The sequence below is a fragment of the Ochotona princeps genome, chromosome 31 (genome assembly GCF_030435755.1).
Source record: "Ochotona princeps isolate mOchPri1 chromosome 31, mOchPri1.hap1, whole genome shotgun sequence".
Taxonomy (NCBI): Eukaryota; Metazoa; Chordata; class Mammalia; order Lagomorpha; family Ochotonidae; genus Ochotona; species Ochotona princeps.
In genome coordinates this window covers 7207262-7494041 of record NC_080862.1, presented here as the reverse complement: position 1 = coordinate 7494041, position 286780 = coordinate 7207262, and the positions used below count along the sequence as shown (strand labels likewise).

At 45.1% G+C, this 286780-nt stretch overlaps 8 protein-coding genes and 1 long non-coding RNA gene across 12 annotated transcripts; 3 read left to right on the top strand and 6 right to left on the bottom strand.

Annotated features, from left to right (window-relative positions):
- Positions 1-1288: 1288 nt before the first annotated feature.
- On the bottom strand, positions 1289-2443 carry ZNF510 (zinc finger protein 510). The gene has a single exon (XM_058657351.1). The coding sequence runs from the start codon at positions 2390-2392 to the stop codon at positions 1337-1339; it is 1056 nt and encodes a 351-aa protein (XP_058513334.1). The 5' UTR covers positions 2393-2443; the 3' UTR covers positions 1289-1336.
- Positions 2444-2742: 299 nt separating this feature from the next.
- Positions 2743-8788, bottom strand: LOC101534153 (zinc finger protein 510). Its single transcript, XM_058657304.1, has 7 exons — positions 8633-8788; positions 7399-7483; positions 5861-5919; positions 4795-4921; positions 4491-4586; positions 2926-3003; positions 2743-2777 (listed from the first exon to the last, which is right to left on the bottom strand). Exons 1-7 carry the CDS (start codon positions 8786-8788, stop codon positions 2743-2745), a joined length of 636 nt encoding a protein of 211 aa, XP_058513287.1.
- A 16985-nt stretch (positions 8789-25773) lies between these two features.
- On the top strand, positions 25774-62915 carry LOC131478378 (uncharacterized). The gene is made up of 3 exons (XR_009244442.1): positions 25774-26111; positions 36784-36893; positions 62623-62915. It is a non-coding gene; the product is annotated as an uncharacterized LOC131478378 (long non-coding RNA).
- Positions 38922-42728, bottom strand: LOC101520681 (procathepsin L-like). The gene is made up of 7 exons (XM_004591806.3): positions 42589-42728; positions 42201-42323; positions 41966-42112; positions 41615-41839; positions 41010-41172; positions 40283-40400; positions 38922-39311 (listed from the first exon to the last, which is right to left on the bottom strand). The coding sequence occupies exons 1-7, from the start codon at positions 42712-42714 to the stop codon at positions 39212-39214; spliced, it is 1002 nt and encodes a 333-aa protein (XP_004591863.2). The 5' UTR covers positions 42715-42728; the 3' UTR covers positions 38922-39211.
- Positions 62916-86510: 23595 nt separating the features above from the next.
- On the bottom strand, positions 86511-103256 carry FAM240B (family with sequence similarity 240 member B). 2 transcript variants are annotated; one of them, XM_058657366.1, is made up of 3 exons: positions 103212-103256; positions 87212-87354; positions 86511-86680 (listed from the first exon to the last, which is right to left on the bottom strand). In XM_058657366.1, the coding sequence occupies exons 2-3, from the start codon at positions 87352-87354 to the stop codon at positions 86587-86589; spliced, it is 237 nt and encodes a 78-aa protein (XP_058513349.1). In that variant the 5' UTR covers positions 103212-103256; the 3' UTR covers positions 86511-86586. The 2 variants fall into 2 exon arrangements, with proteins under 2 accessions (XP_058513349.1, XP_036352685.2); XM_036496792.2 differs by lacking the exon at positions 103212-103256 and adding an exon at positions 96225-97124.
- Positions 103257-118062: 14806 nt separating this feature from the next.
- Positions 118063-130513, bottom strand: ZNF782 (zinc finger protein 782). Of its 2 annotated transcripts, none has more exons than XM_058657376.1 (5): positions 130115-130513; positions 127166-127227; positions 123287-123413; positions 122978-123070; positions 118063-120368 (listed from the first exon to the last, which is right to left on the bottom strand). In XM_058657376.1, exons 1-5 carry the CDS (start codon positions 130221-130223, stop codon positions 118534-118536), a joined length of 2226 nt encoding a protein of 741 aa, XP_058513359.1. In that variant the 5' UTR covers positions 130224-130513; the 3' UTR covers positions 118063-118533. The 2 variants fall into 2 exon arrangements, with proteins under 2 accessions (XP_058513359.1, XP_058513358.1); XM_058657375.1 differs by having other exon boundaries at positions 130119-130509.
- An 11774-nt stretch (positions 130514-142287) lies between these two features.
- Positions 142288-259843, bottom strand: MFSD14B (major facilitator superfamily domain containing 14B). 2 transcript variants are annotated; one of them, XM_058657315.1, is made up of 12 exons: positions 166740-167145; positions 158614-158709; positions 155642-155704; positions 154054-154181; positions 152824-152938; positions 151428-151646; positions 150179-150292; positions 147611-147682; positions 146290-146402; positions 144602-144699; positions 143241-143383; positions 142288-142586 (listed from the first exon to the last, which is right to left on the bottom strand). In XM_058657315.1, exons 1-12 carry the CDS (start codon positions 166866-166868, stop codon positions 142344-142346), a joined length of 1533 nt encoding a protein of 510 aa, XP_058513298.1. In that variant the 5' UTR covers positions 166869-167145; the 3' UTR covers positions 142288-142343. The 2 variants fall into 2 exon arrangements, with proteins under 2 accessions (XP_058513298.1, XP_058513299.1); XM_058657316.1 differs by lacking the exons at positions 158614-158709; positions 166740-167145 and adding an exon at positions 259839-259843.
- Positions 184359-187765, top strand: LOC101533194 (zinc finger protein OZF-like). The gene is made up of 5 exons (XM_058657303.1): positions 184359-184370; positions 184606-184748; positions 186115-187036; positions 187117-187477; positions 187560-187765. Exons 1-5 carry the CDS (start codon positions 184359-184361, stop codon positions 187763-187765), a joined length of 1644 nt encoding a protein of 547 aa, XP_058513286.1.
- On the top strand, positions 220344-263821 carry RASEF (RAS and EF-hand domain containing). The gene is made up of 17 exons (XM_004591805.2): positions 220344-220794; positions 233802-233948; positions 234795-234885; positions 235405-235500; positions 235981-236058; positions 239094-239209; positions 240928-240996; positions 242233-242317; positions 243148-243236; positions 245627-245861; positions 246082-246219; positions 246329-246476; positions 247361-247442; positions 249369-249483; positions 252092-252211; positions 253236-253312; positions 263611-263821. Exons 1-17 carry the CDS (start codon positions 220364-220366, stop codon positions 263714-263716), a joined length of 2223 nt encoding a protein of 740 aa, XP_004591862.2. The 5' UTR covers positions 220344-220363; the 3' UTR covers positions 263717-263821.
- The last annotated feature ends 22959 nt before the right edge of the window (positions 263822-286780 follow it).

Genomic DNA, 286780 nt, shown 5'->3' with positions numbered 1-286780 from the left:
TTCTTTGTAAAGGGATATGAAATTATGCGTGAAAACACAGATCGAAGCATGTACAAGCCCAATAGAATTTAAAGTTACTTTTGTTCAACTGATAAGATGTAGAATCCTGCTCAAATATTTATTCAGATTTCCTGTTTTTTTTTTTTTTAAGATTTATCTGTTTTTATTGGAAAGTCAGATTTTACAGAGACAGAAAGATCTTCTGTCCGTTGGTTCACTCCCCCGGTGGCCGCAATGGCTGGAGCTGCGCTGATCCGAAGTCAGGAGCCAGGAGTCCCTTCCCAGCTTCTATACGAGTGCAGGGTCCCAAGGCTTTGGGCCATACTCCACTGCCCTCCCAGGCCACAAACAGGGAGCTGGAAGGGAAGTGGAGCAGCCAGGACACGAACCGGCACCCATATGGGATCCCTGCACAAGCAAGGCATGGACTTTAGCCATTGGCTATCACACAAGGATTTTTTTTTTTTAAATCTTATGCCACATGAAGGCATGGCATTCAAGACTGTTATAGAAATCATAAATTTTATTCTGTTAAGACTTGTCAGTCTTGGATGTAACACATACCTCAAGCACCCACATCTCCTTACCTGTCACACAAAGCCCCATTTTCATGAAAGGAAGACTGGGAAATTAAAACTAGATGAGTGTTAAGAAAAATGAACTCGTTCCTGGTGAAAACATTGTCATGCTGTGTGGTATGGGAGTTATCTAAGGGGATGTGACTTTAAATATTTAGGACTTCCCACGGTTCTTTGAAACAGAAGTCTTTGTGAATATCACATATACTGATCATATGCCTTTTAAAAAAGATTTATTTTTATTTTTATTGGAAAGGCAGATATACAGACAGGAAGAGAGACAGAGAGGAAGAGAGATAGAGAGGAAGATCTTCCATCTGATGGTTCACTCCCCAAGTGACTGCAACGGCTAGAGCTGAGCCAATCCAAAGCCAGGAGCCAGGAGCTCTTCCAGGTCTCCCACACAGGTGCAGGATCCCAAGGCTTTGGTACGTCCTCTACTGCTGTCCCAGGCCACAAGCAGGGAGCTGATGGGAAGCGGGGCCGCAGGGATTAGAACCGGCGACCACATGGGATCCCAGCAAGTGCAAGATGAGGACTTCAAGCACTACACTATGCCCAAGCATATGCCTTTTTGACAAACTCTTCCTAATTTGTTTCATATGATTTTTGTATGATTTTTCTCCTGCAATTATAAATTCTCTCATGCACTGTGAGGCTTGAATTCTTGGACTACTTATGTACACTCATCACATAGTTTTTCACGAGAGTATTCTTTAAATAGGGTTGTCATTTTGTGAGGTTTTCCAGTTACGACCTCAACAGAGTGTTAACCCTCCCTGAATCCTCTCATACAACGCTGATTTCTCATAAAACCCCCCGTATTCACTACATTCGTACGGTTTCTCCCCATTGTGAATTTTCTCATGTATCCTAAGGTTGGATTTCTGGCCAAAACTTTTCCCACATTTGTTGCATTGAAAGGGCCTCTCCCCCGTGTGAGTTCTCTGGTGATCACAGAGAATGGCTTTGCGGACAAAATGTTTCCCACATTCATTACATTTAAATGGCTTTTCTCCAGTGTGAATTCTCTGATGCACCCGCAGGGTTGATGTCCGGGCGAAAGTTTTCCCACATTCATGACATTTGAACGGTTTCTCTCCTGTGTGAATTTTCTGATGTTGAATGAGATGGTCTTTCCGCCAAAAGGATTTTTCACACGCAGTGCATTGGTAAGTCTTCTCCCCGCTATGAGTCCTCTGATGTATTCTTAAGTTGGACTTCTGGCCAAAAGTCTTCCCGCATTCGGCACACTGAAATGACTTCTCCCCAGTGTGAGTTCTCTGATGATCTCTCAGGGTGGACTTCTGAACAAAAGTCTTCCCACATTCGGGACACTCGTAGGGCTTCTCTCCCGTGTGGATCCGCTCGTGTCCCCTGAGCGTTGATTTTTGGACGAACGTTTTCCCGCACTCACCACATTTATAGGGTTTCTCGGCTGTGTGGATTCTGTGATGTGTGCTGAGGTGTGACTTCTGGGAGAACGTTTTCCCGCAATCATGGCATTCAAACGGCTTCTCTCCTGTGTGTGTCCTGTGATGTTGAGCCAGGTGCCCCTTCTGACAGAAGGCCTTCCCACACTCATTGCAGCTATACGCCCTGATGGCAGACCGAGCTTTTGGGCGTGTTTTGTGCGTGGACAGCTGGCAGGACTTCTTATTTTCGTGCAATTCCAAGGACTTATCCCCAGTTTGTGCTTTGTCACTTGGGATCGTGTTCTGAGCTTGAGGAAGGTACAACTTCCCGTTGAGACTAGGGCCATACACGTTACATTCATACCGTTTCACAGTTTTAAGTTTCTTGCATTTCTCCATAACTGATTTCCCAAACAAGGACTTCCCATCCTGGTTAAGGTCAGAGTGTTGCCCCCGCGTATCAGTTATTTTGTGCTCAACGACATTTGTGTTATCCCAGTTTTCCCCAAACTTCACCTTTTCACAAATTTTTTCCTCTGTGCGGAAACTCTTACGAGTAATGCAGTCAGTCTTCTCAGAGAAAGACTTTTCAAGTTCATTACATTCAAAAACTTGTTCCAGTGTCTGAACTATTCGATGCTCGGCAGGATTGTTCTTGTAACGGAGGGCCTCCCTATTTTTATCACAGTGATAGTATTTCTCTCTAGTTGGAGTTCTGTCAAGCTTAATTTTAAAAGATAAACTGTCAGCTATATGAAGATGCTCTGTTTTTGATATGTAGTTTCTGGGATGAATGACAAATTCAGAAATGTTTTGGAAATTCACCTGCCATGAGTCACATGTGCAGGCCACTGTGGCTGAATGAGCAGACGCTGCGCTCAGATCGAACGGCTGGCCTGAAACCTTCTCTCCCACAGCCAACACGTCCTTACTGATGGCGTCCACTTTCGGCCAGTAGTCATGTCTCAGTTTCTTGTTCTTGCTCCTATCATTATCATCACTGTAGTCTTCTGAAATGAAGAAAAATGAAAAACAAACAAACAAAAAACCACTTATGAACCTTCTGTCTCCAGTAGCATTAAAAAAAAATATATGTATATATAGCTTGTACTTTGGGAAACAGATTGCTTGACTACCATGAATGCAAACCTTTATCTCATTAGACGACCTCCTCCTGCTTTCACAGTGGTGTTACGTCCCATCACTAGCCAAGGTATGTCATATTGCACATCTTCATTACAATCTGTCATTGCCGGATCTGTTATCTAACATGGCATCTATGAGTTGACATTACGCCTCACTTCGTATTTTATTTCATGTTACTATTTTTTTTTAACAAAATAATTTGGGCCTGGCGGCATGGCCTAGCCGTTAAAGTCCTTGCCTTGAACGCCCCGGGATCCCATATGGGCACAGGCTTTAATCCCGGCAGCCCCACTTCCCTCCAGCTCCCTGCTTGTGGCCTGGGAAAGCAGTCGAGGACGGCCCAATGCATTGGGACCCTGCACCCATGTGGGAGACCTGGAAGAGGTTCCTGGTTCCCGGCTTCGGATTGGCACAGCACTGGCCATTGTGGCTCACTTGGGGAGTGAATCATCGGATGGAAGATCTTCCTCTCTGTCTCTCCTCCTCTCTGTATATCTGACTTTGTAATAAAATAAGTAAATCTTTATAAAAAAAATTAAAATAATTTATTTTTCATGATATATTTCCTTAGGCTCAGGTATTTCCCCTCCCACTTCCTCTTCTCCACGCCTGTATTACTACAGTAGTATAGTCCTTCAGCAACCGCCACAATTTCATCATTCTGCTATTTAAGTGCATCCTGATGTAGGTATAGAGAACGGTAGAAAGCCCAGCATCCTATTGTCAAGATAGATTTCACATTTCATTGGAAGCCCATCTTTGATTCAGAAGCAGAGATGCACACATTTTACTTTGTGCTCCATGAAAAATAACCTTGTGGAAGTTCTTCACCCTCTTGGGCATTTATTCTTTCTAGGTTATTTGTGCTCTAAATTCTCTTTTCCCCCTTTCATCATTATCTTCTATCAACAAAGTTCTCATCAAAACAAACAAACAAAAAAAACATTTTTAGAGATGTACTTGAAAAGGAAAGAGAAAGGTGGAGACTTTCTGCATGCTGGTTTGCTTCACGGATATTCTCAAGATCTGGGGCTGAGCCAGGGTGAAGGATCTGCAGTAATTTCAGCTATTACCTGCTGCCTCTCGTGGTGCACGGACGTAGCAGGGAGCTGGGACTTGAACATGGTGTCTTAGCTGCTATGCTAACAACTGCCCCACCCCAGCTCGAGCCCTTCTCCCCCCAAAAGTGTTAATTTGATTGGAGTTTATTCATCATTATCTTCAATCAGCACTTTCTGTGTACATGGGCTTGCTAAGAAAAGTCTAGTGATACAAAGGTGTTCACATATACACTGACCTTCTGGAGACAAAGAACCTTACAGAACTGGATCTGCTCATTCTCCCAACTCACCCGGCTGGCTCTGGCTGAAGGAGTCCTCCTCTGAGAGCCAAGCCTCATCTACTCGCTCCAACCTGAAGATCATCTCTGGCTTCCAAATACAGTAACCTGAAGACAGGGAATACATGAGGGTTAAGGACACCTGGATGGGCCCTAGGTCTGCCAAAGTGGGAGAAAATACATCCTGAAGGTGCTCCTCTGACGTCATTACATTCTCTCTAGTCCTTTAGATCTTGAAGGAAAAGCCTAAGTCCCATTCAAGTCTAGATTCCCGTGTGTTAGAGAGGGAAGGGCTAAGTCAGGCTTCCACGCTCACCCAGGGAGACGAGGTGGCTGTAGTTCTCCAACATCACGTCTCTGTACAGGGTCCTCTGAGCAGGGCTCATGTGCTGCCACTCGTCCTGGCTGAACTCCACGCTCACGTCCTTGAATGACACCGAAGCCTGCAACAGCACTTTGCCATCAACCTGACAGCTCAGGATGAAGTGACACAGACAATGGCCAAGAAAACTATACTTCAAAAAAAAAAAAGATCTGTTTGTTTTTATTGGAAAGTCAGATATACAGAGAGAAGGAGACAGATTTTTCATCCATTGATTTACTCCCCCAAGTGGCCTCAAGGGCTGGAGCTGAGACGACCTGAAGTCAGGAGACAGCAGCCAGAAACTTCCTCTAGGTCTCCCATGCGGGTGTAGAACCCCAAGGCTTTGGGGCTGTCCTCCACTCCACTCCAAGGCCACAAGCAGGAAACTGGAGGGAGTACAAATTATAATGGGCAAAGATTCTTAGTGATCTTACATGCTGCAAGGATTCAGATGTGGGTTGTCTACTCATGCTGAGATCTGGTCTCTAACTTAAGTGCCACAAGGTGGTGGAACCTTTGCTTAGGTCAAAGGGTATGGTTAGGTCAAAGGGTATCCATCCTCTTGAATGGGTTAATGCAGCCAGAGGGACTGATGAACTCAAGAACTCAAGATTAGGTTGTAAGAAAGTGAATGGACCGGTTGTGATAGCTTAGTGGTTAAATCCTCGTCTTGCAGGTACCAGGATCCCATATGGGCACCAGTTTGTGTCCAGCTGCTCGACTTCCCATCCAGCTCCCTGCTCGTGGCCTGGGAAAGCAGTCGAGGATGGGACAAAACCTTGGGAGCCTGCACCCTTGTGTGAAGCCTGGAAGAAACTCCTGGCTCCTGCTTTTGGATTGGCTCAGTTCAGCTCTGGCCATTACTGCCATCTGGGGTGTGAGCCAACAGATGGAGGATCTTTTTCTCTGGGTCTTTCTTTCTCTCTGTGATCTGACTTTGACCATTAACACAAAGTCTATGGCCAACAAACAACAAAAAGAAAAATAATAAATTAATAAATATTAATAAATGACTCACCTGACATATATTCATTTCCTTCTGCTCAGAGAAGAATGTGCACGACTGTGAAGGCCAACCTGGGGGTAAGGAAGAAGTCACGAGATGAGGACAGCCATCTCATCAACCTTCCTAAAACCTCCTCTTACGGTGGGGCGCGGGTGAGGGGGAGACGGCAGGGCAGGGGGAAAGGCCCCCAGAAGAAAAATGTTCTTTGAGCCTTGAGGAAGGGTAGCCAGCACCACTGTTACGACAATACCTCTGATGTACCCACAGCTCTCATGCAAGGGTACCTCTAAATGTCTGTGGAAAAATGTAATTAAGGGCCTGGAGCGATAGCCTAGTGGCTAAGTCCTCAGCTTGCATCTGCCGGGATCCCTTGTGGGCACGGTTCGTGACCTGGATGTTCCACTTCCCATCCAGTTCCATGCCTGTGGCCTGGGAAAGCAGTTGAGGACGGCCCAAGGGACCCTGCACCCACACAGGAGACCTGGAGAAGGTTCCTGGCTCTTGACTTCAGATTGCTTCATCTCCAGCCTTTGCGGCTAGTTGGAGATTGAACCAGCAGATGGAGGGTCTTTCTCTCTGTACTTCTTTCTGTCTGTATATCTGCCTTTCCAATAAAAAATAAAATAAATCTTTAAAATAATTGAAAGTATGAATTTAGGGGCTATCATGGTGTGTCACAGGCCAATTCTCCTCTTGCAGTACTGACATCCTGTACGGGCGCTGGTTCGAGTCCCAGCTGCTCCACTTCCCATCCAGCTTCTTATGACCTGGGAAGGCAGCAGAAGATGGCTCGAGTCTCGGGGCCCCTGCACCCATGTGAAGATCTGGAACAGTCTCCTGGCTCCTGGCTTCTAATCGGCTCAGCTCTAGCCCTTGCAGCCATTTGAGCAGTGAGCCATGAATGCAACATCTCTCTGTCTCTCCTTCTCTCTGTAAATCTGCTTTTCAAATAAAAATAAATACATTTTCAAACAAAAAAAGCATGAATTCATTTTGGTGCTAAATTTATTTTTGTGCACGCATTTTTTTCTTAATATATGAAAAAGGTCTATTTTGAAAAAACTATTCATGGCTTAAATTTTTTTTTTTACATAAACTCCGATTTTCAATTCCATTGTTGAAATATCCTCATGTATCACATTTTGTTGTTTTCATTGGGCGGCTCTTCATTATTTTCATGATTTGTGCACAAATAGGTCTCCTTGTGAATATTCTATTACTATTACTTAAAAGCCAACAGAAAACTGCAAAAGACAAGATGCCTGGAGACAGAACACTTTGTAATGCTGTGTTTTAACTCGGTGCAGTTTCTCAGAAGGACTTGGGACGACACACTGCTGGTGTCCCCGGAGTGACAGAGCAAACAGCAGTGTGTCGTGCTTAGCTCTGCCCAGAGGGGTGGGCCACAGACCATGTACCTCACACTCAGTATTAAGGTCTCATGGGTCAGAAAGAGCCACACGGTCCCGTGCCAGCATCTTGGAATTCTACAAGTGCCGTTGAGGAAGGCTCAGCACCGACTCACCCCCTCTTCTCCAGCCCTTGCTCACCTGTTGCCAGCTGGTCCACAGAACTCAGGGCCACGCCGTCCGGGATGGCTTCTGGATGTGGTGACATCATCGAGTCTGGCCGGATCTGGTCAGGGAGAGTTGAGAGAGCTTAGGTGGGGGCAACTCAGGACCTGTGCCTGAAGGTGGAGGATTAGCTAACTGAGCCATTGCGCCTCTTCAGGATTCTTGCCTGGCCTGGTGGGATTCCTGCCCTAGGGCTTCCCTCTTCCGCCACACAGGAGCTGTTTTGCTCCAGAGAAGATGGGACTCGGGAAATGATTTTAGCTGAAACTTCCCTGTAGCTGCTGACATTTTCAACTGGGCCCTTCTTTGATGTTGGGGCTGCCGTGTGCAATGTAGGATTCTAGAAGCATTTCCAAACACTCCCTAGATCCTAGTGTACCCCCTTGTCCCTGGTTTGAGAACCAAAAATGTCTCCAGGCATTTCCAAAGTCCTACAAGGTGGGAGGGGGTGGGGGTGTGCAAAGCCACCCAGGGTGTGAGGACCACTGTCCAAAGGCCTTAAATCTGAATCTATCAGACATCAATAAACCACTGCCTCCTGCTGTGGCCAGTGGTCACATCCAACAGCCGAGTCCTTGAAATCTAGCTGGTGTCCTGCGCTGCAGTGACATTTTAAATAGATCAAAAACCAGAACGTTCTTGAAATTAATTTCGCCCTTTTTTTCCCCCCAAGTCTTTCTTGTGACTGGCTACCAGCGCATTTGAAACAACAAATGTGGCTCAGTGTGTCTTTGTAGTGGACACAGCGAACCAAAAACACAGCTTGCACCTGCTGAGGACAGCTGCCCAGAGATGCTAGTAATTGCAGAATACACCCGTCACGCAGTCATTGCATGCACGATGACTTCAGACAGTCCCTTACTAACACCTCCATTGTCACCTGAGATAGGTGGATGATGTGCAAGTGGCATGGTCAGGCTCCTGAGCCGGGGGTCCTTGGGAGGACCCCAATATCACAAAGGCGCATCCCTTTCAGGTCGCAGGCAAAGGTTGCCCAAAGCCAGGCTGCGCGGCCCCGCTCCACAGCCCAGCCTCCACCGAGCATCTTTCAAGTCTGCCCCCATGGGGGACCCCGGCCCGGCCGGTACCGGCACCGTGTGCAGAAGGGGATCCGGACTGAGGACGGGGCGTTCCCGGGACGTCGTGTTCCCACCCCCCAAGGACCCAAGCCCATCCCCCTACGACGGCCCCGGAAACCCGGCGTCCTCACCTTGGGCGCGAACCCTCCGCCCAGGTTGTCCAGGGCGGATTCTGGAAGGTGGAGCTGGACGCGGCTGCGCAGGAGAAAGTGGCTCATTCGTTTCCCAGAAGGCTGCGCGAACGTCCTACCATTTAAGACTACATTTCCCACAACGCATCGCGACATGTTGCCTTGCTTTTTGCTTTGGAATACTCAAGGAGTAATGCTCCTTGAGTATTCCAAAGCAAAAAGCATGCTTGTGGAGACAGTGTAAATGTTTCCCTTATACATTTCACACAATGAAGTAGAAAAGACAAAAAGCAAATTTCTGCTGTCGAAGTCAAAATTATTACATCGTGCCATATTTGCCTTTTGCAATTACATTTGGAAAAGCAACCCCGTTAATATTCAATCAATAACAGAACTCATGATAAAAGCTATCCACAGACAAAATTCCCGAATTGTTCTCCAAGGTCTTGTTTTCTGCACCCAGGAACAGATCAGTCTACATAAGCATGACGTGTGTTACGTCATAAGGTCTAACCCGTAACTTTTGGAGACGTGGTAGAATCCATCAAGTTTAGGCACGATGTAATAATTTTGACTTCGACAGCAGAAATTTGCTTTTTGTCTGGACTACACCATTGTATTATAATGGGGAAAATCTGTCAGGGGTGGGAGTTTGGGGGGAAATTCCAGCCTATACGAAATTATACCACATAACTTAAAAATCAAAATAAAAATTAAAATTTTTTTTGATGAAATTCATTTTGTCTACTTTTAAATTTTGTTATGCCAGTGGCATCAAATAATCCAGTGCAAAATCCCAGGCCATGAAAATTTATGTGCCTGTCTTATTCTAAGAGTTTTATAATTTTGGGGGGCCAGGTGTATAATTTTTTGAGCCACTGTAGCGGCCCACCTAGAATTTCTTTAAAACAGCAATTTATTATTTTTTAATGAACATTTAAAATCATCAGATTCTAGGTAACTGGCTTCTAGCACATTGGTTCCCTAAAGTTCTTTTCTTTTTATTTGATTAGATTTTATAAATAAATCTTTTAAAGGATAAAAATGGTTATCAGCATGTAAGAGATACATCCAAATAATCCTATTTGGAAAGTTTGGGAAATTATATGAAGTCAAGAATGGAGATATTAATGTCATATAACAAAATTCGAAATAAAGATTACAAAGTAAGATCATAAGGGTGCTGTATGATGTAAAGGGTATAATTCAGAAAGCACAACAACGTTGGATTATTTCCCGAGTCTGTCGACACTTGCACAATCTGAGCACCAGATGGCGCTCCAGATTTGGGGCAAATCTGCACCCCGCCCCAGGGGCTTCACTGGCTCAGACCCAGAGGGCGCTTCCTGAGCTCATATTTTTTCCAAACCTGCAGGTGCAGGGTCCCAAGGCTTTGGGCCGTCCTCGACTGCTTTCCCAGACCACAAGCAGGGAGCTGGATGGGAAGTGGAGCAGCCAGGACACGAACCGGCGCCCAAATGGAATCTTAGTGCATGCAACGTGAGGACTTTAGCCACTAGGGTACCGTGCTAAGCCCCAAGTTTTCTTTTTTCTTACTGCTAAGTCTTATGAACCTTAGTTCTGTTCTCTCAATTTTTTAGGGGCCCTGACAACTTCACTCTCCGTCATCAGCAAAGTGGAAATTCTACTTAAAGTATTTCCTGATTCTATCTAAATCACAGAAATTGCTCTAGACTACCGTGTCGGCTTTAAGAGAAATGAAATTGTGCTTCATTGGTCTAACCACTAAGCATACGCTATGGGTCAGGGAAGATGGAGAAGTAAATAAAGAATGGAGAACGTGGGCCGATGCGAATGCTACATCAGGTCAATCCTGTGTCCCGTGGCACTAGCATCCCATGTATGCACTTGGCTGCTCCACTTCCCATCCAGCTCCCTGCCTGTGGCCTGGGAAAGCAGCGAGGACGGCTAAAAGTTTTGGGATCCCGCACTTGCATGGGAGACCTGGAAGAAGCTCCTGGCTCCTGGCTTCGGATGGGCTTAACTCTGGTCGTTGCAGCCACTTGGGGCATGAATCATCAGACCATTGGATATTAAAAATAATAATAAGCCCAATCAGGGGGCATGTGCAAATTAAAGCCACCATGAGATCTTACCCTCAGAATGGCTATTATGAAAAACACAAAAGGTAACATATTGGGGAGGATGTGGAGGAAAGGGAAATCTCTGCATATTGTTGGCAGGAATGTAGAAACATACAGAGGATGAGGAAGGAGCATGGAGGTTCCTCAAAAAAAGTGAAGAAAGAACCCATATAATATCCAGCAAATCAACAGTGGATGCAAAGCCTAAGGACTTGAACGTTGTGACAACCGGACTTTTATGTTCACCGCAGTGTTAGTCACAGTCACTGAGATATAGAAACAACCTGCCTGTCCATCAGCAGATGGACGGTACAAATGCTAATGGAATACTGTCCAGCCTTTAGGAAAAGGACACTGTCATTTGCAACGGAGGATCCCGGAGGATATTATTCTAACTGAAGCGGGCCAGGCTCAGAAAGACAAATGCTGTACACTCTCCTATGCGGAATGAAAAAGCAGCTCACTCCATTGGTACAGGGACTAGCAAGCTGTTACCAGAGGCTGGGGCTTGGGTAGTGGGGAGGGTTGACTGGCAGGCACAAAGTTACAGTGAGCCTGGAGGACAGAGTTCTAGCATCTATCACACTATCTGATGAGTATAGTTACGGATGTTTTATCTATTTCAAAGTTGCTAACAGAATGGATTATGAATGTTCTCATCAAAAAGTATGAAGTAGAGGAGGTGATAGGTGTGCTAGGTAATCTAATTTAGTCTTTCTATAGTGTACACTTTGCAATATCACATTGCATGCCACGACGTATATTCAATTATTCTCTGTTGACTTTTACACTTTTATAAAAGATGAATTGTATAAGGAAGGCCCAGGACTGCCGGAAGTGATTTGAGGTTAGCAGGGGCGTGAGTCACCCTCAGAAGGAACACACTATCTCTGCCTCCAGTTGAATACGTAAGTACTTTTAAACAGCGGTGGGCACTTGGTCTAGTGGTTGATGCCACTGGGCACCCGCACTCCATCTCAACTGCCTGGGTTCAAGTCCCGGTTCTAATTTCCTGCTAGTGCAGATCATGGGCACTGCCACGCATGTGGGGAACTGGGTTGGAGCTCCTGGTTCCTGGCTTTGTTGCACACAGTCTTTGGTCATTTCCAGGCATTTTCTGCTAATTCGTATTTCCTTCTGTCTGTGTCTTTCCCTCTCAAATAAAACTGAAAAAAAGTCCTGTCAACATATCAACATCTTGACTTTGAGCTTCCAGAACTGTCATGCAATAAATTCCTGCTGTTTAGGCCATTCAAAAGATGGACATATACACACACAGAGAAAGAAATGAGCACAGAATTTGAACATTCTTCAAAAGAAGATACGCAAATTGTCAACAAGTATATGGCAGAAAAAGTTAATGTCTGTAACCATCACGGCAATGCAAATTCAAACCACAATGAGATATAGACCTTTACAAACTCAGGCTTTCCCTTGAGGTTGAAATCAGGGACGTTCTTGGGTTGTGGCCTGTGTCTCCGAGGAGCTGGAAAGGGGTGACTCCACAGACTCTGCAAAAGCTCCAAGAATGATTAAGAATGACTGATTTCTGGACAGCCCTGCTCTTGGCGACTGTTCAGCGTTCCTCTTCAGTAGCTCTTACCCTGCTCAACAGCGCCTTCCTGCCCAGCGCTGGCATCGACCAAGGATTCGTGTGCTGTTATCTGCAGGCCAACTGTTTAACCCAAGTGGGCATTGCTAAACGCAACCACCCTGGGAAGCGAGGTACGCTATTCCAGTCCCCACTGACCTTCCATGTCATCTAAACAGTGTTAACTAGAATGCACTGTTGAGCGTCACAGTCCAAGGGAGCAGGAGTCCGGGCACAGGACTGGAGAAGGCATCCCTCATCCACCCCTCAACCCTGCTGCAATATGATAGGATGAGGTCAACATGCTGCTGACCTCCCAAAGCAGGGAGACAAAGACGATAACGCAAGAAACAGAGCCGAAGCAAGCAGCACACACGGCCCCACTAGCAGATAAGACAGGCTCTTACACTTTTGTTGCTTAATCCAGTGTTTCACACCCACTGTCAACAACGTATTTCCATGGCATATTAAAGTCATAATGATAATAATAAAAGAAAATCATATACAAAATGTGAAGGGACACAGAAATCTCATAAACAGCTTCAGAAACGGGAAGGATTTTGGAGTTGTAAGCTGTGATGCCGAGATCACTGTGGCGACTACGCTGTGGGCGCTCACGGAAACAGGGTAGCACACGAGACAACACATGGGCAGGGTCAGAGGGCCAAGAAACCAGATGAGAGAGTTAGTGAAACTGCTTGAAGTCAACAGCATAACACAAAGAATGCCTTTGTCGGATTCAATGGTGGACTAGACATGGCCAGTGAACTTGAAGATGTATCAAAAGAAACTTTTCAAACTCAAAATCAAAAAGAAAGAGGAAAAAACAAAGCAAAACCAGAATGGAATGTCTAAGAACTGTGGGGCAATCGTAATTCAAGGTCTAACTTACCTAGAACTGGATTATCAGCAGACAGACAGAAACCATGGCTCATCACTTTACAAAATCAGTGATGGACATCCAGTAACAGACCCTGACAGCACAGACAACGCGCAGGCTCAACCCCCCAAATTCTTCAAGTACACACATCATACTCCAATCGCAGAAAATTGCAGAGGCAGGGAAGCTTGAAGGAATGCCGAGGGAAAGAAAACACCCTGTTTAGAGATGAACAAGGGTCAGAATTACAAAGGAATGCGTGCATTCATCCCAGCAAGCCGGAGTGAAACATGGAAAGTGTTGCAGGAAAAAAAAAAATCAGCCCGAAGTTCTATCTCTGGTAAGATTCTCCTGCAAACATATAGAAGAAACGAAGATTTTCTCAGGCAAGGAAAGGTTTGACGGAATTGTTTCCAGGAAAAATTTTTTTCCAAGAAATTTTAAGACAATTTCTCTTGTAACGAGGAAAAAGAAGAGGACAGAAAGAAACTGAGCTCTATGTAGAAAAGGAAGAGCCTTTGAGAAGCGATAAATGAAGATCTGCTAAGGTTTTCCCAAGAAAAAGAATCCTCTGTATGGGTGTGTGTGTACACAGGTGTGTGTGTCTGTGTGTTTGTCTTTAAAGAAGTTCACTGCGAGGAAATGGTGCCAGGATGACTAGAGTTGAGGAGTTGCTTCATCCCCTACCTGCATGCTGGAAATTTATAACCCAAGAAGAGTGACAGAATTACAGTCTGAGAACAGACGGGGAAGTCAGTGGGGTGGATCCAGGCTAAGGTAGAGGGAGCACAGTATCACAGACATGCCGGCAGGAGATAAGTGGGGCTACGCGTCTCCTTTCCTACCTTTTCTCCTCTTGAGGCCCCCAGAGAGTGCATGATGCCCCCTCCCTCTACTGAGAAGGGCATTCCATTACACTGACTCCATTGATTCGCATATTTGTCTCATCCAGAAACAACCTCCCAAAGATAAACCCAGAAATGATCTTTAATCTGGGCACCCTTTGGCCCGGGAATGAAAGAGAATAGATTACAGAAGGGCAATTACAGAAAGCAAAATATTTTTTTTCTCATTCTCAATTGACGTAATGTTTAATAGTTTGCTCACATTGACAATAGGGACAATGTACTTGGTTGCAATATTTGGTTTATGGAATGAATGACGCTAATGTTCTGAGAGACGAGAAGGAGATATTGGGAATACCCACACTGAACCAGCTCATACCTAGAGTTGCCAAGGATTGCATGTCAGGTAGACCCACAAATGTAAGCAAATACAAATATTTTCTTTTGAAAAGTCAGGCAATTTATAGACTAAAAAAGAAGGCCATAAGAAAACATCAAATGCTCAACTAAAAAATATACTAACAGCAGAGAAGGCAGAAAAAGAGAGGATGATGAAAAAAGAAATAAAACTCAAGAAAGATTAATAGAAGACAGTATGAAACATACTAGACATTCACCCAAATACACCAATAGCCGATCTAAACAGCAATGTCCTAAACACACGAATTCAAAGACAAAGACTGTCACAGTGAGTCGGCTCTGAGTCAGAGGAGGACACATGGCCCTTCCCCAACATGTGACACCGAGCGTGCCAGGAGCCAGGAGCTTCTTCCAGGTATCCCATGTGGGTGCAGGATCCCAAGTCTTTGGGCCGTCCTTGACTGCTTTCCCAAGCCACAGGTAGGGAGCAGGATGGGAAGTAGCCGGGACACAATCTGGTGCCCATATTGGACCCTGGTGCACAGAAGGTGAGGATTTAGCTGCTAGGCTATCACGCAGGGCTCAAAAATAAGTAAATCTTGGGAAAAAAAATAGGAATCCAATTTTATGTTGAATCTTGGTCTTCTCAGAGCTGAGATAAGAGCATCAGAGAAAAATTTCAGGTGTTTGGGTACCAAAAGGCTTGCATTGTGTGCCTCACCGCATACATGTTTTCTTCTAGCTGGAGGTTGAGCTGATGTCAACTAACTTGTTTCCACGACCAGCTGTCATGTAACACATGAGTTTTGTTTTTGGTGGTTAAAAGTCTGGGACCTCTTAAAAGTGCCAAGCCATGTGCTCAGTCAGCAGGCTGTGACTTTGAGATCCCTTGGACAAGCAGGCTGGTGAGTTCCCTTTTCCTGGGTGTGCAATACAAGAAAGGAAGAAGGTAACACAAAATTCAAATGAACGATGACTTGCCCAAAGCCAGATGACAGCCCATCTCTTGCACTGTCTGAGTCAGCCACAGGCCTGAAGTTTCCCTTGGGGACCTGGCTCTGTTTCTGCTGCAACTTCTGCTCTGGCCAACAACCTGTCAGTTACCACAAACCCCAAAAGGCCATAACAGAAATGAGCCCAGGATAGGAGGCTTAGTGCCAGGAGAGAAAGAAACAGTGGAAATGGAGAGAACATACAGCCCTGTGGCCTCCAGCAGCATCACTCCTGCATCCCACAAGGGGTCTTGGGTGTCTTCTGGGTCCTTATGTCTGCTGGCAGAGAGGGTCGAAAGGAAACATGAAAAGCAAATTTAGAGATTTTCATTGGCTTCTGTTGGCGATTCTAGAGTATGGGGCCAAAACACTCTATCCAACAGAATGAATGTCTCCGTGAGCAGAGCAGATGTTGGTTTTAAGGACCAAATAAATAAATAAATAAATAAAAATTTAAAAAGTAAAAACAAAAAAACGGGTGGGTGCTGTGGGTTAAGCCACTGCCTGCGATGTCATTATCCCATATAAGCACTGGTTCAACTCCTGGCAGCTCCATTTGCAAACTAGCTCTCTGTTACTACACTTCAAAAGCAGGAATAGATGGCCCAAGTGCTTGGACCCCTGTACCATGTAGGGAAACCCAGAAGAACCTTCTGGATCCTGGATTTAGCTGATCCAGCCCTTCTTGTTACAGCCATTTGGGAGTGAGCCAGCAGATCTCTCTGTCTCGCCTCTTCTCTCTCTGTAACTGTTGTTCAAATCAAATAAAATCTTAAAAGAAAAACTAGAAAGGCAAAAATAGAACAAAAAACAGGCCAATCATTTCAAACATACTTTATAGGCTAAAGCTGAGAGGACTCGTTTGTCTTCCCAACTAAAATTGAACTGATTTTTTTCTCTCCTGATTTCTTGGAAGGTCAGATAAACAACTCAATTTTGGCCTGATAGTCTGGGACTTAAGCCTGTCTGATTCCATCATGATTTGGTGCGCGAGGTCCAGTATAGCAGCTTAGTCCAACCCAACAGTCTTTTAAAAAAAATCTATTTTATTTATTTGTCTATGAAAGGCAGAATTACAGAAAGGAGGAGAGACAGAGAGAGAGAGAGAGAGATTCCATGACTGGTTCAGTCCCTCAAACGGCCACAGTGGCTGGAGCTGAGCTGATCAGAAGCCGGGAGCTTTCTCCAAGTCTCCCACATGGGTGCAGAGGCCCAAGGATTTGAACCGTCTTCCACTGCTTTCCCAGGCCACAAGCAGGGAGCTGGATCAGAAGTAGAGCAGCCGGTGCTCTCAAACTAGTGCTCATATGGGATGCTCGAATCACAGTGGAGCATTAGCCTACTATACCACTGTATTGGCCCCTCCATGGGTCTTTTATACAAATATGAAGCTGCCAGACCAGAAAAAGCACTTCTAAAAAGCCAATGCAAGCAAGAGGACAGGGTGACATGGCCATTCACCTTCCCCTTTCTGGGCATCAGTTGCTGTAGGGTGGGGTCTGAACATCTGTCTGTTTCTCAAGTTCCTCCTGATTGTGATGCACAGAGAGGCTGGGGGACCAGCACGCTCGGTGTCACATGTTGGGGAAGGGCCACGTGTCCTCCTCTGACTCAGAGCCTCATGACCCTTCGGGTTTATGATAGCATATGTCGTTCCATTTTACTCTCTTTCTTCACTCTGCTGTCTTCTGCTGAGCTATGGATGTTTACCCACAAACTGGTTCCTTGTCCTGCTCGCTTAGCCCTGGAGATGGGAACCCTAGGACAGAGCAAGACGTTTGATCTTCTTGATGCTTTCTGACGAGGTCACCTTGAGCTGGCTCTGTGTGTGTGTGTGTGTGTGTGTGTGTGTGTGTGTGTGTGTGTAAGGCCTTGTTTCTCTTCCAGGTGAGCTCACTGTGGTTCCCTTCCTTGGCCTTCCACCAACATACCCTACAGGTCCAAGTGTGGTGATGCCTGGACTAGCCCCAAGTTTATGCAAGTTACTCATTTTTTATTGCTCCTGCAACAAATCCCACACATGTGATAGCTAGATGCAACACAAGGTTATATGCCAGGCCTGCAGGACTAGAGTCCAAAGTCAGTTTCACTGGGCTAACGTCAAACCTCAGCAGGGCTGCCTTCCAGAGGCTCCGCCTGCCTCTTGTTAGAGGATGTCTGTAAGCACATGGAGTCCATTGGCTGACCTACGTAACCTCCCCGTCTCACAATCCTCAACTGAGTCCCTTCCACAAAGCCCCCTTTTCCACATGGAAAGCAATGTATTCCCGGTTCCAAGGACTGGCTATGGTTTGGATATGTCTGGAGGACTACACGTGGCTGTGTTTTTCCCCTTTCTCAGTCCCCCCACACCCACACTATATAAACAGACTCCTCGTATGCTAGTCTTCCTCAAGGTAAACAACAGCCAACTTTATTGATTTTTCCTTGCAGGGTGAGTCATCCTGTGCAGTTGTTTAAAAATAAACTCACTTAGCACTTAACCACCATCTTTCCAAGGAGATGAACAGATTCTGGCAGTTAACTGATAATTTCGAGCCTCCTAATTGAAATATCAAAAGTACACTCACTGCATAAACTATAGCTGTCTTAAAGGATAAGAAAAACACAAAGGAGGGCCTGGCGTGGTAGCCTAGTGACTAAAGTCCTCGCCTTGCATGCGCCAGCATCTCAAATGGACACTGGTTCATGTCACGATGGTCCTGCTTCCCATCCAGCTCCCTGCTTGTGGCCTGGGAAAGCAGTCAAGGATGGCCCAAAGCTTTGGGACCTGTACTTGCGTGGGAGACCCCGAAGCAGCTCCTGGCTCATGGCTCCTGGCGTTGGATTGGCTCAGCCCCAGTCATTGTGGCCACTTGGGGAGTGAATCAAAGCCAGCTCCCTGCTGAAAAATCTGGGAAAGCAGTGGCGGTCAGCCTAAGTGCTTGGCCTCTGTACCCATATGTGAGACCTGGAAGAAGCTTTTGGCTCCTGGCTTAGGACCTGTCCAGCTCCAGCCATAGTGGCCACTTGGGGAGTGAACCAGCAAATGGAAAATCTCTGTCTCTTTTCTTCTCTCTGTGTAACTTTGCCTTCCAAATAAATAAATCTGCCCTCTTCTAGTTCACTATCCAGATGACCATAACCAGGAGCCAGAGCCACATCCAAGTACTCACACATGGGTGGCACGGGCTCACGCTAGCCATCACCATTACACACTGGCAGAAAGCTGGAATCAAGACAGCCCGGGACTTGAACCCAGTTACTCCTTTATGGTACGCAGACCCTGACAATCGGATAAGGTTGTAACGTAAAGGGTGCAGCATCTGGCTGAAGGCACAGGAGAACTCTGGGGAGATGAGCCACAGGTTGAGTTCTAGAGGTATGAAAGAGGCAGCTTGGGGAGGTTGCAGGGAGCATATTCCGTACACAAAGAACAGGCCTGGAGCACCTGGCATCTGGGACCTGGGCAAAGGAGCAGGGGCCAGGCTCAGCGGGACACTGACGGTGAGCCGGGCCCATGGCACAGCCATGGTCTGTGGTGTAGAAACACACAGGAGCATGGGGTGTCAGTGTTGTGGCTAGGAGTGATGGGCTGCGGGTCAGGGTGTGGTACCAGCTTCATTTACAAAGATAGAGGGTTCTTGGAAGGAATAAAACATGGGACTGAGGTGCAGTCTTGATGAAGATCTGTCTAGGGTGCACTCGGGGGTCAGTGAGTTGGGGAAGAGAGGAGGTAGAGAGAAGGAATGAAGAATGCATTCTCAAGATCCTGTGTAACCATTAGTAAACTGTGGGAAACCATGGAAAGAGTCAGCTGGCTGTAGCTGATTTAGATCCGGCTGAGCCTGCTTTGCGTCGGCTGCTGTGTGGGACAAGGTTTACCTTACAACCCATGAAGGTCTGCATGGTCAGGTGCACTCACATCTCAGGGATCCAGGATAAGTACAGAGAGGGCTCCTAGAGTCCCTCGTCGCTTCTGCCCCCTTCCATCCAGTCTACGCAGAAGGCATCCTCTAACCAAAGACTTGAGCACGAGAGCCCCTCCTGCTGCCCTGTCCTCTGGCTCTGGGTGGTGAATACTTGGCATGAGCACACCATCCCTGCCCTTGAAAGATTAGTAATAGATCACCTATTCACTTTTCAAATGTCCCCAATTAGGACAGTACACTACACTGTCATATTGCAATGCTTTGCCTAAGCTTGAACTTCTCCAGAACTGCAATATTAAAGAGGAATATTAAGCCCACGAGCAATACAGACAACATTAAGTTAGATATAAATCTAAATACAGCCATGGAGAGTCAGAGAAACTCTAGTTTTTTGTTTTGTTTTGAGATTTATTTATTCTCATTGAAAAGGCAGATTTACAAAGAGGAGGAGAGATAGAAAGATCTTCCATCTCCCGGTTCACTCCCCAAAGGGCTGCAATGGCTGGAGTTGAGCTGATCCCAAGCCAGCAGCCAGGAGATCCCTCTGGGTCTTCCACATGGGTGCAGAGTCCCAAGGCTCTGGGCCATCCTCTTTGCTCTCCCAGGTCACAAGCAGGAAGCTGGATGGGAAGTGCAACAGCCAGCACACAAACTGGCACCCATACGGGATGTTGACTCTTGCAGGTACAAAATTAGCCAACTGAGCCGTCAACTCTAGTTTTACGAACTTAGTCACATACTAGATAGCTTCCACATACTAGACAGCCAAACACGGCTGAATGTGGATGACACACGGCACACTGTTGAGCACCCTTGGGTTAAACAGGGCTCCTCCAAAGCACCACGACCATCTTCTCAGAAGAGTCCACTCTACAGCAGAGGTCACATGATCCACCTGTGTGACTCCCACTCAAGAGTACCTCTGTCTCAAGACAGGAAGCTGCCACATCCGGGAAAGACATCCCAAGCGGGACAGTGCGGCTGTGACCACTCAGTTTTCCAGATCCTTTTCTGGCAGTTTCCCATTAGCTGCTCTGGCATACGGCTGCTTTCCAAGCTCCATTTCTAAGAGACTGACGCACAGCTACGCTGCGGAACCGCTGTGCTGGGCTGTGGTCCCTGGTCCTGGGGAGGAGTCGTGTGTCTGAATCCGAGGATGATTCAGCAAAAACGTCTTACTCATCAGCATACAGCTGTTCATGATCTCACCAGTGTATCCTTGTGCTCTGTTCTGTCCTCCCTGCTGATGTCTGCGACTGAGCTCTGAGGTTCCCCTCACCCTTCTAGGTGCCCCTGAGTTTGGCCACTTGAACCCAGGAAACTAGTGACTAACCTCACTCCTCCTAGACATGGCTGTTTGGTCTGTAAGGTCACGATCGTCTTATTATGGGACAACTCCACACGCTCTCCTTGGAGCAACTGTCAAATCCTCCAGGGTGACCCTTCAGGTCTAGTCCATGGGGATCCATGGACTGCACTTGGCCCCATATCATTGCCTAGGCGCATTTCCAGTGCTGGTGTAACGAACACCATACATCGGCTAACTCAAAACAACACAAATGGCAGTATTTTGTAGTTTAAAAAACAAAAGTCCCAAATCAGTGTCACTGAGTTAAGTCCTTAGCAGGGCTGGGTTCGGGACACCCTTTCTGCCTTTCCCAGCTTCTAGGAGCCCAACGCATCCCCAGCCAGCAGCCCTTCCTCAAGGTCTTCAGGATAGTTTCTGTCCACCCCTCTGATCCCACTTCTGTCGTCACATCTCTTTCTCAGGCCCTGCCGCCCACTTCTGACAAGGAGGGGTTTAGCTAAGTCAGCTGTTGGCAACATGTCTGTTTCCCTCACTTCTGTCTAAGCCTTAACAGTTTCTCATACGCTTTTCAACATATATATAGTTTTTATTATCTGCAAGAATCTTCATAATGATACATTTCCTCTTGTTCACAAAACCTTGTAACTATCCTTTACATTAATGTATCATAAGAGCTACTTTATATTTATTGCTATTGTGGTGATATTACCAATATTGCATAAAAAAAAAGTCAGGACTAGGCTGAAAAAGTCCAAGATGGTTTTGTTGTACCCACAGTATTTTTATCAATGAAGAATGGTATTCTGTGGAAAACAAAATGTTACATCAGTTGCATAAATAACAGATAGGGGGCCATTTCACAATTCCAGGTATCCCATCTCACTTTCTCTCTCTATGAATCTGATTGAGGTACTTCCCAAAGGCAAACGCACACAAGTTTCATCTTTTTCTCCAGCATATTTCACCTAACATAATGTTTTCAGCATGTATTCATGTTGCAGTATGTATCTGAAATTCATTTATAAAAATATTATAATACTTGGGGCTGGCATAATGGCTCAATGTCCTGGCCACTCCACTTTCTGTTGAACTCCTTGCTTATAACCTGGGAATACAGCAGAGGATGGCCCAAGTGCTTGGAACCCTGTGCCCACGTGGGAGACCCGAAGAAAGCTCCAGACTTTGGAATGGCTCAGCACTAGCTGTTGCAGCCATCTGGGGCGGGGGGTGGGGCTGGGAAGCAGTGAATTAGCAGATGGAAGACCTTTCTCTCTGTCTCTCCTATCCGTAAATCTGCCTTGTCAATAAAAATAAATAAATCTTTAAAAATACTATAATAATCCATAATGCTCCACTGTATGTATTTGCCACAATTTTCTCCATTCATTCCTGTGTCAGTGGGCATTGGGTTGTTTCTGCCTTTTGGAAAACATCAATAATGATGCTATGAATGTGGAGTCCAAGTGTCTGTTTGGGTCCCCACTTCCACTTCTTGATGTACACTTAGCCAGTGCTGAACCAGGGGATTCAAGGATTTACTGAGGAGCCACCCGATTCTTCATCCCAGTCGCTGCGTCGTTTCGATCCACTGTGCACAGGGTTTCGATTTCTCTTCTTTCGTGTCTGTACTTCCCATTTTCCATTCCTGCTTTCTCTTTCAGCGGCAGTCGCCCTAAGGCACGTGTAGCATCTCAACGTGGCTTTGGCTTTGCGTCTCCCTAACGACTACAGGTAACAGGCCGACTCCCACACGTTTCCTGGTCACTTATAAACCTCTGGAGAGATGTCTGAGTTCTTCCCCTTTCCTGAGTTGGCCTTTCTCTGTTGCTGTGGGAGTTCATAAAACCTCTACGTGGAAATCCTAACCTCAAGGTGACTATATTTGTAGATAGGGTTCCTAAGGAGGTAATTAAGGTTAAATGAGTTCATAATGGGTGAGACTCCAATCAGATAGGCCCGGCGTCCTGATAACACATGCAAGAGGAATGAGGAATGACAGGGAGCTTTCTGTTCTAGCTCTCTCTCCCACAGTAAGACAGCAGACAAGAAACTGTCTGTATCCCACTGCCTTCCTAATACAAATAACTTTAGGAAAAAAAAATTTCTTGGAAAGGCAGATATACAGAGAGGAGGAGAGACAGAGAGAAAGATCTTTCCACTGTTTCCCTCTCCAAGTGGCCACAACGGTTGGAGCTGAGCCAATCTGAAGCCAGGAGCTAGGAGCTTCTTCTGGGTACCCGTGTGGGTGCAGGGTCCTAAGGCCTTGGGCCGTCCTCGACTGCTTTCCCAGGCCACAAGAAGGGAGCTGGATGGGAAGTGGAGCAGCCAGGATCTGAACGGAATCCCGGCGGATGCAAGGTGAGGAATTTAGCCACTATGCTATGGCGCACGGTCCAAAATACAATTTTTTTTTTTTAAAATATAAACTGCACACTCCCCCAAAGAAGCTGAAAAAAATTTACAAATCATTTTTCTACAGAAAGGTTTTGTAGAATAGATAAAATTCTCCATAAATGGGGGCTGGCATTGGTGGCACAGTGGGTAAAGCCGCTGGCTGTGATGCCAGCATCCTACAGAGCACCAGTCTGAGTCCTGATCCAGCTTCCTGCTAATGCAGCTAGGAAAGCAGCAGATGATGGACGGCCGAAGCACTTGGGGGCCCCTCCCTGATATCCATGTAGGAGATCCAGATGAAGTTACAGAGCTTTGACCAGGCTCAGCCCTGGCCAGTGCAGCACTTGAGGAGTGAGTGAACCAGTGGAGGGAAGACCGCTGTCTTTTCTTCTCTGTAACTTTGCCTTTACATAGAATGGACAAATCTTTAGAAGTTACAAAAAAAAAAAAAATCGAACAGGCACTTTCCCAAAGAAGAGAAACAGATGCGAACAAAAGAAGATATGCTCATTATTAAATGTTTAAAAAAAATGAAACAGAAAACTACTATGGCTTCCATGGATACACCTTACAGTGATGGACAGGCAGAGGAAAAAAATTCCCACTGGCGGGGATGCAAACTGGTACACCCGTTTTGAAAAGCATGTTGGGAGTTTCTTAGGATGAGACCCAGTGATGCCAGTTACCTAAGAGAATGAAGACATGTGTCTACAGAAAGCAAGCTGTGTGTGAATATTTGTGGCTGGAAATCATTCGAACATACATCAACTAGTCACTGGTAAAAGGTGATCCCAATAGATAACTATTCAAATACAGACCTTTAGCCTTGATGGAGTGGATCTGTCAGACTGGGCAGCCCTGGGCCATTCATGGACGCTCTCAAAGACACCTCCATGAGTCAGAGGCTGATGGCGTCAAAATCCTCCATGAGGCATCTCCATGGGACTCCCGGAGGATATTCAGGACAGCATGACCAGTGTCACGTGGTGATGGCCACATCTGAGAGCCACCAAGTATTGGCCAAGGCTGGTGGCCACTGAGGGATGGAGCAAGCATGGTTCCCAGCCTCTCCTCGTTCCCTTCCCTTCCCCGCCCCAGACACTCCCACCTAGCCCTCCACTAAGGGGTCTTTACAAGGCAGCTTCCCTCAGGCTCTCTCCAGCTCATCTTGTTCTCTTCACAGACACGAAGCATGGGCCAGACATCTGCAGACAGTATTACCTGCCAAACCCAGTATACTCACGCCACGGAGATCAAGAATTACTCTGGGGCCTGGTGCAAATGGCTCAGAGGATGAAGTCCTCACCTTGAACGCCCTGGGATCCCATATGGACACTGGTGTGTGTCCCAGTGGCCCTATGTCCCATCCAGCTCCCTGCCTGTGGCCTGCGAAAGCAGTCGAGGACTGCCCAAAGCTTTGGGACCCTGCACCCGCGTAGGAGACCCCGAAGAGGCTCCTGGCTTCATATTGGCTCAGCTCTGACTGTTGCAGCCACCTGGGGAGTGAACCAGAGGATGGAAGACCCTTCTCTCTGTTTCTCCTTCTCTCTGTGAATTTGCCTTTCCAATAAAAATAAATAACTCTCAAAAGCAGCAGCAGCAGCAGCAGCAGCAGCAGCAGCAATAACTTCTTCTGGGGATCTGAGGTGTAGGCCTGGGAACTTCACTTTATCAGATGGAAATTACTGACAGTTTATCCACATACAAGAGCCTAGGAGTTTCTGTTCAACCAGACTTCGGGTGGAATACTTGTACAGCCTGGGACAACCAGAAAATACAAAATACATGTAACCTCTTCTAAGAATTCATCTACATTCACTTCCCATCGTGTGGCTGGGTATTCGGGGACTTGGCCAAGCATGGCGGGGCTGCAATGGCGATTTTAGGCACACAGGACATCAGACATCATTTGAGACCAGAGGCAAACCACACCTGCCCTTGAATCAGCGCTTCCTGATTTGTACCTCGTGACTCGAGAAAAACGCACGGCTGCACCCAGTAGCGCCTCGGTTGCTATTTGAGTACAGGGTTATGCCGACCTCACAGAGTGGTGGCTGTGAGGGCTTCAGGCGAGTCATCCAATGGAAGGCACAAAGTGTCTTCTATAACAACAACAACAACGCCGCCGTGAGGCAGTCAATTACAACCTGGTCTTCAGGTGAGAAACCTGACGCCCACGGCTCCTTCCTTCGCCCGACTGAAAACAGGGGACAAAACTGGAATTTACCTGGTTCTTTCCGGCTCCAGAGCGTGGGGTCTCGAAGCCGCGGAGCCTCCACGCCCGTCACCATCAACATTATAAATCAGCTTTTCCCTGTCCGGCTGCCAGAGGGACAGAGCACTCGCCCAGCACAACCTGACCCTCACTTTGTGCACTGAGGGTCGCGCCGGGAGGCTCCCTGGGTTTCCTATCCTGGCTTTGTGGGTGGGTTACAAGCCCACTTCTCTGAGGGAAGTTGTAGGACGTCCTACCACAGGTGCGCATTCCCGCCCAGGACCAAAGGACAGGAGGGCCAAGTGTGCGCATGCCGACTGTAGCGCAGCGACCCCTTCCCGGAGCCAGACGCGGTGAGCTGTGCACACGGTTCAGGACTACATTTCCCATAACCGCCCCGTCACGCACCAGCGTCCCCCTTGCGTCGTCCCCTGCGTCGTAGGCGGCTGGGTGGCAGAATCCAGGCCTGACTCACCTTTCCAGGTTCTGTGACCGCCCCTAAACGCTGCGGGTAACACGTAGACTGGCAAGTAGGAATATTAAAGAATGCTACAGTTGTTCTTAAATTAAAAAAAAGCATATTCCAGAGGCCAGCTCCATGGAGCAGTGAGCTAAGCCTCTGCTGTACCAGCATCCTACAGGGGCTGGTTGGTGTCCCGGCTGCTCCCATCCAGCTCCCTGCTTGTCGCTTGGGAAGGCAGGAGAGGACGGCCCTTTGGGTCTTGGGACCCTGCACGGGACGTGGGAGACCTGGAAGGAAAGTTCCTGAGTCTTGACTTTGGGTCAGCTCCGCTCCGGCGAGGGGAAAGCTTTCAGTACTACATAAAATATGAATCAGCATCCTGTTGCTTTTTTACCTCACGAGGAGCCCAGATGAGTACGTACTTGGCCGATATTACTTCATAAAAACAATATATAGTTTCCTAAGAAATGCAAAGTTCAGGATTAGACCTTGTTCCCATGGGGTGGGGAAAGGGACGGAGTCCAGAAGTTCGAGCGACCCATGGGAACCCAAGCGGAAAGCGTGCTTCCTCAGCAGCTTCTCCAAGAAGTCCGAGGCGCCAGGACGCCCCGGGACCCGGCGGAGCGAGGTCTCCAGCGCAGAGCCGGCCCCGAGGCCCACCCCGGCAGGCGGGAGCAGGGGAGGAGGGGGGCCAGCTGTCCTCCTGCCCTGCGCACCTTGGGTGTGGGCGCGCACCTTGGGGTGGGCTGCGGTGGGGTTCCCTCTGCCCGCCTGCACCTGCGCGCGTCCCTTGGCTTCGCTCGGCCGCACCCCGGGGCGTCCTCCCGCCCAGTGACTGGCCAGCAGGTGCCTGGGGTGGGGCCGGGCGTTGAAGCTGCATTCCCAACCTGGAATGCGTCTGCGGTTGTCTACCCTATTCAGTATCTGTGAGATTTCCTCCAGGATCAAAAAGTGTTTTCCCGCTCATCGATAACCAAATATTTTCTTTCTTTCTTTCTTTCTTTCTTTCTTTCTTTTTTTTTTTTTTTTCATGACATGACGTCTTCTGTATAAAAACTGTGGAATGTGTGATGCAGACATGAAGCGCACCAGTGTAATAATTAACGGCCGCCTTGGGTCGTTTTGTAATAAGCTTGGCAACTTGATGTTCTGTTCTGTTCTGTTCCGAGCAGGTCTGTGAAACAGGGCATGTCACTTTTGGAAACATTGGAGTTTGGGCTATTTATTGCGTAGTAGAAATCTGTTTAAAGGCATGTGGTAAACATTGGAATTTTTGCTCTTACCTGGGCTCACCGTTAGACCAGAGGAGACTCATGGCTCCTGACTTCAGATTGCTTCAGCTCTGGCCATTGCAGCCTTTTGGGGAGTGAGTCAGCAGATGAAAGATCTTTCCCGCTCTGTCTCTGTGATTCTGCCCTTTTGATAAAAATAAATTTAAAAATAATTGTATGCAGTAACTCTTTGTTTAGAAGAAATGCCTAAACAATTAATGCATTGGAGAGAAAGAAGTAACACACCTGTGCATTTAACAAGCATTGAGAACCTGCTGTATGGCAGACATGCTAGGTGCTGACAGAATCACAAGAGGTGAAATAGTTACATTCCAACTCTTTATCAAGTCCCAGCCTCTTATTGTTAAGAAGCAATAGAACACAGAAGGCCTTCTAATGAAGGGGACTCTGTGACTTGTGGCTGTGGGAACCTGTGTTGTCATATCAGGCTCGATGTGAAAAGAAGGGAGTGTTACCAGAACCTGACCCGTTCCAGACCAGCCCTGGAGGAACTGTGGCTTTAAGAAGAGGAACATGGGGCGGTCAGGGTGGCTCAACAATCTTCCACCTGCAGTGCAAGCATCCCATGTGTGCGCTGGTTCCTCCCCTGGCTGTTCCACTTGCGATCTGGCTCCTGTTCTAGCTCCCTGCTAATGGCCTGGGAAAGCAGCAGAGGATGGCCCTAAAGTTCTGGGCCACTGCACCCATATGTGAGACCCAGAAGAAGCTTTTGGCTCCTGGCTTCAGTTCAGCTACAGCTATTGGGGCCACTTGGGGAGTGAACCAGCAGGTGGAAGATCTTTCTCTCTGTCCTTTCTGCAAATCTGCCTTAAAAAAGAAGAAGAGCATGAAGATCAACTCATGGCATAGCATTCAATGTCAGAGACACAAATATCCCAGCCCCGCTTGGGTTTCAGCCCCCGGTATCCTATCCCTGGGCTGGCATTTCCATCCTCCCATTCTGTGGCATTCCTACCAATGCATCCACCTCTTTTCCTCTAGGGCTCCTTACTAATTTTACAATTATATTCCTCCCTGGACTTCCAGTCCACTGACTCAGCCATTTGGGATGAATGTCATGATGTCTCCTTCCACACAAGATGAGCATCCAAATATACCCACCCCTGAGCCCTGCCCGCTGGGAGGGTGTGTATGACACAGCCTTTACGGGCCTTCGCTGAGTGGGGCTGTAAGGCAGTAGCCACTCACCGGCAGGTGATGTACTGTACCTTGCAGACATACCCACAACCCAGGCAGGTGCTTTATCCTCCCCTGTTAAAGGTTTATAGTGGGCTTCCCACAGGGCTGTAAGGGACTCTGAAGGTCATGTGTGGAGGCACAGAATAGAAACACCCTGTGGAGGTGAGCCATTTGCTTAGGGTTTACTCATGCTTTTTGGTCCTGTTTTGTTCTGGTCTCGTATTTATCATTTCATTTTGTAAAGGAATAGCTTTACAAACATCCCATGCTCTGATTCAGTGAAACATTATACAATTTTATGTTGGATATATACTGTGCATTCCATTTTCAGGAATTTAGTTTCTACCAGGAGCCAAATCAAAACCAAAAGCTGCCTTTTTTTTTTTTTTTTTTAAAGGAGGCTAGTAAACGTAAAATGAAGGTGTTAAAGAATAAAACTGGCTGGAGGAATTGCTATAGAACACCCTCCCCGCAACCTGGTCCACTCACCTGACATGCAATAAGCCAAGTGTTGACGTTGGGGTGGTAGAAAAAAAAAAGGCAGTTTATTTGCAGTGTGCAAAGAGTCAAGCAGCTGTCACTTAATTCTTGGACTTCCTGAGGTATTAAGGTTGTGAATGTTACGGATTAAAGTAGGGATTACGTGGTGAGCGGGGGTCACTGGTCAGTTCACAATGTCTGTGGCCTTCTTTGAGTTGGTCAGCTAAAGGAGGCTATGATGGCAAAATGGGCACCAGCCTGCCTGGGTTCCACGGGTAATTGGTTGCTACCTTGTTTGACTGGGGCTTGACATGTGTGAAAAATATTTCCACATAGAGTCTAGCGGTAGGCTGTTAACTGTAGAGGTTGCCATTGAATTCTGAGCCTTGGGATCCGGAATGCTGCTGTCCCAGTCCAACCCTTGCACCGCTCTTTGAGTGTAGAGAGTTGATCTTTACGAAGGAGTGACTTAGGATCACAGAACAGAGGAACTGCAAACCAAGGGAGAGGCTGGGACTTGATAAAACCGATATCAAAGGGATGGAGATTTGGTTCCAAATGCAAGCCTTACTCCAAAAATCCTGCGAATTTGAGCTATAGAGACTTTCTCCAATCTGGTATACCTTATCATTTATTTAGGTAGCGATTGATTTTGTTGAAGTAGTTTTTTTTTTTTTTTTTTAATTTTAGGAGTATCTGTAGTACTAGGGAGAGCATACATTCTTAGGTTCTGATTTTAAGGGAAAAGCAATGAGTTTTTAGACATGAAATGTGATGTTAGCGTTAGTTGCAGTTTAATAGGTTAAAGAAATTCCCTTCTATTTTTGTTTTCTGAGAGTGATTATGAATGGATGTTGAATTTCATCAAACACTTTTCCTGTCTCAGTTAATACGCTTGTGTGGTTTTCTTCTTTTGCTTAATTACAGACTATATTGACTGATTTTTAAATACTGAACCAGTTTCACGTTTGTAGAATAAACCACAGTCGGGTTGCTGTTGTTTATTTTTTTATGGATATGATTTACAGTTGGAGAATTCCGTGGATGTGTTCATAAAGAACATGGATCTATAGTTTCCCTTCTTTATTCTTTTCTGTTAGTAGTTTATCATCTTTTCCAAAACTCCCATCACTTTTGGATTGATTTTAGCTGTTTATTTTCGTGTTTGCCGGGCCTGGGGCTACAGCCAGGAAGTAGCTGAGAAGTCAACCCAGGTTTTCCGGGTGCGTGGGCAGGTTTGGAACATTCCCCCTCCCTCCTGAGATCTGCACTGGCAGGAAGCAGGTGTCAGGAGCTGAAGCTGAGAGGCAAACCCAGCCACCAAGTCAGCAGCCTTAGCGTCCTAATGCCCACGCAGGGGGAGTCGTTTGTCAGGAGACTGCCCTAGAGTAAGCAGGGTGACGAGAATGCCTGTCCCGGAGCTGGTACTGTTGCTCAAGATAGTGGGCATTTCTGGAAGCTTCCCTTTTTGCCGGTGCCCCTCGGTGTTGCCTGCACAGCACGTGTCAGTGGTCAGGATGTGACAGGACAGAAAAAGGACAGTTAAAAAAAATGATGTAGGGCCCGGCGGCATGGCCTAATGGATTAAGTCCTCACCTTGAACGCCCCCAGGATCCCATATGGGCGCCGGTTCTAATCCCGGCAGCTCCACTTCCCATCCAGCACCAGCCGTTGCGGTTGCTTGGGAAGAATCATTGGACAGAAGATCTTCATCTCCGTCTCTCCTCCTCTCTGTATATCTGCTTTCCCAATCAAAATAAATAAATCTTTAAAAAAAATAAAGACACCGAGGAAGAAGACAGGTGACCCAGAGACCTCAGGCTTTGGGGACTGTAAGGTGATAAGCTTTCCTTACATCTCTCACCTACAGACAAAGTAGCACAGAAGCCAAAGATACAGAAGGGCAAAAAGGCACCAGGGGAAGTCCATTCTCCTTTCCAAAGGTTTGGGAATGGATGGCCTACAGAAGGAAACCTTCTAGCAGTACCAGTGTGTTCTAGCCAAATAGCGGCAGGAAAGCCACACCACTTCCCACCCCGACAGAAGCAAACGAGGCGATCTTTTTCTCCAGCCGTCGATCGGCAGGGCTGAGCTCGGAGCTCATTGATCACCTGCCTGGCAGAAACAGGTGGCAGTTATCTGGTTTCCCCGCTAGGAGAGTGACAGAGAAGCTGAGATTCTATCCACCACCTGACACTAGGCACAGTGCTCTAGACGCACAGCTCTTCCCAGGGCAGTGCGAAGCCACGGGCTGTGCCTACACACCCAGGCGGTAGCGGTGGTACTTGGGCAGGCAGTGAAGGCAGAGCCTGTTATGACCACACTTCACACTTTGCGTGCCTGTCATAGAGGTCCCCAGGGGAACTGTCCCTAGCCACCTCCACTTGGCCGTCACCAAGCACAACGGAGTGGTGTCAGTCATGAGTCAAGTCTTCTGCCTTTTCCTCTCCTCCCCCTTACATTGGGGGGGAGGAGCCAATCAGGGAACTGATCTCACAACCCGACTCAGGGGCAACAAGGTTGCATGAGTCAGTGTCCCACTTGGGCCGGGAAGGTGACTGCAGGGTGAAGAAGGTCTGAACTTTCACCCCACCCATCTGCAACAATGCAGGGTGAGTCAGTGTCCCATTTATGCCAAGGTGTTTGGGAGGAGTCTTAACAGGAAGCTGAACAAACATTCCTGCCTTGTGCGTGCACTAGACCTGCTGAGGAAAACATAAGCAGAATCCACACTCTCATAGTACAATATGTAAAGTGTGTGGGGTACAACAACAACAACAACAACAAACTCACAACAAAAAAAGGACAATGCACAGACATTGGCAGTCAGAGAACTCAGACAAGGAATTGTAGGTACTCAGCATAGAAATGCCTTTGCCAGCAATGACGATTTCTTTGTTAAAGATTTGTTTATTTGTTCACTGGAAAGGCAGGGCCACAGAAAGAAGGAGAGACAGAAAGACCTTTCATCTGCTGGTTCACCCCCCCCACCAAGTGGCCACAACACCAAGAGCTGAGCTCATCTGAAGCCAGGAGCCAGGAGCTTCCTCCAGGGCTCCCACATGGTTCATGGTGTGAAGGCTTTGGAACGTCCTTGACTGCTTCTCCAGGCCACAGGCAGGGATCTGGATGGGAAGTGGAGCAACCAGGACACAAACTCGTGCCCACATGGGATCCTGGTAGTGCATGCAAGGTGAGGGTTTAGTCACTGAGCCAACATAGGGGCCTACAATATATTTTTTTTTTGAACATGAACAAACAAAAAATCTAACCAAAGAAGGAAAAATTATTTTTTCTTAAAGATTTATTTATTTTTATCACAAAGTCAGATATACAGAGAGGAGGAGAGACAGAGAAGAAGATCTTCCGTCCAATGATTCACTCCCCAAGTGAGCGCAACAGCCCGAGCTGAGCTAATCTGCAGCCAGGAACCTGGAACCTCTTCCGGGTCTCCCACGCGGGTGCAGGGTCCCAAAGCTTTGGGCCGTCCTCGACTGCTTTCCCAGGCCACAAGCTGGGAGCTGGAGGGAAAGTGGAGCTGCCGGGACTAGAACCGGCGCCCACATGGGATCCCAGCACGTTCAAGGCAAGGACCTTAGCCACTAGGCTATGCCGCCGGACCCAAGAAGGAAAAATTATTTTAAAAACCAAGTGGAAGTTAGAAAACTGAAAGATATAGTCAGCAAGGCAGGTATTTGGCGTAACAGTTAAGAAACTACTTGGGGGCCTGGTACCATAGCCTAGTGGCTCAAGTTCTCACCTTTCACGAACTGGGATCCCATATGGGTGCCTGTTCTAATCCCGGCAGCTCCACTTCCTATCCAGCTCCCTGCTTGTGGCCTGGGAAAGCAGATTGAGGACGGCCCAGAGCCTTGGGACCCTGCACCCACGTTGCGAACCTGGAGGAGGCTCCTGGCTCCTGGCTTCGGATCGGCTCTGCTCCAGTCATTGCAGGCACTTGGGAAGTGAATCATCGGACGGAAGATCTTCCTCTCTGTCTCTCCTCCTCTCTGTATATCTGTCTTTCCAATAAAAATAAATAAATCTTTTTTTTTTTTTTTTTTGAAAAAACTGCTTGGGATGCCCACATCTCATATCAGAGTTCCTGGTTCAAGTCCTGGTTCTGCTTCTGATGTGTGCCCTGGGTGACTTCAGGTGACAGCTCAAATATTTGGGGTGCGACCTCATTTCTGGGAGGTCAGGATTGAGTTCTGGACTCCTGGATATTTATGTGGTTTCCAAGCTTTGAGAAATTTTGGTTTATTTTGTAAGATACTTGTTCAGTCTCACTTTCTGCCCGGATGCTGATGACACATACGTTAACTCCTTTGGTATTGTCTCGCAGGTTTCTGAGTTGCCGTCATTTTAATTTCTTCCCCTGTTGCTCACATTGGATTAATGTAATTGATCTACCTCAGGGTTCATTGATTCTGTCCCTGGTTTTGGGGGAGTGAACCAGTCAATGCAAGATCTCTCTGTCTTTCAAATGCAAAAGAAAAATAAATTTAGCAACACATATACTAAGGTTATAGAGTGGACACAATGGAAGATTGGGGATAGAATTGGTGAACAGAGCTTAAATGGAAATAAGGTTTTTGAACTTTACCAGGATTGATTTGACATGCTTTATTTGCTTACTGTAATACTTTGAGTAACCACTTAAAAAGTACGAAGCTATACACGGCCATTTGTTGGACAATGATGTGGGCTGAGTCTGACAAGTGTCTAAGGCAGTTTCGTCATTGTGTGAGCATCACAGCATTGCTCACACAAACCTAGAAGGTACAGAGTACTAGAGCTAGGCTACACAGTGTGTGTGTATGTGTGTGTACCTTTATGTATGTATATACCGACACACGTGGCATAGCCTGTAGCTCCTAGAACTATGGTGAGCAAAGCAGCACACAATCAAATCAAACACAAGAGAAAATTATGTAATCAAGAGACTCAGTAAGCCTGAGTAGTATAAGAATGAGGCTGCCCTAACACAGCCTGCTGTTTTACAGTAAATTCAAAACATTTTAAAAACATGTATTTATTATTTATGTAAAGGAGAGAGAGGTGGGGGGAGGGAGGTAGCAAGGGAAGGAGAGAGAGGGAAGAGAGAGAGATCTTTTATTTGTTGGTTTACTTCCCAAATGTCCACAATAACCAACAGTCAGGACTGAGCCAGGCCAAAACAAGGAGCCTGGAACTCCATCTAGATCCCCAGGTGGGTAATAGGGACTCAAGTTTCTGCTGCCTCTGTACGTTGTCAGGCAGCTGGACCTGGGGGCAGAACTACGACGTGAACCAGGCACTCCGCTGTGGGGTGTGGACTTTCCAAATGGTGTCTTCACCACAGTATCAACTACTTGCTCCATTAAGCTTTCGTAAGTAAAAGCAAACTGTAAAATAATTATAAAAAAGCATAATGTAGTAAATACGGCCGCTTCTGGTTAAGACCAAGAGCAGTGCCTGATCTTATTAGTAAATATGTAAACCAAAGATGTAACTGTTTATCACTGTCATCAAGTATTAGGAACTGGGGCCAGCTTTGCTGCAATGCCAACATCCCACCCACATGGGTGCCATTTTGAGTCCCACTTCTGATTTTGTTCCACTTCCCATCCACATGCTTGTCAGTGAGCCTGGGAAAGTAGTAGGAGATGGCCTGAGTTCTGCCACTCACGTGGGAGCCCCATGTGAAGTTCCAGGCTCCTGGTTTTGGCTTTGTCCAGCCCCAGATATTACACTCATTGGAGGAGTGAATCAACGAATCTCTTGTCCCTCATTCTCTGCAGCTCTGCCAGTCAGTTAAGTGCATAAATATTTTTAAAGGAGTATTATGTACTATATATAATTGCACGTGCTACAGTTTTACACAGCTGGCAGCTCAGCAGGTTTGTTTACACTGGCACCACAACAAACATACGAGTAGTGTATTTATTGTTCTGTGATGTTTATGATGCCTGTGGTATCACTGGGCACAAGGGAGCATTTCAGCTCCTTTATAACCTTGTGGGGCCACCTTCATATGCACAGTCCATTGTCAGCTGAAATGTTATGTGGCACAGCACTGTACTCAAAAATATTACAAATAAATCATTCTACAATTCTAATAGATGTTCAAATGACCCATGAGGGGGTTACGGAAAATGGGAACAGCAAACAGAACACAGAGCAGACTTCAGCTCCAATATATCAGCATTGCCTTGAATACAATTGAGCTAATTATGCTAATTAAAAGTTAGATTGGCAGTCATGATCCAAAAAGATTTCCACAAGAAACTGACTTCAAGTATAATAATGACACAAGTGGGTAGGAAATAAAAGGATTAAAAAAACTCACTGCTTGTCAGAGCTGACATCCCATATGGGCACTGGTTCCTATCCCAGAGCTCCATTTCCTGATCTAGCTCCCTGCTTCTGGCCTAGGAAAGCCCAAAGCCTCAGGACCCTGCACCCCCACGGGAGATGGGGAAGAAGCTTCTGACCCCCAACTTTGGACCAGCTCAGGTTTGGCCCCTGAGGTTATTTGAGAACTGTGTGGTGGGCAGGGTTGGGCTGAACCACAACATCTGGTGGCTTGTGTAAGAGATGGAGCTGGGGACAGAACTGCCTGGGTGAGTATAGCCACCAGTTGTGTGTGTGTAGCCTGTGCGGGTGACAAACTTAGCCGGACCCTGCACTAGCTGGCACACTGAGGAGTCAGGACTGGGATTAGCTCAGGTGAGGTTTCTTTGGGGAACCTCTCCCCTCCCCACCAACTGGACTGCTGGACTCAAAATCCAACCATGGGTAAAATCACAGGATGTGTGGTCTGACCTTGGGATGCATGCATCAGAATTGGGCTTCCTTCATCACTAAAGCCTGGGCAGTGGATAGTATGCCCAGATGTGCATGGGGGTCATGACAGCTCACTGAGGCATGCAGAGGACATCTAGTACCATGCCAAAGGATGGAGGGCAGAACAAATTGGGCAACTCTCCTAGCCAAGCTTTGACAGCCAAGTGTCTTGGCGAGCCGAGACTTTAAGGTGGACTATGTCAGGCAATGGATCTTGGGAAGATTTCCTCAACCTTGGAACAATGAGATTAACGGCATTTCAAAACCATTGAAACCACTGGGGCAGTATCCTCGGAACATGAGGATGGTATCGAGTGGCTGTCCCCCATCCCTGAGTACTGACGTGGTTAGACTTCTGGGAGCAGCCCTCTCCCGTCCTATCCCCTGCTCCCTCAGATGCAGGAAGAGAAAAAAATGGAAACAGTTGTCTTCATCCACTTTCCCACGTACCTCAGCTCTCCCTCTCCTGATCAGTGATTCATATGGGCATTCATCCTCCTCAACTATGTAAACATCATCAAAACTAGAATAAATTTATTTTAAAGAGAATTGTAAAAATGTTAAAGCGTGCATGCATTAAGGGGTGTAAAGTGGGGCAATGCCAGGAGGAGGAGCAGGTGGAAAGCTGAGGAAGTAAAAGTGGCCAGGATTACATCATAAAGAATATTCCTTGGTTTTCAATATTTCCATGAATCTAGCTAAGCTATGGTTGTGTCACACACTAGTCTACATATTACCGTGAAAGTATCTTGTAAAAGTGATTGGCCTCCAAAAGTCATTGGACTTTGAGTAAAACAGATTAACTTGTATCGTATAAGTGGGCCTCCCCAAGTCATTGGAAGACCCTAGAAATGAAAACAGATTTCTTGGAGAAGAGAGAATTCTGCCTCAAGGATATGATAAAAAACACTGTGCCTGAGTGGCCAGCCTGTGAATTTTGGGCTTGTCCCCACAATCTTGTGATTCATTTCTTCAAGAACAGACTTTGGGACTGACATTGGTATGAGAAAATAAGGAACTTGTGGCTGGTGCGGTGGCCTAACAGGTTAGTCCTCTGGCCATTGCGTCCATTTGGGAAGTGAACCAGCAAATGGAAGCTATTTTTGTCTCTCCTTTTCTCTGCAGATCTACTTCTCAAATAAAAATAAATGAATCTTCATGGCTTTGAATAAAGTTTGCAGTGTATGCAACAGTTATCATAGAATAATGGTTTTTTTTCCTTGATAAGCAGATTACTGTAAAAAATAAAATGGTGAGGAGGATCTTCCAGGATTTTAAAAAAGCTTTGTGGTTGTTCTTCTCTATAGGTCAGCAGTAGGAAGAACGGCTACTGAGCTGGGATTCTTAGATGCATTGGAAGTAGTTGGATCTCAGGATGGAAGAAGTTAAGTGGCAGCCCTTAATTACCGAAGACAAGGTAGGATTGGTTACTGGAATGGACAGCAAACTGAAAGCAGTGGTTAATATAGTCTGATTTGCCAAGATACATTACTTCAGTTAAGAAATTTTAACGTTCATGGGACAATTAAAAGATGAAATTATTTTGGTACAAAAATTTTGGAATCTGTGCATAATTTTTTCATAATATGTAGTGTCCACTCTTTTGAAGTACGCTCATATTTTTCAGAAAGGGAGAAAGAATTCTACAAAAAAATCCAAGTGCCTTCCATCTCAGTGAAATTTGGTTTGGAACTTTCTAGTGATTTCTTAAAATTATGGGACCTTCAAATGTTATTGTTTACATACCTAAGGGGTATCGTGCTACTTCATCTAGAAATTGGACCTATTTCTTTTATTTATTTTTATTGGTAAGTCGGATATACTCAGAGGAGGATACAGAGAGGAAGATCTTCTGTCTGCTGATTCACTCCCCAAGTGACCACTATGGCTAATGCTGCACCAATCCAAAGCCAGGAGTTCTTCTGGGTCTGTCACACGGGTACAGGGTCCCAAGGCTTTGGGCCATCCTTCACTGCCATCCCAAGCCACAAACAGGGAAATGGATGGGAAGCGGGGCTGCCGGGATTGGAACCAGCGGCCATATGGGATCCCGGCGCATGCAAGGCAAGGACTTCAGCCGCTAGGCCACCCAGAATTTGACCTATTTCTTTGCTGTCTCCTAAATACGTACACGTTCTGATTCGTAGTTACTACACATGGACTCTCTGCTTGGCCTGGTTTACTCTTGTATTTGCAGCGATGAAAGAGCTGAAATCTGAGTTTAGCTTAATGATTTCTAGTTTGTCTCTGACATGTGATGTCTCCTCCCTTCCAAAGCCAGGACTATTTCCACAGCCTATCCCAATCTTTTCTAGACCTTGGACACATCTCCCTATTAACCAAACACCTGAGATTTGGTAATCACAAGACAAGTTTATTTTTGTTGCCGTTAGGTAACCGCTGAGGTTCCCCTCGCAGAGTGACGTGTCCTGTCACTGGACTTGACAATACAAAACTGGGTCTGGCCCATTCCCAAACCGCATGCTCATGTGGTCTAGACCCAGATCTCAAAGAACTCTCCTTGATATCCTCCTAACATCCATGAATCTGAACATCTGTTCACTTCCCTAAAAAGCGAATGTTTGCCTTTTCAGTTTACCTTTCTTCTTCCAGACTGTCAAATTTTTCTCCATTCAAGAGTTAGTTTAGTTTTGGTGCTCTGCTGTAGAACAAAGTGACTATGGTTAATGATACTCTCTCACACATCTGAAAATAGCTGTGGTTTGTGTACTTCCATAAGTTATCTGCTGTTCCTAACAGAGATGGATATGTTATCATTCTACAGTATATAAGTGTATCAAGATGTATTGCATCATCATATATATGTGTGTATATACACACACACACATATATATTCACACACACACAATTACTACACAAAATCTTGAAAAGTTTAATGAGCAACTGACAAAGAGATCATCTTTCTTCTCATGTGCCATGGGCACATTGAATCAATTATGTTTCCTGATTACACAAGACAGTCAAAGCGTTAAAACCAGAAAGAAGTCCAGGGCAGGTATTTGGCTGAATGAAAAGGATGGTCAGTTAAGATGCCGCATCCCATATGGAAGCACCTGTGTTGGATGCCTAGCTCCAGCTCCTGATTTCAGTTTGCTGCTGATTATCTGAAAGTCAGAGTTACAGAGAGGTAGAACCTCTGGAGTGATCTTCATCCACTGGTTCACTCCCTAGCTGGTCACAATGGCCAGGACTGAGCCAGGCAATTGCCAAGAACTGTGAGTTTCATCTAGGTCTTGCACATGGGAAGCAGGGTCAAGTACTTGAGCTATCCTCTATTGCTTTTTCCATGCCATTAGCAAGGAGCTGGATGGGAAGTGGAGCAGCCAGACCCAAACTGGCACCCATATGTTGGTGGTTTCAACAACTATAAAACACTGGCCAACTCTCAAGTTTTTTAAAAAGTAAATAAAAAAAGTCCCACCTCTACATACTGAGTTAAGATTTATTTTAAAAGGTAAATAAAGCTTTATACATCCTTTTAAAAAAATGGCAATTCAAAAGTCTTAGAATTAAACAATGAATGTTCAATATCATAAAGCTGTCTATAACAGTAGTTGAAGTAGTGGTAACATTTTACCCTTGTAAAAATGTCATAGAATGCAAATCGTAACTTGGATCCTTCACGATTCAAGTGTTTTGCACAAAAAAGGCTTGTCAGTTTTGCGATAAAAATCCCTCCAGATGCTCAAGTCCTTCATCCTGCCACGCGCCAGCTCACACGGTGGGGTAGCTGGCTGCCGAGGCAATCCCGCAGTGGTTGTCTTTGTCTCTGATCATTTTCACGTAGCCATCGATGCCCCATTCTGGACCCCAGCTGAAAAGAAATCAATGAGCCATTAGCTTATTAATCACAACCATTACTTACAAGTAGTGCTTGCTTACCATGAATCAGGCACTATTCTAGGTATGTCATCTTTCTAGAAATGTATTAATTTCTATGGTCCTTATTTTGAATCTATTTTAAAGATTTATTTATTCTTATTTTATTGGAAAGGCAGATTTATAGAGGACAAAAAGATCTTCCATCAGCTGGTTCATTCCCCAAGTGGCTGCAATGGCTAGAGCTGAGCTGATCCAAAGCCAGGAGCCTCTTCTGGGTCCCACTTAAGCACAGGGTCCCAAGGCTTTGAGCCATCCTCAGCTGCTTTCTTAGACCACAAGCAGGGAGCTGGATGAAAGTGTAGCATCTGGGACATGAACTGGTGCCCATATAGGATCCGCGGCATGTGCATGGAAAGCTGGGATTTAGCCAGTGAGCCATTGCACCAGGCCCTTAACTTGACTTTCAAAAGCAGAAGGTTGAGGCAGAGCTGGGATCTCAACACAGCCGTCATGTGCTATGTTAGTCCATTCAATGAAACCTAAGACAGATATACTAATTGATCCTGGCAACTCCTGAGAGGAAGGGACAACAGGCTGGCCATGGAACTCTCATCTTTCAGAATTAACAAAAATATCAACAGAGGAAGATGTTCTGCACAAGAGATTCCAGAAGAAATCAGCCCTTAACCTAGTGGCCCACAATCCTTTATCTGAAGCCTTTGAAGGCCAAATTTGTTGCAGAATTTTGTAAGAAAACTTCCATAATTTATAATTACAAATCAGTCACTCCAACAGGTAAGATACAGTTAAAATCAAACATTAATCCTTCTGTGTTCACCGTAAATAAAGCAAGACTTCTAGGGTTCTAGAATTTCAAAATTGAATTTTTACGGACTGAAACCCAAATGTGGACTTTGCAACTTCTTTAAAATGCAAATGTGCGGTGTAGAGTTGGTTATGTACCTGTTCTTCACAAGCCAGTATTTAGTGACGTTTGGATGTGTTCCTTCAAAGCCGTAGCCAACCACCAGAATACCGTGATCAAGTTCCTTGCTGCTGCATTCTTTGTCGTAGTAAATGCCTGCCAATGGAAAATTGACATGGGGGTAAGCAGCCCCAAGTGACACGTGACAGTGACCTACCCTGTCCCCAATGGAGGAAGAGGCACCCCTGCATTCAATAGAATGTGAAAACAAATTCCAGACTCTGTGTAACGCTGAAAAATATCTACCAAAATTAGTAATGGTTAATAAAAGGAATAGTCAACCTTTATTCACGAGAAATCAATGAAATCAACTAAATCCAGAACATTTTCGACTTAAAAAAACTCCCCAAATAAGTTTTCAAAGGTGGGTACTCATCTTCCAGATCAACATAATCCCTTCATACCTCCAGGATGTATGCAAAAAAATGCAAACAAAAATCCTCTTAAGCAATGGGTTTCTTTACAGTCCTATTTATAGCAGTAAAAACTTTCAGAAAAATAAATGTTTCAACAGCTGAAGAACAGTTAGGTAAATTATTAGATTGTAGCTAGAGACCTCACTATAGAGTCACACTAAATATTTATGAAGCATTTATAATCAGGAGAAAATGCTGACTATCACTACACTGAATGCACAACCACAGAATCCTAGTGTTAGAGAAAGCACATAAAAATCAACACGTTGACAAGATCACCAACACCTACCTGATTTGTAGAACTGGAAGGATGGGTGGCCTGCGTCAATAGCAGCAGAGATGGGCCCCACGGTGGCCACGGCTTTCAAGAGAGCCTTCTCATGCTGCTGGATGTCCACGAAGCCTGTGTCATTGGCAGCAGAGCATTCAGGCCTGTACTTACACGTTTCATCCTTTCAAAGTTAAAGAGGAAGAGACTGGATTACTACCACCCGCCTCGGAGGAAACCTAAGTTCTAGAATCAAGACACTGAGCAACCTGGAGCTTCCCGACTTCCAAAGCATCACTGCTACAAATCATCCCAGGAAATGAAATGCTCCCAATTCTGATTCCACATGGAAAACGTAGGTGATGTTTCAGAAGACCTGCTTAGGATGGTTCTTCACCATGGGAAAATGTGTGGTATATAAAATGGGGTGTATATTCTGCATGTTTCCTAGAGGTAAGAATAGCCGTGTGCTTACCATTTCAAGAGAACTGTGCTAAGACTAATGATGTGTAATGACAGTACTGATGGCTTAGAGACACTGCACTAGCTAAAACGTACATTCTGAAAAACTCCCATCACTTCAACTTTCCCAAGAGGAGACTTGGAGTGAGAAAGTGCCCACTTACGACAGCTTCATATGGGTAGGATTCCTCGGAGTCCAGGCCCCCGTTCTCCTTCACATACTCGAAGGCATTGTCCATGAGGCCACCGTTACAACCCATATTGCCCTGGGATTTAGAACAGTCCACAAGGTTCTGCTCACTCAGGGATACCAGTTTGCCAGTTTTCCGGAACATCTGGCCTTCCAGGGCGCCAGTTGCACTGAAAGCCCAACAGGAACCACACTGACCCTAAAAGACATCAAAAAGCACAGAGAACGACAATAGTTCCCATACCTGAATACTCTAAATACTGAACCGTGTGCCAGCTTCCTCTTGATGTGGGACATGGAGGGCTTGTATCGGACACCAGCATACCTGATTCTTCACGGGAGTCACATAGCCTTTCTCGCGCCAGTCCACAGACTTGGGGGTCTGAAGCAGCAGAGGTTCGTGAAACATTTTCCCCTGCCTGTGTCTCTGGTTTTGGTAGCCATTCATCACTTGTCTGAATTCTTCATTGGTCTTCATGGAAATAAAAAGTTGAAAAAGTTAAGAGATTGAGTAAAAAGGAGAAGAAACCTGGGGTGGAGCGTCCCCCCAGCACACTCACCATGTCGCCGTAGGCGTTCATGGCCATGGTGAAGCCATGCTTCCCTTGGCTGTACTCCCCATTGTGAAGGTCAATCATCTTCTTGTTTTTCTCCCACACAGCTCTCCTCCATCCTTCTTCATTCTAGGGTTGATCACAGAGCGGTTGGTGGTCATTGCTACTTAAAACCCAGCCCACCCTCACCAGGTGGACTTGACTGAGATGGGAAGGTGTGGCCAAGAGCTGGTTCTCTGGGACCTAGTCTTGCCCATGCCCATCACAGCAGGGATGTCTGGCCACATTGCTTGGGTAAAAGCTGGACTCTAGAAGACACTCTATGCCTGTAGACCCTCCCCGCCTCAAAGGACCCTTCTCTGCGGGGCGTCTCAACAGGTTCAGAGTTACCAACCAGGCCATAGAGTCTCTTGTGTGTTGCTTTCCACTGGTACCATTGTGTATCTAAATTCTGATCAAAGTTTGGAATAGCGAAGGCTATGCCCCAGCAAAGGGCAGCCAGGAGAAACAAAGGATTCATGGTTCAAAAACCTAGGAAGAGAAAAGAAACGGAAGATCTGATTAGACCCAGTCTTTAAAAACAAAAACCCCATCTTACTCTCTAGGGACATGTAACAACAGGTCAGCATGATGGGATCAAACATTTCAATGGCCTTCCCGAGTATAAACAGCAGACTGTGAAAAGGAAGAATAGGGCAGTGGGAAAAAAAATTGATTCAGCTACCAACAATGAAAAACAGCCTGACAAGGGCTCTAGGAATTGCAATGGATTTCATTGTAATGTGATAATGACAATCTTGGTTTTGATTAGTGTCACAGAATGTAATGGGTTAAAGTCTTGAGTAACAACTAGGAAACAAAATGCTGCGACCAGCTGACTGACCAACAAATACCAAGTCACTGGATAAAACCTCTCTAATGGGGTTCTCTGACCAAGTAGGGACAAGGAGAACCCCCCTAACATCTGTGCATAGCAGGGGGTGAAACAGGTCCCCGAAGCTCTTTTTGGGCACAAACCTTGGTAAAGCGCCTTTCCACAGGGACCCAGGGATCCCAGTTCCCGACGTACTGATTCCCTGCAGCCCGCCGCACACTTCAGCTGTTTTCCCGGGTTATGGCGGCGCAGGGAGCTGCGAACACCACGATCGGCGTGTTGGGGTCCGGCTGCCCTGTCCGGCCCGGCCAGACCGGGAGAGCCGCCCTGCACTGAGATCGGAGGCTGACTAACCCAACGTCCCAACGAGGAGCTCCGGGCGATCGCGGCGCCTGCCTGGGTTCTCCGACTGCCCTCTCCCGTTCCCCCACTTCAAGGCTGGCAGAGCTTCCCAAGGGTCGCGCCTGCCTCCTGGATCGCATCTGGGTGTGCGGGCGCCCTGGACTCCAGCCGGGCGCAGGGGGGCTGCTTACCTGGTGGTGGTGGGCGCAGGCGCACTCTGCACCCACTCGGCAGCCCGGAGGTCGCTGCGGGGCCGAGGATCTGGCCCAGTGGGGCCTGACTCAGGCTTTAAGGCCCCGGGTCTGTGGTCGGGAAGGCCGCGCCTCCACCGCGTGCCTGCGCTGAGATTGGCTGCACCGGCCACTGGGGCGGGGTCTGCAGGCGCTCCGACTCCCCTGCGGGTGACGCGGCCGGGTCCCAACTTGCCTGCGGGCCGGGAGCGCCTGCCTCAGTGGGTCGGGGGAGGTGAGCTGGCCGCCCCCGGGGCAGCAGCGCAGAGGGGACTACGGAGGCGTTGGGCGTGTGTGTCCAGCGGAGAAACAGGAGCCCTACGTGGGGTTTTCGTCCTCACCCGTCTCTTTTTTTGGCCCCCACCTCCCACCCCAGTCCTGATGAGTTTGGGTGGATCTTGTGTAACCCGCAGCCAGGGTGGACCGGGCGGGGCAGAAGGGCTCAGGGTGGGCCGCTCCTAGATCTAGCTGAGATAGGAGGGGTCCATACCCAGCGGGGGGAAGGGCCAGCCCGGTGGGTCTCCAGGGTCTGTGCCCACCTGGTGAGTCACCCTCTCCTGTCCCTGCCCGTCGGGGATTCTCCTCACCCTCATCTCTCGAGATCCATAGACATCATGTAGGGGCTTCAACCACTACCTGCTAGGCTGGCATCCCATAGACGCGCCTGCTCTGCGTCTGACCCAGCTCCCTGTTAATACGCAGGGAAAACCGGTCCCAGTGCCTGGTCTCCTGCCATGCCACCCTCCCAGGAGACCTGGACAGAACTGACCCCTGGCTTGGGCCAGCTTGTGGCCTTTTGAAGAGTGATGGCTCTCTCCCTGTCCCTCCATCTTATCTCTGTAACTCTAGCTCTCAGAGGTTTAAAACAAAAAGTCAACACGGGCTAGTGCCATGGCCCCGTAGGCTGTGCCCCCACTTGCAGTACCTGCAGTACCTGCCGCTCATGTAGGCACGGACTGCAGTCCTGGGCATTTCACTCGCCATCCAATTTCCCAAGCGAATGCTCCTGGGAAAGCAGAGGAGGATGACTGAAGTCCTTGGATTCCTGCACCCATGTTGGAGACCCGGGAGAAGCTCCTGGCTCTTGGCTTCAGATAGACTCAGCTCTAGCAGTTGCAGCCATTTGTAGAGTAAACCAGCAGACAGAAGATATTTTCCTCTGTGTGTCTCTCTTCTCTGTAAATTCGCCTTTCAAGAGTGAAAAATTAACATTAATATGTGAAATAGAAACTAACAGAAAAATCTGGCCTTTAGCTGATTTTTTAAAAAAATTAATGTATTTTAGAAAATAGGAATTTCTTATGTTCACCGCCATAATTCTTTTGTATGTGTTTCTTTGATTTTAAAAAAAGATTTATTTAATTTTATTGGAAAGTCAGATATATAGAGAGGAGGAGAGACAGAGAGGAAGATCTTCCATCCGCTGAATCACTCCCCAAGCGGCCCCAATGGCTTGAGCTGAGTCAATCTGAAACCACGAGCCCAGAGTCTCTTCCAGGTCTCCCACACAGGAGCAGGGTCCCAAGGTGTTGGGCCGTCCTCGACTGCCACAGACAGGGAGCTGGATGGGATATGAGGCTGCCGGGATTAGAACCGGCGCCCATATGAGATCCCAGTTCGTTCAAGGTGAATTTAGCTGCTAGGCTATCGTGCCGGGCCCATTTCTTTGATTTTTATTTTGTAAAAATGGGGTCATAATGCCTATCAGCCTGCAAACTAATTTAAGATGTAAATTGAGGGACAGGTGTTGTGGCTTGTGATGCTGGCATCCCATATAGTCGCTGGTTCATGTCCCGGCTGCCCCACTTCTGATCCAGCTCCCTGCCAATGCACCTGGGAAAGAACAGCAGAAAATGGATCAAGTGCTTGAGTCCCTGCCACCCATGCAGAAAACCTGGACGAAGTGGCCTTTGGCTTCGGCCTGGCTCAGCACCGACCCTGTGGTCACCTGGGACGTGAACCAACAGAAAGGTTCTGCTCTCTCCGTAAGTCCGATTTTCAAAATAAAGGAATTTAAAAATGTTATTAGAAATTTTATTTATATCATCCGAAGATACAAACACTCTGAAGGAAACTCTCAGGGTGTTGCAGACTTATACTGTATTGTGAAAAATTTTGCTGCTTTTTCTCCCCCCTTTCTTTAGAAACTTTATCACTCCCGTGCCAGCGGCAGCCAGCAGTTATAGCTGGCTCATGGGCATCTGGGGATGCGAACTTATAGGAGACCAGGGGGATAGTACTGGCAGGAGTTTGCAGGGGACCTGGGAGCTCCTGTCCATGCAGGCAGAGTGAGCCTGGGGATTTCCTTCAGGTGCTTGGTCTCAGCAGGGTTGGGGAAGGGGAGAGGTGAGCCCAAGCTTAGCATGCTGACCTGGTAGGCTGGTGAACCAGGCTTGGGGAACTTTGAGTGGTTCTGGATCTTCTGTATGTGGAAGGGTACGGTCACGGACCAGTACATGTGCCGTGAGCTGGCAGGCTGGGCTAGGGAACCCCTGTGTTCCTGGATGCAAAGACTATGGACTGATCAGGGAAAGAGGCAAGTGAATGTGTGGGAGGGAGGACTGTTGAAGGAGGTTGTTGCAGGTGAGGAATGCCTTTGAGGGTCGCACAATGCCAAGGCCACTGTACTTGCAGGTAAGTGAGGGGACTGAGACCTGGCAGTTTGGAGGGGAGAGGCCAGAGGGCCTTTATTGGTCAGACTGACACACCAGTCCACGTGGAAGATCTGAGCTGGACTTGTTAGCATGGACCACAGCCAACCACCACTCACCAGTGCACACTAAAGCTACAACTGGGGGCCTGCTTGGCAGGGCTAGATCACAGCACCTGCCAGTGAGTGCTGGAACAGAGGACAGGTCGTCTTAGGCTGGGCCATACTATTAACCAGCACACAAGAGAACCAGGTCTGGGGGCAGATTCTGTGGGGGATACATGGACTCACCTGTGTGGAACTGCAAATCCACTGGTTAGCTTAAGAGTTGGGAGTGGTGATTGGCTGAGCCTGGCATGATCATGGAACCCTCTGACACTAATGGGTGCTAGGGTTGTGAACAGACTGGGCTGGTCCAGGCTGCAGCAACTGCCAGCACACCCAAGAGTAGAATGTGGCGTGGACCAAGCCACAACATCCACCAGCTCATACAAAGGCTAGGACAGAGGAAGACTGTGCTGGGTAAGAGCCTAGCACCCGGAAGCAAGTGTGAGATCTGGGTGTACAGTGGGCCTGGTGGGAGAACTTGGAAAATTCTCCTGGTGGGCCATAGCTCCTGCTGGTGAGCATGTGGTTCAGGCCTAGGTATTGGTCAGGCCAGGCAAGGTAGCTCCACCTGTTGACAAGTGTCTAGGTTGGTTCTGGAGGAGGGCATACCAGGCAGGGCTGGGCTAATCTTAGCTCCCTGGCATGTGTAGAAGCCAGGCTGGAGTGTGGTTCATGCCAGGCTAGGCTATCTCACCTACTGGTTTGCATGAGTCAGGTACAGAAAGACTGGGGAGGGCTAGGCTGCAACACCTTCCAGTGAGAGTTGGGACTGAGGACGAGCCGGGACTGTTCAGGCTGCAGCATCCGATAGCAAAGGCCAAGATAGGAGATGGGCTATGTTGGGCTGAGTCAGAGCAAACACTGGCATGTGTAAGATCCGTGACAGAATAGGCCTGGTTGGGGAGCTAAGGAGATGCCCCAGCTGGGTTGTGGTTCTCACTGGTGAGTGCGAGAGCTGGGAATGGGTGCAACAAACTGGGCTAGACATGGCTGCAGTGTCCTTTAGCATGGTGTAGACTGGGTCTGGGGTGTGCTGGACTGGGCTAGACTCTAGCATTTGCTGGTGCTCATGAGAGCCAAGAGGGTGTAAGATGAGCTTGGCTAGGTTTCTGTCCCCATTGAATTATATGAGAACTGTGTCTGGGCAAGGACCAGGCTTGGCTGTTCTGTAGCATCCATCAGTAAGAGCCAGAATTGGTGTGGGCCAGTTGGGCAAGGCCATGTTCCTGCCAGGACAGGAGGTGGGACAAGTTAGGCTGGGCCAAGGAGCCACTGGTGTGCATGAGATCTGCCACTGGAAGGAGACTTGATAGAGGAGCCTGGAAAATTTCAGGACTCAGTCCCTGCAGGTGAACACAAGAACCAAGGCTGGGAGCAGCCCAGACCAGGCCAGGTTACAGTACCTGCCAGCATATGTGTTGGTCAAGTCTGGGGGCAGACCAGACTGGGCCAGTTCATAACCTCCACTGGCAGATCTAAGAACCAGGACGGGGTGCAGCCTGGGCCAGGTTGGGCTACAACTTCAACCGGTTCACATTAGGGCTGGTGCTGGGGCAAGCACACGCAAGAGTCTGTGATCACTTCAGACAAGGTTTCTTTGGGGATCCCCCCAACTGAACCGCTGCACTCAGAACTCCAATTATTGGGAGAATCACAGGATGTTATTTGACCGTGGAGTGCATGTGTCAGAGCTGGGGCTCCTCAGTGGCTTAGACAGAACAGTGGACAGCATACCCAGATGCACATGGAGGGAGGATATGGCTGTCTGTTTTGTCCTACTCAGGGCATCTGGTACCATAACAGAGGAAGGAGGGCAGAAGAAATTAGTCAACTATTCCAGCCAAGCGTTGGCAGGAATTACCTGGGTGAATGTAGACTCTAAGCTGGACTATGTCAGACAATGGACCTTGGAATGATTTCCTCATCCTTGGATTGGTGAGATCGATGGTATTTCAGAACCATCAAACTGTTTAAGCCACTTGAGCAGAACCCTTGGAGCATGCTCCAGACCGGTGACCCTGGGATTACATTGGGTGACCATTCCCCATCCTGGGTACTGAGGTGGTTGGGAGGCTGGGTGTGGCTTCTCTTTGTATCTGCCCCTTGCCTCAGATATAGGAAGCAGAAAAAACGAAACGTGGAAACAATGGTCTCACCCACTCTCCCCTAACCCTCAACCCTTCCCACACTAATCAACCATGTAAATATCATCAAAAGTTAAATAATAATAAAAAAGAAACTTCATCACGATCTTCAACACGACCATCATTCACACGTGAAGATGTTACATAAAAACAAATGCTGTGTAGTGAGAGCTTGGTGTGTAACGGGAGATAATCTGAAGACAGAGCAGTAGAGGCGTTTTCCGTGGGAACAAGACGCAACTTCAGGGAAGCCCTGGGTATCGTTGCCATGGGGAAGATGGAGGAGGGATGTCTAGAGTGGAGCATCTTACAAGATTGAGTAGAAGATCATGGTTAACTGGAAGACGCATAAGCAGACACAGGTCTTTTTTTTTTTTTTTTTTTTTTTTTTTTTTTTTTTTTTTTTAAGTTAGAAAGAATTACAGAGAGAAGGACAGAGAGAAAGACTTCCCATCCACTGGTTCACTCCCCAGTAACTGCAATGGCTGGAGCTGAGCTGATCCAAAGTCAGCAGCTTCTTCTGGGTTTCCTATGCAGGTGCAGGGTCCCAAGGCTTTGGGGTGTCCTTGACTGCTTTCCCAGGCTACAAACAGAGTACTGGATGGGAATTACAGCAGCCAGGGCGTGAACGGTGCTCATATGGGATCCCAGTGCACTCAAGGTTATGGCAGTCCATTGGCCCCTACAGAGGATATCCAGGACATAACAGAGGAATGAGGGCGTAACTACTTGGTCAACTAGGCTGTCATGCCTGGCCCGACACAGGCCGTTTTATTGGATTGGTTTGGGGAGTGTGTTTAATGTTCCCCTATTTGCAAGTAGAGGCAAACAAACAAGCACAGAACTACAACAACACAAAAACTAAATTGCCAGGTCCCAACTCTTCTAAACTGGTTTCTGAGGGAGAATAGGTTTCTGTTCCTCACTGGGTCATAGTTGTAGTGCCATATAGTCTGCCCACTCTATGTTTGTTTAATTAGTCTAGCACAAGAAATCTAAGTTATTCTAACACGTGGGTTTTACAGTTGCCCTTGGGCCACAGCTCACTGCGATTGCACAGGGTAGAAGAACCTGTCATGGCATTAAGCTCCAGGCCTTGAGCAATAATAGCCTGATGGGCTGTGGGGAAGGCACTGCTCTGAAGACTGGCATACTCTTCACTCGCTGGGATACAGACACACCGGAGAAAATATGGACCCTTTTCATAATAACTGTACCTGACATCTGAAGCTGAATGAGGAAGGGCCAGGGTGGTGGTGCAGTGGGAGTTGAGATCAGCTGTTCCTTTTCTGTACAGCTTCCTGATGACGAATCTGGGAAAGGAGCAGGAGACGGTTCAAGTGCTTGCGCCCCTTCCACCTGTGTGGGAAACTCCGAGGGAGTTCCAGGTTCCTGGCTTTAGCTGGCCCAGCCCCAGCTATTGTAGTCATTTGGGGATTGAACCAATGGGTGGAAGATCAATATCTGTCTGTCTCTCTGTAGCTCTGCCTTCCAACTAAGATAAATCTTAACAAAATAAAGGGGGGCTGATGTTGTGGTGTAGCAGAAAAAGCCTCTCTACCTGTGACACTGGCATCCCATGTAGGTGCCTGTTCAAAGCCCAGCTGCTCCACTTCCCATTCATCTCCCTACTGGTGGTCTGGCAAAAGCAGTGGAGGATGACCCAAGTACTTGTGCCCTTGTCACCCAAGTGGAAGACTTGGAAGAGTCTCCTGGCTCCTGGCTTTGGCCTGTCCCAGTGCTGGCTGTTGAGACCATCTGGGGAGTGAGTCAGTGGATGGAAGATGTCTTTCTCATTGTCTCTTCCTCTCTCTGTAGAACTCTGACTTTCAAATAATAACTCCTTAGAAAAAGAAGAAAGAAACATCTCAATGCAAGAGAAATGTGGGAATCATTAAGCCATACAGTAGAGATATTCCAATTTACCACATCATTTTGTATGTAGTATTACATAATCTGTTAAATGATATACTGCAGAAATGTAGCACATTTAGCCATTTTGTTCCTTTTCCTTCTCCTTTTCCTTTTCCTATTTTGCAAAAATAATTTTGATGAGTGCTAGTTATTGAAAGGTCAAGGAACCGTGGAGCTCTTCTGCATTTGGTAAACGCCGTTGGCAGATGAACTCAATTCCTAATTTAAATGCAGCATTATGAAATATGTTCTCATGCACCTGCATAAACTTATTTTTTATTTGTTCACTAGTTTATTTTGCTCACTAGGAAATCAGGCTATGATTCTCTTTTTAGAAAGCATTTATTTGCTTTTATTTGTTTGAAAGGCAGAACCATGGAGAGAAATAGAGAGACTGAGCGAGAGATATATCAACTGGTTCACATGACAGGGCTGAACCAGGCCGAAGCCAAGAGCCTGGAATTTTGTGGTCTCCCATGTGGGTGACAGGGACCTAAAGCACTTTAGCCATCCCTGTTGCCTCCCAGGATAATTTAGCGAAAAGTTGGGTTGGAAGTGGAGATAGTCTACTGTGTGATGCAAAACTCCCAAGCAACTGCTTCATACTCTGCCACCACACCCGCCCCCAAGTGAAACAAATCTTCACCCAGTAGAAGTTTTAAAGCATGGGGAAACTGGCAAATTTAGTGTGGTGCCCGTGAAGGCCTTGAGGTCACTCAGTACCTCTGAAATCAGCATCAAAGGGCTGAAAACCTGTGAGCCGCACCTCCTCTTTCCAGGGACCTCAGGGAGAATTCTTTCCCTGCCCTCCTGCAGCATGTCCTTTGGGGCTCTGTGGCCACACTGCCCTCTCCTCTTCTGTCCTTGTCCATGCTTTTTCTGCATCTCTCTTCCAGAGACAAGGGCACGTCTTGAACTTACCTAGGCAATCCAAGATGTCATTGCATTGCAGACCCCTTAACTCCATCACAGGTGTAGTCTTCACTGTGTAACAGAGCAGTGTTATCTTCCAGGAATGGAGACTTGATATTTCTAGGGCTATTAGTTATTCATCCTTACTTGGCAAGGTGACTTACTTGGCAAGCTAGTTGTGTTCACTATAACTCGAGACTGGCTTGATTGGCACAGCTAAGCTACTATAAGAAAAGACTTTCCACACTGTAACCTCTTTGCTCCAGCTCAGGCCCAATTTCTGTTTCCTGTGACTGAATGCAGACCATATTTCCTGACACCATTTTTAACATTTCAAGTCCCTGCAGTGCAGTGAGACTCGGTACTTTTTCTACCAACACCGTTGCCATGGGCTTTGTGTGTGACAGCGTTGCTCGTTCATTCTTTTCCTGAGGCGTTTCACTTGAGGATTTGAGCATCCATCTGCTCACTGCAAGGGGCCCTGCTGATGGCGTCTTTCCTTATCATAGACCCTGCATTTCCCCCATTCTTGATCCCCTGTGCCATGTGGAAGGTGGTACGGTTATCACTACACTCATAGACCCTGCATTTCCCCCGTTCTTGATCCCCTATGCCATCGTGGAAGGTGGTACGGAGAAGACCCTTGTGTTGTTGACTTTCAGCTGGATGTGTCCCTGCCACAGGAGAGTCCGGAGGAGGGATGTTCCTATCTGTGAGTGTCTGGTGTTCCTGGAGAGGAAGCTGTGATGATGGTGAAGGCAGGAGCGGCTGAGTGGCACTCGGGTGCTGGGTGTGAGTTCCATATGCCCCTGAGAGAGTCTTCACCCCAGCTGTGAGAGCCCCCTTCACTCACTTGGCAAACCAGGAGTCCAAGAGTGCCGGTGGCAGTGGACGTGAGCACTGCGGATTGGCAGGTAAAGCCCCAAGGCTCCCAGGGCTGGTGTCTTGACTTTGATGCAGATGCCAGCTCATCCAGAGTCACTCTGAAAGGAAGAAAAGGTGGCTGAGCCATGCCAAAGGCAGCTGCCTGGGCTGGGCTGGGCTGCCACATCTTCCTACTCCAACAGCTTCCAGGAGGGCCCTTGCCTGGTTCCCCCAGGGAGTTTCCTCACTTGATCACTTCCAGGAGATAAAAGCCCTGCACTGAGCCTGGCTGGGCTCCTGGCCAAGTCTTCAAGCCTGGCTACAATGACTGTGCTTTCATGACTCATGGTTTTAGGAAGCTCAGGTATTAAGACAGTGAGGTTCATTCATTCAACCAATTCTAAAATCAACACACGAAGCATTCTTTCAATATATTTGAGACCGTACAGACCTAATAGAACCATATAGCCAAATATCCTCAATTTCTTTTATTGTACCCTCAAAGACAAAACCAGGTACATCTTCATGCAAATTCTGGTTCTTCTGCAATATCCCTGGCTCCACTGTGGTGGATTCTGTGGTTTTCCCACGTCCTGCCACCCTCACTGATCTCTACCCTGGTCTGGGTTTCAGGGTCCTCTAGTGAGACCCAAGGCAGTGGTCCCAAGGTCATCTGACTCGATCCTAAATCGCCAGCACCCACAGAGGACCCTGCTTCTGCTCTGAGAGTGAGCTCCTTCTGAACGAGGCATTCAGTCTTTCTTTGGGATCACCCCTAAGATGCCAGGGAGGACAATGCAGAAGAGTTCAACTTAGGCTCTGATCCAAGAACGCTTTTTCCTCCTGCAGTTTACACTGATAGGACCGTGTGCCCCAGGGCTGGCCTCCCTTGCCAGGAGTAGGACTTGGCCATGGTAGAGGTAGAGGTCTTCTCAGGGTCAGAGTCCTGCTGGGCACTGAATTAGTGAGGTTTGGAGTCTGCCTGTTCTGTGTGGGGGTTTTGTTTTCTCCTGGGTATTTGCAGGGTTGCTGCCAGGGAGCCAGGACCACACAAGGTGGCCATTCTCAGTCATGTTACTGTCTACCCTGGCGAGCCTCGGAATCCACCTGCTGTCTGCAGGACAGCTCCGTTACATACACTCTCCCAGCTTCTAAATGTTCATGGACGCACACAACTCTTACGAGCGCCAGCTGGGAGACTTTCATGGCTTTGTGGATAAGGAGTGGAGTCTGACCAACAGAGTTTGAGGAGAGGGAAAAGAGGAGCCTTTTGCCAAGTTCAAAGAGGGAAATGGAACTGAATGACAATTTGTGACTTGGGGAAAGCAGGTTGATTTGAGCAAGAGGACAGATAAACTTGAATCATACATCCCATCTTACTATAACAAATGAAGTGAGATTGCATGCATGCTGATATAACCAGCCATCTCTAAAATGTCTGTCTCGAAAATTGATTCATTCTTTGGGAAGTGACGTTCAATCCAAGGGCACATGAACACTGTAGTGAAAATTATTGACACTCACGCACAGTGTACTGATCCTGTTTGTTGTTTTGACCATCCGTACACATCTTGAGTCTACTGTAACACATCAGAGATCTCTGTAAGTGGATTCAAGGAACCTGCCCTCAATAACCACAAACCATTTGTGCTGGCTGCTTCCCCTGCAGCATGATCTTCTGATAACTCCCCTCCACACCTGGTTTTTGGAATTTTATTGTTGTAGGAAGCTGTCTCCTCCACAGATTTTACATGGGCCATGAAAAGATTAGAAGTCCTTAACAAAAGGGATAGGATTTGATGTTGGCTCCATTTCTTCCTTTGCACTGCTCTCGTCCACCTGGGCAGATGCTGTAAAACATTGGGGTAGGAGGAGCAAGGAGCTTGGGATCACGGAAATGCTTGCTGAAACTGATGTGTGGTCATTTATTCTGCAAATCTCTATTGAGGCTCTCTAACATCAGGACTTTGTGCCCAGAAATCAACGATGAACCAATCAACGACGAACCATCACCTTTGAATAATATACAGTTATTTCCCCCTTGACCTAACGATTTAGGCATTTGTCTGAGATTTTCCTGTGGTCATTGCATCCTCCTAATAGAATCTCAAAAAGTTTGTCTATCTATTCTTCTAGCTATTTCATCCATAGAAAAAGAAATCCTGAAGGGCATTAGATAAGCTTTCACTGTGTTACCCATTGTCTGTATCGAAGACATCCTAATCATGACAGCCCAGAGACCTTCATCATGGACATGAAGGGCTTCTCTGATTCAGGCGGCTCTTAGCTAATCAAGAAGGCCCACCTTTGTTGTTTGATCTTGGTGTTGTTCACCCTCTGATGACTTGGGGTCAGGTCTCGTTTTTTTACGTGTTGCAGGCTCGTGCACAGGGAGTCCTGGTGGCGATCTGGATTCGGGGGCAGCTGTTCCCACTCAGAGCAGGTGACAGCATGGATGGTGCAGCTCTTGGGGCCCTACAGCTTTTGAGGCTCAGCTGAAACACCATCACCACTTTGGAGTTCTTTCTCAAGAGTAAGATGTTAATTTTAACCAAGTGGGGACAGAATCCATTCCTTGCCTACCAACAGAGCCAGTAGCAAATTGTTTAAGATTGTGACTAGCATCAAATAATACAAACTCTTTTATTTTAGATCCGAAGATGTCACATGCTTATCTAGATTTGCCAACACATAGTTAGCATTCTGTTTTTAGACCCGATTGTAACTCACTTAATAATTGCATTTTCTCCTATTGTTAGACTCATTTTTCAGAAATGAATGAATTTTCCATAAATGTTTGCATGTGTATCTTTAATAGATTGTGCAAATATTATTATAACACCAATTCCTGGAAATGGAACTCCTTGTTAAAAAAATGAGGACTCCAATATGTACTCTCCCTTGTAATGAACAAGTGTGTATAGTCTTACAGCTTGTAAACCAGCTCAGTGTATAGATGGAAGATAATTTAATAACTGTTTTACACTGAGAACCCACTTGTCATAACAGCCACGGCAAGAAAGAGATTGTTAATCTATTTTACAACCCCAAAACAAAGTATAAGTTGGCTCTGGCCCTTGGCCAAATACTTCAGGCATTCTGAGCTTCCAGTTCCCTGGTGGCAAAAGGGTTGGTCATCTCTCCCTTATCTACAGTCCATATCGGGGGATTTATAGATGTGATAAAAGTTCCTACCAGAGGGCTTGCAGCAAAGGGAGATAATGTGGAGGGTTTGAATTAACCGGTATAAAGAATTTAAGAGCTTCCTGGGAAACAAGAAAGTCTCTCTGTGGCACTGGCTGTGATGGAGAATTCCAGCATGCTTTTCCTAATGGCCTGCCCTGAGACCTTCGGATTTACCGAGCTAACCCCGCCACTGCATACAGTTCCTTACAATGAGTCTCTTAAAGGTTCTTCCTCTCTGGATGTTTTCTACATCACAGTGTTGTATATGTGCAAGATGGTTTATAATACCTGTGGATTGTTTGTGCGATGACATATTTTATAGATTAAAGTGCTGCAGAGGATGGCACAATAAGACAGAAGACTGGAAAGATGGGCTGATACACTTGCCTTGGTCCCACTTGAGGAAAAAACCATGTGGGATATTGTGGAAAAGACCCCAAAAATATATATTGGTGCTTTGTGTTTCCTTTATGTTGGCATGTCCTTTGCTTATTATCTAATGCATCATTAATCTTTTCATTCTGGATTTATAGAAGTGCTGTGCTTTTTTATTTAAAGATTTATTTATTTTTATTGCAAAGTCAGATATACAGAGAGGAGGAGAGACAGAGAGGAAGATCTTCTTTTCACTGATTCACTCCCCAAGCGGCCAGAATGGCCAGGAGCCAGGAGCCTCTTCTGGGTCTCCCACACAGGTGCTGGGTCCCAAGGCTTCGGGCCGTCTTCAACTGCCTTTCCAGGCCAAAAGCAGGGAGCTGGATGGGGAATGTAACAGCTGGGACTCGAACTAGTGCCCATATGGGATGCTGGTGCTTGAAGGTGGAGGAGTAACCTGTTGAGTCACAGTACCAGTCACAGTTTCCCCTCTTAAGGAAATCTTGCAGCCTTAAAATGCTAGGCACTGTTGTGAGCCACCACCATGATAGCCCCATGTTAGATGCACCACAGTTACACAGGTCTCTATCAGGCACATGGTCTATGGGAAGTAAATACACCTCCCCTCCCCTACAAACAGCTGATTGGCTCCACACCAAAGCTGGATCCAAGCTGGATCTTAAATCTTGTAGAATACTTGAATACGCGTCTCAGACTGGAACAGATGAGTGTTGTTTGTCTTTTCTGTTCTGCCTCTCTCTGGTCCAAATTGGAACTGAAGGAGATTCGAGGTAGCTCTGTGCTGTTTGAAGAATGACGACAGTGAGGAAAATGGTTCAACTCCGAAGTCCATCTGAAGTCTCTTTCACCAAGAGCTGTTAACTAGAACGTAACTGTAGGTAACAGTTGTCTTAAAATTTTGTGTGTGGTTATGTTTCAGATTCTTTTTTTTTTTTTAAATAGAACTCTTCAAATTCAAAACAGACTGAGAGAGAGGTCGTCCGGTAAACTCCCAGATGTTTGCAATAGCCAGCGCTGGGCCAGGTCAAAGGCAGGAGCCAGGAAGCAGGAACTGAATTTAGATCTTCCATATTGGTGGCAAGAACCCAAGTATTTGAGCCATCCCGTGCTGCCTTCTAGGGTGTGAAATATTAGCAGGATTCTAGAACTGGAAGTGGAACTGGGACTTGAACTCAGGAGGTATCCCAAGTCACATTTTTAACTGCTATGCCAAATAGTTACCCCTAAAGTCTTTATCTCTCAACCTACAGAATCTTCCATAGAGTGTGGAAATTCCTTACGATTCTAGAGACTTGGTGGTCACTCCCTGGTCCAGGATCGAAGGCTTTTGGAGTGTCTGGTCAGTGAAGGCTTTTCCAAATCTCTTGAGGCTGATGGTGGGATCCCAGTGAAGCCAGTCAGTACCTTTCACAACACCTTCCAGGTGGAGGGCCCATCCACTTCATCCTCTGTTGTGACACAGAACACCATTGTGAAGCTCCATGATGAGACTCCAGGAGTTTATTCTACCACGAGTGACACAGGCAGGCATGGCTTGACAAGTATGTTTGTTCTATGTTTCATATTCAGATGCACACGGCCAAGTTTACGTTATCAGTTGCACACTTTGTCTTCCTTGAGCTCCGTCAGGCATCAAGTGCACTGTCATCTCCGTGTGGGTGCTCAGCGAGTGCTAATTGGTAGGGAGTAGGATAATGATGTTGATAAATGGCCTCGTGAAACTGTTGAGTCATTGAGCTGAAGGGGCCCAGGTCCAGGAGTTATGTAATGTCGCTTCACCAAACAGGTAATGTTTCATACCTTGGAGCAACACAGAACGTTCTGCCCGTCAGTGCCTACTCACCATTTCCATGCCAGGCCAGAAAGGCTCCTCTCAAGAGCTGAGAACTCTCTGGAACCTTTGCCCCTGTGGGCAGGTTCTTCATGTGAGAGACAACAGCTGCTTCCTTCGGTTCAGGCTTTGCCCAAGACTGTGCCCAGAGCTCCCACACCAGTTGGCAATCAAACAAGCGATAAGGTGAAGCAAGGACACTGAATCAGACAGCACAAACAAACAACCCAATTCCCAGGAGTCCCCACACTTTAGTGGTACCACGGAAAGACTTAGACATCTTAAACTAATTTGGCTATGGAACAGACATAGCTATAGGTGAGTTTTTTGGTTCATCCAGACTTGGATCATTTCGACATTTAAAAAATAACAGTTTTCAAAAAATTGTTTGGGGCCAGTGTTGGGACATAGCGGATTAAGTGGCTGCCTATGATGCTGGCATACTGTATCAGCCCCACATTGAGTCCTTAGCGGTTCTACTTTACATCCGGCTTCCTGCTAATGTGCCCGGAAAAAGTATCAAAAGATGGTCTGAGTACTTGTGCTCCTACGATCCAGGTGGAAGACTTGGTTGGAGCTCAGGCCTGGACCAGCCCTTGTTGTTACAGACCCTTGGGGTCTAGTGAACCAATGGATAGAAGCTCTCTGTCACTCTGTCTCTCCCTGTGTCTTTATAGCTCTGCCTTTCCAATAAATAAAGTGTCTCAGAAAAAGTCATCTTTCTATTTGTATTTACTTGAAGGGCAGAGATACAGAGAGAGACTGAGATGGAGAGATTATCTGTGTGCTGGTTTACTCTTTAAATGCCCTTTACAGCAAGTGCTGGGCCGGCCTGAAGCCAGGAACCTCCAACTCCCTGAGGCCTCTTGCCGTTGGGTAATAGACAACTAAATACTTGAACGATCACCATTTAATGCGCATAAAAGTATAAAAACCTCTGTTAAAATTACCTTGGGGCTGCAGTCTGTTAAAGGGTGTCGTCCTGACTGGTCGGCTTGCCTTGCCTCTCAATAAACCCATTGCAACGTTATCCGAGGACTTTGTGCTTTTTTTACATCTGTCTCGGTCAGCGAGTAGATGCAACAGCACTATCCTGAATATATTTCGTTCCAAAATATATATATTCTTTTTCGCATTTTCATGTAGGTATTGTCATTTTATTTGAAAGGGAAGAGGGCCAGAGAGAAATGCTCCATCCACTGATCCACTCAACAAATGGCTACAACAGCCAGGGCCCGGCAGCCTGGAAGCCGGCTCACGTCTCCCGCATGGGTGACAGGGATCTGGCCACTTGAGCTCTCCCTGCCTGCACCCCAGGATGCGCATCAGCAGGAGAATGAATCAGAAGCAGGATGCTGGAGTTGTGAACTAGGCACTCTATAAAGTGGGTTGCGGGTGTCACCAGCAGTGTCTCAGGTGCTGCGCCGGTCACTTGCACCACAACAATGTTTGACGACGACGTGGGGAGGCAGCCTTTCCCCTGGACTGGCATGGGGTCTCTTGGCTGATGGCTCGCCAGGCTTCTTTCAGTTTCTAAAAGCTTCCAGGGGAGGAATGCACTGTGGGGGAGGAGCTTCTGTTGTTTTTTGCAAAGTCTGTTTGCTAGGAAGTGGCCTCTTTGAGAGCATTTGGGGGTTGAAGCAGGTCATGTGACTTAGCTGACCTGGGCAAATGCGGAGTGGGTGTCACTGGCCCATGGATGTCAGCAGCAGGTGCAAGGGCCTCCCCGGGCGTGTAGCTCTGAGGATTAATCCGCAGTTTGCGTTTGCTTTGGTGTTTTCTTATGAACCCCGAGTTGCATCAAGTTCCCTTCAGAAACACTGACGGTTAACTTGATATTAACAACACTAACACAATGGATGATAGTGATCATTCTTACTTTTTAACCACTTATTCTTTGTCTGGCAATGTGTTACACACTTGGTATAGTTTTGCTTAGGAATCCCTGGACTGTGGTTAATAATAATCACAACTGGTGCTGACATGATGGCTCAACTGGCTAATCCTTCATCTGCAAGCGCCGGGATCCCATGTGGGCACTGGTCCATGTTCCTGGCTGCTCCACTTCCCATCCAGCTCCCTACTTGTGGCCTGGGAAAGCAGCAGAGGATGGGCCTGTACCCACATTGGGAGACCTGGAAGAAGTTACTGGCTCCTGCCTTTGGATAGGCTCATTTCTAGCCGTTGCAGTCCTTTAGGAAGTTAACCAGCAGATGGAAGACCTTTCTCTCTTTCTGTAAATCTGCATTTTCAATAAAAAGTGACTTGCCATCTCACACAGCAGGAAACTGGGTATGACAAGGGCCTTGGCCAGGGTCCCACAGCCGTGCAGGAATGGAGACAGAAAGACACAGAAATGGGGTACCATGTGATGGGAAAGAGGCGCAGAACAGAGAGGAAATGGGGGACAAGTTTGCAGCCAAATCAGATTCATTAGAAATGAAGTCCGAAGAGGGTGGCCAGCTGTGGGGGTGAGACTGGGGAAACACACGACAGAGGTGCAGTCTCTCAGCAGGCTGAGCTTTCTACATTCTTGGGGGCTTTGGGATGTTTGGGGAGAAGGTGGGGGGAATCCTGAGGAATGGAGGCTTGGTGGGCCAGGAGTAGCTTTTTCAAGAGCATTTGAACCTTGGTAGACCTTGCTCTCCTGGAGAAGGGTAGCTTGGAAGACATGCAGGGTCTTGGGTCAGTGGGGCCAGAACAACGTCCCGGTCGGAATGGCATTTGGGAGAGCAGTGTGAGGGTCCCTGAGAGGACCACCTTGGTTCGCTGCTTGGGAGTTCTAACATCAGTGGCTTGGGGCCTTGCTCCGATCAGGAGGCCCACAGCAGTCAGTAAATCAAAGCTGGGTTTGCCAGTGAGAACTCCAGGCAGCGGGTGCGTGGTCCCCAGAGAATCTTAAGTCACAGAGTTGAAGGAACTGAGAGCCTGATGCAGACACCTCCATGGATGTTGGCTGCAGCGGTATTTCACAACAATCACGAACTTACTGTCAATGGATGCACGAATAAATAAAACGTAGCCTGCAAAAGGATATGCCCAAAAACCTGTGAGAACGGGAATTAAAAGAGGAGTTTATGTTGGTGCCCAAATTTCAAAATTCATGCAGTTTTCCCACTGTATGCATTTTCCCTGGATTTTTTGGAAGAACCTTCATACAATAAAACCTTTCCAACCACAAAAAAAGAATGAAGTTCTGAAACATGTGGATAAATCATAAAACATGCCAGATACAAAATATATTACAATTACACAATTCTTTTTGTTAATTTTTTGTATTTTTAAAAGACATTTATTTTTATTGGAAAGGCAAATTTATAGAGAGAAAAAGAGAAAAGGATCTTTCGTCTGCTGATTCATTTTCCAAATGGCTACGACAGCTGGAACTGAGCCTATCCAAAGCCAGGAGCCAGGCGCGTTTTCCGGGTCAGCCACGTGGGCGCAGGGTCCCAAGGCTTTGGGCCATCCTCCACTGCTTTCCCAGACCACAAGCAGGGAACTGGATGGGAAGTGGAGCAGCTGAGATATGAACCAGTGCCCGTATGGGATGTGGTGCTTGCAGGTGGCAGATTAGCCAGCTTAAGCCATCGTGACAGCCCCACATTTTACGATCACATTCCCATAAAAGATATATTTTTCAGATTGATACCAGCATACAGAAGAACAGAGGACAGTTGTCCTGCTGCCAGAAGTTTTGGGACTTGTTGTCTGATTGGGTGGTGTCAGGGTGATGGAAAATTTTTGAAGTGGTGGTGCTGCCACACAACAGTGTGAATAGTTAATGTCACATTTTATGTTTGTACATGGTTTGCTATGGTTAACCATAAACCCAAAATGGAATCAGATTGTCAACTGTGCACATGCTCCAGACCTCTTCAGGGGAACTTGTCCTGAAACAGTGGAGCCAGATGCTGTTAGTGGGATCGCTAAAACAACTAACCAGACAACCAACCAAGCATTCCACAGGGGAAAGCAAAAGCCTTTTGGAGCACAGAGGTTCCAAAACATTCCCAACGGAGCGGTTCTGGTGAGCCGAATGTTAAAGTTGGTGTTGCTGTCTTCAGCAAAAAGAAAGAAGGAAGAAACAAAACAAAACAAAACAAAACAAAACAAAAAACAAGCCAGGTTCCAAGGCTCAGCAAAGCTTTAGATAAGCCAGAAAAGAAAATGAAAACCCATTTCCGAAGCTACCGCAGCTTCTCCTCCCAGTTCAAGCATTTCTTGGCAGCTATGAAGTTAACCCCGTAAATGCTCAATTTGCTGTTAAGGGTTTGAGTAAATTTGGAAATGAAGAAAAAAAAAAAAAGCACTTGCAATGAAAGGAAATAAAAAACAATGGCTTATCGTTGTATGGCTATTGCATATGTGTATGTCATAAAAATACATGATATGCAATAGTTCATGCTTGTACTCTCCTAGGTGTTAGAATGGTCATCCTCATTAGGAAAGCTGTCCCAAGGTGCAAGACCGCTACAACTGTAACTGGGAGACACCTGCTGGAAAACTTACAAAGCCGTGATGAACTCAAGTGTTTCCGGAGATGCTGCTAACTTATCTGACTGCTATGTATATTTTCTAGTGGATTGGTTTGGACTCTAACAAGTTAAACAGGGCTCTTGTTCGCTTGCCGCTTGAGTTATGGAATGCAGCTGTCCTGCAGCAAAACAAAACCCTCCGGGGCTGCTGAGGGGAATTTTCACTCCCAGCTTCTGATGACCTGGGCCTGACTCCGAGCTGAAACCTGACTCCTCCCGCTGCAGGCTGTTACAGACCCAACCAACACAGCTCGGACTTGGGTGTCCTTGCTCATTTCCCACCGATCAGCACGGGGCCGGGTTGAGGATGACCCAGCATGGCTGCTGGCTGGCTTGCGTGGGTCACACGGGAAACGCGCACAAGAAAGGGCTTGTCCGGACCCAGCAGCTGATGCAGAAACTAATTGCACTTCTGGCTTGTGATGTCTGCCCCACACCGCAGGCTAGCGCGGACACATCCCTGGCGCTGCGAACTCCCCGCCCATTCCTGGCAGACTGGACTCTTGACCTGCTTTTCCGACGGCCTCGTGGCTGTCTGTTGATCATTCACGTCCGTTGTGTGGATGCGTCGCAGACTGCAACAGACTGGGCCGCTGCTGAACCCGACTCACCTCCCTTCTGAAGAGCGGATGGACCATTAAGTGAGGAGCCTTTCAAAGAAGGATTAATCTTTTCTAGCCTACTTGCCGGATGAGTCGCCAGGAGTTTGAAATCTTTAAAATTCAGCATTTTGTCTTGCCCGTTGCTGAGACCTCGCCTCCCTCTCTCTTCTCTTTCTCTCTTTAACTAGGTTACATAAAACTGTTTTTGTTTGGCAGCACGTTTATTCTTGCATGAAATCCTTCCTGAAGAAATGTCTGAGTGAGAATAGGGCATGATTTAAAAAGTGTAATTTTTGGTTTGTTTGTTCTTGTCATCGTTCTTTGTTTCCTCTTCTGGAGGAAAGGTTCCTCTGCGGCTCTTCACATAGCTTCCCCGAATGTCCTGAATTCAGCCTGCCTGCTGAGTCACATCACGTGGGACCGTGCTGAAGATTGAGAAAACCGGAGTCAGAGAGAAGTTAACGTAGCAAAAGCACATTTTCCCAAGGAACTGTTGCAACAGGGGAACAGAGAGCTTAGCTGATTCTTCCTTAAGATTGTATTTCTTGGGGCCTGGCATGATAGCCTAATGGCTGAAGTCCTCACCTTGCATGCACTGCCTGGGATCCCATCTGGGCATTGACTCCTACCCTGGGGGCTACTCTTCCCTACTAACTTCCTGCCTGTAGCCTGGGAAAAGCAGTCGAGGACTCTGCATTTTGCTCATCGCTGTGGCTGTCCTCGGCTGCTTTCCCAGAGGCATCCACGGGAAGCTTGGATTCAGCACCCGTTTGGGATGCTAACCCTGCAGGCAGTAGCTTAGCCACAGTGTCAGATCCAGGAAGCGAAATCTTACAAAATCATTTGGAATAAACAGGTGATCTAAAACTGGCTTTTGAGGCTGGCATGATGGTGCAGCTGCTTAAATCATTATCTGTGAGGCCAACAACCCACAAAGGTGCCTGGCTGTAGTCCATTTCCAATCCGGCTTCCAGATAATGTGCCTGGGAAAGCAGCGGAAGTTGTCCCAGGCACTTGGGCTCCTGAAGCCAAAGCCGCATGGGGAACCTGGGTGGAGTACCTGGCTCCTGGTGTTGGCCTGGGTCATTTGGGCGTGGCCATTTGAGGGCTGAACAAGCATATGGAAGGTCGGTTTTCTCTCTGTACTTGTCTCTGTCTGTAATCTACCTTTCAAATAAATAAATATATATTTGAAAACAGTTGAAAACTACCCTGACTTACTTGATTTGGACATGGTTAGAATGCTCCATGGGGTTCATGTGTAGAAATTTAATCCCCATCGTGAGGTGTTAAGAGGATGGAAACTTGGTAGTTGGCTCCCCTGAAAGGTGAATAGAAGCTAACTTGCCGTTTCAGGGCAAGAATGAAGAGTAAAACACAAGTGACCCTGCACCTGCACACCCCAGGAGAGCTGGGAGGCGGGCAAACAAGACTGATTGTTCTGGTTTATCTTGTTCCGATGCCTCCTGGAAAACCCCAAAATCCTGTCCCTGCCACCCAGGAAGGAACTTGGAATCTGGACTCCCTTCTCTCCTCCAGATTTCTCTCTTGAACTCCAATCCCTTTTGTCCTTGAACGGTTCAGGAGTTTGAGACCTATTCGCCCCCCTCCGCCGCCATCAGCCCCTTGCAGGTGCAGGGCTACCTCCTGGCTGCCCCCTTTTCTGAGTCTAACAAAATGCAGGGACTGCTTTTGGCTCTGCTAAAACATGAAGCAAGAGCGTATGAGGATTCAGGATTGTGGCACAAACATCCACTACAAGGCGTGGACTTAGTTCCCATCTGCTTTGTGTTCTCAGTGCCCGTGCCTGATCATGGGTTGGCAGATTGATGCCACTGAGTGCCATCCCCTTCTACTCTCTGGTCACTCCGTGTTTTCCCTCCTGCGGGTGGTTACATCTCAATTTGGGATACTTGATTCACTGCTGCGCTCTCGTATTTTCTTTACAATGAATCCCAACACAGTCTAGACTGGAGTGCTAAAAATAGAGTGTAGATACGCTGGGAGACTATTGACCAAGAAATGACTTACTAAATTCTACGGTAAGGCATTAAAGAAATATAAGGGCTGGTGTTTGGTACAACAGTTAAACTACTGCTTGCTACGATGACATTCCCAAACCAGAGTGCTGGTTTGAGTCCTGGATGCTAGTTGAATTTCTGGTTCTATCTCTTATTCTCCATCTGCTGACGCAAGCAACAGATTTGGTCAGCTTTAGCAGTAGGTGTGAGACTTACCATAAAATGCCGGTTCCTTTAGGACGTCCTATCCCCAGGGTACAGAAAGTCCTGGAGTAGAGGCATTGTGCCTCTTTGTGATCCTGTAGGGAAAACAAGGGCTGACAGGTGGTTAGCATCCCTATAAAGTCTTCTCCATTTAGAAAGAGACTTGGGCGTTCAGCGCGGTGGCCTAGAGTATAAAGTCCCCACCTTGAATGCGCCAGGATTTCATATGGGTGCTGGTTCTAATCCCGGCATCCAACTTTCCATCCAGCTCCCTGCTTGTGGCCTGGGAAGGCAGTCGAGGACAGCCTTAGGACCTTAGGACCTTGCACCTGTTTGGGAGACCTGGAAGAAGTTCCTGGCTCCTGCTTTGGATTGGCTCAGCACTGATTGTTGCGGCTACTTGGGGAATGAATCAGTGGATGGGAGATCTTTCTCTCTGCCTCTCCTTCACTCTGTAAATTTGCCTTTCCAATAAAATAAATAAATCTTTAAAAAAAAGTATATATACACTTATTCAGTTATGTCTATATCTAACATTGTTTTTTGGTCCAGTTGAGTTGTCTGGCCATCCTATGTAGATCTAACTTTATGCTTTTTTGGTGTTTTTTTTTTAAGCTGTGTATTATTCATATATCTGTCGTCAACCCTCCTTAAACAATTCTATTTATTTGGGTGATAGGCAGAAACAGACAAAGCTCATGTCTGCTGGTTCATTTGCTAAATGCTTGCGAAGGCTGGGGCTGGGCAAGGTCAAATCTCAGAGCTGGGAACTCAACCCGTTTCTCCCAGGAGTGTGATAGGGACCCAGGAAGTTGGACCTTCATCTGCCACCTTTCAAGCTGTGACATGGCTGCGCCGCAGGGTGTCTGAATCACCAGGCGTAACATCTTCGTCTACTTCGTCTAGAGGCTAAATTCCTTTACAGTTCTCACGTGCAGTGCTCCTTGCTGCCCGATGACTGCTACCCGCGTGGCATGAACAGGGTTGGAGACGGGGCAAAGTGCAATTGATAAGAAACGAGGCAGACACAAGGCAAAAACTACAAAAATGTGGTGGCCAGAGGGAAGAAAGGAAAGCCCCTTCTCTGAGGAAGAGATCTCTGCCAAAGACTTGTTGCCTTGGCCTTTTATGGCGCTGCTTAGGGAGTCACATGACAGCCGTTGAAATGGCAACAATGTGGACAGCTATGTCCTGTTGACCAAAATAGGCTTGATGATCAGAAGTAACAATGGGACAGGGGTCAGTACAGAGTGTGACCCTGGACCACTGCGCGCAGGCCTTGACCTTGGTCTTGGACTTCTCCCATGTGCAGACCATGGCTTGCAACATTTGACCTTGGTCCCTGGCACCAGCAGTGTGTGAACTTGTTATTCCAAACACAGTCCATCCTGCACTTCCTTATCAAATCACATTGTTATTTATTATCTATTTAAAAAAAGTCCCAGGGGCATCTGCTGTAAGAGTGAAGATAATTCTCAGCAGCAGCTGATCAGGATTCCAGAAAATGTTGATGTCACCCTGAAGGGATACATGGTTGCCTTGCAGGGCCCAGCAGAGCCCTGGAGGGACTGCAGTCCCGTTGGCCTAGGAGTCCAGCTCCTTGGGAAGGAAACAAGAGGCTTTAGGTAGACACATGGTGAGGCAACAGAGAGGGACCGTCTCTCCCCTCCTGGCTGCTGTCACCGGTACAGCCCACGGTTGGGTGGGACCGAAGGATGACTCTGGGCTTCTGTCACAGGATGACAGATCTCTCTAAAGATTGGTTTGTCTTTATTGGAAAGGCAGAGCTACAGAGAAAAGCAGAGACAGAGAAAAATATTTTCCATCCACTGATTCACTCCCCAAATGGCCACAACAGCCAGAACTGAGCTGATCTGGAGCCTGGAGCCTACTCCAGGCCTCCCATGCGGGTGCAAGGTCCCAAGGCTTTGGGCCGTCTTGCACTGCTTTCCCAGGCCACAAGCAGGGAACTGGATGGGAAGTGGGGCCGCCAGGATTAGAACCAGCACCTATGTGGGATACTGGTGCTTGCAAGGTGAGGACTTTAACTGCTAGGCTACCGCACCGGGTCTGCTTCCAATTTTCCTTTTCTTCTTCCTGTATCTGGGGGAAGGAGGGAGACAAGGGGAGAAGCCACACCTAGGAGCCCAACCGATTTAGTAGTCAGGATGGGAGACGGCCACCCAATGTCATCCCAGGGTCCCCGATGTGCAGCATGCCCTGAGCATTCTGCTCAAGTGGTTTTGATTGTTCTGATATGCTGTTGATTTTATTGCATGAAGGATGAGGAAATCCTTCCAAGGACCATTGGCTGACATAATCCACCTTAGAGTCTCCATTCGCCTATATACATGGCTTGGCTGGGAGAGGTGTCCAACTTGTTCTGCCCTCCATCCCCTGGTATGGTTCTAGATGTCCTCTGTAGGCGCCAATGAACCACCACATCCTCCATGGGCATCTGGATGTGCCATCCACTACATCATCGTTAGCGACTCGGGAGGCTCAGCTCTGACACATGCACTCCATGGTCACACCACAGATCCTGTCATTTTCTCTGTGGCTGGAGTTTTGAGTCCAGTGGTTCAGTTAGGCGGGATCCCCAAAGAAACCTTGTCTGAGGTGGTCTCAGACCTGACTCCTGTGTGTGCCAGCCAGTACAGGGTCCTGTTCAGTACATCGCCCACACTAGCTCACACACACTGGTGGTTGCAGTTGTTGGGTTAGTTCTGTCTCCAGTCCATCTCCTATGCAAACTAAATGATGCTGAGGCCCAGCACAACCCAATCCACCACATAACTCAGACCTTGCATACACCTGCAGCCAGGCTGGAGCGGTCCCCAATAACTTCCACCAGGCCTGCCCCCAGCCATACTTCCTGCACATGATGGTTTGTGACATATACTGGTCTGATCCGTGCTTTGCACATACCAATGGGTGCTGCAGCCTACTGCAGCCCAATTAACCAGCCCACACTTATGCTGGTGGGTGTTACTGCCTGTACAGCCAGGTCCACCCATAGCCCTGGTTCTTATGTTCCCTGGTGGGAGCTGCAGCCCATCAGAAGGGTACGTACAGTTTCCCTAAAAGGCCCACTCCTAGTCTCAGATCTCACACTCTCCAGATGGTTCTGCAGTCTAGCTTGACAGGAGTTGCCCCCATGGCCAGCACTTGCCAGCTGATGCTGAGGTACAGTCCAACCAGCCTGCATTTGCCCTGGCTCATGAATGCATACGCTTAGCCCATCCTGGCTCTCCCTCAGTCCAGCTCTCCTGCAGGCCAATGGGTGTCCAGTCTGGTCTGCTCCCAGTCCCAGCTCTCATATTCACAGGCAGGAGCAGCTGTCCTGCAGGGACCCCCCCACAGCCTCCCTGCCGGGTTTACCACCCTCCCGCCCCCTGAGTGTAATGTATGCTGCGGGTGCTATGGCCTAGTCAGGCATGATATGCCTCAGCCTGGTGAGTGCTGTAGCCTGGCCTGGCCTAGCCTGGTCTGCTTCCAGTCCCAGCTCATGGTGGCAGGTGCCCAGCAGCCCAGCCTGGACCGCTGCCAATCCCAGTCCTAACGTGAACTGGCTGGTGTGGCCCAACCCAGCCTGTCTCGTACCCTGTCCTGGTTCTTGGATCTCCCAGTGAGCGTTATGAACTGGCCTAGCCAGGCCTACCCCCAGACCTGACCCACACATATGCTGGCAGATACTATAACCTTGGACTCCAAAATGTGCAGGAGTTCCCATGCCTGCTCTACTCTGCTGATCCCCAATCCCAGGCCCCAGGCTCCCTGAGGATGCCTAGGCACCCTGTTGGAAGCAAGGTGCCTAGCTACCCCCACTTTTTTTCTTTTTAATGATTCACATATTTTTATCCAAGAGGCAGAGTTAGAGAGAGAGAGAGAGAGAGATCCCCCAGCTGCTGGTTCACTCACTGAATGGCCATAATGGGGAGCTGGAACAGACCAAAGCTAAGAACCGAGAGCTTCATTCAGGTCTCCCAAGTGGGTGGCAGGAGCCCAGGCAATTCAGCCATCTTCCACTGCCTTCCTAGGCACATTAACAGGGAGCTGTATTGGAAGTGGAGCAGCCGGGACTCGAATCTGTGCTTCGAGGGCATGCTGATGTTGCAGACTGCAACTTAGCTTGATGTGCCACAACCCTGGCCTCCCTAAGTGTCTTGAGCAAGAAAATAAAAGTACGTTCACGAAGGTTGGATGAGGCCAGTGTTGCTCAACGTGTGGATCAGTCCCGGAAAGACGAGAGAACCCTGGAAGGAAATGACCGTTGGACTTGTTTCAGATTCAGCTGCTTTGATTCGGCTGAGCACAAGGGTTGAAAACAAGGCTGTCAGGCCTTCGTTGGCTGTGCGCCATCTCTGACAAGGAAATGGCTCAGCAGGCTAGGATGTAAGAGGGCTGGCCAGCTACAGCAACGGAGTCTCAGCTGGTCACGCTGAGGTTCGTCATAGCATGAAACCAAGACAAAAAGAAGGTAGTTAGGTGAGTGTAAGCACTTTGCTCACAAAGCGAGACATTCACAGATGGTTACCTTCCCCAAAGTGGTAGGTTGAACTGTATAAATCTGTCAAGGCCCAGTTCTTATTTTGAGGCAGGTAACAATGTCAGTTTCTCAGGGTACAAAGTAATATGCCTTTAAAAGAATGAAACATTGCAACCGAGGCCATTTAAGGTACACTTCTATTTCTACACAAAGAGCTCAGAAAGTCAGCTGAAGGCAGAACTTTGTCAGAAAACCCAGTCACCTTGGTGTATGTGTTTACGTGCAAAGCAGTGAACACTGTATTCTGAGAGCTTACATGGAAATACCTGAAATTGAAAAAAAGAAAAGATTTGCTTACTTTTATTGGAAAGTCAGATTTACAAGAGAAGGAGAGACACAGAGAAAGATCTCCCATCTGCTGATTCACTCCCTAGTGACCACAGTGGCCGGAGCTGAGCCGATCCAAAGCCAGGAGCCAGGAGCTTCTTCCAGGTCTCCTACATAGGTGCAAGGTCCCAAGGCTTTGGGCCGTCTTGCACTGCTTTCCCAGGCCACAGCAGGGAGCTGGATGGGAAGCTGGGCCACCAGGATACAAACCTGTGCCCATATGGGATCCAGGCGCATGCAAGGCGAGGACTTCAGCCACTAGGCTGCCGTAGCAGAACCCCTGGAATTCTCTCTCTCTCTCTCTTTTTTAAATACAGATTTATTTTATTTGAAAGGCAGAATTGTGAGAGAGAAAGAGAGATTCTATCTGTTGGTTCATTGCACAAGTGTCCTCAATGGCTGGGCTGGGGCCAGGCTTAAACCAGGAGCCAGGTCTCCCACATAGATGCAGGTGCCCAAACATTTCAACTGCCTTTGCTGCTTTCCCAAACACATTGGAAGGGAGCCGGGTTGGAAGTGGAGCAGCCGGGACTCAAGTTAGTGCGCATATGGGATGCTAGTCCTAAATACCTGAAGAAAATAATCCTCCTACTTCAAATTTAGTAATTGTCTGTAGCAATTAAAAATGCCTGCCCCGATCCGTTTCTCGCGTCCGCACCTGCTATTTGCAGCTCGGCCACCAGGTGTCAGCACAGCACACGCTCTATTGGGCGTCAGTCAAGCTAATTCCAGCTAGTCTGGGCAAACACATTTTATTCTAAAATAAAGAGTAGTAAGGTTTTATGATCTCTTCTTCTAATGGCATGCTGTCTTGCCGAATCACTTCAGTCTAGTGTCTTTATCTTCTTTCCTTTTAAAACGTAACACAGTGCAACTTATTTATGATTTAGAACAAATTAATGAGGAGCATTGCAGAAGTTGACAAAGGTGACATTCATAGCACGAAGGGTCCAGCCTTTTATTTATTTTCTTTAGATTCTGAGTTTCATAGTGTATTTTAGGACTATAACGACGAGGAGTTAGTTTGGCAACAAAAAAAAAATGTACTTACTAAAAACTATGCTAGTGCTTGAATAAACTATGCCAAAGGCTGCAGAAAGCATACATTTGCAGTCTACACCACACGTTCCTGCGGAGAAAGTTCCCAGCCGGAGCTCACTTATCTGTGAGGATGCAGAGCCACCCCCACGTGGACCTGCACACTGGTCCACTCAGCTGGCGTGGGCAGCTCCGTTGCCGCAGGGGTCCAAGGACCTGAGGTCAGCCAATGTTGCAATCCAAGGCGCTAGCAGGGAGCTGAATCAGATGTGGAGCAACTGGGACTTGAACTGGTGACCGTATGAGATGTCGGCACAGCAGGCTTCAGGCTAGTCTGATATGCTACGCTACCAGCCCCGGAAGCAAAAGCAGAACTGCAAACTCCACTCTTCCCCAGAAGAAATCTCATCAGACACTCTCTGTGGAGCTGGCCATTCCCCGCTTGAAAGTGACTAGGTTCTCTCTTTGCTTAACTGCCTCAGAAATGAAACCATGGAACCCAGTGGGCCATGGAGGGAGGCTCAGGATACCAGCAAGAGAGAAGAATAAACCTGTCGCAGCTGAGACCTCAGCCATGGGACGCTTACTACAAAGGGAGAGCCTTAGCAGCGTTCATCCGTGGGGCTGGCGTTGTGGCACAGTGGGCCAAGCTGACACTTGCAATACCTGCATCTGAATCCAACCCCGATGGCTCTGCTTCTGATGCACTTCCGGTCGACATGTACCTACCCTGGGAGAAAGCTGATGATGGTCCAAGAGCTGGGGTCCCTGCCACCCAGGTGGGAGACCAGGACGGATTTCCTGCCCAGTCCTGGCTGCCGTGGGGAGTACTTAGGGGAGTGAATCAGTGAACTGGAGAACTCTGTATCCCTGCCTTTCAATTAAAATGAAAATAAATCAATATAAGGACATACAAAGTATTTGAGCAGCAAGTATTTGAACAGAAAGCATTTGAAGGCAAGTATTTAAGGACAAAAACACGTGAAGTCTTAATTCTGAATTTCAAAATTTGTGCTTAAATTCTGTTCTTCAGGACATTGGCACAAGAGCGAGTAGACACGTGGAAGAAGCTGGTAAACCCAGAACCAGTGCGAGAAAGCTTTCTCTGCACAGCTCCACTGCTGCCATCTAGTGGTTGAATGCGGCATCAACAGCACATTTCCATGAACAAAATGAACCCGACCTTAGCACACAATGATCACTCTGGCTACCGTGAGTCTTTGTTATCAATCAACTCCTGCTCCAGTGATTGCTAATGCATGAAACACCCCCAAGAGAAGTCGAGCCACCAACCGGGGGGGGAACAGCAAGACTCACACCAAGTTTATTCACAAAGGTCAAAGATCATTTGGGAGATAAACCAGCAGATGAAAGACCTCTCTGTGTCTCTCCCCTTCTCTCTCTGCAAACTCGTTATTACAAATACATACATAATCTAAAAATAGTAATACTACAAAGTGATTAAAAAGACGACAAACCATTGATACATTCCACAGTTTGGACAAGTCTCGCAAATCCCCGACTGAAAAAATGAAACAGACACGAGATTATCTACTCCGTCATTTTGCTTATTTGAAATTTAAGGACAAACATAGTTTTGGTAAAAGCCACTGGGGAGCAATTCTGTTTGGAAATACTCCATATATTTGGATTTTGTTGTTACGAAGAATGTCCTAGGCTTCTGTGACTTCCAGTCATTCAACCATGCAGCCTGTTGATCCTGCCTGACGCAGACCTGTGTGGGAGGTGAGGCGGTCAGGTGGGAGGGGGCGACCCCTGTGGCCCCAGGCCCCAGCCTCTGCAACCTCCGCAGCCTCCTGTCCTTCCCCCTGGCATGGCTTGGCACGGGCAGCGGCTACTGACCCTGCCGCGGGACGAAGACCTCTGCATAGACCTCTTGGGTCATCTGCAGCTGCAGGACGAAATGTTTTCTGACGTGATTCAAGGACTTCACTTTCTGGAAGCTGGGCATGGTGTCTGATGGATTTCTTGGGGAAAAAAAAATTTTTTTTTTAGCCTAATCACCTTGTGAAGTGCCATTAGAGGGTGTTTTTAGAAACAGCTTGAAGTCATTTTTGGGAGAAAAGAAAAAAGGATGTTTTTTAGGAAAGTGGCTGTTGTTTTGCCTTGATCTTACTGTTTTTGGTCTGACCCTGCCAGAGAACAAACAGAACTAGGTTCTCGGAAAGGAAATCCTCACCGGACAGGCCCACGCACTCATCATCGCTTCTGCCCGTCTGTCTCCAGGGGCGGTTTCCATTTGGCAGAAGCACAAACAGGAAGAACCTATTTCTGGAACATTGAGGCAGAAGAGGACGGCGTCAGCATTTGCAGCTAGTGGGTGTGATCGCACAGGGAAAGCGGGCCTCTTCCCGGGGGGCCTTGTTCCTGGGAAGCCAGCGGAATGGACCAGAGCAGCGGAATGGACCAGACCTGGTCCCACCGTCTGGGACCAGGGCCTCCTCCAACAGCAGGAAAATCTGTGTCGTTTCTGTTAAGTAAGCACTTGGAGTTGTATCAGAAGGGGCTGCCAGTTACCCAAGGCTGGGACACTGCCCTCAGCAGCTCTCAGATTCATGTGAAAAATAATAACGAAGGAAATCTGCAAACAGAGAATGTATGTTGTCAGATGAGCATTTCCTATTCAATGAGCATGCGCCGGTAAAAAGATTGACAGGTGGGAAGACAGAGCCCTCATCTGTGGGTTCACTCCCCCCAAACCCGTGACCACTGGGTTTGGCCCAAGTCAGGAGTCAGGGATTTTAGTCCGGGTTTTCTTTGCGGGTGGCAGAAACCTACCTACTGGCAATCCCACCTGCCCTCTCTCAGTGCCCATGTTAGCAGGAAACTCTAGTTAGGAGCAGAAGGTAGCCATGGGACTCAGGCATTCCCATGCAGAACCTGGGCAGCTTCCTCCGTGTCTTACAGTTTGGGCAAACACCTGCTCCAAGGGACCTTCACTTATGATCCACAGAGCACGCCGAGTAGTAGTGTCCCTGGACGCGTCCTCTTTTATTTATTTATTTATTTATTTATTTATTTATTTATTTATTTATTTTTAATTATTTATTATTTAACTTCATTAATTACATTGTATTATGTGACACAGTTACATAGATACTGACGCGTCCTCTTTTTAAAAAATATGTTTTTTTTTTCATTTGAAAGGCAGTTACAGAGAGGGAGAGGCAGATGAAAAGAGAAAGAGTGAGATAAAGTGAGGGCAAGAGCGAGAGCGAGAGCGAGAGAGAGAGAGAGAGAGAGAGAGTTATCCATCTGCTGGTTCACTCCCAAATGGGAGTGCAGACCCAGGGCTAGATCAGGCTACATCCAGGAGCTAGGAGCTTCTTCGGGGTCTCTGACATTGTGCAAGGGCCCAAGCACTTCAACCATCCTCAGCATCTCTCCCAGGTGCATTAGTTGGAAACTTCGGACTGGAAGTGGAGCAGCCAGGACTTGAACTGGTGTCTGTATGGGACGCTGGCACTGCAAGACGTTGTGTAGCTTGCTATACCTTGATGCTGGCCTCTGTCGCGGATGCTTGAAGCAATCCCAAATCATAGACTCAAACTCTGTGACACAACTGGAACTCTAAACAGAAATGAATTGTATCAGCTCCCTCTGCTTCACCCACATGGGTCGCAGGGGCCCGAGCACTTGGGCCATCTTCTGCTGCTTTCCCAGGTGTGTTAGCAGGGAGCTGGGTCAGGGGCGGAGAAGCGGGTGTTCCAGTATGGGATTTCAGAATGCAGGAGGCAGATGAACATGCTGCACCATGACACTGGTCCTGTTTCTATTTCATTATTATGGCATAGATGAATCAACATTGGAAAGGAGAAAGAAACAGCAAATGGCAGGATCGAGGTGGCCGGGAGTCACCATAACCCATGTCTTTTCTCTGGGTCTTTGGACCATAGCCCCATACCCTTTCAAAACACGGTTGGGCATATTTCTTGTGCCAGAATTTAATTATTTAGTGTATCATTCTACTGCTTTACAATATAAATTAGTAATGAATAAGACAAAGCAAAACATGTAATGTAAGAACTAGAAAACAATGAATCCAGATCACCACATACTTGTGTCTGCTCTTCTGGAATGTTCTGGAATGATTCTCTGGGAAAATGTTGCTGGCTGCCCATGTTGTTTGTGCTAGGCCTGAGAATCAAACAGCACAAGAAGTTCTTGGAAAATGAAATGCAAAGTTTATTTTGCTGCCAAAAATTTTTATCTTGGGCCCGGCGGCGTGGCCTAGTGGCTAAAGTCCTTGCCTTGAATGCGCCGGGATCCCATATGGGCGCTGGTTCTAATCCCGGCAGTTCCACTTCCCATCCAGCTCCCTGCTTGTGGCCTGGGAAAGCAGTCGAGGATGGCCAAAGGCTTTGGGACCCTGCACCCACATGGGAGACCCAGAAGAGGTTCCAGGTTCCCGGCTTCAGATCGGCACAGCACCGGCCATTGCGCTCACTTGGGGAGTGAATCATCAGACGGAAGATCTTCCTCTCTGTCTCTCCACTCTGTATATCTGACTTTGTAATAAAAATAAATAAATCTTAAAAAAATTGTTTTTATCTCCATGCAAATGAGAGAGGTATTCAGAAAGCCTATGAAAAATGTGTATTGTGGGAAAGTTATGCATAGATTTTAAAAATCCCCTTTAGGGCCTGGCACCATAGCCTAGTGGCTAAAGTCTTTGCCCTGCATGTTCTGGGATCCCATATAGGTGCCAGTTCATGTCCCAGCTGCTCCACTTCCCATCCAGCTCCCTGCTTGTGGCCTGGGAAAGCAGTCGAGAACAGCCGAAAGCCTTAGAATTCAGCAACTGCGTGTGAGACCCGGAAGAAACTCCTGGCTCCTGCCTTCAGATCAGCTCAGCTCTGAACATTACAGCCACTTGGGGAGTGAACCAGTAGATGGAGAGCTTTCTCTCTGCCTCTCCTTTCTGTAAATCTGCTTTTCCAATAAAAATAAATAAATCTTATTTTTAAAAAAAGAAAATTAAGGAGGCAGAAACTAAACTCAAATACTATGAGAAAAGAAAGATTCCCCTTTGCCATGAGTTTTCACCTCCCTGACATGATGCTATGAAGGTTTTAGCAATCGCGTTGTTGGGAGGGAGCTCAGTGGCAGCATGATGCGCTTGCAAAAATTCACAAAAGACACCTATTGTAAGTGTTAGTTATTTAAAAAGATTGTAGAGTTCTAGTTCATAGGATATTACGATATTATTACGCGCAGCTAATTCCCACAACCTGTTTCTTTACCGTGAGCTGAAACACACCAGACGCAACGAGGTATCTTAGGAGGTTTATTCCAACGGGGCAGGAACAGGGTAGAGGTGGTGAAGATCAGGAAAGAAGGGGAGAGGAGAGAGAGGGAGAGACCAGAGAGAGCAGAGAGACAGAGACCAGAGAAGGAGGGATAAAGAGAGTGAGCCGCACCTGGGGGGGCGGGCCTTTTTGTCGGCCAGGTGTAGGGGGTGGGGATTGGGAGGGATTGAGGCCAGGCCCCCAGGGGATTGGCGCCTGCAGGTGAATGCCTAGGGATGATTGGCTAGTGGTTAGAGTTGGGGAGGGGGCTGGAAGATTGGGAGGTGGGATTCAGGTGGACTGAGCTGTGAGGAAGAAGGAATCGCACCAGGTCCAGGGAAGGATATTGGAATAACTCCTTACAGTAAGACTGGAGGGGAGCGCAGTGGAATGGGGAGGGGTCTGGGGTGGGGGGGAGGAAGGAGACCCCAGTGCCTAGGAAACGGTGTCATAAAACAGTAAAGACAATTAAAAAGGAGAAACAATCAAAACAGAGCAAATGACTTTAGCTGAGCCTCGGGAAGTCAGGGAATCGTGGCATTCTGGTTTGGAGTCTTCTGGACTGGTTCACTGCGGAGGAGACAAGCATTAAGGGCCCTTGGAAGACCACCCTTTCATACCTGACTCCGAGCTCATGCGGTACAAACAGAAAAAGCTTGAGGAAGCGCGAGTCTGTCTTCTCCCCAGGTCGCGACTTTGTGGGGACAGACAAAGAGCCCCCTTTGCCGGCCTCAGAGCCACGCGGGCGCTCAGCCAGGCAGCCAGCTGCTCTCTGATTCTGCCGCCCTGCCCCCTGCGCTGCTCCCCGGGTTCACCACGTGGCAGGCTGTCCACGGAGACGGCTCCCCAGATGGAGACGGGACAGGCCTCCTTTAATCGTCTGGAATCCAGAGGAGCGTCTTGACGCAGTGCAGAACTCGCCTGCCTTTTTACTTCCCCCGATGGCTAAATGCACCTGTAGGTAGCACCGCACAAACGCGTCTCCTGCGGCGATTTAAGAAAAAATGAAACATGGTAACCCTTCCCAACAGAATGCAAAAACTATACAGGGTTAGCGTCTTGGTCCTTGGGCACCAAAGCTCCTGAGCTGTGAGACCCTGTGGCAAGTCATTCCTGCCATCCGCCTTCTCTCCTCCCTTCAGTTTCTTCCCAAATCAGCTCTCCCACTCCCACCACCACTGCACAGAACCGTACCTGGGGCCTCAGGTATGTGGAATAAACTTCTGTAGCCGACCTAAAAACCAAAGCGCCAAGCATAATTAAGCTTCCACCAGAAAAAAAAAAAAAAAATCTCGCAGTTTCCGAGAACTGACAATCTGCGTTTGAAGGGTAGCAGGTTTGAAATTGAAGGTTGAATTTGAAGTTTTCCATGTGTAGACTTGGCAGGATTTTTTTTAAAAAATTAGATGAGAGACATTCACAGTCAAAGGCGACCTTCTCTCTGAGTGACTTGTAAAGCTGTGACCAAGGAACAGGTTCATGAGCTGTGAATCCTGCGCTTGGATTGCCAAAGTGCAGTCTAACCAGGAGTAATGGGTAACTTTAGGTTATTGTAATAGGTAATTGCACCTCAAAATAACTGATAGTCGTTTTAAGCTCATTTGGTTAAAATTGGATTAAAATGTAACCATTGACTCTCTCATCCGGTTTACAATCTTCTTCTGCCACTCAAATATCTGCAATGGTACTCTTTCTTCCTATAATCTGCCTCTCCGTCAAACAACTAAAACATAAAAAATACTAAATCAAGGAATTACAAAAGTTTGATTGTTAAAGATTTATTTGTTTGAAATGCAGAGTGTCAGACGGAAGAGGAAGTAAGATCTTTCTATGTCTCGCCTCTGCTGGTTCACGACCCCATGTGGCAGAGAATGGTCCTTCCTGAAGCCAGGAACCTGGAATTCACTGGAGTCTCCCACGTGGGTGCAGGGGCACCTTCCACTGTCTTTCAGACACATTAGCAGAGAGCTAGATGGGAAGTAGAGCAGCCATAACTTGAGCTGTTCTGATGTGCAATGTTGGTGTGACAAATGGTAGCTTGGTCCACTGTGCCGCGATGCCAGGTCCAAAGACAGAATTTTTTTTTTTTTTTTAATATGTGGAGAGATAATTTTGGAAGGAAGAATCACAGTAGAAAGCAGTGCTGGTTAATACTTGTGTGGATGGTGCGTGTGATTTTGAAAATAACTTGGTAAAAACCTAGGCAATTGTACAACACTTTTCTGCTCTTCTGAATAGCTTGAAATCCTTCCAGAGCTCGGTAGCAGGTAAAACGAAGGAGACCGGAAAGGATTTCTTTCTTAAATGCAGGAGCTTTGGCAAGCCTAGGAAGAGGTGGCCGGCGTGCGTGCGTGTGCCCTGACTTACTTGTGTTTTGACAGCTGACGCGGAAAGAAAGGGAGTTGCGGCCAGGGGAAGAGGGGGTGCGGGTTGGGCAATGGCGGTGCGGGGAGATGTCGCCTAGGTGCCGAGAGGCAGATTTGCAGATCTCAAAGTAGGGAGACGGGGATGGGAGAGTGTGGGGCGTTTCTCGGACACTGGAACCAAGGCTGCGAGAGGCGGTGACCAGCGACAGGTGTGAGGGAGTTTCAGGCGGTGACGACACCGCAGGCGCCTCTCTGCCTTTCGTCACCTCCCCGGGGCCGTCAGCCCAGGGGTTATCTCAGCACGCGCTGATCCCGCAGCCGGAGCCCCAAGCGTTTTGTCCCTCTCTCAGGTCCAAGAGATTAGCGTGTTGGTCACCACGTTCTTCACGAGGAGTCCCGGGGGACTTAGCCTCTCCAAGACAGAGGCATCCAAACTTTTGTCTCCAAAAGTGCAAATGCTGCAGGTGACCGGTTCCAGCATGGACAAAGGTGTCTGCGGCGGGGTGGGGGCCGAAGGAGCCTGGTGGAGGGGGCTCAGGGCTTTTTAGGGTTTGGGGGTCACCAGGTGGTCTGAATCGACATGTAGCACCACCACCTGTCAGACCTCAGAATGACTTGGGGGTTCAGTACGCTCACTCATCAGTCAGGCACATTAAAGGACCTCCCAGCCACAGGCCTGCCTGCCCTCCGGGGTGACTCTTCCGTGGTGCCGAATGACCCAGCTCTCTGTGCTGCTCTGAGGATGCTGCGGTAGCAGAAGTTGCCTCTGAAATCACAGCTGTGAACGTCAAATGCAACGAAGCACAGGCTTTTGGTGCCTAAACCAGATGAGGACGTTTGGGATTCGTTGCTTGAGCCCCGAGTGACTTCCCTTCACGTGGAAAATGAGGATGCTACTGTTAACACTGATCCCCTGTGCCCCGTGGGAAAGAGTACAGAACGGTGCGAAGGGTCACGTGACCCTCGGCTGTTCTCACCTCTTTGGCCTTGTGACATCTGGGATCCAGCTGTGACTATCTGTTCCCACCGCAGAGCTTCCCGGAGTTGACCTGTCATGGACGCGTTCGCGTCTTCCGGGAGGGAGGCAGTTGCAGCATGGGGTGGAGATGGGAAGAAGTTGAACTTGAGCAAGTTCAGAGGATGGATGAGGACCCAACAAGATGTTCCTGTTTCTGGGTAGATGACATAGTACCCTGGCCTGGTGCAGGAAGCACAGAGGGAAGGGAGTTGGAGAAATGGATCGTGAGATTTTGGACATGCTGATATTATGGTGCCAATGAGTGAGGCTTGCAGATGCTGGTGTGTGTGTGTGTGTTAGGGCGGTGATCCTGAACACCATGGGACATTGACTCAGAGTTCTCATACAGCCCACAAAGGTTTCTGCTGGAGATACCACCTGGTGGCCAGTGCAGCGCCATCTTTGGGGGCACGGCTGTGATGGGACAGAGCAAGCCTGGGGACCACTCCCATGAGAAAACAGGTACACCGCCCAAGTTGCCTTAGGTAGCAGTCAGGGCTGCTCCAACTGCACAGCTGAGCAGAAACAATTTCTTCTTCTGTGTGGTCACTCCCAAAAAATCCCCACTGGCTTTTGTCAGAATCTGGGTGCACTGTGCATGGGTGCGGGTGGCAGAGCAAGCGGGCTGGACGGGCATCTGCGAGTCCAGCTCCTGTCTCTTAAACTTCAGAGAGCTTCTGAAATGTCGACCTCTAAGGCAGGCGTGGGGTGCTGAATGATGGAGACTCAGGCTGTGTCCCGTTACAGGGTTTGAATCCCTGGGACAGCTGCCTTTTCATTTCATGACCTTGTAAAAATAAAAACACAGGCGTGTGAGCTCCAGCGGGACAGACACAGTATTGGATTCGTGGAGTTCTATGCTGTCCGCAGCCACCTGCTTTGTCCCAGCCTCCTCCTGCGTGTAGGTCATTCTTCGTGCGCTACAGAGGAAAGATGTGTGAAGACTTTCCTGAACAGTCACATTTCAAGAAAACAATATTTAGGACGTACCACCTAGGCAACAGAGCATGTAATACATGCCCCAAATCAGTCACACGCGTGTTAAGCATTATGCTCTGGCTGGAGTGAGTGACATGCTTTGTAATTAGGTCCTGGGGCTGATTTCTGCCCCCAAAGCATGCAAAAATGCATGGGCAAAAAAAAAAAATCTTTTTAAAATCTTTTAAAAAATTAAAACCTTTATTTGTATTTATTGGAAAGATTTATAGAAAGAAGGAGAAACAGAGAGGAAGATCTTCCATCTGCTGGTTCACTCTCCAAGTGGCTGTAACAGCCGGAGCTGATCTAATCTGAAGCCAGGAGCCAGGAGCTACTTCCAGGTCTCCCAGGTGGGTGCAGGGTTCCAAGGCTTTGGACTGTCCTCGACTGCTTTCCCAGGCCACAGGCAGGGAGCTGGATGGGAAATGGAGCAGCCAGGACACACGGGCACCCATATGGGATCTTGGTGCATGCAAGGTGAGGATTTAGCCACCAGGTCACTGTGCCGAACTATGCATTAATTATAATGATTTTTAAAGATTTACATTAAAATACTATACATTTAATCCTGGGGAAAGTTTTAAAAGAGAAACATACTGAGGAGGGGGTCACACTTGAAATATAAGTTAGCTCTTCCTAACTTTATTTATTTATTTACTAGAGAGACATTAGGCAGCGTGCAAAATATTGACAGTGTTTAATGCTGTGTGTTGGCCTTATGCTGGGTATATGGCCTTTCATGATCTTTTTCCTTTCCTATTGGCCTGGAGTTTGTTCCTGGAGTCCCCTGGGCTGTCCTTGGTCTGGCTGTCCGGGGCAGCCTGGCTCTTCGCCTCACGTACACTTTAGCATTGCGTCTGCTCTCCCGGTGCTGGGGAGATGGTTCAGTGTTTTAAATAATCCTGTGATCTAGCCCACAGTGTCTGGATGCTGGACATTCCATCTTATGCCTGGGACAGTAAATCTTTTCTAACCAGCATTTCTCTCTCTCTCTCTTCCCCTCCCCAGGTCCCCAGGGGCTGTGCTGACTCCAGTGGCAAAGCCTCAAAGTGCCTTTGTGTCTCCCTGGCTGGGCACACACATTTCAGCTGTCTGCACCTACAGCAGGTGGGGAGGGGCTTACACCGTGCTCTGAAAGTTTGGAACTCTGCCACTTTGCCACTCCACTCTGCTGTGAGGAGAGGGACACTTCGCTCTTTGTTTTCTGTGCCTGACAGTGAATCGTTATTCAGGCACCCAAAGGATGAAGGGCCTTTCTAACCTCATCAAATGGAAAGAAAGCCTTGGTTTAAATTCAGTCAAGCACTTTTGTGTGGTTGAACTTGCAGGGTTACTCATGGAGGAGTAGCCAAGGCATTTTGCAATCAAGAGGTTGACTTTGAAAGGTGTCTGCCCAGCTGGAGTCAAGCCCAGGGCACATTGGCCGTGTTCTGCTGTCGCCACCTCTCACACTCTTTCCTTGTATTATCACTTGCCTTGAACACAGTGGAGGAAGAAAACCGAGGGGGTATTTTCCAAATAAAGCTCCTTGGATCATCGCAGTGTTCACGAATGTCTGTGGAGTGCATTCTTGTCACTCTTGCCACGGCTGTTGGACTGAGTTCCTAAGACAGGTTCTTAGCAAGTCGCCATCCTGCTTGGAAACCTTTGCTGGGTCTCCTGTGTGAGGAAGGCTGACCCCTTCCATGCAGCGTTACAAAGCCTTTCCCTTCCCTTTTCTGTCTTCCGTTCCCCACGCTGAAAGCACATGGCCATTCCCTGCCAGCATGGTTGCCTCCTGCACCAGGTCTTGTGTTCACTCTCTGGGCTCCTTACGGCCGCACACCCCCTCCTCACCTGGAGCAGCCCAGGAGCACACGAACTTGGTTGGTTGTTCTTCCCCTCTGGATTTGGTGCCTTCTGGGTAAGTGGTTTCGCAGCAGGACTAAGTAAGCGTCGAGGTCTCCCCAGAGTTATGATGACGATATGGTTCCCAAGCCCCACTCATTCAACAGAATCGGTCCCGGGGCATCTGTGGGTTTAAAACAGTTCTGCACAGATTCTGACAAGCGGTCGTGGGAATCACTGCCCCAGAATGGAGTGTGTTTGCCACGTGCTGCAGCCAAGTGCCAGCACGCAGGAAGCAGAAGGAGGGGTGAAGAGGCTGGGAGCCTCTTGTGAAAAAAATGTCACCCAGCTCGTGCCAGCTCCTGCCCTAGGAGCCTTTATACCTGCCCGTGTAGCCTCTCCCACTCTGAAAAGCAGATGATACTACACACGTCACAGCTAAGGAGAAACCTTAGTGGATGGATGCTGTGCTCAACATTCCCGCTGGTAGCTAGTGGAACTCTCAGTGGAACCAACTGTGCTGTTTCTTGGGGGCTCCTTAAGTACGTATATAATTTTTTGCTTTTACTTGGCCTACTGGTTAAAATCACTGAACATTTAGATTTTTAGACACTCTGTGTTTTGCTCCCCTACCTTCACTCAATCAGCCTGCATTATTTGTTCTGTTTTCTCTCGAGCTCTTGTGGGAACCTTGCAAACAGCCTTCTACCTAATCGAGAGCTGTCTCCTGTTATCCCACCTTGAACTCATTTTCCCACCAGTTCCTGAGTGATCGTTAAACCTGTAAGTCTCCTGAAGTTACTCTGCTCATTGTAAAAAGTTATTTGTTTTTGCATTATTCGAAAGGCAGAGAGAAGAGAGAGAGCTTCCATCGTGGGTTTATTCCGCACATGCCCACAGCACCTTAAGGCTGGGGAAAGTTGAAGCCAAGAAACCACAACTCCATTCGGGTCTCCCATCGAGGGAGCAGGGACCCACAAACTTGAGCCACCCATTGCTGCATCCACTGTGCACATCAACAGGAAGCTGGGCTTGGAAGCAGAGCCGGCACTGGAAGCCTGGCACTGCAAGATATCATGCACGTTCACAAACAGCATCTTAACCACCATCTGCCAAGTGCCTGCAGCTTTTCACAAGAATGTATCGATGTCTTTTGTTTTACAGCTTCCAAGGATTTCAAACTTGAAAAGGATTTTTTTTAAAATCAGACCCTCCCTGCATGATTTTTTAAAATAACAACCCAGAGATTAGCTTTATATAATGTATACAGAACCCACACACAGGGGCAATACAGGTAAACCTTAGAAAAGTGGGCAAGAAGTTTGAGCGAGTAACTCATGGTTGAGGAGCTCCGCTCAGCAAACAAGCAGATGACGTGGGACTCTTGATCATTAGTCTCCAAATGAGCAGAGTGGTAATCTCTGTGTATCACTCAGACTAGAACCACGCTGAACAACCACAGTTCCTGCTTCCTCGCGGGGATGTGGGGAGATGCGTACTGACAAGCTGCGCCTTGCAAGAGGGCGTTTCCCTGCCCTTGCTGGAGAATCCTGTAACATCTCCAAGATAAAAAGTGCCAAGGTAGTTCTAATTTCCCATCCCTGGGAATCTTTCCTTTTTGGGTGCAAGACCACTGGCATGGAAGAGTGTTGACTCTTGTGTTGTCCGAAGGGCCAAACCCTGGAAAATACTGGATTGTTCATCTCTGGAAGAACTGTTGACTTCATTAAGGAATATTCATGTCACAGAGGAATCTGTCCTCCCTTAAAAATGGGAATTGGGGGTCCAGTGTGATAGTCTAGTGGTTAAAGTCCTTGCCTTGAATATGCCGGGATCCCATATGAGCGCTGGTTCTAATATTGGTGGCCCCGCTTCCCATCCAGCTTCCTGCTTGTGGCCTGGGAAAATAGTCAAGGATGGCCCAAAGCCTTGGGATCCTGCACCCACCTGGGAGACCTGGAAGAAGCTCCTGGCTCCTGGCTTTGGATCGGTACAGCTCCAACCATTGTGGTCACTTGGGGAGTGAATCAATGGTTGGAAGATCTTCCTCTCTCTTTCTCCTCCTCTTTGTCTGACTTTCCAATAAAAATGAAATAATTAAAAAAAATGGGAATTGGAGCCAAGGTGACTTGGAAATATTGATATGAGGTATAGTTCAGGGAAAAAGCATGATGCGACTTTGTAACTCAGAGCCTTTTAGATGTATGAGTGTGTTTTTGTGTGTTTGCGTGGTTTTGTGAACATATAGGACAATGTGGGAGTTTGTTCACATGGGGTGGGAGGGCTGCTCATGCTAGGGAGTGATGAAAAAAGGGAAGGGACGAGTCAAGAAAAAAAAGAGGGAGAAAGGTTGATAAAAACTGTCATAATATTAGGAGCAGAAATGTGGTCTAGCAGTCTGTATCCCACGTTGGAGTGCCTGGGTTCGAGACCCGGCTCCAGCTGTTGATTTCCGCTTCCTAGTGACGCAGACGCTGGGAGGCCATGGTGATTGCTCCAGCAGCCGCTCCCTGCCAGCCCCGTGGGAGATCTGGATTGAGCTCTGGCTTCTGACTTAGAAGCTTGTTGGGGGTGGGAGGGGGATGAACCCACAGATGTGAGCTTCTCTATTTCCCTGTCTTCCAAGTAAGTAAGTGAATAATCTAAAAGGTAGTATCGGCATGTGTGCTCTGATTATAAACATGCACTTGCACAGAGTTTATTATGTATTTGAAAATTCAAAAGACTCAACAATGCAAATCTAATGAATTCATTCCTCCACCTAAACTCTGTCAGTGGCTTCCAGTTAACCTGGGGATAAATCCAGGTGTCTTAATTGCATAGATCCAGTGTCCCCCTCTGCCCACCCACCTTATAGAACCCTGTCCTTCGTCTCCCCGGGGACCCTGACATCTGCCCGAGCTCATTGCCTGTTTTTTTTCCCTCCTACCCTTGTGCAAGGCGCCCTCCCCTATTTTCCTGGATGATTCGTGTCTTGACTTCACGCAGTTGGCGTGTACAACATAACGGTTTTGGGAAATGGCTATTATGGTCTGGGTCTCGGCTTTGGTATCCACGTCTCAGAGGGTCTTCCTGCCCGTGGGCATGGCTAGGTACCCTGATATTCACTTTTTTGCTTCTCTGTCCTTGGTATGTTTCTGTTTTCCAGCTGCAGGTGACAGTTGTATGTGGGTAGAGTCAGAGCGCATGGAAATGCAGTGTGCTACACCTGCCATCTCCTTCTAGCCCTTCTCCGCGCCTGTGACCCTCTCAGCTATGATGAGGCCTTCTTGTGTTCCAGGTTCTTCATGTCTGGGGCTACCTATGATCCTTAGCTGCTTGGGATTCCCACCCCACACCCCTCTTCCTCTGTCCCACAGTGAGGAACCCCAGACAGGGGAGCCTTCATTTCTGCCCCCGTGGAAGGGCCCGTGCCCAGCCCGTGCTGGGGCTGACAGGAGGCTAAAGTGAAGGTGACTTTAAATTCTAGAATGTGTCTGGAGCAGCTGGGGAGGACGCTGGCTGTGTCACCAAAGAACTGGCTGAGGCAGGAGTGAGGGAGCTGACACAGGCACAGCAGGTGACTTTGCTAAGCACTGTCCCACTACACTGCATGCTTCCAAAACCAGAAACAGAGTCACAGTGAGTTCCGTGCGTTGGTGCACCATACCGTGGATGGACTCTTTGAATGATGACAGCTTTATTTCTGTGGGCAATGGCATTGTGGTGCTCACACCATGGAGAAAGGAAGATAAGACTTAACAACCCTGCTTTTCCAGCACACCTGGGGGAGCCAGCTTCCCGTCCAGGTCACTGCACTCCGGAAACTTCAAACATTCAGATTTCAGAATGAGGGGAAAGCGTGGGACTCAGTTAGGCTACGTGGCTCTCTGAGACCTGGGTGCGTTAATTCCAAGAGCTTTTTATATTAAAGAGCCGGAGCTTCCCATCCTGTCTGCGGTTGCCCTGTCCTCTGCGTAGAGGATTGAGCAGGATCACAGCTCCCATTAGCACGGGGGAGGTTTCACATGTAAATCCCTTTACAGACCGAGAGCCCCAGGGTGTGGCCTTGCTGAGGAATCAGCACAACTTGGGTGTTAATTTTTTTTTCTGGTTTTTTGTTTTTTCTCCTAGAAAAATTGTACCCTTGGTGGCTGATCCTTGAAGCTGGTGGGGCGGGGGCAGCTGTCAGGCGGAGGGTTTTGCTTGCTTTTCTTTGTCGTCGGGGTTGTCCAGCATGCTCACTCTTTTCTCCAGCCTCTGCCTCCATTCTTCTCGGAGCCTGAGAGAGAGGAAGGAGGCATGCGTTTAGCAGAAGGACGTGTCTCCACTTCACGGATGCCTTTCTCTTGTTTTCAAGAATAGAGTTTCAAAATTTTACAACTTACTTTCATTTGTTGGAAAGATAGGACGGGGTCAGGCTGGTTCACTCCTCAGAGACCAACAGCAGTGGAGGCTGGGCCAGGCACTAGCCAGGAGCCCAGAACTCAAGTCTCCAGTGTGGGTGACAGCGACTCAACTATGTGAGCCACCAGGTGCAAGTTCACAGGAAGTTGGTCCTGGAAACAGGACCAGCACTCAGGCATTCTGAGCCCCTCCACCTCCAGCCACTGCCTTCTGCCTCCGGGCGGTGGCTCCACCTTGGCCCCATGGGGGATCTGATGACTCTCTCTCTGGGACTCATGGCACCATGTCCAGCGATCAAACCAGCTGCATCCTGCCACCCCTCATCCCTACCCCACAGCTCCACCTTCACAGCTACCGTATTTCAGGGAAACCTCAGCTAAAAGTAACAGCAAAGCAACGCACATACTTTCTCAGGGCGCTCCTCCCGAGTCGGTCCTCCTCTAGTTCGCGGTAACAGGTCTGTTTGTTAATTTCCTTCTCCCAGAAGCTCTTGAGCTCATCACAAGTTTCGCAGCAGAAGACCTCCCGGCGGATGTATTGATTGTTCATCTGAAATACATGAGAAAACATAGATCCCAGTCTATGTCCTTTGGAGTGACAGTAGATGAATATCAGAATAGACACAGTGACTGTAAACATGTTCGTAGTTTGAGTCCATTACCTCAACGGCCTATGAAGAAAGGAGGAGAGACAGAGAGGAAGATCTTCCATCTGCTGATTCACTCCCCAAGTGGCTGCAATGGCTGGAGCTGAGCCTATCCGAAGTCAGGAGCCAGGAGCCTTCTCTGGATCTGCCACGCGAGTGCAGGGTCCCAAGGCTTTAGGATGTCCTCAACTGCCTTCCCAGGCTACAAGCAGGGAGCTGGATGGGAAGCAGGGCAGCTGGGACATGAACTGGTGCCCATATGGCATCCAGGTGTGCATAAGGCGAAGACTTTAACCACTAGGCTACTGCTCTGGACCCAAGTTCCAGCACTTCAGTTCTGCTTTCTGCTGCTGCTCCTGGGAATTCCATGGGGAAGAGCCCAAGGATCTCCCTGCCCACTCTTGTAGAAGACCTGGGTAAAATTCCAACCTCCTAGATTTGGCCTGACTCAGCCTTAGTTGTGACAGTCATTTGGAAATTGAACTGGCAGATGGAAGATCTCTCTCTATTCCTCTGCTTTTTGAACGAATACATCCTAAAAAAAAAATGGTGGAGGGTAAGAAAATGCTGTAATGAAAGAAAGAAGTAAGGCCAAAGGGTAGAAGTGCCTGGCCGAGCCCCCTTCGGCCCCATAAAAGTCACAGCAAGTGCACTTAAGCCCTTCCCTGCACACGGAACCCACAGGAGGACCAGGGGCAAGCCCAGCATACAGCAGGTCCTTCACAACCTGCTGCCAGGTGTTCCTGGCACATGAAAAGAATGTGGCTCCTGAGTGCGCGCCGTGGAGATCCTGGGTGGCTTTGGCTGGAAAAACAGTGCTCTGAGTCAAGACAAAACATTCACCAAGGAACCCAACACCAGGTTGGCCAAAGACCCGACGGCAGGTGACCGGACACAGACAGAGGGCTTACACTTGTACCTCGTCAAGGATGCTGCTTCTACCCTTTGGCCTTACTTCTTTCTTCCTCAGCTTTTCTCCAAACCTTTTCCTTCTGCCTCCCCTGCAGGGAGCCCTCCCCTCTTATGCTTTCCCTATACCACCCTCCTTTCTCCTGGGTCACACCCCCCGGCCCTCCACTGCCACCTTTGCTGGCCAGAGGTACTATTGCTGTGTCATTTCCAAGGCAACTGACATCACATATTTGCATCTCATGTAGTCTCTGCCCCACCCGGTAAGGTTGCAAGCTATGCTCTGATAGACAGGACTGTGGGGGAGCGGAGAGCGGGACTTAGCACTATTGTGGCTTTGGGTGAGTAACTCCCTTTCATTACCAGTGGAGTAGAGTATATCTAGAGAAAAGTGTCTCCTAGATGGCCTGCCATTCACCTCCCCAAACAGCCATCCACCCACATGCTACACGCCTGTATTCAGGAAGCTCACAGTCTAATGTTCCACATTGGCAAGACTCAAAAAATGTTAACTGTTTAGCTAAGGCCCTAGAGTGCCTGGGTTCAATTTCCAACTTTGTCTCCTGATTCAAGCTTCCTACTGATGCGGATCCTGGGAGGTTGCAGTGATGCCTCAAGTACTTACATCTAAGCAACCCACAGGGGAGGCCTGAATTGAGTTCCTGGCTCCCAGCTATGACCCTGTCCAATCCCAGCCATTGACAGCATATTTGTAGTGAATCGGTGGATAGGAACTCTGCCTATAGGTCAAATAAATAAGCGAGGATGTTAAGGGACGTTGTTTGGCATGTGGGGTAAACTTACATCCCATATCAGAGTGGGTTTGATTCCTAGGACCAGCTCTATATTCCAGCTTCCTGGTAAGGTGTACTTGACGGCTAGAGTTAATGAATCCTTGACATACATATGAGAGGCTTAGAGTGTCTTTGTGGCTCAGGGTTTCAGCCTGGCGCAGCCGTGGTTGTTGTGGGTACTTCGGGGAGTGAACAAGCAAATGGGAGCTCACTCACTGTCTCTCTTTCCAATACATCTTAAAAATTGAAAACAATGTTAACTGAACTGGATCTACCTGCCCCCCCCCCCCCGACACATTTCTCTGGCCTGTAGCTTCCACACAACCCCAAGTGCTTTGCTTCTTCATTCAGCCTGTATTTAAAGTTTATTTATCTCTGTTGCCGGGCTGTCAGAATTAGAAAGCCTCAGATCACAGGGATAAGAGGCTTCCCATTTTGTCCAAGATCCAGTGTTGGAACACGTCCAGGGAGGCCTTTAGCAAAGCTCCTGGTGATGAGTTTCACCCTTATACCATTTAGGATGTGATCTTTGTGAGCTCTTCTGGTCAGGACTTATAATCACATTCACAGAGCAATGCTGGACATGTTTAAGAAATGTCTCTTACTAAAGTTGGCAGTTGCCACCGTCCCAACAATTGGACACAATCCTCCTGTGTTATTTCACAGCCTAGCCGTTTGTTTTCTTGGAAACCTGAGCTCCAGCTGCTAGGATTCTGACAACGTGTAGAGCTCCTGTAAGTGGCATTTGGGTGTAGATGAGCTGGGCTCTTCTCCTTTTCTCTCACTTTCCCCATGCTTTTCATGCGTGGCTCCCATGGGTGGCACAGGGGTAGCTGGTTTTGGCCACTTTGTGCCCTGGAGAATTCATAGCAATGTTAGAAAAAAAAAGCTTCTTGGGAGATAACAGAACACAGCAAGAGAGAGGAATAGAAGTGTTAACTTTCCCATGGAGGTATGGAGGGGGAAACCTTGACTCTGACCATTGTTCTGGCACCTGCACCTCCTGCAGGCTGAGATGATCAACTCTATGCTGTGTGCACATGGCGCTGCCCTGCTCGGGCTCCTGGGAGGATGCAAAGCCACTGTTTTCTCAGTTAGTCTCTCTCCGAGACCAGGAAAAAGGGAGGGCTGCTGTGATCTCTGGCGGGATGACTCAGTCATGTTTTCATTGTCACAAAAAAGAAGAAATACCAACAAAAGACACTAGTGGGTGCTGCAGAGCGCCGGAGAGCTGGGAGATAAAACCATTGTTCAACGGGAGGAAGTTCTCAAACTCAGGTGTGTCCATTCTGTTCTAGTGCAATTGAGGTTTTCTTTTTATATTAATCTAATTGCAAATCTTTACTGTCACCCCTTCTAATCACCTGTCATTTTCATCCCGACGTATGCAGAGGAGATGAAGCGATGAGCCTTCTCTGGTATATACCTGTGATCTTTTTGATGGCTTTTTAGTTCCCTCTAATCCTGGGTTTCTCTAAGAATAGGGTATTCCTTCCCTGCACCCCCCTTGGTATCCAAACAACTGTGTTGCCCTCAATGCCCAATGGCTCAAAAATCAGGAACAGCATATTAAAATAACTGCTGTGGCCAGAAACTCACACATATGAGTTATTCCGGTGGTTTTCATAAGGAGTATTTAGGAATAATATCTGTTCCCCCATCTCCCTTAAAATATATCAGGTTACTTGTGTTTATATTTTAGGTGCTCTGATGCTGATAAAATCAGGGGGTTAGAGAGAGCCATTTCTTAAGATAGGTGGGAGAGTAAGATGCATTGGTATGGAGAGCTGATACCCAGCCCTGGAGCCACAATGGGCAGTGGAAGCGAGTTCATGGATAGAGCCAGCCTGCCCACACTAAGGGGTCAAGTTAAGCCCACCTCGCCGATGGGCTGCCAGTGGATGGACTTGACCCTTATTTTTCCGCTCCTTAGGGCACACGCAACTAAACACCCCCAGCTTTCAAGGTGTGCCCTACAACTGAGCTTCAGTCCTCACAACCACCTCATTCTTACCCTCCGTTTACAGAGGAAGTACCAGCAGGCGCTGCTGAAAGCCTGGGTTTGACGGTGGTGGAGTTGGGATTGAAAATCTGTCTAGCTCCTAAGCTTGTGCTGTCATCGCATCACGCAGCTCGCCAGAGGGAAAGAGAACGGCTGGCCCATGGGAAGAGCCGAAGGCCGGGACAAGTGCGCATCCTGGTTCAATTTGCAATGAAATCATCCATTTTTGCCAAGGCAGGACTAGAGAGGCTTATTTCCCCCCAAGATGCATCAAGGCAAACTTCTCTGATACTTTGAGTCAGAAGGGCCCACTGTCACCAGTCACTTGTGCATCCCGATAAGAACCAAAAACACACCGGGTGACTCCTGATATTAGCGCTTTGTCAGTTGTGTCCTCCCCTCGCACCCTTCAGTTCCCCTCCGGTGGTCTTCCTCCCTCCTGGTGGAGGTCTGTCTAGGTCTGAGGTTTGCCCGGGTCCAGCTGTTCAGATGACACCAGCTGCCTATGGTCCTCACACCACACAGCTTCTGCTCCGTCCCACCATCATGCCCCGTGCACACAGTAGACCCGGCTCTCCTCTGACCTTCACAGGGAGAAGTTGTGGCGTGATGTGGAACTACTCCTCCTCTGTATAGCATCTTTTCCAGAAACATTTCGCATCACTTTTAATTTTTTGGTCTACAGCCTTCCTCACTAAATCAAGTAACTGCTATACTTATTAATAATAGAACTAATCACTTCAGTAGTGAAGTTTCAAAATGACCATTATTGGATGAATGGACACAATTGGAACATGCAAAATAAGATTCTGTGAAAGTTACATTTTTCAAAGATGACAGCTGTATTATGATTGTGCAAGAGTGAGAGTGTTCTTAGCAAGTAGGTAGACCCTGAAGTATTTAGAAGCGAAGGGTCATGGTGTATCAATCTATTCTCAAATGATTCCGAAGAAATATACAAATAGATAAGGGAAGCAAGGCTGAAATGGTGTTGGAAATAGCAAATGAAACATGAAATTATTTCTAGGTAACATTAAAAATTACTTTTTTCTCAAAAAAAATTAAAAGAACTACTTTTATCTCTTTTCAAAAGAAAATCTGCAATTTATTCTGCTCCTTTTTCTGACTTCTACGTAGGAACTCCAACACCCTCCATCAACCCTGAACACATGCCACCCTTAAAAATCTCTGGGTGCTACGTGTCATATAGTGCTGAAAAGTAAGAAAGACTTTAAAATGGTAGTTTTTTTCAAATGAAAACTACTTAGCAATGCCAACCAATATGCAATATACAACATCGGAATAATTTCAGCAACAAAACAGATAGCATAACCCAAAGAACAAACTCAACTTTGTAGAAATGATTGACAAACAGAGGGGAAAAGAACAACTATTGCTTTCAGAAGAATTCTAATGGATAAATGTAGAAGAAATCGGAGAGAGAAAAAGACCTAGAACACCTCCTTGGTCGTGGCGGCAGGCAGAATCCACTGGTGAAGGGCAAATGAAGACATGAAACTCGAAATCTCAAAACCTCATAAATATCTACCCAAAAGCTGTGTTAGTTACTGTGATGGTTTTCCCAAATGAACACAAATTCTTTGGTGTTCGTCCTCCCCCCCAGGAGATGAAGCTGAGTTTCCCAGCCACGAAGACAGGGAAGCCCTGGTGAGCAGAGGGGCAGGGAAGAATAAGATCTTGACAGTGGAGAAACAAATACCACCTTCGCCTTCACCTAGTGGTTACGGGCCACATCACCAGGAGCGGGTCTTGTTGGTAGGAGCCGCCGCTGGTGGGACAGATCATGTTGCCTCGCAGAGTAACTCCTCTAAGTCCGGAAGGCTAAAGTCTATTTGTGAGAAAACTGAAGATGAACTCAAAGACAGGGAGGGGCCTTCTACAAAACACCTGACCAGTCCTCATTAAAAGTGTCAAGGTCATGAAAGAGAAGAGTGAAAAGCTATTGCTGTTTGGAGGAGAGCAGGAGATATGCTAAGAGGATACTTCAAAAAGGGTTTGAAAACATAAAACTGGAAGTTTATTTTGGTACAAAAAAGTTTCAAAGTTCACACATAGCTTTTTTATGATATGTATTTCCATGAACTTGTTGAAGACTTTTCATATATGATAGATATAATATACATGTATGCATATGATTATGTATTTTTTGCTGATTTAGGATTTAAAGCATTACATTGACATTTTATTTACATTATAGATTTGTGCTATATATATTATACACACAAATGTATATATCTATACACATACACACATGATATATATATATATAATGCTAAAAAAACTTGGCAGTGAATACTGTCTACAGTAAATTTTATGGTACCAATGTTAATTTTATATTTCTGATAAACATTCCATTGCTTTATAAGATGTTAACATTAGAGAAAGCTGATTGACAGCTGTATAGGAACATGCTGTACTGTCTGCAAATTTTTTAAATATAAAAAACTTCAAAAAATATTTTTAAAGGCTTTTTAAAAGCCTTTACACCAAGGCTTACATGTCCTTGGTATTACAGAGAGGTGTCAACTATGGGTCGTTCTCTGGTCGGAGGATGTTTTCATTGTGTGTGTATATGTATGTATATATCTTGTCCTGGAGCCAGCAGCATCCTGGACCCCAGCGCTGCCTTCATGATGGAGAAGTCCTAGATTAGGAGTTAGCATGCAGAAGTAATATGGCTAATTCCTTGAATGCAGTCTCTGTTTTCTGTCAAATGGAATAATGCATACTCTCACAAAGCTAAGTAGTTTTCATTTGAAAAAAACTACCATAACTGAAAGCTTTGCACCTTACACAGTGATTCACAAAATCCTGAATTGTCTAATATATCCATGCTGCTGGTTACCTGTAAACCAGAGGCCACACACTCAACAGCCTATAGGATACATAGTTAAAACACAACACTACAGATAAAACAAACACCACCCTGGGCACTAATGGTCACTGCAGTGTATGTCCAGTTGCGGCCAGAAGGGAACTGGGAAGCTGCTTGTCTCATCCTGCATGTATGGAGACATCATTGGTTGCCCAATTCCACCGGGGTGCTTGCAACTAGACTCTTAGTTACTACTGTCATGACTTAGTACGGTGCCTTTTGGGTAGTTTGTCCAATGGACAAAGAACCTATATGTTCCCTTATGTTGACACCATTCATCCAGTCAGTCAAAATTCTCCAGAGGATTTCAAGGAAAATGTGATCGCTTCTACAGAGAATTTTATATACTGCTGCTATGAAAAACCTTTGGGAAGATAAGCCAGCCAAATTACATTTGGTTAAAATATCATTTCTCCTCTTTCCACCAACGGCCAGCCACGTGGGAATCTGAATTTCACTAATCAGCATTATTTTTTTTTGTCTTAATATAAAATGGGCTCTTTTTCATAGGGTGGACTCTAGTTGAGCTCTGATTTCCACCAGATAATTGTGTTTTCAGAAACATCTCTTTCATTTATAAAACGAAACAGAGCCCTATCAGTTATTCCTGTTGAGAGAGAATAAAGTCTTGGTGACGACGGCCCCATATTTGACATTTCAGAAAGTTCCAGGAATGTAAAACTGAAAGTACAAGTCTCACTCAAGTTTTACTCAACTCCTTGCTAACTGCTACTAGTTCATCACATTTCTTTTGCCAATAGGACTAAAGTACACCTGTCAGTCTGCAATTTTTTTTTTCACTTAATGAATTAAGACTTTCCCAGCATACATAGTCTTTCATGGCTATGCAATTATCTGAAATGAATAGGCCGTATTTATTAAATTATTCTTGTATTGATGGACTTTTAAATCCAACTCCATTTGAGTCTTTTACAAAGAATTCCAAAGTGAATACTATCCATTCTTCACATTTAAGAGTGTAGAATAATTCTTCGAACTGTAGGCCAAAGTTCACCTCCCTTAGAATGTTCGGTGTGCAATGCTGTCTTTCCCTGTATATTTGTGTGAGAGTTGGAATGGTTTGTGCACCTTGAAGTACTTTTTTTTTTTTATATATAAAGTTACTTCTAGCCTCCCAAAGGAAGAAAAGAGCAGGTTGTTAATGTATTAGCCTCATAGTGAAAAGACATAAGCACAGCTTGAGGTCTTTGAGGATTTTGGAAAAGATACTGTGCTTTAAAGTCTGTGAATTGCAGGACTGGATCTGAAGGTTTCACAAGCTCTCGACTTCAACAGTCAGGAAAGTCTTCGACATTAAGATCCAGGGCATAAGCTGTGTCTTCAAAACACAGGGCTTTGTATTTCGGTTTCTTTACTCTCAAATGAGTGTAGCTGGTTGCCTTGCACATACGTGGATGGAAAACATCAACAACTAGGTGGGTCTGCAGCGGAAGGGGGCTGATTGATGATAAAGGCACAAAATGGCACGTCTCTGCCTCACCCTCCAAAGAAGTGATTTGTAACTAGAGTTTACAACTCTTGGGGCAAGTCGTTGGACTTGGAACATCACTATCAGTCGGAAGATTCAGTTCCAATCGTATTCCTTGCATTTACTGACTTACTGAAAGAATACTAGAATTCACCTTCAAGTCTATTTTAAATAACATCAGTTGAATCACATATTTATTGAACTTGGATTTCATGAGGGTCATGTACTTCTGTCTATCCAGTAAGAAGCTAAAGAATAGTTAACTATTTAAACTAAAGCAAGAACAAAGTTCTACAGCTAAATTCCCAGTCCCATGTTACTCAGACAATGAAAACCCCCCAACTGAAGATGAATTTCCCTAACCACCAGCTTCCTAAGATGCTCCTGTGGTCTGATACTCTTATAAGATAGATTGCTGAACTTGATTAACCTTGAAGTCTCACTCAATGAGACTGCTATCTGTTTTTTTTTTTTTTACAGTCTTCAACTGACATTTAGGAAACAATGGAAAAATCAGAAATGGAAAACATCTGTTAAATTACTCCCAGTTGGTGCAAGATGGAGTGTTCCAGGTCAAGGGTTAATGAATCCAAGTGAGTAACAAAGAACACAGAGTGGTACCTTCTTCAATTCCCAAGCCAAAATCTGAACTGTAGCTGAAATACAAAGTCAACACACTGTACCTTCAAGATGACCTTGTAGGTGAGCAGACAGCCTGGCTCCTGCCTCCTCAGAGCCCTGGTTTGCGAAGACCACAGATGCTGTTCAGAAATCTCATTGTTGCAGCTTTTTATATGTGGAGCGCAAGAGATGCCGAAATCCCTGAGCCTTTCGAGGTCATTTGAGCCAAATTAGTAGCAGAATCAGACCATTTTTTCAGGGACATTGTAGCCTTTCCATGTGGTGAAAGATGGCTCTAAACAAATTCCGTGTCTTGCTAACCCAACTCTCCCCTGGGCGGGCGAGCTTCTGTTTTGGCAGGTCCCATGAGTGCTATGACTTGGCCTCAACCAGGAGAGATGATGCTGGACATGCACAGGATTATCTCTGTGCCTTGCTCCTCTGTGACTTGTGAAAAGCCACCGTCTGCCCCTTGGTGTGTAAGGGGGACTGGAATGGTGGGACGAGTCACACTTGGGTGTAACGTTACAGGAAGACTTAGAGAGGCAGCTTGTTCTTTGGAGCTATTAATCCTTGCCTGGAATCTGGTGATGACATGTCGTGGTCTGCTGGGTTCTCCACCACTTGGTGCAAGAATTGACCCCTGGGGAGTGTTTTCCAATAAAATGCATCCAAGTGAGATCGACTTCTCATTTTAGAGTGGCACTTATCCCATTTTGGAGGAGCACATTTTGTCCTTAGGAAAACATTTAGAAAACTCACTCATCTGAAAACAGAAATAGCTCTGGTTTTCATCAAATCCCTTGACTGTGCTACTAATTGCATACTCATTACCTGGCTCAACGGATAATAAATTTTAACTTACATTACACATGACAACCTCGCCTAATGTTGATGTCCAGATTTTATCTTGCTGAAGTGATTCTATTTAATGTCAAGTCTGTGAAATTATCTCAATGAACTCATTTACTTTAAATTGTATTTATACCCACGATCTATTGAAAGTCAGCGTTCCGTCTGTCCGCTGCTGCCCCCGTCGGGCAGGCGCTGTGCCCCGGGCTCGGGCTATATCTGTCTTTGTCTTTTTCCTTCCGCATCAGACAGCTCCTGGTGTCGACCCCTAGCGCGCAAGCGGGATGCGCGGCTTGGGGGCCGGAGGGGGTGCGGAGAGCCAGGGGCATCCCCTCTATGGTCCTCTCCTGGGGTTAGGGGTGCAAGGACGCAGCGCGCCGCGCAGCCTTGGTCTACTTGGTAGTTCCACTCAGAGCGTGGTACCCGGGTCTGGGTGGAGGAGATTGGCAGAGAGGGAAACGCACAGTAGGCCAAACCACCTGCTAGTGAGTGGCCTGGGCAGGGGCGGGTGCGAGCTGGAAGGCGCGGCTTTTTTCCCCCCCTCTACGTGCATAAAAATAAATATACCCAATCTAATAGTAAAATTAAATTTTACAGGAAAGCTTTTTTTTTTAATAAGGAGAGTTAATTCTGAAAACTATGTTTACAGGGTGCCACTTACACAAAACCAACAATTCAAAGAGAAAATACAATGAAAATGTTTCCAAGGGGTTTAATGAGATCACAGAAGTGTTTCATGTATGTATACACACACATTACTTCTGTTCAAAAATACGGAGAAATAAAATAATTAGAAAATAATTAATCTCTTCTCTTTTGTCATAGCTACTCCAAAAACTGTGCAATTATTTTAATTGCATGTTATTCCTCAGCATTTATTTAAGCCATTACAAGGATTCCAAGTGAAAGTTTATCAAAATATGTCTTTTAAAAAATTATGTATTTAGGGGCCCGGCGGCGTGGCCTAGCGGCTAAAGTCCTCGCCTTGAACGCGCCGGGATCCCATATGGGTGCCGGCTCTAATCCCGGCAGCTCCACTTCCCATCCAGCTCCCTGCTTGTGGCCTGAGAAAGCAGTTGAGGACGGCCCAAAGCTTTGGGACCCTGCACCCGCGTGGGAGACCCAGAAGAGGTTCCTGGTTCCTGGTTTCAGATTGGCATAGCACTGGCCGTTGCACTCACTTGGGGAGTGAAACATCGGACGGGAGATCTTCCTCTCTGTCTCTCCTCCTCTCTGTATATCTGACTTTCCAATAATAATAAATCTTTTTAAAAATTATGTATTTATTATTGGAAAGTCAGATTTACAGAGGAGAAAAACAGAGACGAAGGAGCTTCCATGCACTGGTCCCCCAGGCCACAGCAGGGAGCTGGAAAGGACGTGGAGCAGCCAGGACAGGAACTGATGTCCATATGGGATCCCAGCGCATGCAAGGTGAGGACTTTAGCCACTAGGCTGTGACACCGGGCCCCAAAATATGTCTTATGTGTTAATCTCCATTTGGCTGTTAGGAATTCTGCAAACATTTACCCAGTATCCTTACGTGGAACTGTGTACCTTTAGCAAACTATTTTTTTTTGAGATTTATTTATTTTTATTGGAAAGTCAGATATACAGAGAGGAGAAGAGACAGACAGGAACATCTTCTGTCCGCTGATTTACTCTGCAAGTGGCCACAGTGTCCGGAGCTCTGATCCAAAGCCAGGAGTCAGGAGCTCCTGGGTCTCCCAAGCAGGTGTACGGTCCCAAGACTCTAGGCCATCCTTGACTGCTTTCCCAGGCAACAAGTAAGGAACTGCATGGGAAGTGGGGCTGCAGTGACATAAACTGGTGCCCATATGGGATCCCTTCCATCCTCTCCCCTCCCCTCCCCACTTCCCCTCCCTTCCCCTCCCCTCCTGTCCACATGCAAGGCAAGGACTTTAACTGCTAGGTTACTGCGCCTGGCCAGCAAACTATTCTTTAAAGAACGAACATTTCTAGGTCATTTGTGAATCAACCCAGGTTTTAGTATATGGATGCCCACATTTTGCTCTTGCTTCTTGGTTGAGAGGACGGTGGCAGAGTGGCAGAATTGGGATTTGAACCGAGGCTCCAAGGATGTAGTCTCCCCCTCCCGCACTGGTGCAAAACGGAGCCAAGTTACACGTGTGTTGTCGCTTTTTCAGCATCCAGCCTGGATACCAGACTTGTAAAATCTTTCTCTCCTGTCGTGTGTGATGGCTTCTAGCTCCTCTCCATTTTAAATTTTTATTCTCATTTTCATTTTTAAACCTGATTCTACAGAAATTGTCCTTCCGAATGCACAGCATAGTGGCTACCCAATGATAGCTTATGGTTCAAGGCCATGAGCCAGGAAGTCTTCCAGTATTTTCTGATGGGTCTATGTGTGGGTGAAAGATACATTCCAAAATTTAGGCCATGTACAAATCTGTCCCAGTTCTTGATTGTCACCGCAGCTCGTGTCTGGTGCCACCTGGGTAACTTGGCATCTTGCTGCATTTGGAGTGTGATAAACACCAGATGTTGGAGTCTGCTGCTGGCATGAGCAGGAGTATGCTCTAAAACAATGAGAAAAAGGGGCCTGCATCGTGGCACCAAGAGTTAAGCTGCCTCCTGCAATGCCGCATCCACATTGGAGCTCCGGCTGTTTCTTTTGTTTAAATTGTTTTATTCATATAAGCACATTTCACAATACACGAGCCTCTTCTGGATCTCCCAGTGTCTGTGAAGGGTCCCTAGGCTTTGGGCTGTCCTTGACTGCTTGCCCAGGCCACAAGCGGAGTGCTGGAGGGGAAGTGGAGCAGCCAGGACATGAACCAGCTGGATCTGTCTTTTGCTTTTCCAGCTTGCGCCGCTGTGAGCTTCAGATGAACCATCTGCCTTGGCTGCTGGGGTAGAAGAAGGAAATGGAAACCTCACTTGCAGTGAAGAGCAGATTATCCATCGCCCATCATCTGGGCAACTGGTATGTCCTGGGAACTGCTTTCCCACAAGTAGTGAAATTAGACTATTTCTGTGAACTTGAACTGTTGGTAAAACTCGGCCCCTACAGACTAACACTCCTCCCAGGTTACTCCCATGGCCAATTGAAGGGGCATTAAATAGCACAGCCTTTGAACTCCCTCTAGAGGCTGCTTTAATATCTACTCCTGAGACAAAATTCCCACATAGCAATCTGACATGTTAATAATACTGTATACGCAGGCGTCTCCCTGGAGGGCTCCCAGGACGGCTGAATTCTTTCAGAGTTGATCTTAGCTGACAACTATCATCTTACAAGTTGCAACTTCTGTTTTTCCATTTATTTTATGTGAAAGGCAGATTTTGCAGAGAGAGAATGAGAGAAACAGAAAGAGGCCTTCCATCCATTGGTTCTTTGCCCGGATGACCTCAACAGCCATGGCTGAGCCGATCTAAGCCTGGAGCCACGAGCCAGGGGCCACTTCCAGGTCTCTCATGGGGGTTGCAAGGTCCCAGGGACTTGGGCCAGCCTCTTCTGGTTTCTCAGACCATAAGCAGAGAGTTGGATGGGAAGTGGAGCAACCAGGACACAAACCAGCATCCTATACGGGATGCTGGTGCCGCAGGGCAGAAGATAAGCCTCTTGTGTCACCGTATCACCCCTGGTTCATTATAACATTAAATAATGTCCCTGGGATGACTTTTTAGCATCCATATTTGAACATGGGCTGCATGTGAAAACTGGTTTGCTAATGTGCACAGTCAATGGACTTTCTTTCTGTTTCTTTTTCTTTTCTTTCTTTCTTTCTTTCTTTCTTTTACAATTAATGAGACTTCAATCAGGTTTATGTGGAGTTGATACCACTAAGAGATAAAGGATTTTTAAAAATTGATTTACTTTCATTGGAAAGTCAGACATACAGAGAGGAGGAGAGACAGAGAGGAAGATCTTCCATCCGCTGATTCACTCCCCAAGTGGCCAGAATGGTCAGAACTGCACTGGTCCAAAGCCAGGAGTCAGGAGCTTCTTCTGGGTCTCCCACACGCAGGTGCAAGGTCCCAAGGCTTTGGGCTGTCCTCGACTGCTTCCTCAGGCTGCAAGCGAGGAGCCGGATGGGAAGCAGGGCTGCTGGGACACGAACCGGCACCCATATAAGATTCAGCCACATGCAAGGTGAGGACTTTAGCTGCTAGGCTACCGCACCGGGCCGGAGAGAAAGAATTGTTAACAAACACAGTAACAAATGGATGCGATTGATATGAGGCATTATTCTGTCCATATCATTATTAGTTTTGTTGTTTGTGTATTCTTGGCGTATCGCAATTACACACAGAGCCAGAGCTGTACAGTACAAGAGCACCTGAAGAGGAAGATATGTTATTATATGTTTTATCTAAAACAGATTGGACTTTGGCACTGGCTGGAAGAAGGCACCTCTGCCTGTATTTTAGGAAAAGCTCCCATTTTACTGCACAGCTCCACCTCTATGAACAGTGTATCAAGGTAAACCAAGCACTTAGTGGCAACCAAAGGCATTAGCTGAGCCAGTCCGAAGCCAGGAGCCAGGAGCTTCCTGCAGGTTCTCTTGCATGCGTGCAGGGGCCCAAGGACCTGAGCTAGCCATCACTGTATTTTCAGGCCACAAACAGAGAGCTGGATAGGAAGTGAAGCAGCCAGGACATGAACTGATGCCCGGACGGGATGCTGGCACTTGCAGGTGGAGCATTAGCCTGTTAAGCCACCATTCTGACCCCATAAAAAAAGCTTTAATTAGGACTGGAAAACCCTTCAGTCGGGCCAGAGCAAAAGTTTGATTGACTGGTTCTCTGCCTTGCAAATGCCAGGATCCCATGTGGGCGCAAATTTTGGCCATTGCAGCCACTTTTGGAGCAAACCAGCAAATGATCTTTCTGTATCTCCTTCTTTCTACAAATCCCACCTTTCTGAGAAAAATAAATACATCTAAAAAAAAAAAGAAAGAAAGAAAACCCTTCAGTCACATCCCCTTTTATGGGGATGCAAAATTCTGTGGAAATAAGAATATGTATAATATGCATCTAGTTACATGTATTATACATATATGTACATATATCAATATGTCAGCTTTCCATCTCCAATGCCTACACCATAATATGTAAGTAAGATAACTCAAAAACACTGAGACACTAAAAATCAAAAACCTCATTTTAGACCTTCACATTCCTGAGGAATAATATTAACAGTGCGAAGGCCTATCTTAAGGTCGTTTGTTATGGTCTGGCCCTCCATGTTACCTATTGGAACAATACAAGTTAGATTTCATTATGTCGTGTCTAAAACTGCAACCAAGATCACTATTACTGCCTTCAAAACATGAACAGCTGGTTCTTGCCTTAGTCCACAACTGCCAGCTTTTACGAGAGGTGACACATTTCAACGTGAGGTCTTAGGAACGGCTGTCTCAAACTTTACCAACTTAACTTACGGACAATCAATGAACACTGTCTCTATCGATGTTTAAGTATAAACATGTGCATCCTGACAGTTTGTTCAAAATTTAAAATTTTTATTGGTTGAATGAAACTGACAAGGTATGGAAAATATGTCAATATTACTAAGATTTTTAGATGAAGTTCTGCCTCATCAGTTCACTGGCAACGTTTCAAATCAGTGTGTGAAACTACAGTGTCACTGGCCTATACTGCAGGTGATTTTTTTCACAGGTAGCTATAAGAAAGCACAAGGGCCCCTGACTGGAAATAAGTAGTCTCCCCCTCATCCCCCCCTTTTTTTTGTCTCTGGTCCTTACTACTCCATAAAAACCTAGAGCCTCATGTCTCTTTAAAAATGGGCCCTGTGGGGCCCGGCGGCGTGGCCTAGCGGCTAAAGTCCTCGCCTTGAAAGCCCCGGGATCCCATATGGGCGCCGGTTCTAATCCCGGCAGCTCCACTTCCCATCCAGCTCCCTGCCTGTGGCCTGGGAAAGCAGTTGAGGACGGCCCAAAGCTTTGGGACACTGCACCCGCATGGGAGACCTGGAAGAAGTTCCTGGTCCCGGCATCGGATTGGCACGTACCGGCCCGTTGCAGCTCACTTGGGGAGTGAAACATCGGATGGAAGATCTTCCTCTCTGTCTCTCCTCCTCTCTGTATATCCGGCTTTCCAATAATAATAAAATCTTTAAAAAAAAAAATTTCAATATTAAAAAAAAAAAAAAATGAGCCCTGTGGTAATACATACGCACAAATCCTTACACCGCTTCCACCCTTTCCAGCTTTGTAGTGAATTGCCTCAACATGGCTGCTGTCTTCTCTTGGCCGTTGGTCAAGTTCTTCACAAAAGAATTTTATCAAGTTCTAGCGGGTTATGGCTCTGCGGCATCCCGCCCCCTTTCAGCACATCTGGATGACTTTGCTCAACTCACTTCATTTCTCTAAGCCTGGTATTCCCCCTAGCTCGTCTAGCTTGTCATGGTTTTGATGCTTTGAATCCAAAAGCCTTACTGTGCCCGTTACTTTTGCGCTCGGATATGTCTTGACGTCTTTGTGCGTGAAATCCCACAGCTACTATCTGGGATGCTTCTAGGTCAAGTCTTAACTCGAATCCACCCTCTTGATATTTCTTTCTGTTCCTGTCTGGGGGCCTGTGGCTGAAGCAAAGCAGGAGGAGGAGCTGGGGCTGGGAAGATGGCTCTGCACTTGGCCGGAGCTCCTGCCTGCGGCTCTGGACCGCAGCCCGCTGATGGCCGCCGCGCCGGCGCCGGCTGCACGGGTGCCCCGACTCGGCGGCGGAGCGGGAAGAAGACGGGCAATCCTGGGCACGCTTGCCTGCCCGGAGCCCGGGCTGGGGCGGCGAGAAGAACCGGTGGTGATTAAAAACCGGCCCGGACGCCCAGGATGTGCTGCCGCTGCCCCACCGTGCAGGAGAGGAGGGAGACGTGGCGCTCGGCGCTCCCAGCCCTGGAAATGGTGTCAGGCGGCTGGAACTGCGCCCCGGAGCGGCCGTGACCGCTTCCCTCGGCCGCAGGACGGCCGTGACCGCCTCTCCCAGCGGCTCCTCCCGCACGGCGATGCCTCAGTCTCCGCTCCCGGGCGCCCTGAGAGGAGAGCTCTCCGGATTTTCAGCACCACGTTCCTCTGCATCCGGTTTTGCCCCGTGCACCCTCGAACGCCATTTTCAACAAAGCCATGGATGTGGATCCCCACCCCGTGTATCCCTGCAGACCTGTAAGAAATCCTTCTCAGAACAGGCATCCAGTGTTTTTCTAGAGTGTGGGGGAGCAGTATGCTCAGCCACCGATTTAAATTATTTATGTAAACTAGCAGTATCTACTCAACTGGGATGCATCATCACGCAACGTAGAAGGCAAATGCTAAATAATCTTTCGCACACACAAGCTGACGCGTGAATACAAATATTTTTACGGTACAAAATAGGTGAATATACACACCAAAAAAAAATAAATATAGAAATAAATATCAAAATGTGCACGTCTCCATAGCAAAGCTGAAAAGAGCCCCCCACAGGATCTCATTTCCACGCAGAAATCTGCTCTTTTCCACTGCCAACAGGGGTACAAAGCTTCACCGAGGTCCCCCTCCCCGTGTGGCAACTGGCTTGGCCTTTGGTGCCCAGGGCAATGTCCTTTTGAAGGAGAAAGTCCAAGTTCCTTCGTGGAACTGTGAGGTGTCACAGTCTCTCCAGGTCTCTGAGACTTGTATTAAGGATCTTCTTAGAACTCCCGAGTCAGCTCCGTGCATCGGGGGTGGAGACTGTTGGTCTAAACCTTTTCTGGGCTCTGAATTCAGTGAAAGAGTGAAGTGATGCCTGGATGCTGGGGGGCAGGAGGTGCCTCTGCCTTGAATGGAGTGGATCCCAAGCTTCTGAGGAGTTCTGAGAGCCCAACCTCAGTGTCAGAGACTGGCAGGTCTGCAATGGAGAGCAAGCCATTTTTTTTTCTTATTCTCACTGAAACTGGAAAAATCCACCAGGGGACCCTCCATAGGGTGGGTTTTATGCCACAGTGCTATTCTGAAAGGCCATTCTGGTTTTCTTAAATTCTAAAAACTGATTTAGAGAATGTGACTGTTGTCCAAGGCTCAGTTTTCTCTCCCGAGGGCCATGGTGAGCAGTCTGTGAGATCGAAGACGCTCCACCGTTTAAAACTTTCGAGCCATAAAAGCTTGTAAGGTTTGTGAAGAGAAGCTACCTCCAGTTAATACCCAAGTTGAATATCTATATCATTTGGTTCTGGAACAGGGTTACATCTTTCTTTTGAGGCGATTAGAGTGGTTTTGCAGTCCTCAAACAGAAAACTAACAACAGCTCTGAAGGTTTCTCGGACTTCCTGGATGTCACCCTAGCTGGATACCTGTGTCCTCCTGAACTCCCGAGCCCTGTTCTGCTTACCTAGGGTCCACAAGCTTTATCTCAGCATTTGGGAAGAATCTCAATATACTGTATTTACTAAAATAAAGACCCTTTGCCCCGGGACATCCCAAATAAAGCTAGTTGCTTCCAACACAGCCCTCCAAGTAGCCATCTTCATCCTGCATCTCCTCCATTCCTTCCCGACAAGACCCTTCCTGTTTGACCACAGTCAGCTGCCATTTGACTTCTGAGAGGGATTAACAAGAAGCTCCATGAGACAAAGATGAACTAACTATCATAGATGGATCACACTTAGAAGGTAGCTCTGGCCAACACTGTACAGGATTTGAGCCTTGTACTGACTAACAGGTTGTTGAGCACACACGCTTACCCACAGTTAATTCTTCCCAACAGATCTGCCTCCCAGCCGAGGTAGTCTAGCATAGATATGCCATATTGTTAATATACTGTGAGGATTATTCATGATTCCAGAATACCATAGAAAGAAAGGAATTTCTTGACTTCCACTGGAGTTCAAATTCAAAATGGATACAAAGTACAGGATGCCACCCAGCTACCACATGCCTATACTATTGCCAAAAGTGTCAAATGGAATTATATCAAGAAGCTTCTACAATGCAAAGGAAACCCTCATCAAAGTGAAGAGGCAACCAACAGAATGGGAGAAAAAAATATTTGCAAATTATGCAACTGACAGAAGATTCATAGCCAGGATCTGTAAGGCACTCAAGTGATTCAACAACAAAACAAATAGTCCAGTTAAAAATGGCAAAGGACGAACCCGGCACAGTAGCCTAGCGGCTAAAATCCTCACCTTGCATGCACCGGGATCCCAGGGGCACCAGTTTGTATCCCGGTCGCCCCGCTTCCCATCCCGCTCTCTGCTTGTGGCCTGGAAAAGCAGTATGTCCGTCTGTATGACTGCCCAAAGCCTTGAGACCCTGCACCTGTGTGGCAGGCTCCGGGCTCCTGACTTCAGTCAGCTCTGATCTTTGTGGCCACTTGGAGAGTAGATCAATGGATGGAAGATCTTCCTCTCTGTCTCTCCTCCTTTCTGTATATCTGATTTTCCAATAAAAATAAAATAAACCTTTTAAAAATAGTGAAGGACATTAACAGGCAGTTTTCAAAGGGTTTACGATATTTTTCTCTGTCTCTCCTCTCTGTGTATCTGACTTTCCAACAAAAATAAATAAGTCTTAAAAAAAAAAAAAAAAAACCCTGTGAGATAACAGATGTTCTTTGTGGCCTTGAGCCCCGCTGGGAGATCCCTGGAGGAAGCCAGTGTAAGGGAATTGGCTTAGAGCTTCTTTGGCTTGTAGGAGTATTGGGGTGAGAAGAGTGTCAGTTCAAGCCCTGAGAGTCAGGGGTAGGGCACCATTGTGTCCTTAAAAAGCACAGCAAATGGTTACAAGCTCAGCTTCCCCTCAATCAGTCTTTTTTGTTGTTGTTTTCTATTACTACTACTATTATTATTATTTCATGATATGGTTCCATAGTCACAGAGATCCTCCCTTTACACTCCTATTGCCCTCCATTTACCTCTGTGTTATTGCAATAGCATACTGTCCTTCAGCCACAGACCTCAAGTCCAACATTCTGCCGTTCAGCACATCACGGCATTGTAGGTGTAGACAATGGTAGTCTAGTATCCTATTGTCAAGGTATATTTAACAGTTTCATTGGGAGTCCTCCTTTTATTTGAAAGTAGTTATGGATATTGAAACGTATTTTCTGGTATGCCAGTCATTGGCTCATCCAAGCCTACAGCAAAGAGCAAACCCCTTCTCCATGGGCAGAGTACCCTGCTAGCGCACAGGTCAGTTTTTCATCTTCATGTTGGTCTGTTTCTGTGCAGCCTGATGAGACAGTCCTGTCACAGAGGCTGAGTTCCACCATGGACACAGGTCACCTGCCTAGAGATTATGGCTGCTTGAGGTGGAGGCTCTTACCTGGCACTGCCCTCTCCTGGTCTCTCCCCAGCTGCCGCTGCTGTCCTGTCTTGCCTTGCCCTCACTCTCAGCCTGGCTCTCTCCTGGTCCCACAGCCATCTGCCCTCACCAGGCCCTATTCTTTCCTCCCCACACATGATCCTGATCCAGCCTTGCCTTGTCCTCAACCTGGGTGTCATTAGATATTTTTTCTGGACTGTCTTCCCTGGGCCCGCTGACGCTTGGGTCTGCGTCTCCCTTGCACTGTCCTGCCCCCACCTGTAAGTCTCAACTCAGCAGTGTACACAGGAGTTCAGCACAGGAGGCAACAGAGGGTTGGCAAAAGCTCCTATCTCTAACCTGCCCCATCTGTCCTCCCCCATTGCTGTGGGATGGGCAGGGCAGCCACGAGAGGCAAGTCTTAGGATTACCCTATGGGCTGCGGGTACAAGCTCAGGGCCCATCTTTGGGTACATGGGAGGATAGAAGTCCTCCTGAGTTGCAGCCAAGGTGATGCAGGCTGTGACACCAGGCATCGGGGTGAAGCTGGGGTCCAGGCCCAGAGAAGCTGGGTCATTCCTATGCCTTTAATAGGAACCCAGGAGGGCAGGGCCATGGAAAGTTGGGTTTCCTGTTGGGTGGTAATTTGATGAGGGCCTGACTGCAGTTCGCTGAGGCCCTGTGGATGCTGTGGCTGGGAGGAGGGTGGAGCTGCGTGTGGGCTGGACAGCTTTTCGGGAGTGGGACTAGAGGTTGGAGTCTGGGGCTTTGAGCGGGGCTGATGCAAGGATATGGCCAGAATTGGGCCAGTGAACAAGGACAGACGTGGAATGAAGGAAGGTGGAGAGATCGAAATGACACCACGTTGTGCTCTTCGTAGTTACTCATTTCTGTGTTTGAAAACCTTTTCTTTGCACAATGGCAATCATTCACAAAAAAGTCAAGAAAGAATAGTATTATGAAGCCTGAGATATCACACAGGTCCACAGGAGTCTCCTCTCCTAGGATCGCTGACACTAACCCAAAAATAATTTAACAAGAACTGGAGACATCTGGTCTTCCTCTGTGCATGTCTGGGATTGCAGCCAACCATTTGGGATCCAGTGTTTAATTATACATAGCCAGGATATGATCGTCCTGCCTAAAATATGGCTCCAATTCCTCAGTATCCAGCTACTACCAACCTTTCACAGCCACCATCTCTGAATCATTTGCTTTGAACAAATTCTTTTTTTTTTTTTTTTTTTTTTTTGCCGAGTAATTGAGGGTAGGGCAAAGACTGTGAGAGCGAGTGTGACTCCCACGTTGGGGGGAAAGCAGGTCACCATTAGCATCTAAGAGTGAAGTTGGAAGCTCATCTGGGATGCTACCTAGGGGATGTTCTTCATTACCTGTGTCTCACGGGGAACACTGCAGGAGAGGAGAGAGGAGGCCCAGAGGGCCACAGGCCAGGCCTGTGTCGAAGAGGAGCCTTCCTGGGTGGGCAGGGACAGAGTCTACCAGAAGAGCTACTTGTCCTACTTCCTCTCCAATGAGGTGTCAGCCCTACTTACGGAGTGGGGCCCTGAGGTACACTGAACTCAGGTCGGTCCATAACTGCCTGGGCCCCGAGCACGTGGCTGTGAAACAGCTGACCTCCAAGGCCAGGTGCAGAGGTGGAGCTGAGGCACCAGGTATCTGGCGAACAACAGTTGCCTTATTGCAAATGCAGAGACACTTCAGGGAGCTCTGGTGTGTCACACTTGTGGATAACAAGCCTTAGCGTGATACCAGGCTGTCTCTTCTAACAATCCCTGTCCACCGTACGACTCTTCGAGCAAAATCAGTGGCTTCTAGGAGGAGGTTTTACCAGCATTTCTTGTCAAGGGCTGAGTGGTAAAGCGTTCAGGCATCACTGGGAAATCTGCTGAAGAGCCCTGTGGTTTACTCGATCTTGTCAAAAGGCTGAGAAGTAATAGAGCAGCTCTGTGTTTTGCTTTTTTGAAAAAGATTTATTTATTTTTTACTTGGAAGTCACATTTACAGAGAGGAAGAGAGAGATTGGTCTTCTAGCTGCTGGTTCACTTGCCAAGTAGCTGTAATGGCCAGTGCTGGGTTGGTTTGAAGCCAGGAGCCAGGAGCTTCTTCTGGACCTCCCATGTGGGTGCAGGGTGCACGGTCCCAAGGTTTTTGAGACATCCTCAACTGCTTTCTCCGACCATTAGCAGGGAGCTGGATTGGTAGTAGAGCAGCCAGGACTTGAATTGGTGCCCATATGGCATGCCAGTGCCACAGGTTAAGAGTAGCCTCCTATTTGTTTAATTGAAAGACAACGTGCAATGTGATAGAGAGGGTGAGAGACCTTCCACCTGCTGGCTCACAACACCCAGGGTTTGACAAAGCCAAAGCCAGGACCCTGGAACTTCATCCAAGTCTCCCAAGTATGTAACAGGCCAAGTCCTTGGGCCATCATCCACTGCTTTCCTAGGAGTAGTAGCAGGGAGCTAAAGTGGAAGTGAAGTGCCTAGGATTCCCATCGGTGCCCTGGTATGGGATGTTGGCTTCCCAGGTGGTAATTTAACCCGCTGCACCACTATGCTAGCCCCTCTGGCAGTTGGGCTTTTAATATTACATCTTGGCTAAGGGACATCCAGGAATGTATGAGTGGTTCCACACATACAAGTCTCACTATGTAGCTCTCCACCTTAACATGTTAGGAAGACATTGTGCGGAGTGCTAAATGAGCAATTCACACTTCAGCATACATCTGTGAGGAAGTCCTCAGGGAGGCGCTAGGTGAGAACACAGCAGTGAGCCTGTCTGAGAGGCTGGATGCTTCCTTGCCAAGATCGGCAGCCAAACAAGAATGTTCCCTCCCACCATTTCCGCCCGCAGAAGAGAATTCAGCAAGAGACCAGAAGAGTTCACGGAGCCCCCGAAGAGATCTGCTTGAGTCGTGGATGTGTTTTCTTGAATGAATAAAACTCGTTCCAAAAGGCTCCACAATGTGAATCCATTAATAGGACGTTCTGGGAAAGCCTACGGCACAGCGACAGAGGACTTCAGGGGCTTCCAGGGACTCTGGGGGTGGGAGAAATTGACTCATGAAGGGAGGCGCATGGGGCTTTCAGGGAAAAGGAGCTAGCTGTTGCTTCAGTCACCAGCTTGTTGGCTGGAAGACTCCACACTGCTTCAAACACCTGCACATACACGTCCTGCAGACTAAATATTCACGTGTGCAAACTAAACAAAGTTCACTGGAATGAAAATCAAAACGCACCAAACCACACACCTAGATGTGTGGATATCACTGTATATAGGTTTTACTAACAAATTCCAGAAACATGCTAACTATTTGACCCTACTGCTCCTTGGCGGCTAATTTTACTTGGGCCTCTGTTGCTGTCTGTGTTACTTAGACAAAATGGAATGCAGAGGCTCAGCGGGAAACAAATATCCCGTTTCCTTTCTCTCTGTTGCCCAGGCAGCAGGCCTATTTCAAGTGCTGCTGCTACAGCTGATCTATGACACCCTAAGTATTCCAGTATGCCCCCAGACCCCATTCCCAGTGCTTCACTGATGGGGTAGTTGTACACAAGGAGACTCCTGGCATTCCTCCTCATATTGGCAACGAGGAATTGAATACTGTTAATGACAGTTCCTAAACCCTGCTTGAACTCAATTACCTTGTGATTGTTCAGTATACTTGGTGCTTATGGCACAAAGTACAGGAAGATCTGAACTTCAGTTCATCTGTCTAGAGAACCACGTGGCTAGCATGGTGGTTAGAACTGTGTCCACTGGCAATATTCAAAGCTAACTTTTTGAATTCCCCTGGAGACCAATCTCCCTTCCACAGGCTTCTATGTCCTCCTGCACGCAAAGCCACTCACCTGGACCTCCAGACATTTTAAGAAAGTCGGGGATGGAAGAGAGAGGAAGTAGTTCCATTGCTACTGCCTCTAACATGTGTTGCTTTTTGATCTTCTCCCAATGCAGGATGCTGCCCAACTCCGAAGCTGAGAAATGATGAAAGGGGATTCCAAGACGGTCGAGGAAAACCGTGCGACTCTTGATCACAGGAAAATACCAGAAAAGTGAGAGGATCTGTGTTTCCAGAAGATAGTTGGAAATTGACATAAGGCAGACGCTTGTGGAGCACCAAGGGTTATACAGACACGACACCAATTAGTGCCTCCTACAGGCAGTGGCTCGCAGAGAGGTCATCTTTCCAAGGTGAGATGACAGAATTCTGTAGAAGGCTGTGAGTAGAAAGGACATTGCTTCCTCTCTCTAGCAGGGTGCCTAGCAACCAGTGGAGGAGGCACCATCTGCCCAGCATAAAGCGAGTGGAGGCTGTCACGGACTGTGTACACCTGCTGGCCTGTGTTAGAGGGAGACAGCCTCAGCTCCCCCTGACTCAGAGCCCAAGCAGATGCCTTGGCAGGGGGCAGTGGGGGAGGTGCCATCTTCCTAGAATAAGGGGAGAGAAGGCTGCAGCTGCAGGTGCACCCCAGGGTTTTTTGTCACAGGAACTCATTGTTCCCAGGGTTTTGAGTCTGGGCAGAAGAATTGGCAGAGGCCAGTGTGCTCACTTAATTTTGTAAATGGAGGGTACATGGCCTTCCTGCTTTATCCCCAGGAAGGTGCCCAGTTCAGGGACGGGGCAGGTGCCTCTCTGGACCGAGGGGATTCCAGGGCAGACAGTAAATCCCCTACAGCCTGTGACTGTGGGTATCCTGGCGCTGTACTCTAGGCTGGGAGGACTCCATGCTTGCACTTGGAACACACAGCTACATTGGGCAGTTCGTGCACTTAGGCAGAGTTGGCAGTGGCAGGGCAGGCACAGAGAAGGGCCGAGGCAGTGATCCGTCTAGCCGGGATCACCATCACCATTCACCTGCCGTCTGCAGAGGACAGCTACCGCACTAATTTATTTTGGTTATTATCCTGGACATTTTCCCCACCCACAAATCTCTCATCTGTGGGTGCACCACCCAATGGCCACAATGATGGGTTCAGCCAAAGCTGTGAGGTAGGAATTTCATCATCTGGTTCTCCCAAACATGTGCAGGGGCCTGAAGGAAAACTGCTGGATCTGGCGTGACGCCTCAGTGGTTAAATCCTTGCCTTCCATGAACTGGGATTCCATGTGGGTGCGCCAGAGAACGCAGGAGAGGACATCCCTGCTGCTTGGACACTGGACCCATGAGGGAGACCCAGAAGAAGCTCCTGAATCCCAGCTTTGCTCTGGCTCAGGCCTGGAGGTTGTGACCATCTGGGCAATGAACCAGTGGACAAAATACACCACTCCGCCCCAGCCCTGCCCCCAAATCTGTAACTCCGCTTTCAAATAAATAAACGTTACAACAAAACAAAGACGTGGTGGGTGCTGAAATCCCATACAGGTGCCAGTTTGTGTCCCGGCTGCTTCATTTGCAATCTAGCTCCCCGCTTGTGGCCTGGGAAAGTAACAAAGCATGGCTCAAATCCTCAGAAACCAGCACCCGTGTGGGAGCCATGGAAGAAGCTCCTGGCTTCAGATCAGCTCAGTGCTGTTGTTGCAGTCATCCGGGGAATGAGGCAGAAGATGGAAGACCTCCCTCTCTGTCTCCCCTTCTTCTCTGTCGAAATCAACCTTTCAAATAGTAAAAATAATTTTTTAAAGAAAAAGGAAGCCAGGAAAAGTTGATGGTATTCTTCAGATATTAACTGAGCAGTACTTTAATGCATATATAGTAAGGATGAAACATACACTTAACGTCTCATCAATTTATGTATTCTTAAATTGCCAAGAAAAATAAACTGTGTGTACATGTGATTATTTTCCAGCAGCTTTCTGTTCAGTGTCCTTTAAAAAAAATTTTATTTATTTTTATTTGAAAGACAGATTCACAGAGAGGAAAGAGATAGACAGCGGTCTCCCACCCGTTGATTCACTCCCAAAACGAGTTGAACTGAAGCCAGGAGCCAGGAGCTTCCTCCGGGTCTCCCACATGGGTGCAGGGGTCTAAGGACCTTAGATGCCTTCTCTTGTTTTCCTGAGCCATAATAAGGGAGCTGGATTGGAAATGGAGCATCTGGGACTAGGACATCTGCCCTGGAACTGCAAGGGGGAGGATTAGCCTACAGAACCACTGTGCTGGCCCCTCAATGCCTTAAAGTTTAACTTAACACTTAGCAAAAAAGGAAGTTCGCAAAACAGCCTTCTAGCACAAACACTTTAACAAATGAATGACGGTAGATTAAAACGTAGTTTTTATTAAGTTTTGTAATACTGTTGGCAGATAATTAAAACAAAAATTTGCATTGGATGCACCTAAAAACAATATTTAAAAATAAACAGGACTGATAAGTGAATTGTAAATAAATCAGGCTGGTGACATATTTTCTTATATATTTTTTATTAGTTTCTAAAAATTCAATACTCAGGCGAACATCCAGGTTAGGTTAAAATATATATATATATATATATATATTTATCTGGCTTTAGTAGGCCTATTCATGTGGTGCTACTGCAAAGCAAATTACTGGAATCAGCGCTCATTCTGAAAAATGTCCCCTGATATTTTACGTTTTAGCAGAACAGAACGTGGCTTGGTTGTCTGCACTTAGCATTGAATACACATGGATACAATGAATTGCAAATTCATTCTAATATTCTTTTTTTGGAAGCCTATCATGTGTCTTTTGAAGAAGTAAAATAGCTGTGCTCATTAAAGCATTCAGAATGTTGACATAATGACCGCAACGTCTTTTGCAGTTGCAGGGGAGCATTGAGTTAACAGAAGAAAAATGATGTTGGATAAGCCACATCAGAGACAACCAATGAAAGAAAACTGTCTCCACAGAAAGTTAAATTGTGTTGTGGATCTGCAAGAACTTGTTTTAAATTTCCATGCCAACTTACAACCTCCATACTATACCGGCAAGGTCAGTGGCTATACCAGCAGTGAAAATACCAGCAGGACATGGCTATCTAAAGACACATTTCCTAGTGTGTTAACTATACAAAAGGGACACTGTTCAGTTAAAAGCAAAAACAAATCTTACACAGCCTTATATTTTCTTTTCTTTAAAAGTTGCATACGAGGATATTAAATGCTTTATAGACAAGAAAATAAAAAACAGTATTAGAACCATCACTCCTCATCATCTTCATCTTCTCATCTTCCTCACCTTCATAATTCCCTTCTCCTTTTCAGTCTGAACTCCCATCTTCTGCTGCACCAGGCTTTTCTTTAGCTCACCGTGCAGCAACAATCCTTTCTGTGTTTTTCCTTCGGTTGACCAGCCTTCTTAAGGCTGCTTGTCACCTGCAGGAGTGTTACTGCACATCTGTATGAATTTCCTTGTAAATGTCACCAGTGGGTAGGCCAGGGGAGTCTCCTTTGATTTTTGAGTGTTACTCAAAATAAAACAAAAGGGTCCAAGGACACCTCTTGGGTGCAATGGGATTCTTAAACAACTTTGAAATATCTGGGTTCTTCTCCTTGTATTCCTTCCAGCAAAAAGACGTCTATGATGATGGTATTTTGCTTCTTGGCTTCTTAGGATCCGCTTTGTCCATGTTTAATCATTTTTCCTCTGTGAGGCACAGTTCCCCATACCTGTTTAGCTCTCACTTGTCCCGGCACTGTCCTTATGGAGCTCAGTGCATTGCAATGACTGACAATGGGTGTAAGATGCAGTTTTCTGATTCTCTCCAAAGTGTAATGTTTCTCTTATATTGATAACTATAAATTTCTGAGGCTGCACCTGTTGCGCCAGTATCCCTTAGGGGCGCTGGTTGGAATCTTGGCTGCTCCACTTCTGATCCAGTTCCCTGCTTATGGCCTGGGTAAGCAGTAGAGGATGGTCCAAGCCTTTGAGCCCCTGCATCCATGTGGGAGACCTGGAAGAGGCTCCTGGCTCCTTCCTGGCTCTGGAACAGCCCAATTCCGGCCATTGTGGCCACTTCGGAAATGAACCAAAGGATGCAAGTGTTTAGTCTCTTTCTCACCAAAGGATGCAGGAGGTGTGTGTATGTGTGTGTAAATCTGCCTTTCAAATAAAAATAAATAAATATTTTTCTAAAAAATGGGAATAAGAGAGATCAAGCCACTCTTGAGACTAAATAACAAAGACAGAGAAAAAACCCATACCCATAGCACACGTCATTTTTCACTGCTTTTGTTAATATCTCCAGAAGACACAGATATAAATTATTCTGGCCTTTCCTAAACAGTTGGACCCCGATAACAAAATAAGAAAAATCTTCCTCTACATCCCAAATTACATTCTAATAGAGAAATGCAATAGCAAAAATATTTTATTACTGAATATTATGATGTATCCCTCAAATCGTATGCTCAATGGGAAAATCTGAAAAGTTCAAACCAAGCTACAAAATCTGCCAAAAATGCAAGTCTAGTACTATCTTTTGACCATATTCAAAGCCTCTGCATGAATCGGTATACTTTTTCCAAACAGTGGCTTAAGCACAATGCATAGTAGAGGGCTCCTGAAGTGGATTGTCATTTCTTGCTACACTATGGTGGTTCTAGAAAAATAAATTATAATGCTGGATCTATATATAATTGGGTTTATGTGCTTCCTTGACATCTGCCATGGAACCAAGCCCACCAGGTTTACCAGGTGGGCCTATAAGTACTATACACCCCAAACATTAGAACCAATTCTCTTGGTAAGGCAAAGGGAATCAGCACACTAAATTCCATATTTTCTGCAAAATATTATCTAGTTGTTCTGATTACAGGCTCTAATATTTTCCAGTTATGTTACTCTGGGTAAATTACTTAAGTTGTCTTTAATTCAGTTTCTTCATTTGAACAAAATGGATGCTATCACTGCTCTAGACAGAACGAAGCATTTGCTTGCATCAGGTGTACCTAGTGCTACAATTCCCAACTGCTTCCTCCTCCTACTGACTCTATGGAAACTGGAAACCTCTTCCCCTTAATTGACATGGATGCACACTCTGAACACACATCATCATTAAATGCAATAACGGCAATCACTCTGTTACCTTGTCCTGGGACCCATGAATTCTATGATCCCTTTTCTAAATAGAAATCAACCCAAAACATTCAGAAAAAGACCATAGTAGAAAAAAAGGGGGGGCGGGTACAGAAATGACTGTGTGGTGCTTCCTGCCTAGTGGCTTAAAACATGGAGGTGGTACATTGGCAAGTAAAAGGTGATCTTCCCACCATCCAAGAACCGCAGCCTTTGCACCCAGAAACACATTTTGGCATACTTCCTGGGCCTTACGCCACCCCAGTCACTCCTGCTGCTAACTGGATTTTTCTATGACTCTGGGACAGTGACATCCTGTCTACAGTGCAGATCGATGCAAGAGTCACAATAACCTTACCCCAACATGCTCTTACGCAGTTATTTTCATCAAGGCCTGGTACATCTAGGTGAGGAACTGCATGCTGTGTGCTATGCCCTGCTTGTAAGCATGTAGCGAGCCTGTTCATATCTTATGGGTATCCCAAACCTAGGTCGGGGGTAACCACATGTGCATGGCATACACTGTGTCCTGCTTGCAACTGGACAGCAAGCCTATTCACAGACCTCATGCATATGAGACTGAAGTCACAGAGAAATACTGAACCACTCATTGTCCTGGAGGGGACCTCAGGATCCGTACACTCACTTCCAATCATGCAGAGACCCAAGGGTACCAAATGGATGCAGATAATGGAGTGGTTACCATGTCCATTTTAAAGTTTCACTTATTTTTTACATGTGTTCTACGACCCCGCCAACCCCCACCTTTCTGAACCCTATGGAAGGGCGACTATCCCACCCACCCACCCACCCCATGAATGGAATGTCCCTACTCCTCCAAGCTGGCTAATACTCTACATATGCTAAGGCACGGTTATGACGGCACACACACTTAGAAAAAAAACTCTAACAAACTGAATTACTATAAATCTTCCTTTTGTGACATTTTGGGCCTTAAAATTAGTTATCCGGAATATGACACTTCTTTTTTGATTCTTTTCAGTTTTCTGTGAAATATACATATTCATTTCTTTCCCCTTAGCTCTTTATTTTTCCTAACACTTGAGCCTGCATTCCTGTTATTAGCACGTGGAAGATGCCGAGCACACAGGAACAGGACCAGTGGGGCTGCTGTGTCCAGGGGTAGCAGTGGCTGACTTGCAGTCCCCTCCTCGGGGTGGGACGGGACAGGAGCAGCTGTAGCTGGAACACCCATCACTGCACTCTAGCCCGGATGCAGGGCAACAGCTACACTTGTGGCTTTACCACCAGGGGGAGCTCTTTCATTCCGAGTGGGTATCTGGGGTTCAAGCTCCATGGAAATCGAATCTGAATTCACAAAGGGCTTTGTGGATGTGGAACATGTTTTAACAATCAAAGTGAGGGAGAAAATTTAAAAAGATATTAAGAACACAGAGCTGCTGTAACATTTGTCCCTATTTTATCTATATATAAATATCCGCAAATAGTGCAGTGAAATAAAAAAGTATTAGCATAGGTCAAATAAATGAGTCCTGTCAGGCTACAATTACAGCGTAACCTGCTTCAACAGAATCTAAGAGAAACGACCAAAGAAAAGGAAGGCCCAAATGCTGCTCAAAAGTCACGTTAAGACAGCCCACACTTCTGGCCATGCTGACCCTTGGCTCGCAGCCTCTGTTTGTCTGATAAACACAGACTCCCTCCAAGCAGCTCGAGACTCAGGCACAAACAAGTCTGTGTTGACCATGACCAGGAAGGTCACTCCCTATGCAACACACTCAGAATGCAAGACTGGAGGAAAAAACCTCACGGCTGACACAGAGGAGCCCTGTGACACATCTGTGCCCAACAGCCGCTCTGTTCCACAGCGGAAGTCGCGATGGGCAACCGAACTTATTAGTAAATGATGAAGGTAGTATTTGAAATATAGTCTGATGCTTACCTGTTCCTAAGATACATATGTGAAAGCAGGGACCTATTACTAGGAAGGGGAGGTTGAACATGCAGGCTGTAAGTCTAAGAGTAGAGTTGACACTGAAGGTCACGCAGCCAGTTTCTCACATACAGGATCACTCCTTCCCAAAACAGTTGTTAGACCTGCTGAGGTGCCATTTCTCACAGGCCTATCCATCTTAATGACAGAGTGCCTCCTCTGTGTTACTTAGCTAACAACTAGTTCAGTCTGACTTTATAAGAAAATGTTTTTGCAATATTCATTACATTCATTCATTTTCTTCTGGAATATCTTTTTTTCCCCCAAAAAAGATGCATTTATTTATTTGAAAGGCAGGGTGACAGGGACAGGGAGAGACAGAGAAAGAGAGAGATCTTCCATCTGCTGGTCTACTCCCCAAAGGCCTGCAACAGCCAGGGCTGGGGCGGACGGAAGCCATGAGCCTGGAACTCCATCGGAGTCTTCCATATGGTTGGCAGGCACCCAAGTCATCGGGACATCGTCTGCTGCCTCCCCGTGTGTGCTACTAGGAAGCTGGATTATAAGTGGAGTGTCTGGGACTTCAACTAGCTCTCCGATATGGGATGGAGGCATCCCAAGAGGCAGCTTCACATCCTGGGTCCCAGTGTCTCCTCCACTCCTGTGAATGTTCTGATGCTTGTTGAGATGTGACTTCTGGCAAAAGCCTTTTCCACATTCCTTACACTCATAGATTTTCTTACCTGCATGGATTCTCTGATGTATCCTGAGGTTTGACTTCTGGCAAAAGGTTTTGGCACACTCTTTACACTCATAGGACTTTCCTACTGTCTGAAGTTTCTCATGCCTGACAAGACCTGACTTGCGGGAAAAGGCTTTTCCACACTCATTACACCCATACGGTTTTTCTCCTGTATGAGATCTCTGATGGATGATCAGGTATGACTTCTGGTAAAAGGCTTTTCCACATTCATTGCATGGAAAAGCTTTTCCCTCCGTGTGAGTTCTGCGATGGATAAGGAGATTCGACTTTAGATAAAAGGCTTTTCCACAGTCATTACATTCAAAGGGTTTCTCCCCCGTGTGAGTTTGCTGATGCCTGCTCAGGCTTGTCTTCCTGAAGAACGTCTTCCCACACTCATTGCACTCGTAGGGTTTCTCCCCAGTGTGTGTTTGCTGATGCATGATGAGATTTGCTTTCCTGCAGAACTTCTTTCCACAATCACTACATTCATAGGGTTTGCCCCCCGTGTGAGTTTGCTGATGCCTGCAGAACAGAGACCAGTGGTAAAACGACTTCCCACACTTTTTACATTCGTACAGTGTTCTCTGATGTTGTGAGAGAGATGACTTGTAGAAGAAGGTTTTCCCACATTCTTTACATTCGTATAGTTTCTCCCCTGTGTGCAGTCTCTGATGTGTCCTGAGGCTGGACTTTCGGCAGAAGGTTTTCCCACATTCACTACATTCGTAGGGCTTTTCCCCTGTGTGAATTCTCTGATGTATGATCAGATCTGACTTCTGGTAAAAGCTTTTTCCACATTTATTGCATTCATTATTCTTTTCCTCTGTGTGAGTTCTCTGATGTCGATGGAGGTTTGACTTGCGGCAAAATGTTTTCCCGCACTCATTACACCAATATGACTTCTCCGATGAGCTAATTCGGTGCTGGACAGTAAAGTTTGGCTTACAGATGAAAGGTTTCTCACAATCACTACAGTTACATGGATTTTCTCCGGTATGTGTCCCCTGATGTGCTATAAGATCTGATTTGTGTGTATAGAACATTGCTTCGCTGTTGAAGGTATTTCTTTGTACACTGTGTTCAAAAATGTGTGGCAATGTCTGAATGCTTTGATGTTGACTAGGATACTCACAATATCTGAGGGATTTCCAAGGTACAATGGAGCCATCGAGTTTCTCTCGAGAGCACAGATCGTCATGCTCATTAAGCAGAAAAGTGCTCTGACATGCACTGTATTCCTCAGGCCCCATTCCTGCATAATTCCCATCTTTCATGATCAATGTTGACATGTGGCTGGATTTTAAATTAAGTGGTTCCCCTAATTCATCCCTCTCCTTGATTGACGTGCTATTGTTTGTGAATAAAACTTGCCACATAATCATGTCTTGCATTTCATGACTGGTCCCAATCTGGTCATCTATTTGTTGGATAACTGAAATGAGAAAAAAAAAATACATTTATCATCAGCTAAGTGTTCCTCTTGGAATACTCACATAAAGGTTAAATAGTTTCTTCCTGTTGCCAGTGCTGTGACACAATGGCTGAAGTCATCTGCTGCAGAGCTAGCAGCCCAGGTGGGCACGGATTTGACCCCTGGCTGCTCCACGTGTGACCAGATTCCTACAGACGCACCTGGGAAAACAGCAGCAGCCCCAAGACCTGAGGCCCCTGCCACCCACATGGACAGCCTGGAAGAAGCTCCTGGCTGCTGACTTTGGTTTGGCCCAGCCCTGGTCATTCCATCTATTTGGGGAGTAAATCAGGAGAAGGAAGATCTGTCTCTCCTCTCTGTAACTGCCTTTCAAAATAAATAAAATAAATATATTTTGGAAGTTTCTTTCTTGAACCAGGAGCACTGGCTCAAGTTCTGGCTGCTCACTTCTGATCCTGTTTCAGCTAATGCATCCAGGAAAGCAGCAGAAACAGACACAGACACCTACTCTCCCTGTTCCCCAGGCAATGGCGGTAGCCATTTGTAGGAATTCTCCCAACACCCGATCTTTGCATCCCCACATTTCATTAACATAGCATCCATCATATTCCCCAAAGAAAGTTGACATCTTTTGCTTCTCAGAATCTTATCAGGCACAAGATTTGGCCTGCTACCCTTATCTCTTTAATTTTTCGAATGATTCTGAAATACAGATTTTGAAATAATATTGTTGAATGTAGAGCTGGAGAATACTAACTTTAAGATGCACCCCTCAACAAACCTGAGACCTTCATCCTGACTGTTGATCTACTCGGCCCAGTCTCCTGGCTCCTGGCAACACGAGGACTAAGATTCTCTAAGGTTTTGTGTTGCTTCCCACTTGGCATCAACATTTCTGATGACGCATCACGCGAACTTCATTCCTAGATCTCTTGCCTCATGTTTTCACGTAGAAAATATCATTAGAGTTTAAATAGCAGATTCAGGGGCGAGCATTTGCAAAGAGGCTAGTCGCCGACTGGGCTACCTACCTCCCATCTTGGAGTACCTGGTTTGAACTCTGGTTCCTTTGCTGCCAGTGAAGCTTCTCGTTAATGTATATACTAGGAAGCAGACGATGATAGTTCAGGTGCTTGTGCCACAGCCACCCATTGTGGGAGACCCAAACTAAGCTCTGGACTCATGGAATTGCCCAAGTCCAACTCTTGCTGTTGCTGCTACTCAGGGGCTGGTCTGTTCCTGTGTCATTCAACAGCTGGAGCTGAGCCAATCCAAAGCCAGGAGCCAGGAGATTCCTCTTGGTCTCCCACATGCAAGGCGCAGGGTCCTAAGGCTTTGGGCCGTCCTCCACTACTTCCCCAGGCCACAAGCAGGGAGCTGGATGGGAAGTGGAGTAGCTGGGAATAGAAACTGGTACCCATATGGGATCCTGCCACTTGCAAGCGGGAGGGTTAGTTAACTGAGCCATTGTGCCAGGCCCTGTTCCTCTGTTTCATTTGCTGTTATTCTTTTAAATAAAATTTAAAATTTAATAAATAATTTAAAATAAATATATTAGCCTTGAGTTATAATTTTGTTAAAATAGATATTAATATAAATATAATGTTTTATTTATATTATATTATATATATAACATAAAATATATTTTATAAATATATTAGCTTTGATCTATAATTTTATTAAGAGATTTGTTCATTTATTTGACAGGTAGGGTTACAGAGGCAGAGAGATACAGAGATCTTCCATCTGCTGGCTCATTCACCAAATGGCTGCAATGAGCGGGGCTGGGTCAGGCCAGAGTCAGGAGCCAGGAGCTTTTTCTGCATCCCCCATGTGGATGGCAGGGGCCTAAGGATTCGGGTCATCTTCTGTTGCTTCCTCCCAGGTATTAGCAGGGAGCAGAATTAGAAGCGGAGCAGCTGGTACTTGAACTGGTGTCTGTATGGAATGCTGGTGCTACAGGTGGTTATCTAACCCACTGTGTCGCAGCACCAGCCCCTTTATATTTATTCTTAACAATATTAATGCATACTGCCTATTCTGTGTTTTATACCCCTCCTCATGCTACATGGTGAATTCAGAAAATTTTCATATCAAAATAAGGTTATCGAAGGTAAATAATTTGTGGGTCTCTAAAATGCCCTCCTTTTACAATCCCTCCAAAGAGAACACATGCCATGTTTTTTCCCATTCTATTGTCCTGGCAAACAATAACTGCTTTCCCTCTTAAGAGAACACTCTTTAAGCGCACATCTGGTGCACTACACGGCTATTCACACAGCTGCTGCTAAGAGATCAGTGCCTAGCAGCTGTGCTATTAGCAAGCACTGATAGAATCAACCCACGAAGGCAGGCCCTGAGCACAACAGAGCACAAAACAGAGAACACAGACAGTGCAGCTGACTGAGAAAAAGTCTAAGAAGAGACAGATAGGAGTCCGATTGTTGGTATATCATAGAAAATATCGATTAGTAAGGACAACCGAAAAAGATGGGCCTTTCCTAGAGCTTGTGGAATGCCCGCGTTTGGTTCCCGGAGCCAGCTGTCCACAGGGCTGGCCTCTGAGCGGCTCCCTCCGCCCGGCCTCCCCGCCCAGGATGCAGACTCACCCGGCAGGTTCTGGGTTAGGGGGTCTTCCACAATCCATGGCTCTGCTCCCTGTTCCAACTTGAGGATAACCTCTGGTTTGGAAATGCAACACCCTATTAACGGGAAACAACACAGAACTATGCCAGACTGCTTAGTTCAGGGCCTTTCAGAATGACGAGGAGTGAGCTGCGGAAGCTCAACCATGGGGACCCCTTGCTGAATTCAGAGCGCTAATTCTTACATTCTTCGCGGACTGGAATCGTGCACCTAAATGACACTCAGGTGTTGACTGCTTTGTCAAACAGGAAGTGACTGGCAGTCCCACTCACCCAGGCACATCAGGCTGCTGTACGTCTCCAGCATCACCTCCTTGTAGAGAGTTCTCTGAGCACTGTCCAGCTCCTGCCACTCCTCCCAGGTGAATGACACGGCCACATCCTCAAATGACACAAATACCTGTACAACAACACATTTGAACACTCAGTATACCAGCTCTGAATCACAAAGCAGGGTGGCAGTGACTCCTCTGTGTCTGTCTTCTACTCATGTTTTATAAACACAGCTCGCTTTGTACAACGTAAGAATGAGAAAATCACACCAAAATATCTTGCTTTGGTATTCATGTTGTGGTTCTAAAAAAGACTACAATCGTTTCCCTCAATATCTGGAATTCACCTTCCTAGAAAGAAAAGAATGAAAAAAAATGGGTTCCCAAAACAACTCACCGTTTCATAGTGAGACATTGACATGAACACTTGCCAACTTTACCAAAAGGCAGAGCTGTTCAGATCTTCTACACAAACATGTTCTTGTGACCATGAGGCAAGAGAAACCAGGTCACAGAGCACAAGCGACATACAACAGGCAGACAGAACTGCCTTGAGAGCTAACGGCAGTGAAGCCTTCATGCAGAAGGAACACATTCTGGTACGCGCTCCTCGTGAAGGAATCACGTGAGCAGGTGTGCCTTCCTCTCCAGGCTTTGGATCAATGACGTATGAACGGAAATGACGAAAACCAACCAGATCCATGGCGGACATGAACATCTGCTTCTAATAAAAATGGTATTTGAATCAGCAAAACAAAAGAAACATCACTAACAATAATACTATTGTTACAGCAGTAGCCTTATTCAGTGGGCAAATAGTAATGATAGTAAACGTAAGGGAACTGTATGTGTAAGGACACTGAGAAAAGTTCTTAACTGGAACAGGCATTTGACCTTGCAGTAAAGGTGCCTGTTGAAATGGCTCCATGGTACATCAGATCCCTGGCTTGAATCCAGGTCCTTGCCACCGTGCCCACGGGAAAGCAGTGATTATGTGGTCAACCTAACTCTCACACAGAACTCCTGCACTAAGAGTTTGTCTCCCACCATTGGCTTGGTCCAATCCTGGATCTTGAAGGGGATTGAATAAATGGATTGGCTCAGCCTGTCTGCCCCTTTCAGTAACTCTTTTTCACAAATGAACTTTAAAAAAACCAACCAATACAAATCTAAGAGTTCATGATGAAGTAAAATATTGGTTATATAGGTTATATAGGTGTAAAGCTTTAACTGGATAAAAAATGTGATGTATATATATATAAATGATGAAATACTACTCAGCTACTAAAAAAAAATAAAGTTCTAACACTTTGCAACAAAGAGATGGATCGGGAAGTTACTACTCTAAGTGAAATAAACAAAGACTTCATGATTCGTCCCATATATGGAAATTAATCCAGAGAAAGCATAGGAGTGTGTGGCTATCACGTCATCTGGTGTGTATATATAATGTCTTCAGAGAATTACATGATCTATATAATATCATACTCCCCCTTCCCCACTTTATGATCACTCACCTCCCATGCTATGTGATATTAACATCCTTTCAAGGAAAATATGCATGAATATAGTATCTACATAAAAATGAATATAATAAATAATTATTAAACCTTTAAAATATGACTTTTTGAAAAGAAAACAGATGCCTTAGCATGTATATGTCTATTCCTTCAGGCACAGAATGTAAAATATTACAATGCAATTTGTACTATGTAATGCTTTGAAAATGAAATCTTTAAATTAAAAAAAAAAAGACCTTGGAGTGTGAATTATAAGAATCCTTTAAAAGATTCAATAAATGTACATGCATTAATAATTTTTAGACAAATATACTTTGTCTACTGAAAACTTCATGAGTAGATTTGATTTTCGTTATTAATTTTGTATCTTGCTTGTTCACAAGCAAAACTTTATTTAAAAATTGACACCAAATAGGTTATGGGTATATTCCTTGTGAAATCAAAGATAATTCCATCATATTTATAGACCAACTTGTGATAAGGCTTTCTGTCAGATAACATAAGTCAGAAATTACGTGACTTGAGGAGCGTTGCTTTATTCTAAGGGAACAGCCTTCTTCGAGTCTGGCTGTTCCACCTCTAATTTGATGCAGCAATCTAGAACAATCCACACCAAGGACCACTGTCTGAGCACGGCTGAAACACTGATCAACCTGAACATTTTATCTTGGCAACATAAGAATATGGACTCAGAGCTGGCCATTTATATAAGGCTGTTTTTGAAAAAAAAAAAAAAGATTTATTTATTTCTATTGGAAAGGCAGATCAGATTTACAAACAGAAAGAGAAACAAAGATCTTCCATCTGCTGGTTCGCTTCCCAAATAGCTGCAACAGCAGCAGCTGAACTGAGCTGATCTGAAGCCAGGAAGTAAGAACTTCTGGGTCTTCCATGCAGATCCAGGGTCGCAAGGCTTTGGGCTGTCCTCTACTGCCTGCCCAGGCCACAAGTAGGGTGTGCTGGATGGGAAGTGGAGCAGCCTAGACACAGTTCAGCGCCCATATGGGATCCCAGGGCTTGACGATGAGGATTTAGCCACTGATCCATCACACCAGGCCCTAAGAACTCGTTTTGTGAACCAATAGATAAACATAATGCTATTTGCTCAATTCTCAAAATATATGTCGCATCAGATAGATTGACCACTTCTACTGCAGTTAACTCTTTCAGAAGCCACTATAAATTAGCACCAATCTGACCGACTGTGCAGCGGATGAGCATCATAAACAGAACTATTCTTTTGGAAATTTCCTGTCACCTGGATTGTATAACATCTTAAATGCAAAAATCATAAACTTATTATAGTTCTTTTTGAAACCAGCTTCTCTTTCCTATAAAGGCAATAAAACAAAAACATAAAAGCAAATAAACAAAAACATCAGGATTTGGCCCCAGACAACATGGAACCTGAGGAAGAAGGGAGTCTAGGAAAAACTAAATTTCAGTGGTTTCGGCCAAGGTTAGTTTGGTAATAACATTGTATATTAATTCTGAGAAAAGAAAACACCAGTGAGATAATGAAGAACACTATCAAAGAAGAATTTCCAAGTGACGAACAGGGGCAGTAATTACAAACGTAGCAGAGGACTCTGGGAAGAGAAAAATCCGAAAATAGTCTTTAGAACTATCTGCAACTTAAGTTACTGGTAAACTCTGAAGAACTGAATTGAATTAAAACTACACGCAGTGGGTTGCAGTGCACACGAGCAAGGGAAATATTTGCCCAAAAATGGTCATTGTGTGCAATCTGTAGTGAAATCTACAATCAGACTAGCTGAGGGACATATATGAGAGCAAGTTCAAGATTCTCTCCTTGTCTGGCCCTGTCCACGGATCAGGCACGATCTTGCACGTGCCGCCTGGGACCACGCTGTGACAGCACGTCTACGCACCCTACAGACATGGGGAAAGCACACAGGAGCACAAAAACAAAAACAGACAGGATCTGGCACTCCGATTAGAGAAACCTTAATGAATAATATGTTTTTAAGGATTAAATTCCTCCTCCTGCAGCAGAGTTGCTAAGTGTCCATTTCGAGGTTGGTAATAAGACACCGTCCACTACACCGACGTAACCAATAAAAGTTTCAGACTAAATAGCCCAAGTGAATTTAGCATGTTCTCAAGGGCCAATTTAAATCAGGTAACAAAATCCGTCTTTTTTGCTATGGTATCAGAAAGATCAATTAGCACTCAACCTAGAAGGTTCTAAGGGCTTAGAGCCAAGCAAACTCTATGTTGTTTAAGTACGTTTCTCTGACAGCAAATATTATTTACTTTTGTTTCCCATTTTAATCAAGGAATCTTTATAATGTTGCTAAAACATAGCATGAAAACAAACCAAGAAACAAGCAACTTACTGGAGATGGATTCATTATTTTCTCTGAACTTGGAAACAGGTGTGAAGACTCTAGAGTTCTACCTAGAAGAGGAAATAAGTGAGGAATCTGTTAGAGAGGAAACCATTTGTTTTGATACCATGTTCTATTGGGCAAACAAATCAGGACTGTCATTAAAAAGGATAAGAGATTCATTCACTGCATAAAAGAGTACAAAAAAAGCCTTAACTAAAAAGGGGCAGGACAGATCTCATTGAAAGAGAATCCACACTTTGATTAATTGATGTACACAAGTTATCATTCGGTCAATCAAAAACTTACTCGCTACTGATTTTATAAAAGTGAATGTTAATGCCAAGAAATAATAAAAAACTTTTGCAGATGGCTGTGCAAATAAATTATAGTATGTCACAGGAAGGGACGTTATATTGCCATTAAAATTTGCAACACTGAAACACAGACAGGAGCTTGCTTGGGCAGCACATATACTAAAGCTGGAATAACACAAAGATCAGCGTGTCCAGAGAGTTATGAACCATTTTCCTGTTTAGACAGAGGTACACTCAAAGGCCCATTCCTAATGCTTCCATTAGAATACTCCTTCCTTCCAATTTCAGAAAGAAAAAATTCATACTGTAATACAACATTTTTTTCCTCTAAAGATTACCCAGGGAACATAGCCTTGAGATAGTCTACTTTTCCAGTAATTGTTCCAAAAAACACATCTTCCTTTATATACGCCCTCACTTGAGGACCACCACACAATGATTTTTGAGTTTTGCCATTTCCCTAAATTTAGCCATGGACATTCGTGCATAAAAATACACAGTTTTTTCAAAATGCTTGCCTATTTGAGCTAGATGTTTTGGGAGTGGCCGGGGGAGGATACTGTTATTTTATGAAGTAGCGTGGGATTTGCCTATGGGAGACGGAGGCCTTACCCAAACCTAGCTAGCAAAAACCACCTGACATGTGAGTCACACCACCTTCAAAGACCCAGCCTCCATTGGGCACCGGATCACTGAGGATCTGTCCACACAGCTTGTTCTAAAATGCTGACGCCCCATTACAAATAAAGTGTTAATATCAAAATTGGTGGGTTTTGCACATAAACTGTTGCTGTGTACTGGCGAAAAGGGGAGAAAAGATTGAATCATGTGCCAATGTCATCAACAGAATTTCACAATCACGCTTCCAAGTTTTCACAGACACGATGAATGTCACGCAGAGCGATGGAGGCGAGGCTGCGGGCATTAACAAAGGCCTTGTGAATCACACGCAGAAACTGTCGGACGACGTTTTAAATATTCTTACATGTGATCACTGCGTTGCGTTTTACTTATATGTTGAAAAGGTAATTTGCGATCGAGGTGTGATTACTGTACCATTTGAAAACACAACAAAACAGATAAGCAAACAATAGAAAAAAAACCAAAAAAATTTAGCTCACTAATTTGCTGTTGCAAGAACAGAAAACCACAGAAGTGGGAATGATTTTCTTCCTGGCATGAAATGAGAAAAATCTGTATTAGTAACCTTTCAGGCTCACACAATCCAGTTGAGTGCTGGGAGAGAAGTCATAGGGCACATTTAAGGAAAACTTCTTAAACACTACCTGCCCTAAACGCACCGCAGTCCCTGAACCTGACCTCAAAAGTAAACACGTGTTTTTAACCAACTGTGGCAACACCCAGAGCACTCCTCAGAAACCGTGTGTTTGACATTTTCAAATCATGTAATGCTGGGCCATCTTTTATCTTTCTTAGACGGAAATATCCTGACAAATCCTCACTGAGATACCAAAAAAAAAAAAAAGTATCAGACATAAACACATCTCTAGATACTATTATGTGTTGACAGACTAGGGAGACAGGTTCCGATTCTAGAAATACTGAGACTAGCACGAATGCACCCTGAGGGAGGAGCCCGGGGCAGCGGGTAGACAGATTTTCAGACATTACAATTATTCCTTGACGCAGGTCACACCTTCAAAACCCCTCGAGGAATCCCCAAGGCTCTTCACTACCTTTTTCTAACTACTACCAACTCTGCTCCGAAAGTTACAGATGAACTTGCAAGATCACTGCTTGACAGATTACAGGGTGTTAACAACGTAACACCCATCAAGCCCTCTCCTCTCTGGACCCTGCACAGCCAGGAGCTTCACTTTTCTAGGACACTGCGCCTGTGTCTGAAGTACTGGGGAAACGGTTGGAGACAGAGCGCTATTCTTGCAGGTGGAATTTCCATCCAAGATGCCTCCTCCTTTGAATAGCACGAGAACTACTTTCTCGCAAAGCTGATGGAATCACCAGCCACGTCCCCCACCCCCTCCCGCGTCGGCGGCACAGAACTCACAAGAGAGAAACCAGAACTTTCCCATGAAAGCCCACAGATGCAACACTACACCGGGAGACTCGGTGTGCACTGTATTCCGCAGCGATTTCTCTGGAAATTTCCAGGCAGCCACTGCGGTGGCTAAGACGGTCACCTTACAGACGGATAGAGCCATGTGCAACGCGGCTGTGGCAGGCTCCCTCCGAGCCAGAACAAGGGCACACTCCACACACTGCGCGCTCACACCATCTGTTCACCCACCCCTCACCATCTGTTCAGCCACCCTTCTCTCCTGGCTGAACCGTTCCGTTAGAGCAAAGCTTCTCGAAGCGGCTTCTATGCACACTGGAGGGACACTCCCTGTTTCCTGGCATTGCTCTCACTTCTGACAAAGACCACTGCTGAAAAGCACAGCCCGAGCGTTCCCTTCTCCAGCTCCAAACGACACAATTCTGACCCTGGGGACAGATTCTGGGATCCAGCCCAGATCCGCCACTCCCGTACCTCAATGCCAGATCCTGCCCCCCGTCGGAGATCCACTGGCTTTCCAGCGTCCAAGGACGGCGGCCATCCCGCCTCCCACGATCCCCCCTCGCCCCACAAAGGCTTGCAGGGATCCTCTTTTGTCCTCACCAACCTTCCGGGACGGTCTCCAACCGCAGAGTCCGGACAACACCGTGGACAGAGCCGAGCATCTGGAATTTCCTGGAGGAAGATGGCGGGAGTGGGCGGGGAGGCACATGCGCAGAAGGAATCTGGAAGAGTTTCCCTGGGCCCTGCCCTGGTGAAGTCATGGGAGGATGGGACTACATTTCCCACAAGCCCCTGCGCCTCTTTGTTAGGAAACGGAGACCACGACCGCTCTAGTCTGTGGGGTGTCAGCGCCGCAAATCCACCGTTCGGCGCGGCGTAGACGACCGCTTGTTGCGCTCTCTCGTTAGTAATTCTTACTTGGGTGCCGGTTTCCCATCTCCGAGCATCAGTTGTTCAGATCGACTGCTCTGCTTCTGATCTGGCTTCCAGGATAATGTGCCTGGGAGGAGGCAGTGCAGCGAAAACAGCAAGTGTCGGACCTGCCGGGCTCCAGATTTCAGCTTGGCTCGCCCCCGACTCTTGTGGCCATTTGGGGAGTGAAGTGGCTCCCTCCCGGCCATTTGGGGAGCGGAGTATCTGTCTCTTCTCTATCACTCTTTCAAGTAAGAGCTAATTGTTGAAAAAATATATATCGTTTGGACAGATTCAGGTTTGAAAGAATCACACTATGGATGGAGCATATTTAATAACTGCTTTTTGTAGTTACAATGTTCTAGTTATAATTGCATTGCAGTTATAGAACCCACATCCACTTACTATAGATGCTTACTAAAGCATGGGGAAAACACACTGCCTGTTTGACTTTGAAATTGCTAAACGTAATATTGCTATGGTGACTTCTAAATTTTTAAAAGATGCTCTATCTCATCTGCTAAAATCATGTGTGACCCATCCATGGACGGTATTCTATAACAGGAAAATGCTATTTTAGTGCATCTACTGAATTGGATAGCTGGGTAAATGAATTCTGAAGTCATTATACGAATTTAAAAATGCTTCTGTCTGATCATGACTTATGCATACACTCCTGAAAATTCTCCTGTGCACCTGTCTGTATCCCTGGCAAAACCCTACTTACTTTTCTTAGAGCTGGACCAAGCACAAGTGTTTCCCAGATTTCCCCTTCCAAGGAGCGAGGACCCGGCTCTTGCGAGCAGCATTGGTGTGGTCTCCAGCAGGGATGGAGTTGAGACCCTGGTTGATGAGTTGTGGATTTCTCTTATGCCTAAGATATAGTTTGTCCAAATTCTGGTATCATCCAACATCCCGTAGTGATCTTATTCTGAAAATCCAGAGACCTCAGTCTCGAACTTCCCATCACAGATTTTGCCAGCTGAGACTGGAGAAGACATCAGGTGCTGATTAAATCAATCTCAAGGTCATATTCTTGAACTTGTTCAAGTGAACTTCCACAGGGCTCAAATCTCTGAATAGGTTCCCCGGAGTAGTGACTCCTCGTGTCCTACCTTGTGGTCATGTACTTCTAGAAGCTCGAGCTATGCTGGGAGTGAAGATGCGGCTTGCAGGGGGATCCCCGCAAATAGAGAAAGTGGGAAAAGTTTGCTCGATAAGCTGACCTGAAGTAACCGTGGTCTCTTCTCTCCCTCCTCCTCTCTGTATATCTGACTTTCCAACAAAATTAAGTAGATCTTCAAAAAAAAAAAAAAATGACAAAACCATTTTTTTTCTTTTTGCAGTGGGTAATCTTATTTACATGGAGGCAGAATCATTTTACAGTCTTAAAGCAGACATTAATAAATGTTTTACTTTTATAAGTTATAAAGGAGAACAAGACAAAAGCTACTGAGAAGCATTCTAAATTAATGTGCCTTCTGAAGCTCAAGGATACTGAGACACTGAAGTGCAGCAAGCTCCCAGCAGAGGCTTAAGGAAGGGCTGTTGGGCTCCAAATGATTGGCCAGTTTCTTCGACTGCTTTTCTTTGCGAGCAGACACACAGGCAAAAACAATGGCTCCTATCACTGAATAATTAAAACACTCCTTGGAACTCAGACAGCAGTGTTGAGCGCGGAGAACTGAGCCCTAACTGTGGTTGAAGTCTGCCTGATAGAGCCACAGTGGGGCTGTGGCTGAGCAGAAGGGCAGGAGCCACCAGGGCTAAACAGGCACCAGAACTCAGTCGGGGAGGCTGTGCGGCTGTCCGCTGGGGGGACGGGAGGAGGTGCGCCCGAGGGGATTGCTCCCCCTAGCAAGGGTCTTTACCCACATGGAGAGCAGTGGAGCCTCTGGCGTTCATCTGTGTCTCCCCAGGCCCCAAGCACCTGCTTCCCAGCAACTCAATGCTGTTGGAAACATGGGTAACACTGACCTAGAAAAACCTAAGCGGAGTGGGAGGTGCTGGTGCACCAGTTCCCAGTGCTGTGTGGGCAATGTCATTCCCCATCCCTGCTCCATGTGTATGTCAGGATCTGCCTCTGTTGCCAGATCCTATTCCTTGTCATTTTGTTCTTTACGTGAACGTAGGGACATCCATCGCTGTAGCAGTCAAACCAGGGGATGCATTTTCTAGCCAGCCACTTGTCAAGGATTGTCAGTGTATTGTCTCCTACACACTCCGGGGTCTGCCTAGCCCCCTGCGAGAAGCCTGAACTGTAGAAATTAAGAGGTCCTAGTGGGTTTTTGCACTGCCTCTCCCAAACCCCCTCGCTATGATGGAAATTTCCGTTTCTCATAAGCACCCTCCCAGTCCGCCGATGCTTGACTGCCGTAGGCCTGGCCACTACACCTGCTTCTGCTGGGCCTAACTCCGCGCAGACCATGCAGGAAGTTACGGTGGTAGAGGGAGAGCTGTTGTGTGTCTAACGTGGAGCCGTGTGGACGGCGTCACACTGGCGCTGCCTCAGAAGAGGCAGCAAGGCTTGCTGGTGTCAGTCTGGTTCCCTTTACCCATTTCTGTGACGTTCACAGCGAACTCCTAGTTGTGTTGTGAAGAGCGGGAGAAGCCATGCCTGACACAAGGGATTGAAATGTCATTTACAGAGAGGAGAGACAGAGAGGCAAATCCTCCATCCGATGATTCACTCCCCAAGCAGCTGCAGTGGCTGGAGCTGAGCTGATTCGAAGCCAGGAGCCAGGAGTTTCTTCTGGGTCTCCCACGTGGGTGCAGGGTCCCAAGGCTTTGGGTCATCCTCAACTGCTTTCCAAGGCCACAAGTAGGGAGCTGGATGGGAAGTGGGGCTGCTGGGATTAGAACCGGCACCCATAGGGGATCCCAGCGTGTTCAAGGAGAGGACATTAGCTGCTAGGCTATCGCACCAGGCCCTCTGTATAGATTTTAACATTAAGTGTGAGAATGCCAAGTATCATAGTGTATAAGGGAAGTGTGATTGTCTTCCTGGAACTGTGTCTATGGAATGCATATAATCCACTCTCTTTATAGTAATAAAAATTAAAAAAAAAATCTCTTGAAATGGGGCTCTGTCTACAGAGTGTTGTTCTAACAGTTTTGTGGCGGTTATTGTCAAGCAATCACGCATCTATACCTCTCCTTTATAACCTCTTCTGGTTAGAGTTGGGCCAAACTGAAACCAGGAGCCAGCAGTCATGAGCTTCCTCCAAGTCTGCCATGTGGGTGGCAGGAATTCAAGGACTTGGGCCATCTGCTGCTGCCTTCCCAGCTACGTTGGCAGGGAGCTGGATTGGCGACAAAGCAGCCAGGACTCAAACTGGTGCCCAAATTAAAAAAAAAAAACAAACTATAACATATTAACTAAACTAAAATTGTAGTCTAATTATTTTCAAAATTTTATGTTTTAAAATTTTAGTTAAATAAGATTAGTTACTAAGTTTTTATTACATTCCAAAATTTTTATGAAATTTTGAAAATCCTTGAGAGCCATCGAGCAATGAACATGGTATTGATTTTTTAAAAAAAATAATCCTCTCACCAATTCTTTGAGCTAGGGAGTGTGATATCCCCTTATAGGTAAGTAGAGAAAGATTTACAAAGAATCTTGCCCAAAGTTTCATCACTAATAAGTGACCCAATTGGAATGTAAGCCATGATTTCTGAATGTGGACACTAAGCCATTATCTACTAACCTGCTATTCTGACCCCAAGTGGCACCTCCCAAAACATCTGGCTGATGAACCTGATATTTAGTGAGATAGTACATGTTTATAAGAAAGACCAGCTTGAATCCTGCAGCGTATGCAGGGAGTTGACTTTGGGTTCTTCCTTACCCTTGATTGCTTATCACTGTCAGAAAGATAATAGCTCTCTTAGGAACCAAACTTAGATACAAAGTTAGTCATTGTGTGCTCAAGAACCTACGGAGGATACTGTATCTTATTAACTGACGGATGGGAAGTGAATTAGTGCTGAAATAGCAGATGACCTCAGCTAGGAGGTTCTGCCAGTTAGAGACCTGGCCACTTGAGCACAACGAGTGTAAATAAATTGTGGTGCAAATTCCCAACCTAAACTATGTATCTTTTAGTCATCTGATGTGTAACAGGTTCAGGATGTTCCCATTATGCTTCTGGAGTTTGTGTAACTGCTTTTTCATCTCTAAGAACTTAAAATCAGCCTCGCTGTTACGCTTTTAGAAACTGTCTTCTAGGCTTCTTTCTTCTTTGCAAAGCAGAGTTAGAGAGAGAGGCACAAAAAAAATTTTAAATGAACTTCTATAAAATTTCAAGAATTAAAAAAAGACAATATTAAAAAAATCAATTGAATTTTATCAATATTTTCAACATTAAGGACTTACAGACTGTGATATTTCAGAAACATTTGTGGAAAATTTCTTTTTAAAAACATGAAATATAAGAATTTTTTTACATGTCTATTTTCATGTTATAATAAATCTTACGTAAATTTTTTATAAAATTTGCCTATTTTTTGATATTTCAAAAAATAGCTGGAATGTTATATGTTAATGAAAAATGTTATTGAGGTTTGACATATTTAAGTGCTTTATAGAATTTGGAATTCATTAAAATGATGTAACATTTTTTCATATGAAAATTTTATGAAATATAAATTCCTTGGGAATTGTTACTGATTCTTTCATTAAGGCAGTCTAAAATTTTTACTTAAATTTTGCATTCATTTCAAAGTTTTCAAATAATTTTGAAACTCTATAAGTTAAAGTTTAAAAAATTTTAAATATACATTTATAAAAATCTTATAAAATTTAAATAAAATTGTATTTGATTAATATTTTAAGAAACCAAAAAATGTTGAAGAATTTTACATTTCTCAAGATGTTGCAAAGATTCTAATTAAAATTTTATACAATTTTCAAAATTTTTAAATTTCAAAATGTTATACTGTTTTAAATTTTGTTAAAGTTTTTTTAAAATTATTTATTTACTTTATTGGAAAGGCAGATTAGATTTATGGGGAAAAGGAGAGACAGAAAGATCTTCCACCCACTGGTTCACTCCCCAAATGGCTGCAATGGCCAGAGCTGAGCTGATCCGAAACCAGGAGCCAGGAGCTTCTTCCAGGTTTCCCAGGTGGGTGCAGGGTCCCAAGGCCTCGGGCCATCCTTGACTGCTTTCCCAGGCTGTGAGCAGGAAGCTGGATGGGAAGTAGAGTAGCTGGGACATGATCCCAGTGCCAACATGGGATCCTGGCGGTTGCAAGGTGGGGATTTAGTGATTGAGCCATCACCCCAGGCCCTATATTTTGTTCAAGTTAAAAACTTGAATTCTTTTAAAAGTTCAAAATTTTTTGAAAATTTTAACAATTTCATTAACAGTTTTTTGCAATACAAAAATATGGGATAATTTTACTACATTCTGATTTTATTAAGATGTTATAAACTCTTTTAGCTCTGTGTGTGTTAGACCAGCAGGTGTTGGTAGAGTCCCGAGTGCAGGCCCAGCAGATGGAAGATCTTTCTTTGTCTCTGCCTCTCTTTCTCTCTGTAAATTTACCTTTCAACTAAAAATAGAATACATCTTACAAAAAACATGATAAATGTAAAAATTATGAACAAAATTTCAGCAATCCTAATCCAGCAATACATTAACAAATAGTTTTATAACCAACTAGTACCTATCCCAGGGATGTAAGGCTTATCTAACATCCAGACCCCTTCATTGTAGTTTATGATATTACCAAACTGTTTCAAAAAGGAAAAAATCACCAGCTCAATGAATCTCGTTAAGGGGTTGCCTGCCAGTCAGATCCAGCTGTGTCCAGCTGTAAAGGCAGGGAGTGGACCCTCAGCTTTTCCTGCTTCAAATATGAAATGTCCAACAACAGGTGAACATGATGTACCTGCAACATACATGACCGTTTGAGTGGCATGTGCCTCTGCTTACTGAACATGCATAATCCTTCCCGGACCTTCCCCTAAACTTACTGAGTAGGCGAAGCGTCCCTAAAGGTTGGCCCTTTAAACCTATTTTACCCCCTTGTTCTTCAGACACCTAACAGCTGAGCAGTTGAGGCCGCCTGGCTCATGAACTGTGTAATTTCAATGTAACCCTTGCTGCCCTCAGCTCACACTGTGGTGGCGTGCACCAGTAAAGCACACTGCGACAGCACTGAAGTGTTTGCTGCCAGGCACGGGGCCCGAGCATGCGCAGAGCAGCATCGAATGGCCTGCCAGGCGTATCAGTAGCTGCCACAACTGGCAAGCCGCACATTCGCCATGGCAAGCCGACCCTAACGCTAACTCAATTCCAAATCCGTTTCTATCCCTACTCAGTAACTTAAAAAAAAAAAAAATCATTCTGCTCACCGTGTAGTTTTGAAATTTCAAGCCCTGTTCCAAGTGTGATGATTTCAGCTCAAAATCGAGTCTACATCCCAGTGTTGCCACCTCAATTACATGACATGATAGGAAAAAAAACCCAACAACCCAGAGAGAGAGAAACCATTAGAAATCTAACAGCCATCCACAACAGCAAATTTAAAGCTAAGTGGTACACGAAAGCATCGCATGCTGGATGCAAAATGTTTCTTCCAGGAAAAAAATCATGGCTGAACAACGAAGCAGGCTCCACGTGGCCCAAACACGTGTCGAACCGGCTTGAACAAATCCACCGCTACATCACACACAGACACTGTCCAGGCGGAGAAGGAAGCTACTCTCTGGACTTGGCACTGTGTCGCGGCACGTTAGGCTGACGCTTGTCGTGCGCACGCCACGTATCCTTTACTGATAAGGTTCCTGAAGGCAGCGGGGAAGGATCCCAGCGATGCGCCCCAGAAACCCAAAGTGGGGGGGCCCAGACACAGTTTCAAACTGTTGGCTGTTGTTTGCATTTCAGGAAATGAATCAGGGCATGGAAATACTCTCTCTGTCTCCTCTCTCCCCCACCTCACCCCACCTCCTTTCCTTTCCCCTCTCTCTGTCACTCTCTCTTTCAAACGAAATAAAAAAATACGTGAAACAACAGGACAAAATAGTTGGGCAAATCCCACAGCAACATCCCTGAGAGCTCTGGGCCTGGGCTTCCCCTCTGGATCCAACACGGCACTGCACTCTTCGCAGAGCAATGAGGCAAGAAAGAATATTCTCAACACCTAACATGGTATCAGAGCTGGCAACATGGCCAGTGAAGTAACCCAGAAAAACCCCACAACATCAACACACAAAAATCCGCTTCACATCAGAGATAAACAATCACAAAAGGAAATCCAGAAATCCCATCATAAAGAATGTCAATCCTGGCTGGGCCCAGCGCGGTAGCCTAGTGGCTAAAATCCTTGCCTGGAAAACACCGGGATCCCATATGGGCACTGGTTCTGATCCCAGCAGCCCTGCTTCCCTTCCAGCTCCCTGCTTGTGGCCTGGGAAAGCAGTCCAGCATGACTCAAAGCCTTGGGACCCTGCATCCATGTGGGAGACCCGGAAGAGGTTTCGGGTTCCTGGTTTCAGATCGGCTCAGGCCGTTGCGGTCACTTAGGGAGTGAATCATTGGAAGGAAGATCTTCTTCTCTGTCTCTCCTCCTCTCTGTATATCTGACTTTATAAAAATAAAGTGAATCGTAAAAAAAAAAAAAAAAGCATGTCAACCCTAATGGTATACTTCTGATTAAACTTATATTGGGGAAAGACACATTGAAAATTACAAGATAATTACTGAATAATATTAAAGAAAACCTAAATAAATAGAGATATCAGACTCCTCCTCCAATGCAGTAATTATTTTAAGACTAGCACTGTAGAGGAAAGTAATTAAAGATTCAATGTGATTCTCCTCACCATCTCAGAGGACACATGCTTGGAAAATTATCCAAAGTTCATGTAAAATTTCAAGGAACAAAACTTGCGTGGCCAAAGTAATTCCTGGAGAATGAAGCATAAATTAGGAGATCTGCACTTCCCCATTCCCAATCTTAATGGAATTCAGACGCCATGACACTGGCGAAAGCAGAAAGATCCATGGAATTGAGTTGGGAGTACAGAAATACCACCACCCCTCCACAGTGGGCTGTCGCGTGACCAGGTGACTAGCATGAACGGGCAAAGGAATGACATCATCATCAGAGTGGACGGTTGACCTGGTGGCCAAGGGTGTCTGTCCCACATTGGCGTGCCTGGGTTTGCCACTCCTAACTCCAGCTTCCTGCTTTGCAGACACTGGGAGCTGGTGTGCCTGGATTCCTGGTTCCTATGTGAGAGGCCAGGCTCCCCCGCCCCAGCAGGCATCGGGGAGGGGACCTAATTTCGGGTCTGAACCAGCAGACAGAAGCTAAGCGTCCCCCGTCTTTCTCATATGAATACGTAACTAGGAGGGATGTATTCGACAGATGGTGTTGGTCACCTGCTGGGCACAAGCTTTGATCTCACGTGCTTTACCGTCAACTGATGAAAAGCACCGTGAGGACACGGCCATGCACTGGCCGTACTGCCGGGAAGCAGTAGATGGCGCCAGAAAACCGTGCCCTGCACCATGGTTCTGGAAGTGTAAGCACCCACTTTTCTCACTTTCCGGCGAGGGGTGCGCGCCGAGGGGCGCCCAGGCCTCTTGGTGCTTTTCCAAGCGAGTGACCCTCTGATCCTGCAGCTCTCACTTCCTCCAGCTGCTCCCCAGGGTCCGCATGGCTTGGGGCAGCCCTCTCTCCTCCTCCAGCTGCTCCTCAGGGACTGTGGACTGCATGTTGACTCTGTTGCCATGCAACTGACAGCTCCTTGCAGAGGTTCTGTCTCCATTTTCACCTCACACAGTTTCTACCCTTTATTTTCCTTAACCTCACTAAGGGTTTATCAAGTTTACCTTTTCAAAAAATCAGCGATTCATCCTTCACTTAATATTTCATTCATTTCTGACATAACATCCTCTTTGGTGTTTGTATTTAGCATGCATGCCATTTGTGCTGTTTATTATTATTCCTTCTATTAATTTTGGATTTTTGTTGTTGTCCCTCAAGATTTGGCAGTTCTGGGCCTGATGCAGTAAAAGTCCTGACTTTCTCTACAGCTCTACAGATTGGTTTAGGGAATTCTCTCCACAAAATCTACTGGCACAGGCTGTCTTTATTTCATCAGTTTTTTAAGATTTATTTTTATTGGAAAGTCAGATATTTATTTTACTTTTATTGGAAAGGATATACAGAGAGGAGGAGCAATAGAGAGGTAGATCCTCCATCCGATGATTCACTCCCCAAGTGACAGCAATGGCCGGTGCTGCGCCAATCCGAAGCTGGGAACCAGGAACTTCCTCCAGGTCTCCCACATGGGTGCAGGGTCCCAAGGTTTTGGGCCGTCCTCCACTGCTTCCCCAGGCCACAAGCAGGGAGCTGGATGGGGAGTGGGGCCGCCGGGATCCCGGTGTGTTCGAGATGAGGACGGTAGCAGCTAGCCCACTGCACTGGGTCCTATTTCATTAGTTTTATGGTTTCTGCATACAAATTCTTTATGTGTTTTGTTTCGAGGAACTAAAGTAGGTGGAATTCACATTTAGCTTTTCAATCAACATAGGCCAGCATGTAGAAATTTACTTGAAATCCAATCACACCACAATATTATTTTAACATAATTAATTTTAAGCTATAACTATATATATTTATACAAAAAAAGGTATCCTGTGCAAAAAAAAAAAAAAAAAATTACAAATTCAAAATAAACAAAGCCCCAAAGTCTTACAGGATGGTGTTACCGGGCTGTAACACCTGCTCCGAGTCAAGGACAGTACACGGTGCTCACTCTCAGAGCCAGAGTGCAGGCCTGGCTTTGGAATCCGGAACCAGAGCGGTCTGTCACACCCTCCAGGAGTCCCTGTACCTGAGGGCCTAAGAGAGCAGGGCTCCTGCGGCCATAGGAGCGGCCCATGTGTACTGGAAGGTGAGGCTTGCCTAGTCATTTGAGCCTTCTCATGGCGCTGAGGCAGGAGGCCAATGAAGAGTTACTCTTGGCTAACATAATGTCCCTGTTATCAAGGGGAAATGAGCAGCTGACACAGTGCAAGGAAAGAGGTTCCATCCGGGAACCACTGCTCCTCTGTGATAATTCCACAGCTAAGGGCAGGACTGCTACAGACGGAGGCCCTTCAGGAAGGGCTGTTCGAGTCACACAACTGACAGAAAATCCCACGTTCAGATTCTGGCCCAAGGACATGTATCACAGGTAGACATAGAAGTTCAAAAACAGCTCAGTGGCCACGTAACCAATCAAGCTGCAGGGAGAGAAGGGCAGCTATGCAAAGCTCTCTCCTTGCTGGCTTGTATCTGTATAAAGCAAGAGAAACCAAAAGACAGTGTGTATTTGAAAAACACTGGCTTTAACAAATCCCACGAAGACATAAAAGTATCCATGGCAAATTTATTATGCATTAGGAAGCATAACCTAAAAACCCAACAGTAAAAAGATATGTTATATCTGTTCATGGTAGAACAGAACTTCAAAATATATATTTTAAATGTATTCAGTCAGTAAACAATCTTATAAAAGTTGTATATATTTTTGTCAATACCTTCATTACATTTATAAATACAAGATAAACATAGCACCCCATCAAAAAAATTAAAATCCCTTACAAATATCTACATATATTTCATATCTATAAAACTTTCAGAGGAGTGCTGTTAACGGTAGGTCCTAGTTAATGGTCCATTTACTTCTGCAGCAAAATACATATAAATCTGTAAAGTGTTCTTTCTCCATAAAACACCTTGAAAAGTTAGCAAGACACTTCTTGTGAAACGAGCTTTCCCCAACCCTCATATTTCAGCAAGGAATTCGATGTGCAGATTCCTCTGAGATGCAAAACTCAGGAAAGAGACTGAGAGGAAAGATGAACTGGGAAGAAACGCACACTGCCGAGCAGTTAAGGCAGGAGTGTGACGGATGAGCAACCGTTGGAGAGCAGGCCGGGGGAGGATGGTGAGACACGACTAGGAGTCTGAACTTGGCTAGAAACTCCACTGGTGTCCCGCCATTAACAGCCACTCTTAGGAATGCTCACATTGTGCAGGGTTTCTTCCAAGCGCCCTCCACAATGTCTCTGGCTCCACTAGGACACATGATGCATGTGCCTTCTCTAACAACACTGCAGAGCTGACCGGGACACTACATCCAGAAATCGGAGTTCTACCTGATTTAAATGGAAGAGAAAAATGCCTCCATCTAGGAAAGATAATCATTAATCAACATTGCCAATGTTCATTTCAGCCAAGCACAGACAGTAGAGGAAATACAAGAACAAAAGCTAAGTTTTTGTCTGACCTTTGGAAAAAGGCAACGGGTCCCTGATACGGAGTGACTCCCGAGTGGCCACTCACCACGCCTCTGGGCTATGTGGAAATACCTCAAAGCAGGAGGAAAGAAAATAAAGACCTTCACCTGAAATCTTGCCAGAGGCAGCAGTCCACTGCGGTCCTGCAGCCTGCCCTGACCTCCAGGGTTACTCAAGAAAAGCTGTCCCTTCATCAGAGTTATGACCTTTATTATCTGAGGTTCAAAGTTTGGAATCCAGATAACCTCGAGAGTTGCACATTATCTGCAATTATTTCAAACCTTACCTTGTTCTAGTAATGTACAAACAGGAGAGAGAATCTAAGCAAAGGAATCGGAGGAGGAAACGCATCAGACTTTGGCCTGAAGGATGCCGCTGAACATCTCCCTGCCCGCACCATGCAGCCTCCAAGTGCAGCTCCCTCCGTGGCTCCCCGCCCGCACCCGCAGCCTCCAAGTGCAACTCCCTCTGTGGCTCCCCGTCCGCACCCGCAGCCTCCAAGTGCAGCTCCCTCTGTGGCTCCCCGCCCGCACCCGCAGCCTCCAAGTGGCAGCTCTCTCCGTGGCTGTCCGAGGTGGGTCGTGCTCAACAGGATCCCCTTCCTGCCGAGGTCACAATTCGGTACACTGACTGCCAGGCTCCTCAAAAGAGGAGAGCTCCCAGATGCTGCTGTCCTGCAACAGTGGCTCAACGTCCTCCCCGGTGCCCCTTTCAGGGGAGCTGGCCAGGCTGCCACTGCTATGCTTCTGAGCGCCCCCAGCTTTGCTGTACTCAGGGATGAATAAGGCAACCAGAAAAGATGTAAGAACTATACATGCTCCAAATAAAAATGGTGGGCCTGGGATGACAGCGCTCTGATGAGTGAGGGAAACAAGAAAAGAAGAATTTGGTTAGCTTGTTTTGATCCAAAATTAATCTTGGGTTATCCCCATTACCCCCAAAAACTATACTATGAAAAAGTGAATCATTTCCATGGAAGCAAATGTGAAGCAAACTCTAATAGAGCCTGGTGTTTAGAAGTAGCAGGGGGCAAATAACCACTGCCTTTTGTGTCATTTCTAAAAAGCTCACAACCTAGGCTCATCAATGACACACATGTCATCTGTAAAGCCATCACGGGCCTCAGATCACACACTTCTGTAGCTGTGCAGGATCCTGGATTACAAGGGCGGACATTTGAATCGGGAGAAAACGGCTCTGCAGCTCAGTGCTTTAACTGGTCATTTACGAGCTTTGAGAACAGTGACTGTGCAGGTGAGAACAGATTCTGAATGAAGTCAAATCTGTGCGCGATATGCTGGGTCCCTGAAACTATTCCTCCCTCGCTCCCAAGAGTCTATGACGTCAAATCTGTGTGCGATATGCTGGGTCCCTGAAACTATTCCTCCCTCGCTCCCAAGAGTCTATGGATCTAGAACTTATTTCTGTCAAAAATAACATACAAGTAGAAATGCTTCCCAAATTTAAGGTTACCACCAATGTCATAAAACCAGACATCACCATATTACCTGCAGGGTGGCACTGTCGGAATTCAATTCCGTGCCCAGATCGGTGAGCTCCACATGGAACATGTAGAATATTAAGCCGTAAAGTGCTGGCCCAAGGCCATTGCATAAGCCTCTTATTCCAGTTATGATCCCCTGAGCAACTCCTAATTCAGAACAGAGAAAAGGGTATCAGTACTCTCGGGGACACAGCTCAGCACCTGGAGTGAACCACTCTTCCCTGACAGCCAATCACAGTGCTCATATTCAGCCAGACCGAGCAGCAAGCTCAGGGGGAGTGGATTAGGAAGGTTTTGTTCATTTTTATTTTCACTCACTGCTCAAATTTTTGGTGTGTTTACTGGGACCATTAAATGTCATCCTCACTTGTGCTGCAAGCCCTAGGAATATGAAATGACAGTGACACCTCTAGAATTCTTTGAATGACCCACAACAGCTAGGTGTGCCAGTATGTGGGACAAGGGGGGAAAAAAACCTTCAGTATTTCCTATTTCAGGCTATTTCTGCAAATTCAGATTCCTTTGTTCTGCTCACTTAGTGGTGTTTTTACACTACAATCTGCCCTTGGTCTCTGGCAGTCCCATGGAGACTCCATCCTCCAGCTGTTGCCTGTTCTAGGCCATCTGCACTGAAAACAAATCCCAAAGGTACCGGTTCCAGGTATCTTTGCCTTTTAACATGGTACATAAACAGATGAGCTGATTTACTTCAAACTAACATTTCAAAAACAGCCCAAGATCACTCAGCAAAACAGTGTGTTCTAATTTTTTTGTGTGCAACAGCCAAAGAAAATTCACCTGCCCCCAAGTGGGACTGTGAGCCAGAGTGGGTATCACTCCTCCATGGGCAGTTCACACCTCCACTTTGGGAACAACGCTACCCCGAGGAGACACAGCTACTGGAGGTATGGCCAATGTGATGCCATTCACCACCACAGTAAGTGAGCCATCAGTAACTGGAAAAGAAAAAGGACCGAGCCTCACAGTGGGGCCCTGCCTGCAAAGGCAGCAGAAGCAAAGGTGGAAGGCTGCCCTCCACACAGCAGCCTTCATCCTCGCTCCTCTGCATCCAATGATCAACATCACGGGACTTTTTTCTCCAGCCTCTAAAGGGCTAGTTTCCCAATTAGAGAAATTTTAATGATCCGAATGATGAGGCGATGGCTCATCACTAACTGGTCTGTCATTATCTAAGTGACTTATGTTAAAACGTGGTTAAGGTCTGATTCATTTTGATAAAGTACCAAAAGGAAAAAGAAAATGGACATTGTGTTTCTAATTCTTAGTAATCTAACGGCTGAGGTCAGGTTTCTAAAGAAGGAGTAAGATCAAGCAGAGGGTGACCAAGCCAACGGGCAGCCTCACCTTGCTGATCGGGCTCTGCGTTCCGAGAGATGAGGGCGCTGATCGCAGGAAACGTGATGCTGGACATGGCGGCCACCGTGCCTGCCGCCCACATCATCCTGAAATGACAGGAGGCTGCGCTCAGGCCCCAAGCAGCTCAGAGTTTAACACACACTCCGTACTAAAAGCATATAGGCCTGCTTCCTTGTGCTACATTCTAATTTTTCCTCCTTCATTTATTTTTGTTCCAAAAAGTAACTTTAATACTGATCCCTTCACAGGTTGGCAGTAGAGAGAAGGCCCAAGAAACCTTTTTAAAATTTTCCATTAAAAAATGTTTTCTTACTATTTTTCATGATACAAGTTTCCCCTGTATTACTACAGCGGTATAATCCTTTAGGAACAGTTACAAGGGTACCATTCTGCTGTTTAAGTGCCTCCTGACACTGCGGGTATGGACAAGGCAGGCAATCCAGCAGCATATTCTAAGCCTATGTAACTGTCACTGGGGGCGCTCCTCCAAGGCATCCTCACTTGCCGGGCTGCTGCTCCCCACTGTTCACAGGTGAGAACACATGTACACACTTGTTTAGCTACACATCTGTTGGTTTTGTATTCTGCACGAAGGTTGCCTTACATCAGAGAGAAAATACGATATATTTTACTTCCACTCTCTTTTCCCTGGTTCTCCTCTAGTGTCACCTTTGTGAAGTTTGTGAGGGAACTTCTGTCTCTACACACACATTTATTTCCCACTGACTTCCTAGGCTCACACTGAATGTGACCCGCACAGCTGGCCTGCCCACGGGTCACCCAGCAGTCTGTTTCCCTTTTTTTTAATGACAGAGACATACGTGTGCATCAGGAAAGTGTGAGGGAAGTGAGACCCCAGCTTGGATTATGAGTTACTGGGATCGACTCTAACGGGAAAGGCCTTTTTATGAAAAAGAAAAAAACCTTCACAATGGAAGTCTTTTTAACATTATTATGACTTTGAATCAGTTACTAAATCAAAGTTCATAAAATCAAAATCAAAAGAACATGAAGACTCAAAAAAAAAAAAAAAATCTGATAAAATAACACGTGTTTCCAATGCAGTGTGAGAGCTCAGAATAGACATGGCTTTTTCCTACGTGTGGCCACAATCGGTGCTAGCTCCTGTGCCCTCCCTTTGCACACAGTGGGACCCACTGCTGCACCACGGTGACAGGCACTCTGGGACACTCCCCAGGCAATGGAAACCACTCTGACTGCCTCTTCTCCACAAAGTTTATCACAATGGGAACCTAGGAGAATGACAGTTGTAATAACTGCCCCAAATTCAACTATTTTATTTGATAAAGGTTATGTTATCATCCAAGGTGTCTCAATTATGGCAACAAAAGTTGCCACAACCTGTCAGTTTTCCTGGTGTTCTTGTGATGTCCTAAAAGTTAACAAATGTGTTCAAAAGTTGACATAAAAACTTTATTGGGGCAAAAGGAAAGAAGGACATACAATCAGTTCATCAATCACGCACTGAAAGCCTGCTGAGGTGAAGGCAGTCTTGATACAGAATGCTGAATTGTCGAGTTCCAACCTTGCCCAGATTAAAGCCTAATGATTTCTTAAATGTCAACCACACTGCACTAGTGAAGCAATCCTTGCACCCTTCTCATCACACTCAACCCCCTGGAACTCTGGGATGAGAATGAAAGAATTCAGCTTACCAGGCCTGAGATCCAAACCCGTACCAGGCCAACTGGAACATCTGGAAGCCCAGGCCAAGGAGGACAGTGTTCTTGTTTCCCAATGACCTCATCAAGATGCTAAGAAAGACTGTCTGCAAAGTCAAAGGGACAACCACGTGAACATCAGAGAGGCTGAACAAAAGCTCCGTAGGTGAAAACCAGCTACCAGTGATCACGGACTTGGAAGGCTCCAAGGCCTGCCCACAGCCTCAGAGGCTGCAGAGGGCTGGCATGTCTGTACCACCATGGAGCGCACATGAGCCTGCATCCTGCTGGGGATGGATGCCCATCTGGTGCTCTGCCAGTACTTCCCAAGGTTCTCACAGCCAGTCAACAGTTCCCATGATTAGGAGAGACACACCCCACGATGTTGAGAAATGCCAATCTCTTAAGTATTGTACTGGGGGACTGGTAAGCCACTGCTGAGCAGTTACTGAACACATGAAAATCTGCTGCAAAGTTAACAGCTTTACAAATTTAAGACTGATACCAGGTTTTACTTTAACAAACATTCTGCTAAGCACGACTAGTTAAGACAGAGACCCCTCTGGACTGACTTACTAAACAACAAAAAAGTATGATCAACGTGAAAGCATAACAAAGTTTATGTTTTCTAATGCAAGTGAAGTTCAAAGCCCTTTGCTTTGACGCATTCCATGAGTCTTGTCAATACTAGTGTTTGGGTGAAATAGTTCTGCAGCCTTTTCATTTCTAAACATAAATGTCACAGAAAAGCAAGTGGCTCTTTCACAGGGACAGCCCCGTGCGTGTCCTGACGTGGTGAAAGCTCCTGGGCGTGATGGCGTCTGCTTCTGCCTGCCACTCTTCCCTTACAGCATTTAGTCACACACACTGACTCACACGTTCTCGATCCTGGGGACAGCAGCCACCACCTTCCATTTCTGCTCAACTTTTCCATATTGCAGCAACACTGTAACATTATCCTGGTTGAGTTCATTTTATAAAATCTAAGGGCAGACTGTCATCACTTACAAATTTGGTTGTAATAAACGCAAATAAAAGAACTGACTCAGCAGAGGTTATGACAAATATTCTAACAAGTACAGAAAGTTTCCCTAAATTCTCCCTAAATCCTGACCTCAGTATTCTACCAAGAAGGAAGAACTTCCTCAGCACCATGCTGATCAGCTTCCCGGAGGTGACAGGCCCCAGCAAGCCGTGACAATGTTCCCAGGCAGGGGCTCAGGAAGCAGCTCAAGGCCGCTCTCTGTACTTGGATCTGTGGCTTACTGTGATAATTTCTGATTATCAGGATCAAAACAAAACAAATGCCACTCACCTGAGCCACAATAGAAAGAATTCCTACCATAGCTATGAAGGCTACAATTTTCACAGATCCAAAACCTATGACCTAGGGAAATGGAAAGAAAACTCTTAATACAGATACTATACAAGCAACACATTAAAAAATGTCATGTTCTAGTAAAATACAGAGATAAAATAGCCGAACACAAAGAATCAGTGGCCAGCCAGGACAGTGCTGAAAGCTATCAACAGCTAGCAGCACCATCAACAGCTAACAGCACCATCAACAGCTAACACCTACACTGCAGAAGTTTTTCGTGTCTTCCCTGTCACTGCCCACCTGTTCTTTCATATTGCTGCTCCATCCCCAACCCCACAAACTGACGGATGTGAGAATGTCAAGCTGTAAGAGAATACGCAAGAAAATGATCTTTGATTCTGTCGGTACAGAATTTGCTCATCAGTTAAATCAATGGTTTTACTCTCATTCTCCTCAGAAATCATGTGGCTGAAGAGGGAGAGAGGAGGGAGCAGAGAGGCAGGCACCCTGGACACAGCTGCATGGCTGGCAGTGTGCATGTCTTATGCGCTTACTGGCTGTCTGTACACCTTCGTTGGAGGAACAGTCAAAACCCTTTCTTTTTTCCAATCAAGCTGTCTTTTGAATTTCCAAGTTCTATCTGATACAAATTCCTTATCAGATATCTGATTTTCAAATACAGAACACTGCTTTACTGAAAATGTGTGGTATGTTAATCTCTCTTTAAGGTGAGCACAAATGTAAAATAAGCTGGAATAATTCTGATTTATTATGATCTTAATAGCAACATAAACATGTAGAAAAAGGCCAAAAAGAATATAATAATCATAACTGTTCATTGTCTGTGTGAAGAGATGATATTTGGAAAAAAAGGGGTAAAAAACAAAACCTGGGGCAGGCCGTGTGGTATAGTAAGTTAAGCCTCTGCCTACGGTGCTAACATCCACATTAAAAAAATTAGTTGCTTTACTTGAAAGGTAGGTTTATAAAGAAAAGGTTCACTCCCCAAATGGCCACAATGGCCAGGGCTCAGCTGATCTGAAGCCAGGAACCAGGAGCTTCTTCTGGGTCTTCCATGTGGGTGCAGTGACCCACACTGGTCACTGAGCCATTCTCCGCTGCTTTCCTGGTCTATTATTAGGAAGCAGCTGGGACATGAGCCAGTGTTCACACAGGATGCCAGCACAATAGGGAGGATCAGCCTACTGCACCACTGTGCTGGCCCCATACAAAACAAGCAGAAGGAATTCTTGAAAAAAGTTTTGTTTGTATGTCCATCATACAAAGTATTAACCTTATACTTTTGGCACATCTACCAAACTGGAGAACATAACAAACTTCATTTCACAGTGTCTCCAAAAATAGAGTAATTCCTCTTAGGAGGAAACTTTCCCTCCACAATGGTGTGAATCATTAAGAAAAAACTTCTTCCCAGTGAAACCAGTTACAATCCAGAACAGGATACAAGGGAGAATTAGAATGAGCTCCAGTCGGCCTCATCTGGAGAAGAAAAGCTGCTGTTTCAGCTGCCTTAAGCCAGCGATCTACCACGGGGGACAGAAGAGGGTAGACATTTCTAGCCAGCAGAGACGAGGAGTCACTGGTCACTGTGTGAGCCACCTTTAGGCCCAGCAGCAACTGAGCTGTGGTCCCTGGAGTCAGGTCAGCGGGCTGGCTGCACCGAGACCCAGAGCATGGCGAATGTGGCTAAACCTTACCGCTGTGGACTTTAACACACGGTATTCGAGACTTAAAACGTGATGCCACGTGGATGCCAATAGCAGTTTTACTCATAACTGCTGAAAGCTGGAAGCAACCAAGGTTTCTTTTAATAGGTGAATAAACTGTGGTATATATTATTCAGTGCTGAAAAGAAATATAGAACTATGAAAAGACATGAGGGGGCACTTGAGTGCACTTAAACCAGTTTGATTCCAAATACACCTTCTAGAAAACGCAAAATCAGGGAGAATGTAAGATATTAGCGGTTACCAGGAGTGAGGCCAGGGGAGAGGATGAAAAGGCAGAGTGCAGAGACTTCCAGTGTGGTCAGAACGCCCTGCAGGACACTGTACGGCTGGGTACGGTAGATCTACGTCATCACACGCCTTTGTCCAGACCACAGAATGGACGACACCAAGAAAGATCCGTGATGCAAACTATGCACTCTCAATGGTGTGGAATGTGTTCATGTAGGCTCATCAACTGCGACAAATGTAAAACTAGGGTTTGAGATGCTGACTGCAGGGCAGGCTAGCACGGGTGGGCCCAAGGTACCATATTGTAATTCTCTGTACTTTTCATTTTACTGTGAATCTAAAACTTCTCTCTCTTAAAAAAAAAAAAAAAAAGCGATAAATCTTATTTCTGCTATTTTTTTAAGGGAACATATTCCATGGTGAATATATATCAGTATATTTTAAGTCTTCCTTGTGTTAAAGGCTGCTGTTAACTAATTATGGTCACCGCTGACATGTCTATACAGTTTCTTCTGAACTGTCCTCAGCAGAACCCAGTCTGAGTTTCCTGGACTTTGAAGGCAACAAGGCACCCACCACTCACCTGCCTGAGATACAGGAAAAAGCTCGAATATTGTCCAGCTTCAGGAAGGTAGGAAAGAAACACGGTGATGCAGATAAGTAAGACAGTAGAATCTTGTCCAACTTTCTTCAATGACTGAGAATAAACAGAAAGGAATTATGTAACAGGCAACAGACTTTAAATGGCATCATTGTTCTGGAAAACTATTTTATTCCAATTACATAAAATGGACAACAAAAAGTCAGATGGATTATAATATTAAACCTACCATCTTCTTGCCAGAGATACCAGTTTCACATATCACTGCTTTTTGAAAAACATTTGTTCAACTCACCACGTAAACAGTAGTTCACATCTCAACACACCCTGATCACTGTAAACAGGCCCTGAAACAACAGCCCTCTGGACTCTCAGGTTCAATTTGCCAGTATACCTGTTAGCTAAATGAGTAAGCTCCAGCTGTGGGGTCAGACTAGCAATAACTTTTGGAATGTGCACAGCCCCGCTGAGAAAAGTTCATTCACACGGAGGACAGCCCCAAGCACCCTGCTACTCTGAAGGGGTGGCAGCAATGCAGAGTGCACACTCTAACTTTCTATAATGAGTAGCAAAATCATCTACATGTTTATTTATTTATTTATTTAGGTACTTAAAAAAATCCCATGGGGAATGGGTATTATGACAAACTATGGATTTCAATTGCTTTTTGCACCATAATAAACATATCTTTTCAGTTTTCCACATTTTTTTTCAACATCTTTGAGCAAAGTAAAACAGAGGAGGTACTTTTTTCTAGCTGTGTGACAGAAGTTCATACTTAGCCAAAGTGGGGGAGAGTTTATAGAAAATCATCTGCTCAATCTGAAAGAATTAAGGTTCAAAGTAGATACAAATTAGTAGCTTAAAAAAGCTACTTAAATCAAATCACATGCATTTATCTTTTAGAAATAAAATGAATGAAAATGACCACTTCAAATGACTGTCCTCATTGACTTTACTTCAAAAGGATGAAACTTCCTTTCCAAACTGCCATTAGGAACTAATTGGACATTTGTTTTTTCTCTCTTCCCAAAGGACATGCATTAAGTACCATGTCTAAGGGTTTCTAAGAGTACACATAACTCCATTCCCCTCATGGAATTTACTGTCTTTTTAGTGTAGAAAACAAATGTGGATCAAGAATTTCTGGAACCTTTGAGTTGCATATATATCCTCTTGTTTGCGTGACTTAGAAAAGTATTTAGGGAAGTGTTTTCATGTTTTTATTTACCGCAAAAGGGTCCGCTTGTTTCCAAGAAATCTGAGCTCCCCAGGAGACTGGTCGCATTTTCTCAGGAAGAGATTCTGGAACAGCCACCAGGATGAAGCAGATGTCCAGGAGGGCCACCACTGTGGCCACCAGCACCACAAGGCTATCCCCGTAAGTGGCAGAAAGGTATGCGCCAATGGCTGGGCTGCTGACCAGACTAGCGGCAAAGGTGGCTGAGACCTGTGGGACAACACATCGTCTCTGAGGATCTACTGCAGGGACACACTCACAGCCACTCTGCCCAGCATTAAACAATTTGAAGAATAAAAGGAAAGTGATTCTGTTACAGAATTTATTCACGAACAATTCACTGGAGAGCTACAGGAATCAAACACAATGCTCTTACTAGAAATAATGATGATGAAGACACGGACACAGATCATAAATGGCCGGCGGATGGTAAAATCCACAAATCACTCAAGGACTGTGCCTGCTTTCATCTTTTAAAAACAAACTGCACTGTTCCACCATTTTATCTTTTGGTGACTATTTCATTAGCAATAACAGGAAGGCAAAAAGCTCAGCCAGTCTTAGAGGAAAAAAAGAAACTGTAGCAAAAACATGTCAGAAAGTAGGTAAAGTCTTCTGACCAAGGACTGGATTTCCATCACCCTGTCACCTGTGGCCACCGTGCTCTTCCCAAATGAGATCACAGGCTGGAGGATGGCACCTGTGGCCTAAAGCCACACCGGGCTTTCCGCACTGCACTCCCGCAGTGTGGAAGGTCCACATTTTAACAATGCAATCTGAATGTGCAGCTTAACGGACCTCTCCAAGCTTAATGGACTTCTCCAAATTAGAACGAGGCTGAATGTCAAGAATGTACCCATAAATTGTATGTGTGCGTGCATTTAAGATCACTTGAAAGGCAAAAATTACAGACAGGCGTGGGGAGGAGAGAGAGAGAGAGCTTTCTTAAGTGCTCTTTATTTGCTCCAAATTCCCTTTTCTATAAATTATTGACCACTTATTTTTAAGTCTCTTGCCAGTGAATTTTTTAAATACAATTATGGTTCTTGCTGGGGCCGGTGCTATGGTATCATTCTAAAGCCATTGCCTGCAATGCTGACATACAGGTGCCAGCTCAATCAAAGCTGCTCCACTTCCAATCCAGCTCCCTGCCAACTTCTGACAGCAGCAGATGATGGCCCAAGTCACTGGGTTCCTGCACCCCAACACTGTAGACCCAAAGAAGCTCCTGGCTCCTGGCTTTGGATCAGCTCAGCTCTGACCACTGTGGCCACCTGGGGAGTGAATCAGCAGAAGGAAGATCCCCTCTGTCTCTCTCTAACTCTGCCTTTCAAATGAATAAAAAAAAAATTAGGAAAAAAAAAAAAGATCTGGCCCATGACCTTACCCATCCATAAGCAGGGCTTCTCTCGTGCTCCTGGGTGATGTCAGCGACGTAGGCGAATATCACAGAGAAGGTGACCGAGAAGACGCCAGACACAGAAATCATTGCAAAATACCACCTGTGAAAAGATCCTGGTATTACTGAGAAGCACTGTATGTGTACACTTTTATAGCCAGAGCCAGATATCACAAACTTTAACCCATAAATATATGTATGTGTACTTAAAAGTAGAAAAATAAAATTAAAATGGCAATAAGTAGAATCATACTGATCATATCATTGTCAGAAGAGAGCCAGGACACGTATCCTAAAACCCCCCAAAAAACAAGACAAGAGAAAGGGGAAGCTGAGCCTCTTTCTTATCCTCAGATCCAAGGTGACAAGAGGAACTCTGGTTGTACTAAGGGCTGTGGCCACGTCCAGTCTGTTCACCGCACCAGCTGGGCTCAGTGAGGCCCACGAACAAGACCACTGAGAAGACGGTCTTCGAAACACAGCGGTGACTGCGGTCATGGGGCCATCTCTGAAGCAGGTGTTTCTGATGTCTACGCTTTCCAAGCACTGTGTGAAGTGACACTACTGTGCGAGCTGTGCCACTTACAGCACGGTGGTCAGTTAAAGTGGAAGAAAGAATGTGCCGAGGGTATCGCTTGTGGGTGATGTCAGACCTGAGTGTACTGAGTGCCACATGCACGAGTCAGGTCTGACATCACCCAGAGAGGATTCTTGGGGGACTCCCCAACTGCACCACTACAGGGAGCATCACAGGATTTGTGGTCAGACCTTGGAATGCCCGTGTTGGGACTGGGCCTCCTCAACTGCTGGGGTCCAGGAACTAACAGAGCCACAAGCGATACCCTTGGCGCATCCTTTTCTGCATCAGGATGTCTAAGATGCTTCAGATTTCCTTTTCTTCTTCCAAACTGTGGGCTACTTGCATGTATACACACATTAAGACAGCTTAGGGAGGGGACAGGAGCCTAAAGTGGAATTCATTTATGTTCCACACATATCTCACACATGAACTGAGGTGACTTCACATAATGTTTCAATAATTCTGTATGTGAAAAATTAGTGTATGCTGAACTATATCTATCAGGACTTGTTGCCATCATGTTAACACCTGAAACGTTCTGTCCTGTGGAGCAGTTGGGACTTAGCTGGGGACGATCAGCAGGCGCTGTTTATGCATAACTCACGCAGCCAGGAGGGTAAGGGGCTTGAGGCACTCACCACGGGCTGATCCTCATCAGGGGGATTGGGAAGCAGGTGAAGAAGACCGTGCCCAGGAGGAAGGGCTTCCGCCCCCACACGTCAGACAGAGCTCCGATCAGCGGGGCGCTCAGAAACGAGAGCAGGCCCTGCAGAAGCACACACATGCAAAGCATCAATTCACATTTTATTCTCGAAATTATTGTACATTGTCTCCACCAAATACACTATCTCCAAGATTAATTTTATTGGTCCCCAAACAGAATAATTTGAGATACTAAATAAAAGCTTTTTAAAAAAAGATTCTGACAAAAATTATATATGCTATTAGAAAATTAAGGAGTAGTTTGAGGAAGAAACTATAGAACAATGTGAAATATACAAGAGCACTTCAAAATGTTCACAGGAAAGATGATCTCATCTCTTCCAATCTGTCGTCCAAATAAAAAGTAACTCCTCAAAAAAGAAACTAAAAGAAGACCCTCTTTGCACCACAATAAACTTAGACCTCAATTTTCTTGTGAACTTAAAAAAAGGTTTCTTTTAGTTGAGAGTCAGAATTAGAGACAGAGAGACACACCCGGAAAGACAGATGGTTCAGTTCCCAAATGGTCACAAGGGCCAGGGCCGGGGCAGGGGAAGCCAGCAGGCAGGAGCTTTTTCCAGGTCTCCCACAGGGGTGGCCTGGGCCCAAGTACTTGGGCCACTGTCTGCTACTTTTTCAGGCTGGTGGCAGGGAGATGGATCAGAAGTGGAAAGGTTGGGTGAGGGACTGGCACCGTAAGGGACGCTGGCATCACAGGAGGTGGCTTTACCCACTAGGCACAACATCAGTCCTGCAGTAGTGACTCTGGCAGAACCAGAACAAAATACGTTTAATTAGCTTCTCCAACCAAACACAAGAAATGTAGACTCACTCTCCAAGAACTCACCCTCAGGGTAAGCTTAAATACTATAGCTGTATCAGTTCTCCTTTTCCTTTTTACCTCCACTGCTTAGATGCTCCAACAACCTAGCACCAGATTGCCAATGATACTCCTCGTCCTCTTAATGGGCATTAACAACTTATTTCAACCTTTAATTGCCCTGTTTTATATAGATTATGAACATCAGTACCCCCAAATCCTTCCTGAAAACAAGTCAAGAATAAATCATATTCAGTTAGTTTATGCTGCTCAAAGTCATGAGATCATGTGACAGAACTCAGAAAGTCACGGCCTGATCATCAGCTTGGCCAAAAAGACTGACTATCCAAGGAAGGCTGTTTTCTTCTGCAGTTTCAAGGTCAGTCTAAAAGAGAAGGCTGTAACTTCAATCTGTTGGTAGTTGAGAAGTCTGAGATTCTTAATTTAAGAACTAAAACTGATATAAACTAATACACACTAATGAATATTAGTGAACCATATAAAATATCCACACAACTTCTATCTTATTATGTCTACGGATGTGTTATATTTATTATGGCTTTCATACTCCAGAAAAAATTCAGATTTCAGTTTCCAGAACAAAAGATAATTCTTTCTGTGTGCCCCACTTAGAGTTCCAGAGTTAAACTCCTGAGCATTCCTGGCTGTGGTTGACCATGAACCACACTAGAAAGGTTTCTTACCTTTACACCTTGAATGAGACCATTCATGAGAAATGTGTGCTGAGGAAATGTTTCATGCAAAACCTAAAACAAAACAAAAATATCAAATTCAAATGCAAATTCAGGGGAGTGATTTCTGTCTTCTATGAATAGCAAGCAACCTAAAAAAAGACTAATTGTAATGAAAAATTCTAAAATATCCATGAAAAAATGTTTTGAGAACATGAAGAAATTAAAGGAACAATTGAAGTAAAATCTAGCAAAGCTAGGACTCAAAAAGCTAAGCCCAGAACTCAGAGCCACTCACATCACAAAAAACCTGCAGAATTGATTATCCCAGAAATCACCAGCCCGTCCAGCAGGCACTCCTCAAAGCTTATATAAACTCAGAAACAGTGTCATAACCACCAGGTATCCCAGAAAACTCCAAGCCTTACATTTGCATTACAGCAATTCCAATTGTCTAGTAACATATAAAAGCTAAAATCAATTCTGAATAGCTCATCCATCTAGGTGCTGAATTCAACACGCATATAATTTTTCAAATATAATGCTCACCATATATATGCAAAAGGAAATGAAACATCCCAAGGAGGAAGCAAACATCAGACAAAATGAGATAACAAAACACACAGAAACAGACTTGCCAAGACTTCGTGTTTTGGAATGACCCAGTCCAGATTGTAAAATAAGTACATTTACTATGCTTCAACTTTCAGATAACATCTGAAACTCTTAACTAGAAACTGAACAAAGGACCTAGCAAATTTAAGAAAACAAAAAGGATTGTAGAGTAGAAAAAAGTACCAATTTAGAAATAACCCTTAAAAAAAAAAGATTTATTTCATTTTCATTAGAAAGGCAGATTTACAGAGAGAAAGAGAGAAAGATCTTCCATCCGTTGGTTCTCTCCGCAAGTGGCTGTGACGGCCGGAACTGAGTCGGTCTGAAGCCAGAAGCCCAGAGCTGCTTTCAAGTCTCCCGGGCTGCTGCAGGCTCCCATGGTTATGGGCGGTCCTTGACTGCTTTCCCAGGCCACAAGCAGGGAGCTGGATGGGAAGTAGGATCCTGATGCATGCAAGGTGAAGATCTCAGCCACTGAGCCATCATGTCAGGCCCAAAACTCGACACCTTTAACACTCCATTAGAATAGGCTGGACAGAGGAGCACAGAACACATGACACCTGAGAATGGGCAATGTATAGTCAACAGAAACTTACTGGCTCACAGTTCGGAGGCTGGGATGTCCTAGGCCAAGACACCAGGACCGTCTCATTACTAAAGAGGAAAAGCAAGTGCGAGCAGGAAGGGGCTAAATGCCCCCTTCTACATCAGCATCAACCTGTACCTGTTGTAAGGCCCTCAAGCCCTAACCACCTCTGCAGGACCTTCCCTCTGAATACTGTCACAACGGGAAGGAAATGTCAACATTAGTTTTGAAGAAGACAGAACCCAGGACCAAAGAAGCGTTCCAGAATGTCTACAGGGCCAGAGACACAGATTTAATGAGAAAGTCTAATCCAAGTACAAGTCAACTATTCCACAAATGAAATGAAGCAGAGAAGGTATTTTTACAGCCATCGGCTACAAATGTACCAGAAGCAATGAAAAGCTATCAAAGTAGAGATTAAAACAGCCTAACAAATCTTAGGCAGTATAAAAAGAAATCGACACTTACAGCCAAGCTAAAACAAAGCGACAGGGATCACATGCCACTACAGTTGTACTGACTTGGGGACTACTTTAACATGGACACGTGTGAAGTTGAATGTTTTCCCTGCTATTGCGTACAGACCACTTTCCTGCTAAGCAATGGTCTTAACTTTTAATTAGTTGAAGTTTTTTTTAGTGAAGCCAGTAAGCCTCTGACTACAATGTAAAATAAAACGTTATCTCAAAATAACATTCTCAGAACTATCGAAACCACTTGAGCAGAACTCTCAGAAAATGCCCCACATTGGGGACCCTGGGATGACATTGGGCAACAGTTCCCCTTCCCCTGGCCGATGTGGCCGTTGGGAGGCTGGGTGTGCTTTCTCCTACTGTAGCTCCCTCTCCCCATATACAGGAAGAAAAAGAAAATGGGTAAACAATGGTCTCACCCACTATCTCCTGACCCTTCCCACCCTGATCAACTATGTAAACATCATCAAAAATAAAATTACAAAATTAAATAAAGAGAAAGCTGTGCATGGGATTTAAAAATTCTACACATACACACAAAAGAAAGAAACTGCAGAAAAACAAAGGCAGATTGTTGGAAACAGCCATAGGAATACAGATTGTCTCAAATTAGCAACAGCTAAACTACTAAATAGCTTTTTCATAACAGTGGAATCCAGACAAGAAGCATGTTATCATCAATAAAAAAACAAATTGCTAGTCTAAAATTGTATACACAGCTAAAATGTATTGAAGAACATAAAGCAAATCCACATTTTTGATGAAGTAAAAGCTGCCAAGTAACTTTACAGACTTTAAGGAAGTGAAATATAAAAGATGCATGTCTAGTAAAAGGAAAATCATCCAGATGGAACGCCAGAGTGACAGCATGAAATGAAGAAAAATAAAGAAAATGGCAAACACTTGGCGAATGAACACTGGTGTTGCCACAAACCCCCCAGTGTATCGGGTGGGATTTATTGTTGGCCTGCATGTGAGCTGGAAACTCAATATCACATACTAAGAAATGGCTACAGATAAGCTAACTAAAACAGAAACTTGGACATTTTGATAATTCTTACTGTCATTCTCATAAGACAATTCCAATCTCCTATTTGCTATGTCCTTAAGCCAAAGCTCACTAATATTACATAAAGAAGTTCACCAATTTCAACTGTTTGGAAACTAGCTCCTAAACAGGCTATCTTAAAGATTTCCCTACATATGAAAAGACAGCTTTAAAAAATTAGTGAAAAACAGAACTAAGGGGTAATTTAACCTGGGGACTTCTCTGGATCTCACACACAAGGATCAAGTGGAGCAACACTTACAGTCAACATCGGAGTTGTCAGCAGGCCCCAGGCGAAGAATTCAAGGAAGATGACAACCGCAGCATGATAGACACTGGGTCTGCCGACGCCTGGTAACTGAAACAGAAAAGAGATAGAAATCTATTCTCTTAAAATAGCATAAAAACATGTTAAACAAACCTGAACCTGCCAATATCATGTAAGATAAAACTTCACAGGCCCTAACATGATAAAATGTCTACATGTTCTGTCCCCCTCACACCCCCCAAATCATTAGCACTTTGGAAGAAAACCAAAAACTGCCTCTTTAAGAGATCTTCATTTCAGGACCTGAAGGGTCCCTCAGGGCCTAGTTCCTCAGCAGCCTAACATCCCCAGGCTAGTACCCTCAGCTACCTAAGGAGACAGCCTCAGGGGCAATACAGGTGCTTATAGCACCAGAGGGAAAGGGAAAAAGGCCTAGGTCAAATCCACAAGCACCTGCCAGCAACTAAAGATGCCAAAATTCACCTCGTTTTAACACTGTACCTAACTGGTCAGTTCACTAACATCCGTGACTTCTGAAGATGAAATCTAAAATGACTTTTGAGTGGGTGATGTGGTACAATGGGTTAAACTTATTACTGGGGACACCTGAGTTCCATACCAGAGCACACATCTCTGTTGAACTCCACCATTTGTGAGGTAGAAGTAGGGGACAATGGAGAGTTCTCATTTCATGGAATGTAAAATTATAAGTGGGAATATAAGACAGAACACAGGCTAGCATGGTCTATTAAGAGAGACCACAAGGGCCCGCTTCCCATCCAGCTCCCTGCTTGTGACTTGGGAAAGCAGTCGAGGACTGCCCTAGGCCTTGGGACCCTGCACCCATGTGGGAGAACCGGAAGACGCTCCTGGCGGCTGGCTTTGAATCAGCTCAACTCAGCTGTTGTAGTTACTTGGGGAGTGACTCATCAAACGGAAGATCTTCCTCTCTGTCTCTCCTCTTCTCTGTATATCTGACTTTCCAATAAAAATAAATCTTTTTTTTTAAAGGAGGGGGGATGGAGAAACCCCAATGCCTATTAAACTGTGTCATAAAATAAAGAATTAAAAAGAAAAAAAAAAAAAGAGAGACCATGAACAAGGCCTGGGCAGAAACCGCCCCATTTGCATCAGCAACAACAGTGACAACAAACATGTTGGGTAGACCCTAGCCAAAGCAAGAGTCTACACACTAGCATTAATCCTCCGTATAAAGGTAGGACCACTGTTACCTGTAACCATTACGGTTCTTACTCCACAGATGACAACTAAGGCTCGGGGAGTCTCAGTGACCTGCTCAACTCAGGCAGGGGCGGAGGAGCACACCCCTCCAGCGCACGCGCTGTGCCACTGTGCCTTTTTTAAGCAAAGCTGGAACTTCTCACTACCCCTCAGCACATCAGACATGCAGGCAGCATGCACCGCAGTAACTGTGGCAAGTGACGGAGGGAAATGCAGTCGGTTCCTTAGCGAAGCCAAGCACAGGCCGTCGTTAGCCGCCCACCCACTGTCACATGAGCGAGTCTGGCCTGGCTACTGTGTACCTGCGTAAAAGCGCAGCTGCCACTGCCCCTCTACCTCAAACACGGAGATGAACTAGAAAGCCTGGCTCTTCTCATACACTCACTTGCTGCTTCCCTGGAGGAAGCTAAGGCTGAAAGCTGCTTCCATGGGCCCATGTATCACCCCCACAAACACAGGACCCAGCAAACGCCAGCAACAAGACAGACGCTCCCCTCACCCCAACCCCTGCCTGTCACTGTCCCTTTCCAAGACAAACAATCTTTAAAAAGAAAAAGGAGGGGTGGTGGTGGCAGCATTGTGGCACATAGAATTAAACTGCTGCTTGCCATGCTAGCATGCCATACCAAAGTACCAATTAAGGTCCTGGCTCCTCAGCCTCAGACGCAACGTCATGCTAAATGTCCCTTTGAAGCAACGGAAGATTGTCCAATACACGGCCCCCGCCACCCGTGCAGGCTCAGATGAAGCTTCTGGCTCCTGGTTTCAGCCTGGTGCAGGTTTGGCTACTGCAGCCTTTTGTGGAGCGAACCAGGAGAGGAAAGATACTGCCGTCTCTTTCCCTGTTACTCTGCCTTCCAAAGACATATTAAAAAACAAAACAAAACAAACAAACAAACCCACAGACTGCCACTTCCCCTGCAATGTAGAATGCAGGTGTTCTCCCGCCTTGCCTAGTCTGGTTCCTCATTACGAGTGGCCAAAGTGAAACCAAAGTCAACACAAGGATCGGCTGCTTTCCCGCCGTGAGGGGTGCTGGCGTGTTGTTGGTCACACATACATAATGTTACAGGTTGCTACAGGAGAAAATCTAGTTAAGCTACACCTTTCTATGAAGAAAATCTTAAAGATGAGCAAGTGTACTAAGCACACCTAAAAGCCAAGGAGATGTCTTCCTATACTGTGATCTCCTGATGTAAATAAAGACCTTGACACAGAAGTCACATTTTGAAAAGCAACAGTCTCGGGCTAAAGCAGTCCTGGGCATCCTAAGAGGAATCCGGGTAGAGTTACAATCAAGGGAATACGCAAAGCAAGAGCAGGAACTCCCTGACTGCTCAACACAGGAAGCCAACCACCAGGAAGGCCTAATGAGGTATAGACCGGGGTTCAAATTTATTTTTGATTTTGCAATATTTGAATATATATAACAAAAACAACAGAGATGGGACCAAAGTGTTAACATAAAAGGTTCAGACAAATTCAAAGAGCTCCCACTGCGGGTTCACCTGGACCAGGTCAAAGCTGGGAGCTGGAAATGCAACGCAGGTCTCCCCACATGGGTGGCAGGGACGCAAAGGTTGACAACGGCAACCACCTGCTCCCAGGACACGCACTGGGCCTGCACTGGGAGCTGGATCTGGAGCCTCATCCCAGTCACTCTGATATGGGACGTGAGGGCACCAACCAGCATTCTAACTAGCAGGCCCTAAGAGACACGTGATTGGAATATTTTAAAAATAATGTTATGCACGAGAGAAAGCTCACGATGGGGAATTTTTCACTGGGGTGCCATGGCAGTGTTCACAAAGTGTCAGATTCCGGACCATTTCAATGCACAAGGATCAATGACGTATCAGGGGAACACAGCAGCAGGAATGCTGGCATTCCCAAGTGGCTATCTTTAGAGGTTCTGTCTCCTCCCTACCAGTCATCCCTCTCTTCTCCACTCTCCACTGACGATACAACGTGTTATTCTACACCTCCAAAAGCTCTCTCTGGTTCCTGGCGGAGGACACACGTACATGCCATGAGTCAACACGGCCAATGGAAAACCACTCCTAGGAGCTCATCCACTTATCCTCCTGACTTCCCTAGAATAGCACTGTGCTTATTCCTCTACTGTCTCGGTCCCTAAAATCCTACCTGCTATCAGCTAGTACCTTAACACCTACTGGATCAAAATCATCCTTTGAGAGTCACAGTGAGTGAGTGAACGGGAGAGAGAGAGATTCTTCCACGTGCCAGAGCTGGCGCAGGTCAATGCCAAGAGTCCAGACATCTATGTGGGTCTCCTCTGCGGACGGCAGGAGCCCAGGCCCTTGATCTGGATCAGCTGGTGCCCCCGAGGATTCAGGAACAAGACCACCAGCTCAGATGACAGATCCTTAAACCTGGGCCAGTCCACAGTCCTCTCCTGGCACTCACGGCAGCCCCAATCCGGTGTGCCTCCTCAGCCACGACACATCAGAGAACCTTCCCGAAGAACAATCAGCAGCACAGCTTCTCACCAACACCACAAGCAAGCTGCTCTACATTTGTGGGTAAAAGAAAAAGCACTTCAGCAGACACTACTCGCAGCAGTTCCTAATTCTGGGTGTCTGTGCTCTTAACCGCCAGCCTCGCGTGTAGGTGCTCAAACCTCTCCCCTCTCCCGCCATCAAGAACATCACGGCATGCTCTAAATAGAAAGGGGAAAAAGAACTTTAACAAAGCATTACACATTCCCAAATACGGCCCAGTGTATCCGCACAGACACGGCGCGAGCAGTCACAGCTGCACACTCCTCATCTGGACTCACCACACCGGGAACGCACCCTCTCAGCGTCACAAGCGGACAACACTAGGCAGCCGGTGCAACTTTCTTGTTTCCAGATGAAAAGGTTCAAAAATATGTATGTTTTAACATGACTCCTTAACTATAGTTACGGTCTAGAAATCAGTGACTCAAAGTCTTGACAACACGTGAACACCACCTTGTTTGGGTTTGGGGCCAGCGTTGTGGTGCAGCGAGTAAAGCCGCTGTCTGCAGCGCATGCATCCCACATGGGCGCCAGCCTGCAGCCTGGCTTCTTGACTTCCAACCCAGCTCCCTAAGGACGCCTCGGAAGAAGCTCGGGCCTCACTATCCCCCACAGGCGACCCAGATGACGCTCCTTTATCTGTCCAGTGTTTGATCTGAATGTCACTGCTTTTCTTCGAAACCATTTCTGGACCATTTTCCCGGGACACTGGAGTTTTTATGGAGGAAGTGATGATGGCTCACATGCCATTGATCAAGCAGGCAGAGCAGGTGCGCTTCCCAGCCAAGGCCATCACAAAGCCCGGGACAGTTCACTGTCACTTCGCCACCCGCACTCTGCTACGCATTCCTATCCCCTTTCTGCACTCTTGTGTTGCAGAATCCACCAGTCCACCCAGAATCATGCTATTATCATCTATAAACAGTGTCAGACCTTGCTAGTCATGTCACTGCATTGCCTTTGCCATTTAATCTTCCTGAATCAACCAAGATTCTCATGTGACTTGTCCAGTTTTGCTAGAAACATTTTTAGAAATTAAGAATTTCCTATTTTGAGTATTCTGAGGAATGCGATATGCCTTCACTGGCCATAGGTCATTCCTCATGGCAGCTCTGAGGAGGGAAAGAACACGGTGTGGAATGAATGGAGAGAAACCCCTAAGCGCACAGAGAGCTGACTTGCTAAAAAGGCTGCAATATCATTTTTGACGATCCAGTTTTCACAGTCCGTTTTGCTACTCTTACTCATAACAGGGGAAGGAAGAGACTCCAAGTACTGTCCTTTGTCATTTCCACGCAATTAGTTAGCACTTGTTACACAAGGGTACTTCAAAATGCTTGTATGAAAGTAGAAATAAAAGATAAGCTTATTTCTGCAGACAAGTTTTCTGAAATCCATGCATAGTCTTTTCATAACTCACAGTTTCCATGGACTGCTGTTTTGTTTTTTAGTAAGACCTTCATATACTTACTTGACACTGCATTCTGGTCTGTTTCTAACTTGAATCAAGGCAGGCGGAGAGCAGAACGAGAGTTCCCTGGCAATCTGCTCCTTGGTAATGACTGCACACCTGACTAATCCTTGCACTGTGAAAATGCAGCAGTGGAGCAAAGGTCATAAATTCTATATTTTATGGTCACAATTACAAAGTACTTAAAGTATCCGCTCTTCGCAAGTATTAAACAAAACTGTCATTTTTCTATTGTGATTCAGTAAAGGTATTTAAAAACCACACAGACTTGTGGCATACAATATATTCTGTGAGGAAAGCAAGTTTCTTGTTTTGAATCACTAGCCTCTGACGTGCACTGATACCATGGGCCCTGGCATGGTTACAGATACCACGAGGTAAGCGCAAGTCCTCAGGACCCCACGGGTTAGGGATGTGGAAGAGGCGCCTACTTCCCACTCCAGATCAGCTCAGCTCTGGCCGTTGGGGCCAACTGGAGAGTGAACCAGCGGACTGAAGATCGTTCTCTCTCTCTCTCTCCTGTCTTGAACTTATCCAGTGTCACATAGGTAATAAAGGCGGAAACCTGGACTCCAAGCACGCCCACCGAATCACTGTGCTTACAGTGCTTACACCTGCCAGTGTGTCATTCCGTGGGACACAGTGAAGTGACACTAATCAAGGCAACAGACAACGGCCTCATTTACATACTTGATCTGACCAGGCAAGTGAACCAAACAGAAATCCGCATGCAACATGACCAACGGGAAGAAAGCCTAGAGGAAGCAAAGCTAGAGTAGTGACCTGCTATTGAGCAACTAGTTCAAGGGTAAAGATGATACCACCCTGTACAGGAAGTTTGCAACTTTCTGTACACTGTGCTGTGAAAAACCTGAAGCCTGCCTTGCTTCTAAAATCTTGTAACATGAAAACTACATTAAAAGTTGCCTATACTGAGCTGAAAAACAAATGGACAACATGTGGGGTAAGGCGAGAGTCGCCGAAAGGGGACAGTTCAGGAATGATGAAACAATGCCCAGGAAACGAGCAAATGAACGAAGCACAGTGGACAGCAGTCTGAACCTGTGCTGGGTAAACTGGGCTGGACTCCATGCTTGTTGCAGGCCTGGGACGCGACGAAGGGAGCCAGCACCTAGCAGTCACCAGCTTGGCCACTGGCCAACAATTACTGTCCACAGGTCCCGAAGACAAGAGACACTGAGAAGTGGTAGGAAGCTGACAAGTTCGAATCAGCCTGAGAGAACTGCACTGGCCCTCTCCGCAGAACACACTGAGCGCCCCACCTGACAGCTCATCCTGGAAATGAAGTGCCCTCAATGCCTTCCCAAGTACAGGGAGCACCGGGGCTGCAACTTTGGCAGATTAGCCGGCAAACAGCCAGGCCTGCCAGGACCCCGGAACTCAGCACAATGAGTGCAATGGCTCTGTTGGCTAATCCTCCCCCTTCAAGCGCCGGGATCCCACACAAGCTCCAGTTCATGTCCCAGCGGAGGGAAGAGCTCTCTGTCGGTCCTTCTCTCTGCAGATCTGCCACCCCAATAAAAATAATGGACTCTTTATCTAGGACTGGTGAAGCCTGTGGATGTGTGGCTCAGTGGGCTAAGCAGCCAGCTGAGACGCCAGCCCCCCATTTCAGAAGGCTCACCAGCAGCCCAGGACAAGCTCGCCTTCCAGCTCCCTGCTGATCTGTCTGGCAAGGCAGAGGTTGACAGCCCCAAGTGCACAGGGGAGATGGGAGAGGAGCCGGCCCTGCTCCCTCATCCTCGTCCCGTAGACTTCACCGTCCTCCTAAGCCCTCCAAAAACAACATTCACGCCGCGTAAAGCGCACGCAGCGGAGCAGGCAAAACCTGGTACTTTAAGCTAAAAAGTCTTTGCTGTCAGTACGGGCACCAAGGACTCCATCCCAACTGCCAAGGAGACCAATGAAAGAATCTCAACTGAATTTGAACTGTGCTAATGCGACAAGGTGGAGGAATCCACCATGGGGGGGGAGGGTTTGGGGAGGGGTGGGGGGAATCCCAGAGCCTATCTGTCTCATAATGCAATGTAATTAAATAAAAAAAAGTCTTTGCTGTGCTGCATATACTTTCCATAAAATGTCCATTTTTCTTTGACAATTCTGGCATGGTGTCAAATACTCCTTAACTTTCCAAGTCTGAAATCCTAAAACAAACCAAAGAAATTTAAAAACCTTTGAAGAAATAACAGATCCTCTATGCTTAAGAAAGCAAACGGCACCAGTTAAGACCTGCTGTCCAATCTGGGTCAATTAAACTGGAGTTTCCTATCCTGTGTCAGAACTTTTGTCCTTCCCAGTAACACTGAAGAGAAGCCCGGCAAGCGACCCTGGGGGGGGCGGGACTGCTGCTCCTCCTCGGCCAGTGCGGGAGGCGCGGTGTGTTCACCGCCAGCTCCCCAGTCCACTCCTTGGGAGCCAGGGACCCCGCCAAAAAACGGGGTTCTAGGGGTTTCACAACACGTCGTCTAAGCCGGTGGGAGAACTCTTCAGGAGCGAATTTATTTACACGCCACTATCTCATCTACAGCAAGCACCTCTTGAAAATAACAACTAAGTTTGTCTACAGTTTGGCGTACCGCGAAGCCACCAGCAAATGATGATGATAATGATAACAATCACCAGCAAATAATAACAACCCGCTCATCGAAAACCCCTGCCAGCTCCGCGCACCTCCGCCCAAGTGTCCGAAATTCGGTCCGCGTTCTCCTCGCTCCCCGTCTCCCTGCTGGAGCTGTCGCAGCTCCCGGGGACCGGAGCCCGAGGATCGGAGCCCGGGGACCGGAGCCCTAGAACCGGAGGCCGGAGCCCGGGGACCGCAGTCCGCGCTCACCCACCGCCCGGCTCCCGGACCCGCGCGCCCTTACCAAGCCTGCGCCCGCGGCCTGCGCTCCCGCGCGCTTCTCGGGCATCGCTGCCACCTCCGCTTCGGGCACCGTTTTCCGCTCCGGCTCCTGCGGCGGCGGTGGCGGTGGCGGCGGCGGCCCGGGGCTCATGCCGCAGCCATGCCCGAGCCGCCTCGGGACGCTCCGGGACGACGGCCACGCCGCGGGGGCGGCGGCAGCGGCGGCGGCGGCGCCCTGGGCTTCATGGGCTCCGCGGCCCCCGGCGGCCTGCGGGCAGGGTGGCGGCGCCAGCGGCCGCGCCGAGCGCACCGAGGGACGCGCGGACCGAGGGCACCTCCCCGCCAGCGGCCAGGCAGGCGCTCAGCAAGCCCAGGCCGGCCGGCTCCTCTCAGCCCACAGGCCGGCGCTCCGGCAGCCCGGCCCCGCGCGCCCCGCCAGGCCCCCCGCCGGCGGCCCGCCCGCCCCCGGCCCCGCCCACAGCGCGCCGGAAGTGTGTCATCTCTCGGGGCAGCCCTGGGCTGCTAGTTCCGTCTCTGGCCAGGCGCAGGTGCGTTTGAATGACAGCGGCTCTGGCGCCAAACCACGCCGAAGGAATGAGTTATAGTGCCCATGTGTACAGGCTGTGTTAGGAACAATCCTTTGATGTAGGAATATAAGTCGGCATCAATAAAGCCATTTGGTTAAAAAAAAAAAAGAACTACTGTCAGTGCATGCGTCAGTATCCCAGAGAGACGCCGGTTCGTGTCCCGGCTGCTCCACGTCCCATCCAGCTCTACTGGGAAATCAGTAGAGGATGGCGCAAAGCCTTCGGACCCTGCACCCAGGTGGGAAGCCCAGAAGAGGCTCCTGGCTCCTGGCGCCGGATCTGCTCAGCTCCAGGCTGTTGCTGCCATTAGACAAGCAAACCAGCAGATGGAAGATCTTTCTCTGCCTCTCCTTGTCTCTATAGATCGGCCTTTACAATAAAAATGAATACATCTTAAAAAGAGAAAAGGGAGTGAGCAAAGAACTCCCTGGTTATGAAGGGGCCAGAACTGATAATGGAGAGTGGCTGTGCAGTTGTGTGAACTGAACCGTCATAACGACACACAGAGGATGACATTGCTACGACTAGGAATGTAACTGGTGCACTAGGTACAGAGCATCTCCAAGTCAGTAGGAATGTCCCGAGGGCTGTTGGGATGCCCACCAGCCTCAGGACTTACCCTGACTTCGCATCATCACTGGCCTGCCCTGTTTCATTGTGAACTTGTGTGATCTGTGAGTGTGATCCAGGTATCTTGGTGAAAGGCAATACTGTGTGTAAAACAGGCTCTGGAATAAAAGCCTTCTGTTACCTTGGCGAGCACATGGCTGATGTGGACGGCCTAGAGGAAGCCTTGGGAACTTCCTAATGAAGAGATCCAACCAGGACATTCTTGGAGTGTCTCTTTAGACCGACAGACTTTGAAGAAGAGGCTGAACATTGCAGCAGTAAAGCAGCTGCTGAAGATGGGCGCAGCCTGACGCAGAGCTCCTGACTGTGGAGTGCTGAACTGGTCGCAAGGCGTGTGCTCTGTAGCTGTGTGTTCTGCTCCACTTCAGAATATTAACAGGAAGAGGCAAAGAGCTTGTCTACATCATGCAAAGGGCAGTCCCCAAAATGCAGGAGTAACCCAGAACCTTTCCTTAGTAGCACAAATGTGAGCAGGACCTTTACCTGTAAAATGGGGACAGTAGCCTACTTCATTTAAGGTGCTGACCTTTGAAAATCTTAGCACCCTTAATGGTATTACTGGCCCCAGAGGGCCTGGTGAAATGCCATAGCCTGTGAAGTCTGATAAGTCCACAGTTAATTTCCATTTTCTGGTGTTGTTGCAAACTGGCTGTGCTCAAGAGATGTTTGTGTGCCTTGTTACAATGCTCCTGCCCACACCTGGTGGTGATGTGCACAGAGTTATAGCTTATTTCACACTTGTGATTCAGACATTGCTTTCCAAGAAACATGGATGCCTCTAGTAACAACACAGAAGTCTTTTTTTTTTTTTTTTAAGTTTAGGACAGGATTTTAGAAGCCATGACCCCTTACAATGAGAACAGGAAATTCCTCCAGCAGTATCTGCAGCAGGTTGTCCCCACCCCTAACTTAAATACAGCCACAGAAGGTGCATTACATAGTCTTACTCACTTGTGAACAGCTGCCTTTTGCCAAGTTGTATCCTTTGGGGACAGCCTTTTATTTTGGCTTCAGCCATGCTTTGTTTCTGACTCTGCCTTTCATTCCTGTACAAAAAGTGTCTGACTCCAGCGGCTGAAAATGCCAACAAGGTCCTGACAATCCTCTGGTGATATGACAGTTTGTGAAAATCCCAGTTGAAATGCAGTGCCAAAAATATAACTCTGTAAATAGTATTTTACAATGGTACCATAAAGTGTAATCCTGGATATGAAGTCATAAAAGTCACTTAAAGTGATTGTTCATTGCATTATGTTGACAGTCATCAAGCTGAAATAGACCTATCCTGCTTAGGTTTGCTCTGGTTGAGGTCAAAGAGTGTGGTCTTCCACATAATTGAATTCAATAGCCCTGGTGCTCAGAGCTTAATGACACTCCCTGAAAGATATCTATTAACTTTTTCTTCCAGCGATGACTTAAACCTATAAATTGTTTGAATTAATACTATGGACGAAGATTGTACAAGAGGAAAAACCCTTTGTCTATCTGATAGGAAATAATTGTGTTAAGTAACAGCAAAATTAAAGTACTTTACATTTCTTCAGGTTTCCTCCATGCAATTCTTCAAGAAGTAAACATAATAAACAGCATTTCCTCAAATTAGCCGAACACAGCAGTTTTTGTTCTTGAAATATTACCTAACACCCTACAGCATGTACAGAACACAATTTGGAAAGTACCGCACTTCTACATTTATTGATTTTTAAAGATATGCATGAAATACAATAGCAATGTATGCATATAAGACTGAATAATAAGAGAAGGAGAGACTGGTGTAGTCTAAGCCTCTACCTGTGCACCTGCAAGCCAAATCGGCACTGGTTCAGTCCTGGCTAGTCCACGTTTTCCTTGTCAGCGCTTTCAAGAGCATTGGAGAATGGTCCTGGGTCTCTGCACCCCGTGGGAGACCTGGAGGAAGTTCCTGGCTCCTGGTTTCAGACAGGCTCAGCTCTGGCCATGTTGTGCCCATATTGTGAGTAAAACAGTGAATGGAAACTCCATCTCTTATCTCTCTGTAATTTTTGCCTTTCAAATAAAATATAAATGGAAAACATAAAGGAAATATGCTTCTCCACTTGTTTCTGTACTGGCATACTTGGGCTTTGCTTTTGTTGGTCTCTTTCCTGTAGGTCCACACGGTGTAGTGATGTTCTGTTCTTGGACCTGGGTGCTGTTTGCACAGATGTATTCACATAGTGAAACTCATTAGATATGTATAAACTCTTAGGAATTTCCTGCTTTTCTGAATAAATGTTTTTTTTTTCCCATTGAAACCCATACATATTTTCCAGGGAATTTTTTTAAAAATATCTCTCCTATGCACGGATTTCTGAAATTTTGTGTCACAATAAACTTATCTTTTGTTTTTCCATGAACATTGTGTGTACATGCTTTATGACATGCTGCTCAATAATCATACTGATGTCACTTGTCACAGCTGGACGGCGTTTGTGCCTACTACAAGACGATACAAGCTCAATTTCCCTAAGTGTTCTTATCTGATCGCTTTATCATCAACAGAAAAGAGAAAGTTTTGATCAATGAACCACTAAAAGTGTGATGCAACTGAGTTGCTCAGTAACGCGCAGGTGTCTTCCAAAGCTGTCCGTGTCAGCATGGACGGAGATGCTCAGGTGACACCACACAGCTCAGATCCAGAGCCAACCTTGCCAGACTCCACTCTTGCACGATGCCTGCTGTCTTCCTCCTGTGCCCACCACTGTCCTTCAGGTGCAGTACTATCGAGCTGTCCTAGTTATCTGTCCACAGACTTAACAGACTTTTCACTCTTTTTGTTTGTTGCAAGCGTCAGTGCGTAATTGCAACGATAGCCTCATCTGTTAAAGGTATTTTCATACAGAAGTGTGACTTTCAATATTTACCACAAACTGCTAGTTCTATTTGAGAAGATTTGCTTCAGTTTTTTTTTTTTTAGGGGAAAATTATTCTTCCGGAATCTTGTCTACTTGCACTGCACCTAGCATTAGGTTAAAAGGAGATGTGATTACCAGCCAAGTTACACACATCAAGATGATTCAGAACACATGGAGTGGGCAAATGCCCTGTGTGAGGTGGTGGCATTCTGGGTAGAATTCAGCAGGTGAAAGGTCTACTCTACCTTGTGAGTGAGCCACATGACAGTGAAGAATTGCAGGACTTATCTCCTTCCCTCCTTCTCTCTGCTTCCCATGCTGTAGTATGTGCCGCCCCTCCTGCTTTGCTGTCATCTTCACAGTAGCAGGGATAAAAGCTCCCGCTCAAAGCAGGGATTTGCTGTGCAGGGCAGCTTCTCCTTGCCACTCCCAGGCAGTCACCTACTGAATCTCACCTGTGTCCTCACATGCTTCCTTCCTCTCTGTCCCAGGCCCACAGGCGAACATTATCCGTGCCCTACTTACTCCAGGTCACTCTCTACTGCTCACACTACTGCTGCTGTCTCAGTTCTTAACTTCCCCACTGCCTAGTATCTTGTGTCTTTCTCTTCGGGCTCACTTCCACATATGCCTGTACTCTGCACACAACACTGTCCTTCTGAGACTCTGCAGCTCTGGTGTGATCTGCATGGCTTGGGGTCTGGTCTATGCTGCCTTCTCTACCTCATCTGGCACCATCTACCCTGTGCCATGGTATTCCCACTTCTAGTGAGGCTCTGCTGGAATAACTAAGCTTCACCCTAGCAATACCATAACTCCTATTTATACTTCAAGACCCAGATCAAGGGTGTGGTCAATTGCCTGAAATGAGACATTAGCAGGGGCAAAGGAGCAGTGAAGGGTGTGCATGGGCTCTTTGTGTTGCTGTCTCATCATTTTCATTTTGTAGATTTAATTGTGACGCCAATAACATACCACAGAGGAGCGCTGATTGGAGTGCTGGGTGCCCTGCTTCTTTTTCAGATCTCTGCTAATGCGGCCTGAGAAGGCAGCAGCAGAATATGACCCAAGTACCCAAGTCCTCGTCACCCACTTTGGTGACCTGGATGGAGTTTCTGGATCCTGGCTTCAGTCTGGCCCAGCCTCGGCTGTTGGGACCAGTTAGATAATGAACTAATCAAAGGATGTTTTCTCTTTACTTTTCAAATAAATAGATTTATTTTAAAAAGATAACCCAGCTCAAATATCTTCTACACTGCTCCCCATGTTCACTCCTCTACCTTCCTCGCCTTGCGCCTTCTGTGCCCTTTGCGCATGTTTTCCCATCAACATGTAAGTTGCTGACTGTTGCAAAATATTTCTTACCCAAGAGACAGTGGGCACATCCCAACAATGTGATTGCTTCATTAATGAGGGAACCCATAAAGTGGGTTCAAGAGAGAATTTGAAGAACCACACTTGCTATAGCAAATGCGAGCAAAATGGCGTGACGAATTAACATTTGATGCAGCCTAGTTAACACCCTACACAGCAATTAAACCACAGCATTTTACTGCAAGGTTCCACCACTGGAAAGAAAACGCATCGGTTTTTAAGGAAATAACGTCTAACTTCACAGACCTGTTAAAAATCTAGACTTAATCCACAATAAATTGTCAGAAATCTTCAGAATTTTCTCCTAGAGAGACAAGGGATCCTGAAGTGGACCCATTTTTTTCCCTTTTTTATTACAGTAGTAGTATTGCAGTAGTCAGAAGTCCATCATTCCTCTGTTTGAGTGTATCATCACACTGTTGGTAGAGGCCCCTTTCTTTTTTATTGTACTGTTACAATTATTTGCATACCAGACATAGCCCCTTTCTCCTTTTGAGAAGAATACTTTTTGCTGGTTATCTATTAACAAGTAGTGGGGTGGAGAAAAGCCCATTGGATACACTAACTTCAAGGTATCTTAAGGACCAAACTGTGCTTTATGTACACTTGTACATCAGTATAGACCAACACACAGAATTGCATGTTAGATCTATCCTAAGCCATCCTAACACATAGCTATTGATTAGATGAACATACATATATAGCTGACTAGGTGAACATGCATACAGAGCTGCTAATTATATTAATGGCTAGATGAACATGTGAGCAGTGTCTGTGTCTTGAATTCAGGGGAACAGACTTGGAGAGTAGCAATGGCACCATGTGGCCATGTAGTCACTATGCGGAATCAGGTCTCCAGTCAGAACAACCCAGATTTCCTAACCATGGGCCAATTGGGTAACTGAAGAACAAAAAAGCCTCATGCTGCTGACGTGGATGTAGTCGGTATTTGGACATCAAGGTCCAGGTGACCCATTGTGAACCACAGGCCAGGGGTCAGGGGTGAGAAGGGCAGCAGCAGCTGGGGTTATGGGCAGCACGTTCTGGTACCCAGGATCAAGGGCTTGCAGCATCCTAGCGAAGGGTATGCCCACGAGAGGCCCAGGAGCACAAGTGGGTTTGCACTCCAGGGCGCAGGCATGGTGCTGGGACTTAGCCAGCACAGCAGCAGCAGGGAGGTGTGGCTGAATGCCAGTGCCAGCAGATGCAGTGGGCAGAGGTGTCAGGATGCCATGGCATCCTGTTAGAGCAACACTACTGTCACCCAGGCTGGGAAAAACCTGAAATACTCTGGCTTTACTGTAGTTCTACAAAAAATGGTGAACAGATTCCACAGATTCTTCACCTGCTTTGTTTTCTTCTCTCTTAGTTTGAATCTTTCAACGCCTCCCCCCGCCCCCCAAAAAAACCCAAATAAAATTGCCTTTTGTTGCTGCTTGGCCTTTTGGCTAAGATCAAGTGTAAAATCGCCTTTCATTGGCCCTTAGGATATGTTTGCTGTTGAAATTGTGAAGTCATTGTCCTCAAACATAATTTGGTGTCTTATACTTCAGTAGTGTTGTAAAGCCCCAACAACACTTCCCTTGTTAGCTGACCCTCCAAATGAAACCAGTGCAGCTTTGGCTGGGCCCTTTCATCTCTATAGGCTTGTCTGTTCTCTACTATCCCTTCAAAATCAGAAAGACAGTGGTTGGGAACATGACCTTCAACTGCTCAAAGTGGATTACTGCTGAGGCTTTAAGGCATGATCGATCAGGTGATCATTTGAAGTCATGAGTCTTTGACCAGAATGAAAGTCCATGTTTAATTTTGTTTCTGCAGATCTGTAACCAGCCGCTTTGCCATGAGCTAAGTTTAGATCAGTTGGCCAGGTTACCATGTGCAAACAGGCAGAGATCATAATTCAAGTTTCCACCATCAATCTTCTCGAAGCTCATGAAATTGACAAGATAAACTTTCAGAGTGTAATTCCCCAAATCAAATAGTTGCACAGTTGAACAGTTGATAGAGATACCCCGACCAGGTAGATTGCTGAAATATTATAGATAAAATGATAAACTTTCAGAGAAATTGTCCATGATTTCACTGATTTTACAAAGGATGAAATGATTTCATTGCTATGCAGTGTAAGAAATAAATCAGCCATGGGCCTGGTGTGATAGCCTAGCGGCTAAAGTCCTCACCTTGAACACGCTGGGAATCCCATATGGGCACAGGTTTTAATCCTGTCAGCCTCACTTCCCATCCAGTTACCTGCTGTGGCTTGGGAAAGCAGTTGAGGATGGCCCAAAGCCCGCGTGGGAGACCTGAAAGGAGTTCCTGGCTCCTGGCTTCGGATCAGCGCAGCTGTGGCCGTTGCGGCCGCATGGGGAATGAATCAGCGGATGGAAGATCTTGTTTCTCTTTCTCTCTGTGAATCTTACAACACGTATATGCATGCACTTTCAGTTTCATGTATCAGCAAATGTATTATTACTTTTGCTTTTATTTTACAGTCTTGTTTTGACTCATCTTCTCTGTCCTCTGCAGTTGAGGAAATAGAGGACAACGTGGTACAATCATTTCGGTTTCTTCTCCCACGTGCTGATTTTTCCTTGGGAGCTGAACATTGTTTGAACACAAGTCAAATGTGGCCAAGTGAGGGCAGTTAGGGCACTAACTTTTCTATGCAATTTCCTATGCACTCAATTTCCTATGCAAATGACAGGGTGGGGGGATTTGTGTATGGGGAGACTGACCCGGTATTTGACATGGTTTCTCCAAAGAGCAAACATTTAACTGAATGTTAGAAGGATGAGGAAGGAGCACCCTGTGCAGTTTGGGGAAGTTGGCAGGGAGCAGAGACTGAGAGCAAAAGAAGACGGCCTGGACAGAGACCCTCCCAGAAGCGCTTAGCAGCTTGCTCTCTGAGGTAGAGGCCTCTGCAGATTTCAGGGACCAGTGATTGACTCTGCTGTGATACGCCCAGTTCTAGCATGGAGAGTACTTGGTAGGCCCAAGTGGGCACAGGGGAGCAGGTGGCACAAGGGAGGAATGGCAGTGGCCTGGGGAATGTGGTTGGAGGGAGGCTGGTAGCTAGGAGGTAGGGCCAGATCAGAGCACCAGGTGAGCAGAGTGCATGAGTTGCAGGTGTGAGGAAGTGAGAATCCAGGAGTTATCCAGAAGGAAGAGCAGGAGCTGGCCTGGCCATTGAGAACCTGGAGAGGTCAGGTCACGTCATTCAGACCAATCCCCGTGCCCAGCCCTTTTTCATAAGGGACTGATCAGATATTCAGGGTGGAGGTTCTGGCTGAACTGACTTGACAGGGTTCTTGCACAATCAGGATTTTGCAAGGAAGTGCCCAGAGGGGCCTAGGAGAAAGTTCAGGAACCTGACTATAGTGTGTTCAAGCAGAGAATCTTGATGGGTATGTATAAACCTTCTTTTACTTAGAGCATGGTTTGGTCATCCTTCTTTCAGGGGTAAGCATTAGCTTGCTTTCAATTTTCTTGTCTGTTTGCGATTTTCCCACTCCATAATCAATAAAGCTGTACATGACCATAGGCGCTGTCCTGTTTGAAGTGTGCTTCATGGGCATCTGGGTCGAAGGACATCTTATCAATGAGTTAATTAGCAGTACCAAGGTGCCTTCCAAAAAGCATTGCTATGGAAATCTTACAGACTTAGCAATCTTACAGTATGCTGTTGAATAATGAAATTGCAGATGGTGCCTTAGGAGGGAGCACAGGAGGTCTCAGAACTTGCCCAGGGTCTTAGGACTCCTGGGGATGAAGCTGGTTGGAGTTTGGCCTTTCCCATCAGGGAGATTTCAGCTCTTTTATTATTGCCTAAAGGGGTTTCTGCGCTTTCCCTGATGGTCCCGTTCATTGCAAAGTAGAACTAACTCCTGCTGGCAGTGTGGGCCCGTATCACATGGTATCTGTGGGAATATGCAACTACACGCACACCCATCCCAACTGAGGTCTTCAGGATGTGGGGCCAGTGAGGTTGAACTTGGAATCCAACCAAGAACTTACACAATGGCAAAGGAGAAGCTCTTGTCTCAACTTGCCGAGTGTCCGAGAAACTTCTAGAAAGGGACATAGAACCAAGTATCTTAAAACAGAGGAGTGAAAAACAAACTAAACCAAAGTAACCCGGATTAGACTACAATGAAGGAATCACTGTGCGGTTCCTGCCCTTGTTGAGTTTCCAATCTGAGATGAGCCCTTTTTCTCAGTACTTCCTAGCAGAGAGATGCACATACAAGGCTAGTTTACAACTGGGGCCATAGTTCTCTCTTTCCTCTCGCTCATTCAGCAATATACAACTGCTTTTCTCCACCAACCCCTTGCACCCCATATCCCTGGCCCCGCCTACCACCGTGGCTACCAATCCCTGCGTCTCTGTACTCCCAAAACGCTCCCCTACCTTCTCTTTCCTTTTCTCTCTCTTCCCTTCATGCTTGCTCCTGGCTCCCTCTCCCTCGTGCAGGGCTCCCTTGAATACCCCCTCCTGCCAACGGGGCAGGAGTCCCCTCTCTCTTCTCTCTGCTTCCACTGCCTCCCCGTGGCCATCTCCCTCTGCCCGGTTTTCTTCCCCTTCTCTGTGCTGGATAAAGACCTCCTGTGTGTCTGCCTATTGGGGTTAGCAGGTGCTGTGGCAGAGGGTATCTGCTGACTGCCCTGGGCCATGGGTCTTTCCAGAATCCTACTGCACAGGCAACGTTTCTTGTTGTGTTTCTTGTTATACATCAGATCTCTCTCTCTCTCTGGCATTTACTTTCTACTTGATAAGCGTCTAGCCATATCTGAGCAAATGCTGGAAATTGAGTCCCTTATCCTGCCTCTGGAGGCACGCTGCCCTGCAGGCCCTCCCTGGGGGTGTGCTGAACTCACAGCTTCCCTACAGGGAAGACCCTACAGGTCTTCTCTGCACTCTCCTATTGAGGGTGACCTGTTGACAACACACAGTGCTTTGTCTGCTCTCCAAATCTCCTAGTTCCTTAGGATGATATTGGCTGCAACCATTGAGCAAATAATAGGCCTTGCTTAAAGATAAAACTGTGTACCGCTGATAAGAACAGACTGAAACTGGAGCTTCAGGTAAGGATGTCCTAATTAAGGTCTGTCTAGTGAGGTGAAGGTCAAAGATGAAAAGTCCACAGGCACTTGTTCTAGCGCCCAGCCTGCTGGCGTCTTGTGCACTAAAGACTTTGTTTTTCCCTTTCATTTCTTGATCTGTCTGCTGATCTCCAGACCCTTATTCTTCTGAAGCAGCCACACTTACATTTTAAAAAGAACTGAGATACTATTCACATAAAAGAAACCTCCTCAAACCCCACATTCTGGTGCTGTAGCTCAGCCACAAGATTGCGGCAATAGTAGCTGCCAAAGCAACCTCATCCTGCCAAGTAGGCCAAGTCCTTGTACATCCATCAAGCAACCACTCCCTGCCCCTTCTCTCTCAGCCTTGGCCAGCTCCTGTCTGCTTTCTGTTTATGGACTTACCCATACGCAGTATTTCATACGCAACCTTTTCTACCCACTTGCTGGTTCACTCCCAAGTTGGCCACAATGCCTGGAACTGAGCTGATCCGAAGCCAGGAGCCAGGAACTTCTTTCAGGTCTTCCTTTTGGGTGCAGGGTCCCAAGACTTTGGGCCATCCTCTGCTGCCTTTCCATGTCACAAGTAGGGAGCTGGAAGGGAAATCGTGCAGCCAGCACATGAACCAGATCTCAGATGGGATGCCAGTGCTTGGAGGTGGAAGATTTGCCAATTGAGCAATTGTGCCAGCCCCAAACTGGTGAAACATGCATAATAAAGTTTACCGCTTTATTTAAGCTTACCATTCTGGGGCATTAAACGCATTTTCATCTCCATACAACTTTATCAGCCTCCATCTACAAAGCTTCTTAATCTTCCCAGACTGAAACTCCAAGTCCCTTATAATCAATCATCCATTCCCTCTCCTCTCAGCTCCAGGCAGCCACCACTCCACCTTTTGTGCCCATGAATTAAACTATTCTGGATGCCTCCTGTAAGCGAAGTCACACAGTATCTGTTCTTTAGCGACTGATTTATTTCATGCAGACTGAATGGAATTCCTGGTTCCTGACTTTGGTCTGGCCCAGCGCAAGCTGTTGAGGGCATTTGGGAGTGACTCAGTGGATGGAAGACTGTTTCTCTCTCTTAGCCATCCAAATAAACTAATAAGCCTCTGGAAAAAATAATGTCCTTGGGGCCAGCATGATGGCTCAGATGATTATCCCCTGCCTGTAAGCTCTGGCATCCCATATAGCATATAGATGCAGATTCTAGTCCTGGCTGCTCCACTTCCCATTCAGCTCCCTGCTTATGGCCTGGGAAAGTAGAGAAGGACCAGCCAAAACCTTGGGACCCAGCCCCTGCATGGGAAGAAGCTCCTGGCTTTGGATTCATTGAGCTCTGGCCATTGCAGTCACTTGGGGAAGGAACCAGCAGATGGAAGATTGTTCTGTCTCTCCTTCTCTCTGTAAATCTGCTTTTCCAATAAAAATAAATATAAAATTTAAAAAAAGAATACCCTCATTATTGTCTTTTTTAAGACTACATTGACTTTAAGACCTTAAGACATGATTGATTTTTAAAGACTTAAATGACTAATGTTATTTTTTTAAGTGGAATGTTTATTGTATGGATATACCATATTAGTTTGTCCACATATTGCTACTGGATATTTGAGTTGTTTCTGTCTTTTCACTACTATGAGTGGCTAGGAACATTGAAGTAAACCTTTGAGCACATATTTCAGTTCTTTGGGGTGTATGCCTTGGAGTGGAATTGCTGGATCCTATCTTAGTGAGAAACCACAAATTCTCCTCCACCATGACTTGAGCTACTTTATGTTCTCATACAATGGAGGAAAATATCCGCTTACATATCCCTAACAACCAAAGAGGCTAAACATTTTTTTCATGGGTTTGTTGACTATTTACATATTTCCTTTGAAAAAAAAATGTCTATTCCTTTGCCCACATTCTAATTGGGTTGTTCATAATTTTTGATGCTGATTTGTCAGGGCTTTTTATATAGTTTGGATACTAGGCACAATGTCTGTATTTTAAGGATCTTCAAAAGTATTTCCACAAGGCCTTAGGGAAGCAGCAAATCTTTCTCTTCATTCTCGGTTCCCTGGGATCAACGAGGCTCTTGCTGTCTTTTTTCTTCACCAAAGGCTTTGTTGTCTTTGCTTCTGAAAGGTTGGCTGGAAAGGCGACCTAATTGCCCTTCCCACACCTGTACCCCCAGAGTCTGCCTAAAACGGCAGGAGGGTGCTTGCTGCACAATGTCTGAGTTCTCCACAAGGTTTAAAACTGATCTTGGTGGGGTGCGGTGCAGTGGCCTAGCGGCTAAAGTCCTCACCTTGCACGCACTGGGATCCCATATGGGCACCGGTTCTAATCCTAGTAGCCCCGCTTCCCATCCAGCTCCCAGCTTGTGGCCTGGGAAAGCACACAGTGGTTCTAGGAAGAGGGGATGGCGGTGGGGAACCTATTTCCTTTTCCGACAAGGTCGTATTGGACCTGTCATTTTTTTTAAAAAAGATTTATTTATTACAGAGAGGAGGAGAGACAGAGAGGAAGACCTCCCGTCTGCTGACCCACTCCCCAAGTGGCCACAAAGGCCGGACGCGACCTGATCCGAAGCCAGGAGCCTCCTCCAGGTCTCCCACGCAGGCCCAGGGTACCCAGGCTCCGGGCTGTCCTCAACTGCCCTCCCAGGCCATGGGCGGTCATATCAGGGATACTAGACCCCTTGGAATAGCCCCCTTGGAACAGCCAGGGAAGTCTTGGAGACGCCACCAACTCTGGGCAGGAGGAACGGCAGACCCTGGGTATGGCAGAGGAGTCCCTCTCACTCAGGGGCTTGGATCTTGGCCCACAACGCGTCAGCGCGCCAGGGCCCAGGGGTTCTCCCCACCGAGTTGACTGCGGTCTCACCTACAGCTCTCACCGCAGTCTTTGCTAGGAGCTGCCAGGCGACTCTGGTCACCAAGGCTACGGTCATGGTCATGGCCACGGAAAGCACGACAGCGCGGGCTCCGGTGAGGGCGTATCGTCCCCTACGGCCCAGCCTGGACACCCGCGGGAGGAGTGCGCCTACCTCAGGGCCTGGAGGGGTGGAGGGCAGCTCCTTACCCGGCCTGACAGGAGCACCAAGACGAAGCCTGCTGGCCATGGTGGTCTGCTCCGGCGTTCCGGCCCTCGCCGCCCTCACCAGCACCGGGGGTCTAGGGTCTCCGGACCTCCTGGTGGCTGAGGCAAACATTCCCAGGCTGCCTTCCAGCCCTGGGCGAGGTGGGAGGAGAGCCGCGGGTCACACCGTGAGGAGCCCGGGAGTGTGGCGCCTGAGCGCACTGCTCTCGGAGGCGCGCACTCGGAGCGCACGGCGGCACCGTGGGAAGCCGGGACTGAGCCCTGAAGAGTGAGAAGGGATCCGTCAGGTGGAAGAGGGCAGGTGGCTTCCAGGGCAGAAGGCTGTGTGAGCCTAGAGCTGCCGGTGCAGCTCAGAGCTGTGTGGGAGCTGTGCGTGCGACCCGCAGCTTTTACTAAGCAGGCAGCTGAGGCGCAACACGGAGCTGCGCTGCCCCAGGTTACCCACTAGAGGGCCATGATCTCCAGCCCGGATTTAATGGATAGCAGGAATTGGGGGGCGTCCAGGTCGGGGAGCCCAGCTCTCGGGAAGCCCACCTCAAGGCTCCGAGGAAGGATGACTGTGGAAGAGCTTGTGCTGGAACCTAAGTGAGCTGCCTAAGCGTCTGCAGTGCTACGATAACGGGGAGATTCTGGGCTGGGGCGGGACATGTGGCAAGCTCACTTCCCAGCAGCACCCAACCTCGCTTTCTCTTTGGGCAGCAAGCAGTGCCTGCCGCCCTTGCAGGCATTCCAGAGACAACTCGGTCCCCCTCAGCTCACATGCGTGCTGGGGGCCCCATTGTGTCATTTAGGTGAGCCAGCAAGGTGTGGGGGAGATTGGGAGGGACTGAAGGGCAGGCCGCAGGGGATTGCCACTGATGCTCGCCTGTGGGTTGGGAGGGGAAGGAGCTGGAGAGCTTGGGGGATGGGAATCTCAGGTAAGATGCCAAGAAGTTACTTTTGATTGGTGGGTGACTGGAATGCTGTGAATTTCCTGAGCTGTGAGGAGAAGTAAGTGGCGCCAGGTGTAGGATGGCTTGGTCTCAACCCTGTGATGGTATTTGAGCCACTCCTCACGAATAATAGGCTGTAAGGAACTCTGGGCCCTGGTGAAGTTACCTTGCCCCTTCCCATTTCTTACCCTTTCAAGAGCACCTCTCCCTAGTTTCCTCCTCCCCTCCCCAACTCCAGCACCCTTGAGGAAGAGTCAGGAGAATCAACTGGCAGAGTGGTTGTCCTGATGAAGGAGACACAGCCTAGGGCAACCCCTGTCTCTGGGTTCCTGCCAGGGAGCAGGTTCCTGATGGGAGGAGGAAGCCACCTGCCCCACCTTTAGGATGTCCTTCTTGTCCTGAGCAAAGTGCCAGACCTTGTTGTCCCAGGTGTCTGAGTTCTCCCTTTTTCCTTTTCTGCCCTCTGAGTGACTCCTGTTGCTCCCCCTCCCCTGAGATGGTGCCTAGAAGACCCCCCTTCCTCCATCTCCTGGAGATGCTCCTCCCTTGGGGCCCCCTCCTGTCACTATGGCAGGCACCTCTCTCTCTCTCCCTCTCTCTCTTAAATAAATCTTGCTTTGCACACTGAGGTATCCAGTTGAAAATTCTTTCATGGGAAGCAAGAAATGGTGTTGCTGGTGTCTTTTGTGTTGAGTTCCTGCAGCAATATCACAGAGAACCAGTCCGCATTGCTCCCGGAGTGGGGCCGTCACCTCCCTCTCCTGCCATTGTTTCCAGGGCCTGAGCTCAGTCCCAGCCTGCACCCTACGTGGCATCTGGAGACATGCAGATAGCTCCTCTGGCCAAGGTTTCTTCTTGATAGCTGAGGAAGGGTTGCTGCTGTTTGCCTGTCTTATGACAAAGATGACCAAGGAAACTTGGATTTGAGGAGTTATGTCGTAGAGTTGAAAACAAACTGGAGTAAACATGGCTCATTGTTAGTTGCAATACTTGCTGCTTTTGTAACTTGTGCTTTGCTTGCTTTGCTAAGAAACTGTGTGAGCTTGCAGGCCAAGTGGCCTATATGACCTTTAGCACCCAGGGACCCCAATTCCCATGAATCAAGGCCTAAGTTTGCTTATCTCACAGGTTGCTTCAAGTAATTAAGTAAGTGGTTATCTTAATAACTGGACAGGAGAGGAGCCAGGCCTGGGCTGTCCAGCCAAGATAGGCAGGGAATGTGTGGCCTTTCTCACTTCACCTTCCAAGCCATTGGAAGTTGCCCCTTGGATGCTGTTGTGAACTGCCTCTATAAAACCCTGCGTATGTGCTGTTCCGGGCTGCACGGGTAAGAGGTGTCCTTCTGACTGGACGTCAGCCGGTCAGTTGCCTTGCCTCTCGTTTATAATAAAAGCTTGTTGTGAGTGTCACTGGTGAATGTAACATACTGTTTTAACGGTCGAGTGGATGCAATAAAGTGAGTTCCCCGGGTCATGTAGACAGCAGGCATCCTGAGTTTTTGGATAGTGTGACTCATTTCCCACACCCAGCTCAAACTAAGTGCCTTTGGAGGGTTTATTTTTAAAGTTTTTGCTTGGAGAATAGTTTTGTGAAGTTGGTTTAGAAGAGGTGTTGCTTTAAAATTTGTAGTCTTAAGCATTCCTGTTCTTAGAAGTCTACAGTACTTGTTGTGGATTGCGTGACCTCTGCATATTGTTTCTCTGTTCTTGGAAAATCGCAAATTCTACAGGCAAAGAATAGAAGCCTGTGTGCATCACTTTATGTGGTGTCTGTTGGGCTGTGTGACTCTTCTCTTCAAATCATTGACCTGAAAAGTGTGGCCCTCCAAGGGTCTCGGGACCTGGGCCGTTGGAGCAGTGCCCATTAAAACAACACACTGGGCACCAAGGAGTGTAAGTCCAGTGCAAAGGGCTTTATTTCAGCTCCTATGAAACTTCATGTGCGAAGCTAGATTTTCAAACCATGGAGAATGTTCCATTGTGGCAAAATTCACTGTCCTGTCACTAGGACAGGAGTCCTCTTTCTTCCCTTCCTAAATCAGTCCTGCTTTGCAAACTAGAGTTGTCTGCATGAACATTCTTCTTTTGTGAGGTAGAGTGTTTATGTTGAATTCTCTGCAACAGCAGCACTGTGCCACACAAATCTTGGATATAGAGGAACTGTCTTGGGGAAGCATTACTTAGAACCGTGTACCCTGGGAAGGACACATTTTACATTTTGTCCTGTGCATTTGTGAGTGGAAATGTGCCCTATTCTGGGAATTTCAAATTTCACCCTATTGCACTAAATTGATCACCTCATACTGCTTCGGTGAAGTAAAACTCCTCTCTACTCGGGTATCAATTCCTCGCCCTCCTTTCTCTTTCTCTTTTCTTTTCTTTTTTTTTGTTTTCTGTTCAGTTATCCCCTGACATATATCCTTACTCCAGTTCATCTGGGTGTAGGTGGTCCCTTGTTTTCCTGCTTCTGATTCTCCCTGAAACTCTCTCCTAATCTGCACATCTAGCCATGTAGTTCAGCCTTTCCTATGCGATGTTAGTTACATGCTACATTTAGGGAAGTGGCAGTGTTCACAAGCAATCCTATGGCATGTATGTAGAAAGGAAAGTTTTGGGTTTCTGTGTACGTTGCTTCTGTGTATTTGAAAGTAAGTATATCACTGTTTTGGTTTTTGGAATTAAGTTTTAGTGTTCCTTCCATGTTGCATTTGTGTCTACTCATGGCCTAGAATCATTCACCTAGAATTAGGGATGTGTGTAGGTCCATTAATGTGATGCACCTATGTTCCATGTGCTACGGCAACTGGACTTCTACAACAGCCTCATTTTCAGAACACTTGGTTTCCATGGACGAGCTAAGTATCTTTGGATATTCTAGGGGCATGCACGCCTGTAACATAACATATGATTATATATTCTCCTTGTTTGTCATGCCAGTCTGCATCAAGTGTGTCTTTCTTAGTTAATCTTTTCTTTTTCCAGGCATGTGTTTCTGCATTTATTTTCCTGTCAGATCAAAACACCCTTAGAAAAGAATTTTATTCATGCTCATCTACTTAGCGACCAAGATGGTTCCAGATGTAAAGTTTGCAGTTGTGTTTTGATAATTAGTAAAACATGCAGAAGCAGCACAGGATATTGCAGCTTTAATATCTGTTTTCTCCATCATATACAGTCCAGAGCAGGTTTCAGTTTATATAAAATACAGATAAGGCACACACATACACAGATAGAGATGGTGCCCACCCAACTCTCAGATTCCTAGTCTTGTAACAGGATTGACAGTTTGAACTGAAGAGAAATGTGTCATTGCAGGGATTCTTGTCCTTTGAGGATGTGGCTGTGACATTCACCCTGGAAGAGTGGCAGGACCTGGATGATGCTCAGAGGACCTTGTACAGGGATGTGATGCTGGAGACCTACAGCAACCTGTTATCACTGGGTGAGCAACAGCCACAGTTAATTCCCAGGAACAAGGTGTGTAAAACTTGTTGGCAAATCATAGGTTTACAAGGTTTGATGATCGTTAGGGAGAAGATGCTAGTCAATCCATAAATGTGTCACTTTTTAGAGAAAAGTTCAAGTGGGCCTATTGATTGTGCAGCTCCCCAAGCCATGCTTTGTGTCCTTTTGTGTCCCCCCTGACTTGGTAATGTGGCAAAGTTCTACATTATTTCCCATTAGCAGGGCCCTGCATCCCTAAACCCGAAGTGATCTTCAAGTTGGAGCAAGGAGAAGAGCCATGGATGGTAGAACCTTCAAACGGGAGCCTCCCAGGTCAGTCATTGCATACTGGCTGGGGAGTCTGGGTAAAAGCCCAGCAGAGATTGGCAGTGATGACCCACTTCACTGATTTTTTTTCCCTTGTCAATGCTAGCCATGAAAACATTAAATATAAGCAATATACAACCTCCAAGGGGGTCTGTCATTCATATACCCATGCCTTTCATTTTGCTGAATGTATTCTTACATTTCTCTACAATCTAGTCCTCCTAATTGCCTTTACATTTTTTTTTAACACTTTTTACATTCCTCGTATTCTTATTTGTTTTCTCCATGACAGTGGACTTTTTTTTTCCTCCTCAGTCATTTATTCACAAGTTTGATTCTTTTTTTTCAGTGTGTGTTAATGAAACATGTTTTAAGAATAGTACTTTTATAGTTGTACCTCTTGTAACCATAGTGATCAAAATAATATGTGTCTATTATAGAGTTTAAATTATATTGAGAAGAAACACAAAATATATATGATATATAATGTGTATTATATATTATGAATATTATATCATATAGTTTTATTATTATATATGTGCGTGCGTGTATACAACATGTGTATGTTAACAACTTCACAAGAACCATGAGGAACGTAACTACAGTAAATGAGAAAAGACAAATAGAGAAAGGTAGAGCATTTTCATTTAGGGCCTATAGTCAGAAGAGACAGTTTTATGGCAGGGATAACTCAGGTCCTTTCTGTCTAAAGTTGCATAAAATATGTGAATGAACTTAGATTTTAGATCTAAGGGTGGATCACAAATTTGAGACTAGTTGTTTAATTCTGATATTTCAAGTCACAAAATGGATTAGGGAATTGCTTTGGTCCAGGAGTATGCTCTCTGTGTCACAACATTGGAAATCCTGATGCTGAACAGGACCCAGCAGCTGCAGTAGCAGCATCCCATATAGGCACCAGTTCAAATCCCTGTTGTTCTTGATTCCTCTGAATTTTCTCTTATTGGCAAAAATATCTCTTCCTTTTACATGAGACATCCATAAGAAATGTCAGGTGTGGTTCATGATGACATGATTTGTTTCTCATTTTAGATCTCCAGAGAATGAACAGCTGGATTGGGAGGAGCCAGGAGAGCCAACCGGACATATACATCAAGGTGTCATCACCAATGTCGACATTTCACCTGAAGACAGAGTTAAACTAGGAAAGACACTGAAGTTGAATTCAGTCTGTATTTCACACCTGGTTGTGAATGAAAGGGGATATTCAGGAACAAAGTCTGAGAAGCAAAATGGGTGCCAGGGCACGCTTCCTCCTGGTCATGCTGAGGAGCTGTTTCCTGGAGAGAAAGCTGATGCTCAGAATCTAAGTGGGAAACCCCTCAGAGGTCATGAACAGTGTGGGAAAACCTCCCAAAAGGCCTCCCTTACCATGCCCAAAAGAACTCGCACAAGGGACAAGCGCTACAAATGTGAAGAATGTGGGAAAGCTTTTTTTCAGAAGTCACGCCTCGATATCCATCAAAGAACTCACACAGGGGAAAAACCTTATGAGTGTGAAGAATGTGGCAAAGCTTTTACTCAGAAGTCATACCTCATTGTCCATCAGAGAACTCACACAGGAGAAAAGCCCTATGAATGTAATGAATGCGGACGATCCTTTAGTGACAGGTCGTCCCTGTGCAAGCATCAGAGAATTCATTCAGGTAAGAAACCCTATGAATGTAATGATTGTAAGAAAAGGTTTCATTGTAAGAGTACGCTCATTAAACATGCAAGAACTCACACATGGGAAAAGCCTTATGAATGTGAAGCATGTGGGAAAGAGTTTACTCGGAAGTCATCGCTCAGTATCCATCAGAGAACTCACACAAGGGACAATCGCTACAAGTGTGAGGAATGTGGCAAAGCTTTTCTTCGGAAGTCACGCCTCATTGTCCACCAGAGAACTCACACAGGGGAAAAGCCTTATGAGTGTGAAGAATGTGGCAAAGCTTTTTTTTTCGGAAGTATTGCCTCATTGTCCATCAGAGAATTCACACAGGTAAGAAACTATATGAATGTAATGATTGTAAGAAAATGTTTTATTGTAAGAGCGACCTCACTAAACATGCAAGAACTCACACAGGGGAAAAGCCTTACGAATGTGAAGAATGTGGGAAAGCTTTTACTCAGAAGTCATACCTCAATATCCATCAGAGAATTCACACAGGGGAAAAACCCTATGAATGTAATGAATGTAATGAATGCGGGCGAACCTTTATTGACAAGTCGTACCTCTGCAAGCATCAGAGAATCCACACAGTTGAGAAACCCTATGAATGTAGGGATTGTAGGAAAACTTTCCGTCAACGGGCATCCCTCATTGAACATGAAAGAGTTCACACAGGGGAAAAGCCTTACGAATGTGAAGAATGTGGGAAAGCTTTTAGTAGGACATCAAACCTCATTGATCATCGGAGAATTCACACAGGGAAGAAACTAGGAATGTAATGAGTGTAGGAAAATGTTTTATCGTAAGAGAGACTTCGCTAAACATGTAAGAACTCACACAGGGGAAAAGCCCTATGAAGGTGATATATGTGGGAAAGCTTTTAGTGAGAAGTCAATGCAGACTAATCATAAAAGAATTGACATAGGGGAAAAGCCCTATGAAGGTGCAGCATGTAGGAAAGCTTTTGTTCAAAAGACATCCCTTAGAGTCCATCAGAGGATCCACACGGGAGAAAAACCCTACGTGTGAAGTGAAGGCGGAAGAACTTTTGGTCAACACTCACACCTCTGGAAGTATCAGAGAATTCATACAGCTGAGACACTGGATGTAAAGGTTGTGGAAAATCTTTCAAGCAAAAGTCACAAGTCAATGTATATGAAAGAATTCACACAGGGGAAAACCCTGTGAATGTGATAAGTGTGGGAAAGCCTTTGGGTATAAAGGAGGCCTTGGTCAACATCTCAAAAACTATGAATGGGGGCCTAGCATGGTGGCTTAGCAGCTGAAGTCCTCGCTTTGAATGTGCCACGATCCCACGTGGGTGCCGGTTCTAGTCCCTGCAGCTCCACGTCTCATCCAGCTCCCTGCTTGTTTCCTGGAAAAGCAGTGGAGGACGCCCCAAAGCCTTGGGAACCTGCACCTGTGTGGGAGACCTTGAAGAGCTCCTGGCTCTGGTTTCAGATTGGCGCAGCACCAGGCGTTGCAGTCACTTGGGGAAGGAATCATTGGATGGAAGTATTTCCTCTCTGTCTCTCCTCCTCTCTGTATATCTGACTTTGCAATAAAAATAAAAGAAATCTTAAAAAAAAACCCTATGAATGTGGGAAATCCTTTTCAAGCAAAACAAACCTCATCAGACACCACAAAAAGCACACAGAAGAAACTCCCTCAGAATGTCAGATGTGGGCAAAGCTTTTGCCAGAAACCGTACCTCAGCATGTCAGGGAACTCGCAATGGAGAATACCGCTGAGTAGCAGAGACCAGCTAAGTGTTCCCTGAAATCCACCAGTGGAGTATTGATGCAATGTTTCACCTTGATCTCTGGTACTAGCTGTCTGTAAACTCAAAATTCCACTCTACCTTATGCGTTATCAAATCATGGTGTTATTTTTTACAAACTGTCTGAGGCCTCTCCCCGTTTCTGTTTTTGTAAAAGCTGCAGTAACCAAGTATGTTATATAGCAACATATGTATAGCTATATAAACATATATAAGCATTAACATAAATATATAAATGTCAACATATTTACTATATGTTGTCCATTGGCAGAATTCCCTCCTCTTAAATATATACCAACTGCTCTTAGCGGTTTGTGAGTGACAACCCTCTGACTTCATCCTGAGAAGAGGCATCAGCACTGAGGGAGAATGGGGGTGTGGTGTTTTGAGGCTTATCTAGGTCTGTTACAAACACAGAGGAACCCCAATGAAAAAAAATTGGCATGTGATATCACAGTCTGGTTTTCTTAAGACTAATTTTGAGTTTCATCCAAATTTATCCTGCACATCACTTGACAGGACAAGGTGGGGCTAGATCAAGTGTGAGCTCCACAATGCCTGGGACAAGGGCTCTGGAAGCTTCTTTCATGTCCGTTTAGTAAGGAACCTCATTATTAGGTTCAATTAACTGTTATCTTAGCAGATTGCTTGATTCATCAGTGGCTTGTAAACATCTGTAGTGAGGATGTCTTTCCCCTCAATTATATATGTATATATATATTTTAAAGATGCTTGGAAAGGCAGATATACAGAAAGGAGAAGAGACGGAGAGGAGTATCTTCCATGCGATGGTTCACTCCCCAAGCAGGCACAATGGCTGGAGCTGAGCCAATCCCAAACCAGGAGCCTCTTCTGGGTCTCCCACGCGAGTGCAGGATCCCAAAGCTTTAGTCTGTCCTCGACTGCTGTCCCAGGCCACAAGCAGGGAGCTGGATGGGAAGCAGGGCTGCTGGGATTAGGACTGGCACCCATATGGGATTCTGATGTATTCAAGGCAAGGACTTTAGCCACTAGGCTACCATGTCAGGCCCATTCATAATAATTCTGCTTCATTTTGTTTCAGTGTTCCTAATTCCTGTGTGACATATTCCTTAAATTTCTTGAACTGCTATATGTGCTTCTCATTGTTGATAAGAAGCTTTTATTGAGTTTTCTGAATTCAGTATTCCCCATATTCTCAATGTATTCCTCTGTTAACTCTGAGGTTGCGAGTTCTCAAGAACAGGACATGTTGTGGGTGGTACCTTTCCCAAAGGCCAGGTTAGCAGCCAGTTTCAGAAACTGATCGGATCACCTTTGTTTAGAATTAACACGTGTTAGCAGCAATTATTTGTAAGCAATACTAACATTAGCAGATCTTGGTCAGCCCCCTTTTCTTCCTGCTGAACCTGATAGAATCATGGAGGCCAATCAATGAGAAGGAAATGCTCTTTTTTCTTTTCTTTTTTTTTTTTTGGTCAAGGTTCAGAGGTAAAAGTTCCAATGAGAAAAGTAGTTTCTCGCTCTAAAATCGTTTGAAACATTAACTCATGCATTTTCTTGAAGAAGTGCAGGGGAAGAAACGGGAATGTAGTACGAGGAGTTTGGTTGGATCAGAAAAACAATGATCAGATCCCAGCAGGTACTAACATTTGGTAACTGACAATTGCTGTTCAGTAGGGCCTTTGAACTTGGCGAACAGTACCCAGTACACTTTAATTGGCACCCAGAGGATTGAAAAGTTTTAGAATTGACTCTTGGGAGAAGCTTCCCAGGCAGTGACGTGTGGTGAGTAATTTTACATCAGCAGTTTGAACGTGCAGGGGAGAGACTGAAATGGAGAATTTTGATCAAGGCCAAAGGTAACTTCCACGATGGAGTCTGTTTTATCTGTAGACTCGCAGAGGCCCTCTCATAGCCTGTTCATATGCTATGTACACAGGCCTTCTAGAAACAGTCCGTAGATCGTCACGTGGTAGGTGGGTGGCTCCAGTTGGCCGTTTTTCTCTCTTCCAAGACCAAGTAGCGGTAGAACCGAGACCAACTGCTCACGGCCGCCAAACGTCCCACCCCGTCCTCGGGGGAGGAGTTGGTCACATTCCAGGACCGTTAAACCCTTAGTTGGTTGGTGTCGGGACCAGGGGAGGTGGCTAATGGGACACAGCAGTCACTCCAGCTCGCAGACTCTGACCCGAAGACCTCAAGGCTCAATGTTGGTGGCGAAGAGCCTTGCACCAGCACTGCAGGGTAATATGGGAACACTGGCAGCCAGCGGTGTTCTGGGCTCAGAGAGGCAACAGGCCACCACCAAAGCACCAAGGTGGAGTTGCTGCTTCAAGGTCTGGGCCAGGGTAGTGGAGCAGTTGCAGCCAGAGCTCCTGGTGTCTGCAAAGCAGAGGCCACTGTCCCTCCCTACTGTGCCAGGAGCGCCCCCTGGGGGATCAACCTAAGTTATGCTACTGGCGGAGCTCTGCAGGAGCTCAGCATTTGCTAGAGGTCACTGTGTCAGGAGAAACGCGTGGAACTGCTGTTGGTATATCAAATTCTCTTCCCTCATCGCAATGCGCAGTTAGCTGCCTGGCCTAATGGAGGAACTAATATTTTGACTGTTTCAGGTCATTGTTGTAATGAAGTGTCCAGAGGCATTTGCTTAGCTCCTAGCTTTGCAGGTTCATGGGCATGGTGCTGCCATGGGCTAGGCTTGTCACATCACATCATGACAGATGACTCTGGTGAGGGTGTGGATGTCAGCGAGGCATCATTTCAGGCCTCCCCAGAGAGTGAGCTGTGGGGATGTAGGCTCAGGCTTTTGTAACCATATACTCTCTCGTGAATACCCTCTAGGATATAGTGATCTTCAAAGGTAGCAAAAGAGCTCAGTAAGGCTCTCCTCTTATAAAAAATCCAGACAACTTTCAATGCTGTCATCCCAGAGACCACGCTTCCAATCAAAGCACCTTTTGCTGGACAAGAAAACGTCCAGGCCAGGTATGTTTTACATTATTTGATCTTAACGTTGAAGGATGTCTGCATAGTTTAAAATGATTGGTGGGAGAGTGGACATTCATAATGTATTTGGAAATACTGGTGGTATTTTCTATATGATAGATCACTCTGAGCACTAAAATTCTGTACCCTTGGGCGCTTGCTTCATAAAAGAGACATGATAGAGCAACAGATATATACAACATCAATAGCTGGAAGATACAAGCTTCCTTAATGAATACTCAGTCAACACTTACTTAGTTAAAATAGCATCCTCATCACTTCCAAAGTTAGTATTGGATTTCGTTTTTTTGTTGCCTTTCTATCAGTTCTTCACAGTGTTTTTCTAGTATAGACCGCAGGTGTGACAAGTCCTTCAGCTTAGCTGTGCCAGTCATAATACTGCCTACCCATCCTTGCCTGAGTGCAAGGATGTTTCACATGTTCTGTGGAAAGTTGTTCCTCTGATGGTTGGTCTCACCCTTTACTGGCATTCACCCCAACGCGCAGTGTCTGCCGATCTACCCTCTATGACCACGCTGTTTTTTAAAATTATTTACTTATTTGAAAGAGTTACAGAGAGACAGATTGAGAGATCTTGCATACACTGGCTATCTCTCCAAATGGAGATGAAAAGCCAGGAGCTTCATCCAGGTCTCCCCAAGTGCTTGGGTCATCATCCCGTGCACCCCCCGGTGCATGCTCGGGGAGCTAGGGCATCCGGGGGTCAGCAGAACCTAAAGCAGTGCCCGAGCTGATGCTGGCATCACAGGCGGTGGCGCTACCCACGGTTATCCAAAACCAAGTGGGATGTTAGGAGTTAGCATGAATGTGTTGCTTGAGCCTCAAGGATAATTCCAATTCAAAAGGAGATTGAAAAAGCTACACGAAGAAATAAAATTCACATTTCTACTTTAAACGTTTTTAAATTGATTTTCCTGGGAGTGGGCTTTTCTAGAAATGATTTGTATTTTGCTTATTCTATCATACAGAATAAGCAATACTTTGCACAACTTTTTGCTTCCAGAGTTGCCCGACTACAGATCGCTGCAGAGGGAATTTGGCACACAAAAATCCTGCTACTGTGGGCCCTGAGACCACACCCATGGAGTCCTTGACTGCTGATTCGCTGTGAAGACCCTTCGAGCAGGAAGCAGCCAGATGGAGCAGCAGCCCAATTCCCTGACAGCAGTTCAGGACTTCAGTGCAGACGAGGGAACAAAGGGAGAATGGGAACAGTGGCAAGGTAGAGACGGGACAAAAGGCTCTCTGGGGATGTGGAAATTGTTCATAATCTTGCTGGGGAACTGGCCTGAGCTGAGAGGCCAATCTGATAAAGTGTCATCAAGAATTAGACTGAGAAGTCAGGAGCCAAGCAGGCTCAGGCACCTGGACCACACAGGAGGCCAGCTGGCTGGAGTCACCTGGGTCAGCCTGAGGAGGACTGTGAAGACAAGCAGCTCCCCTGAGAGACCCCCGAGGCAGAACTTTTGCCCTTTGAGAATATATTTGGTGTTTTCCATATGTAACCCCTCCCACAGGAGAGTAGTGGACCTCCTTCCCTCCTGGCTCTCTTCACAGCAGTAGCTGCTTTCCCTTTGCCTCAACTGCTTTGCTGAACTCACCTTGTCACGTGTTCATCTGCTTCATGCTCCTCTCCCTCACACTGCCCAGGGTTCGTCTAGCTGTCCCATCAGCTCATCAAGAGGCAGGAGTTCCCCCTTCCTCGGACTTTCTGTTTGGGGAAGGCACCAAGGGCTTAGATGGTGCCGATGCCATGTGGGGGGCTCATCTTGCTCTCTGTCATTTTGTTACATATTCTTCTTCTTTTATAGTGTTAATCTAGAGATGACAGCTTTGATCCCTGGTTGGTGATTGCTTAAAACTAATTATTCATCTTACCATTGACTCCTTTCTGCTCATATTTGGTTTATTCTACTTACTCTCAGATTCCACACGATTGCCATGAACTTTAGTACATAAAGCATGACAGTGTTGTTTTCTGTATCAGTACTCTTAATACTTTGTCACACATTCAATTTTTGTTTGTATACTTCATTTTTGTCTGAGCTTTTATTTTTTTGAGGAGCTTTTTGTCTCTTGCCTGATAAACTCCACTTATTTATTTGGTTCAAACTGCTGGTGAGAAATTGCTCTAGTATTGTTTCCTGAAATAACTATGCTGAGGGATACTTATGCTAGATGTAGAAATTAGAGGATGTATTGTTATCTACTTGTATTTTAATTCCATTTCTTATGCTCTTGTGCAGCATATTGAAGTCTCAGATTCTGTTTTGTCGTTTGGGGCAGTATGTCAATTTTCACAGTGATTTTAAAATTTTCCTCCTGTCCTTTATGCTATTTATTTGTCCTGATTGTTGAGGGTCTTGAATCTGTGAGACAGTATTTTCAATTTTGGCAAAATCTTCAGGCATCCCTTCCTATCTTATTTCTATCACTAGCTGCTTTCCACCTTTTGCAATTCCAGCTGTCTGATCTTTGCACATCACCATAAAGCCCTTCAATCTAATAAGTCAATCTTGTTACGTCATCTCCTTAAGATTCAAGAACAGTGTTTTCTCATATCCCAGAACATAATTTTTATCATCTTTCATTTTTAAATAGAGTTAAGAGTTCTTTTAAAGATTAAATTTTCTGAAAAATCCGAGTTACAGAGGGAGTGGACAGAAAGAGAAAGAGAGAGAATATTCCATCTGCTGATTTATTCCCCAATGGCTGCCACAGTCAGAACTGGAGCAGGCTGAAACCAGGAGCTTGGAGCGCCGTGCAGGTCTCCCATGTGGATGGAAGAGGTCAGGAGGTCAGGGTGTCTAGGACACTCTCTGTTGATTTCCCCACCGCATTCACAGGGAACTGAGCAGACAGGGAAACATCCAGAACTCCACTTGGTATTCAGATGGGATGCTGGTGTTGTATCCCCAGCTAGGGCAGCGCAGACCAGGTGACGTTTGCCTGCCAGGTAACAGTGGGGAATTCCTTCCTTCCAGCATTTCAGGACACACCGAGATGGCAGAATCTTAAAAAAAAATTGTTTTTGAACTTTGTATTAAGACATAGTACTTGTACATTTGGGCTAGAAGGTGATTTTTGTACGTATGTATATGTATATATAATTTTCACCTGCGCATGTCACGCCACCAGACTCTCCACTTCCTTATTTTTGAGAAGAACACACCATCTTCAAAGTAGAAAGCTCTTCCCGTAAATCAAGTCTGCTGGTGCAATGTCTTAGGCTTCCTAACCTCCAGGATAACAAAGGTAAATTTCACTTCTGTTTCAGGTCAAGTTATCTTGTCATGGAGTAGCCAAATACACCTGAGACATCTACAGATGCCTTGATTTCTCCCGAATCTGGATAATTTTGGAGATTAGAACTCATCAACTGACACTTATGAGCCCTTCCATTCCTGAACTTCACCAAATGCACTGCCTTCTCCCGAGACTCTGAAGAGCAACCCGGTCATTATCTCAGGGGAACATGAAGATGAAAAACGCCTTGCTCTCTGCTCTGTACATGTGAAGAATGCTTCTGATGGTATCTGGGACAGAACAGTTTGTTGAAGTGTACCATATTTTCAGAACATACCACTCAGGGTACAGGAAATCAGGAATGGATAGTTTGAGGACAGACATCAGGAGATTTTTGAAAGTCAAAAGTGATTTGTTTAAAAAAAAGAAAGAGAAATGAAAAGGGCGTTGAAGCATCCCATCCTACAGCTTTTAATTTCTTCAACAATATAAGCATCAAACTTTATTATCAACCTAAGCCAACAGTTCCTGGGGTCCTTGTTTTTGTCCCAGTGGAATGCGTTTGGGGGAAACCCCTGTGGATTTTCTGCATCTGTGATTGGCCTGTTTCTTGCTCTGACTTCACAAGGAGCCATCATTTCAACATCAGTCCAAAACCATTTATAAGATACTGGTTTGTTTGGGATTTGATGATTTTTTTTTACCTAGGAAATTGTTTTTGGTGACCTATGTGAACTGGACCCATCTGACTTGGGGTTTGTTGTGATTGCAGCTGATGTTTTTAGTCTGTTTCTTGATCTACTTTATCTCTTTTTCAATTTTTTTGACCCTTTTGTCTACTTTTATTTCTGTGCTGTTTTTTAAAAATACATTTTGGCTCCTTCATTTTTTGTTAGATAGCACTGCTAGAATTGCCAGCAAAATTAGGGTACTTAATACAGTGGTTTTCTTCTTCTTAAACTTGTGTTTTCAGTTTTATGTGGACAGCACTTGGGTCTTTTTGCTTAACATTGCTGGTGCAGTTATAGTAGCTAGTGTTGTACATTGTCCACAGAAGCGGTCAGTACCCTTGCTGTCCATTTGTTTATTCTGTTTCACAGTGAGGATTATTGTTTAGTTAGTGTTCGCTGATAGAATGATTAGAGTAAGCAAGCGAGAGTCCAAGGGTGGAGTCCACGCAGGAAGGTCCTGAGGCCTTCCATTATGAAGTGAATGCTCTGGACAGGTGCCACTTGCTGCACATCACCAGATGTGCAGGCAGATGGCTGTGAAAATCCTCCGTCAAAACTGCAGCATGCCCGTCAGCCCTGCCTAAGCTAAAGGAAGAAGTGGCCATCATGAAGTGCCTATATCACAAAATTGTCATGCGGTTCCTAGAAGTGAGGTAAGTATGGTAAGCAGGCTGCGAGCCCTGCGGACAGCGCTGAAAGCCAGGGGCACTCTCCAGCACTGCCTGAAGATGCAGGTTGGCCTACTGGCCGTGCAATGCTGCCATGTGAACCATGTGTCACTCAGGGACCTGAAGCTTGACAACCTGCTGTTGAACTACCGCACATACAACCGTGGGTTGTGGTAGAAGTTGTGAAGGATGTTTTGCAGGAACTCCAATATTGTGTCCTGGAAGCATTTCCGTAAGAGTCTGATGTCTTCGGGGCTGACATTTGCATCCTGTTAGTGATCCTGCTTGCCTTGATGGCGGTGGCACTGCCCTTCCGTGGGAGGGACTTGGGCCAGCTGCAGGGAAGAATGTTGTGCTTCTGCTATGTACTCTCATGTCCTGTCCATCCCGCCTTCAAGGAACTCCTGGAAGAGCTTATCATTTTGGTTGTTTGACAGAGGGCCGTGGGAGTGCCTGTAAGGAACCCCCCGAGGAACCCCTGGTGCTTTGTCCCCTGGGAAGAACCAGTGAGGGCAATGAGGTCAGTCCCTTTGAGCAGGCCCTATGTTCATCCCAGGACCCAGAACCTTGAGAGTCCTTGTCAAGTCTTGGTTCCAGGCCCTGGAGGAGTGAGGCAGTCAGGCCCTCACTGCCAGAGGTGAGGTGGCTGAGTCCTCATCACCGTAAATGATAGCCAGGGCAGACGGGGGGTCAGCAGGTCACAGGTCACAGGAGGATCATCAAGTTCCTCCTACTGGTGTGCTGCATCCAGCTGGCCCAGCAGCCTGCCCTAGCACCCAGTCTAGAAAACTGCCTGCTCCATAGTCAAACCCAGAGCTGTCAAGACAAAGGGTCTTAAAGCTGAGCACCATTTTGGTTATTTTCTTGAGCCGTTTGCAAATGTTTCTCATGAATAAAAACCAGAGCTGCATGCCTGAACTGTGTACCACGGGATGTTTCCTCCATGTGTGCATTTTGGCAATTTCCGTCGAGGTGACTGGCATGGAAATCGCCATGTGAAGACAAATACTGCTCAGTCTCAGAGCTGTGGAGGATCCAGAAAGGTTAACCTGATAGAAATATATAGTAGAATGAAGCTCCCAGAGACTGGGGTGCAGGAGAAAGAAGGAAGAGTCTCAAAGCAGTGTCCCACTTGCAGGGGGTTCAGAGCTCTCTGGCACAGCAGGAGAAGCCTAGCATATAGTGATGGGTATTGCAGCCGACTCGGGAGTGTCCATGGTCTGTGCAGTGCACCCCACCCCACCCCACAGCCTCTGAGGCCACAAACACTGACATTGTGGCGTGTGGGATCGATCCGGGGTGGAGTTACACAGCTGCAGGTGGAAGCAAGCTAGGGAATAGACTTCTGTGTGCCCCAAAGCCAATGTGAGCCCTGGGGTCAGCAGGGACAGAGGGAAGCCGATTATCTGGGGATTCTCTGCAAGGGTTTCAGTTCGATAGGGCAGCCAGCACCACCCTGGCCTTCCACAGCTGCCTGTCGAAAGCACGAGTAAGCTGAAAGGAAGGTTTGCACTCACTAGCGAGAGAAAAACCTGCCAGGAGAGGAAAAATGAAGAAACGGGTGCTGTGTTACACAGGGAGGAAGGTGATCCAGACACTACAGAAAACCATCATACTGAACGTCAGGAACTTGGCTTCATTGAACGTGTCAGGCAGGTTCCAGGCTAGGAAAGCCACTGTAAAGCTTCCCAGGGCTAAGGGGCCCAGGTATCCCAGGACACAGTAGAAGGCAGTGGCTGAGCCCTTGTTGCACACAATGATGATGTGTCCATGTTGAGCATGAGCATCTGTGTCAATGAAGGGAGGAGAGGTCGCCAGCCACACTGCACAGAGGATCAGTTGGACGAAGGAGCATATGGGGATGACAGCGTTCAGTGCCCCCGACACCAGCCAATGTCTCACTCTCATGCCTGGAGCAGTGATCTTGAAAACCAGAACCACAGTAATAGTTTTGGCCAAGACAGTGGCCACAGCCACAGTGAACACAATACCAAACATGGTCTGCTGGAGAATGCAGGTGGCCCTGTTGGGGCGTCCAACAAAGAGTAAGGAGCAGAAAAAGCAGACGGTGAGGGAGATGAGCGGGATGTAGCTGAGACCCTGGTTGTTGGCCTTGACAATGGGCGTGTGCTGGTGTTTCACAAAGATGGCCAAAGCAGCAAGTGTGAGGACAGAAAAGCCCAGAGCTGTGCTGGTCAGTGATTTGCCCAAGGGATCTTCATAACCTAGAAATGTCACAACTTTTTGGAGGCATAGGTTTTGCTCCACATTGGCATATTGATCTGGGCACTTTATACACTGATCCAAGTCTGTTGAGAAAGTTAAAATGTCATCAGTCCTGGCTGAGTATTTTATAATTCAAAACCCTCCCCACCCACATGTCACCCCACAGAGTCTCATTGGACTAGTTGAGCCAAAGTTTCCATTTTTATTTCCTTAGATACTAAAACAGACTTTGCTCTCTGGAACATCATTTCAAAATATCCAGGATCTGACCAAACCATGCCAAGTTACAATACTCAATGCTACACATGTGGGTCAGGTCTATGGGTGAGCCAGGCCGAGCCAGTTCATAACATCCAACTAGCAGATCTGAGACCCAGGATGAGGCACAGAAGAGGCTGAGTCAGGCTGCATCTCAAGCCAGTTCACACTGGGGCCAGGATGGAGAGCAGAAACACCCTTTGGTGTTTGTTGATGAGATGAGCTATGCCAGTCCGGGATGGTGGGTGCTGGGTTCGTGAACCCTATGTACAGAGGGGCCCTTTGGACTACATGCAAGGTGGGTGCTGGATCTGTGAACCCCAGGGGTGGGCACTCTTGTGGTGTTTGGGTCACTTTGTTCTGGTTCTGGGGCCCATTTGCCTGGTGGGTGCTGGGTGTGTGAGACCTGGAGGAAAGGGGTCTGGAGGACCCTATGTCCCTTGGCCTATGTCACCAGGATCACCTACATTGTGGATGCTTGGTCTGTGAATCCCAGAGGTGGGGAATCCAGAGGGGCCTGGGTCACCTGGCCCAGATCCATGAGACCACCTATGAGAACAGTCCCTCTTCATTGTAAAGGATAGGGTGCTGGATGGTAGAACACGGTGCATATAGAGGACATGGCAGCCCATTGGGGCCTGTAGTGGACATCTGGTACCATATCAGAGAATAAAGAACAGAACGTATGGACAACTACCTGAGCCAAACGATGACACCGAGTATCTGTGCAGTTACGGACATTGGAAGGGATTCCTCATCCGTCGATCAGCGAGATCAGCAACATTTTGGAGCTATCACATCCACCTGGGCTGAACCCTTAGAGCATGTGCCACATGGTGACCATGGGCTGATATTGGGTACCTTTCTCCATCCTCAGGTATTGGGATGGCTGGGAGGCTGGGTATGGTCTATCTCCTTATCTCCCTCCTCTCTCCAGAAATGAGAAGAAGAAACAGAAAGCTTGGAAACAATGATCACACCCACTTCTCCCTAACCCTAGATCCTTCCCACCCTGATCGACTGTGTAGATATCATCTAGAATAATTTTGAAAATTTAATCCTCTCTTTTTTATATGATGTAAAAGATAGTTATTTTTCTTCTTTACTATCATTGGGCTTACCAACAGGGCCAATTACAGCTTTACAACTCCTGCATGCTGGGCCCCTTTTCTCACCACTGATCTGGTTGTACCATTCTTCAGTTCATGGACACCAACCCAGACCTGATGCACAGCATTGCCCAGTCGCTGCTCCTAACTTTTCTTCAACAAACAACCCAAAATGTCCAATCCAACCAGAAATAAAACAATGATTTAGCTACACGCAAGCCTTCCTAGGTGTTAACACACACACACACACACGCATATGTACATACGTATAAGCATGTATACTACAAAAACTTCTTTGTTTTGAAAAATTGTAGAAATGTCTCCTGGAAGTGACTATTTTGACCCAGTGGGTCCTTGGATGTGCTTTCATGTTCTCCTTGATAATAGGCGAACATCTGTGCTCTGTTTGATCAATTAGCCAAAGGCAGACAGTATTATCTATTCCCTATTTCTTTTTTTAAATATTTAATTTTATTGCAAAGTCAGATATACAGTGAGAAGGAGAGACAGAGAGGAAGATCTTCTGTCTGATGATTCACTCCCCAAATGATAGCAACGGCCGGTGCTGCACCGATCCGAGGCCGGGAGCCAGGTGCTCTTCCAGGTCTCCCACGCAGGTGCAGGGTCCCAAGGCTTTGGGCTGTCCTTGCCTGCTTTCCCAGGCCACAAGCAGGGAGCTGGATGGGAAGCGGAGCTGCCAGGATTAGAACCGGCACCCATATGGGATCCCAGGGCGTTCAAGGTGAGGACTTTAGCCCAGGCCACAAGCGGGGAGCTGGATGGGAAGCGGAGCCGCCAGGACCAGAACTGGCGCCCATATGGGATCCCAGGGCGTTCAAGGTGAGGACTAGCCCAGGCCACAAGCAGGGAGCTGGATGCTAGTTCCTATTTCTATAATGCTTTGACCAGGTCTTCTTGTTAGCCTCCTTGAACACTCTGTCTCCAGACCTGATTTCATTCTGACATATTTAGTAAGTGTATAAGAACTGTAAAAAAAAAAAAAAAGTGTAACCCTGGAAATAAACTTTGCCAGTTGCCCAAGAGAGCACTGTCCCCCGTTTCATATCAGTTGTATCTTCTCCCCAGGAACCTGCAGGGTCAACCTGCAGGATTGCAAATGATATTTTAACGATGTGTCATCAACAGCTTTGGTTTCATTCTATGATGCTTTTATGCCTCATTCCTTTCTAACTTGTATATAAAATTTGTCTGGAATCTGAATGAGCCTCGACTGACTGTGAAAGTCTCATTCTGACCTCTAGTGGCTGACGCTATTTCTGCAGCTAAGTTGGCTGTATCAGCACTTCCTGCTTCAAAACGTCTAAGATGTGGGAGCAGCTCAATAGTTACAGACACGCAAGTCTTTTTGTTTGAAGTATGTAATGGTGTACAATAGATCTTTAACAAGAAAAGAAAAGAAAAGTGATGTATCTTTATGTCTTCTCAAGTGTCAAATTCTTTGTTGTTATGTTAATTAAGGTACTTCAAAATAGTGTAGTGCAAAATGTTTTTAGCTTCTTTTTTTAAAATTACTATTACTTTTTAAATTTTATGGTACAATTGTATAGGGTCTGGGATTTCCCTACCTTCTCCCCAAATTCCCAACCCCTGACTGATTTCCCCCTGTATTATTACAATAGTATAGTTCTTCATAAACAGTCATATGTCCATCAGTCTATTATTTTTTTTTAAATATTTGTATTTATTTTATTACAAAGTCAGATATACAGAGAGGAGGAGAGACAGAGAGGAAGATCTTCCGTCCGACGATTCACTCCCCAAGTGACCGCAACGGCAGGTGCTGCACCGATCTGAAGCCGGGAACCAGGCCACTAGGCCACGCTGCCAAGCCCATGAAGCCGGGAACCAGGAACCTCTTCCAGATCTCCCACACGGGTGCAGGTTCCCAAGGCTTTGGGCCGTCCTTGACTGCTTTCCCAGGCCACAACCAGGGAGCTGGATCGGAAGCGGAGCCGCCAGGTCCAGAACCGGCGCCCATATGGGATCCCAGGGAGTTCAAGGTGAGGACTTTAGCCGCTAGGCCACGCCACCGGGCCCCATCAATCTATTATTTAAGTGTGTCCTGACATTGCTGGTACAGACAATGCCAGACAGTCCAGCATCCTATTGTCAACATATATCCAACAGTTTCGTTTGGAGTCCATTGTTGATTTGGAGGTAGAGATGCATACTGCATTGTGTCTTCACATCTGGATGTGACTGTCTCCATTACACTATCACTATACTTTCCCTCAAATGAAAAGCCATGAAACAAATTCAACAAAAGGAATGAAATTAAAAAATTTACAGCGCCATGGAGTTAAACAACACATTGTTTTAGCTTCTTGTTTGTGTCGTGACTTGAACTCCAAACTTTGAAAAAAGCATTGGACCAGAGTACTTCAAAGCATTCTTAGAAAAAAATCGAATTGAAAGATGTTTGCTTTGGTGCATTTATTTATTTTAGAGGGAGAGAGAGAGAGAGAAAGAGCGAAAGAGCAAGATCTCTCAACTGCTGGTTCATTGTCCAATCTCCCCAACAAGATAGGGGTTAAGGTTGGGAACAGAATCCTGAGCCAAATCCATGCACTTGTACCATGAAGGATATAGGATCCCAATCACTTGAACCATCACCATTGCCTGCCATGGTTCACACTGGCAGGAACCTTGCAGAAGCTGGAGCTCGGAGTGCAACAGAGTGAAACTGACATCTTAACCAGAATAGTATTCGCTAGGTCAAATGTACCTCCCATGTCTCACCTTTTTATAAGCAATTTTAAAATGTTTTCTTTCGGAGCTGACACAGTGGCTAGTCCCCTTCCCAGTGGCGCTAGCATTCATATGGTCCCAGGTTCGTGTCCCAGCTCATCTACTTCTGATCCAGCTCTCTGCTTACAGCCTAGGAAAGCAGCAGAAGATACCGTGAGTCCTCGGATCCCTGTATCCATGTGGGAGATCAGAAAGCAGCTCCTGACTCTTGTCTTTGAATCAGCTGAGTTCTGGTTATTGCAGCCATTTGGGGAATGAAACAGCAGGTGGAAGACTTTCTCTCTCTCTCTCTGTTTCTCCTTCTTTCTGTAAATCTACCTTTCAAATAAAAAAAAAAACACCTTTAAAATATATCCTTAAAAATCATTTGCAAGACAGAGAGACAAAGGGACAGAAGCAGAGAGAGAGGGAGTAAAAGAGAAACACACAGACATACAGAGATCTCCAATCCACTGGTTTGTTCCCCAGATGCCTCCAACAACTAGGGCTGAGTCACACTGAACTGAGGAGTCGGGACCCGAACAGACGTTTCCAATATGGGTGACAGGAACCCAAGCCTTGGAGCCATTGCCTGGTGCCTCTAAGAGCGCATATTAGCTGAGATAAAAAAAAGTGGGTGCAGAACTCAAATGCAGGTGCTTTGGTGTGAGTTGCAGGAATTCCAAGCAATGCCTTACCAGTATGTAAAATGTGTGTTCACCCTACCCAGCGTGGTGGCCTAGTGGTTAAAGTCCTCATCTTGAACATGCTGGGATCCCATGTGTACACTGGTTCTAATCCTGACAGCCCTGCTTCCCATCCAGCTCTCTGTTTGTGGCCTGGGAAAGCAGTTGAGGATGGCCCAAAGCCTACCCTGCTTTTTTAGCAAACTTCCTAAGAGTGCTGATAGGCTATAATGGGTACTAAGGTACTAGAGGAGAATGTGCTATGCCCATGATTTGGAGTCAAAATGTTGTATTTGTGATTACCATTCAGGAAAACTCAATCTGTACTTCTGCTGTTTTACCGTTTCCAGGTTCATGGTAAACCAGAGGTTTTTGTGACCTCTGTGCTAAATGCAGAAACTCTGCCCAGGTGACTGTTCTGATGGGAATCATGTGTAATCTTGTATTCAAATACCCAAGACCATTTTGTTTATCTGGGAGGGGATTATTGAAATAAGGAGGTGGCAACCACAGATAACTCTTACCATTTCCATGACTCTGATTCTAAGTTCTATTTCAACTTCAAGCTGCTAAGAGTTTGAATGGGATCTTTTTTATAGCAAGTAATGTCAAAAATCCAGATAGTGCTTTGAGATTCTGCATAGAAAAGAGAATACGAAGGGATCTCTAAAGCGAATGCTGTCTTTCAAACAGAAATAAAAAAAAAATAGCCAGCTGTACGTTTAGTGTCATTGGAAAAGACATTCTTCTTATGTGAATAGAGTGACCTGCTTTTGAGAGTGTGGTTCTGCTCTTAACATGCTGCTTTGTTGAGGCTTTAGCATTTAGTTAAACGCCCCTATATGGATTTGGAAGGTATGAGACAGGAGACTCCTCAAAACAGATGCTAAGATAATTTGCAATGGCGAAAGTATTAACTGTGCTTATTTTTATGTCTTGTATCAGTAGGCTTTTCAAAAGTAATTAGGATTTTGGCATATAGTTTTTATACCATAAACTTCATCCTTACAAAAAGTGCAACAGGTCACTGATGTTCTGTGAAGTCAGGATAACCGTCTCATTCTAGAACACTTCATCTAACACGAAACCCTTTCTCTCTTAGCAGACATTCCTTATTCCTCCTTGCCAGCATACTTAGCAATTATAAATCTACTTTTTGTCTACATTTATTTTCCTGATTAGTGCTTTACATGCCAATAGAGTCGCACAATATCTGGCCATGTATATCTTTTTTTAAAAAATAAAGATCTGTTTATTTTTATTTGAAAAGCAGATATACAGAGAGGAGGAGAGACAGAGAGGAAGATCCTCCATCCGATGATTCACTACCCAAGTGATCGCAATGGCAGGTGCTGCGCCAATCCAAAGCTGAGAGCCAGGAGCTCTTCCTCCAGGTCTCCCACGCGGGTACAGGGTCCCAAGGCTTTGGGCCGTCCTCGGCTGCTTTCCCAGACCACAAGTGGAGCTGGCAGGATTAGAACCAGGGCCCATATGGGATCCCGGTGTGTTCAAGGTGAGGACTTTAGCTGCGAGGCTATAGCACCAGGCTCGTCTTTAGAATTCTTCAGGTGAAAGAACTATAAAACGGATTGGCATTACATTTTTGGAGAAACTCAGTCCTGGGCTGCCTCATTGGATGTAGTCATGCAGTGACTAAATGAGAATCAGACACGTAACTCTGTCTATTCTCGTATCAGATCAGTAAATAATCTCCCTTGTTACATATTTACTAAGATTTGACCCTTTTAGCGTAATCACGATTTCAAATATTTAATTAAAATTGAGCTACTTCCAACTTTTTTTTAGTACTATCAAATTTTTAGACAAAGAAGAAGTTGACAACACTTTCAAAATTATTAGCAATTTAATTCTCATCCTTGGCCTTTTAGAACTTTCTCGCTAGAAAAACATGCTGTCTAATTAATTAATTTATTTTTAAAGATTTATTTGTTTTCATTGGAATGGCAGATAGATAGAGCAAGAAGGAGAGACAAAGATCTTCTGTCTGCTGGTTCACTTCCCAAGCAGCCGCAATAGCTAGAGCTGAACCAATTCGACGTCAGGAGCTTCTTCTGGGTCTCCCACGCAGGTGCAGGGTCCCAAGGCTTTGGGCCGTCATTAACTGCTCTTCCAGGCTGCAGGCAGGGAGCTGATGGAAAGTGGAGTGGCAGGGATTAGAACCGGAGCCCATATGGGATCCTGGCGTGTCCACTAGGCTACCGTGAGGGGCCCGACATTGTGAACTGATATGACACTAGAGTTGAGCTTTCTGTATAATTCTTTCATTCGTCTCAGAGCGATCTGGTGCGGATCTGTCTCTCCCCTTCCTCCCAGTTCCTAACTCTCTTTGTTCTTTCTGTTAGGGTTTTCCAGTTTGAAAGTGAGATGCAGAAGAACCAGAGAGTGATGAAAATTCCAGTGCATTGAAGCATTCTTCAAGGCCATTGAAAGAACAGCACATCCTGCAACTATTGTTAGTAATGCCAACAGTGGCATTCAGAGTTGACGCTGTTTGTTCTCCGATACTGCTGAAATGAGCTTACGTCACACACGGGAGTTTCCAAAGGGTGGCTGTTTTGAGGCTGGTCATTAACTGTTTATTCTTCAGTTTACTAGCATGAAGGGGTGAAATCTTCATTATTTGTAGCTCAAATCACTGCAGAGGAGAGAAATCTTCACAAATGAGAAGAGTGCATGACTTTAGTCAAACGTTTTGCTTAGTTATCCCTTGAGAATTAAAACTGCAGATTGGGAAAATAAATGGAAGAATATTCATGCCAATGCCAATCTTAGAAATGAGCATGATGAGTAGCAAACTAAAGACCCTGAAAAATTCTCCAGGGAAAACAAAAATCTATAGAGTTTGGTTTAACTTGTATTTTCACAAATTTATGATGGAAGCGCAAATATTGCTATGATACAAATGATCTCAAATTTTACAGATTTGAGACAACAATCATTTAATTATTGGCTATGGTTACTGTTCATGGAGTTTGGAAATAATTAACCTTGATGCTTCTGGGAAGGTCCTTTATACAATGGGTGTGTCTGGTGCTGGAATAGCAGGTGGCAGAAATAACTGCACACTGACAGGATATGTCTCTTCATCCTGTGTAAGAGCTTCGTGTGGCCTCTGTGTAGCCTAGATGAACTTTCATCACAGAGTGGCTATTTCCCGACAATAACACTCTATCTCATGGTAGCTCAGGCTCCATGAGCAACTGACGAGGGGGGGAGCTGCAGCGGTTTTCATGACATTGCCTTGGAAGTTATGCAACACTATTTTCACAAATGAGCCATCAGACTACCCTGACTCAAGGGCGCAAGAAGTCAGTCCCACATCTTGATGAGAAAGTGGCAAAATTCTACAAGAGGGTATATGACATGAATTACAGTTGCTGCTGCTTTTGGAAAATACATCCTGCCACATAACTCTTTTTCCATTGAAATCATTTAGTGTTGATTCTAGAAAATAATTATCACTAGGTTTGTTTCTATATAGAGAAACAACTGTATGTTGAAACAAATTCTATATTGATCAGACTGGTACTGTGGCATAACAGGAAAAGCTGCTGTCTGCGATGCTGGTTTTCCACATGGGTCTGGGTCGTATGCTGGCTATTTCACTTGTTCCAGTTCCCCTCTAACGGCTTGTGAAAAGCAGCAGAAGCCAGCCCTTGTGGTTGGGCCCTTGTACCCCATTGTAGATCACAAGGAAGCTACTGGCTCCCGGTTTCAACCTGGTCCAGCTTTCACCATTGTGGACATCTGGAGAGTGGAATCAGCACATGTAAGCTATTTCTTTCTGCCTGTTTGTAACCCTTTCTAATAAAGGAAAAAGTTGATTAGCAGATCATAAGTATTGTCTTCCCAAGGGCTGAAAACAGCCAGATACATAAATTAGAAGGGATTATTTAATCTAAAAGACTTCATTAGGATGTGCCCATTTACATGTTTAGATTTAATCCATCAGAGTTAATATTCTTATCTCCTACATCAGTACCGGAAATGGCTTGCATGATATCTCATGACTTACCTAAACCCGAGGAGACTCGAAAGAGATCCACCACAATCCAGAACAGCACGGATAATCTTCGAGTAAAATGAGTCTTTGTCACACGGAAAGGCTTCCCAGCAGAACAGCTGGGTTTTGACTGCTATGCCAAGAAGGTTTGCGTGTCTGAGGTTATGGTTTCAACACAGCAAGATAGTTTTCATCTAGCATGCTGACTTCCAAATGTAGAAGATAAAGTGTGCATAGTGCTGTGGAAGACACCTGCTGAAAGACGCTGTCTTCACATCAGGTCTTTTGGGTAGGTATTGTCTGTCAACCCAAAATGACCCATCCTTTTCTCTGTCTCATCATCTTTTCTGATCTTCTGCATGTGGATTCAATTTGCTTCTTCCATATATTTGGTACTTACACAGTGCCATATCCAGCATTTCTTATGTATAAGTTTTTTTATTGTTGTTAATTTTATCTGCCAATGTATGCCTGTGTTTAGATAACTTTCAAGTTTACAGGAAAGTTTAGAGGGTAAGGAGATTTTGCGCAATCCTGCCCTCCAGTAAGAAGTCCGTTATTTGGGCTGGTATAGGGAATAGCAGCTAATAGTGCCTTCTGTGGTGCTGGTCTCCCACATGTACACCAGTTTGTATATCCTAATTATCATGTGTAAAACTGTGTGGTGATAAATTCTTTCAATTCATCATCTTTGTTTATCAGACATCTTTGTTTCACATCATTTGTAAATGAGACTTTCACTTGGTAAAGTATCCTAGGTTGGCATTTTTTTTTATTCTTTGAAAAATTGGACTTACCTATTTTTTCCTGGCTTGTAGGTTTCCATCGATGAATGTGCTGCAAATCTTACAGCAACTCCTTTAACTGTGACTTGACAGTTTATTCTTACGAATACAATGCTACTCTATGTTTTCACTTTTGAAAACTTGACAGCAATGTGTCATGATCAGAGGGGGTCTGTGTGTGTTTCCCTATTTGGATATTCATATTTTTTTCCAAATGGAAGGATTTTTCTGTTATTTCACTGAATTTTTTTCCTTTCAAGATTAGCAAAATTATTGAAAGATAGATTTATAGAGAAAGAGATCTTCCATCTGCTGTCACTCCTGAAGTGAGAACAACCACGAGGGGTAGGCCAGGCCAAAGTCAGAGCTTTTTCTGGGTCTCCCACTTGGATGCAAGGACCCAAGTACCTGGGTATCCAGGGTGCCAACACATGCGTTACTACACACTCTAACCATACTTTGACATCTGTGCCTAGGTCATTTGAATTTGAGACTTGCCATCTGGACAGAGAGTTCTTGTGATTCGTCTGGTTCAGGTTTGAAGTTGTAGGGTGTAAGGTACCCACTTGAGCATTTAATTCTGTTAAAACAGTAATGAGAGTGGAAATCAGAGTCCCATCTAAGGTCTGGGAAGAAATATACATTGGTGCCTGTCCTCTTATGAAATGCTTCAAAGGGAAAGCGTAGAGGGCTTTAATCTGCTTTGAATTTTAGTTTCCTTAGGCCGCTATAACTAAATATCCCAGACTAGGTGACCTGAACAACAGAACCTTAGCGCCCATAGTTTTGGAGTTTAGGGACTCTTAAGTTTAACATGCCTGCTGACTTGGTTTCTGCTGTAAGCCTCTCTTCTTATAAAGAACCACCTTAGAGACAGGTGTTTAGCTTGGCAGTTAAGGCCCATGTTCCATATGGGAGTGTCTGGGCTCAAGTTCAAAGCCACACCCATGACTCCAGCTTCCTGTTAATGTGTGCACTGGCAGGGAGCACATGATGGCTCAGGTAACCGAGTCCTGATGCTCACACGGGAGATTGGATCGAGTTCTGGGCTCTCGGCTTTAGCCTGGCCTGCTCCCAGTGTAGGTCGCATTTGTGAAGCAGACCAGGAGGTGGGAAATCTTTCTGTCCCTGTCTCTTTGCTGTTCAAGTACATAAACAAAAACAAAACACAGAACAAAGACACAGGACTGTCTCTCACTGTATCTTCACACGGGAAAGAAAGAATTCTGGTTCCTTGTCGTGTATGGGTGCTAATCCCGTTAATGGGAGCTTCAGCCCCATTAGCCAGTGTCCCCGGAAAGCCCTACCTTCTCATACTATCATAATGGAGCTTGGACGTCAACAGTTGAATTTTGGAGGTATGTAAATATCTAGTCCATGGAAGTACATGATATATTCCCCATACACATATGAAAATGAATATATGAATGCTAAACAACTTGCTGAAAGCCGTGTGACTTTCAGTGGGAGGCCTCAGATGGCCAGTTTAGCTCCACAAGGATTTAGGCTCCAGCATCCTCACTGCTAAATCTGTGTATTTCTGAGCTATTTCATGACCTGCTCTCCCGTTGTTGCAACATGGAAACTGAGGTTAAAAAACTAAGAATTTTAAGGGAGAAAATGAGGCATCATGATAAACAGAACTCAGGAAAAACTAGCACTTAAAGTTAGCTGTGAAATCCTTTTTTAAAAAAGAATAATTTAATCAAAATGCCTGTTTTATAATTCATAATTTTTGCAAGTGAGATTTACCAGAAACTGGCCAACTAGTACTTCTAAGCTCTGTTGCTGTAAATGGCACTTAGCTACATTTTCAATCTCAGTATGGATTACAGACAGAATCAGGTGTTGTGTGGGTCTTTTACGGTGAAAAGTTTCAAAAACGCTTAGAAGTTTAAAGAATTGTATAATTTCCACTTACTTTATAGGTTTTACAGTTACATAATGTATTACTGTGCATTTATCCACCCATTCTGTCACCTTTTTTATCAACTCATTCTATTGGGAAAAAAAAAAGATTTCAAAGTAAGCTAGTTACACACATCTGATATATTTCTCATTTAAGTATTTCTGCACTCACATCAATACAGTTTTCCTCCATTTCTTTGTGCGTAAAAATTTATCAGTTAAATGCACACAGTTAAAGTGTAATTTGTTGAGTGTTGACAAGTACACTACATCCCGATAAAGTTAACATCGCCCAAGAAACCTACCCCATGTGTCTTCCCACCCAGACCCTAAGAAGAAACTGTCCTGATTTTCCTCTCTGTAAATTTTCTTGCTGAAAATAACATTTTTAGGCCTCTAAATTAAAACATAGTTGTTGAAAGCACTTTTATAGAGCATTGAGAAGCATAATAAAAATTATAAAATTTGTAAAATTACGAAATTATAAAATTTCACAATCAAGAACTCTTTATAAACATCATTGTGTGCCATTAACAAACTTTCAAATATTTCCAAGCAAATTAAGTCATTTTTGTTTGAATTGCTTACATACTATTAAAATTGTGAAATACAGAAAAAGTAATGCTTCTTTTGCCCTTAAACCAAGTTGTCCATATATATCAGAAACACAAATCTAAATAATAGAAGTCCTAGGGACTGGTGTGGTAGCCTAGCAGCTAAAGTCCTTGCCTTGTATGAGCCAGAATGCCACAGGGGCACCGGTTCTAATCCGGGTGGCTCCACTTCCCATCCAGCTCCCTGCTTGTGGCCTGAAAGCAGTGGAGGACGGCCCACAAGACTTGGGTTCCTGTACTCGCATGGGAGACCTGGAAGAAGCTCCTGGCTCCTGGCTTCGGATCGGCTCAGCTCCGGCTGTTGTGGCTGCTTTGGGAGTGAATCAATGGATGGAAGATCTTCCTCTCTGTCTCTGCTCCTCTGTGTATATCTGATTTTCCAATAAAAATTAATAATTAATATTTTTTTAAAAGAAGTTCCTGAAAAAAACTAAGTTGTAACAACCTTGGTCACATGTTGATTTAAATAGAATTATGGTTGACTGGACAAGTTCCCATACTCCTGTAATAATTCTTGGATTGAGTTTCTCACTTAGTGGAATCAGAAAGAGTGGTGAAGATTCGTGGCAGGATGAGTACTGTCCTGCATAGAAACGTGCTGGTCTTAGCTGCTTGGGTCCCCTCCTTGTCCTTTTAGTAAGTTCCACACACCTCGGCTGCTAACTTTCTTTATCGATTTAGTCACTAAATCCCCTGCTGAAGATGTCCTGTTGGGAAGGAATTCAAAAGGTACGTTAGTCCGCTTTTCATGACTTTAACTAAAACGCTGGAGCGGAGCTTCTTGGACAGGCTGCCTGCAGCTTTAGAGTTTGGAGGTTACAGCTCAGGATTAGTTAGCTGTAGTTCTGGTGTCCGGGAGGAAGCTGGCCCTGGTGGACGTGGAGATATGATCACATGGTGAGCCAGGAAACAGAACAGCTGGACACAAATAACCAACCGTCTGGTGAGAACCACCCTCTGAAGCCACACCCCTGATGATCTAATAGTCTGAGATACCAGATTTAAATCAACTTTCTATAAGCCAAGAATCATTTACACGAAGACATCAGAGTCTAAAAAAGTCTGTATGACTTCTGGAGGGAGAAGTTCTACTCCACCCATGACCACAGCATTCTAACCCATGCTCGCTTGATTCTACTCATTCAGAAGCTCATGTGAGAAGCTGCGATGGTGCTGCAGCCTCACGCAGGACAAGGAGCGGCACCCGATGGTCAGCTGATCTGGAGTTACAAATACGGGCGTGGTGGCTTCTGTACAAAGAACTTCAAGATACTGCTCCAAAAATTATCCTGCCATCCTTTCACCCATTTTGTCACGCATTTAAAAAAAAAAGTAACATTTCCTCTCCTGTGCAAGGCATGGTTCTAAGTGCTGTATATGCATTAATTACTATTATATTATTAAATAATCACCATTTAAAAAAAATTTCAACTAGCATTTAAAAAGAGTCCTTAGAACAACTCTGTGTGGTAGATATCATTTTCCTCACTTTACTGATGAGAAAAATAGGCAGAGTGTGGGTACATGGCAAGGGGTGTTTCATGTACCTTGTTAGTACTACAGCCTGTATGGGAACATGAGCGATGGGATTTTACAGGTCAATTGTCGTTTGTCTTGTAACTTTTCTGTTGAAAGAAAATGGTGAGGATTTTTTTTTTTTTACTTTCTTTACAGTTTGGCTCCATTTGAGGTATGAGTTTATAGAAGAGTTTATATCTGTCTTCTTTTTTTCTGTCTAAATTTGTCCTATGTCCACCTTGTAATCCATAACTTTTTCAAAAATATTTTGACTTTACTTAATATTGTGTATAACTGTGAAATAACTTATTCACATATGATCCTATTAAACCTGCTTCTAATTCTAGTTTTTATATGAAGTAATAGCAGTAAACATACGTTTACATGTATTTGCATTTTTGGTTATTTGATTGTATAAAGAGCTAGAAATATATGGAAATATAAGACCATGCTGATCAGGGTCATGGGTATTGAAAATACGCAAGGATTTTTTTCTCATTTGCTGCAGATATATTTATTAGGAGTATCTGTCCCTATCTGCATGAATCAGTGCTTCCAGGTTCTTCTATTAGATTTAACAAAATTTACATTTCCACCATATTTTGCTATTGCTTTAATATCATTTCTCTTTGTAATTACATTCATACTCTTTACTTTTTTTAAGAAAAATTTGTGTAGCAGTTGGTAAAAAGAGTAAAATCGGCAGTCCAATGAGTCTTTACGTAAGAAAATCAGTCTACACATAAAAGAAGATATAATAAATCTGTAGCACCGTAGTCTTGAGTCCACTTTTAATTTAGGTTTTACCACTTGGCTTTTTGCCTCTCTTCCTTTGTCTTTCATCTGTGAATATCTACATTTTGTGGTTACAATCCCTTTTATTACTCCCTACAAATACTTTAATTCTGTTTTTAAGTCTGGCTAAAATATAGTAAAGAAAAATGTAGATACAGGGTTGTTGCAGCAAACGATAGGGCAGTGTTAGGGCTGTCTGACTCACTTTGTCTACCAAGACCAAAGTAGCTCCTGCAAGTGATGTAGAGCTGATAAATGTTTTCATTCAATGAGAACCAGGATTCTGCCTGAGCCCGAGGGAGGTGGGCTTCTATTAGTGATGGATAGGTCAGTTCTATTCTGATTAAATAGCTAGAAAATTATTTTCATGTTTGCAGGAGACTGTGCCTCTAATTATATTGCATTACAATACAGGTTCCAAACAGAAAATGTTCTCAGGATAGAAGCTTGCCAGTAGGCAGGATGAACATGTTTTTTTTTCCTCTTTGGGCTCAGTTCCAACAGCCAAAATCACACTAATTAAAGCACAGAGAAAAGAAAGACTCCATTCTTCAGAGCTTATTGAACTTAGTTTTCTGTATCTGACACTGAGCATCTAGGCCGTTTCTTGGTAACTATGGCAACATCTCTCATTTTCTTGGCTCTCTGGCGCTGTCTTATAAGATTATGTGGTCATGCCTCCTCAGGATCTCCCATTTATGTTCTTACTTCCCTTTGTTAAGCAAAACATTTAGTTGGTTTAAAATGAATTCAAAACCAGTTACTGTTGCACCGACGACTGCACCTATGCCATACTTCAATAGTTTACAGACATGTGACCAAACACGTAAATACAAGCCGGGTGCTAGAAATTGATGTGTCACTGTTTTTCTGTCATTGTTAGGTCATTGGTACCTCCTGGAGAGAGCTGCTAAGATACCAGCCTTGGGCTTGCGAAAAAATGCAACACAAATATGCATCAGCATCCTTTCCTGCCATAACAGGGGTTTTATGTTATTGCTTAGGATGAGGTTAGAAATGAACATGAACAATTACACAAAACAGACTTATGTCTAACCCACTATTAAAAAACAGAGACAGATTACCGTTGCCGTAAATAACACCATCTCTAAGATATGAAAGAGAAGATTCACTTCATACTTTCCCAGTAGCCTGAATCATTTATTTCATTTAAGTCAACAGGCAGAATTGCTTTGCAAGTTGGCTTTTGGAGACGGATCCCAACCAAACCCTTTATCTGCTGTGTGTCCGTAGCTAATTATTTAAACCCGTCTATGCCTGTATTTCTTCACTAGCAACACGACAATGATGCTAACAGCATGAACTTCAGAGACTATGTCAGCCAGTGGATTCTGGAGAGATTTCATTGTGCTTGGAGTGGTGAGATCAGCAGAACTGTTGAACTATCAAAACCACTTGAGCAAAGCGCTTGGAGCATGCCACACATTGGGGACCCTGGGATGGTTGGGAGGTTGGATGTGACTTTTCCCCTTATCGCTCCCGTCCCTCAGATGCAAGAAGAAAAAAAGAGAATGTGACAACAGTGGTCTTACCCACTTATCTCTAGCGTTTGACCCTACAGAATCTGCCCCCCACATCCAGTTCTCTCATGTTCTGGTGGGTGCTGTGGCCTAGTCTGATGTGGCCTCCCCCTGCTCAGACACTCACGGGAAGGCACTGAAGCCCAAGCCAGCTATTCATGCCCCCCCTCCCCAAGTGCCAGATTTTACAAGCTCCAATGGCTAGTGAATGATGCTGTTTAGCCCAGCCCAGGTCTCCCTCCTGGATGGGTGCCCTGGCCTGACCCAGACATGCCCTCCGATCTCCTCCCTCCAAACCACTCAATCCCAGCTCCTCTGCCCACCTATGAGTGCATCAGTTTGGTCCATGTAAAAACCTAGAAATCATTCCTTCCCTGTCAAACATGCCCTAAGCCGTTCCTGTTCCAATATATCCCCAGACCGTTTCTCTGGGTAATCTGCGACTCCCACCCACTGGGGGCCAGGGTGGCATGACCTGGCCTGGAGTTACACACCTTACATGCTTACCTTCAAAACAAGACAAAAAAAAAAAAGATGGAAAAAATAGAAAAGGAAAGGAAATGGAAGGAAAGGAAAGTAAGAGAATAAAAAGGGATTAAACAACTATGCTGGCATACTGGTACAGTTAACACAAATTTGTCATTAACCAGGCCCAGGATACCAACCACCTATAGGTTGCTTTTCTCCCAGCAGTGCAACACTTGCCTAGGCACAAGGCATCCTAGGCTGCTGCCTACAGCTGGGGGAAGGCTTCCTACTTTGAGAAACGGAAAACACTGATCAAGGCTACAGGAGACAGCTTGGGTTTGCTGATTGTGCAGAGAATCTATATATAACTATATGTACTCCACACACCTTTGTTTCCATCTTTTTTTTTTTTTTGTTAAACTGAAGATTCCCCATATTCATGGCTGCAAAATCACTTCTGACCAAAGCAACATAATCTTAAGAATTATTTGGAGTATGACTTCTCTGAGATATTGCCTGTTAATTTGTTCACAAAAATAAAATTTCCATCAACAAAGACTTGGAAAAATGTACTTAGCTAAGTAAACCCAGAATTTTTCAGTTAATGTGAGATAGTAGTTTTTTTTTTTAGTATAACCGCAGTGTTAAGTCATGCTCTGTGGAAGGCTCTGGTACTTGGAGAAAGCCCTTCATGGATTACAAGAAGCAGGCCTTTAAAGATTCTCCTACTCCCGAATGAAAGGCAGTAAAGCAGTAGTGCTCACTCCCATTACAGGAAGTTGGGCCAATTTATTATGTAGCAATAGTGGAGCATTTCTTAGGACTCACCACCACCACAGTCACTGATACCTAGCAAAAAATTTCGTAAAGTACATTCCTAAGAGCACTTAGTCTACAGAAAGCTCACAGAAACTTAAATGTAATCCAATCTCAAATTAAAAGCTAACATAAATACATTTAGGAAATAGTAAGCTGCGTTCCTTATCTCATCCTGGAGGTATTTAGTAGGAGTTCTTTCTAAACTTATTTGTGTTTTACTAATGTATTCGATCACAAAAACTCTTTCTTTCCAAAGATCTCTTTTCACTCCTTTGAGAAACAAGATTATCTCTGATGTGCACGGTTTTTGAGCAGCCAGAAGCAAGCTGATCTATCTAAAAGTCATGATGATAACCATGGGCCATATTGCCTTACCTACCAATTCACTGTTTCTCAAAGACTGCTCTGTTTTAGCCAACCTAGGTGTTTCTGTTTCCCAGCTAAAATGGGAAAAAAGTACCTCCTATTTCTTTCCTTTTTTTTTCTGGAAAAAAAAAAGAGACAGATGATATAACCTTAGAATATTGCTGGGGATACTCAAATGTACTCCTGAGCTGACACAATACGTGTATACTGTATCTGTGACAGGTCTCATTGAAATTGTGGAACATTTGGTAGGAAAAGCAAGGTGCAATTTTTCTACAGTGGAAAGATCATGGGTTGGCTGGGTAGAAAAGAGAGAATAATTTATTTGCTATTTTACATTGTGTGACGATAAGGAACTTTCAGGTTAATCCTGCGATGAAGTGCCATTCAAAGGAAGAATCGTTTGGCTCTGAACTTAAGACCAGCTTGCGGAGGAGTTGGTTACCCAGATGAAGCTGTTCACTGCTTGTTTTTCTCGAGGCATAACTGGGAGGTTTTGAGTCAGGGTGGCAGGCTTTCTCAACCTCAGCGCTATGACCTCTCCAATCAGAGGATTTTTTTTGTTTTTTTTTGTCATGGGAGGGAGGGGAGATGTTGAACTGTGAGTCGAAAGATATTCAGCAGCTTTTCTGCTGTCTACTTATCTGATGCCAATAGTATTTCTCCCTTTTCAAATGAAGACAGCCAATATTTCTCCAGACAAGGCTACATGTCCGGGGAACCGAGGTGTTCCTGAGACAGCCAGGGACTGTCAGAATAATTGCTGTTAAGGAATGCTCTACTATGATGCTATAGAACCAACAGGACAACGGCAGGGAAAGGACCTGGGGAAAATACTACAGGCTATCTGAGTAGGGTACGCAGTTACTGCTGTAATAAAGTCCCTGGGATGCATTCTGTCTCCCTGTATCCGTCTTGCACTGCATCCTCCCACACTGACCGAGGTTTTGTGCATGTGACTCGCTTTGGTTAATGGACAACCAGCAAACACACGCTGAAGTGTGAAAAGCTCCTGTGTCTTGAAATCTGGCCTCTTAGAATTCTGTAACCAAGTGGCAAAGCCTATGCTAGCCTCTTGAAGACACATAAGCCCAGCCAGCAGCCAACGACCGACACCAACTTCCAGGAAAAAAAAAAGCTAGCCAGATCACCCAGCCACACTGAGTCATTTTGCTCACACCCATCTTGGTGCTCCCAGACAAGTCAACAGAACCATCTAACTTGAGCCCTGCCCAAGTTGATAACAATGTAATTCTGAACAAATAAATAAAAGCCTGCTGTTTTAAAAATGCTACATGTTAGTTGGGGAGTAATAGATACCTCATATAGTAGGCCTGGAGTAGATTAAAATCAGTAGAAATAACATGTATGCCTAAGACATTTAGGATGATCCATGTCTAGTGATGACCGTGTAATGAAGGGGCTTGGGAAAAAGGCAAAACAGGTGACAGAACAGAAGAATTTAGAAGCAATACGCACAATGCTTAGAGTGATAACTCAGGAATGGAGCTGTGTGTGGAGTTTTCAGGAAAGCATTTCAGCTGAAGGCGTGCAAAACCAGTATAATGATAATAGGGCTTCAAATATTCATTGTAGTAAGTACATCTGTAAAGCTTTAAAGGCATTACCAAGTTGGTTACTTTTTACTTTACATGAGAAAAAAAACAATCTTCAGAATTCATAGGAAAGCACGTAAGATCAATAGCATTTTGTAGTATGCTGATGATAAACACATTTCAATGTATTATCTGTGCAGGTTAGTAGAATATTCACTTAACAGTTGGGTTGCTAAGACCATGCTTCTAATGGAAGGTGAATCACAATCTACCAGCTGAATTTCTGCATGCAGGTTTAGTAGTATCTCCAGGTTGATAAATGCTGTGAATATTGATCATGTTTGCTGCACAGCAAAAGAAGGCACAGTTCCCAGATGTTCTGCGCTTGGCTTTATATTGAAGAACAAAAAGCCGGAGCAGGCATTTGGTGCCTTCATTAGCATGCACACATCTCATATCACAGTGCTTGAGTTTAAGTCCTAGCTGCACTTCCCATACAGCTTCCTGCTAATGCATATCCTATGAGGATATGTGATATTTCCCTGCCTTTCAGATTAAAACAAACCAAACCAAACCAAACCAAAAGGAACAATAGTAACAGTAAAACAGATAAAAACATTAAAACCTAACCTGGAAGTATTGTGTCAATCAAATGATGTTACCGGGGCCTGTGTGGTGGTGTAGCAAGCTGACGCATCGGCTTGCTGGTTCAAATCTTGGCTGCTCCACTTCTGATCCAGCTCCCTGCTTATGGCCAAGGAAAGCAGTGGAGGATGGTCCAAAGCCTTGGGACCCTGAACTCGTTTGAGAGACCAGGAAGACACTCCTATCTGTTAGCCTCAAACCAGCTCAGGTCTGACCGTTACAGCCATTTGGGGGAGTGAACCAGCAGAACAAGATCTCTCTCTCTCTCTCTCTCTCTCTGTGTCTCTCTCTATAGCTCTTTCAAATCAAACAAATCTTTTTTTTAAAAAAGTATCTTACTTAGTTTTCATATTTAAAAGATTCTAAATAGAAAGTAATAAAGACAATCTAAAATGAGGTAAAAGGCAAATATAGCCAGTAAGACAGCAAGTAAGAGAAAGTCTAGAATGTAGAGGATCTTGGAGTACAAATCTATTTTCACAGTCTAAGAATCAACTGCAGGAATATATATATATATACACACACACACAAACACATATATACATATATAGAGAGAGCGAGAGTGAGAGACAGAGACAGAGAGAGACTGCTAAGTTGCTCCTGGACATGGAGAGGATTGTTTTAAACAATATCCAAAAGCACACGTTTTGCAGATTTCACATCTATTCAACAATCTCAAAGAGCAGTGGAGCTTTTGCCGTAGCCCAGCAGGTTAAGCGGTCTCCTTGAGACTTGCATAACTCCTCTTGGAGTTCCTGGTTGGAGTTCCACCCACTCTGCCTCCATCCACCTGCCTGCTAATCTGTACAACTCAGGTGCCTGGGTCTCTGCTACCCACACATAAGGACATGTGCATGGGTTCCAGGCTCCTGGCTCCCATTTTGCCCAAAATCTTGGTTGTTGAGAGCATCTGAGGAGTGAACAGGCGATAGTACAGTCTCTCTCTCTCTCTCGTAAAGCAAAAAAAATATAAATGGGACCAGCATGAGCGTGGCATTACACACTATTTCTTTGCCCGCAGCACCAGTATCTCATATTCAGTCTTCTGCTGTGGCCTGGGAAAGCAGCATGGCTCCCTGCACCCACTTCAGGGAGCTAGAAGAACTCCAAGCGCCAGGCTTCAGATTGGCACAGTTCTGGCTGTTGTGGCCAGTTGGGGAGTAAATTAACCTATAGTAGATCTTTCTCTCTCTGTGTCTCTGTAACTCCACCTTCTGAAAAATAAATTGAAAAATACTTTATCAAATCAAAAGATACTATTTTTTGGAACACAGAATTTCCATAAGATATGTTAAGGAAAGCAGAAACAAAACTATCCTGCCAAGTGTTTTTGGCTAATATTCTCTAGAACAAGGACTGAGAAAAAAAATTGGATTAGCAGATCTGGAAGGTCAATATGATTTCTAATACACATGAACTAACTGGATCTTAATGCTAGTCAAATTTGAGTTAACAAAAGTTAGTAAAATTAGAAAACAGAGTCTTTTGGTAAACCCTGTATTCAGAATTTAAGAACTCGTTCGCTCTATCGGAGAAATTTGAACTAAAAAGAACGAAATACACAAACGGTGTTCTTCCACCACCTACTTTTCCCGGTTCGGTTTGGTTCAGTTCGGGTCCCAGGCTAAGGAAAGCCCCAAAGCCCGGGGTCAGCTGGGCGCTGGGCTTACCGGAAATGGCAAGGCTGAAGCTACACCCCCCTAGCCTGGTGTGTCCATATTCCTATACACAAAGTCCTGTCCGGCTCAGGGAGGCGTGGGAACTGGAGCCAGGCTCTCCTCCTCCTCCTCCTCGTCGTCGGGGCGGGGCCGGACTGGCCAGAGTGTAGTGACGACCACGGAGCTGCGGGCGCTCAGTCGTTAGAACCGCTGCTACTGCACGGTGACGGGGGGTCTAGGGCGCACCTACAGCTCCCAGGGCTCGCTGGGGGTCCCACGGAGTCCAGCGTCGGCTCACCACCCCCCCGGCTGCCACGAACCCAGTTAGGAGCCTCTCCTGGCGTGGATACTACCGCAAGTGGCCAAACCAGCCCGACAAGCCGGACTAGACGCGCAGCCCGGGCCTCTAGCAGGTGGCCCTGAGCGCAGTCCCGGAGCGCAGTGCGCCCATCGCTTCTAGGGCTTTTCCGGATTGCCCGCTCCAGGCTGGATGGAGGCGGATGGGGACCCGGAGGAGCTGGCCCGGCTGCGCTCCGTGTTCTCTGCCTGTGACTCGAACCGCTCGGGACGCCTGGAGCGCGAGGAGTTTAGCGCGCTGTGCGCGGAGCTGCGCGTGCGGCCGGCGGACGCCGAGGCCGTGTTCCAGCGGCTGGATGCGGACCGCGACGGCGCCATCACCTTCCAGGAGTTTGCGCGAGGTTTTCGAGGGTCCCGTCGCGGGGGTCGCCGAAGGAGCTGGGGGCCCAGGGAGTCCTCTCCCGCTACGGCCGACGCGGGGCTGGAGCTTGAAGACAGCGCAGAAGAGGAGAGTGACGAGGACACGGCAGTGGCCCTGGGTGCCCGGTGGGATCCGGCGAGGCCCGGCCGGGCTTGGCAGGACTTCCAGGTGCGACTCGGGGAGGAAGCCAAATTCATCCCCAGGTACGTGTGTGTGAATTGGAGGAGAGAGATGACGAAGGTATTTGCTGTGTGTCCCTTATCCCGCTTAACGTGCCGGATGTGTAGCTCCAGGGAGCCCTCTCGAATCTTTCCTAGTTGCTTTTGTGGGTTTACCACCTGGCTTTGACTTTTCCCAGATGCAGTTCCCTCTCATTGAAGGGGAGTTCACCGGTTCACAGAGTCAGCGTCTGGCGGAGAAAGTTTCACTGGCGTCTATGGATTCTTGCACCGGCTGGGCTGACATTTCCGCCTCTAGCACACACTTGCACGCGTTTGGACGCTCCCGCGTCTCACTGGCTGGGTTACATCATCCAAGGTCCCCGGGTTGAACCCCCGGGCTTGCAGTCTTTGGCAGCTTACCAATCTTACATCCTGGAATTTTACCTTTATAAAAAGGTGTTGGGCATTTATTTTTTCAGTTACTGTACACGGAATACACACTGGTGCCTACCATGTGGCTGATGTTTTACGGGGTTCGCTCCTTGGGGTTTTGCAGAATATCTTTGGGCTTGCTTGTCTTTGGCTTGAGGGAACATCTTAGATCCCAAACCGTAGACCAAGAGACCGTAAAGGGCTTGCTCAATTATTTGGAAAGCAGAGATCTGGTCTGTTGAACTGATCCCACCTCGCTTTTTCTACTACAGGATAAAATGATAAAAATCGTGCAACATAGTCTAGGATGCTAGAATTGTCACAAAGAAGGCACCATGCCGAGTTGCTACCTGTTCTCTGAATAAAAGGCCATGCCTGCATGTGTGACTTTGCCATCTTATTGGAGATCCGTTTGAGCTCCATTTGCCTCTTTCGTGCATGGCTCAAGCTTTGCTATTATATGTCTCCAGTTGCCGGTTGCATCTATCCCTCAGGCAATTCAACCCATTTCAGTGCTATCATGTTTGTCTCCTGTTTGGATTTTAGTTGAGATTCTACAATTTGAGTAATCCCTCCCAGCTCTTCATATGGGCACGCAGTTTGCTTATCAGACATCTGAGAATCAGATCTGGAAACAATCCCAGGAGCTGTCATTGTGCCCCTTGCTTCAGCGCTGACACCTGTTGTGGTCCTCGCTTCCTGTCTTCCCAGCTTCTCTCTACTGTTTGCCTGGAAAGTGACTCACTGTAGCATGAGAGGGGTTGTGTGGAGAAAGTGGGTGTGATGCTGATCTTTCCTATTTGTTTACAAATGAATTAAATAGCAGGGAAGTAGAAAAGTTGAGCGTTGCTGTAAGTGGCGATTTTCTTGGAGTCATCTGTACCTTGGCCTGCCTTTCTTCAAGGCAACATTTTTAGGAATGAGGCAGGGTGAGTTGGCATCAGAATAGCTAGTATACACGTGTATATATGAATCTACTTAGCAGGTCTCAGCAGCAGATATTGGCTCTTGCCCTTAATTGAGTTGAATAATCTTCTTAGGCTTATTGTACAAATTAATATTAGTGGTGTCATTATTACTATCCTGGTGCCTTCCCCCAAAACTTCACGGGTTACTGAATGTAATGCTAGCGTCACCTGGTAGACCTGTGTCCTAAGCCCCACCTCCTTCTGATCTGAAATTAGCAAATAAAATATTTGCCTTCCTGCAGTTGTTCAAGTAGAAAAGAACTAAACTGAGTTACCTCATCTGATTGTTACCATGGCAGCTATGAGCTGTTTTGGTAAATTAGATTGTTTCTACCTTACTTCCTCATTTAGCTGTTTACTTTTCCTTACTTCTATCCAAATGTGTTAAAAATCTTTTGCTAACCATAAGGTCATTGCCATTATTTCAGCAAAATTAGTTCTACAAACATCATTGAGTGCCCACTATGCATTTGATACTGTGTTAGGTACTGTCCTGTGTTCCTAAGGACAAAAGAGAGTGATGATATGGAGTTTATATCCTCAAGAAGGTCATAGCGCGAATGACATCTCTAAAAAAATGTATGTCAGTGAACATTTAAAGACAAGACAATTATTTGCAGCAAATGCCACAAACTGGTGTTGTGGACATAATCCAGTAGATTCCAGAAATTTGAACCTTCTTTGCAATCTTGATTTTTTAAACTTAAAACATTTTTAACTGTGTTAACTTTATAACATAGTATAACGAGGATTGTTTTAATATAGAATATTGTCTTGTAAGGGAAGACTTTTCTAAGAAGGGTCACCATCCCACTTTGTAACTTTGTTACCTGACAGTCATCCAATTCCTGGTGACACTCTCCAAACCTATCCTTTGGGTATTGAAGTTCTGTATAAGAAGATGAATAGTAGATACAAGACTGTTTTGTTCCTGTAGAGGAAAATGTGATAGTGTTGATAAAATTTTCATCTCAAAGATAATTCAGGCCAAATGTTAAGCAATTTGGAATTAAACGCGCTAGTCCTAGGAATTGTGACATTAGAGAGAAAGTAATTTTGCATTGTGATTGGATGAGAGTGGCCTTTGGGATGCATGCCACATAATCTTAAATTCAGGGCAGGAGAGGGGAGTGGCCCGTGAAATCCTGTCACCTGTTAACCTGAATCTGGCAGTTGTAAATGGTCTAGAAGGTTAGAATGGTCTGTTAGCACTTCCTGGTAAACTTCAGTGAGGTCTGCCAGCAGGTAAAATTAGAACAGCAAGGCAAAAGAATTTTGCAAAAGAATACAGAAAGGAAGGAGGTACTAGGTCGAGAAAAACATCCTAGCAATAGGGAGAGGACGTGAGAGGAGGTAGCAGACATGGGATGTTGACCAGCTTGCTTCTGCAGCCACAGTTGTTATATTGGTGGGAGTTCTCAGTCGGTGTTTGCTGAATGAGCTGAATAAACCTCTTTTCTTTGATTCCTTGGTTCACATATGAGAGTACTTCAAAAAGTTTGTGGAAAGTGGAATGAAAGGATAAATTTATTTTGGTGGAAACTATTTTGAAGTTTTTGTTTTCATCATGCATTTTTCCATGATATTTTGAAGACCCTACAAATACATGAACGTTGGCCTTCTTTGTACCCAGATAGACGAATCTTTTTAAGGTATGAAGATTTATTTTTGTTGGAAAGGCGAATTTATAGAGAGAAGGGGAGGCAGAAGAAGATCTTCTATGCATTCGCTCACCCACAAATTGGCGGCAAAAGCTGGAACTGAACTGATCTGAATCCAGGAGCAAGGAGCTTCTTCTGGGTTGCCCACATGGGTGCAGGGTCCCAACAACTGGGACATCCTTCATTGAGAGCTGGAATGCAAGTAAAACAGTTGGGACTAAAACTGGTTCCCATATGGGAAACTGGTGCCTGTAGGCCAAGGATCAGCCAGTGAACTCTCTGAAGTTCCCTGAGATATTGAGAGAGAGAGAGAGAGAGAGAGAGAGAGAGAGGAACATACTGATTGAATTCATGCTGCATGCCGTGTCTCTGTGCTTCCAGATTCTCATTGCTCTTTTAAAGTTTGGGTGTGAGCTGGTGATGGTTCAGAGATTGCCAAGTTAAGAAAGAAAAAGGGCGTGTGTGTGTGTAGCATTTGATTAAGGGTTTTGGGGGGGGGAAAGACGAAGGAGGAACCTCATTTCTGTTTTCTATTCAGACCTAAAACTTTTCAGTTTTTTTTTTTGTTAGGTTATATTTGTTGTGATTCGCGATGTTCTTGGTGGATTGATTCACTGTGATACGTAAGTTTATTTTTTTCTCTGCATGTACTGCTGTATAAGTACCATGCGCTAACTGATTGCACAACTGGAGCTCCAGGAATGGCATTCTCATAAAAAATAGTCAGCAATCCCTTAGAACAGAAATGGACTCTTATTCTACTATCCCCAATTACTGAATTCTATCTTGAGGGAGAAAAGACCCAGCAGGCGAGCACTGAATGGAGGCAGGAAAGATAAACTTCAGCCACTTGAAAATCATGCCTTTGGTTTATGTCAATTCCCAGTTTTTCAAGTATTGAAGAATTTAGCGCGAAGATACAGTTCATTCTTAATAAGTCTGTTGTGCATGGTATTAGATATACTTTTAATGACAAATACACATACAAAACAGAACAGTGAACTGAGTTTTCACGGCATCCAGAGCAAGAAACAGACCAGGTACCGTATCCAGAGTCCCCCATGGGCTCCCTTGCAATCATACAACCCTGTCACCCCTAAGAATAATTTTCCCCAGCCTATGATTTCCTTTGAATAATAGGCTCATCAACTATATTTAGCTTCTTTCACTCAATGTTGTGTCCATGCTCTGTAGTTGTTGGTTTTCTGGGAGGACTTGCTGCATTGTTGGAAGCTACTACAGTGTATTTGTCCGCTTTACTCTTTAGGCCTTGTGGGCTAGTACTACTTTCTATTTTATTTCTACTTTCTAGTTCTGTTTTCTACTTTGTGGCTGTTCAGTACAGTGCTGCAATGAACAGTGCATGCCAGATGTTTCGGTGCATACGGACACATGCAGTGCATTGTTCATTGTTAGAATTGTTTCTAACTTTGGCTCTATTGTAATAACATCCCCAGGATTTGTTGTTCATGATAGTTTGGCTTGACTTTCTGAGTCGCCGGGGGGGAGGGGTCTTCAAATGGTTCATGGAAAATCTGAGGCATGGAAAAGTATGCATGCGTTTTAAAAAAATTTCACTAATATAAACTTTTCATCCCATTTCCTCATGGACTCTGAAAGTCCTCTCCTATTGTCTGTTGCTGCTCAGAGTGGCAGGTACTTTCTTCATGGATACCTTTATTTGTACATCTGGAAATCAAATCAATAGTATTAGAATTGTATTACAGAATCCTATGTGAATTCATATACTACACAGAGGTGTCTCAGAAACTTTCTCCCTCACTTTCAACCTCAATTGGAATTCTTTGTATTGTTTAATGTCTGGAGTTTAGGTAGTTGTAATGCTGTGGTAATTTTGGCATTGTTACTTCTTTGCAGTTTTACTGCTCTCTGTCCTATCTCCTCTTTACTCTTTAACTACTCTGCACTCTATGTTGACATTTCTACAGGTTCCAGGTTATTTCAGACATCTCATGGAAAATGGAATTAAGAGATAAGTTTGAGATAAACATTTTTGAAATCCATACATGTCGTGTTTTCACAATATGTACATTCCATGAATGTATATCCTGTACGTCTAAGTTCTGTTTGTAAAGATTGTACTATCTGAAAAGATAAGAACAAGACCTATGGTTGAAAATGCATTGTGGTGCAGAGGATTAAGCCAAGAGTTTGGGATGCTTGCCAACTGTATCGGAGTTCCATTTGAAGTTCAGGCTACACTGCATTTCTCATTCAGCTCTCTGCCAATGTACTTGGGAGGCAGTGGGTGAAGGTTCATGTACCTGTATTCTTGCAACCCTTCTGGTAACCCAGATGAAATTCCTGGCTTCTTGCTATTTCAGGCGTGTGGAGAATGAATAAGTGGTGAATACAAATCCCTGATTTCCAGCTATTTGTTTTTCCCTTTTTCTCTGCAACTCTGACTTTCCTTAGAAATAAATCTTTTTTTTTTTTTTTTTAAATACAAGGGTTCTTCATACTTTTCCTGGACAACGCATATTGTGGAATGACTACACCTGGGTTTAAAATTTTTTTGGACCAAAATAAATTTATCTTGTAATTTCATTTTTTCAAAAAACAAAACCGTTCCCAAGGTGCCTTTGTGAGGCAGATGTCCAGGGTGGATGTTTGATGCAGTGGTTGAGCTGCCGGTTGGAATGCTTACATCTCATGTCGAAGTGTCGTGAGTTCATGTGTCTGGCTTCCTGTGGACGCACACCTTGACAGGCAAAGGTGATGGCTCAAATAGTTGAGTCTTTGATACCTGCAAGGGAGACCTAAACAAGAGCCTGTTGCTTGCAGGCACGTGGCAAGAGAAGCAGTGGATGAGAGATCTCTGTGTCCCTGCATTTGCAATAAGACTAATTAATTAATTTGCTAATTACTTAAGTGAAAAAAAGGTAGTCATAAGGGGACATGCCCATGAATAAATGAATCCGGGGGAAACTCTCACCTTGTGTTTAGACCTCTCTAGCCTATGACTTGGTCATTGAAATTATTTTTATTTTTCTTTTTTTAACCTTAGGGGAAAATGCCCCAAAAACTCTCCATGGAAGTAGGCACTTACTACTTAGTGCCTTGTTGATTGTCCTTGTCCATTCAAGTGAATGACTGCAGTAATTTTTATTATGGCTCCCTCTTTAGCACTTAAATTTAAAGCAACCGTTAAACATTTATTTCCATTTTATTTAATAGCAGCATGTGAATCAATTTTCCTGCCCAGAAGGGACATTATACAAGCAAGTCAGAGATTAGTGCAGCCCAGACCACAGGGAATGGGAATTGTGGAAACCAATAGACTGTTAAAGATTTGTCATTCTGATTGGCTGGTGAACTGTCAATCTGATTGGCTGGCTAACTGTAATCTGATTGGCTGGCTAACAGTATAAAAGCTCTGCAGTTCTGTGCGTTCTTGCTCCAGGAGCTGCGGTGATGGGTGATGCTGAGGGATTGCATGCCCAGCGTTTGTGCGTTCGCAACAATGTTCTGCTCCTGGGGGTTCATTTGAGGAGCTCAGGACTGTGACGCTGCTGCGGTAATTGCCGCTGCCCCAGCGCTGGTCTGGGCACGACATATGGGGGCTCGTCCAGGATCCTCAAGTTCATCAGGACTCGGCTCGAAGGGCGTGTGTGGTGAGTCTCACCTTACTTGGTTTCTGTTTGCCGGCTAATTGTTTGGTCTCGTTTTTGTCTTTGAATTGTTGCGTTGTGTCTGTTTGTGGCCAATTGTTGAATATTAAATTAGGTTGCTGAATTTTGCCGCTAAATTCTGAACTGTAAGGGGCTGTGTAAGGGGCTACTAATTGGATTAACCTAAAATGGGACTGCGGCAGGGTCCTCTAAGTTAAATTTTGGTTTCTTTACACCCCAGGAGTGGGTTTCCGCGTGAGGTGGGTCTCTGGTTAAGGTGTTTTTGAGCTCCAAATTTTAAAGGTTAAATACAGGGTCTAGGCGGACACATAATTGGGTCCTTCAGCCCGGGGGTTCTGAGGAGCCGTCCCAGGCCCCTATTCCGATTGAGAGTCCATGCCGGGACAGTGTCTGTGCCTGGTGGTTCCGCTTAATCTGTGCACTTGGGGGGTGGGTGAGTCCCCCCGGTTCAGGTGTTTCTTTGGGGAGTGAGTGAGTCCCCCCGGTTCAGGTATTTCTTTGGGGAGTGGATAAGCCCCCGGTTCAGGAGTTTCTTCGGGGAGTGGGCGAGTCCCCCCTGGTTCAGGTGTTTCTTTATGGAGTGGGTGAGTCCCCCACCCCCGGTTCAGGTGTTTCTTTGGGGAGTGGGTGAGTCCCCCCGGTTCAGGTGTTTCTTTGGGGAGTGGGTGAGTCCCCCCTGGTTCAGGTGTTTCTTTGGGGAGTGCGTGGGCCCCCCGGTTCAGGTGTTTCGTTGGGGAGTGGGTGAGACACCCCCGGTTCAGGTGTTTCGTTGGGGAGTGGGTGAGTCCCCCCGGTTCAGGTGTTTCTTTGGGGAGTGAGTGAGTCCCCCCGGTTCAGGTGTTTCTTTGGGGAGTGGGTGAGACCCCCGGTTCAGGAGTTTCTTTGGGGAGTGGGGGAGTCCCCCGGTTCAGGAGTTTCTTTGGGAGTGGATGAGACCCCCGGTTCAGGGGTTTCTTTGGGGAGTGGGTGAGTCCCCCACCCCCGGTTCAGGTGTTTCTTTGGGGAGTGGGTGAGTCCCCCCGGTTCAGGTGTTTCTTTGGGGAGTGGGTGAGTCCCCCCCGGTTCAGGTGTTTCTTTGGGGAGTGGGTGAGTCCCCCCTGGTTCAGGTGTTTCTTTGGGGAGTGGATGAGTCCCCCACCTCCGGTTCAGGTGTTTCTTTTTTGTACTCCTAAGGGAGTGGATGAGTCTTCGTGGGTTCAGGTGTTTCTCTTCCTTCCGCCTAGGAAATGGATGAAATTCCCTCCAGTTCAGGTGTTTCTCTTTGATAGGCTTTTAGCTTAATGTGGCGCCGTTAATTCTAGTTATTGCTTTATTGTGGTGTAGTAACATGAGAAATTCAACGATGTCTCTGTTCTGAAGTATCTGGTGATTGTCTAATTGTTTGCATGGTTATTATTGTTGCTTCACTGCTCGCGCTGGTATTACTGTGCGTGTATGGACAAGACTAAAAGCGTGCTCTTAAACCTCGTCAGTTGTGTTTTTGTGTTGAGCTCTGTGGTTGTCGTTGTCTTGTTTTGAATTGGGTGCGTGTGTGACTGACAGACGAGATGGGACAAACCGCGACTACCCCGCGCTCCCTCCTGATAAGCAGCTTTGGAGAGGCAAAGATGGGGTGCATAGCCTGAGCTTGGACATTAAACAAGAGAAACTGGCTGTATTATGTTCATCAGGAGTGGGGGAGTCCCCTCCAGTTCCGGGGTTTCTTTTCTATGCTTGAATTGTTTCACTTGGACCTCTGAATTCTTTAAAGTTCTAAACCAAGTCTTCTGAGTTTGAGACTTGTAGCAGTATCCCTGGAACTCTTAAAGAACGAGATAAAACTTGGATGATATGATGGTCATTTGTGATAATTTAGATCATACAAAGTACGTTGTGAGGTTATAAAACTGTGCCAATTTTGTTGCCCTAACGTCATGTGTGTATACCCAGAGTGATGCTATAAAGAGGAACAAATTCTGTATGCGAACTTGTGTGTTCTATTGAAGCGAGTATTTGCAGGGTTACAAAGTTTCTTGGTGAAGTTTTAAAAGTGGCTAATGTACGTTGGTCAAGATGTTTTCTAATTGTGAAGTGCTATAAACTTTGTTAAAATAATGACATGTTAATGTAACAGACTGCTCTTGGTACAAATGTCAAAACATCACCGAAGTGTAATGATTTTATTGCATTATTAGTCACAAGTGTTACCCTAATGAGCAAGGTCTGGAGGCCTAAACAGTACATGTATGTGTAAGGTTCTGCAGGTGGTTCCACAGTGTGCTGTGTAAATAGACATTTATATTTGTTATTTTATAACTCTAACAGTGAATGCTTCATCTTCTAGGTTCCAGCAGACCTATTGCAACCTTGTAAAATGCAACATATGCTTGTACCCATACCTTATCAGAGACACAGTCCTTCCTTGGAGCGGTGATTGGCTGCCGTAGTTACTGAAAAGAGAGGGGGATGAGGAGCCTCGGAATCCCGCTTGACTAAGAAGTTGTGTGAGCAAGTTCGTAGGCCTAGCAGCCTGTGTATGACAAGTCATTTCTCAAGGGAACAAAAAACCATGGTGTGCGTCTTAGATAAAACTTGCTCACTTAAAGTCATTTGCATAGCCATTGCCCCTATGCAAATGAGGCCATGAAAACCTGTCATTCTGATTGGCTGGTTAACTGTATGAGAAACCCTGCAGTTCTCTGCCTGGGTATCTTGCTGCAGTGGTGATAGACGGTCCGGAGCTCGCACATGCCAAACTTGAATAAACCACCTTTGTGTGTTTGCATTGACACTTGACTTTTGGTGATTCATTTGGAGAGCCCAGGACTGGGATGTTGCTGCGGTAATTGTCCCTACCATAATGCTGTTATGCTGTGACCATTAAACATCTTGAATAGTTACAAGTTTATCAACTTTCTTGAGGACAGGAAATCGGGTATTTAGAGTGTTAAGCATGTACTTCGTGTTCTTTAAGGTCGTTACTGCAAAATATGGAAATGTCACCGTCCACATCAAATCATGAAAAGTGGTTGTGTTGCTGCAGCAAGAACATTCCCGTTTCTCTTGCTCTGGAAGGCAGTGCCCTCCCAGGTCTGTTTTCTCTACCTATTTCATGTATGCTGATGTCTGTAGTTTCCCAGCTTCCCATGACCAGACTGTGCGACTTGCTTAGTATTCTTGGACGTCTTGCAGGATTCAGCACAGTGGCTGGCTCTCCTGGTAGCTAGCAGAGGCACCTGCCTCCAGTCTTGATCCATCACCATCTAAGCCTTAAAGGAGTTGTCTGTCACCTGCTCATCTAACCTGCGATTAATTTGTCAGTGAGTTCTGTTTCTTGTTCCTGTAAGGAAGTCTTAGTTACATTGTGTTTGGAGGGATCTGCCCAAAGGATGGGTTCATCGAAGATGGTCTTCGGATTTAACTATGCTTTAATGGAAACTCTTTCACTGCATATTGATGTCACAAAATTCCAGGTAAGAGATCTGCCAATGTCGCACAGTTAGTGTAGAGCTTAATAATGGTTGATATGTTAATGCAACATTTTGATTTAAAAACAGGAGAAATTCTCAGTAAATGCTCAAATGAACAAGATACAGGACGATGAACTTAACTGTCCTAACAAGATAAGATACCACTTAAAGAGAAACTTTACAAAAACTTTATGCTCTTTTCTGGCTAGAAATACAAGTGGTGAGTAGAAAACAATTTTAGAGAAAAATAACTGTTTAGCCTACTTGCACTAACATTAAGTGAATTATGCCCACATTTAATGTGACCCGGGGTAAGTTGATGAGAGAAGTGTGTTTTGCAAAATAAATATGAAGGTACTTCAAAAATTCTTGAGTGTTTCATATTATGCAAAACTATGCATGAACTGCAAAATGTTCATACCTAATTAGACATTTTTAACTATTTCCCATTAAGTTTCTGAAAGCACTTCATATATGTGGGTTTCAAATATTTTGCACTGAAGTAAATTTTCTTTTGAATTATTTTCCACACCATTTTCAGAACCCTGCAATTTTTAAAGTGGCACATAGCTTTACAGCACATTAATAATGTGACATAACGGGCCTGGCATGGTAGTCTGGTGGCTGAAGTCCTTGCTTTGCACATGCAGGATTCCATATGGGTACCAGTTTGTGTCCTGGTGGCCCCTCTTGCCATTCAGCTCCCTGTTTGTGGCCTAGGAAAGCAGTCCAGGATGGCCCAAGGCCTTGGGACTCTGTACCTGCATGGGAGACCTGGAAGAGGTTCCAGGTGCCTGACTTTGAATTGGCTCGGCTCAGGTCATTGCGGCCGCTTGGAGTGAACCAGCAGATGGAAGATCTTCCTCTCTCTCTTCTCTGACTTCCAATAAAAATACATGTCTTTTAAAAGTAATGTGATCTAACAGAATGAGCTTCTATGTATGGAAGAGGTTTTTAATCTCACCTAGGAACAAGCTGTAAACAAAAGCATATTTTCCTGGATATAAAAGGGTGAGTTCTATATTACCCATCCCCTATTCCATTGCCTACAGCCTGGTTAACAACATCCAGCAAGGCAAGGTCTGTTTGGCACTCCACCTGGTTGTGTAAATAAAGTTTTGTTGGAGCACAGACAAACTCACTCATTGAAGCTTGTCCTGGACTATCTTCACCCTGTGGTAATAAAGCTGCTTTGTTGCCACAGAGGTCAGATGGCACACAAAGCCTAACATATCTTCTATGTGGTATTAAAAAAAATAGACTCCCCCTGGACTGTAACCTTTGTAGACGAACCTCAGACCTCAAATCTGACCCTGGAGCACAGTTCCAACCAGTGCCCACGATGAAGCCTTGCTTTTATTCAGCCTTCTTGACTCAGCAGACAGAGAAGGGAAACGAGCATCGACTTCTTTGAAAGTTGATGAGATAGTCCAGAGGAATAGCAGTGATCCATGCCGTCTGCTCACTGATGGTCCCGTGTACCATCTGCTGTCCTCTTGTGTGCTTTAATAGGGTCCATTCTTACCGCACACCCATGTGGCAGCAAGGAAACAGAAGCTGTAGAGGATACGTGTTTCATCCTGGCTCATGGGGCTGAGGTGCAGTGGAGAAAACATTTCAATCTTAGCACATTTCAATAAAGCATTATTTTTACTGTAAATATTATTCTATACATGCTTTCTGGTTGGGAGATGTGCCCTTTCCATGAATAAAGCCTCAGCTGTCATATTGTTTCCTGCATGCTTAGCGTCTTCATGGACTGTCTTCAACGGAGTTGGCAGTGTGGAAGGGAGGGATGTGTGTGCATTTTGGCCTTGGGATTTCTGAGTGGTCAGGGTCAGACAGCTCCTGAAGAAAGTGGTCTTTTTCAGGAGTGGTAGGCAAAAGCATTTTGCAGTGTCAGGGGAGTGACTGTAAAATTGTAGAAATGTAAAATCTTACGCTAGAAATGACTGGGTAATTGCTAAATAATGAAGTCTATGAAAGTACTTAACTTCCCCACAACCATTAATGATTTCTAACATTTCTAGACTTGATAAAAATTGGCATATTCTAGTATTATGGGAAGTAATCATCTTGGGCCCCCAAAGATTTGCTATTTCTCTAAAGTTGTGGCGTTCCTTTTACCTAGTATCAACGTTCTTCACTTTGAAGAAGTGCTTCTTCTCTCGTACAGTAATAGCTTAGATGCTAGCAAGCACAGCTCTGCTCTGCAGCAAAAGGAAGGTTGAATTGCATGGTTGGTGGGGTGAACTGTACAAGGACATACAGGCCAAGAGTCAGGGAAGGCTTCGAACATGATGGAGAATGCTGTAATTATTAGGCCCACACAGTACTGCAGAGAAGCTCATGGGAACCCTTGTTGGTTATAAGTATAATCTGGGACTTTAAAAATGTAAATATAAATATTTTGCAAATAATAAAAGATGATGCACATTTTCCATGAACTTTTTGAAAACTTCTGTTTGAATATGAATTTTGATGAGGTAGTTTTTAACTGACTAGAGAATAATGGATAAATTCACCCTTAGGCCCGTGAGGGTTAAAGCATGTCTTACTGGAGATCAATAAAATAGGATTGGTTTGTTGCCAAACTTCTCTGCAAATTTATTTACTTTTCTATTGAAAGTCAGCAGCAGTAACCAAAAGGAATATCCTTGACTGTGACCCCTTCCTGTGCATGTCCCCTGCCCGCCTAGGCGTCCAACTTCAAATCTGGAGACGAACACAGCAGGACTGACTGCTGTCCATTTCCCAACTCGGATAATTCTATTTTTTTTTTTTTAATCCTTCCTTGGCTCTTTGCTTACGTGTCTCTTTCCTAAAAGTATTCTTTAAATTTTGCTTGTTTAGTTTTTAATCAGTTTCATTAAAATTTTTTTTTAGGAAAGAACAAGTTGGTACCTTGTACCAAAACATCAACCTTGTCGAACCAAGACTCATTCAGCCCTATGAACATGTCATAAGGAACTTTATCCGTGAGATCAAACTTCAAAGCTCAGAAATGGAAAGCCTGGCCCTTGCTGTGAAGAGGTGTGGAAGTCCTTCTTTTCTGGGAGGCATGCAGGTCCCTTGAGCTGCTGCCTGTCCTTGAACTGGGTGGAGAATGGACTGAGTGTCACGGGATGCAGCTTCAGAATTTACAGCACTCTCAAGCCAATATAGGGAAGCTGAGTCAGACAGTGACTTATTGAAGTTGTCAGCATCGGTGAGACCAGTTCCTTAATACACAGCAATTCAGAGGTTTATTGTATACCACTGTAAATGTATAGGAAATAACAGGAGTTAGGCCAGTCTCATTGGGAGCCTAAGCTGGTCAGTTACAGGTGTGAGACTTTGGGGCAGCTTAGTGATTCTCCTGGAGTCTCAGTTCTTGCATATGAAAAAAGAGGATGAAAATAGTTACAAAAATTGTCATGGCAAAAAAAATTATCATGGCAAGAGACTGGAAGATATTATGGCCACCATGAAAAATCTAAACAAAACTCAAAATTAGATCTAGTCATTTCTTTGCCATGAAGTTTTGTTTTGTTTTTTTTTTTTGGTTTTCTTTTTGGTCCAGGATTGTAACTCAACCATAATAAAAAGGATTTCAAAATTTTTCAGAATATATTTGGTAACTTACCGAAGTTTGTTTTTTTTTCCTGCTACAATTGAATTTAATGTAATTTAACCTCACTATTTAATATCTAATCCTAACAGTATTTGATTTTGAACTCGCCATGTTTCCAGTTCCATTTAACGGCATGGAAGATGAATGTTACATTATTTTGAATGGTATATTTCTCTGGGGCCCCAAAATGGATGCATTTAAAGTTTTGCATTTGTGTAACAAGTTCAAGATTATAATTGGAAGGTGCAATCCTTTTTGCATTTCAGAGCCCAGGACAAGGCAGCCATGCAGTTGAGTGAGCTGGAAGAGGAAATGGATAAGAGGGTTCAGGCTGCAGAACATAAGACACGGAAAGATGTGAGTTTGTGGGACTGGCTGCTCATCCGGCGTTCTTTATAGAGTGGTTTCTTTTATGTATAAGGCCCCAGGCATTCTTTTGGGTGTAGATACAGCAAATCCAGGCTTCCACCAGTACTCTGATGAATTTTCTACTGGAGGTGTTTTTTTTTTTTTTTTTTTTTTTTTTGAGATGGAGGAAGAAAAGATAGTTATCAAGCACATACAGATAAATAGGCAGATAAATACGGTGATGAACGCAGTAAAAAAAATCAGCGGGGATGATAACGATAGGTGGTGATTCGGATAGGAGGTTGCACAGTCCTTGTACTTTTGCAGTCTCCAATTCCGGAGCTGTTGTATGCTCTGAGTCACTGGTTTTGGTCTACCAGCCCTTTCTAGTCCTCTCTGCCTGCCATGTAGAAGAATTGAAGTCAACCTTCATGGGAACCACATTATTTTCCACCTCATGTGTGCTTGAAGATTGTTTAGGAGGCTGGTCCTATTTGAATCACCCAGATCTTTCTGATTTTGTTTTAGGAAAAACGCAAAGCTGAGGAGGCTCTCACTGACCTCAGACGTCAGTATGAAACAGAAGTAGGGGACCTGCAGGTGACCATAAAAAAACTAAAAAAGGTAAGGTTGTGATAGCCAGATGTTGAGGAGCAGCCTCGGGGTCTCTGTCTCAGCTAGTGACTTCAAACATGAAAATGCATTGAAATGGCAGAGAGAATCAGACTTCAGAGTCAAGTTGGCTTCTTAAAATGTTCAAGGACACCTCAGCTTCTCTTATTTTTTGGGGGGGCTCTCTGGCATTGGCATAAATCTGATCCCATCAACAGTTGTCCATCAGACCCCACTTTGGTTTCTTTCGTCTTCACCAACCGATTGCTCTCAGTCCGTTCTTCCATGTTCACTGCAAGCTTCATGGCAGCGGGTAGCTCTCTGGGTTATGTACACCTGGCTCCCTACCCCTGCTGAGCTACAAGGTACTAGATGGGTAGTCAGTGGATGTTTGACTCCTGTAGTTTTAATCTTTAGTCAAGGATACTTTCAAATCTCACCAAAGTAATTCAACGTAAAATTTGTAATTGCCCAACTGATTTGCTCTTCCAGCTTGAAGAACAGTCAAAACATATAAGTCAAAAGGAAGATGTGACTGCATTAAAAAAACAAATTTATGATTTGTCAATGGTAAGAATCCCTTTGTTTAAACTGCATTTTCTGTTAGACTACATATACATAATCATGTCAGTATGTCAGTGTTCCAGAATTAGAAGCTTAAAGAGAAGTTAATACCACATTAGAGAAAGTCTTCACCTACCTGTAAGCTATTCATACAGGGTTTACCCCTCATTGTGCCGCCTGTCGTGAATGCTCTAAGTTTTGTTCAAAGTGAGACATGATGCTTAAACTCCCCGCAGTCTAGTTACATGTCATTATTAGCAGACTAACTCATTTGCATCTTGATGTGACTGCCTTTGCTTCCCCCCGACTAACCCTTCTTGACCCTTTTAGATCTTCTGTCTTTACTAATTCAGTTGCTACAATTGATGGCGTTTAGATCTCTTGTTCTTACTAAGATTGCTTTGCTTTGATGTTAGATTGATTGCAGAAATTGAAAGCAGGTGAAGGAAATTTTCTATGACTTTCAGTATTTTCACTCAGAGCCAAGAAGTGGAATAGACGTGCGTTTCTTTTTCTTTCTTTCTTTTTTTTCTGTATGACTCACCAGAGAAGTTTCCAGCTTCTGATCAAATGAATCGCCTTTATACCTTAGTGGTTCCAAATGTAGATCGCCTTTAGCTGCTTTTGTATCTAGATCATTATTAAAGAGTGACTTGCTTTCCTTGGATTTTCCTTGGATTTTCTGATTCAGCTATTGATTTCTGGTTCTAAGAGAAAGCCACCAGGGCATCCTTTGGCATAAGCAGTTAAGATGCCTTCTTCCCTCATTGGAGTGTTGGCTCTGCTCCTGGCTCAAGCTTGCTGCTAATATGTACCCAACAGGGTAACAGCTCGTGGGTTAAATACCTGAGTACCAGTCATGTACACAGAAGACCTGAACCGAGTTCCTGAGATCCTGGTTCCAGGCTTCGGCCTCACCAAACCCTGACCATTATGGGCATTTAGGGGATTGGGAAGTGGGCCAGCACAACAAAGGTGGTCTTTCTCTCTCAAAAGTAAATACATTTTTAAGTTTTATTGTCACATTATTTTCCATGATTCAGCTTTCTAGTTAGAGGAATTTCTTCCACCCTTCCCCTTCCTGCCTTGCTATTCTCTACCCCACCTGCCATTTTCCCCCATATTACAACAGTACAGATCTTCAACAGTGGTAAGTCCAGCATTTTACTATTTAAGTGTATCATGGCGTTGTAGGTATAGGCATTGGTTGGAAGTATTATCAAATGGTAAAGGTTCTATATAGCAGCTTCGTTGGCAGTCCACCTTTTACTCAGAAGTAGAGATGCATGTTGCAACATGGCTTGACTTTCCAATATGCTAGTCCCACAACACAGTTCATCTTGGAGAAGGTTTAGCTATATACTTTGTTCTGCATTTGACATGAATGTTGCCTTTTATCAGAAACAATGTATAGTATTTGTCCTTTTTAGACTGGTTTATTTCACTGAGCATGCTGGTCTCCAGCTGGGACCATTTTGTTGCAAATGGTAGTTTTATTCTTTTTAATGCCTGTGTAGTATTCCATGGCATAGAAGTACCACAGTTTCTACATTAAAAAAACAAAACAAAACAACTACCATCTTCCTTACATCAGTGATACTTTAAGAAATATTATTTATTCTTCCCAATTCAGGAAATTTATTTTTCTTCTTGGAGGCAGTAATTTTGGAGTCCACTAGACTGACGAGGACTTGCAACTTTTTCTTTGGGTCTTTCACTGAATTATAGCACTTTCATATTACAGTTTTTCTTTTGGATTTTTTCATCTTTATTTTGGCATAGTACACTCTTAAGGGACATTCTGCAGAAAGGGTATGTGAGGAATAAAATTTCTCAGTTTTTGAATATTTGAATGTGTCTTCATTCCCTTTACAGTTGATGGAGAACTTGTCTAGGTAAAGCCCATTCTTTTAGCATTTGTTCATTTAGGTCGGTCTCTCTCTCTCTCTCTCTCTCTCTCTCTCTCCTTTTTTCCCTAAATGCTGGACAACTCTTGGTTTCTCTGTTCATAGTTTAGAGTGGAAGGTTATACTCATCATTTCAGGGAGTTAGTGTAGGTGTATGCAACCAGGCAAACAGCTTCCTCACCGCTGTACCTCTGCCCGAGGCTTGGTGCAAAGCTGACCGTCAGCTGCAGATACAGAATGAGCAGGCCAGGGCTATGCCAAGAGAAATCCTGGCTTTCCTTATGGGACTCATTCAGTCCTCTGACAAGTGCTCTGTTGTTGCCTTTGGAAACACTGTGCCTGTCTTCTGTTTGCTAGCGTGAGACAGGAGAATGGCAGAGATGTCTCAAGCTTATTCCGATTCTTCACCCCAGCGCAGCTCGGTGGGGACATCTGATCACCTGCTCTTGGCTGTTCTGTGGTAGAGCGTGCAACACACTTCTGGATTTCCAAGGGAGGACAGTGTCATTTCGTTTCCATCCTCTGTATGTGTGGTCAAGTCACTTCATTGTTCACAAATCCATCTCCTATTCATCTCCTTTGGTATTTCATTGCTAACGTGGGGGAAAAACATGTGTTTAGCACAGATCTCTAACCAGAGGTCTGTAGTTATTTGTTTCTTTTTTAAAGAAACATATTTTCTAATCCGCTGACTTATTGATCAGTGTAACACTTACAATGTAAAGTTATAGGAAATATTGTTAAAACTAGCCGGTCTAAGAAAGCAGTCTGTAATGTAATAGGCACTGTTTTCACAAAAAAATGTTTAATTGTACCTTTGTAGCTCTCATTAAGAAAAAAGAGGTGTTTAGACATTTCGTCTGTTAGTTTGCCAAAAACTTACTGAAGTATGCTAGGCTATTGTAGTTAGATACTTGATGTCAAGTCTGAAAAATGAAGATGGCCTTGAGGATGTAAAGTTTTGATACTTTAATAACTTCTAGTAATTTGAAGCTACTTTGAATTGGTAGTCAGTTCTTGGAGCAGGATCTGAGGAATGAAGGCGAAGTGGGAGTGATGTGTGGGAGGATCCAGCTCACTTCTCCCAGGCTCATGCCGCTGAATCTAATGTTTCGCACTGCTTCTTTTCTCCAGGAAAATCAGAAAGTTAAAAAAGATCTTTTAGAAGCCCAGACAAGCATAGCCTTTCTTCAGAGTGAACTAGATGCTTTGAGAAGCGATTATGCTAATCAGAGCCTGAACGCAGAGAGGTATGGAAGTTTGCATTTTGTTTTACAGTTGGGGTATAATGTTGGAGGAGTTGATCTCCCGCATGAATGCATTTCAGCTCTGTGATATTAAAGGGCAACCATTCATTTGTTAATGTTCCAGGCTTTCCAACTACTATGTTTTGAATGCCATAATTCATAATTCTTTGTTTCTAATTATCGTCAACAGATTAGCTTGTTTAATTGCTGCCTGTTTAGCGTAGTACGGAGCTTAATAAGTGGTTGAATTAACTGGGAGCTGGAAGAAAATATTCCTGAAGTATGAAGAGGCAGCTTGTTCACATCTTTGCCACCAGGAGTTCTGACCATAAAGTGTATAAAAAGTAGACTTTTTAGGGAAATATTTTTTTTAATTCTTTAAAGTATGGTATTACTAGCGCCCACTGTATTCCTACACACAAACGTGTGTCAAGGGCATGTTACATAAAGATCTCTGTATGTGTATTCTCCAGTACAGCACACAGGGTGTGGGAGGGAATATGTTGTTTGCTTTGTTTACAAGATTAATCAGTTAACAGAAAACATACAATGCATGAATTAAATATTTTGGAAGGAAGAAATAGTAACAGCTAAATAACTTTAAAAGAGTGTCAGAAATCATACTACCTGTAGTGTCACAGTTGTCATGGGATTACAGGACTTTTTGTTTAGAAGAAGGTAAGTTTCACTCGGTTCCTAAGTCTGTATTGTGATGTATGTGAAATTTGTTCACTTTATATTGGTACATTTTTTTAAAAATTGAAAAAGCAGCTGAGTCGAGGCTCATGTTTGTGCTGCTGAGTAGTTGGCCCTGAAGGCTACTGCAGCAGCTCCAAGCTAGAGCACTGCCCTCTGCTGGCAGCCATCCTCAGCGTGATTGGTTTAACTCCTTCAAGGCACAGAACCCCAAGTTTTTATACCCAGGAAAAGAGAGTATCAGATGTTACAGGTGAGTCAACAGTAAAATCAGGGCAAGAACACAGGGAAGGAACAGCCTGGCTTGGGGAGAGGTAGTCAGGCCAGAGACATTTTGAAGCAGAAAATATAAATGAAGTAAGTAGTTTAGAACTTAACTTGATTCTATAACAAAAAGACTCAGAATTTCTGGTTAAGGAATTGAAGTTTGTACAAACAGTTGAGAAATTTTAGCTTCAGTGTTTGGAAGGCAGATGGACATGTTTTTGTGCGCACAATTGGGAATCCCAAGAGTTTGGGACAGCTATGATAGGGTTTGGCTACCAAGTCATGGGTCTAGGGCAGTAATGGGGGTACACCTGTTCTGAGCGCAGATGGAGGAGGAGGAGGCCAGGGCTTCTATAACAAAACAGAGGCAATTAAACATGAGTCTCTGGGAAGCCTCGAGAGCCTGGTTCTGTAGTTTGGGGTGAGGTGGGGCTGGGTGGAGTTGGGGGGAGAAGCAGGATATGAGGTGGAGTTAGTGAAGTTAGGGAGGGGAGAAGGAATTACAAGAAAGCAGAAACCAGATCTAACAACTTCAGATTTTTTTTTCACCAAAATAAATCTCCTAATTTCTTTTCTATGAGCTTTTTAAAGTCTACTCCGTAGAATCTCAGATGAAGAGAGAGGAAGCACAAGTGAACAGGACCAGGATCAAGGACAGCCATCTCTGAGCAAGGTGAACCCAGGCCAGGAGTGTAAGGTATAGAGAGAGCAGGACTTGTCACCCGATTCTCATTCAAACGTAAAATATAATTTTGCAGGGATCTGGAAATAATCCGAGAATACACAGAAGATCGAAATAATCTTGAGAGGCAAATTGAAATACTCCAGTAAGTTCTCCTCATATAAAACCTTCATTCCATGTTCATTTCCCTTTTATTAAGACACGCGCCACATGCAACACACGTTGTCACAAGTCTAGGTTCGCAGGTCTGTTTCTCTGTGGCATATTCAACATGTCTGCTGAAGCACATTCATCAAATGCAGGAAATAAAGAATACCTCTCTGAAAGTCCTTGCGAGTCAGCTTATGTGTCTTGACTGTCTCAGTAAAGAACAGTTCTGATCTGAAATCATAAGTTACTGTCCTTGGTGAGAGCATGTTTTTCTTTTTTTCTCCGTATGTGGATATGTGACACCTGCTTTGTCCACTTCATAACAAAGTGGCAGTGATACTAACACTCTATTCCTCTTAACCCACCTGACTTCCACCTCTCCACCTGCTTTCTTTTTTCTACCCAGACCAGTTTTTCTTCTGGTTTTAATTCTTTCAAAAAAGCGAAAGTCAGGCTTTATGTTGTTCCGTAGCACCTTTTCCATATTCCAGGAGCTAGGAAAATGACTACAAGCAGAAAGAAAAAAAAAAGCTACTTTCTACATGAGGCTAATTTAGGGACGAAAGCAGAAACTGATAAAAGTTTCAGATAGAAATAGGAAACGCTAACTGGGAGAGGAGCGGTAGAGGAAGACATGTGCCCTCAAGGCTTCGACTGCCCCATGAAGGTCATCACGGTGTTCCTGGGGGAGGTGACAACTGAGTTGGCATCTGAAGGCTGAACTGGCAGTAAGAGAGGGAAGATGAGCCACTCGGTGAGGCAAGGACTCTGCTACTGTCCCCCTTGTGTGGAAGGGGCAGCCAAGGCTGACGTGTAACATAACTTCCATTATGTTATAAGGAAGTAAGAACCTGTGTTGGGATGTGAGCCCTGAGTTGTCAGAGATCAACGTGAGTGTGGTGATCTGATGTGAGCAGTGTTTGGTGGAACAGCAGGAGACTGCCGAGATGGGCGACAGGCCCTCTGCATTCAGGCCACTGGGAAACCCAGTCTGCAAACTATGCAGATAGCTGAGGGAATTGCTAATTCCTTGCTAAAACACTCCGACCTCCAAAGAGACACAACTGATCAATTCAGTTGCTGCACTTTGAACAAAGAATTGGATCTTAGCAAATGAGCTTCCAAGGGGCACAGTGTCATAACGTCACATTCTGAATGCCAGGACCTGAAAAATCGTGGTGACGTTGAGCTACACTAATACTCTCCTTATCTCTGTCTCTTGACTGTGCAGAACAGCTAACCGGAAGCTGCATGACAGTAATGACGGCCTTAGAAGTGCCCTTGAAAACAGTTACAGCAAGTTGAACAGATCCTTGGTATGCTGTATTTTAAGATGCTTTTCAGTTTTTCTGGTGTTGGGATTATTTGAAGGTGGTAAAAATCGTTTGGTTTCTTACCAGATACTTTCATGTAAGTCCTTGTAATAATGAGTTCTTTCCACAGTATAGAAAGGCAACATTTCTCCAAATTAAAAGAAAAATGTGATCCTTCTACATCAATAAATGCCTCCACATTGATCAAGCATTGTTGAATGCTCTGAAAAACTAAAAACAGCCTAAAGTGTGAGCTTTGCCTAAGTTCATAGCGTGATTGGGATTTGCAGACAGTATAAGAATAATTTGGAAATCACATGGAGGAAGAAATAAAATATATCCCAGTTGAAAGAGAGCAAGCAAGCTCTGGGTAGGGGTGTGTGTTAAGCCACAGCGAATGCTCCTTATGATAGTAATGCAGTGGGCTAGGGGCTGTGGGTTTCAAACCTTCCTTCAGAAACTAAACTCCATTTGGAAGTTTGAGGACCTTCCCAAGACGACATTTTCCTTGAATCCTCTGAACACTTTCGGAGGTCAACTTCAAGTGGAAGATTTCAGCACCATATTTGTATATGAAAAAAAAAACCAATCACTAGGCCAAATTATGGTTTGTAAAGATGTAAGTCCATGGAAATTGATATTCCAGGTTCTTGGAAACTCTGGGGAATAAGAATAACCCTTTATAGAATATACGAAAGGGTTTAGACCTGATTTGATGGCAAAGACAGACTGCATTATCTTTGCTGTGAACTCGTTTCTCCACTCTTTGAAAACTGTGTGTATGAGTGAGGAATTTTTACATGAAATAACAAGTAGTTACTCATTTGTCACAGCGCATGAATAATGTATCACCAGGGAATACGATTTCTAGAAGCACTCTTAAATGTAGTGGTCATCCGGCTCCACCTCTGGCCTACGACAGGTATGTCAACATCTGCTTTTTGTTGCTGAATTTGAAACCTAAATCAAAAGTAAAAAGAAAGTATATTTCCATATTTCCTTTTAGATGAATCCAAGCAGTGTAATATATTTGGGGCTGTAATTTCTGTTTTCTTGAAACTCACTTTAAAGTTCTGAAACACGAATCCTGTTACAAGTAAAATCCTTTGAACTTGGTAAAGTTTCTTAGGTTTTTAAAGATGTTCTGACATGGTTTGGTGCAATATTACCACTGCTTTACGCCCTATTACATTTAACAGGAAGTAGATTGAGTCAGAGCTATTTCAGGGAAAACCATGGACTTACTGTATATAATGCTGGAATTCATGCATTATAGGATGTTGAAACTGTTGTGATTGGTAAATGCTGAAGAGTTCATGTGAGCTGTGTCCCAGAGAAAGAAAACCCTTGAAACAGAAATCTTGCCAGTGGATGTTTGTAAGCTACAACACTGAAGGAAGCACAAAAGTGAACAAACGTTAGAATTTAGTCTAACTTAAGTGAAAGAGTAGAGCTGTTATTTCTGTTTTTTTTTCTGGACTGTTAATCAGTTCTAAGCAAATAGGCAGATACATAACTCAGAATCGCTTTACAATTTCATCATTTTAAAAAGATTTTTCTCTTGGAGAGCAGACACTGAGTAAGGCTTGTAAATAAAGGACTGCAAGGTCCTCCGAGGTCAAGGTGAAGGGCGGTCATCACAGTACCAGTTCGCCAGAGGTGCGGGGAGCTAGCACTGCGCTGCTCATTGTCTCCCGCCACACCTAGAGGCTGCCGTGGTCTGTTCCTTTCTAAGGGCTGGATAGTTTGGTACAGTTTTGGTGCTACTATAGAAGCTTAAAAGGATCTTACACATTTAATTTTCCTGCTTGACAGCTTTATTTGATCATAACTTGAAAATTTGTGTTGCTTTCAAGATCTCTATCAGAAATATAACTTGTTTTATATTTTTACATGGTTCATGACAGTAAAGGAAGTGTTCCCAGGGAAGAGCTGAATGGTTGAACAAAAAAAGGATACACGTTTGAGTTGGACGACGTCAAGTTGTCCCTATGTTTTAAATTTAGACTCAGATATTTGTGGGGGTGATCCCTCAACACAGGATTTCATTTTTCCTTTACTCTTTGTTAAATACAAATAGCTAGGGGTGGGTGTTGTAGAGCAGCAGGTAAAGCTACTACCTGCTGTGCCTGCATCCCATGTGGGTGCTGGTTTGCACCCCAGCTGTACCACTTCTGGTTCAGCTCGCTGCAAATAGCCTGAGAAATATCACTGAAAGATGGCCCAGTACTTGAGACCCTGCCACCTGCGTGGAAAACCCAGACAGCATTCAAACTCCTGACTTCAGCTGCTCCAGCCCCAACAGTTACAGCTATTTAGGCAGTGACCAGCAGATGGAAGATTGGAAGGTATTCTCAGTAACTCTACTTTTCAAGTAAATAGCTAACATTCGCTGAGCAAGACTTATGATCTCCAGAAAAGTTTACCATTGGCTCTGTTTCTTTCTTTTTAAAAGATTTTATTTGAAAGGCAGAATAACAGAAGAGAGAGAGGGAAAGAGAGGTAGAGATCTTGCATCTGCTGGTTCACTCCCCAGAAGGTTGCAAAGGCTGCAGCTGAACCAGTTCAAAGCCAGGGGCCAGGAGCTTCTTTCTGCCTGGGTGCAGTGGCCCAAGGACTTGAGCCAAGCTTTTGTGAACCTGGAAGCTTGTTCGTAAGCAGAGCAGCCTGGACACAAACCAGCAGCCATATGGGATGCCGGTGCTGCAGGCAGAGGATTAGCCTATTACCACAGTACTGGCCCTGACTGTTTTCTCTTGTGCAACCTGAAAAAAAGTCTTCATATGTGTCATCCCTTTAAGTGTTTGATGAAGGAAACTGTTAAGATAGGGGAGTAGCCATTGCTCAAATCCAAGAACCTTAAGTCTTATATCGTCCTGGTTGCTTTTCCCCACCTGGGTTCTTAACCTGCCCTTTAGGTAGAGATCTTCTACAGTCTTAACACATGAGTCAGAATGTGATGTGACACACCATTAACATACAGTGACTCATGTGCTCCATGTACATTTTTCTTAATAAAACGTGAGGTTGTACTTGCATTTTGGTAGTCTTTAAATGAGGATATCAAGTTGAGCTTTAAAAATTAGCCTCATCTCCAAAACGCTTGACTGGAGAACCAATGTGTGAATGGATTCTTGCATAGAAATACTGGTGTTGCTTTGAACATGTGATTGCCCTGTTGCTTTCTCGTGGACTTCCTCATAGCTCTCTGCAAATGTGCGCATGTTGAGCTTGATTCCATCTGTGCAGTCCTGCGTGCAGTGCTGAGCTTTCCGAGCCCTTAGGTCAAGCCCCTTCCTCCTGTGTTTTCAGGTCATCCCGCTCCTCCTATGTGGACGAGGACTGTGATTCATTGGCCCTCTGTGATCCCATGCACAGGAGAAGTTGTGAAGTGGACAGTCTGCCCGAGAGCTGCTTCGACAGTGGCTTGTCGACCCTGAGGGATCCCAACGAGTATGACTTAGAGGTGGAATACAAGCCCCAGCAGGGATTTGAGAGGTCACACGGGGCACAGGAGAGCTTGGCGGGTGATGCTTCCGACACAGATGTAAGCTCCGGAACCCAGTGCTGTCACAGCCCTTATCCTTAATTGAAATCTTCTGACATAGTTTTCTGTCTTAGGAATGTTCTAAAAAGGAGCTGAAGTCAGTAGAATGTTATTTTCTCCACCAAGAATCTCTTTGTAACTCTGTTCTACCGTAATAATGACTCTTGACTCAGCTGTGTGGTTTTCTTTGACTTTTAAACTGTCGGCCTTTTGAAAATAGGTTCCTGATATAAGGGATGAAGAGACCTATGGTTCAGAAGATGTGGCTTCAGTCTTAGACTGGAAGTCCCAAGGGTCTGTGAATGAAGGCAGCATCATTAGTTCAACAAGGAAGCCCATCTCGGCACTTTCAGCTCAGGTAGGTAGTCTCTGAGACGCTCGTTGGCACTTCCTTGACTTTGCCGTATTGTGTTTTAGGAAAGAAATTGGCACCGTTTTTGTCACTCACTGTGGCTTTTTCCCTATAGACAGACACAGAAAATGACAGCCCCAACTTCCCCAGCCCACGGAAGGCTTACAAGATTGTGCTGGCTGGGGATGCTGCCGTGGGGAAGTCCAGTTTCCTCATGAGACTTTGCAAGAATGAATTTCGAGGAAATATCAGTGCCACTCTGGGTATGCCATTCCAATAAATAATAGGAAAATGTATCTTTAAATTGGCCTTGAATTTATGGGTTCTAATACAAAATACAGATTTCTCTCAGTCTCTGTGTGTGAGAGCATGAGTGAGCATCTGTATAGATGTGTCCCCTCAAGGAACCTACCGCCATGTGAAACAATTAAAAAATGAGATGGATATAGCTTTTGCACTTTCTATGATGGGTGTCTGTAAAATGGGTTCTCGGATAGCACTCTTCCAATTAAAAAGGCTGAAAGTTCACGTCAATTAAATGCGTACAAAGACCACAGTATATGATCTGGTCGCTAAAAACTATAGCATACATATGAGTGCATTTACAAAGTTAAATTTACATATATGCATGGACACACAGATTTGCCTACATACACACACAAGGACACTTCTGAAAGTTTGTGAAAGAACACAATTAAAACATTTATTTTGGTGTTGGGAACTTTTGAAAGCCATGAATGGATTTTCTTCATCAAATTTTCAGGAACTTTTTAAGACCCCTCATCTGTATGTATGTAAAAATTAACTGTACCCATATAAATCTATATTTTAATTCCACTTTTCTGCAGTTTTTGATGTGTCCTTATACATGCAGGGTCTACACATATACATTCTTGCGTGTGAGCACACATACACATCTGAGTTTCTCTCTAATCATCTGGAAAAATAGAAAGTTCTTCTTTGTCCCTGGACCAAACCCCTTCCCCCCATTTCAACCAAATTATGCAAGGTGTATCTGCACCTCATTTAAAGATCAGTTTCCCTCAAGGCCATAGTTATTCCTCTTTGTCTCAGCTAAGGGTTGCTTGATTGTACAATCCCATGAAATTATTTGCCTCGTATTCTCTACTCTCATATTCCTTTTCAGGAGTTGATTTCCAAATGAAAACTCTGATTGTAGATGGAGAACGAACAGTTTTACAACTCTGGGACACAGCTGGTCAGGAGAGGCAAGTGTTCGAAGAACTTTCTCAGTTCTGCTTAGCTTTGTGTGTATAGGCCTTGCAGGGTGCTTTTTGTTTTGTACTAAATCATTCCATGAAAACAGCATGTTTTAATCCATGTATTATGTGTGTATTAGAATTTCATGAACATTGACATTTATGCACAATCTCTTCACTTCTGTCAATTGTGTAAAAAGATGCCCATGGTTCCTTTGAGCTGATATTTTCTTGGTGTGAAAAGAATGCTCTTGACTAATTTAGATGAGACAACACTTCCAAATGCAGAAGAAATGTGGTGTGGTCTCCTTAGCTGTGCAACTATAAGTGATGGAGAGGAAACCCCATCAGCTCACCTTGGTCCAAGGCAGAGACATAAGCTTAGCCACCGACTCATGTATGGTTAAAAAAAATACCTTACCTCACACTCATTTCCCTTGAGCATGGTTAGGCATAGCTTCTCTCTTTTTTGTAATTTTATTTTGATAATCTTTACATAGTTAATTAGGGCACAAAGGGTCAAGGGCTACAGGAAAGTGGGTAAATCCATTGTTTCCACATTATTATTTTTTCTGTATCTGGGGTAAGGGGAGAGATGAAGGGAGAAGTCCCACCCAGCCTCCCACCCATCCCAGGTCCCCAATGTGGGGCATGGTCCAAGGGTCCTGCTCAAGTGGTTTTGATAGTTCAACAGTTCTGAATTGCTGCCAGTCTTGCCATTCCAAGCACAATGAAATCTCTCCAGAATCCACTGACGGACATAGTTCACCTTAGAGTCTCCATTTGCCCAGATTTTCACTGCCAACACATAGCTGGGGTAGATGATTGATATTTTGTATTCTCCATCCTCTGTTGTGGTTCTAGGTATCTTCTTCTTGTCTAGCTCTTTGGAAATCAAATGCTTTCAGTTGTTCAACAGTAAGTGTGGTATGCTTGCCATTACTGTAGCAGGAACTATTCTTGTATTAAGATTCGAATGTAAGCTAATGGACAAAAATCTATCCAAATGGGGCCCGGCGGCGTGGTCTAGCGGCTAAAGTCCTCGCCTTGAAAGCCCCGGGATCCCATATGGGCGCCGGTTCTAATCCCGGCAGCTCCACTTCCCATCCAGCTCCCTGCTTGTGGCCTGGGAAAGCAGTTGAGGACGGCCCAATGCATTGGGACGCTGCACCCACGTGGGAGACCCGGAAGAGGTTCCAGGTTCCCGGCTTCGGACTGGCGCGCATCGGCCCGTTGCGGCTCACTTGGGGAGTGAATCATCGGACGGAAGATCTTCCTCTCTGTCTCTCCTCTGTGTATATCTGGCTGTAATAAAATGAATAAATCTTTAAAAAAAAAAATCTATCCAAATGGAGATTATAAGCTCCAGCAGACTGGGTGTTTCAACATTAAAAATAAATATTTGCGGTTGACCCAATCCTATTGAAAATACTCATTGCACTTGGTATGCAGTGAAAGCATGTGTGCCATGGTGTGCTTTTTCCCATAGAGATTCTTTCCACTCTGAATTTTTACGTTTCTGGCACATTGTGGTATTGGATGTTGTTAGTTTTTCCACATGGCTAAAACATTCCCTACCCACCACCTTGGTTCTACATGTGGGTTCTGATGACTTTTTGCTGAGGCTGAAATTCTAGAATTTGTGCCATACATCTTTTCCTAGTTATGCTTTGGGAAATGAAGACATTCTTGAGGCTGTGGAGGAAATAATCGAATTTTCCAATTCAGTCACCCAGATTCTCTTCCTGTTAACTTAAACTGGGCCATCGGAAGCCTTGGAGTTGGCAGTTTCATAGTAAGATGTTGTTGTTAGATTCTTCTCATTTGGGATGAACATTGGGAGATGAGAGCAAAGGACGATGAGGAAGAAGATACTTGTTAGAGGTGAGTGAGGCTGCCGGAAGCTGACGGACTGTATCCTTCTCTGTTGCACAGATTCAGAAGCATTGCCAAGTCTTACTTCCGAAGAGCAGATGGTGTTTTGCTGCTCTATGATGTCACGTGTGAGAAGAGCTTTCTTAATGTACGAGAGTGGGTGGGCATGATTGAGGTAAGAAATCAAAAGGGAGGTGATTTCCAAAGGCACTTAGCATTTTGGCTTGTTTCTAAGGAATTACGCAAGTTCCCCCTAAAGATTCACTGCTGAAGGAGCTCCTGGAGGTAAAACTTGCCTTTTCTCTTGTCAATCAGCTCATTACTCCGTCGTGAGCAAATGCAAACATATACTATCTATAAAGAACAAGATTGCATGAACAGTGAGGTGGTGTGGTTAGTATGTAGTAGAGCTGGATGCACAGAGGGGCTTCCACGCTTGGTGGAATTCTAGATGTAACACCACCTGGACATGTATGTGTGCTGACATCCAAATTCTACAGCTACCGTGTTCTCAACCTTAACCTGGAAGTCACTTTGATTAAAGCAGCTGGGTTGCAAAGTCTTATAGTGGAATTATGGTAAAGTTAAAATTATGGCTGTTTATTTACTGTGGTTAATAATTGGTTGATGGAATAGTTTTGTAGACATTGAGTGGTGATTGTTAAGATCTCTTCCTCTCACGTATGAAAAATATTTTTTGAGTAACTCTCTTGCCTGTACTCTCTGAGGTACTTGAGGTAGATCTGTTAATAAAACACAAGAGCCCTAGTTTTATGGAGCTTGTAATGAGGAATACAGATTTAAAGCAACAAGCGGAAGTAAGGTAAGAGTAGCTCATCAAGAAGTTGTTACTTAGGTCATGACATGAAGAGGAAGGTGCTGGGATTTTCTACGTGAGCTTGGAAAGTCATCTAGTGGCTCATATTCTTTGCTTCTTTGAGTGACCGTTTCCTCTGTGGTACCCTACCTTAAATCCTGAGGGAGATCACCAAAGAACACAGTGAATCAACATGCTTTTTGTTTTTTGTTTGATTATGGCACAGTTCCGTAGGCTCAGGGAGTTCCTGTTCCACTCTCTCCACAGTGCTTTCCCCTCTGTTGTTGAAAGACTATTGTAATAAGTCCATCATTCAGTATATCATTATGCTCCTTATGAAACTTGTAGACACAAGGATGCTGCACTGTTTACCGCTAATAAACATACCAATGGGTGAATTTTTGGGAGATCCTTTCATTGCCTTCCTGTATTTACTTCTACTAGGGTGTCTTTGCTGAAAGGAACATTGAGGAGATAAGCTGTCAAGTCAATTTCATTTTAAAGCTTCATTTCTTGATCCAGCATCAGGGGTAGTTCCAACCTTGAATGAACGCTGTCTGTCGATGCCTTGAAAGTAGTTCTCATATGTGTGTGTCAGGGCCACTCCTCACGTCTAGGAACCAGGTTTTTCTACTGTGCCACTCAGGGCGTCTTCGGTTCTCATAGATGCCTGCTGAGGTGGGTTATACCCTTTTTAACCCCTTCAATTTTGTAAAAGATTTATTCATTTTTATTTGATAGGCAGATTTTACAGACAGAAGGAGAAATAGAAGGCCTCCCATCTGCTAGTTCACTGCCTAAATGGCCACCATGACCGGAGGTGACTATGTGAAGCCAGGAGCCAGGAGCTTCTTATGGGTCTCATGTGGGTGCGGTGTCCCAACACTTTGGACCATCCTCTGCTGCTTTTTGTTAAGCAGGGCTGAACCAATATGAAGCCGGGAGCCAGGAACCGAACTTTTAACTGTTTTTCTTTCATAGTAGTAGAAAAAGTATTTGTCTTTTGTACTTGGGATAATGAAGTTGACTTGTAAACATCATTGAAATAGAAAATTATGTGAGGGATCTGCCGTGATGGTCTAGTGGCTAAATCCTCAGTTTGCATGCCCTGGGATCCCATATGGAAGCTGATTTGTGTCCTGGCTGCTCCACTTCTCATCCAGCTCCCTGCTTTTGGTCTGGCACAGCAGTAGATGATGGCCCAAAGCCTTGAGGTGTTGTCCCTGAGTGGGAGACCCAGAAGATGACCCTGGCTTTGAATTGGCTTGGTTCCAGCTGTTGCGGCCACTTGGGAAGTGAACCAGTAGACAGAAGATCTTGCTCTCTGTATCTTCTTATCTCAGTAAATTTGCCTTTCCAATAAAAGTAATCTTTTTAAAAAAAATTAAAACAAAATTATGTGTGAGAACCACAGCCAAATGGAACTTTGTGGTCATATTTCTTGATTTATATTCATTTGTAACATGTATGCTAAAAATTAGAAATTAGCAAATACACATTTCCTGTGCACAAATTTGACTTGTTCCAAGGCCTATTCATAAGGACAAAACCTTGTCTAGTAGCAAGGATTATGAAGTTAGCATGGAATTGGGTCCCTGCCTTCACACCTTTCTACTTAATCTCTGTAAGTTTCCATTTTCTAACCTGTAAATGGGGGTATCCATTGTTTGAGATAGTCTGAGAGTTAAAAATACAACCTTCAGTATTCACAATCATACTATCACAGCGGACAACAAGACTTTGAGAAGGATACATAATACACTTGATGTTACTGAAATAAGACAATTATGAACATAGTGAAAGTGTTCACATTTACATAACACACTTCACAGAGTGGCAAATACATCATTTGGCATACAAGAAGCAGTTGGAAGATGGCAACTGCCACAGCTCATACCACTCTCATCGTTGGCTCTATTTGGCTTATGTTGGATGCTTTGTTGTCTTTTTTTTTCCTTGGGGGAAGGATGCAGCCCGCGAGACGGTCCCTATCATGTTGGTGGGAAACAAGGCCGACCTTCGTGACTCCACTTCTGCAGAGGGGCAAAAGTGTGTCTCGGGGTACTTTGGAGAGAAACTGGCCATGGTAAGCACGAGGGTGAGTCTGAATTGGCAGGGACTAGAGGAGCATAGTGGCTTGCTATAGAACTTCCTATAGAAGCCATTACATTGCTATAGAACTCTAGTTCCTAGAGTTGGTGGCTTTTCCCTTTTGTCTGCCTTGGCCCAAGAGATCCTTACAGGCCCCTCTGCTGTGTTGGTTGAGGCATATGTTCTTGTTGCACAAGCGGAAGATCAGTTGAACGTTATCTCAGGAGGAGCCAAGAGTCGGTGAGAGATTTGAAGCAGGAGAGTGATCTGATCAGTAACATAATCATAGCTTCCAGAAGGTTGGATAAGACTAGAAAATGCATGCTAGATGTAGTGTGACAGGGCTGATTCTGGTAGAAAAATGATGGTGTAAAGAATATTCCTGGACTGCTGTCAAGAGCAAACACACAAAAAGTCACTTTGGTAGACATTTTACTTTTATTATTATTTTCCATGAAACGGTTTTATAAGGATTCTCCCGTCCACTTCCCCTTTCTCTCTCCCTCACTGGTTCCCCCCATATTATCACAGTAGTATAGTGTCCTTCCGCAACAGTCACAAGTTCCACATGCTGCTATTTAAGTGTACCATGGCATTGTAAAGGTAATAATAGAAAGTCAAGTATTCTGTTGTCAGTATATGTTGAACAGGTTCATTGGGAGTCTTTTATTCAGGAGTAGAGATGCATACTGCAACCTGTCTTCATTCTTCAGTGATGACCTTTAGCCATTTTCTTATCTCCTTGAAATTATTTGATAGCACTGGTGTGATTGCTGGAGATTAAAAACTTGAAACATAAAGTCTGCATGATTTTAATGCAAAATGAAGGACTTTAGAAACTATTCCTGGGATGCGTACATCCAAAGATTTTTATTTAAATATTGAAACTCTGAATTTCTTACCTATTAGTTACTCTTAACATACTCAAGGAAACATATTTTTACTTCATTTTATCTGTTTGAAATGACAGGAAATCCAAGTTAAATCCAAGTTTAACTATGTGTATTTATTTTCTACAGACCTATGGTGCCTTATTCTGCGAAACAAGTGCCAAAGATGGCTCCAATGTAGTGGAAGCTGTTCTCCATCTTGCTCGGTAAAAGTTGGCTTTGTATTTGGAAAATCAGAGAGGAGATTAACTTTGCCCATAGGTAGTACAAATGTCAAATCTGTTATGCAGGTAGAATATACAGACATTTCAAAAAATTAAAAAGAAAAGGAGTTAAAAGATAAAACTAGCAACAGGCATCCAGCACAACAGTTAACATGCCATTTGTGATGATGGGGGCACATGGGTTCGAATCCTCGAACTTTGCTCCCACTTGCCAACTTCCTGCTAATGTCCTAAATCATATGGGAATTTGGGGGAGTGAGCCACAAGATGGAAGATTACTCCCTTGTACATCTGTCTTTCTTTGCTTTCAATCTGCCTTTCAACTAAATGATTTTTTAAGATTTTTAAAACTTTTATTGGAAAGGCAGATATACAGGGAGGAGATAGAAAGATCTTCTGTCCTCTGGCTCACTCCCCAAGTGGCCACAGTGGCCACAGCTCAACAGATCAAAGCAAGGAGGCAGGAACTTCTTCCAGGTCCCACCTGGTTGCAGGGTGTCAAGGCTTTTGGCCTTCCTCTATTGCTTTCCCAGGCCACAAGCAGGGAACTGAATGGGAAGTAGAGTAGCTGTGAAATGAACCGGTGCCCTTATTGGATCCCAGGGTATGCAAAACAAGGATTTAGGCACTAGGCTACCACCCTAGGCCCAAAAGAAATGATTTTTTAAAACTAAAATTTGGTGCAATTTTAAAAATTCAGTGTTTGAGATTTATTTATTTTTATTGGAAAGGCGGATATACAGAGAAGAGGAGAGACAGAGAGGAAGATCTTCCATCCGATGGTTTACTCCCCAAGAGGCTGCAACAGCTGGAGTTGAGCCAGTCGGAAGCCAGGAGCCAGGAGCTCTTCCGGGTCTCCCATGCAGGTGCAGGGTCCCAAGGCTTTGGGCAGTCCTCGACTGCTTTCCCAGGCCACAAGCAGGGAGCTGGATGGGAAGTGGAGCAGCTGGGATTAGAACCAGCGCCCATATGGGATCCCAGCGCATGCAAGGCGAGGACTTTAACCACTACACTATCGTGCCAGGCCCCACACATAGTGTTTTTATACAGTGTATTTTGTGTGAAAATTTTGATGACTTTAGTATCAAAGTTTTCACCCTAAAGTCAGTTTATCTTTTAATACCATAATCCACGAGCTTGTTTTTGGTGAGCTTTTGAAGTACTCAGATCCAACGGGAAATGCCATTGGCTTCAATTGTGAAGCGAATAGATGTGGGTGTGATATGAATTGGTGATGCTTCTTGATCTCTGTGGACGTTAGCAAAACTGCCTCATTGCCAAGCACAGCAAGTTCAACCGAGGTACCACTGACAGGCTTGGGCATGTCATAACAGAGCTAATCGTTGACTTACAGGATTGATTTTTCAAGAACTAGATTTTAAACACATGAGACTATGAATATAGCTATTTATGATAACATGTTCCCAGGTTAAAAAAAGACAGTGGGAGAGTGTGTGTCAAAATGATTAGTGCCTAGGTAACCATTATGCTGAGGTAATAGTGTTAATAGTAATGGTTTTTGATATGAATTATAATACAAATGACATCATTTAAGAATTTAGATATAAATATTCATTTTTCAAAGATTTATTTTTTATTGTAAAGGTGGATTTACTGAGAGAAAGAGAAACAAAGAGATCTTCCATCTGCTGGTTCACTCCCCAAGTGGGTGTAATGGCTGGAGCTGAACTGATCCAAAGCCAGGAGCCAGGAGTTTCTTCTGCGTCTCCCACACGGGTACAGAATCCTAACGCTTCGGCCTTTCCTGTGTCGCCTTCCCAGACTCCAGGCAGGGAGCTGGATGGGAAGTGGAGCAGCTGGGGCATGAACGGAAGGCCAGAAAGGATCCCGGTGTGAGCAAGGAGAGGATTTAACCACTGGGCCATCATGTCAGGCTCCAAGTATTTATTTTTTTGATTCCTGAAGTACTGTTAAGAAATGACAATGATAGCTGTTAAATTCATCTATTCTGCCTAGTCTTCTGCAGCAAATTCTCAGCTGGCCTACAGGAATTTAATTTTCAAAACACAAAAGGGAAAAACAAAGTAGACATGAACAACATTTGTGACAATGATCCGTATTTGCAGACAAAGCAAAAGCATAATTTTTAATGTACAATTTCACCTTTGAGTATTTGTGAGATGTGGTAAGAATCTTTTTGGGATCATTGACCTACACAGCTAGTAAACCTTGACAGTTATTGTATTTTGAATGCTGATTTTGAAGTAATGCCTTGGCATTTATAGTGCTGAATAGACTAAGTGTTCTGTTGCAATGTTTAAACTAGAACCTCAGGGTGGACCGTTGCCCTCACTTGACACAAGCAGGAGACAGGTGTCAGGACTTCAGGTGACGTCCTTGTTGTTATTCATGGCAGGACTTGGCAGAAGACCTGAGCCTCATACAAACTGTCTTTGAACGTTTTTCCCCTTGACATCAGTCCAAGAAATATACCATCTCCTTTCCCTCCCCAACAACACTGGCCGTTGTCCCTGTTTAAAGCAGGAAGAACTTACATCTCTTATAACAGAAGGGAAAAAAAGGCAAATATACAGATTCAATATACAGATTCAAATAACTACAAGTTCTTTGACCTGTAATTAGTAAGGAAATCATGAGCTAATATCACAGTAAAAAATGTACCCAAGTAATACCTATATATGGGGGTACTTTAAAAATGTTGTGGGAAGGGGCCAGCGTAGTGAATGGAAGACTTCTCTTTGTGTCGCTCTGATATTCAAATAAAATTAAACTTTTTTTTAAAACAAGTTTGTGTAAAGTAGAATTAAAAGACAAGCTTATTTGTGGGGGACAAAAAAACCATGAAGTTTCATGAGTCAGATAACAGATTCTGCAGGTTTTCAGTTTGTAGGGGATACCAATGATTTTAACCAAACGAGCTGCATTTGGCTCAAGCTATTGGATTCCTGCCACCCATGTGGTAGAATTGGACTGAGTTTTGGCTCTTGGCTTCAGCTTCGTTCAGTACTGGCTATTGCATAAACTTGTGGGTGTGACCCAGTGGGTAAGAGTTTTCTCTCTCTCTCAAATAACTTTTAGAAGCTTTTTGGAGTTTTGCTTTGTGGATTAGTGATATTCAGCTGGTACTGAGCTAAGACATGTGAAGCACTTCAGGTCCTAAGTGTACAAGTTATGAGCTTGATATTGCACAAGGCAGAATGCTTCAAAACAGTTGTGAAAAAAATCAAAAGTTTATTTTGTTGCAGAACAATCTCAAATGCCTGCATAGTCTTTTTATAAAACCAATTTTTATGAACTTTTTGAAAAACCCTCATGTTTATGGGTTTCAAATATTTTTGCATTAAAATAAACATTGTAAATTTTGTCCTACAATCTTTTTGAAGCCCTTTTCTATGGTGGTAACTGACTATGGTCCATGATATTTAATAGCTGTAATAAAGAGGTTGGAATTTCTTGAATCTTCTCCTAAACAATTAAGAAGTCTTGAAACTCTCCTCTCTATCTTGTAATACATGAGGAAAAGGGGATGAATAAAATGATCTGAGATCCTTTCTGACAGTCTGATTCTAACGATGAAGGGACTTCAGATGTTCTCAGAAAATGGAATGGAAAGTTAACTTTATTTTGGTGGAAAAGTGAAATCCATGCGGTTTCCCTCCCTCTTTCCCTTGTTCTTCCTTCCCCCGCCCTCTCCTCCTCCTCCTTTTCTTCCTTTCGTTGTGTTAGCAGAGTTTAATGAAGAGTACACCTGGCACATCAGGGAACCAAGAGGACATCTTAGTAAAGAACCGACAACCCTGTCTGTTCAGGTTGGATAAAATCATGGGTTCTCCATTCCGCTTACCTTGGCCCCCATCTGTGATATCACTGGGTTGGGGGGGCATCCTATAATTCCTGTAATTCCCCTGGGAACTTCATAATTAACCTTGTAGCCCCCTTTATGAAGGAGTTGGAAGGGTCCCCCAAGCTGTCCTCAGGAGATGGCTGGAACCCACCCAACAAGTTGATCCAATCAGAGCAAGACTTGATGTGTAAATGCTGATCTGCTTTTCAGGGCTGGCTTGTGCATTTTTCATCATTCCACAGAACGAAAGAAATTCCCATTTTGTTCAAAAATTTCTTCAACCCTTTTTATGCATACCTAGCTACCTTAACACTCTCCCTTCAAGAGAGGCAGCCTGTAATCGTAAGGGGATAGAACGGGTGCATCAAGCTGGCATGAGAGTACAGAGCTCCTGGTGGGTTTTGTTCTCTTGGTGTCTGTCCTGTAATGCTTGAAGATGACCTTGGAAAAGATTAACCTGCAGGGTCAGGAGGACGGGTCCCAATGTCTGATGGGATAGATTGGAAGCTATGCCTCACAGTCATCTGGAGCTGGACCAATTTTGTTTTGTTAGAGACAAAAATAAACTACTGCATTTAAGATCAGTGACGTCAAGAGAATCAGGGTATGGGATCCAAAGAAACAAAACAGCCAGGATTACCATGACCTACTATTGGGCCAGAAATTCCAACCCTGTTTGAGCTGGACCCAGAGTTGTCTAACCTCATCCCAAAACTGTTGGATATGTGTTCTTATCTTTCTACTTGGTCCCAAAACAACAGCCCTGAAGCATGTTGCAGAGACTCCCTTGGGCAGCAGTTGGCAGGTCTAAGTCTCCTCCATTTTTAAGATCTAAGTTTGATAACCCTAGCATGGGAACCTGATTCAAGGCAGCCTTCAATTGGGCAAAGTGGGCTTGGTTCCGGCTCACTCTTCCCCATACCTAAGGCTTCATAACCTGGTAGGGAAATGTAGATATTATCCAAAGGTTATGGGAGGAGGACGTTGCTGCGCAGCCTGTGTCCTTCCTGAGGTCAGTCTCTATACCTTAAAAATGGGGATGAAGTCATAAATTGCTCCCTGTTTTTCTCTTGGACACCTGTGGTCATATTGTGTCATAGTGAAGAGCCTGATGCCCCAAGCTAGATTCTCAGGTGGGTGAAATGACTAATGTGTAGATCATCTCTCTGGTCACCACTAGAATTGCTCCGTTAGGTCTCCCACAGTGGTCTGTCCAAATATGTGAAAGCTATCCATAAATCCTCAAGGCAGCACTGTCCTGGCATGCTTTCTGAAGATCTTTTCTGTTCTAGCCTGTACTCCATTAAATAACATACTGATTACTTACTACTCAATTGTCTCAGGAGATCACAAGAAGGTTAAATGGCTCCAGAGTGTTCCAGCCCCACCCACAGTGCAGGATCGATTCTTTATTATATCATAAAGTTGGGAGTGGCCTAAACTGCCTGTGCCTGCCTTCTGTGTGGCTTGTTTGATCAGCCTGACATCAGCCCTGTTGGAAAGGCTTAGACACTAATTTGTGTTTATTTACTTACACCAACTGGTGTGCAAAGGTGTTTAGATAACAAGGTCATTTCAGCCGAGTAGTGTCAGGTTAGTTATTTTTAAGCTTTAGACAAAGAAATCAAACTTGTGAATCATTTATCATAGCACATTATTTTTTATTATTGTTTTATGGCCTGATTTCAAGCCTCTGGTTATATAAATATTGTTAAATGCAGAAATAAAGCAGACATATGAAAACTTTAACTGCTTTATTTTCTGCCTTTGGAGATGCTTATCAACATAACCACATCCTAAATGGAAATGTTATAGTATTTGTGGGCAAAATGATCCATTTTTAAAGTCCTATAATCGTTGGAAAGTTATATATAAAACTTACAAATTATTGATTTAAATTTCTGTTCCTTCTATGCCAAGAAATGTCAGCAAACTTAGACTAATGAATGCATAGGTTTGCATTGGCAGAAAATGAGTTGATTTTTGAAGAGGACATAAGTGTTTGGTTAACAAACTGAACCACTCTGCTCTTTCTTGGAAAACTCAATCCCAGGTAAAGTTTCTCCCAGAGGTGCCACTTCCTTGCTGTTGAAAGACCGTTTTCATTGACATAGGAGTAAACACCAGAGTTATAGGCTTCAAACTTTTTGTATTGGGCTCCATTCAAAAGGCATTTAATTTATCAGTGGCCAGATATTAGAAAAATACAAAGCCTCAGGCCACGATGTCAGTTCAGTACAAACATGAAGTATTCTAATCCCTAACTATCTGTAAAATGCATATAATAATCATACCCTTCTCATACAACAGCCTGCGACTCTTCCTTCAGGGAAATCCAATGGCTTTTTTTCAACAACATACCATAGAGAGGAATATTTATATGAAAGATTGCAGGAAAATGGAAATAAGATAATGAGCATTTTCCATAAGCTCTTTATTTTTTCTGCTAATATTAATGCTCAAATCCTGTCTTTTATTTTCTTGATAACTCTACATGGGGTTATGAAGATGCTAAGTAGAGATACTAGAGACATTAACAAACCTGGAACAGATATTATGGAGGAAAAAAAGATATACCTTTTATTTCAATTAGCGTGTAATTTCTTTAATCCACCAAAAACTGCATGGTCATTTTAAGGCAATCAGAGATCCAATTCCAAACCATTAAAATGAGTCACTTAGAGTCAACATTGATTCCTTTTCTCTTGCCTCATTCCTTACTTTCTCTATGGTCTTTGAGGGACCTGTTTTGGTCATGTCCATCAATGTCTCTTCAGAATGCATGCATTTCTCTCCTGGTCTCACACACTCTGTGCTTTGGTACAGAACTCAACATGTCCTGTCTGGATTAGTCCACAAGTTTCTGCCTCTAAGATTCTCTGCTGTCAGTCACCTGTACGTATAATCCAGATAATTCTTACGGTTCCAGTTAATGTTGACTTTCCTACTTCCAACCCATATTTGTGTCCAGCATGCAATATGAAGTCCAAGAGCCCTAGCATTTGGTTGATGGTCCTTCTCAGGCTGGCCATACTTAGCTTTCTGCTGGAATCTGTTAACTTTTTCTCCTAGTGAAGGATGATCTGTGGCCGTAGCAAACTCTGTGTCCAATCATGGCCAGGCTGTTGGATGCCTTTTCCTTTATGGCTGCTGTTTTCTGCACCTGTACGCTCCGTCCATTGTTTAAAAGCCAATTATTGTTTCGAGAGTTCCTCCCAATGGAGAAGTCTCCATGAAGCTTCCTGAAGGCTGGAACACACTGTCCATTTGTGTTAGCAGCTCTCTCGGAAACTGTCCATTGTTTGTCTTTCCCCTCCTCCTAAACCTGCTACTGAAAGGCTTTGGAGCCTGGGAGAAATGGGGTGTGCTTACTCCATGGCAAAACTGCTGAGAGTTTGCATTTGAAAGTCCTATTTTCTAAGTGTCATTGTAAAAAAAAAATTCCCACAGATGTAGTGACTTAAATAATACACATTCATTGGGTGACCACTCTAGAGGTCTCAGAACTCTGAGATGGGTCTGCTGGGGAGTTGTAGGTTGAAATGTGCCCTCTCTCTCCTGATTCTTGTTTCCTTATCTCTGAAGGGAAGGTGATGGAATTCCTTCTTAAGATGTGGAAACATGTATTCTAGCAAATCTTCGCTGGCCAGAAGCAAGAATTAGTTCTTTTTCCCTTGCTGAGATATACTCTGACTCATGAGACAGTGGCTTTCAAATGTAAGAATACAAGAAATTGTGGAAGCTGCACTGGCAGGAGTTGTAGACACTGGAAACTTGAAATAGGACTAGCCCGATTAAAGTTGTGCTGAATGTCTTCAATATAAACTGGGTTTTGAACATAGCATATACTCATTAAAATAATTGATTACATTTTGAAATATATTTACTGGGATTGAAATATTAAAATATTTGTGTATTTCTCAATTTAGTGTGGCTAAAAAATGTAAAGCAACATATTTCAGATCACGTTGGGAGCGATGAAACCTTCCGTTCAGTTACTACACCTGTCATCACCTATGCAGGGGACACAGACATGGCATGGGGTAGTGTGGGGTAAAGGTTTTGGGCCAGGCACCCCAATTTACATGGGGACGACATCCTAAATGGACAACAGTTTGTGTCCCAGCTACTCCACTTCCAGTTCAGCTCCCTGTTTATGGCCTGGGAACCAGTGAATTAAGACCTTGTCTCTTATCCTTCAGTTTCTGTAAAATTTGCCTTACAAATAAAAAACCTTAAAAAATTGTGTTTCTGTTCAACAGCATTGTTATACTGTAAGTAGGCAGGTTCCCAGGCATTCCAAGTTTCCTGCTGCACGATCATTTATAAACTTAGTTGCTTAAAACACAGTTCCTTTTAAAAAGATTTACTTATTTGGAGAGTTAGAGAGGGAGAGAGATTGATATTTCAGCCGATGGTTCATGCCCCAAGTGCCCTTGGTGACACTAGCTGTGCCAGTGTGAAGCCAGGAGCTTCAGTTGGGCCTCCCAGTGCGTGCAGGGGCCCAAGCGCTTGGACCATCCTCCGCTGCTTTCCCACGCACATTAGCAGCAAGTTGGATCAGAAGTGGAGCAGCCAGGACTTGACCCAGGGTCCTGATGGAATGTCAGTTCTCAGGCAGTGGCTTTATTTGCCCTGGTACTGTGCCCTCCCCAATATTTTAAAGTATCTTCCAGTTAGAATATCCTGATTGTTAGCTGGAAGCTTCCTCAATTATTATCTGGGATGTCTCACATGTGGTCAGATGGCCACAGGGATTGGGACTTGGACTGGATACCCAACTCCAGGCTGCTGCTACTCTTCCCATAGGTTCTACCCATGTTGCATCAAATCCTTTACCGCCATTCAATGGCCTTTGTCCATTGAGGAATCTATTTCTTAAAAGGCAGCTGAAGCCAGCAAATGGAGATTGAAATGGTCAGAAATGCTGCCTGGGCTTGGCGATCACAGAGCATGACTTGCAGATTCTAAGCACGCACAGAGCTATCAGAGAAGGGCAAGACTCCTCATGATGGAGGATCAGCAGCCACCGACGAGGGGAGCATGTTTGAGACCATTAGGGTTACGGTGCAATACTCTTGGCCCTCCCTGGGATGGTCATTCAGCTTGTCTAAGGTGGGACTCCAACGTCTTCCCATTCCATAGGAATCTTCCGGGCAGCATTTGGAAGGACCTTTGCTTGGGATTTTTTAAGATGTTGAAGAATGAGAGCCTTCTGTTTGTCAGGATTGCCTTAAATGTTAGTTCAGCAGGGCTAGCACCTTGGCATAAAAAGCTGATTTTTCTGGAGGCCTGCTGGTACTGGCATCCCATATGGTCATCAGTTTGTTTCCCAGATGCTCCACTTCCTGATTGAGCTCCCTGTTGATTTCCTGGTAAAGCAGCAGAGGACTGACCAGTTCCTTGGACCCCTGCATCCACATGGGAGACCTGCAAGAAGCTCCTGGCTTGCAATTTAACATCAACCCAGCTATGGCCATTGCAGACATTTGGAAAGTGAAGCAGCAGCTAGAAGATTCCGTGTGTCTCTGTCCTTCATTCTAACATTCAATAAAACAAAAAACTTTTTTAAAAAGTTAATTTTACAAGAAACTTAAGGGAGACAAAAGGAAGACACCATCCCCTAATTTTACTTATCCTTTTTTTTCTTTAGTGTGTGTAAGTAGTGCATGATTTTAAAAACCACCATTGCTGGGCCCAGCACAATGGCCTAGTAGCTAAATCCTTGCCTTGCATGTGCCGGGATCCCATGTGGGCACCAGTTCTTACCCCGGCTGCTCCACTTCCCATCCAGTTTCCTGCTTGTGGCCTGGGAAGGCAATATAGGATGGCCCAAAGCCATGGGACCCTGCAACCATGTGGGAGACTCAGAAAAAGCCCCTGGCTCCTGGCTTTCATTCAGTTCAGCTCTGGCTATTGCAGCCACCTGGGGAATGAACCAGCAGATGGAAAATGTTTTTGTATCTCCTTCTCTCAGTAAATCTGCCTTTACAATAAAAATCTTTAAAACATTGTACTTAACGACAACGAGATTTGCTTGGAGATGGAAGGCAGGATCTGATGTGTTAAAAAATGAGCTATGTGTGGGGCAGACTATGCAGCAGCTTGTATTCTCAGCAGAAGTGGAGAGTGTCTGTATGTGCACCTGCGTGAGCACTTGCCTTTGTGGTAGCGGCTGGTACTTAACCAAGTGCATCCCATTTCTGCATTGAAGAAAAGTTAACTTCTTTTACCTTTGTTTCCTTATGTATGAAATGAAGCACAATAAATCCATGTGGTTCCTGTGGTTCCTGTGCCTAAGCATAGATTAGGCAACACCCATACAGCCTTTAGATGAGTGTTTCATGGCTCAAGCCAGCGCTCGATGTTGCTACACTTAGTTTTGTACCTACAGAGCTGATGGTGGCTTAGTGTGGTATATATATCTGTTCTCACTCTCTTTTCCTCCTTCCAGGGAAGTGAAAAAACGAACTGAGGAGGAGGATAGCAAATCCATTACCACCCTGACAGGACACAGTTCCAAAAAGTCAGTGCACATGAAGAATTGTTGTAGTGGTTAAATTCTGAATGACCTGGGGATATGAAGTTGTCTTTCCAGCCTACTGTGATGGGTTTGAATCTTCAATGAGTGGAGCATCCTCCTGATGTGGTCCTGCAAAGAGAGAGAAACATGAGAACCATGCTCTTGGAGTTGTCTGCAAGCTTGGCGTTTTGCTATACCTCGATGGACCATTTGGATCCTCTGGTTAAACAGACTTGTCCTTACAGAGTCTTATAAAATATGTGTACATATTTTAACATGATTAGAAAGCTCACGTGGACAGATCAAAGCTTTAGGGAAAGCATGATGGGATAATCAACTTTGTGTGATTGCTGACACTGTTGGTAACCTAAGACCATGGTCACTTAAAATGTTGGATACTAGGGCAGCGATCAAAGGGAGTTCTCATCCCGGCCCCGCTGTCAACTATCCTTGTGATCTTGGACCTATCACCAGCTGACATTGGATCTGCGTCATCTGTGGATCAGTTAGCTTAGCTCTGAAGGCCTTAGCCTCTCAAACGTTCTCTCAAAGTTCAAGCCACAGAAAAAAGCACAAGAATCAGAGTTTCTACAGGACTAATTCTTCCTGATTTAATGTGTATTTTTTAGGATCTCTGTATGGGTCTTTCTTCTGAAATAGGAATTTAATAGAGAAAAAGAATGTTTTAGGTTCCACTGGAAGCAGAAAAAATATTTTTATATACATAAAGAAAATATAGTTGACACAGAAGTAGTTCTATTTAGAAAGGGTATTTTCTAATGTCACAGATGTATGAAATCCATGGCTTACATAGTGTTTAAATTCTAGTGAGAACATGCAATTCAATAAGCAATGCCTAGGAAAGTTATCTTTCTTTACTTAAAAAAAATATATGTGTATGTGTAACAGACATTGGTTGCTAGGGGCTGAAAAAATGACAACTAGTGGATATATTCTAGAATCTGAATAGTGGTAAAAGTCACATAACTTTTTGAATGCAATGAAGGCCAATGCATTGTATATTTTGAAAGTGTAAGTCTTAGAGAATGTGAATTGCCACCTCTCACTTGGAAAATACTAACACTTAAAATGATGTTGGCTTTTGACAAATGAAAATATTATTATTCCGAACGTTCTCAAGGTTTAAATGGGTAGTCTTCCACTTAATGCAAATCTCTTGCCTCCCTAGTTACCAGTGTTCTCCTTAAATCTTCTGGAGATGTTTGTCCAAGACCAGGTGACTCTACTGGTTTGGCTTCTGAATAGGGCATCCTATTGACTGCGGAGTAGAGACGTATGGAAGAAAGAATGATCGCATGCAAGCCAAGGGAAAAATTAGAGTGGCTGGGCTCAACTCCAGCTTTTATAACTAGCCAAAAATTATCTTCCCAAGGCCTGCCGTTAGTGAACAAGTATCTGTGATTAGAACCCACTTCTTTATGGTTTTAGTGATTCTGAATAGTACTACCCTGAGGACCATGCCTCTAATACATGATCCTTTACGGAGCACCCAAACTGGCATCCAAACCACAGCATTTAGTCTTTAATTTTACATGACTAGTGACTCATTATCAATGACCTGGGAGGTCTTGCTCTCCTAGAATGTGCGCTACCTCCCAAACTCCCCACAGAAATGTCTCTGACAGCCAGTGACTTGCTTTTCAATGATCTGAAACAACCAGTTATTTACAACAGGAGATTTGAGCTAATTTAAAACTTAGATGGTATCAATTATATAAGCTAATGTTTTTCTGTTGAATTAATTTCATATAATGAGGTTTTTTTTTATGCTTTAATCATCAAATGGCTTAAGCTTCATTTTTTTTTTAATGGAAAGTTAAGGGCCAGTGCGTTGATGTGGCAGGCTAAGCCTCCACTTGGAGTGTTGACATCCTCAGCTGGCTAATCCTCCACTACCAAGCACAAGGAGCCCATATGGGTGCCAGTTTTTTTTCCCTGGGTGCTCTATTTCCCATCCAGCTCCCTGCTTGTGGCCTGGGAAAGCAATCGAGGATGGCTGAAGTCCTTGGCACCCTGCACCCAGAGGAGGCTCTTGGCTCCTGGCTGGGGATTGGCCCAGCTCTGGGCATTGTGACCATTTGAGAAGTGAACCAGCAGATGGAAGTTCTTCCTCTCTGTCTCTCCTTTCTATAAATCTACCTTCCCAATTAAAAAAATCTTTTTTTAAAAATAAAAAAATGAAAAGTGATCAAGATACATTTTACACAAAGATTTTAAATGGCCACAACACTGACTTGTAAAAGTGTGTTTCTCCCTGTTGAAATATTTACTATTTTTATTATTGAAAACTTGAAACTGCTCCTTGATAATTCTACCATGAATTCCTGTTCCTTAGTTCACATGTTTTGGTTCCAGGGAAAAACAGCAGCTCTTTACCTAAAAAGAATTCTGTGCTTACAGAGCATTGTCAAAGCAAACGTGACAGTGTGGGTAACTGGCATGATGAAATAATCGTTGTCTATCTTGGGCTTGTCTTGAGCCCAGGTGAGATGAGACCTGATATTTACATGTTGATTAGTGTGACATGTGTTTGGTGCAGCTACACAGAACTGTAATAGTGTATGTTTTATTCCGTTATTTTTATTTATTTTCTCCAAAGTGTCTCTATTTATCTTAGAGTTTGTAAATAAGAGTATTCCTAATGGAGAAATATTATCTTGGTGTTTGTGTCTCTGGCTTGCACCCCCAGGACAGCCAAATCAATGAGATTTTGTAGGGACCACTGACAAATGAATTAGTCTCTTTAACCTAGGTATCTGGATCATTTTTTTTGGCTCTGAAATCTCGAATTTTAACTCTTGTTATCAGTCTCAAGAAAAACTACTTAAAGCTCTTCGCTGCATTGCTGGGAGATCATGATTATTGTTTTTATTTCAGAGAGGCATCAAATTTAAAATGTGTTTTGGTAAGAACAAACGTAATGCTTTTATCATAGACTTTATTTGAAATATTTGCATATTCCTCCAGAAGTAACGCACCTTGTGTCTATTTTTCCTTTGAGAACTTTTAAAATTACAATTATAATCTCTTTTTTATGTATCCTGACACATTGGATAATATTTTAATTTCATTATAGAAAATAGTGTCAGATGAAGAGACATTTTTCACTGTTAACTTCAAGCCCTGTGTGTTTTCATAATTTATTTTTTTCCACGCGCTGCTTTATATGACATATGTGACATTCGATTATTTAATACTACATGTGATTTGCATAAACCCAAGTTGCACAACCCTCTTGCTGAAGATAAAATTGAGGTTAAAGATAAAGATTTATTTTCATATTTGACTTCAGAATGATAGTTTTGTGGGCTTTTATTGTGCATGTATATAAGACATTGATTATGTATATACTAAGTAGGCCTCTGGGTATTGAATAATTGTTTTATGATTTTGATTTATGTAGTTTACATTTTCATAGTATAGGCCATATTTTGTTTACACTGTTTATTTCTCTTCAAACCATTAATTATATGATAAAGTCTAATTTTTATAGCAATGCAAATGTCTAAGGAACTACAAATATTTTACGCCTTGTAAATCCAATAAAGCATGCTTCCTTTGGCCTTGGGGAGTTCCTTCGACTTTACTGCCGATATCCCTGAAGCGATTTTAATTCTAGGCTGTTTCCGTACAAACTCGTCTTTTCAAGCCAGGGCAAGCCAGCTGGTAAGGTGAGAAGAATGACAGTGTGGCGTGCAGGCCTGTCGTACAACAGTGCCCTTTGCCGACGGGGTGGCAGGTGGGCCAGCGCGCAGCCTGAGAGCAGGGAACACTGAAGCTCTGTGTGGAGTTTGAGGACGTGCTCGGCCAGCCTCGTGATCTCTGACACGTCAGGTGTTTTCTCTGGCACCTCCGTTCCTTCAGCCAGTTTTTCCTGAACCCTCATACTTTAGCTGCCTGCTCTCACTTTTGTAGCACTCCGATCGACCTCCCTGTTGACCTTATATTCTTTCTTTAGACATACGCCTCCTGCCCATAGCTACTTTGTCTAATACTCTTTCTGTAGAGCTTAGTACTTTCACATTACATTGCTGAAGGGATAAATAACCTTCACGCCCCGAATCCCTGCACCAACCAGGCTCTATGCCGGCCAAAGCCGGGAGTCTGGGACTCCATGTGGATGTCGCTCATGGACAGCAGAGGCCCAAAAACTTGAACCACCCGCTGCCTCCCTGGATGAATGAGCAGAAAGTGGGGTGAGTAGGACTCAAATCCAGGCACTCCAAAAGCAGGCATTGCAAGCAGCCGCTTTGCTTTCTGCACCACAACACGGTTGACTGGTCTTGGGTTCTTCCCATCCCAGACACACACTGTAGTAGATGGAAGACGTCTAATCCATCTTGGTCAGTGACTTGAGTCGTCTTTACCATCAACTGCTTAAATCAGAACCATGTTTTTAAATGAGCAGCATAAAACGTATAGGATTATAAAGGAAGTGAGTAGTGTTGAAAACTGGTTGCTTTACATATATCATATACACACATTTATAATCTTAAATATAACATATATAAAATTGTAACATGCATAACAAAAACAAATGTTTAATATATAAAAATATAGGTATAATATATGATTTTAATATATTTACAATTCACATGTATTATATGACTAGCATACTTACAATTTAGTTGATTTAATATATTTACAATTCATATAATGTTAAATATATAGAATATAGATAATATGCATTACCTATATAATATATATGTGAATTGTAAAAATATAGATGACACAATGTCAAACAGATAATACTGACAGTTTGTTGTCAGTATTTTATGTTAGATGCTGAACTTAAGAACTTAGGGAAGACACACCTGCAGTTTCCCATCTAAAATGGAGTTGTAGATTTTTGTCTTGAACCCATGAGGCCAAGTTAAACATTGCTACTCATTGCTACATCCAAACTGCAAACACACTGCATTCAAATGAGAATTTTCATGCAGTAGTCTAAACTCCACGCTTGACTTGGCTGCACCTTCTTCCTCTCCCAGCTCAGGCCCATGTCAACCTGCAAGCTCACTACAGGGAGCGGGTGTGTCCTGCATACCCCGTGCTGAATGTCTAGAACACTGACAGAGACCCTTGAAGGGACCATGGTGTCCACATCATAGATGCTGTTTTATATGATCTCAAGATTGAAGTCATGGTGGGTAGTTCTTGACCGTTAGATAAATTCACTGAAGTTTGAGTAAAATGTGACCCTTGCAGAAACATGTTAGTGCACATCCCGACTGGTTGCCATGGCTCTGAAACTAGCCTGGTTTAATTAGATTTCCTGTAGCCGCAGGCACCAACAAAGGAACCAAGAAAACATATAAAGCTCTCAAAAGCAAAAGTACCACATTTAATCCCACGGCAAAACATCTACAAATTGGCACATTGTGCCTAAAATCAAAGATAATCTGGTTAAGAATCTGAAATACTGAATGATTTACAGGGTAAGATGGACTATCCTTTTTCACATCTTAGAATGTGAATGATGTTAGAATATTAGAATACCTTAGAATATTAGAATGATGTTAAAGTTAAAACCCCAGGGAGAGAAGGGAGGTCCTAGGATGAGACACCACTTTGCGTAGAGATTTGCTGGTTTGGCCTGCAGCAACGTATCCCAAAGCAGCTGTCATCACAGTATGGCATTGTTCAGTCTTCCTGTCTGAGAACAGACTGTCTGGGGCAGCCTGACCCAGATTCTTATCTGTCTTTCGTAGGAAATCCACAGTACAAAGTTCCTCCTGTCTTCTCACGCCCTGATGGCTTAGCTTGGTCACTCGATGCACTCTGTCCAAGTATGCTGTTTTTACCTCTCCATGGAGATGGGGTAGGCCATGGAGAAGAAGTGAGAGGAAGGAGGGAGGGAGGGAGGTGATAAAAAGAGAAGAAGCGCCAGGCCATAAGCTGTCCTTGTTGACCTCCTGCCACATGTCCGGGGCTCAGCTCACAGTGCAGCCCTCCCATATTGCCTTCTCTGGTGTCGTGAAGTGCATCAGTTTTCAACCAACACGTATGGAAGGCCTCATAAACTCTTACAAAGCTGAAAAGCATACATTGACTCAGAAATACAAAGAATGTGAAATGAGAACAGGAATAGAACGAGGAGGAAGAGGAAGGCTAGTGTTGTATGGAACAGAGTTTGAAGACCTCATTAAATATTTAAATTTCATCCAAAAACGTTCCAGCCATTGCTTCTATTTTGAATCCCTAAAGACAAACTGATCTCCACGAAAGTATTTAAAATACCTTAACTAATAATCAAGACATTGGAAAATCCGACCACAGGCCCTGTGGTAGGCAGTTATCACTTTTTTCCTAGAAGTATCTAAACATCCTATTTCTTTACATGAAACCCCACACCGTGTCAGTGGGAAGTAGAACTCTGCATGTCTTGAGAGATGCTTACACAAGCATTGCTGCCTTTTCTCATCCTTGAAGATCTAGACTGTAGGTCTATAATTTACCATAATCTTTGTCTCTGCATAATTTTCAATGATTGGAGGATTTTAATTTTTAAAAGGAAGAAGACTTTTTAAACATACTTTTCCTTTTAATCTATGGACTTTGAAAATGTAAACATGTACGCAGCCAAAATCTGTGAGGTGTGCTGGTAATTTTTTAAAACGTCTAACTCTCTGTTGAGAAAAGGAAATGGACCCATTGCTTCGTAAAGGAAATCTATCCAAATGATTGCAACCTGACATAGAGTTGCAGTCTGTGTGAACTTTTACATAGTGCTGATTAGGAAGAAAACTCTTTGAAAGACTGGGTAGAAAGTAAAATAAAGCAGAAATATGTGTTCCGTATTTCTGAAAAACATGTCATTTAGTTGACAAAAACACTGAAACTGGGGGAAAAATGGAACCACTGATAAATCCCAACAACCGACAGAATATTCCAATAGGAATATTCTTCACACTCTGCCCCGCCCCGACTCTGGGTTCAGGTGTACTCTGTGTCTCTTATGCATGAAGAAGCTTTTAAATAGCCTTACACATACATGGCCCCTTTGAGGAAAACATAATTCCTGAGATGTTAGAATCAATAGAATTTCACTGGAAGCACAGAGCAAGTTCACAGACGGACTGGCAAAATCACATCAAAGCATGTACAACGGGTGGTATGCAGATGGTCCATCATAAGAGATTCTAGAAATCTGCTGGGGAATACCAACGAGACATCAGTCAAACTTCTGGTTAGCTCACACTCTGGCAAGACATAAATAGGATACACGTTTCTTCTTTCAGATAGGAAACTACTCCCAAACCGTCTACTGTGTCTTACAAGCGTTATACACATTTTTCACATTTTATTCTTCCAACAGCTCCTGTTTCAACAGAAGAAAACATGGCCCGGTGCAATGGCTCTATTGGGCAAATCCTCACCTTGCCAGCGCAGGGATCCTAAATGTGCAGGAATCAAGTTCATACAGGCTGCTCCACTTCCCACTAGCTCCCTCTTGTGGCCTGGGAAAGGAGAGGAGGGTGACTCAAAGCCTTGGGACCCTGCACTGACATGGGAGACCTGGAGGAAGCTCTTGGGTCTTGGCTTTAGATCAGTTCAGCTCCTGCCATTGCCGTCGTTGAGGAGTGAAACAGTGGATGGAAAATCTTTCTCTGCTTCTCCTTCTATCTGCCTTTTCCATAAAAATAAATAAATCTTAAAAAAATAATTAAAACGAGAAAACAGACTTGGTTAAGAGTGGTTCAGCTCAGTTAAATCAAGGATAAATGGTAGAGCAGGAATTCGAAGCTATTCAGTCTGAGTCTGCACTGACACCCCGCTTCAGCTAATATGAGGGCACCCCAAGAAGCTCATGGCAAAACGAAGTTATAAGCCTGGGAGGTGGCATTGTGGCTCGGTGGGCACATGTAGTGGTACATCGTGGTGGTGTGCCAGCTCATGTCAACCGTTTTGCACCTTCTTGCTCAGGCACCCAGAGGGAACAGATGACAGGTTACCAGCTTGCAGAAGGAGTTCCTAGATCATGGCTTCCACACATCCAGCTTTAGCTGTCACAGTCATGTGGGGAGCAAACCAGTAAACGAAAGAGAAATCTCTGTGTATGTCTGAGTCCCTGTCTCTCTCAGTCTGCCTTTCCAATTAACATATCTTTTTAATTTGGCAAAAAAAAATTAAAATCCCATGTCATTTTTAATTTACAATTTCCACCAATTTTTGGAAGATTCTTCATACACATGGGGGCCTGGTGCATTGGCTTAACTGGTTAATCCCCGCCTTGCAGGTCCTGGGATCCCATATAGGTTTTCCATAATCATTTGCTTCTGTGTTGGTTGATAGGTTGATTGTTTTATTTATCCATTCATTCCGTTTTGTAACCAAGAGAATCACGAGCTAAAGACCAGTGAAATTTTATATTTAGGAATGCGCCCTGAGATCCCCATGGTTCTACTTTCCTTTTGTCTGATTCCATGGATGATTTAGATTTCATTGTATCCTGATAGTATGAGATTTAATCATCAAATCGGCTTCTAAATGAAGATACTGCCTGAAGAGCAACGGCTTCTGGAAGTCACGAAGTCCTTGTTTTCACCTTCAGCCAAGGGGATAATCTACAAGGTACAACAAAGAGGCATTTAGTTTAGTGGCCTTTGCAGATGAGCCTTATTTCCCTTGGCTGATCTTTTTTGAGCCACTGAAATTCTTATTATTGAAGTTTCTCGTACTACAGTTTTCCCACAGGGAATCTTGGGAGCAACAAGCAAAGCCTGTAGGCAACTGACCACACTCTGTCTTCCACCACCAGGGATGCTGAGTGAGGCTAGAAGTGCTGTCGCGAACTCCATTAATATTGAAAATGTCTCTGGCTTGATTAAGCTCCGGAAATGCCTCCATTGATCCTATTCAAATATTTATTGAACACCTACCTCAGACATGGTACATTAATTGGCCTCAGAAAGCCTGGGAGGCGGAAGCACTTGCGAACACGGAGTGGAAAAAAGGGAATTTTTCCTGGAGTGACAGTTCCAACTGGAGGAAGCTCTAGCAGGAGAAACGATGGGATGTCAAAGGCACAGGGTCCAGGGAATCTGTTACCCGCTGAGGGACCTGTCCTGACTTGGAATCTGTACCTGGTAGCTTCTGGTATGGACTAACTTGCACCCAGTGAAGACAGGCTCCACCAATGACAGGAAAAATCACCGTAGTTTCTTCACTTGTCCTAGACAAGTTCATTACGAAGGCGCTGGAAGGTGCAACAGTTCCCTGCACAGACTCCGGAAACATTGGCAAAACGGGAATATGATAGCATCCTCCGTCAGTATGGTTGGAGGACTGAGTGATTCAAGCATTGGGATGATGTGGTGAGCATAGCATGTTTTTAAAAAGGTGAACAGTGGACTGTGGCTAGCTTTATCCATTGCGAATGAGTGTGTATTCTATGAATGGGTACTGGTGGGACACTTACGCTGCAAAATGCTTTTCTCCCTTACTTTTGTGACTTTGCTGGTTTTTCCAAAGATTTTATTTTTAATCTCAGAGAATTCATGCAGACAAAGGGAGTTCTGTGCTCTGTAGTTCCTGGGTTGTGTCACTGAGTGGATGCGTGGTCTTCAGAGGAGAGCCCCTCACTACTCTCTTAAAAATATCACAGACAGATTGCAACTGCAAAATCCTTCAACACTTACAGGATTTGCCCCCCAATTTTTTTCCCCTTCCTATCGCAAGTATCTTTTCTGAACCCTGGCTAAATGATCTTCATCACTTCTTCTTTCCATTATTTTAGTAGCTTTCGGATCACTTCTTCCTGAACTAAAAGTCACTTGTGGAAGAAAGTCAGGCAAAGGCCTTGTCAACAGAAAACAAGAACGAGACTTTTGAATTTGTTCTAGAAAGAATGTCAGTTACAGGAATCTACCTGTCAAATTCTGTCATCTGCAGAACTTAAGTGCGCAGCAAGCTTGGTTAGTCCTCCTGCGTGCCTACCATTTCTGCAACCTATTTTGTCTTCCGATTTGAAGCCGAATAATGTTTGGTTTTTTTTTTTTGTCATTTAAAACCATGTTCCCTACTGTATGAATTATTTCGAATTTTGGTCACTCCATTCCCAAATTATTTTTTGACAACTCAATTCAAACTGAAAGCCAAATATAATCTTTGTGGGGAAAAAAAAAAACCAACTGCAACCTGCAGAAATTTTCCAATTGTCCCCCTCCTCTGTGCCTTAGAGGACCTACCACTTTAAGGCCTAAGATAGTTTCCACTGGACACACCCATGGTCGTTTTTGTTTCAGTGAAAGGGAGGGAATAATTTCGGTTCTTTTATCCAACCCCATGCACCAAGAAGAAAGGTCTCATTTTCAAACAGTTGCTGTTGCTGACAGCAGGTCAATTCTTCCGTGCCACCTCTAGGTGGCAGTGCAGCCCAACACAACAGTATCCGTCCGCCGCCTCCTCCCCTCCCCCGCTTTCTGGGTTAGCAGAACAGGTTGGATTGGCAGGCGGGGAAAATAATCATTAAAAATAAATGCAATCAAAAGAAGTAGGTTATTATAGTGGCACATTGGAACTGCTTGTGTTAGAAGTCTGTCAGCCTCCCATTAGAAATGTTGTTGGGGGGGAGGAGTTCGCTACTCAGCTGTGAAAATTTGCTAGAGGTTAAAAGCGACTCTCTGGGACTCAACCTCGTAGCCGATTTCTTCCTAAGAAGTCTGATTTCAGACGTTCGGGTGGCTTGGAAGCAGCGTGCAGGGACACACAGATGGATGTGTTTTGTTTCAGGCTGTTCCTAACTCCGTAATCCTGGTGCCCTGTGACCCAGCGACATCATGCCATTACATCAGCCGCACCAGGCTGGGTGTCTTCATTAGAATTCCAGGAATAAACTCTGAAAGTGGCAGGAGAAACGCGATTGGAGACTGAGGTTTAGTCGAAAGGTTTAGCAACAACCCTGATAGGTGAGCATCACAGGTGGACAGAAAAGACCACACAGGTGGGGGAGGCATGGCTTTCAGTCCTGTGACCCTGAACTCTAGCTGGCCAAGGCTACAGCCATCTGGGTCACTGCTCACAGCTTACTGACATGGCCCCACTTCACTACCCAGTTGTGGGGAGGCAGCTCACAGACAACACAGCCTCCCTCGGACATCCCTCTGAGCTCTGCATTGCGTGACGCTGGGCTTCTGTTGGTGCACTTTCTGTGGAGAGCCAGCAGTGGTCAACGCCACATGCGCATTCCTTCCTCCAGAACTGCTTTCATTGGTTTCCCTCCAGGAGCTCCTAGGCTCCCATCCTAGGGCAGGTTCTGTGGAGTCTTATTCTCCTCATGCTAATGTCATTGGGTTCCTTAAGACCCTACCTTATTATTTATTTGAAGGGCAGAGTTATAGAAGAGAGGAGAGAGCTATTGCCCACCTGTTTGGTTTCACCAACCAAAGGGCTGGAAACACCAGGGCTGGCCCAGACTATAGCATGGAACCAGGAGCTCCATCCGGGTCTTCCGTGTGGGAGCCAGGGGCACAGGGATTGAACCATCTTCTGCTTTCACAGGCGCATTAGGAGTGAACAGGATCGGAAGTGGAGCAGCCAGGGCTCCAAACAGTACCCTTATGCAATGTTGTTGTTGTAGCGGGTGGCTTAACTTTGCTGTTCTACCATGCTGGCTTCACCCTTCCACATTTTTGAGGTGGAAGATACTGGGGGTCAGATTGAAATTCAGGCCTGTTTGATGGCACAGCTGTGTATCTGAGTCATGCTTAATCTGGATAATTAATTTTTAACTTTATCATACATAGAGAGGTCTTATAAAACGCACGTTCTGACAGCATTGGTCCAGGGGTCTGTCCTCAGAAACTGAGATGTGGTAAATTTCCTGGATTTTGCTAGTCTATGCATTCAGCACAATTTGAACAGTCAGTAACCAGGTAATTGCTAAGACTTTCTACTACCTGATTTTGCGCTTGGAATTATTTAATTAAATTACTTCCTCATTTAAATACTTGCCATACAAATATAGAGCGAGTGATTTTGTTATCCTGGGGTCTGATCACTCACTGAGAATTCATTAGTGCTCGTCCTAGCAATAGATTACAGTTTCCTTGGAGACTCTCCAGTGCTTCATCCTATGCTGCAGGTGAGACCGAGAGGTACAACCGGAGTGTCCTGAGACAGACTGAAAGCCAATAAAATAGAACCAATTGTGCTCTGAGAATTCAGGGACAGGCTTTTTCCTGCTGAGCTTGAACTCAGCAGGTGTTGAGCTACTCTAACTGTCTTAACACCATGAGGATACTAACATGCCCCTAGGGAGAAAACCGATTCAAGATGTGGGAAAAGAGAAGGCACATCCCGCGGAAATCTTTTGAGCTTTACTTCGTAAAATCAAGCAGGCAGCACATCCACACATGTTCAGACACATTGGTTGACTTGAATGTCACACGCACGGCTCAGTTCTTCAGCTTTGTAAGGTCAATCTCCTACAAGATAAAGGCCCTGGGCTCAGGATGCAGATTTAGCATTGGTGAGAAAGGACTTCAGGGTGATTCCTGAGTCAGAACTCAGGGCTGAAACCACTGCTTAAGGCCAAGGAAAAAACTAAGCAGAGGCATGAATAAAGCCAAGAGAGCACAGGGTCAAGACTGAAGGTCGTTGCCTGAGAGCTTGAAGGGAGAGAATGGAGCCTGCCAGTGGTCCCTGAGCGGCTTCCTTCCCCACAGAGCAACTCTGCTCCCTGTAGCGGATACAGAGGAAACTGTATTGGCCACTGAGCCAGGAGCACATACTAGGAGACCTTCAAGAGTTTACAGAAAATGCACACTTTGAAAAAATTCATGGATTTCAAATTGTTCGGGGGGCATATAGGCATCAATTCTATCTTCCACGATCCCCTTGTAGAGTGGTGATGTAGAAGGTGCTTGTGCTGCTCCCTGGGGACTTCAGGAAGTCAAGATGCAGATATGAACTGAAATTTTCTTTGGGTGGGAAACTAGTGTGTGTGTGTGTGTGTGTGTTGCTGTTAGTTATTTATTTTTCCTGACAGAAGCAGTCATTTCAAACCACCTCTTGAGACAGGGCTGCTATTATGCATGTCACAGTTGAACTCCTCGCAGGAAAGGGGACTTCGCTTTGACCCGAAGCAAAAGCTATTTAAATTTTATTAGGGAAGCAGGTCAACCACTCTAGTAGACCTTTGAGTGATTAAAAGAAAATCATCTTCTAAATCGTCCTATATGATACCTATCTGCGAAAGCACCATGGCTTCTTGACAAATTTAAAATATGATAGGCAGAGTGCCCCACAGGACAATTTGCCTGAATCAAACTAGCTAGCTACTACTGTGCTAGAACAATGCTGCCCTGTTTTTCCTGTTTATGAACAACCCTTGCTCCCCCCACTCCAGCATGGTTGCTCCGTGTCCGTGTGATTGTTTTTGTCTTGCTTCAGTAACCCTGGGGCATTTATCCATGTAATGGAGTGGTCTTCCGCTCCACTGCCTGGCTCGCCCTCATGCTTCAATGCATCTGCGTGATGGGGGTGCAGACAAATTGGTTAGGACACGTGATGTCTTTAAATGAATCTTTATAGCAAACAGAGGCATCAGGCATTTTTTTAAGAAGATATTATTGGTCTGAGGCAAATGGCTAATTATCTTTTCATTACATATAATAACTTACATACACACCTCATCCGCCTTACAGGACAGCATGTTCTGCATGCTGGCAACTTGGCTTAGGAAGCGTACCAAAACACCTCTGACATGACCATTTTAAGCTCCTCTCTTAGGCTCATCAGTCTGCAACAGCCATTCTGGTGTACCAAGATATAGGTAGAAAGGTACCCTGAACAGGAACTCTTAGGTGAGGCAGGTTAGATTGAGTAAATATAGAGGTGTATAAATGTCAGAAATACATGCAAATATCTAAGTACATCAAGAGGAAGCACATGTCATCCTACAAACTTGTAGCAGAATATACTGTAGTAACTAAAATAGATGCTACTTGCTGACTAGAAGGGATGTCTGTGAAAAATAATTTCATAAGAGGTATATGTAAATCCATTATTAAAAACCAGCATATAGTAAAAATAATTTTGATGTGTAGTCTCAGAAAGATGTGGAGGAAATGACCTTAAATTGCTTTTATAAGGGAAGGAAGAAAACAGGGTACTGTCCCTTTCTGAAAATACGTCCATGTAACTTCATTTTATCACGATCAAACAAGACAGCTATTTGCTTTCAAAAGAGGGCCTCAGCAAATTTGGTGAATATAGAACTTTATTCTAGTTGACCACCGAATGCCTGATCATGAAGCAGTTGCTATTGATGTTTAAGGAGAACAGGAACAAATCCTTCACCATGATAGAAATGTTTGAACTTCTGGCCTGGCAGGAAACTCAAGGTCAATGTGTTTCTTGAGCTCACACAGGGCATGTGTGATGAGATGGCTAGAGAAGTGAGGTCAAGAATTCTCAGGCTCCTTACCAAACACGTGGCTGCAGAAGCACCTCCGTTCCATCTTAAGGTTTGGTAATACTCACATTTTGAAATATGTCTGCCACTGCGTTTGGAAGCTAAATTGACTTCAGCTCATTAATTGAAGAATCTGAAAGCACCTGTGTCTTCATTTCTTACATTCTAGTTTTGAGCATGGGGAATGAGTTCATCACGACCCTTTCTCCCAGCCCTGAAGATGGGGAGCCCTTATTATGATGGCTTCATGTTCTAGTTGAAGGAACACACATCAAGAGTGCAACCAGTGTGCCTAGGGCCAAGTGTGAGGTCAGTGACAAAACTATTAACAATCAGCTATGGACTGGACGGTTTCATCTTAGACACCTTCTACCCCCCACATTGAAAACAAGTCCTGAAATCCCAGGATTCTGGTATTTGAGAATTCCAAGCAATTTATAATAGGAAAGACAAAGGGATAAAATTGTGAAGTTAGAAAAATACACAGCTCCTAGTTTCAAACTGGCCTTGATCCAGTTGTTGAAGCCTTTGGAAGAATCAATCAGTGGACGGAAGATTCTCTCTACATTTCTCCTCCTCCGTAACTCTGTCTTTCAATAAATAAATAAATAAATAAATAAATAAATAAACCAACCTTTTAAAAAACATTCGGGGGATATGTGAGGGGAGGGTTCCCCCCAAAGATCCTTTGTTTGGGTCCTTTATCAAGGGTTTTATTTGAAAGAGTTCTAGGCGCAGAAACTGGCATAAGCCAACATAGGAAGAGTGTGTGTGTGTGTGTGTGTATGTATATGTTGAGATGTGACAATAACTTGTGGCTATTATAAAGTTGGGGAGTGGTTTGGGAAAATGACTTGAGAAACGTAAACTGAGAGAGATTGTAACACTTGTTGGGCATCTGTTTTTGAAAAAGGGAGTCTACTGAGTACCACCTAAACCGTTCTAAGTGACTCATTTACACGTGGGTCTACCATGATCTTAATAAGATGTATGATCAAGTCAGAGAAATTCAATGGAAAAGTTAACGCATGCTTTTTCGCCCACATACTTTTCACCCACCTAGAATACTGCTGTCAGTGTGTCCACAGTTGTTTTTGGCACACGTTATCTGCACTACTTGGAAGTCAGCAGCGTTGATTTGCTTTACAGGTGATGTGATGAAGGAAAAGTGAAGGTGAGACTGGAGTGAAACTGCCCTCTAGTGGCACTGTTGAACTGTATTATCCTTTCCTTAGAATCCCTTCCTTAGAAAAGAGTGCTTCCTCACTGCTTCCACAAACCTGGAAGGTACACAAACTCCAGTTGAGTAACAGGGTCACCTGGTACCAATAGAGAAAGACTGGATCATTCCTTCATCACCCACATTCTCAGTAGAATTTTTTTCTTCAACGTTTCACTTTCATTCTCCTTCCAAACCACTGCATTCTTGGGTCAGCCCTCTCCAGTTAATAAGGCGGTTCTGAATTCAGCTTAATACTGTATCTTGCAAAAAGTTCTAAGTTAGTTTTCTCTTTCAGAGAAAAAAATAATCATAGAAAAGTGTTTCTTTTCATGTAGCACAGAATTGTCACAAACTGCTTAGGAGCACCAGCTGAAATGATTATTATATCTGATCTGGTCCCTGCAAAACAAACATGGTTTTGAAACATCATTGAGGTTTATTGGTTTATTTTCTGGGGGTGGAGGGTTGTAATTTCTGCAGTCATACTGTTTCAGATCTGAGTGTGCACTGTAGAGTGAATCCTCTCTATGGGGATTGGTAAAGTGCAAGGTTTAGAAGTGTGTAATGATGCAGAGATTTGCTCTTCTATTTGTATTATTTTTTTTAAAGATTTATTTTATTTTTATTACAAAGTCAGATATACTGAGAGGAGGAGAGAGAGAGAGGAAGTGGATCTGCCGGGATTAGAACCAGCGGCCATATGGGATCAAGGCGAGGACCTTAGCCACTAGGCCACGCTGCCAAGCCCTATTTGTATTATTTTTAAAGGTTTATTTATTTTAGAAAGTCAGATATACAGAGAGGAGGAGAGACAGAGAGGAAGATCTTCTGTCCGATGATTCACTCCCCAAGTGGCCACAACGGCCAGTGCTGAGCTGATCTGAAGCCGGGAACCAGGAGCCTCTTCCAGGTCTCCCATGCGGGTGCAGGTTCTCAGCTAACTGGGCTATCCTCAACTGCTTTCCCAGACCACAAGCAAGGGAGTTTGGTGCGAAGCAGGGCCACCAGGATACAAACCTGCACCCATATGGGACCCCGGCACATGAAAGGCAAGGACTTTAACCACTAGGCCATTGTGCAGGGCCCCTCTTCTATTTATCTTCCCTCTTTCAAGAGATTTTTAAAGGAATACTGCAGAGTTATCTATTTCATTCCGTGTTGACGGTGGCATTCTCTTGTGCAGTGTTTCCATTTGGAATGATGCAGACTCCCTTCCCTTCCCCACAAATGCACAAACCTTTGACGCTCAGACATTCTGATAAACAAAAGGCAAAGCCTTAACTTTACTGAACATGGTGCTGTCATTAACGTGATGTGGATTTCTCCTCTACGCCCATCTAGCTGGGATTCTGTCACCTACTGTGTTTGTTCCTTCATGAAACATGGAAGGGAGACCTTTGTGTGATTGAAAAGTCCCCTCTGAAGGAGTGCTGTGTTCAGCGGTCTTGCAGTCTCATGATGAATCAGTAACATAGAGAAGAAAAGCATTTACAAGTCGGCACAAAGTGGAAATAGAGAACAACCATCCTATACTTCTCTGCAAGTTTATGGCACACAAATAAAGTTGCTAGGTGTTGCTGTTGAAGCGGAACTTTAGAAAGATTTTCCTAGACTGCTTTGGGTCACTCACAACAGATTCATGAGTGCTGAACGGTCCTGTACCTGCACATATGTGTATCCTGGGAGCAGAGCATGGAGTGTATTGCTCAGTTGTTTCTGCAAGAGTTTGCATTTGGAGCATCCTCCACTTTTTCTCACAGGTCTATAGATCTGATAAAGCTGGACCCTGGGCTCTGGGATTTACTTAGCGGCCTCAATCGGGTCAGAGTCAACTCTGCAAGTGTCTTTGCAGGAGCAGCAGCTTTGCGGAATCTGTTCGTCACATGGCAAACGGCAGGAGTGAAAGAGTAAATGGAACAAGCGCACCATGGGGCACCGCAGGTCTGAAATCTCTCATTATCTCTGACATCCATCATTCATTGGCAAACTGCATGGCTGAACCGAACGCAACGGCAATAGGGCAACAACGCAACGTCCCATGGCAGAAGGCATGCACGATTAAGTTAGAGCGTGTAGAACAATTTCAAAGAACGGCTGAGGACACTGTGAGGCCAACAATCCTTACCTTCCAGTTTCCTCGGGCAGTTCTCTTGCTTCTCATTCTTGAGAAGTGTCAAATTATAGTTTCCTTCTTTCTGGAGGGTCTTGATCCTCAAATTTTTAGTAGAGATATTCATTTCAAGCCATCTGTATTGAAGTCACTTTAAATGAATATCGTTGCCTCTTCTTGGGTGAGGAGGGGCGTTTATTCATTGAAGGGTCTTATTTGCTTCTTGGAATTTGTTGCTGGATGTGTAATTCGGGCAGAAGAAATGTTGGAATTCTTGTGTTAGTCATTAAGCACCTTTTAGTTGTAGAAGTCCATCTGTTTCAGTTCTCTAAAACTGACTTTAAGAATTCACATGAGAATGGACACCATTTTTGCCTCAAGGAACATTTACTTAGAAAGTCGTATTTTTTTAAGGAAACATTTTCTCTATGTTGTAAAGGAATGCAAAAGAAAAAGTGTCTCAGAAGAGCCCTAGGCCCCTTCTGTCTGTGGTCCTGCTCTTTCTGCCCTTCAGCTTCTAACACTTGAGGATTTTATTCTTTTTTTTTTTTTTTTAAGATTTATTGATTTTATTACAGCCAGATATACACAGAGGAGGAGAGACAGAGATGAAGATCTTCCCTCCGATGATTCACTCCCCAAGTGAGCCGCAACGGGCCGATGCGCGCCGATCCGAAGCCGGGAACCTGGAACCTCTTCCGGGTCTCCCTCGCGGGTGCAGGGTCCCAATGCATTGGGCCGTCCTCGACTGCTTTCCCAGGCCACAAGCAGGGAGCTGGATAGGAAGTGGAGCAGCCGGGATTAGAACCGGCGCCCATATGGGATCCCGGGGCTTTCAAGGCGAGGACTTTAGCCGCTAGGCCACGCCGCTGGGCCCAAGGATTTTATTCTTACATGTTTTTATGGGGTGAGTCAACTTGAAACAGGGGTCCGTCTTTGAGTTTCCATTCTGACAAATGGAAAGTCTCAACACATAAGCTCTAAGTAGGGAACTTTAATCCACTTTATTAATCTAGAGGTCAATTTACATAGAAGCATTTCATACATGCTTCCTTACCCTGAGATGGTTCTGATTCAGTGATTACATTCACAGCTGGGAAACGAGGGCGGAAATAATACTCAGTCCCTCAACTCAATGCCTTGCTCTCCGTGTGTGTCCAAGGGAGACGGTGTCTACATTTCCACATGGCAAATGGCTGAAGGGAGAGTTTGCATCCAGGACTGCCATGCCGTCTTCAGGGTCCAGATATTACTGGTTTTCTGAGACACTCAGGACGAGAGAAGGTGCATGTCTCGTGAAAGCCGCCGCTGCACCTCATGGGTGCAGGACCATCATCAGACAGCTTTGCTGAGCCCCGACAGTCCAGGGACGACATAAATGGAAGAACAAATGAAACACATTTTGGGTACCATTGTAAGACATCTCTGAGAATGTCCAGAAACTTATCAAGGAGAGTCAGTATGTGAAGTTTTTGCTCACTGATAATTTTAGTGCTGAATTTTGGCCCTAGACAGGTGAATCCTGAGGCAATTCAAGCTTCTTACAGGTTGAGAGATGTATTGGTCAACTAAACATGACAAAAATACTAAACACTGGGTTTCTTGGTCTTCTCCAGTGAATGTTTGATTAAAAGACAATGATTAGTTCCGCAAAAGCTCTTGCCACTCCTGTTTTACCACGCTGGCAGTGTAATACCATTCTATACTCTTTCACTCCTCACTGGCACAGGCCCCTCTGAAGATTCTTTGTTGGCTTCCCCTATCTCATTCTTTGGTATTTTGTTCCAATACCTGTTCTCAAATCTAAGAACTAGCGAGGTTTGTATCTCTCCTGGTCAGGGTTAAGCACTTTGTGGAATCATTTCTTTCCTTACTGTGCAGGTTTTTGAGCTCAATACTTTGCGAGGATCGGATGCGTTTGTTTGCAAGCATGGAGGAAGGAGGCGCTTCTGAACACTTTCATTTCACAGATACTGTGGAAGCCACATTTCAAATGCATTTCAGTCACTGACTCATACTTCCTCAATGTAAGTTGTATAATATCTTATGCAAGAATTCCCCTGGTTTTTTTTTTTTTTTATTATTCTTAAATCCTGCGAAAGGGATAAGCTTGCTGCCTATGGGTATTTAGAGAAAGTCATCGAAAATGAACTTTGTAAGTAACATTATCGCTAGAAGTGTTATCCTGGAAGAATAAAATATTTTCAAGATTTTCTTAAGTGCTGCTTCACACCATGGCAGTACTCTTTCAGTCTGTTTACTACTGACAAGGTTGTTCTAAGGACTTTGAGCTCTCCAACATGAGCAGCAACTCATTACTGCGGATCTTCACAGAACTTCTGAAATGCCAAGGATGTGCCTGCCATCCCCAACCTTGGTGAAATATAGCCCAGTCCGGCAAGGTAGCGGACCTTACCTTGGAAGGTGGCCTACCCTGAATATAAAATGAGAACACTTTATAGCAAGACTATTTGAAATGGCCTTTCCATTCTTAATTAGAGGATGCTTTTTCTACCAGTGCCTGCCTGGGCTGAATCTGATAAATTTGCCCTTTTTTGTGGGAGTTGAGGTGGGAGGCTTGGCAGAACCATTATCAATCACAGTGTGTTAGATAGGAAAGATTGAAGAGAAGATGATTAAAACCCCAGCGGCTCCCTTCATAAATGAACTTCAGAGCAAAAGCTGTTTTCGTATAAATGTTGCAAGCCTTCATATTGAAGCTTGATGAAATTAAAGCCAATGCCAGGTAATATAAACTATTGTTGAATCTTTATTTTATTAAAACTGGGCTAAAACAAGGAGTAGGAATTTGTCAGGTGCAGTAATTACTTTAGTACTTTACTGATGAAAGCTCTCTGGGGCAAAGGCTTCGTCTCATCTATTTTCCATTTTCTCAGAGTTCTATTTTCACCTGTGAGAGAAGAATAAATACAAGCTGGGAAGAAGACAACTTCACAGCCTATCTATTTATGGATTAAATCTTTCTAAGGTAAACTGCTGGTGTTTTTCTCTCTTTTTCCATTGCCTTGAATTTGCTACCTTGAAATTTTTCTAGATTATCTTGAACTCGGGAGGACATAGACAGATATATGTTGGTGACCACAGAAACAGGGAGAAAAAAAAACCAACAAAATGCAAATAAGCCCACATTGGTTGCTTGTGTAAATATAACCTGGGCTTTGCTACTGGGACAGAAAGTGGAGCGCTGATACACAAGAGACAGGGCAGGAAGAAATGACAAGCACTTCAGTTCTTGCTATGCAGACTGTGCCGATTTTGGCAGCACAAGCAGCCTTGGCAAATTGCTCAAAATGCAAGATCTCAGGCCACCGAGGGGTGGAGTCAGTGTCTACAGGTCAGTAAGATCTGTAGGTGACTTGAGTAAACATGAGCTGATCTAGGAACAGCCCTGAAGCTGGGGGAAGCTGAAGCCAAGGACACCATTCAGCACAGGGTCTTCATAAGTTCTCAGCAGGCATCGACAGAGGGCCTGGAGGCTGGAAACGTTATAAACCGAGTGCTCGCGAAGACTAGAGCGCTAAAAGTCACACAGGCTTTTTAGAGTTCAGGCAACAAAGCACTCCCGTTAAAGACTGGAACTTGTGTAACACTAGGAAGGAACTGGAATTTTGTGATTGATTCCTTGGTTATGAATAAGTTGTGTAAACCCGAATGACATGAATGAGAAACTCAAGAGATGCCTTCAACACCAGGAGCAAAGCCTGGAGAATCACCTTGGACATAATCACTTCTAGTCACGATCTCCTGTTAGTGCGAATGAACGCCTACGTAGGTGGAGTTAATGATCAACTCGGACGATGGTTAGCCATGTCAACTCTTTATCCTGTATGCAAATACTCACTCATTCATATATGCACCGAAATTGATTTTTGTGGATTTTACTTAAGTCAGCCACAGTTTTCTCCAACTTTTTTTCCCACTTATTTAGATTTTGAATGTGTTTGAAAGGCAGAGAGAGTTTTTTTATCTGTTGATCCACTTTCATTTTCTAGCTCTACATCTGTATGTTGTGAGATGCTCAAAATCGGTCTTCAATTCCCACGTGCCCCAGTTTCTTCATCTATAACATTGAGATAACAGTAGTAGTTCACTTTGAAGGCTCATTTGAGAGTGAAATGGAGGAGGGAGAGGTGTGGTTTGGGGCAGCAATGAATACATCCCTTGGAATGCCTGCACCTGGCATCCGTTCGCATGGTTTGAACTCCAACACCTCCTAATGCCAGCTCCTAATGCCAGCTTCCTAGGAATGTGTCTCCTTGGAGGTAGCAGGTGATCTTTTGAGAACTTAAGCCCTGTCACTCTTATTGGAGACCAGGATGGTGTCCTTTCAGACTGACCCAACCCTGCCTGTTAGGGGCATCTGGGGAACAAACAGTACGATGGGAGATGAGTCTCCTTCTCTCTCTTCTTTCTCATCTTTATCTTTCTCAGATTCTTCTCTGTGAATCTGTCTTTCAAATACAATGAAAATACTTTCAAAAAATGAAACGAATGAGTGTATGTCATTAGCTTAAATGACCGTCTGACACAAATTTAGGGCTTAACAATTTTATATATGATGATCATTTTAAAGTCTTAGACTAAAATGATTCATTCGGGTATTTTAAGGAGAGGAATCAAGGAATTAAGGAGACTTAACTAACATTAGAAGTTACTCTGCATACTCTCAGGAAAGATGGATCATGAGTGGAGCGTATTATTTTTAGATACTCCAAACCTTAAATATGGGTAGCAACATGAACATCAGATATGACTTTAAGTAGTCATAAATGGACTTAAATGCATTTTATATAGCCTAGAAATGAACTCTTTGGAAATATAAAATTCATTACTTATCTCTGAGTCCAGAAATATCGTCCATTTTCTTGAATCCTTTTTATCCTCACTCTCTTTGGAGACCAACTTTGCATTAGTTGTTCCTGGATAGTTGATAATAGAAGAAATACTGTGGCTGAATTTCATTCTTTAAAAATTGATTGAGGAATGGAAATTAACTTACCATTTTATTATACACCACATCCTGTATGACAGGAATATTAAATTACAATGGAGATTCAGTTAAATTGTAAAATATTGAGGGCCAGTTGGAACTCATCCAGAGTGAGAGTTTGTTCTTAAAAACAAGTATTTTCCCCCAGAAACTTCATAGTAACTTTTAAAGGGCATGTTGAGGACTTTCTCCCTTTTCCCTCTATTCTCAAGTCTTTTATCCCTCACTGAACAATAATTGTGCAAGGAAATTTCATTTAAAAGCACCTTTTTTTGGGTGGCATTCTGTAGAAGTAAGGTCTCTGAAAATTTCTGCTCA

Excerpts from the sequence above, each read along its gene's own strand:
- ZNF510 (XM_058657351.1), bottom strand. The coding sequence starts at position 2,392 with ATGGAGAAATGCAAGAAACTTAAAACTGTGAAACGGTATGAATGTAAC.
- LOC101534153 (XM_058657304.1), bottom strand. The coding sequence starts at position 8,788 with ATGTCGCGATGCGTTGTGGGAAATGTAGTCTTAAATGGTAGGACGTTC. Across the intron at positions 4,587-4,794 it reads CAGCCACCTCGTCTCCCTGG|GTTACTGTATTTGGAAGCCA; the intron begins GTGAGCGTGGAA and ends CCCTGTCTTCAG. Across the intron at positions 3,004-4,490 it reads CTTCAGCCAGAGCCAGCCGG|AAGACTACAGTGATGATAAT; the intron begins GTGAGTTGGGAG and ends TCTTCATTTCAG.
- LOC101520681 (XM_004591806.3), bottom strand. The coding sequence starts at position 42,714 with ATGAATCCTTTGTTTCTCCTGGCTGCCCTTTGCTGGGGCATAGCCTTC. Across the intron at positions 42,324-42,588 it reads ACAAGAGACTCTATGGCCTG|AATGAAGAAGGATGGAGGAG; the intron begins GTTGGTAACTCT and ends GATCAACCCTAG. Across the intron at positions 39,312-40,282 it reads TACTGGCTTGTGAAGAACAG|CTGGGGTCCAGAATGGGGCA; the intron begins GTACATAACCAA and ends ATTTCTTTTCAG.
- FAM240B (XM_058657366.1), bottom strand. The coding sequence starts at position 87,354 with ATGAACAATCAATACATCCGCCGGGAGGTCTTCTGCTGCGAAACTTGT. Across the intron at positions 86,681-87,211 it reads GGGAGGAGCGCCCTGAGAAA|GCTCCGAGAAGAATGGAGGC; the intron begins GTATGTGCGTTG and ends CCTCTCTCTCAG.
- ZNF782 (XM_058657375.1), bottom strand. The coding sequence starts at position 130,275 with ATGACTTCACCAGGGCAGGGCCCAGGGAAACTCTTCCAGATTCCTTCT. Across the intron at positions 123,414-127,165 it reads AAATAATGAATCCATCTCCA|GTATTTGTGTCATTTGAGGA; the intron begins GTAAGTTGCTTG and ends GTTGTTGTACAG. Across the intron at positions 120,369-122,977 it reads CCTAACCCAGAACCTGCCGG|TTATCCAACAAATAGATGAC; the intron begins GTGAGTCTGCAT and ends TTCTCATTTCAG.
- MFSD14B (XM_058657315.1), bottom strand. The coding sequence starts at position 166,868 with ATGAGCCCCGGGCCGCCGCCGCCACCGCCACCGCCGCCGCAGGAGCCG. Across the intron at positions 158,710-166,739 it reads AGGCCGCGGGCGCAGGCTTG|TTACCAGGCGTCGGCAGACC; the intron begins GTAAGGGCGCGC and ends TTTCTGTTTCAG. Across the intron at positions 147,683-150,178 it reads TTTTCCTGTATCTCAGGCAG|GTCATAGGTTTTGGATCTGT; the intron begins GTGAGTGGTGGG and ends CCATTTCCCTAG.
- LOC101533194 (XM_058657303.1), top strand. Across the intron at positions 184,749-186,114 it reads CTGGGTGAGCAACAGCCACA|ATCTCCAGAGAATGAACAGC; the intron begins GTTAATTCCCAG and ends TTCTCATTTTAG. Across the intron at positions 187,478-187,559 it reads GACATCAAACCTCATTGATC|ATGTAAGAACTCACACAGGG; the intron begins ATCGGAGAATTC and ends ACTTCGCTAAAC.
- RASEF (XM_004591805.2), top strand. The coding sequence starts at position 220,364 with ATGGAGGCGGATGGGGACCCGGAGGAGCTGGCCCGGCTGCGCTCCGTG. Across the intron at positions 243,237-245,626 it reads CCACCTCTGGCCTACGACAG|GTCATCCCGCTCCTCCTATG; the intron begins GTATGTCAACAT and ends CTGTGTTTTCAG. Across the intron at positions 252,212-253,235 it reads TTGGAGAGAAACTGGCCATG|ACCTATGGTGCCTTATTCTG; the intron begins GTAAGCACGAGG and ends TATTTTCTACAG.